General features: G+C 40.3%; 6 protein-coding genes and 1 long non-coding RNA gene across 11 annotated transcripts in view; 4 read left to right on the top strand and 3 right to left on the bottom strand.

The window, feature by feature from the left end:
* Positions 1–23011: 23011 nt before the first annotated feature.
* On the bottom strand, positions 23012–49375 carry NUS1 (NUS1 dehydrodolichyl diphosphate synthase subunit). Its single transcript, XM_006071446.4, has 5 exons — positions 48819–49375; positions 31474–31599; positions 29955–30104; positions 28321–28420; positions 23012–25802 (listed from the first exon to the last, which is right to left on the bottom strand). The coding sequence occupies exons 1-5, from the start codon at positions 49231–49233 to the stop codon at positions 25712–25714; spliced, it is 882 nt and encodes a 293-aa protein (XP_006071508.1). The 5' UTR covers positions 49234–49375; the 3' UTR covers positions 23012–25711.
* A 12984-nt stretch (positions 49376–62359) lies between these two features.
* Positions 62360–64246, top strand: LOC123464619 (COP9 signalosome complex subunit 1-like). The gene has a single exon (XM_045161973.1). The coding sequence runs from the start codon at positions 62513–62515 to the stop codon at positions 64094–64096; it is 1584 nt and encodes a 527-aa protein (XP_045017908.1). The 5' UTR covers positions 62360–62512; the 3' UTR covers positions 64097–64246.
* A 12107-nt stretch (positions 64247–76353) lies between these two features.
* Positions 76354–99083, bottom strand: LOC102408920 (nephrocan). The gene is made up of 3 exons (XM_006071445.4): positions 98797–99083; positions 85578–86479; positions 76354–76801 (listed from the first exon to the last, which is right to left on the bottom strand). Exons 1-3 carry the CDS (start codon positions 98983–98985, stop codon positions 76354–76356), a joined length of 1539 nt encoding a protein of 512 aa, XP_006071507.3. The 5' UTR covers positions 98986–99083.
* A 9491-nt stretch (positions 99084–108574) lies between these two features.
* Positions 108575–148318, top strand: GOPC (golgi associated PDZ and coiled-coil motif containing). 2 transcript variants are annotated; one of them, XM_006071443.4, is made up of 9 exons: positions 108575–109070; positions 128951–129115; positions 130669–130692; positions 134152–134327; positions 135353–135518; positions 137943–138038; positions 139587–139751; positions 142251–142431; positions 145223–148318. In XM_006071443.4, the coding sequence occupies exons 1-9, from the start codon at positions 108783–108785 to the stop codon at positions 145351–145353; spliced, it is 1392 nt and encodes a 463-aa protein (XP_006071505.2). In that variant the 5' UTR covers positions 108575–108782; the 3' UTR covers positions 145354–148318. The 2 variants fall into 2 exon arrangements, with proteins under 2 accessions (XP_006071505.2, XP_006071506.2); XM_006071444.4 differs by lacking the exon at positions 130669–130692 and having other exon boundaries at positions 108576–109070.
* A 799-nt stretch (positions 148319–149117) lies between these two features.
* Positions 149118–167197, top strand: LOC112587522. The gene is made up of 2 exons (XR_003112045.3): positions 149118–150059; positions 165141–167197. It is a non-coding gene; the product is annotated as an uncharacterized LOC112587522 (long non-coding RNA).
* Positions 166992–240207, bottom strand: DCBLD1 (discoidin, CUB and LCCL domain containing 1). 4 transcript variants are annotated; one of them, XM_044924430.2, is made up of 16 exons: positions 239859–240207; positions 226068–226166; positions 215126–215338; positions 197137–197271; positions 195578–195629; positions 191491–191563; positions 181212–181345; positions 176297–176337; positions 175142–175357; positions 174624–174748; positions 174198–174357; positions 174002–174109; positions 172446–172530; positions 172168–172217; positions 171262–171381; positions 166992–169047 (listed from the first exon to the last, which is right to left on the bottom strand). In XM_044924430.2, the coding sequence occupies exons 1-16, from the start codon at positions 240196–240198 to the stop codon at positions 168539–168541; spliced, it is 2460 nt and encodes an 819-aa protein (XP_044780365.2). In that variant the 5' UTR covers positions 240199–240207; the 3' UTR covers positions 166992–168538. The 4 variants fall into 4 exon arrangements, with proteins under 4 accessions (XP_044780365.2, XP_044780364.2, XP_044780366.2 ...); XM_044924429.2 differs by lacking the exon at positions 239859–240207 and adding an exon at positions 238909–239136; XM_044924431.2 differs by lacking the exon at positions 226068–226166 and having other exon boundaries at positions 239859–240204.
* Positions 240208–278949: 38742 nt separating this feature from the next.
* ROS1 (ROS proto-oncogene 1, receptor tyrosine kinase) overlaps positions 278950–288358 on the top strand; it is a 114907-nt gene continuing 105498 nt past the window's right edge. The window contains exon 1 of the mRNA XM_045161990.1: positions 278950–279483. Within this exon, the coding sequence (XP_045017925.1) occupies positions 279361–279483 (123 nt within the window). The 5' untranslated portion in view covers positions 278950–279360. The remainder of the gene's footprint in view (positions 279484–288358) is intronic.

Genomic DNA, 288358 nt, shown 5'->3' with positions numbered 1-288358 from the left:
AGAATCCACCTGCTAACACAGGAGAAATAAGATTGCAGGTTCGATCCCTGGGTCGGAATCAGAGGAAATGGAAACCCACTTCTATATTCTTGCTTGGAAAATTTCCATGGGCAGAGGAGCCTGGCAGGCTACAGTCCATGGGGTCTCAGAGGGTTGAACATGACTGAGTGACTGAACACATACAATCACTCCATCATTCGTGCAGAGAAGCCAGTTGTTGGTATTGGATTGGCCAAAAAGTTTGTTCAAATTTTTGCATAACATCTTACAGGAAAACCTTAACAAACTTTTTGGCCAACGCAATACATTTTCCTTTGGTAAGCTAGAGACTATTTTATAAAACTCTCAAAACAGGGATATAGAAAAGAGACAAATCCTCAGTAGAAAATGCAATTGGTTAAATATTCTAACGTATCAACAAAACTATCTCTAATTTCTCATGCATGTCCACATACGCATATATGTACGTAGAGTACCCTCCAAAGCAGTTTACAAGAGACACAGAGAATCCACTGGGAACCATAGTGAAACTTTTAAGACAAAAAAAGTCAATACCAATAAAAAAGAAAATAAATACTAAATTTTGTGGCACTCCCTAGTCACAGTAAGATGTAACCTTGTATAGAAGAATAATCATGGGCTTCCCAAAGCAACCATAATTGGACTGAAATCCAGGCCCCCTCCCCCTGACTCTGTTGTCTGTTGGTCAAATCAAATTACTTAAGCTTTCCGAACCCCAGTGCACTTATCTAACAGGATGAAAATAATCTCTTCATCACTGGATTATGATGGAATTTAAACAGGATAGCACATATAAAGCACTTAGTTCTGTCTTAGTACTCTGTGTGATCAATGAGAGCCAATTTCCTGCATTCCTTAATAACACGAAATGAACCAACACCAGGCTTCCATTGACAACATAACACAGGGTCTAGTGGTGAGACCTAGTGGAAAGAGGGAATATGAGGATGGCCCGATACAGATAACACGTTCAGGAAACCCCAGCAAGGATCCAGGATAGAGGAAGAGTTACTCTGCATTTCAATCACAAGCCACATTTAAATTACCACCAGGTGGTATTTGTCTAACAAAAATAAAATGCTCTGATACCATAAGCTTGAATTTCTACATTAAGAATTTGAGAAATTCATTTTTCCCATGTATTGTGAATCTTCTTTGGGGGGAAATGATGAGATGAAATAAAAATACAAGAGCTAGGGAGGAAATATTTTAATCACAATTTGGACAATAATTTAAAAGACAATTCTGAAGAAAGAGCCCTTTTACTAGTGTGAAGGTTAATATGCTCCAAACAACTTTGCCTCTTCCGCTGACTAGAGGAGACCTCTTGCTTTATTACTCACAGATTGTGTTTTCCCCACATGTTGGCCACCACCCCCATGTCACCAGAGGCACAGAAGCTTGGGTCTCTAGGAAGTGTAGCCTCTGTCTCTAATATTGATAGTTTAAATCAAATGGTTACAGGCAATGCAGGATCCAGAAAAATAAACTAAATTGCAATTTATGTCTAGAACATATTTTTGATGTAACAAAGTTACAGGGCAAAAGACAAACATATAAAAATAAATAATTTCATTTCACTGAAATGACTACAAGAGGAGCAGGGTTTGAGAAGGCACTAAAAATATCAAACAAGAGGAATGAGAGACTGCAACTTTCAACCATTCTGCTGTTATTTCTACTCCAGGAAAGAAAAATCCAGAAAGGAGGACAGAGGCACATGAAAGGAACCTAAAGCAGATGGGTATGTTTTGGCAAAGCACAGAGAAAGGTAGAGTCAGTCAGTCAAGATTCGTGAAGCGTCCACGGGTACCAGGGGAAGGCAGCAGATGTTCACAGAGCCCGCCAATTGATTTTAAATTCTCAGGAACTCCCGAGGGACACTGGGTGTCTCGATATTTCCCCCAAACACTGAACAAAGCCCAGGTAGTGTTCTCAGCATTGCCAGTTTCAGGTCTTTTCAAACAATAAGCACAGTCTATACAGTAACGATGAACACACCCAGTGTGCTAGTGTTCATCATTTACAGTCTCCCCGCTCGGGGTGATCAGTCCTTCAAACCTGTAGACACTTGCTGAGCTTCTACTGAGTGCCAAGCACAAGCCCAGACTGCCTGCAAGGGCCTCATGTTGCAGGGAAGAGCTAGAGAGGCAAGCAGGGAGAGGACACAGTATCTCCTGGTAAGCGGAATGAAAGAGGCAGTCATGAGGATGAGACTGGGTGGAGTCCACTTACCCCACAGCTGCACACTGGGGATCTCAAGAAAGTCTTCCTAAAGAAATGCATATCTAGTTTTTAAAGATAAGTAAGAGCTCTTCTAACAAAGAGGTCAGGGTGAGTTGGTGATGATGACAATGGACCAGGTAGCCTAGAGATGCTGTGGAAATGGACAAGACACAGTTAGCATGACTTCGGTAAAGAATCTGCCTGCAATGCAGGAGACATGGAGAAGCAGGTTCAAATCCCTGGGTCGAGAAGTTCCCCTGAAGGAGGAAATGGCAACCCACTCCAGTATTCTTGCCTGGAAAATCCCATGAACAAAGGAGCCTGGTGGTCTACAGTCCATGGGGATCACAAAAGAGTTGGACACGACTGAGCAACTAAACCACAGCAACAAAACATATGGTACCTGTCATTCATCCCATCCCAGTCAGTGTGCCCACTTTGATTTATGAAAGAGGTTTGGCATAAGAGGCACAGCCCAGGGATAAATGTGACTGTGGATGCCCTGAAAGCAGGACTAACATCAGCTGGTATCCTCTGGCATGGCTAAATCTGATGCTTATGGCTAGTATCTGTTCTGTCAGTGCCCAACAGTGCCAGCTGTTAAATACTGTGACTCTGACCTCTATATGAGATGATCTAGAATAACAACAGGAAAGGGTGGAGGACAGACCCCTGAAAAATGTTCATGTGCTTATTGGAGGAAAGGAGAATCAGAGAGAAGAAAGAGGAGGATGAGGAGAAGGAAAAGGAGTTGGCGGGAGGAGTGGGAGACAAGGAGGGAGGAGGGGAAAGGAGAGAGAAGGAAGAGAGGGAAAAGATTTATAGCAGGAAATACCAGGAGACATGTTTCAAACAGAGAACACAGCCAATAGTGTCCGGGGAAGGGGGTCAGCTGGAGGAGAGGAGATCTTGAATATGTTTGTATTTTGAAAGAGACAGCAAGTAGGTGGAAGAAGGGTAAAGCAATGAAGACAGCAGAGATGAACAGTGGAATGACATCCCTAAGGAAAGATGGGGTACATAATCTTCTGCTAAAGAGCAAGTGGATCTGTATCTTTGGAGGAGGAGATGGGAAAGGACTGAGATGCTGGATGTAACAGAAAGTGAAGGACGCTTCTCTTATGATGTAGATGGCAAGAGTGTAGGAATTCAGGAACTGAGCAGGAACTTTCAGAGAGGTGACCTGAAGGAGGGGAATGTTGTGGGTTGAAACATAAGGCATGGCCCAGGCAGCTCCCAGGGTGAGGCTGAAGACCATGAACCTACAGATCCTCACCGAAGTGCAATTTCATTTTTCTAACAACTCTCTGGAGACTGGGCATAAAAACAGAAGAGGAAATCACCTGGTTTGATTTAGCACTAGGGATTTTGCTAAAAAGACGCAGAGGAAAGACAAGAAAGCAACTGTCAAAGAATGTTGTAAACAACACCACGAGGTCTGCGCTCCTTTGAAACATAAGAAAAGAGAGGGCGCAGAACAAGGAAGAATTGAAGATCAAGGGAAGTTGAAGAACAGAGAAATAAGAGAGATAGAATAATAGAAAAATGTGGTGTAAAGAAGGTAGATTTTTTTAGGATCTTGCAGGAAAAATGATTCAGATTGCTAGGGTGTAGCCCAAAGCTGAAAGTGGCTGGGCGATGTGAAAGTTGACTGTCGACATCATAGGAATCCTCATAGGCAACATTTATTTATCTGTTTCTATGAGTTGTCCACTGTGATAAGCAATTTACACGTCTCCCCACCTTTTAGAAATAAGCACCATTATTATGTTTTACATGAGAAACTACGGATCAGAGATGTTATGCAAATTGCCTGTGGCTACACACTTGGTAGAGGGCAAAGCTGTGTTTCAAAACCAGTTCTCTTTGATTCCAATGCTTGTGCTTCTTTCAAGAATGATGGTGGGGCCTGGGATGAAGAGGAAGATGTGAGCCACAGCCCACAGTCATTACTGAGTGTGGACGAGTAACCAGCTAAGACAGCGATGAAAAGGAGAAAGATGAAAGGCCCGAGCTTTCAAAGAGAAAGGCTTGCATGTGAGCGTGCAGCCGTGGTGCTTTTACTGTGGTGCTGGGGATCCAGAGAGGGTCCTTCAGCCTCTGAGGCTCTGGGACAGAGGACAGTGTGGTGGTCAGCTTCTAAATAGAGTGTTGGAAAGAAATTATTGTGTTGCCTCCAAAGAAACTTGAGTTCAGATTTGAAGGCAGAAATGGGATTGGATGGTTCTATAAGCTGAACCAAACTCTGCAGATATCTGGAGTCTCCAGGAAGTAGAGAAGGACTTAGGTTCTTTTGTTGTGGTTCAGTCACCAAGTTGTATCCTACTCTTTGCGACCCCATGAACTGCAGCATGCCAGGCTTCCCAGTCCTTCACTACCTCCCAGAGTTTGCTCAAATTTCTGTCTATTGAATCGGTGATGCCATCCAACCATCTCATCCTCTGTCATCCCCTTCTCCTCTTGCCCTTAATCTTTTCCAGCATCAGGGTCTTTTCCAATGAGTTGGCTCTTTGCATCAGGTGGCCAAAGTATTGGCGCTTCAGCATCAGCATCAGTCCTTCCAATGAATACTCAGAGTTGATTTCCTTTATTTATTTATTTTTTTGGATTTCCTTTAGGGTCTTTTTAGAAGTGGCCAGTTGTGGCCTAAATGATCACATTTCTGAGGCAGTGGAACAATAGCTTGAAAAATAAAAAAACAAAAGCAAAAATCAAGGAAGCTACTGTGCAGACTCCATAAGGAGAACAGGCTTAGACTCCTGGGTAAATCGTTCTTATCAGTGAAGATTTTTGAAGACTTTGCTGATGACCTCAGTCATCTTGATTGCCATCCTTTTGGTTCCTACAGTCCCTGGTTTTGTCTTCTATCATGCTGTATATTATTCATCATTGTGTATTTGCCATTATGCAGTGCCTATATAAATGGTTTATTCAGCCTGGCCAAGTACTAAGCGCACGGTAGGTGCCTAGTAGGCATATCTTTCACTCTCTGGAGAAAGTGATAAAAGCTCTAAGTGTACCATTTTGTGTTTTTGTCATCTCTTAAGATACATTTCTATGGCTTATACATGGTCATTTTTTCCCTGAAAACTTTAAGTCCATTAGGCAGGATGTGCTCTGAGAGAACTATGTAAGTTAACACAGAAGCTCCAGGAAAGGTAACCTAAGCTTGGCCTCAATTCTGTCTACCATGCAGAGACAGCTGGGATAAAGAGCACCATCGAGAAGGAATTGGGCCCTATGGACTCTGCAGGGACCCAGGCTCTCAGACACGATCCGAAGTTAAGGAGAGGTTAGAGTCCACTTTCGTTATTTAGCCAAAGAGAAATGATTTGCTTTGCTAACACAGAAATTGCTTTTTCCAGGAGCACTGAGAATGATTAATAACTCTATTTTCCAGATTTTGAAAATGGTGTATTTTTTATCTTTGGTAGGGGTGGGGGGGAGGGGCACATCACCCAGCATGCAGAATCTTAGCTCCCCAGCCAGGGATCCAATCCATGCCCCCTGCAGTGGCAGGGCAAAGTCTTAACCACTGGACCACCACAGAAGTCTTGCTGGTGCATTTATTAATCAAGAAGATGCATCTCCTTTCTAAGGACATGGCCAATGGGGGGCTTCCAAGGTCATTGTCAGGCGGCTTCCAAGGTCGTTGACGGCCAGGTTATTTATGAAAACTAGAAGATTTATACTCGTGAGGACTGGTGAGTTGAAGGAGAGAGAATTTAATAACAAATTTTCCTCGGGCTCACAATCCACTGTCCAGTTCCTAAATACCATGACATATCTGACCCACACGTGTTACTGCTAAACTTTGTCAAACAGATAAACATTATCAGTCTTCTAAATCTCAACAAAAATTAGCTGAACAGCCAAACAGGTCATCTTTACTCACCTTGGAGAGAAGCAGAGAAGTCTGCATTTATCTGCTTCCCACACGAGGTTCTTAATTATATTCAGTCATTTGACAGAATGAACTAGAAGCTAATACATGAGAAGAAACCTGAATGGATCCAGGCAAAAGCTTATGGGAAAATGTGTCTATTAAAAATAAGCAGTATGCACACTTAGACCACCTCGGGGAGATTTGCTTTTTTTTCAAAACTCATTTGTTCACTTGTCAGTATGCTTGACTCATCTGAACTAGGCTCTGGAGTTTAGTAACTCTGAGGACCAGAACAAAATGCAGACAGAGTGAATGAGGGGTGAGTGGAGCTGACACGGGAGGGCTGGCTCAGGATTTCTAAGTTTCTGCTTTATTCAAAATTGGGTGAAAAGCTGTGGGTGGGTCTTGAGAAGGGAGTGGGGTGATCTGACTTTGTTTGACAATCACTCTCCTGCGGTGCAGAGGAGGGGCTCGAGGGTCAGGAGTGGCAGTGGGCTGGGGTCGGGGGGCGGGGGTCAGGAGTGGCAGTGGGTGGGGGTGGGGCGTTGGGGGGGGCGGCAGGTGGCGGGGGTCGGGGGGCGGGAGTGGGGGGAGTCGGGGGGCGGGAGTGGCAGAGGCGGGGGTAGGGTGGAGGTGTTGTTGGGAGACTCTGGCAGGAGTGCAGCAGAGTCAGCCAAGATGGGAGCGGTGGGAATGGAAGGACGGTTGTGAGACCCAAGACAGAGGAAACAAGAGTCAATGTTGAATGTGTACATTTTTTTTTTTTTTTCAAATGCAAGGAGCCATAGAATGAAGAATGAGGCACGGATGTATCATTTTTGTTCATTTTACTAAGATTTTATCTCAAACTTGAAAATGTTTGTAATATTTTTATCTTCCAAGTCCAATAAATACCATATTCTGACAACTCAAAATAGCAAATGAGCAAAAATTCATTTGTTCTGGTCTTTTTACAGCATTTCACATATTGGAAAATAATTATGAAAAAGAATATTAAGTCTGGTGGAAGCACTGATTATTGTTCTGGAACTAATTCTACCTAACATGATTTAATAGGCTTTACAGAATTCTACAAACAACCAATTTAAATTAGACACACCAAGATTTAAATCCATAAATGCAGTTAGTTTAAAACATTGGTATTCAGTTCAGTTCAGTCACTCAGTTGTGTCCAACTCTTTCGACCTCATGGACTGCAGCACGCCAGGCCTCCCTGTCTATCACGAACTCTAGGAGTTTACTCAAACTCATGTCCATTGAGTCAGTGATGCCATCCAACCATCTCATCCTCTGTAATTCCCTTCTCCTCCCACCTTCGATCTTGCCCAGCATCAGGGTCTTTTCAAATGAGTCAGTTCTTTGCATCAGGTAGCCAAAGTATTGGAGTTTCAGCTTCAGCATCAGTCCTTCCAATGAATATTCAGGACAGATTTCCCCCAGGAAGGACTGGTTGGATCTCCTTGCAGTCCAAGGGACTCTCAAGAGTCTCCTCCAACACCACGTTGTTATTAGTCCGCTTTCAATCCCATATCTACTCTTAAAATAAGTAAACATTAACAAATACCATGAGTGACTATGACTCTCAGCCCATAAATTTATATGGGTGTGTAAGAAATACCCATTTATCCTTTAAATGTACTTAAAATCAACTCTGATCCCTCACTCCAGGCAAACCGACGGCAGTAGTTCTCAACAGGTTCCTTGGCTTCCAATTTCTCTGCTCCTGTGGAAATCTCTCCTGCCCCTCCTTCATCACTTAAAAAGCATTCTCTTCTCTTCCTCTCTGTCCCTCAAAGTAATCAATTCAATATGGTCAGACTGGGACTTCCCTGGTGGTGCAATGGATATAAGTCTGCCTGCCAATGCAGGGGACAGTGGGTTCAACCCCTGGTCAGGGAAGATCCTACATGCTGCGGAGCAACTAAGCCAGTGCACCAAAATTACTGAGCCCACACTCTGGAGCCTGTGAGCTGAAAATGCTGAAGCCCCTGCGTTGAGAACCCACGCTCTGCAACAAGAGAAGCCACCGCAATGACAAGCCCATGTACTGCAACGGAGCACAGCCCTTGCTCACTGCAACTAGAGAAAGCCCACGTGCAGCAATAAAGACCCAGCACAACAAAAAATAAATAAAGTTATTATAAAAAAAAAAGGTCAGACTTTTTGCAAAACAAAAGCCAGAGTGTAAAGTTATTAAAGGTGACTTCAGTTTTCACCCCTAACAATGATTTCTCTTAAGGGCTGGACTTAAGAGACTTCCTTTTAACAAATAGAATATCATAAAAGTGTTAGGACATTGCGTTATAAAAAACTGTGACTTCTGTGTTGATTAAGTTACAGAAGAGTGTGACTTCCACCTTGCCAGCACTCCCTGGCCCTCCTGTCTATCTGCTCTGATAGACACTAGCTGCCGTGTTCTGAGCTCCTGTAGAGAGAGGAAACTGAGATCAGGCTCCAGTTAACAGCCTGTGAAGAACAAAGGCCCTCAGCCCAACAACCATGAAGGAAGTGAATCTTGCCAAAAACCACCTGGGAGATCGGAGCAGCAACTCCCCCCTCTGACAAAACCTGTAAGAGACTTTGGAGCAAAGTACCCAGATAGGCTGCACCCAGCTCTCGACCTCCAGAAACAAGGAGATATAAATGCTGTTATTTTAAGCCAAGATTTGGTGGATTGACTTGTTCTATATCAGTGACTAATACAAATTTCCAAGCATTTGTGGTACCCTTGTCAAAGCACGAAGTTCAGAGAGTCAGTGAGCGGGTCTTACACTGTTTGCACACTGTACCTACCAAATGTCCTATTCACTATAAGTATTTAAAATATTGATTGATGAATGATTGAATAAATATAAACAAAACATAGGGACAGATATATTATACCCAAAGGTCTTAACTAGGGTTTTTGGTGTTTTTGTATTTTTTTAATAAATTGATTTAAAACATTTTTTTTAATTCGTTTGGCTGTGCTGGATCTCAGTTGGGCTCTTAGGATCTTTGTTGCCTCATGTGGGATCTTCGTTGTGATGTGCAGGATCTAGATCCCCGACTGGGGATCAAACCTGGGCCCTCAGGAATGAAAGCACAGAGCCCTAACCACTGGACCACCAGGGAATTTCCTTTAATAAGGTCTTTGAGATAAATGATGATATGTTGAAATGTATACCAGCATATAAGCAAAATGCCATATTAAAAATGAAGTAATTAAATGATCATTATCAATTATCATTAAATAATAATAAGATGGTAATCTTAGTTCTTTTGACATCTTCCAAGCTGCACTTGGAAGAAACCCACCAGGGCTGATAAAGAGAAGTTTCTCTAAGTGACAGACAAGCAATGGAAGGGAATCTATGTTTTAGGCCAAATCAGACTTGCCCTGTGGAAATGTGACTCTGGAATCAACCACATTCCTCATATGTGTTTGACTCTAGAACAAAGTCTGTGCTACCAATGACAGTTAATGGCCCAGGGAGTAGTTGTCAGAGCAAAAATACACAACGCCTCATTAAATTTTAAACTTCAGATAAACACAAACAGCTTTTAACATAAGTTTTTTTTTCCAGTAATCATGCACAGATATGCGAGCTGGACCATAAAGAAGATTGAGCGCCAAAGAATTGATACTTGTGAACTGTGGTGCTGGAGAAGACTCTTGAGGGTCCCTTGGACAGCAGGGAGATCCAACCAGTCCATCCTAAAGGATCTCAAACCAGTCAATCCTAAAGGAAATCAACCCTGAATATTCATTGGAAGCACAGATGTTGAAGCTGAAACTCCGATACTTTGACCGCCTGATGTGAACTGCTGACTCATTGGAAAAGACCCTGATGCTGGGAAAGATCGAAGGCAGGAGGAGAAGGGGGCGACCGAGGAAGAGATAGTTGGATGGCATCACTGATTCAGTGGACATGAGTTTGAGTAAACTCTGGGAGATAGTGAAGAACAGGGAGGCCTGGTGTGCTGCAGTCGATGGGGTCACAAAGAGACCAACACAGCTGAGGGACAGAACAACAACAGATGTTCCTGCAAATCAGCATTATCTACTTGGTGGAGAAGAGTGGAGTTTTCCAAGAGAGGGTAGACCAGTCAGTGAGGAGACCTGGGGGAGGGCTGCTGAGTGAGAGGGCTGGAGAGAAAGGCAGAGGATGAGGAGGCGTCCGTAGGGGACACTCTGAATAACTAAGTGGGGAGGCACCAGTGTTGCTTTATGAACCATGAGACAGTCAGTAAATGTTTCACCTCTGATTTTGCTGTGCTTTGAGTTATTTACTTCAGTTCAGTTCAGCTCAGTTCATTTCCTCAGTCATGTCTGACTCTTCGCAACCCCATGGACCACAGCATGCCAGACCTCCCTGTCCATCACCAACTCCCAGAGTTCACTCAAACTCATCTCCATTGAGTTGTGATGCCATCCTCTGTCATCCCCTTCTCCTCCTGCCCTCAATCTTTCCCACCATCGGGGTCTTTTCAAATGAGTCAGCTCTTCGCATGAGGTGGCCAAAGTATTGGAGTTTCAGTTTCAACATCAGACCTTCCAATGAACACCCAAGATTGGTCTCCTTTAGGATGGACTGGTTGGATCTCCTTGCAGTCCAAGGGACTCTCAAGAGTCTTCTCCAACACCACAGTTCAAAAGCATCAATTCTTTGGCACTCAGCTTTCTTCACAGTCCAACTCTCACACCCATACATGACCACTGGAAAAACCACAGCCTTGACTAGATGGACCTTTGTTGGCAAAGTAATGTCTCTGCTTTTCAATATGCTATCTAGGTTGGTCATAACTTTCCTTTCAAGGAGTAAGTGTCTTTTAATTTCATGGCTGCAGTCACCATCTGCAGTGATTTTGGAGCCCCCAAAATATTTATTTCAGCCCACATCTAAGTGACACCATTCACATTGGGGACCTAAAAAAGTACATTGCATACCACAAGCTTCCAACAGAAGGCAGTGAAATGTCCTTGAGGAAGGAGCAGGTTATCAGCCAGGTACCTAATATAATACAGCACACCAACTATATTTCAATTTTTAAAAATGTCATAGACCCCACCTTAAACCATTTAAATCAGAGTTCCCGGGACTAGAGTGCTGACATCAGTGTTTTTAAATCCTCCCCAAGGGAAGTGAGAAAAAAAAAGTATTACTCTAAAACTTCTTATGAGTAGGAGCAATGCCTTATTTATTTTGTAGCTCATATATTTTATGCCATATGTACAGTTCAATATTTAATTGAACTGACTTGAATCAAATAGCTAAAAGGGATAATTAATGAATGGGAAAAATTATAAAACCATATTTTGATTATACAACTTGGAAAGATTTAAATGAAAAACAAAAAAAGAATAGTTTTCTTAATTAATGCTTTTTTTTCTCTGAATCTGTAAAAGGCATAGGACCCCTATACTTTTCTCAATTATCAGTGCACAGTTTTTCTCAAGAACCGCATATTCAACAAAGCATCAGGAAATGGAGCAACATCCATCTACATCCCATGAAGAGCATGTGCATTAGAGGCAAGACAATCATGGATAGGAAGGCTTCATGAGAGGGCATCACCAGCGCGGGTGCACCCTGCCTGTGACCTGAGCGGTAGTAGAAAGAGCAGTAAACAGTTTGGAGTGCCCAGAATGGGAGCACAGTCCTGGGGCTGCAGAGACAAAACACAGGCCAAAACAACAGAGGAAGTGCAGTCACTTCCCTGTGCTCTGTACATTTCCTGACTTCCTAGCTTGAATAAACCTGTGGATCTGGGCTGAGCTAAGAGGATTTCAAGAATTTTTATGGGGCTTCCCTGGTGGCTCAGTGGTGAAGAACCACCTGCCAATGCAGGAGACACAGATTTGATCCCCGGTCTGGGAAGATCCCACATGCCAAGCAGCAACCAAGCTCATGCACCACAACTTCTGAGCCCAAGCTCTAGAGCCCGGGAGCTGCAACAAGAGAAGCCACCGCAATGAAAAGCCCACTGTAACTAGAGTAGCCCCTACTCACTGCAACTAGAGAAAAGCCCGTGCACCAACAAAGACCCAGCACAGCCGATAAATAAATAAATAATTTTTTAAAGTAAAGTGAATATTTTAAAGAAAGCATTTTTATGAAGTAGTGCATTTCCAAGTCTGTGATATTCATTTGCATGAGATGATCTGAATGGGGAAGGGGTGGGTGGAGAACATCTGCTAGAGGAGCTTGCCCTAGGGGCCTGGAGAGGCAGAAAGAGCATGTGTCTGTCTACAGGAGGACAGGAGTCAGAGCCCAGAGGAGAGAAGACGTGCAAGGGCGAGAGCCAGCAAGACCTGGGTTATGTTTCCTCATGGAGCCTGGGTAACACACTCACCCCATCTGCAAAACTCTGTGATTTAAATACATGCAAAGATGAGATCTACCTTTTTAGGACAACCTAAATATGACCAGCTAAGCTCTTTAAAGATGAAAATAAATAAATGAAGAAATTGGAGTTGGTGAAAAATTAGGCTAAAAATTATAATATGAAGGCAGGATTGATTCTCAGACTCCGTAGAAGTGAGGAATACTTCTAAGCATCCTAGTAATCAATGTAGAGGGAGAAACAGGATATGTGGCCTGAACATGTATGATAGGAGAAACATCAACCAGTAACTCAGTCTGACAACAAATTCTTCACTCCAGAAGCCCCATACCTGAATAGTCTCAGGAGATACCAAAGGAAGTTTTTCAGTCCTAAAGTAGGGGCATATATGTCTAATAAATTTCTATATTCTGATAGAAGAATTCAGTTCAGTTGCTCAGTCACATTTGACTCTTTTGTGACCCCATGGACTGCAGTATGCCAAGCTTCCCTGTCCATCACTGATTCCCAGAGTTTTCTCAAACTCATGTCCATCAAGTCAGTGATATCATCCAACCATCTCATTCTCTGTCATCCCCTTCTCTTCCTGCCTGCAGTCTTTCCCAGTATCAGGGTCTTTTCCAATGAGTCAGTTCTTTGCTTCAGGTTGGCAAAGTATTAGAACTTCAGCATCCATCCTTTCAGTGAATATTCAAGACTGATTTCCTTTACGATTGACTAGTTTGATCTCCTTCCCATCCAAAGGACTCTCAAGAGTCTTCTCCAACATCACAGTCCAAAAGCATCAACTTTTGGATGCTTTTGATGAAGAATTAGGTTTTTCCTATTTCATGTAACATATGCAAGAGAAATGCAGTTTTTTCTCCAAGTAAACTGCCCTTGAATCATGTGGTGGTGATTTAGTCGCTAAGTCGTGTCCAACTCTTGTGACCCTATGGAATGTAGTTTGCCAGGCTCCTCTGTCCATGGGATTCTCCAGGCAAGAATACTGGAATGGGTTGCCATTTCCTCCTCCAGGGGATCTTGCCGACCCAGGGATCAAAACTGGGTCTCCTGCATTGCAGGCAGATTCTTTACCAACTGAGCTACGAGGGAAGATTAAATCATGTATCTGGCTATGAAAATGAAACAAGAAAAATGAACCACAATGGATATGACTCCACCCCTAATGAAATAAAGAGGCATGAAGGTGACCCCAGAATTCTATTTCAGTTGACTGATTTGTCAAATGCCATTTTGACACAACTCACTGGGAAAAATAAAGAAAATGTTAATATTCACTACACAAAGACTAGCATATTCAGACCTTGTTAGTTTCGGTCTGATAAAGATCACTAGGAAGTGACTCTGCTGCATGAAGAGCCAGATATGCTTAGTAACCACTTTTTGAAATCTGCTGATGCTGCAACTCTTTTTGAGAAACGGGATTTATAACAACAAGCCAATAGCAACAACATTACTGCATCAAAAATTGGCCCTTATTTCATCTATTTTTAAAGCAGGTTGAAGTGATGTCAGCAAGATGGTGCAACAGGAGTTTCCAGCACTGGTCACCTCACAGACCCTGGATGGAACAAATAAGAAAAGATGCACTGAAGAAGGGAGGAAAGACAGTTTCACAGTTCACCCTTCACCCTACCCAAACCCAGGCAGCATGGCAGAGTCATCCTCTGATGGGGGAAGGACAGCGAAGTGAACGTTGTGGCAGATCCCGGTTCCTGCTCTGGGGAACCAACAATTTGGCACCTTCAAGAGACTTATTTTAACTTTAATGACACATGAAGCCTGAAAGTGAAGGGATGGAAAAAGATATTCCAGGTAAATGATAAACAAAAGAGAAAGAAAAGACTATACTTACGTCAGATGAAATAGCCTTTAAGTCAAAAAAAGACAAATAACATCACTGTGCAACGACAAAGGGGTCAATTCATCAAGAGGATATGACAATTGTAAATATATATGCACCCCAACATAGGAGAACATAAATATATAAAGCAAATATTAACAGGACTGAAGGAAGAAATAGACAGCAATACAATAATTGTATAATTACATTCTTAATTTGATTACATCTGCAAAACCATTTTTCCAAACGTTAAGAGAACATTTATATATTCCAGGGTTTAGGACTTGCTATCTTTGGGTGGCCATTATTCAGCCTAGAACACCATCATAATCTGTTAATAAATAGTATTTTTAAAATTTCCATTTCCTCTGCATGTCATATGAATACTAAAGACAAAAGTGCCCAGTAAAAGAAGAATGACACATTCAGCTTAAGGGGAAATTGAGTTCAAGGAAATGATGAACCATAGTGTTTTAAATTCTCCTTGAAAACAGAATGACCAGATCATGTCGAGTCATACAGTGTTGTTGGTCTCTATTTATATCACAGATTTGGTTCCAGCAGACGCACTCAAAGAGGGATTAAAGTTGCCTAGGGACAGTCATTCATGTTATTTACTATTCCCCAAATACCCACTATGAGCAGGTTACTACTATGGGGTGGGAGATGGTACAATAAAAAAGGACAAAAGAAAATGACAATGAAAATATCAAGCGCTTTCCTTTTGGCTCTGACAATGAAGAATTCGCCTGCAATGCTGGAGACCTGGGTTCCATCCCTGGGTCAGGAAGATACCCTGGAAAAGGACATGGCAACCCACTCCAGTATTCTTGCCTGGAGAATCCCCATGGACACAGGAGCCTGGCAGGCTACAGTCCATGGAGTCACAAAGAATGGGAGACGACTGAGCAACAAGCACAGCAGATTTTTTTAAACCATTGTAAAAAAAAAAAAAAAAAAGTAACACAAACCTCAGTTGAATAGAGTTGGGAGACCAGAAGGGGGAGCTCTTATGCCCTGTAACGATAGCAGATCAATGGAAAAGAAAGACTCCTTTCCTGACAAGGACTCAACCAGTAAAGAGCCATGGGCTCTCTGTTACCACAGCCCTACCAACTTCCTTTTGCCTCTCTGCATAAGCATTCTCCTTCTCTTGCTGTGGGGGGACTTGAACAAGGCTCACTGTGATTGCAGACTCAGAACTGCAATTCTCTGCTGATCCCACATAAATCTACCTTTGCTGGAGAAATATTCGTCAGTCTATTTATTTCAGGTCAACACTGTCAATCAAAGAAAAAAAAGTCATGCAAAACATTTTAAAATAAAAAATATTATACATATATAAACTCTATATAAGTAAAATTAAATATATACAATGAGTGCACACGTGTGAAGTCACTTCAGCAGTGTCCAACTCTTTGTGACCCTTTGAATGATTGCCCGCCAGGCTCCTCTGTCCATGGGATTCTCCAGGCAAGAATACTGGAGTGGGCTGCTATGCCCTTCCTCCAGGGGGTTTTCCCAACCCACGGATTGAATCTGCGTCTCTTACGTCTACCTGAATTGGCAGGTGGATTCTTTACCACTAGCGCCACCTGGGAAGCTCATGCACATAAAATATAAAAACTCGGCTCTTCTAATATAGAAGTTTACTCTATATAGGTGTTCATTTATAAAAATAATACACATTACTGAAAACCTAGGAAGCATGAATTTGGAAGTCTTCAGCAAAAATTTGGATGTCTCCACCATCAATGCACAGATGTACCAAGTAAGATATACCAATACATGTAAAGAGGCTTAACCAACTACTTACTTTTTCCATATAGTTTAACAAAGTAAAGTCCAAGCTTGTGCTGTATCCAAGAGACACCTTCTTCAAAAAGGGTAAAACTAGAGAAATAAGCAGAATAGACTAGGCAATTGCAAACAAAAGGAAAACAAGGCAAATTCAGGCCCCAAAGCATTAATCAAAGATAAAGGACACTGTGTAACATTAAGTTCATAATTCATAATGAAAATATAGCAGTTTTGAGTATCTCTATACCAAATAATATCACGGCCACATTCACAAACCAGAAACTTCAGAAGATGCAAAAATTAATAAGATAAATAAATAATGCATTAGTCCAAGACAGATAAAGCAAAAATAAATACATGTAAGTATATAAAAGTCCTAAATATTAATAACATACTTAATAAAGTAGGTACTTATATGCATGAATGTATATAAAAATTTGTACTATGATATTAAACAATCTATCTTCTTTTCAAGAAACATGAAACATTTGAGAAAACTATGTATTATGTCAAAAAGAACATTTCAAAAAGTTGTATAAAGTAGGAAAACACAAATGATATTCTTTGATCACAATATAACAAAATTATAAGACAATAAACAAGTTTTTAAGAGCATAAATTATCACTTTACCAGGAGAACTTTAAAAACCACTCATTAAACAAACAACTTACATAACAGCAGAAAGACAAGCCAAAATTGTCAGATTTCTTTAAAAACTATAATAAAAACATCACATTATCAGGATATGTAGGATACAACTAAATCAGTGATGGGTGGACAATTTAAAGTTTATAATATAAAGTATATATATATACACACATATATACGTATATATTAAGAAAAATAAAGAATAAATGTACTGCATTAAATACCCACTTCAAAAGCTATAAAAATAACAACAGAGAAAGCTGAAAGAAGAAATGCAATAATAAAGATAAGGTACAAACACTTTAGAAAGAAAATGAAACAATAGAACAAATTTAAAAGATGGTTTTTAAAAATTAATCAACAAAATAAATGAGAGGACTAGATAATTAATAAAAAAGAAACAACACAGAAATGAAAAGGAAAAAATAACTTGGAAACAAAGGCTGTATTTAAAAAAGAAAACACCGAAACATGACTTAGTTCATGTCTTTCCAAACAAATTTGAAAACTTGAATGAATATACTAGGAAAATATATTTTACCACATTTAGCATCTATTCAGATAGAAAATATAAACTGAAATTAAAAACTTATCAAAGAACTAACCCCAGAACAAGCACCAGGTCTGGGTGATTTCAGAAGGATATTCTATCAAATCTTCAAAGATTAAATAATACCACCCTATTAAACTGTTCTAAAAGAAGAAAAACATCCAATGTATTCTTGTAAAATATAACATTGATTCAAAAACCTGAATTATACTGCAAAGGACAGAAAACTTCAGACCTATTTATGAACATCAATGCAAAATTGAATTAAAATATCAGCAAATAGAATCTAATAGCTCATTAAAAAAAAAAGAATAATGTATCTCAGTGTGGTTTATTCCAGGAATACAATGATGATATTAGGAAACCATTAGTATAACTCACCATATTAAAAGATCTAAGAACTAAAATCATATGATCTTCCCTATATATTCTAAAAAGCCTTGAACAAAATTTAGCATCCATTCTTGATTTAATAATCAACTGTTTAAATAAGAAATGATAAATATTTATCATAATTTATATGTATAAACATAAACATATACATATGCTTAGCTTTCAAATCAGCACCTGATAAGAGGGGAAACAGTACAGGCATTCTCACTGAAGCCAGGCTTAAAGCACAGCAAAAAAAGAGCAAAGTGGCTGTCTGAGGAGGCCTTACCAATAGATGTGAAAAGAAGAAAAGTGAGAAGCAAAGGAGAAAAGGAAAGATATACCCATTTGAATGCAGAGTTCCGAAGAATAGCATGGAGAAATAAGAAAGCCTTCCTCAGCAATCAATGCAAAGAAATAGAGGAAAACAATAGAATGGGAAAGACTAGAGATCTCTTCAAGAAAATTAAGAGATACCAAGGGACCATTTCATGCAAAGATGGGCTCAATAAAGGACAGAAATGGTAGGGGCCTGACAGAAGCAGAAGATATTAAGAGGGGGCAAGAATACACAGGAGAACTGTACAAAAAAGATCTTCACAACCCAGATAATCATAACGGTGTGATCACTCACCTAGAGCCAGACATCCTGGAATGCGAAGTCAAGTGGGCCTTAGAAAGCATCACTATGAACAAAGCTAGTGGAGGTGATGGAATTCCAGTTGAGCTATTTCAAATCCTAAAAGATGATGCTGTGAAAGTGCTGCACTCAATACGTCAGCAAATTGGAAAACTCAGCAGTGGCCACAGGACTGGAAAAGGTCAGTTTTCATTCCAATCCCAAAGAAAGGAAATGCCAAAGCAAGGAGATCCAACCAGTCCATCCTAAAGGAGATCAGTCCTGGGTGTTCATTAGAAGGACTGATGTTGAAGCTGAAACTCCACCTGATGTGAAGAGCTGACTCATTTTAAAAGACCCTGATTCTGGGAAAGATTGAGGGCAGGAGAAGGGGACAACAGAGGATAAGATGGTTGATGGCATCACTGACTCAATGGACATCAGTTTGGGTAGACTCCAGGAGTGGGTGATGGACAGGGAGGCCTGGCGTGCTGCAATTGATGGGGTTGCAGTCGGACACAACTGAGCGACTGAACTGAACTGAACTGAACCCATTATCTCTACCACTTTTTACATTGGAGGTACTAGCAAACATAATTAGAAAAAAGTTAAAAGAATTGGAAAGGTAGAGGTAAAATTATCTCTATTTGGTGATGATACGATAGAATATCTAGAAAACCTAAGAAAAACAAAACTACTATAAACAACATGAGAATTCAATGAGGTAGAATATAAAATCAACATACAAAAATCTATACAAATGAAAGTGAAAGTTGCTCAGTCGTGTTCGACTCTGTCACTGGAGTGGGTAGCCTTCCCTTCTCCAGGGGATCTTCCCAACCCAGGGATCAAACCCAGGTCTCCTGCATTGCAGGCGGATTCTTTACCAGCTGAGCCACAAATACTTGCATGTGAAGTTAGGAATTTGCAATACTTATATGAATAAAATTTTAAAATAATCCTGAAGGATTAAAAAACTCAAGAGTTAAACAAATGAATGATGTCCACTGGGCCTGGTCAATTCAACACCATAAAAATTCTCTCCAAGTTAATGTGTAAATTTAACCTGAAACAAATAAAAATAACAAACAGAAGTTTGGATTAAAATAAGGTCTACACAAGGGAACTGATATCTTTTAATAGACCCATTAAAATGTCCATTTATAGCCCCTCTTAAGCCTCTCTCCTTCTCTCCTCCTTTCATTGAGATCTTCCCCCTCCACCCACACATGGTCTCTCCAGTAAGACAAACAGACCTCATTATGTGATAGTTCAGCGCTCTGAGAAAAAGGAGGAAGAAGCAAGATCTTTAAGATGCAGCCTTGCGAGCTGAGTGTCACTTCTGACACATACATTAACCACAGTCAGTCACAAGGTCAGCCCAGATTCAAGGAATAGGGAAATAGACTACCTCATTATGAAAAACTGGCAAAGTAACATAGCTTAAAAGTACATGGAGAAAAAAAAAAAGCACATGGAATAGAAACTACTCTTGTAGCCATCTTTGCAAACACAATCTACCATAAAATGCAAATTAAAAGCACACACACAAAATTTCCTGTCCATCAAATTGCAAAAATCTAAGAGTTGACAGCAGCCGACTCTAGGAAATAGGCAGTCTCATATACTGCAAGTGGGAGTAGAACATGGTGTAGGTCCTATGAAGAGGAATTCGGCAATAACTACTGTTTGACACAAACATCAATCACAATCTTACTTCTACTTGCATGAATAAAATACGTATACAAGCTGGTTGTGTTAACTTCACTTGTCTTCTTTTCCTGGGCCGTAAGTAGTAGGCAAGTCATGATTTTCTTTTAAAACAATTAAAAGCACCATCAAATTGACATGCTGAGCATCACAGCTGGTCTTGTATTCCATCTGGTAAGCTGAGGACTTCAGAGTGTAACTGATAAGGACTGATTTTGTAAACTTAATATTCTGCCTATTTATATACAGATGAACTTCACTATTTTCATGTATACATACATCTCATGAACACCCAAATATAAGCAGGTTCGTATAATTATCCCTCAGAAAAGTCCTGTGTCCAGGCCAAGCAAAGTCTCTTCACAAGGAGCACTCTCAATTATTTATTTGAATTGCAGGTAGTATTTGGGGAAATCACATTAGACTGAAGCCACTTCTATCACTGTTATTTTCAGAGGGCTAAAAAAGGTAAATTATTTAAAAACAAGAGGTAAAGAACTATAAAACCTATTTAGTTATTATTCTTGGAGACAGGATCTCAAAAATAAGCATACAACATATATACAAACGTTTTAAAGATAATTTTTTGTATGGCTGAGTCCCTTTGCTGTTCACCTGAAATTATCATATAGTTAACTGGCTAGACCCCAGTACAAAATATAAAGCTTAAAAATACATATAATTTTTAATTTTTGGAGATGAATTACCTACGGGATGCATGAAAGAAATTGCTAACTTGTTTATACAATGAGTAATTTGAAGCATTATATTTCTTATAATATCATACTTGTGTGTAACACTACTATCTTTCAAAAAACATGACTTTCAAATAAATTTAGACAAAAGCTGACAAGCTTTGGAAAACTGGTAGGTATCTCAAAATGTCAAAGATAAATGTAGAAATAATGAATAGAACTCATGAGTGAGAAAGTTAATATATCATCATGTAATTAAAAATATGCATATAAATATTTCATCTCTAAACTATGATCTATGGATTCAAATCTAAACAAATTGTTTCCCCCACAAATATGTACAGCACATTTTAGGCAACCCTCCTCAGATTCTGAGCGTCAGCACTACTGACATGTGAGGCAGGACAGCTGTTTGTTGTGAAGGCTGTCAGATGCACTGTAGCGCTGCCAGCAGCAGCCTTGGCCTCTTACGATACCAGGAGTACTCCTCTCCTCCCCCAGCGGTGACAAACAGAACTGCCTCCAGACATTGTCAAATGTCCAGCAGTGGGCATAACCGCTCCAGCCGGAGTAAACAACTACACTGGATAGATGCTGTCAAATCTCTCTAGTTGAGTCAAAGTCCACATTTTGATGTCCCATTTTCTAATTATCTGAAACCTAATGAAAATATAGGCTCCTCTCTGGGGAAAACAGTTGGGTTACTATTACCATTACCCGTTACTACTCTAGTGAATTCTGTACAAGTTATCTTTAAGCAGTTGTTACATACGGCCGTTACTGGGGAATGACATGGCAAAATATACTTATCAAAATAAAGGAATGGGTCACGGACCAAACTTATAAAAGATTTAGCAGTTGAAACCTGGAGAAGGTAATAGCAACTTACTCCGGTGTTCTTGCCTGGAGAATCCCAGGGACGGGATGGGGCATCCTGGTGGGCTGCCATCTATGGGGTCGCACAGAGTCGGACACGACTGAAGTGACTCAGCAGCAGCAGCAGTTGAAACCAATCATCAGAAAGGAAATATATACTAAAACTATTATGTTGACACTTAGATATCATTCTGATTTCATCATTTTGGTCAAGTTTTCCTTCCCTGAGACAGATTTTTACCCCTGTCCTTATAAGGGCAAAGTTAAATTATTAGTGCTAATGAAGAAAAGTATAAAAATGGTCAATAGCAGATAATCCAAATAGTTTGACCTGGGAGTACATATAGTTTTTACCTTTTTTTGCATCATCTGGATGCTAAATCCAGACGCTTAATTTATAGTACTTGAATCTCTAGAAGACAGAGGGAAGAGAAATGAGTATAAAATTTCTTGAAGATTTTGGACCAAGGCTAAGTTCTCATTAAGGACAACTCAATGTGGACTATAATTTTTTCAAACATTTTCATGTGATATAACGGTTTATATCCAGACACAAGAGCCAAACACAAAACAGAATGCAACACTCAATTTGGGGTTTGTAGTTTAAAAGGAATTTCTTTATTAAACCTGTTACAGTAAGATCCATTTAAATATAAATACCAAAAAATTCTAGGATTGTCACCAGAAATGTAATCAATGAATGATGGTATTAGAAGTTTTTTCCTTTACATTTGCTTCTCTGAATTCTTTTTTTTTTTTTTTACAATGAATGTGTTTTTTTAAAGTTGAAAGCAAATTGTTTTTGCACTTCCCTTTTCCACCCATTTTATCAAGTATATGGCCTATCAACTAGGATTCTTGGACAACTGTTGACAGCAGTTGGGTTTTATTTCAAACTTTTTTGAACTTCCCCTACACTAGCTTTTGTTAACGGTATTACCTATTAACTAAAGTTAAAAGGTGACTTTTGAGAAACTTGATTTCAGATGAAAATTATGCATAAAAAGCCAACTACCTTACAATTAGATTCTCAAGTGAGAAAGTGAATACTCTATGCAACATAAGAAAAACCATAGCTCTTACCCTTCTATTTTCTGGTTTGACGAGAACTGTCAAATTCCTTTCTAAAAGAGTACACATATACATTTTCAATTTGGCATTCAATATTTAGTTAAAAAAAAAAACTATTCAGATTTTATTCTGGAATTTTGACAATTTTAGCAATAGCAAAGCTCAATTTCACCTTACTTTTACCTAGCAAAAAGCAAATTAACATTTTAAGATTCCAAATGTTTTATCTGGTAAAAATGAGAATATACTTCAATCAAGAACACACCATCTAAAAAAATAGTATTGCTATCTTGTCATATGAGCTTCTCATCACATTTCTGCAGTCCCTACATGTTTAGAATAAATGTAGCATTCACATAATACTATAGTCCATGAAAAGAGTATATTCTTTTATTGTTTTTGTTCATACACATCATTTCAACCTTCAATAATAAAATTCAATAAATTTGATTCCTTAATCATAAAAACTTTACACATTATTTACATGTTGCCAAAGTCTACGCCATACAAAACATCACAAGGATTTGACTCTACACACGGTACCATCACACAGGAAGAGGAGGGGCTAATCCAGTAACATACATTCAAAGATTAACTTGTAGATGTGCACAGTGTATTTGGCACTGTTCATCAACATTAGAACACATTCCTCTCTTAAGACAGACACTATTCAGCCTTAGTCACAATATATCAGAATTTGCTATTCACATCAAAACCACCTTTCAAACTTTCTAACAATAATCAAGTGTTAAGAAACGAAACACAAATCAGAATTGGGAGTGGAATTCAAACCCTCAACCTCTTGCTAGGCTCCAAGCTGCCATCCGTAAGGCAGGCTTAATTTGATCATTTTTCCATTGTGGAGAGCGTCAGAAGAAACAATATAAAGATATTCTTCAAAACACATAAAGACAAACAACTCTTTAAAGTTTTCAGTTCTTCTTGAGAGTGCAAAGAAAGCCCTGCTAATGCATAACTAGTAGGTGATTTTGGCAGGAATTATAGAATGATTGATGTCATTCAAATTGTGGAGACTGTACTGGCAGTTGACCTCATGGAAAGAAACTGGAATGCCTACTCTGAAATCAGAATCCTTAGCAACTTGTTTTAAGGGTTTCTTCCCATCTAGGACAATGACAGACTCACGTCAGATTATAGATTTACTCTGATAGGTAACACTACACTGCTATGAAATATAAGGACAAAATAAAAATACAAAAAACTCAACTGTTCCTGTAGGGCTTTGGCTATATCGCAGTGGGTAATTTATTTGACTAACTTCAACAAATATGAAATCCCTTCACTTCAACTGGGCCCATTAAATTTAATTCATTAAAAGCATATATATTCCAGAATGTTTAAAAAAGACACATATATAAAAGGCGTAAATTCAGTCTTCAACTAAGGCCAAAAAGCCTCAATAGAACATGGATGACAGTACAGGGGGACAGAAACAAAAAAATTCTCTGGTAAAGTTTAGAGATATGATGTCGCATCACACAAAGCTTTTAGCAATAAATTAAGACTTGAAAAAAAAGTCTCACAATGTACAAAGAACTATAATGTGCAAAGTAATGTCACTGAACCAAAATTTAGTTTATAATCATTTTATTTCAAGTGTATTTTTAAAATCATAAATGGAGTTTTGGAATCCAAAGTCAAAACATTTATTCTTTATAGACTCAGAATCTGACAAGCAATTCCAGACCTTGCTTTCCAAATCCAGTGTTCTCTGCTATTTTTCAGACTGAGACCTAGTATTTAAAACTACTCCGTTCTAAACGTATCATTTTGGATAACTGTTGTGCACTTGCTGTTGATAAGATTCTTCTGAAAACAGTCCCTCAAATATATAAAGACTGGTTTCTGTCCAAGTATCAGCAGAGAGGGGAGAACTACTAAACACCTATCAAAAAATCATCTATTCATTTAAAAAATAACAAAACCAGTGCTGTTCTCTGCCATGAAAGAGAACATGCAAAATTAAATTACTTTTGTAGAACTGTGGTAATATTTTATTACCTACACAGGCCTCAATCTCACTTAAAGATCTTTTAATACAAAGTCACCATCAGGATTTACTCAGTAAAAATCCTGGGTACTAACATGGCCCTACATGTGCTATTCCAAAGAGGAACAGGTTACTTTTGAGGAAAAGAGCTGCCTTGGTAACTTCCCTCAAATGCTTATTTTAAATAAACATAGTTAATGGAAATATTTTTTTAACCAACTCTGGGTACTATCTCGCAAACAGCCCACCAAATGGAAAAGGAAATCAAAACTTTCTCTACTTATCTGGGAAGCTTTCCACGTTTACTTTTCAGATCATGACTTTTTACCTTTTTTTTGACTGTCTCAAACAATATTTAAAATTTTTAAATTCTGTATTCCAATGTAAGAGTTCTTTTTCAAATGATCGTCACAACCCAGAACACAGACAACAGAGCAACATTTTCAAGTCACATTGATAATAATGAAGAGATGAAAATGGACGGATGTCTGAAAATAGGTATTCCCTCTGCTCCAAAGGTGAGCAAACTTTTAACATGTGAACAACATGAAACTCCATCCCTCAAACTCAGAATGCTTCCATTTCATATGTCAATATATTATTCTTAAAACTTAAAGTTTGGTCACTTGGAAAAACTGAACAAAAATTACTCCCCCACCCCCCTAAACAACAAAATAGCTTTAATTGCCCCTTTCTCTCCCCAGAAAAACAGGGAAGTAGTTAGGGCTGAAGCCTTTAAATCTGAAATTTCAGCTCCTAAAACATTGCTGCAATCTGCTCAAAGGTACCAGCTCACCATGTTTCCTTCTCCACTACTTCCTCATTTATAAGTTTATTTCCACACACACATGCACACACACACACACGCACACAAACATACTCGCTCACACATACTCTTACTCTCAAGTAAGACACTTTTTTCTGTTTGTTGATAAATTATGAGGATTATGAACTAGGTGTGTACAGGGTTTCATAGGTGCTTTGTAAACATCAAAGTCACTTGAGTCCTTTTCTCCAAAAGCCTGAAATCAAATCACGCGACCAGCGAATCACTATTTCCCCAGACGCTGTTCACAGGCTGCATACTGACGAAGGGCAGAGAAAAAGTCCTCATAACTGATGTTTAGGTGGGAAGGCAAAGAGCTGGGGGAAAAAAAAAACCAAAGGAGAAAAAAGCAATTAGATGATACGCTATAATTTGGAGGAGGGGAACCAGAGGGGTAATGACCAAAAAGATTAAGAACAGAAGAAAGTAAATTACAAGCATAGAGTACATCAAACTATTTCTACTAAATGATTATTAAACTCGCTGTGAAAAAGTTCAAATAAAAATTAACCCCTCTATACATTTTTTTTTTGACATTTTAAAGGGACTTGTAAAAAGTAATTTTAATCTTAATGGAGTATAACTGACTTACAATGTTGTGTTGGTTTCAGATATACAGCCAAGTGATTCAGTTATACATACACACATTCTTTTTTAGATTCTTTTCTCATATACATTATTACAGAATATTGGGTAGAGTTTCTTGGGCTATACAGTAGGTCCTTGTTGGTTACATTCCACACTTGCTAGGTACCGATAAGTCCCAAAGATCCACCCTTACTGTGACTTTTCGTCTAAGCACCAATCTTACATCTTCATCTGCCCTCTTAAGTCTAAACAGACCACGGCCTCAAAATCTTCTTATTCTTGAATTCAACCTGTTCCCTTCAAAATCAATGGTTCCTTGCCTTTCCCATTTGTCTCAATGACACTGTAATTTATCCAGTCACTTAGGCTTAACAACTCAGGAGTCATTTCATTTCTCCTCTAGTTCTTACTGCAATCAGGAAAGTGCTAGGCCTGCAAGTGAACTTGGTAACTGGTTCTCATGAATAAGAGAATTCATAGTATATTCCTCCTAGGACCCAGAATTAAAATATATTTTTAGGCTCCTAAGTTTCTTTTTATTTCCACAGTTTCTCTCTTTTTTTTTTTTTATTTCCACATGTGCTTTATCTCATGCGGCAAATTCTATCAACAGTATTCCACAGTGTGTATTCTTTTATTTATGTCTGGGCTTTTTTTTAAATCAATATTATGTTTGTGAGATTCACCAGTGATGCATATTTTTAAAATTTGTTCATTTTCATTTTTATCCAGTTTTCCCTTCTATAAATATTCCACAAAAGCGGCATGGGACAGCAGCCGGAGCACGATGCGCCCCAGATGGAGGTAAGAAGGAGGTGAGGCATCTCATGGTCTCTCCTCCTTTTCTACCCAATGGCATCCACTTTCATGAAGTAAGTATAGCTTTTAAATGTATCAAACAGTTCATATTATTTTGCAAACTTGTTTCTTTCACTCAGTCATATTTTTGAAGGTTTATTAGGTAGATACATGTGGCTTCTACATCCGGTTTATTAAGTGTTACATATATCTCACTGTATGTGTGGGCCATAGTTTAACTATTCTACTGATGGACATTTGGTTCTTTTTTAATATTTATTTTTATTTATTTTGGCTGTGCTGGGGTCTTAGTTGCGGCATGTGAGATCTTCATTGTGGCGTGTGGAATCTTTAGTTGTGGCACCTGGGAATCTAGTTTCCTGACTAGGAAATGAACCTGGGCCCCCTGCACTGAGCTCGGAGGCTTAGCCACTGGACCACCAGGGAAGTCCCATTGGGTTACTTCTTAATTTTCTGGTATTCCTCACCGAGCTGCCCTTCTCCTTTATTTTAAATCAGGGGTCTGCAATTACAGTCCAGGAGACTGCCACCTATTTTTGTAAACAAGGCTTTACGAGATCATGGTCACACACATCTGTTGACATAATCATCCACGCTTGTTTAGCTACACCGGCATGTGTTTAGTTGCAACAGAGAACAGCAGTTCTGAAAGAGACACAGCTTCCAGGATCTAAAATATTTAGCCTCTGGCCCTTTATTCAAAAAGTTTGCCAAACTCTATTCTAAATAAGCAGTTTCATTCTCATCCATGTACCCTCATAAATTACAGGTACGGCCTCTTCAGTTGTCATGTTAGCTCATTCTTACCCAGACACAATCTACTCTAAAACATAGTTGCGAAACGAATCTTCCAAAATCACCATTCCCACTGATTTGCTACTGCCTTTCTAACAACCACACACATTCCTTATGCTTATATTTAAAGCATTCTCAATGTCAACAGTTCCAAACTATCTGATTTCACCATATACTACTAGAATCTAACACTAAAGTCTCTGCACCGGTGTGGCCAGTTACCTATTTCCTTCTAACGCGATGCTCATGTCTTGCCCCCTAGTTTTTCTTTGTTCCCTGCAGCTCACTCCCTACACTTTCTACCTTTTCTCTAATTACAAAAATTCTACCCCCTTTACACACTTTGCATCGTTACATCTTTTCTGTAGAATCAACAACTCTGGCCCACAGAGATCACTCCTGATCTCCTATGATGATTAGTTTTAATACCAAATACCTGCACAACCGCAAAATCTCCTATGTCTGAGTCATTTATATAGGTTTTTATTTTACCACTGATATGGTCAAACACCCGAGGGAAAGGATCCCATATTACAATAATTCTTCGGGAATTCCCATCACATCCAGTATGGCGCTGGGCTCAAGAAACACTTGCTGGACTGAACTAAAGTCAGTACACTTTTAACTACTTACATAATCTCAGTCAACCTGATGTGCCAGGGAAGAAAGCCTAGTGTGCTGTCCACAGGACCAAACTTCAATACTAAATCAGGGTCAGGGAAACCATTTGAACCTTGGAAAGAAAAAAAACACACATATGAAATTAATATACATTGCTTGCAAAAAAATGACCTATGGCAAATTCTGTTCATCAAACTGGTTTCTTATGTTTTCATGTATCTGTTCTCTTCAGAAACTTTATTTATACATTCCATACCCCAATTTCTTGGCACAACATATATTTTTATATCTGTTATTTCCAAATGTGGAAATTTTCTCTAAAGGCTGTTTAACTGGACTGATTACCTGACAAGGAGGGGTATTCCAACTCCCACCCATTCTACAGGTAATCCTCAAATCCCATCTATCTTTCAAGACTCAACTTATGTGTTCTCTTGGCATCCTGAGACCCTCATTGCTTTAAGGACTCAAACACTTATTCTGGCCACAGAACCAAGTAACTTCAGGGATGAAAAGCAACTTTAAAAGTTGTCTAATCTCCTTCCCTCCACATGTGTCGATTTTACAGAGCAAGACCAACTCCTAGCTATATAGTACAAAAGGGTCTCAGTATTCCCTAGAGGAAAGCCCAAGCTTCCCAGGAGGGGAAGACGAGACTGTACACCTGCCTCAACTGAGATCTGGCCATTCTTTGCTCTGCAAGCTGGTTTCCATATGAGATATGGCTTGAGAGGAAAAGGGGATAAAAATATTTCAACTACTAAAAAATAAAGTAAAATAAATCAATATAAATAATCAATGATGTAGCACAAAAGATGCTATAATCCAAGGGACACAGGTTCTAAGAGTTTCTAATAACCTCAGTTCAGCCACTAACTTTCTGGTCACAAGGTAAATGGAGAATTTACCTGAATGAATGAAAAATACATTTGAAATTGTATGGCTATAAAAGCTAACAATGGACATGAATTTATTAAAATTATTGCCTTTCTTCAAAAGGATTAAGGATAAGGCTAGTAAGCAGAGGGACCATAAAGTTAAGGCGAAAAGTTCCTAAGGAACTCTGGAAAGAAGAAACAAACTAAAGGTTTTTATAAGCAATTGAAGAAAAACAGATAAAATATAATGGTACATGTAGTATAACATGACAGAATAAGTGGTATATTTGGTATAACAGAATAGAAGGAATACTGAGAAAGGAGTCACAGATGATAGTAGTAGTATATTCCTGGGACTGATTCCTAAATAGCTGTTGAGGTCAAACTTAATATTCAAACTTAAGAGACAGTTCAAACTAAGAAGAAAGAGGAATGTTGTATGTCATTTTATTTCAATAAAACTGAAAGATAAAATAAAATAAGGCAAAATAAATTTTAAAAGAAGGTGGCAGAAGTAGAAGTTCTATTTTTAAGGACTGCCCCCCAAATCCTTTTAGATCCTCTCCTTTACCAATAATTCTGAAAGTAAAGGAGCTGACTACAAATTTTATCATCTCAAAATTATGTGGGTCTCTAAACTTTAGAAACATAATAAGTACAACAACAAAAACAACAAAATCAGGCTTTATGGTAAGAATGAGACATAGATATTCTCCTTCATACAGCATCCTTGTGAGACAAAACTAGAAACAGACATATACGACTTACTAAGTAAACTGTCTAACATATCTACATCCAAATCTGTGGATTTCTTTTGCTGCTGGGCTACTAACTGGCAGAAGTCTTGAGCAGCTCTTACAATATCTGCTTTTCCATCTTCTGGGGACAGCACCTTCACTGCCGACTGGCAATTTAAAACTGGAAGAAAAAATAAAGATATTTTAAAAAAATACCCTCTTTCAAATATATTTCAAAATCAGTTTCAAGAAAAAGTATAGTTCTTACAGTAAACAAGAATCTTTTACACCCTTCAATTTTAACATCAAAGCATACCTAGCTACTTTGCTCTGAAAGAACCTGTACATAACATTTGTGTATTTATTTACATATAGTCTTATCAAAGTGCTCAGAATGACCTTGTATCTATGAATAAATCCTCTAGAAAACAGACATTTTAGTTATAGTTCAGTTCAGTTCAGTCGTGTCCGACTCTTTGCAACCCCATGAACCACAGCACGCCAGGCCTCCCTGTCCATCACCAACTCCCAGAGTTAACCAAACTCATGTCCATTGAGTCAAGTGATGCCATCCAACCATCTCATCCTCCATCGTCCCCTTCTCCTCCTGCCCTCAATCTTTCCCAGCATCAGGGTCTTTTCAAATAAGTCAGCTCTTCACATCAGGTGGCCAAAGTATTGGAGTTTGAGCTTCAACATCAGGCCTTCCAATGAACACTCAGGACTGATCTCCTTTAGGATGGAATGGCTGGATCTCCTTGCAGTCCAACGGACTCTCAAGAGTCTTCTCCAACACCACAGTTCAAAAGCATCAATTCTTCGGTGCTCAGCTTTCTTCACAGTCCAACTCTCACATCCATACATGACCACTGGAAAAACCATAGCCTTGACTAGACGGACCTTTGTTGTCGAAGTAATGTCCCTGCTTTTTAGTTATAGGGTAACTTACAATTTCCGCCCACCCAAAATGTCATCTACAATTACAGTATCGTTAGCAATAACAGATAGAAAACAAAAATGAACGCCGTAGGAAGAAAACAAATTGCTTCAATGGAAATGAATTGTCTACAGCACACCGATCTACCTTACCAAATTCTTATTCTATGGAGCTGTTTTACATTTGATAGGATTCTAGATAACTAATAGCTCTGCCTAATTCTTGTTTATAGACATACAATTCTTTGGTAGAGATTCAATTAAACAAGTTTTGTCTCTGTTCACATATTTATTTTAATATTTTTGATCTATAAGTGTGTCAACTCTTTGGATTCTCTTTGAACAGGCTATAAAATCTACTGATTCCTGGTTGTTTGAATTAAATAAAATCTTTAACATGTATTTATTTTTTAATATGTATGAGTCATGATTTTCTTTTTCTGAAAATTATCTTTTAACCAGATGAAGAAAGAAAAGTTTAACTCTGATGATTAAAGGTAGTGATAATAAACACTAGGGCAAAATGAATAAATAAAGGAGTAATAGAATCTGCCTTGAAATAAAAAAAACATGATCTGCGTATGTTAGGTATTCAATTTTACACTCAAGCTTACCTTGATCATCTTTGTCATTACTATTTGCAAACTCTGGTGAGTATTTGGAACAATCTAAGCCCAGAAGTTCCTGCTGTTGTTTTAAAATTTCATCCATCAACCTGGAATTATTTCTTTTGAAAATACCTTAAAAAGAAAAAAAAAAGTAAATGTCAACTGGGTTAATTTATCCTCATCAATAATTAATGGATGCTTGTTATGAAAACAATACTGGATCCAGAACTGAAAAAATTCCAAATGAAGCAATGATGACTAATCCTAAACTAGAATCTAAAAGGAAAACATGACAACAAAACTGTTATTTTAAGAGTCTGGCCTTGGACTAAAGTCAAAAAAAGGACAGGAGTAACAATTCTGTGTCAATATGGATATGAGAGAAATTCAGACCTATAAAGAACTTTTCAGAGACCATTCACTTGACATCTTCATTTACAGGTTAAGAAACTAAGACCCAAGTCTCAGAAAGACCCTCACGGGATTTGTCAGAGCATTTAGAAACTGCAGCAGCGGTCCAAAGTTTCTATCTTCCTCTCTCCCAGACTACTTTCCTTACAGATTCACTCTGTGCATGCAATACTGTTACCTCAATTTGATTAGTTTTTTTTTTTTAACAATAAGAATAATATGAATTATGTAAAAAGAAGAAAAACAGAAGGGGCTGAGAGCCTGGGGGACTACAGTTCACAGGGTTGCAAAAGAGTCAGACGCAACTTAGCGACTCAACAAAGAGAACAGACAAAAGTGCAGAAATCAAAATTTAGTAAATTCAAGTAAAGCATGAAAATATACTACATACAACTCTTTCTGATCCTCCAACCATGCACATAAAAGTAAAAACTACAGTTACTATCGTATCACTGAGAAAGATGAAGGAACTATTAACAAACTTAACTAACACAGAGAGAGCTCTAATAAAAAACCATTTGGCTATTTTCAGAGAGGCCAGCTTTCTAGTGGCCACTGCCTCTTAGACCTTTATCAAGGGTTCCTTCTCTGTACTCTCAGTCAGCTCTGTCTTTAACAAAACAGCTCAAAGATCAACTGGGAGAGAGAACATAATAAATAAATATATATACAGTAACACAGAATCTGCTGAATATGCTGTATAATGCCAACTTGGTTGAGTATGGGTCTATCAGTAGTTCAAAGATAAAAGCAGTCTCTTTGGTTAAGAAAAGGCTTTGTAAAACAAACAAGACTTAAGTTGAGCTGACCTCAGAAAGTTAAGAGAAAAGAAAATGGAAAAGATAGATCATGAAGAAAAAAAGCACTGAATTCTCAAAAGACAGACTAATACTACTTTTGATTTGAGAAATCAAATGATTTGAGAAAAGGAGCAAGGGAATGGGCCTAATTTTTACTTCATTTTGCCTACCCAATGGGTAACCAACCTTTTCTGGGCAATGTATAAACGTGTAGAAATATTCATCTTTAGGAAAACCAACCTGGCAACAGTATAGAGGAGGACTGGCAGCAGACCACTGCAGCAGTCCACACATAATTTGATCAAGCAGTGAAAAAGAATTCATTGTAAAAGAAGAGCTGAGAGAATAAAGAACATGACTTGAACAGAGGTAAACACAGAAAATTCCATGGCTTTAATCCTGGGAAACAGAAAGTGATACTACTTTTAAAAAGTAGGGAAATTCTACAAAGAACTGGTTTGAAGGAAAACACTAATTTTAGATAGCTGATGATAGACGATTTAGGTGGGGTTACTGTAAAAGCGATTAAAGATATAGGGAAAGGGTGTTCATGACGGAGGTAGGTCATATAAGCTCCATGGGTAGGGCTCTGACTGTTGTGCCTACAAGAGGCTAGCACAGTGCCAAGCACAGAAAAGTGAAAGTCGCTCAGTCATGTCCGACTCTTTGCGACTCCATGGACTATACAGTCCACGGAATTCTCCAGACCAGAATACTGGAGTGGGTAGCCTTTCCCTTCTCCAGGGCATCTTCCCAACCCAGAGATCCAACTCAGGTCTCCTGTATTGCAGGCAGATTTTTTACCAGCTGAGCCACAAGGGAAGCCCAAGCACAGAACAGACACTAAACAAATAAAGGTCTGCGGAAAGACCATGACAGGTCAGAGACCTTCTTTCTTCTCAAAATCCTATCCTCATCCCAGTTTGCTTGAATTATCTTCTGGATAGGTTCCCAATCTACTCCTTGAACGGCCTCTTCTCACTCTGCACTGCATCTTTTTCCTCTTTCCATCTCTAAATGGAGACCACTCCTCAGCGTTTCTGCCTCAGCCCTCTTTCTGTCCACGTGCTCCTCCTTCTCTGGTTCTTTACGGGACTTTAAAACCCCAGCATCAGGACCAGGGTAAGATGAATGAGGCAAAACCGGGGGCAGGAAGCTGTGCGTTGCAAAAATCCTAGTAACTAAAATTAATAGTAACTTAATGTAATACCCTTAAAAATTTAAAAATAATGCAAAACATCCATGATGAACCAAATATTAAAATTTTAAGTAAAAAAAAGGATTGGCATTTGGTTCCCAACATTTTGAGTTTATTCAAACATCTAATCCCACCTTGAAGTTCTATAAGCATCTGAAAATGAACAAATCTAAAACTTGGTAGCTTATCTTTCAAAAAAACTCTCACATACTTGCATCAAGTTAAAAAAAAAAGAAATAGCACTAAAGTGTACGTACTTAGGAACAAAGCCTAAAGGAGAACAGTAAATACATAAGGTTGACGGGACAGTGGGTGATTTAAAATCACAACTGCTGTAAAGACGCTCATGTAACTTTAAAAAATCACCACCAACACCAATCAAAATAAAACACAGCCCTTCTTGTGGTTGTTTTCCTTCTAATAACATCATCAGTAGCTACCCAGTCACCCAGACATGGTCTCTGCTCTCTGGCATTACCATCACCAGCCTATCAGAATGCTAACCCTTGACTCTTCTATAGCAATGCTCCCCTGAACCTATTTCCCTTTGTCCACTGACCCCACTGTTTCAAGCAATAGTCTTCTTTATAATATTTCAACCACCCTTTGATGGGTCTTCTGCCCCTTCTAGCGTGTATCACTACAGACAGATTTTCCTTGGGTACATCTGTAAGCCTGGCACCTTCCAACTTTAACCTCTTCAATGACTCCCAAAATGCTTACAAAAATCTACAGTATTAGGAACAAACTATGCAGATGCATATTAACATTCCATGTTATGCTTCCACACTTGGTAGGTAGAAAGAATCTATGTTCATAACATAATTGAGTCTTCCAATTTCTCTATACTTCTCTACCCAGCAAATCTGATTGCTTTATATTGCCCCCATAACACCTGAAGTGACTCTAACCTTCAACCTTTGTTACCTCCCCAGCCCCACATCTGTAAAATTCTCCTAATTCTTCATGCCAGCTGAAATGTCATTTACCCTCAAGAAGCTGCTCTGAATCTCTAGCCAGATATGCCCAATTCCTCCTCTGACTTACCTCAATCTTGCAAATACAAACATCTGCTCAAACTCCTTAACAAACCAATATTCTACTTTTATTAGTTATAGCTTAACTCTCCCCCACCCACTATGAACTGTAGTCTTACTTGTGAACTTGGGTCTTATTATCTCTTTTCCCCTAAGGTGCCTTCCACGTAGCAGGAGTTCAATGTTTATTTAATAAACTGAATTATCAGTGCACAAAGTGCTACCTAATAACAATGAAACCTAAATGGACATGACACTGAATGGAATTTTTAAAAAGTTTCCAGGAACCTCTCACAATAAAAGGAGACACTTCCTTACTGCACACAGGCAGAAATGCTGTTAAAAAGGAAAATTACTACACAGAGATGCAAATACTTTTTATAAAAAAGACCTCCAGAAAGTTATTTTAAATTGAACCTTTATCTCGGCTGATTTGGATGGAAGGATGAAATTAAAAAGCAGTTTCTGAGAAGTACTAAATGCAAAAAAAAATACTAAATGCAAAGACAGATTACCAGCAAAGTAATTCATGATACCCTGCAGCCTGACTGCCATCCAGAAATCTGATTACACTCTATGGTTCTTATCTTACTGATACTTTTCATAAGCAATATTCTCGGGCTACAGTTTTCTTCAGGATTCAAAGTCTACACACACACTTCACAGAACAAGATCTGCAACAAGATATAAGAATGCCTCTGACTGAGACAGGCAATGCCTGTGGCAGTATCGTAATATATGTGGAGAGCCTTTTTCTCATATCATAATTCATCTTGTTTGCCTTCACAGAATCTAAAGCCAAAATGATGTAATAAAAATAAAGAAACCATAATAAAAGTCCTTTTATGCAAAAGGAAGCAGCACACACTTAGAAATAACTGATCTAAAAGCAGAGACATTACTTTGCCAACAAAGGTCCGTCTAGTCAAGGCTATGGTTTTTCCAGTGGTCATATATGGATGTGAGAGTTGGACTGTGAAGAAAGCTGAACGCTGAAGAATTGATGCTTTTGAACTGTGGTGTTGGAGAAGACTCTTGAGAGTCCCTTGGACTGCAAGGAGATCCAACCAGTCCATTCTGGTTGGAGATCAGTCCTAGGATTTCTTTGGAAGGAATGATGCTAAAGCTGAAACTCCAGTTACTTTGGCCACCTCATGCGAAGAGTTGACTCATTGGAAAAGCCTCTGATGCTGGGAGGGATTGGGGGCAAGAGGAGAAGGGGATGACAGAGGATGAGATGGCTGGATAGCATCACTGACTTGATGGACGTGAGTCTGAGTGAACTCCGGGAGTTGGTGATGGACAGGGAGGCCTGGCGTGCTGCGATTCATGGGGTTGCAAAGAGTCGGACACGACTGAGCGACTGAACTGAACTGAAGTGAAGGCAAAAACACTAGCAAATACTCAAATTCATGAAAAACCTGTGTTTTACAGAATTATATAAAAATGAACTGCAAGAATGATTTTATCCTGTCCTTTTACAGAGGGTTCAGCAAGGCCAAGCAACTGCCCTTGGTCAAGAGTCTAAGCCTTTGGATTGAAATCCAGGTCTCCTGACTTCCAATTATTCAGTTCAGTAACTATGTAATGCTGATAAATAGCGCTAAATTCATCTTACTATTGAATTCTGCATTTCCCTCCCCCAAAAGTTAAATGAAAATTGGCCGTTTTACAAATGAACAGAATCTTAAAAAAAAAAAAAAAACTAAGTCTAGAGCTCTTTTTAAGGTTTTTAAGAAGTTACAGGGTAACAGATACTTGAATTCTTTAAAGATGACTTAGGAATCTAAAGTTAGGGTTTTGCCATAATGATTTAAAAACTTTTACATTATGCTTGTTGCTCTACAACTGTATCTCATGCACAATTTCCCTCATGTAAACTATCTGGAAATATATATATATATAAAAAGATATATGAAAGAGCCAAAATTTTTTAAAAACACAGGAGCACATACCGGAAAGTCTACAATTTCCATGAAAGAATAAAATATTATGCTAGGAAAGCAGACCTCAGAAAGGCAACAATGTTTTTGGTATTTTTGATAAACACTATGCCAAATGTAGATCTCTTTTTATATCTTAAGAAAGAGGCTTTTTAAATTCTAGTATTAAAAACTGTGTAAGTGTAGACAACAAGGAAATGTCCCATAACCATCCATCCTAACAAACTGAATGTCCCTTAATCTCATCATCATAAAATGACTATTTCTGGTTTTTAGCATTTCCTAAGCATTTAACTTATATGCAGAATACATCATGAGAAATGCAGGGCTGGAAGAAGCACAAGCTGGAATCAAGACTGCCGGGAGAAATATCAATAACCTCAGATATGCAGATGACACCACCCTTATAGCAAAAAGTGAAGAGGAACTAGAACTAAAAAGTCTCTTGATGAAGGTGAAAGAGGAGAGTGAAAAAGTTGGCTTAAAACTCAACATTCAGAAAACAAAGATCATGACATCTGGTCCCATCACGTCATGGGAAATAGATGGGGAAACAGTGGAAACAGTGTCAGACTTTATTTTTTTGGGCTCCAAAATCACTGCAGATGATGACTGCAGCCATGAAATTAAAAGATGCTTACTCCTTGGAAGGAAAGTTATGACCAACCTAGATAGCATATTGAAAAGCAGAGATATTACTTTGCCCACAAAGGTCTGTCTAGTCAAAGCTATGGTTTTTCCAGTGGTCATGTATGGGTGTGACAGTTGGACTGTGAAGAAGGCTGAGCGCTGAAGAATTGATGCTTTTGAACTGTGGTGCTGGAGAAGACTCTTGAGAGTCCCTTGGACTGCAAGGAGATCCAACCATTCCTTCTGAAGGAGATCAGCCCTGGGATTTCTTTGGAGGGAATGATGCTGAAGCTGAAACTCCAGTCACTTTGGCCACCTCATGCGAAGAGTTGACTCATTGGAAAAGACTCTGATGCTGGGAGGGATTGGGGGCAAGAGGAGAAGGGGACGACAGAGGATGAGATGGCTGGATGGCATCACTGACTTGATGGACGTGGGTCTGAGTGAACTCCGGGAGTTGGTGATGGACAGGGAAGCCTGGCGTGCTGCGATTCATGGGGTCGCAGAGTCGGACATGACTGAGCGACTGAACTGAACTGAGGCACATCTGTGGCAACCCACTCCAGTGTTCTTGCCTGGAGAATCCCAGGGACGGGGGAGCCTGGTGGGCTGCCGTCTATGGGGTCGCACAGAGTCCGACACGACTGAAGGGATTTAGCAGCAGCAGCAGCAGGCATACCTGAACAAGCAATTTTGTATCCTGCTTCTCTCACTTGTATAACATGTATCCTTCTTTGGTGCTAATCTCATGATTATTTTAACAACTGCATTATTTAACAAAAAAGGCCTCTGAATTCAGTAAGCATTTCAAGTACAATGGGAAGCCACTGCCAAGTTTTATTTAGAGTTTGAATAATATTACCAAAAAAGTTCACTTTGTTGATGGGTAAAGAATGGATTATACAGGGACCAGATCAGAACTGAAGATAAATTAAGAGGCCACTACAGCAATAATCCAGGTGAAAAAGAATGAAAACCCAAACTTGGGAGGCTGCAAGGAAGAACCACAACCAAGTGGCAAATTTGGAATACACTCTAGAAGATCAAGGAGGCCTGATGACAGATGAGAGGTAGAACATATAAATTTTTAGCTTGAGCAGTTGGTTGGAAGGTAGTGGTTTCCCATTTTCTGAGATGAGAAATAAACCAGGAAGGCAGGGTTTGGGGTGGGGGCGCGGATTCAAGAGTACTGTTTTGGACATGTTAAGCTTTTGAGATGCCTAATAAAATAACCACGGAGATGTCAGGTAAGGAGTTAGATACAGGAGCCTGGAATTATAGAAAAGATAAGGACTGGAGATTCAAACCTGAGTGTGAGCATACTGATGATATTTAAAGCGAAAGGATTGGGAAAACTATCTGGGTCAAGAGTCAGCAAACTACTGCCACCGGAACACAGTCACACCACTCACGCACGGCCACCTTCTGACCGCAGTGGCAGAGCGGAGTGTCTGTGACAGGGACCATATGGCTCACTGAGTCTAAAATATTTACTGCCTGGCCCTTTAAGGAAGTTTTCTGACCCCTGATCTAGGAGATGGGAGAAGACAATGGCACCCCACTCCAGTACTGTTGCCCGGAAAATCCCATGGACGGAGGAGCCTGGTAGGCTGCAGTCCATGGGGTCTCGCAGAGTCAGACACGACTGAAGCGACTTAGCAGCAGCAGATCTAGGAGATAGGATGAACATCAGAAAGACAAGGGCATACATACAGCACAAACTTCTAGGACATCCCAACTTTTAGAAGTGGAGCGAACAAGCCAGAAGGAACAGGTAGTGAGACAGGAAGACATCTAAACACACATGATGTCACGGAAGCTGAGAGGGAAAATATTACAGAGTAGAATTAAGTATGCCCTACACAGGTTATGAAAAGCTATAACCAATCTAGACAGCCATATTAAAAAGCATTACTTTGCAGACAAAGGCCGTAGTCAAAACTATGATTTTTCCATTAGTCATGTATGGACGTGCTAGTTGGACCGTGAAGAAAGCTGAGCGCCTAAGAATTGATGCTTTTAAACTGTGGTGCTGGAAAAGACTTTTGAGAGTCCCTTGGACTGCAAGGAGATCAAACCAGTTTATCGTAAATCCTTAGCACATTAACCAGTCAAGAAACTGAGATTCAGAAAACCAGGAACCCACATATAGTAAGAAAAGAAAGGGGAGTCACTCAGTCGTGTCTGACTCTTTGTGACCCCATGGACTGCAGCCTACCACACTCCTCCATCCATGGGATTTTCCAGGCACGAGTACTGGAGTGGGTTGCCATTTCCTTCTCCAGAGGTCCCGACCCAGGAATCGAACCCAGGTCTCCTGCATTGTAAGCAGACGCTTTACCGTCTGAGCCACCAGGGAAGTCCTTAGACTACATATAGTAAGAGACAGATCTTAAATATTGCTTCTTCTAAAATTTATATGAACTGAAAAATCAATTCGAGAAAATGAAACTTTCAAAATATACATGTATTTCTTTTTTATATCTGAAATCTAAACTTTTGCTGTGACTATTGCTTCTCTTCAATAGAAACAGATTTTTAAAGAAATATCTAACAGCAAGTGTTTATAAGGACATGATAAAGAAAGGAAAGAAAAGCAAGATAAACACTTAACCAATCTCCTTACGATCTCTCATCTCACCAGCTAAGGAACTAAAGCAATACTTGTTTTTTTTTAAATAAATAAATACCCATCCTTTGAAATAGTCTACCTTTCTTTTTAAATGAGACACCTAAGTTATCTGGTGGTTATCCTCATTTAATTCTCTAACAATCCAATTGTAACACTATTAAAGGCAATATTCAGAGAAAACATATAAGACAATTTTTTTTAACATACCAATAAAATTTTACATGACTGAAGTACTCAGAACAAAATAAATCTCATAAGCCATTAAATAATTTTGTTTCAAGAGAAAGCCCCACAATACCTCATAGAACAATTATCCTGGCATGAGCATGCTGTAGCAAGGGGAGAGATACGTGGGACAGTGACCCAGTACAATGGAGCAAGGGCTGGGTTTTAGCTCCAGTTCTTCCAGTTCTTCAGCAAGAGAGATAGGCAAAATAAACAAGTCCTGTGGGTCTTCTAAGCCTCTGGCTGTAAATCTTAAAAATGAGATTATCTTCACAGACTCTGCTCATCTGACAAGGAAATAGTTCAACACAGAGCAGGAGCTCCATAAAATTAAGTTCAGTTGATTAAAAAAAAGTCAAGTGTGTCCTACAACTCACAGCATGAACATTCATATTAGTGGATGAAGAAAACTCTATTTACCTTTAAATACCTTTTACAAATTATCTTTATTACCTCTAGATAAGTAACACTTTACCAAGGCTTTAAGATGACCCAACATAATCAGGAATAGTACCAAGGTGCCTGGATTATGGTTATATTCTCTAATTAGTGGAAGTTGGTACAGCATAATGGTTAAGCACAAAAGCTTTGGAATAAAACCTGGTTCAAATTCTAGATCTGTCTCTTACTATATGTGGGTTCCTGGTTTTCTGAATCTCAGTTTCTTGACTGGTTAATGTGCTAAAGATTTAATGCACTTCTTTGATTAGCATCTGGTGCATAGTAAGAGTGCAACAAAGAATAATTATTACTATTAAGGAAAGGTTTGTTTTCATACATAAATCCAATACTATGGTTAAACGGAAAGCTACTCAGAAAACAAGGTCATTTCAAAAACAGGATAGAGCTTTTCAAAGACAAAGCAAAACTGGGATAGTCAAGGGAAGCTAACTAGCAGCTAATAGTGAGAATGATTTACAAGGATCTATTGATAGCTTTTGACAGGCTGCTAGCCCTTTGTAGAAAAAGGAGAGAGGACACCACAGGATGTTACGATAAATGTGAAATTGTGTATTATATTTGCAATGTACTATACGAAGGTGAAGATTAGAAATAGAATCCCTTCGAGAGAAGACAAGTACCCTAGTTTGTACTGTCTGTGTATCAAAATTTAATCACATTTATATTTAGACTTTCAACACTTCTGGCAACTCCGTATTTCAGTGTAAGGAGCACAATACTTGATAAATTTCTATTTCCCAACAGCATCTGTGTCAGTGTGCCAAATAAGTGAACTAGGGCAAACTGTGTTCATTTCCCTCCCACTATGTTAAGGCCTCTGGGTATTGGTGCTGGAAAACAAATTACAGTTCATCATCCTTACCTATAAAAACATGCAGCCTCTTCTTTCAATTCAAGGAATACATACTGACCTACTCATTACACGCAAACACCAACCTACAATCTGTAGGAAAAGCAACAGTGAGGACAGATACCATCTGCGGAGCTTACAAGCTAGTACCAAAGTTTGAGCACGTGTACATACAACTACTACTTCGCAAAATGGAGAACTTGGAGATGTACAGCATTTAAGGAGATTCAAGGCTACAGCAAGGCTAGGAACGGAGTAGCTGAGAGAGAGTACCTGAGCAGTGAGAGGATGGACTTAAAAGAGCAATGGTAGCTTTTGGACAGGCAGATAGCCATTTGCCAAGAAGAGGAAAAGAGGACACTCCAGAAGGAGGGGACATCAAGTACCTAATCATGGATAAAGTAAAAGGCATATAAAAGAATGAGAAATAGGTTGGGAAGGCTGGGAGTATACAGGGCAGATCGTTTTTAATGCTAGTGTGAAAAATCTGAACCACAAAACCATTTCAAAAGATATCTAGTATGGATTTATAACCATGGAAATAACACCAGAGAGAGTAATACAAAAGATTTGTTTTGTTGCTAAATTCTCACATAGAAGCAAATGCCTTATTCGGGATCACTCCAATTTATAGCAATAGTAAGTAATAATTAACTGCAGCACTATTTACAATTGCCAAGACAAGGAAGCAATCTAAATGTCCGTCAACAGAGGCACGGTTACAAAGATGTGGTATGTATTATATACAATAGAATACTACTCAGCCATAAAAAGGAATGAAATAGTGCTATTTACAGAAACATGGATGGACCTAGAAAGTGTCATACTGAGTCAAGTCAGTCAGTCAGAGAAAGACAAATATGATATCACTTATATGTGGAATCTAAAAAAAAATGGTATAAATGAACTTATTTACACAACTGAAAGAGAGCCACAGCTGTAGAAAATCAACTTACAGGGGGAAGGGTGGTGGGAATGGGTAAATGGGGAAACTGGGATTGACATATACACTCTGCTAGTGTTCTTGCCAGCATTCTTGCCTGGAGAATCCCAGGGACGGGGGAGCCTGGTGGGCTGCCATCTATGGGGTCGCACAGAGTTGGACATGACTGAAGTGACTTAGCAGCATATATAAAACAGATAACTAATAAGGACCCACTGTATAGCACCAGGAACACTACTCAATACTCTGTAAAGACCTATATGGGAAAAGAATCTAAAACAGAGTGGATATATGTACACGTATAACTGATTCACTTGGTTGTACACCTGAAACTAACAAAATATTGTAAATTACCTATACTTCAAATAAAACAGAAAGAAAAAATATTAACTAATAATTAAGACCCACCCAAGATCATCCTCACTTATGAAAATGAACATAAAAGATGAATAAATAATCTGATGTAATATAAGTAGTGGCACGTCCTTTCATCTGTGGTAGGGTCAAACTTCAATGTGTAAATGTATCGTGTAAGTAGCTTAATTAAAATAGAGTTGCTCAGGTCCCATTCCCCTAATTTGATCTGATCAATAACTCTGCTGAATATGTACTTTTTATGAACACTCCCAATGACTCATTCACAGATGGCCCACAGACCATGTTTTGAAAATACTGCCCTACAACAAGGTTCTCAGCATGGCACCAATACAGCTGAGCAACATGAACAGGTTCCATCCCTGAAGATGATGATACATCTCCAGGTAACCTGGATCAAGGCGTACTTTAAGGGAGATCCAGGCAAGTATAACATCCCTAAAGCTAAAACACCAAAAGCTCCAAACTCCAGTTTTTGTTCCAACCCAATTATGGTCATTGCTTAAATGATAACAGTGTAGACAAAATTGCCAAATCACCCTTCTAGAATTCTGAGCTCAAGAAATTCCTGAGAAAACAACTCAAATTTCTGACAGGTGAAAGAATTATTGTAGAAATTCTTGATTATAATCAAGAAGCAGTGCAGGTAAATGGAAATGAAAAGATCACTGTGTTTGCAGAGTCAAACCATGGTAAGTATTAATGAATTTTTTTGTCTAAGGATTAAATACAATCTAGATCTAGCTGTAATTAGAATGAATGTATATACGTGTTAGTCATGTCCAACTCTTTGCAACCCCATGGGCTGTAGTCCACCAGACTCCTCTGTCTATGGAATTCTCTAGGCAAGAATACTGAAGTGGGTTGCCAATCCCTTCTCCAGGGGATCTTCTAGACCAGGGATCGAAGCTGGCTCTCAGGGATCGAAGCTGGCTCTCCCACACTGAAGGCAGATTCTTTACCAATGAGCCACCAGGGAAGCCGAATTAGAGTGAAGGGATACAGGACAGGGAAAAATTTAAGGTGGTAAAGTAGCTCATCTCCAAGATGGCTGCCATCATCTCCACCTGAGTCCCTCCCCTTCTGCATATGCCATTTTCTCACTGAGGTCTATTTCTCCTTTTTTTTTGATTTGGGGGCTGACCTGTGGCTTCTCAGACCAACAGGATACAGGAGAAGTAACACTGCGTGGTTTCCTAAGCTAGGTCATAAGAAGCCCCACAGTTTTGGCCTTTGGCTAATTCTTTGGGAATAACTATAAAAGAAGTATGACTACCCTAAGGCCACTGTTAAATGAGGAAACTTAAGCTAGCCCTGTGAAGACAAACGACCAACCGTCCTCATCTATGCCAGCCATCACAAACCAGGTACTGAATATATGGTGTGAAACCTTTTACATCCCAGCTACTATCTGACTGTAACCTTATGATTAGAATAGACATCAAGACAGAACTGCCCACCTGAACCAAGTCAACACATAAACTGTTTTAAAACACTATGCTCTGGGGTAGACTACAAAGTTAGAGATAACCAGAACAGCTGCCCAGGTCTTTATTCTACCTCATTTCTCAACTTTTCATTACATCAGATCAGATGAGATCAGTCGCTCAGTCGTGTCCGACTCTTTGCGACCCCACGAATCACAGCATGCCAGGCCTAACTGTCCATCACCAACTCCCGGAGTTCACTCAGACTCATGTCCATCGAGTCAGTGATGCCATCCAGCCATCTCATCCTCTGTCGTCCCCTTGTCCTCTTGCCCCCAATCCCTCCCAGCATCAGAGTCTTTTCCAATGAGTCAACTCTTAGCATGAGGTGGCCAAAGTACTGGAGTTTCAGCTTTAGCATCATTCCTTCCAAAGAAATACTGGGGCTGATCTCCTTCAGAATGGACTGGTTGGATCTCCTTGCAGTCCAAGGGACTCTCAAGAGTCTTCTCCAACACCACAGTTCAAAAGCATCAATTCTTCAGTGCTCAGCCTTCTTCACAGTCCAACTCTCACATCCATACATGACCACAGGAAAAACCATAACCTTGACTAGACGGACCTTTGTTGGCAAAGTAATGTCTCTGCTTTTGAATATGCTGTCTAGGTTGGTCATAACTTTCCTTCCAAGGAGTAAGCGTCTTTTAATTTCATGGCTGCAGTCACCATCTGCAGTGATTTTGGAGCCCAGAAAAATAAAGTCTGACACTGTTTCCACTGTTTCCCCATCTATTTCCCATGAAGTGATGGGACCAGATGCCATGATCTTCGTTTTCTGAATGTGGAGCTTTAAACCAACTTTTTCACTCTCCACTTTCACTTTCATCAAGAGACTTACCTATTATATTTACTGATCTCAACACACTACTCAGTAATGCTGTTCTAGCTTCTCTAATGGGAATGCTTGCCAATAAGGAATTCCCCATTCTGTGTGTGTCACATACTGAACACTGTACTGATTACGGTAATCCAAATTCTACCTATTTTTGCAAGGTCTATCTCAGATGTCACCCCATTCCTTACTATGGACAGGGATAAGGAAGTACCATGTTCTTGGGAATACTTCTCAAGCATGTATGTTGAGAAGTAACCCTGTTCCTCGTGGATTTTTCTTTTTCTCTCTTTAAAGTCTCTGTCATCCACTAGCATTAATACATTAGCTTATAAGAATCTTTAGTAACTATCCCTGACTTTAGAATAAACTCTTTAAGAGACACAATCTCTTGTACTTCTTTGTATCCTAATGCTTTATATCACAGCAAGTACTCAATAAATGTGACATTAAAGAGTATGTCAATAGGCTTTCTAAAATAAGTTAAATATTTACATAGAAATAGGCTCAAGTGAAAGTTTGAGAAAACTGAATAGAGCTTAAGTATCTATATGCTGCTGCTGCTAAGTCGCTTCAGTCGTGTCCGACTCTGTGCGATCCCATAGATGGCAGCCCACTAGGCTCCTCCATCCATGGGATTTTCCAGTCAAGAGTACTGGAGTGGGGTGCCATTGCTTCTCCAAGTATCTATATAGTTCCCCAGAAAAAGGATAAGTTTTCTTACATAAGCACATGACTTGCACACTGACCTCCTTCATGTCTACTCAAAAGTCAACGAGGCTCAAGAGGAAGGGGACGCACGTATACTTATGGCCGATACGGCACCCACGCCAGTGCTCTTGCCTGGAGACTCCCATGGACGGAGGAGCCTGGTGGGCTGCAGTCCATGGGGTCGCAGAGTCGGACACGACTGAAGCGACTTAGCAGCAGCAGCAGCATGTTGATATACGGCAGAAATTAACACAATGCTGTAAAGCAATTATCCTTCAATTAAAAATAAATACATTTTTTTTTTAAAAGTCCATGAGGCTTTCTTTGGCCACTCTTTAAAACTGTACTCCCTACTCCACCATTGACTTTCAACATTCCTCTCCCCCTCCTCTGCTTTACTTTTCCTTACTGTATTTATGATCTAATACATTTTTCTCATTTATACTACTTGCCACACTTCCACCAAAATGTAAGTTCCATGAGCATAAGAATTTTTGTCTTTTTCACTGGCCTAGATGCCTCGTGCCTAGAACAGTATCTCCCAATTTGTCACCTGTTAAATGAATGAATCAGTCAGTCAATACCAAGGATGAGTAAATTCAAAGCCTCTTATTTCAAACAATGAAATTAACCCCTATCCCATTAAAAACTCATCAAAATTGCTTTTACAGTAGGACAAAAAGTGCTCTGAGTCCGTGCACTGAAAATGCTCCATAAAACTCTCTTTGATTATCAGTCAAGACTTGCTTAGCTTGACTTCTTCCTTTTCATTACCAATAGTTTCTTTAGCAAATACGATAGGATATTTCTGAATCACACCAGCAATTCAAGAACAGGAATTTCCAGAACAAGCAAGTGTAGCAATACTATAAACTGTGTTCTATTTAGGTATTTATTTTCCTTCTCTACTAGAACACAATGGTACTTGCTTTAAAAGAATTATTTGAATATAAGTGACTCACTTAAAGTCAATTCACCACATTGCTCAATGGCTTTAATTAATTTCCCCTCTGCTTCACTTACTTTTCCCTCAGACAATATTTCTGTTGCATTGCTCAAGCAAAGACTGTGTCGCCTTATTACGGTCTTGTGATTTCTACTGGTCTTTTGGCAAGTTACATAAAATCTCAGTACCTGAGTATATTAACTTTAACCTCACAGGGTAAGCTATCATTTGATGACGATGGGCTATGAGTCACCACCACGTTCCTTGCTGGCTGCAAGGAAGGTGATTGGTCAATCAAAGGTAACTCTAATACCCTGCAAGAGTTGCTGTCTGACCTCAACCTACCCTTTCTGACAAACCGTCACACTTAAACTTGCCTATGTGGTAAAGATTTAAGTGCTAAAAATCAAGTTGTAGTTCCTGTGAGCATACCATTAATTTAAGCTATTGAATGGAGACTAAAATATTAGTTTTCTTTCCTTCATACCAACATTCCTCAATCATTCTTACTTGGAAGGAAATGCTATTGCTTTTGGTATTTGAGTAAGACCCAAACAAAACATTTATCTCCTACTCCTTCCTCAAAGCCTGGTTTAAACACTATCTCCTCTGCAGGAACTTTGGGAGTTCCTCCAATCAGAATTTCTCTTCCTAAAGGAGATCAGTCCTGGGTGTTCACTGGAAGGACTGATGCTGAGGCTGAAACTCCAATACTTTGGCCACCTGATGCGAAGAGCTGACTCATTGGGAAAGATTGAGGGCAGGAGGAGAAGGCGATGACAGAGGATGAGATGGTTGGATGGCATCACCAACTCAATGGACATGGGTTTGGGTGGACTCTGGGAGTTGGTGATGGATAGGGAGGCCTGGAGTGCTGCGGTTCATGCGGTCACAAAGAGTCGGACACGACCCACCGACTGAACTGAACTTCTCACAGCAACTACTAACTCTCAACATCTGTTGCTCACCTTGCCAGTCCTGTGAATGCGTCTACCCCCAACAAGCCTGAGTCTATGGAACTAAATGTTAAGAATCCAAAGAATATGCCTGCTGCTGCTGCTAAGTCGCTTCAGTCGTGTCCGACTCTGTGTGACCCCACAGACGGCAGCCTACCAGGCTCCTTCGTCCATGGGATTTTCCAGGCAAGAGTACTGGAGTGGGTCGCCAGTGCCTTCTCCAAGAATATGCCTAGCACTGGGCTTTAACTTTGTAGCTACCCAATAAACGTTCAAGTTCTGTACCTACAAAAATTCCCTACAGTGAAAATTTCCTCAATCAAAATTTATGGGAGGACAAGTACTGTGTTGGCCCCTGAGGATCAAGGATCGCACAACATCCCAGGCAGCCAGGCTCTCAGGTACTTTTCATAAGCCTACTTCAAATGCCACTTGTCCTTAACCACTGAGCTGTGACTTAAAAACAGTGCTCTGGGCCTCTCTGAGGAACCACTGCGGTGTAACAAAAAGGTAAACCCGAAGGAAACTACAGACTGGCTAAAATATCAATCCTCTTCTTACTACCTTTCAAACTTTGGACAAATGTGTAAATGTTAGCGACCTCAGCTCCCACATTTGTGAAACAAGGGTATACAAACACCATCCACTTTACTAGGACGTGATAACGGGTAAGAAATATTTTTAAGTATGTACAAGGTGATGAATCGAGTTCAAAGGTTTAGCAGGTGTTCAATTAAGCCTATCTCCCCTCCTCGAAGGCGCTAGCACCGAAATTTGCACTCAAGGGCCTCGGGGCACAGAAACTCGCGGAGCCGGGAGGGCTGTGCCTAGAGGTGCGCCCCGGTACACCTGCCGGATGTGCGGGCCCCGCGGCCGGAGAGGCCCCGGTCCCCCGACCCGCTCTGGGTCTCACCTTGATGGTCGTAGACGCTAATGTAAGAGATGCCCACGGCCATACACCACACCACGAGGCTTGCGATGTCCGAGAAGCTGGGTTCCTGTTCCTCCTCCGTGATCACCAGGCCCATGTGCACAGGCAGCTTCTCCAGGGAACGGCCGTCCGCGCGCCAGCGTAGTCGCCGGTGGGCGGCGGCCGGGGCCGGTCCCCCGCGCGGATGCCGGTGGTGACGGCGGTTCCTGCCGACAGCCGGGGGCTTGCGGAGCGTGAAGCCGAGCGGCGCTAGGACCGCGGCAGAGGCGGCGCGACAGCAGCGCCGCCAGATCCAGTTCCAGGTGCCGAACCGAACGCGGAGCCAGGAGGTGAGCGTGCGGTGCAGGCAGAGCAGAGCGTGCAGCACCCGCCACACCAGCTCGTACAGCCCCGTCATACTCTCGCGGCGCCCGGGCGCCCTCCTCTCTTCCTCCCACACCCGCGGCGCGACCGCTTCTTATCCGGCCCTGCGGCCGGCGCGGGCCATCGCTCCGCGTTCCCCCGCCCCCTGCACCCAATCCCCCTTTCTACTGCCAACACCTCACCTCGCCCCCGCCGCCATCTTCCTCCTGCCTCGGCAGCCCCGCCCCAGCTAGTACATGGACAGTCGTGATTGGTCAACGTGGAACTCTGACGCGGCCTCTGAGTCCGAGGATGTGGCCCAACCCGGCGCGGGGAGGGAGGGCATGGGCCTGCGAACTAACTGGACCGAAGGCCGAGAGCGCCCCCTGGTCGTGTGGAGGCCGAGGAGTAGTAGCCCGCCTGGCGCACGTCTTCTTGATTGGAATGGGCGATTCCTGGAACCCCGCGACCCTCGGATCTTGGACGTCTTGTGCGGTCTGTCTCTTCTAACAGCCCCGCCAGAAACGGCTGCCAAAGAGTAAAAATGGCCCAAGTGGGTTGGAAATTACCAGAAAGAACCTAGGGGTAGAAAGTAGCCCTCAGCAAGTGTTGATGCTGGAGGTCAGGAAGTGCCTGAAGAGGGGGAATTGTGCCCCATAGAGAGGTCTGGCTATTGTACTTCGTTCGTCTTCTAGCCAAGGCTAATTCTTCCAAGAGAGACAATGAGGATATTTAGTAATGTCCCTGAAACTCAATGCTTTCTGCCCACTTATTCCACTCTAGACTCTATGCTTTTGCTTGCTGCTGCTGCTGCTAAGTCGCTTTAGTCGTGTCCGACTCTGTGCGACCCCATAGATGGCAGCCCACCACGCTGCCCCGTCCCTGGGATTCTCCAGGCAAGAACACTGGAGTGGGTTGCCATTTCCTTCTCCAATGTATGAAAGTGAAAAGTGAAAGTGAAGTCGCTCAGTCATGTCCGACTCTTCGCGACCCCATGGACTGCAGCCTACCAGGCTCCTCCATCCATGGGCTTTTCCAGGCAAGAGTACTGGAGTGGGGTGCCATTGCCTTCTCCGAACAATACATAAAAGAGGCTCTGTCGCCTGGCAACTCCGGTCATTTTTTATTCATTCATTCATTCAACGATTATTAACTACCAGCACAACTGAGCTCAGTTACCACCTCTATTTGCTGTAAACTGCCCATGCAGCAGAATCCTCCCGTTCACAGGCAATCTGGACTACAGAGTGGTCCTCCAGGCCAGTTCTGTTCTTCCTTGCAGCTCTCTGTACCATTTTTTACCCGTTTTGCACAAGCTCTTCCCTTCTCCTGAATTCCTGTTTCCCTGTTAGGTCTCGCCTAAATCCCAACCCGTTTCTCAAGTCTCATCCTCCAAGAAGCCTGCCTCCTCAGTGAAACTTCCCTGATTCCCTAGCTTTAAGTTCTCTCTCCCTCGTAAATCTCAGGGCTCCTCATAAATTTTATGGTTCTATTAATAGCACTTCTCATTCCTATATGTGGGTCTAGATATAATATTATTACATGCTATGTATTATATAATTGCATATTATAAATACATGTAAGTAACCTGGGTCGGGAAGCTCCCGGGAGTAGACAGTGGCAACCCACTCCAGTATTTTTGCCTGAAATATTCCATGAACAGAGGAGCCTGGCAGGCTGCAGTGCATGGGATGGCAAAGAGTTGGAGACAACTGAGTGAATAAGCGCAAGCGCGCGCGCGCGCGCGCACACACACACACACACACACACAGCCTATATATGAAATCAAACAGTTGCATTTTTGTGATAGCTACCTAATCTTTGTTCTTTCAGGCCCCCTTTTCCTACTGGGAAACATCTGTTAACATCTTGGCTTCATGACTTAATATGCAGTCATTGTCACTTTTTCAATTAATCTCATTTTCGTTACTAAGACTCTCTTCATCCTATTTTAAAACTTGAACTTCCTGTTCATTCAGAATTTTCCTCCCTTTGGCAGCTCAGCCCAAGGAAGTGCGGGCTGGGCAGCAGGCACTTCCTGCTTTGACATCTCCTGGTCTCTGCGCCTGCTCCTCTGGTAATGGGCAGCAAAGAAGGAGCGGGGAAAGCCTGCAGTCTTCTTCCTCACTGGCCGTGCTGTCGGCTACGTGGCTCCAAGGTACCCTGCTAAGGAAGCTGTCCGCCCACCAGTGTCCCTTTGAAATTTGGCTACATAGTTCACAGGACACCTGCCCCATTTCTCTGCCGTACTCACCTTTTTGCCCTACCGTCTGCCGCTTCTGCCTGGGTGAGAGCCATCAGTCTCTTCTCCGCATGGCCAACTCAGGTGTGAAAGCCCACGCAGGCTGCAACTTCTTGGGACTGAAAACTTGAGCAAACGGTCTCCATCTGACAGTGCCCCCGCCATGGCCCCCAGTATGCAGGTCCTGCCTTCTCTCCTGTTGTTTGTGTCCTCCTAGAGCAGCCAGAGGTAGGTTAGCAGGTCTCCTGGCTTAAGGTGTGTTCCACCACCTAAGAGGAGGCAGGAAGAGAGGGGGACCCATTTCTCTCCTTTGGCACCTTTTAGTGGGCTGAGAATGAAGGTGCCGGTGGTTACTCCCATTTCTGGCTGCATTTCTGGAGGTAGATTCAATGGCCTTTTCAGACACAAGTCTAGGACAACAGAAAAACCACACTGTATGTCCTATTATATACATATATATATAAATCCAAAGAAATTTATGAGCTTCTTTTCTAAATGATTTCTTGTTTTGAAATTTTCCTCCCAAAAAGGAGGAAATGTGGCACTTTCAGAATGTGAACGGTTCAGAATACAAATTCTGGGCTTCTTACGTATATCTAAACTCAAATTCTACCATGGAGAAAAAAAGGCAGAAAGAGTTCCACAGCCCCAGAAAGATGTTAACTCTCAAGTATTACCGGAACATTATTTGATTTCTTTGCAGAGTTAAAAGATATATATTTTAAGTTTAGCTTAATCTTCACAACCAAACATATGATCTGTGTAGGTCAGGTAGAAGCATCTCAATTTTACAGAAAAACGGCTAGAGATGAGCAATTCAGGATAATGTGTAAAAGGCTGGGCTCTAAGGAGGGTCCTTTCGGCTTGCTCATCTTCCTACTCCCTTCACTGTATCCTTAACTGTAGTGTGGCTATGGGGCCATGGAAGTGATGCTATTCCAGTCCTCATTTGATTGTTGTAAGGATCGGAGCAATAGTGTCCTTGAAGGATTTAGCATCAAGTCTGGTCAATAGTGAGAGCTCAGTAATTTAATCTACTGTGGGAAAAAAAAAAAAATCGAGACAAAGTTTTTATTTCTTTTTTTTTTTTTAGAAAGAACGTTATCGTTTACTACATTTTTCATTATTGATAGTTGTCACCTTATGATAGAGCTCATACAAATAGCCCTTTAGATTATTTTCTAATTAAAAGGTGAAAGCCTCTTTAAGTAAAAAATACCAAGGCGCAGTCCAAGTTCAGCTGCTGGATCTTGAAGCATAAAGAATGACAATATTAAGAAAAAAAATGTTGACTCAAAGGGTAAACTTTGGTTTTCATTGAGTCACATTCCAAGAATAGAGCTAGATATGGAAATTTTAAGTGAAAATTATTTTAAAATATATTTTTGTCAAATACATGAGCACCAAGAATGAGACCCTGAACTTTTAAAAATATTTGTAATGATAATTTGCAAACAAAAGTTTAAAACCTTCAAAAAAATACTTGGAAGCATGCTGAATTTGTCATAAGGTTCTTAAAATTAAACAAAGGAGAGAAAAAGACAAATAGTTATGGGAACAATTTCTTAGCCATTCAAGAGAAAACTTTAATATCACCACATTTGGTAGCATATCTATTATAGAGCGAAAGAGAATATGATCTATACAGCTACTGGAAAGTTATACTTCAAGCAGTTATAGATCCAGTACATAGAATTTATATGATCAATCAACTGATAAATTAAAAATTAAACCTGTCCAACTGAAGAGCATTTAGAAGCAGTGCTTCACATTCCATTAAAGCCTATTATGGAGAGTGCAGACCAACATGACAGGATGGATTTTGCAAGCTGTATAACATCTCAATTTATGTCAGATAAAAGAATCTGGCAAGGCATTTTTATATAAGATGATTATGTTGTCTACATTTAATCCCACATCCAACTAAATTAGATATATGTGTTTAGCTTGAGAAAGTGCACTGTAAGTACATATTAAACTGAAAAAAAAGTAAGGAACTTACAAGTGACAAAGAAGCAAATATGACTGCAAATGTAGAATAGTGGTGTTTGTTTAACTTTTATGTGAACAATTTCAAATATGTTAAAGCATGATGAACTTCCATATAGCATCACACAGCTTAAACAGTTACTGATTCATGGGCAAACCTATGTCCTCATTCACTTCTCCTCAAATAAAAATTTAGTTCAGTTCAGTTCAGTCGCTCAGTTGTGTCCAACTCTTGGCAACCCCATGGACTGCAGCACTCCAGGCCTCCCTGTCTGTCCATCACCAACTCCCGGAGTTTACTCAGGCTTATGTCCATTGAGTCAGTGATGCCATACAACCATCTCATCCTCTGTCATCCCCTTCTCCTCCCACCTTCAATCTTTCCGAGCATCAGGGTCTTTTCCAATGAGTCAGTTCTTTGTATCAGGTGGCCAAAGTATTGGAGTTTCAGCTTCAGCATCAGTCCTTCCAATGAATATTCAGGACTGATTTCCTTTAGAATGGACTGGTTGGATCTCCTTGCAGTCCAAGGGACTCTCAAGAGTCTCCTCCAATACCACAGTTCAACTGGAAAAACCATAGCTTTGACTAGATGGACCTTTGTTGGCAAAGTAATGTCTCTGCTTTTTAATATGCTGTCTAGGTTGGTCATAGCCTTTCTTCCAAGGACCAAGTTTCTTTTAATTTCATGGCTGCAGTCACCATCTGCAGTGATTTTGAAGCCCCCCAAAATAAAGTCTGTCACTGTTTCTATTGTTTCCCCATCTATTTGCCATGAAGTGATGGGACCAGATGCCACGATCTTAGTTTTCTGAATGTTGAGTATTAAGCCAACTTTTTCACTCTCCTCTTTCACTTTCATCAAGAGTTAAGTCCCTCATAATATTTTAAAACAAATCCTACACATCATTAATTTTCATCCTACCTCAAATAAGAGCTCTTTTCGAATCTGTCACCATAATAGATTATCATACTTAAAAATTCAAGAATATTTCCCAAATGTAATTAAATATCAAATCACTGTTCAAATTTTCAACTGTTTATATAATCCTCAAATTTTTTAAATTTTTGTATTTTTGCAGTTTGAATCATGATCCATGTGAGATCCACATTTTGTAACTGATTGGTAGGTCTCTTAGATCTCTATCAGTCTGTTCATCTCGTCTCCTTCCCTGTTTTCCTTTCCAATTTATGTTTGAAGAAACAAGATTGTCCTGTGGAGTTTCCAGCTGTCTGTATTTTGGTGCAGTTTTACATGTTCCTCCATTGTCTGTAGGATATTAACAATTTAGACTAAGGGTCAATAAACCATGACCATGGACCAAGTCTGCCCGATTCCATGTTTATTTATTTCTTTAATTGACTTTAGAGTAATTTTAGGTTCACAGCAAAATAGAGCAGAGAGTACTGAGGGTCCCCTTCTCACTTTAATGTGTTTGAAATAGTCTACGTAAAAGGTAAAACAACAGCAACAATAAACTCCATTCCTTCTGGCATTCCAGATGAATAATATTTCATTATCTTTTAGTTACAAATATTTTATTTCCAACATGATGTTTTTGAGCATGCCTTTTTTCAGAAACGTATTGCTTAATTTCCAAGCATTGTGAACAAAGAAAAAGCTCCCAAATGCTTGGAAATTAAGCAATGCTTGCATGCATGCCAAATCGCTTCAGTTGTGTCCGATTCTTTGAAACCCTCTGGACTGAAGCTGGCCAGGCTCCTCTGTCTATGAGATTCTCTAGGCAAGAATACTGGAGTGGAAGGCAACTTAATTACCACATTAAGAAACACTTTGTGAATGATTTCCATGATCTGACTTGCTTTGACCTAACATGTAGTCAATCTTGATAAATATTCCATGTGCATGTGAGAAGCACGTGAGATGCACAGTTTGACCCGACAGCTCTCCTGTCCTTCCCCAGCTTCCTCTCTATGTCCCCTCACAGGCCATGACCTCACGGTTCTCTGGCGTGGCAACTCCAGTCTCATGATTTGCTTTTAGAGGACCTGGACCAACATAAACCCGCTCACCCCCTCCTGCCTTTCCTGCAAGTGTGTGATGTATTTACTTGCACATATGTTTTATATCCCATAAGACATTATTATATTTTGCATTATTATTAAGACTACTTTTAGAGCAGTTTTGGGTTCCCAGCAAAATTGAGAGGAAGGAACAGAGATTTCCCATCCCTTCCTGCGCACACACATGCACAGCCTCCTCCATGACAACAGCCCCACCAGACTGCTCCATTTGTCACCAGTGATGAACATACGTTACCACCCAGAGTCCATAGTTTACATTACAAGTTGCTCTTGGTGTTGTACATTCTGTGGGTTTGGGCAAATGAATAATGACCTGTGCCTATCATTATGGTATCATACAGAGGACTTTCACTGCCCTAAAAATCCTCTGTGCTTTACCTGTGTATCCTTCACATCCCCCACCCCCAGCTCCTCACAATCGCTGGTCTTTTTACTAGCTTTATCAGTTCAGTCGCTCAGTCATGTCCAACTCTGTGCAACCCCATGGACTGCAGCACCAGGCTTCCCTGTCCATCGCCAACTCCAAGAGCTTGCTCAAACTCATGTCCATAGAGTCTGTGATGCCATCCAACCATCTCATCCTCTGTCATCCCCTTCTCCTCCTGCCCCCAATCTTTCCCAGCATCAGGGTCCTTTCAAATGAGTCAATTCTTCGCATCAAGTGGTCAAAGCATTGGACTTTCAGCTTCAGCATCAGTCCATCCAATGAACACCCAGGATGGACTGGTTGGATCTCCTTGCTGTCCAAGGGACTCTCAAGAGTCTTCTCCAACACCACAGTTCAAAAGCATCTGTTCTTCAGCGCTCAGCTTTCTTCATAGTCCAACTCTCACATCCATACATGACTACTGGAAAAACCATAGCTTTGACTAGATGGACCCTTGTTGGCAAAGTAATGTCTCTACTTTTTAATATGCTATCTAGGTTGGTCATAGCTTTTCTTTAAAGGAGCAAGCGTCTTTTAATTTCATGGCTGCAGTCACCATCTGCGGTGATTTTGGAGCCCAAGAAAATAAAACCTGTCACTGTTTCCATCGTTTCCCCATCTATTTGCCATGAAGTGATGGGACCGGATGCTGTGGTCTTAGTTTTCTGAATGTTGAGTTTTAAACCAACTTTCCTCTTGCACTTTCATCAAGAGGCTCTTTAGTTCTTCACTTTCTGCCATAAGGGTGGTGTCATCTACATATCTGAGGTTATTGATATTTCTCCCAGCAATCTTGATTCCAGCTTGTGCTTCATCCAGCCCAGCATTTCACATGATGTACTCTGCATATATGTTAAGTAAGCAGGGTGACAATATACAATGTTGACGTATTCCTTTCCCAATTTCTATATCATGTGGTTAGAGTATCTCTAGCTTTCAAAATGGCTATACCATACTGCATTCCCATCATTTAAGATTAAGAGTTGCTGTTGCTCCACATTCTTTTTCTCTTTTTGGAGTATAGTGGATTAATAATGTTGTGTCAGTATCTGATGTACAGCAATGTGATTCAGTTAGACACATATATATTCTGTTTTATACTCTTTTCTTTTGGTTTATTGTAGGATGAATATAGTTCCCTGTGCTATTACAATAGGACCTTGCTGCTTATTTATTTTATATATGGTAGTTTGCATCTGCTAATCCCAAGCTCCTAATTTATTCTTCCTCAACCCTGTTTCCCCTTTAGTGAGCATAAGTTTGTTTTTTATATTTGTGAGTCCATTTCTGTTTCATAAATAAGTTCATTTGTGTCATATTTTAGATCCCACATATAAGTGATATATATGGTATTTGTCTTTCTCTTTCTGACTTATTTATTTAGTATGAAAATCTCTTTAAAAAAAAGAAAATCTCTAGGTCCATCTGTGTTGCTGCAAATGGCATTATTTTATTCTTTCTATGGCTGGGTAGTATTCCGTTGTGTTTATATGACAATTATTTCTTTTATGATTGGATCATAGTGTTGTTCACTATCTAAAAAGTCATTGCCATAAACAAGGTTCACTGTGTTTTCTCTTGTCCATCTAGTAAATTCATATTTGGATATATTTTTATATCAAAAAATTGACTTCCAGGGATTTTTACTGGGATTGCACTGAAGCTATAGATCAAGTTATGAAGAACATCTTAACAATATTGAGTCTTGCTGTACAAAAATCAGAGATATTACTTTGCCAACAAAGGTCTGTAGAGTCAAAGCTATGGTTTTTCCAATAGTCATGTATGGATGTGAGACTTGGACCATAAGGAGGGCTGAGCACTAAAGAACTGATGCTTTTGAACTGTGGTGTTGGAGAAGACTCTTGAGAGTCTCTTGGACTGCAAGGAGATCCAACCAGTCCATCCTAAAGGAAATCAGTCCTGGATATTCATTGGAAGGACTGATGCTGAAGCTGATACTTTGGCCACCTGGTGCGAAGAGCTGACTCATTGGAAAAGACCCTGATGTTGAGAAAGATTGAAGGCAGCAGGAGAAGGAGACGACAGAGGACAAGATGTCGAATGGCATCACGGACTCAACAGACGACTTTGAGCAAACTCGAGGAGATAGTGAAGGACAGGGAAGCCTGGTGCATTGCAGTCCATGAGGTCACAAAGAGTTGGATATGACTGAGTGACTGAACACCGACAACAATACATGGACATGGAATATATTTCCCCATTTATTTAGTTCCTCTATTTCTTTCATCAGTGTTTTGTAGTTTCTCTAATAGATATCTCATATTTACTTTGTTAGATTTATGCCTGAGTATTTCATTTTGGGAGTACTAGAGTGGGCAAGAGTTGGGTAAGTCATCCCTCAATATCCATGGGAGTTTGGTTCCAAGACCACCTATGGATACCAAAATCCTCAGATGCTCAATCCCTTATATGGAATGGCATGGTATAACCTAAGCAATTCTCCCATACACTTTCTCATGTCTAGATTATTTCTACTACCTAATACAAAGTTCAGTTCAGTACAGTCACTCAGTCATGTCCAACTCTTTGCAACCCCATGAATCGCAGCATGCCAGGCCTCCCTGTCCATCACCAACTTTCGGAGTTTACCCAAACTCATGTCCATCGAGTTGGTGATGCCATCAGCCATCTCATCCTCTGTTGTCCCCTTCTCCTCCTGCCCCCAATCCCTCCCAGCATCAGAGTCTTTTCCAATGAGTCGACTTTTCACATGAGGTAGTGAAAAGTATTGGAGTATTGGAGTTTCAGCTTCAGCATCAGTCCTTACAAAGAACAGCCAGGCTTCAGTCCTTCAGAAGGCTTCAGTCCTTCCAAAGAACAGACAGGACTGATCTCCTTTAGGATGGATTGGCTGGATGTCCTTGCAGTCCATGGGACTGTCAAGAGTCTTCTCCAATACCACAGTTCAAAAGCATCAATTCTTTGGCTCTCAGCTTTCTTCACAGTCCAAATCTCACATCCATACATGACCACTGGAAAAACCATAGCCTTGACTAGATGGACCTTTGTTGGCAAAGTAATGTCTCTGCTTTTGAGTATGCTATCTAGCTTGGTCATAACTTTCCTTCCAAGGGGTAAGCGTCTTTTAATTTCATGGCTGCAATCACCATCTGCAGTGATTTTGGAGCCCCCAAAAATAAAGTCTGACACTATTTCCACTGTTTCCCCATCTATTTCCTATAAAGTGATGGGACCAGATGCCATGATCTTCATTTTCTGAACATTGAGTTTTAAGCCAACTTTTCACTCTCCTCTTTCACTTTCATCAAGAGGCTTTTTAAGTCCTCTTCACTTTCTGCCATAAGGGTGGAGTCATCTGCATATCTGAGGTTATTGATATTTCTCCCGGCAATCTTGATTCCAGCTTGTGCTTCTTCCAGTCCAGCATTTCTCATGATGTTAAATAAGCAGGGTGACAATATGCAGCCTTGACATACTCCTTTTCCTATTTGGAACCAGTCTGTTGTTCCACGTCCAGTTCTAACTGTTGCTTTCTGACCTGCATACAGGTTTCTCAAGAGGCAGGTCAGGTGGTCTGGTATTCCTGTCTCTTTCAGAATTTTCCACAGTTTATTGTGATCCACACAGTCAAAGGCTTTGGCATAGTCAATAAAGCAGAAATAGATGTTTTTCTGGAACTTGCTTGCTTTTTCGATGATCCAGTGGATGTTGGCAATTTGATCTCTGGTTCCTCTGCCTGTTCTAAAACCAGCTTGAACAACTGGAAGTTCAGGCTTTGGCATAGTCAATAAAGCAGAAATAGATGTTTTTCTGGAACTCGCTTGCTTTTTCGATGATCCAGCGGATGTTAGCAATTTGATCTCTGGTTCCTCTGCCTTTTCTAAAACCAGCTTGAACAATTGGAAGTTCATGGTTCATGTATTGCTGAAGCCTGGCTTGGAGAATTTTGAGCATTACTTTACTAGCATGTGAGATGAGTGCAATTGTGCAGTAGTTTGAGCATTCTTTGGCATTGCCTTTCTTTGGGATTGGAATGAAAACTGACCTTTTCCAGTCCTGTGGCCACTGCTGAGTTTTCCAAATTTGCTGGCATATTGAGTGCAGCACTTTCACAGCATCATCTTTCAGGATTTGAAATAGCTCAACTGGAGTTCCATCACCTCCACTAGTTTTGTTCATAGTGATGCTTTCTAAGGCCCACTTGACTTCACATTCCAGGATGTCTGGGTCTAGGTCACTGATCACACCATCATGATTATCTGGGTCGTGAAGATCTTTTTTGTACAGTTCGTCTGTGTATTCTTGCCACCTCTTCTTAATATCTTCTGCTTCTGTTGGGTCCATACCATTTCTGTTCTTTTTTGAGCCCGTCTTTGCATGAAATGTTCACTTGGTATCTCTAATTTTCTTGAAGAGATCTCTAGTCTTTCCCATTCTGTTGTTTTCCTCTATTTCTTTGCATTGATCGCTGAGGAAGGCTTTCTTATCTCTCTTTGCTATTCTTTGGAACTCTGCATTCAGATGCTTATATCTTTCCTTTTGTCCTTTGCTTTTTATGTTTCTTCTTTTCACAGCTATTTGTAAGGCCTCCCCAGACAGCCATTTTCCTTTTTGCATTTCTTTTCCATGGGGATGGTCTTGATCCCTGTCTTCTGTACAATGTCACGAACCTCAGTCCATAGTTCATCAGGCACCCTGTCTATCAGATATAGTCCCTTAAATCCATTTCTCACTTCCACTGTATAATCAGAAGGGATTTGATTTAGGTCATACTTGAATGGGCTAGTGGTTTTCCCTACTTTCTTCAATTTAAGTCTGAATTTGGCAATAAGGAGTTCATGATCTGAGCCACAGTCAGCGCCTGGTCTTTTTTTGCTAACTGTATAGAGATTCTCCATCTTTGGCTGCAAAGAATATAATCAATCTGATTTCGGTGTTGACCATCTGATGATGTCCATGTGTAGAGTCTTCTCTTGCATTGTTGGAAGAGGGTGTTTGCTATGATCAGTGCGTTCTCTTGGCAGAACTCTATTAGCCTTTGCCTTGCTTCATTCCATACTCCAAGGCCAAATTTGCCTGTTACTCCAGGTGTTTCTTGACTTTCTACTTTTGCATTCCAGTCCCCTATAATGAAAAGGACATTTTTTTCGGGTGTTAGTTCTAAAAGGTCTTGTAGGTCTTCATAGAACAATTCAACTTCAGCTTCTTCAGCATTATTGGTTGGGGCATAGACTTAGAGTACTGTGATTTTGAATGATTTGCCTTGGAAACGAATCATTTTGTTGTTTTTGAGATTGCATCCAAGTACTGCATTTCAGGCTCTTTTGTTGACTATGATGGCTACTCCATTTCTTCTAAGGGATTCCTGCCCACAGTAGTAGATATAATGGTCATCTGAGTAACTTCACCCATTCCAGTCCATTTTAGTTCGCTAATTCCTAGAATGTCAGTGTTCACTCTTGCTATCTCCTGTTTGACCACTTCCAATTTGCCTTGATTCATGGACCTAACATTCCAGGTTTCTATGCAATATTGCTCCTTAGAGCATCGGACCTTGCTTCTATCACCAGTCACATCCACAACTGGGTATTGCTTTTGCTTTGGCTCCATCCCTTCATTCTTTCTGGAGTTATTTCTTCACTGATCTCCAGTAACATATTGTGTTATGTAAATAGTTGTGAATACAATTTAAATGCAATGTAAATAGTTGCCAGAGTGCAGCAAAGGATCAAGTTTTACTTCTGGAACTTTCTGAATTAAAAAAAATTTTTTTTTTCAATCTGCAGTTGGTTAAATTCATGGATGTGGGATTGGTAAATACAGAGGGCCAACTGTATTTCCCTTCCCCCATGTGAAAGGCTGGAGTGGGCTGGAGTTGAGTATTTCCCTTCCCCCAGGTCAGTCAGGTTCTGATAAAACCCCAACAGTTTAGGCTCTGGCAAAATAGCCTGTTGAGAGCAGGTCTTGTTAGGAGTAGAATTTCTGGCACATTTCAAAATCGTCTTTTCCCCCTCCTCTTGCCAGAAATAAGAGGGACTATTCCTCCCCCGTAACAAGTGCAGCATTTACAACCACGCTTGTCGATGTTTGTCATCGTTCGTGGTGGCGTGAGGACTGTTCGCTCAGCCTTGGATGAGCTTTCTCAGGTCAGCGCCTGCCAGCATCTGCTCTGGACTTGGGCCCCTCCTCTGTGCACGGCCGGGCCTACTGTCCAGCGGAACCTCGCAGCTGGTGTCTCCTCGTCCATGTGAGCCCAGGGGGTGGGCGACTGCCTGGTGCCTTGGGCCAGGATGGCCAGGGACCCGGGGTTCTGGGACCGTTGGGTAAGATGTGCGCTGTGACTAGCTGTCTCACATAATAATAACAGACAGTCCTTACATCATACTCAGCAAAAAAAAAAAAAAAAAAAAAAAAAAAAAAATTGCAGGTAACGAGCCTCGGCCGGCGGCCCCTCCGCGTCCCCGCCGCCGGGCCGGAGCGGGGCCGGCCGTGCGCGCCCCTCGCGCGGCGTCCTTCTCGCGCCCGGGCTCCGGCCGCAGCGTCCCGCCCGTCGGCCCCGGCAGGCCCGGCGCGCTAACGCTCTCTCTCCTTCAGCAGCCAGCCAGCTCTGTGTCAGGGTCGGGGGGTGCAGAGAGTCAGGACAGAATGCAGGGTGGCCCGGCCCCCAACGCGGCCGCGTCGTCAGTGGCAGATGTGCACTGCACCCCTCCCAGCGGTAGGTCAGAGCTCTTCCTGCCGGGCACGGCCGGGGACTTCAGCCTGAGCGCCAGCCTGTCGGCCTGTACGCTGCTTTATGAGGGGGCCGTGGAGCCCATGCAGATTGACGTGGACCCGCAGGAGGACCCGCAGAATGCGCCCGATGTCAACTACGTGGTGGAGAACCCCACCCTGGATCTGGAGCAATATGCGGCCAGCTATAGCGGCCTGATGCGTATCGAGCGACTGCAGTTCATTGCTGACCACTGCCCCCCGCTGCGAGTGGAGGCCCTGAAGATGGCCCTGTCCTTTGTGCAGAGGACTTTCAATGTGGACATGTACGAGGAGATCCACCGCAAGCTCTCGGAGGCTGCCAGGGAGCTGCAGAATGCACCTGATGCCATCCCTGAGAGTGGCGTGGAGCCCCCACCCTTGGACACAGCTTGGGTGGAGGCCACGAGAAAGAAGGCCTTGCTGAAGCTGGAGAAGTTGGACACAGATCTGAAGAACTACAAGGGCAATTCTATCAAGGAGAGCATCAGGCGTGGACATGATGACCTGGGTGACCACTATCTGGACTGTGGGGATCTCAGCAACGCCCTCAAGTGTTACTCCCGGGCCCGGGACTACTGCACCAGCGCCAAGCATGTCATTAACATGTGCCTCAACGTCATCAAGGTCAGCGTCTACTTGCAGAATTGGTCCCATGTGCTGAGCTACGTCAGCAAGGCAGAGTCCACCCCGGAAATCGCCGAGCAGCGTGGGGAGCGTGACACCCAGACTCAGGCCATCCTCACCAAGCTCAAGTGTGCGGCAGGCTTGGCTGAGTTGGCAGCACGCAAGTACAAGCAGGCTGCCAAGTGCTTTCTGCTGGCTTCCTTCGACCACTGCGACTTCCCTGAGCTGCTCTCCCCCAGCAATGTGGCCGTGTACGGTGGCTTGTGCGCTTTGGCCACCTTTGACCGGCAGGAGCTGCAGCGCAACGTCATCTCTAGCAGCTCCTTCAAGTTGTTCTTGGAGCTGGAGCCACAGGTTCGGGACATTATCTTCAAATTCTACGAGTCCAAGTATGCCTCGTGCCTGAAGATGCTGGATGAGATGAAGGACAACCTGCTGCTAGACATGTACTTGGCTCCCCATGTCAGGACCCTGTACACGCAGATTCGCAACCGGGCCCTCATTCAGTATTTTAGCCCCTACGTGTCAGCTGACATGCGCAAGATGGCCACAGCCTTCAACACCACAGTAGCGGCGCTGGAGGATGAGTTGACGCAGCTCATCCTGGAGGGGCTCATCAACGCCCGCATCGACTCCCACAGCAAGATCCTGTATGCCCGGGACGTAGATCAACGCAGCACCACCTTTGAGAAGTCTCTGCTGATGGGCAAGGAGTTCCAGCGCCGTGCCAAAGCCATGATCCTACGGGCAGCCGTTCTGCGCAACCAGATCCATGTCAAGTCCCCTCCCCGGGAAGGAAGCCAAGGGGAGCTGACACCGGCCAACAGCCAGTCCCGGATGAGCACCAACATGTAAGAGCAACCTCCGTCTTCAGGATGGTCTGCGCACCCCCACCCTGCCCACCCCCCACCCTCGGACTCCTGGGCCTCTCATCTGCTCCAGCGGCACCTCCGGAGGTGTTGCCTGTGGCCCACTTGCAGGGGTCTGGCTGCTGACTGACGCTAGTCCTCGTGAACCTAGTTGAGTTCCTGAAGGTAAAACTCACAAAAAGAGGGGCCTCCGCATATCTGGGCCTCCCCCCCGGAGTTTTTAATTCTCAGACTTGTCCACTCTGAGCCTCCAGCAATTCATCAGTCACAGGTCAGGTGTTCCTACCAAAGCCCCGGCTCCCGCGGAGGCGTCGGCTCCAATAAATTGTAATTCCCTGTTTTCTGCTGACTGTCTCTTCAATTTGGGGGCACCAGTTTGCCCTGTGACCTCACTGCTCTTGTGGATCTAAGAAGAGTTGTTGATTTGTTCAGTTTGTTTAGCTTGTCACTTGTTGTTACAACTTCCACATCCTTGTATGCTGAACTGTGAACTGGAAGTCTACCACCGTGTTTTTTGTGGTTGTTTTTTTGGAAGGTAGCCATGTCCGCTCATTTATGAATCGTCTCTGGCAGAGTTGAGTAGTTGCAACAGAGACCATATGGACCACAACATCTAAAATTTATACTATCTGGTCATTTACATGAAAGGTTGGCCAACACCTGAGTTAAATTATAAACTCTCTTTAGTAAAAGGAGCTTTATTCTGATTGGTTTACAGAGGCTAAGAAGTACTCACATAAATCTAATATTACTAGAATTTCCAGAACATAAAGAAAGTGAATTATGTACTAGCTTTTGATGGGAAAAAAAAATCACTTTCTCACAGAAACTGCTAAATCATAATCATTTTTATACAGGAATCCAAAATCCTTGGGGAAATTATCCTTGTTTGACAGTTTGGAATTTTTTTTTTAATCTGTAAATTTATTCCCTGGATTTGTCTTCTCATAAAGAAACTAGTTAATCTGAACTTCCTGAACTTTTCATATCATGTTATTGATTAGATAAGTTTACCACCACATAATGTGGAAATCAGGAAAAATGTAAACTTGTATGTTCAACAATTTAGAACTCTAGTCATCTCTCACTATCCATGGGGGATTGGTTCCAGAACCTACCATGGAACCAAAATTTGACAGTGCTCAAGTCCCATAGTTGGCCTTCCATTTCCATAGTTCCACATCTGTGGATTGAACCAACTACCAATTGTGTAGTACTGTATATATTTGTTGAAAAAAATCCACATAAAAGTAGACCCACACAGTTCAAAAAAAATCCATATAAAAGTAGACCCACACAGTTCAAACCCATGTTGTTCAAGGGTCAGCTGGATATAAATTCTGATGAACTTATTATATCAACATGTAGTGTGTCATTTTAAATAAAATTTCTAAGACTCTTAGTTAACTTTAGCAGTTGAAAATAATATTAAATAGGGTTAAGTGATGAATCCATTTGAGTTCCATAGATAAATTCTAAGTAATGCAGAATACTGAAATATAGGTCACTATGTTTCATAGTAATATATCTATAACATAGAAATAGATACAGATTGTATATATACACTCTATATATATGTGCATATATACAATATATTTGGAGAAGGAAATAGCAACCCATTCCAGTATTTGTGCCTGGAAAATCCCATGGACAGAGGAGTCTAGCGGGCTACCCTCCATGGGGTCCCAAGAGATGGACATGACTTAGGACTAAACCATCATCACCATACAATATATTACATGTAAACACACTAAAATATATCTTAGTGTATGTATATGTATATATATAGCAATACATATATGTGTATACTTTATATATTAAAGATTGACTAATTTGACTATCTAAAGGTTAAAATTTTCTGTAAGCTAAAAGATACCATAAACCAAGCTGAAATAAAAATGATGGTCTGGGAGAAAATATTAGTAATATAGCTGAAAAAATAGAATATCTCTGCTATACAAAGAAACCCAACACATTGATTTTTAGGAAAAAAACAAAGAACTGAATGTTAAAAAATGAGTCAAGTATATGAACAGGTCATAAACGAGGAAATGCAAAGGCAAACAAATATTTTAAAAACATACTCAACCTCACTAATAGGAGAGTGGAAATCAAAACAATAAGATACATTTTTTTTTTTTTCACCAGTCAGACTGGCCACATGTAAAGACTGAGGATAAATGCTGATTAGAAATAAGTATCTATAAACATTGCTGATAAGCTTATATGCCATTCAAAGGAACTAATCTTTGTAAAATAATCTGTTGGTATTAATTTTAAGTAAAAATACACATAGTCTATCTTACACTCAAAAGTCTGTGCCTCCCACCCCTACCCCTTCCTCTCCCCATTGATAACCACTAGTTTGTTCTCTGTATCTGTGAGTCTGCTTCTTTTTTGTTATATCTACTGATTTGTTGTATTTTTTAGATTTTATATATAAGTGATATCCTACAGGACTTATCTTTCTCTGTCTGACTTATTTCACTATAATGCCCTCCAAGTCCACCCATGTTGCCACAAATGGCCAAATTCTATGCTTTTTTTAGTGACTGAGTGGTAAGATAGGCTCAAGGTTGTATTGTATAACTCGGGAAATACAGCTAATATCTTATAACGACTGTAAATAGAAAGTAACCTTTACGTTAAAAAAACACATAGTTGTAACACAGGTATCTTATTTTGAATTCCATTACATTTCCAAGTGCATAATTATTATGAACCACTCTTCATATGGGCTTCCCAGGTGGTGCTAGTGGTGAAGAACCTGCCTGCCAGTGCAGGAAACCTACGAGACACACTTTCCATTCCTGAGTCAGGAAGATCCCCTGAAGGAAGGCATGGCAACCCACTCCAGTAGTCTTGCGTGGAGAATCCCATGGACATGGGAGCCTGGCAGGCTACAGTCCATAGAGTCACAAAGAGTTGGACGTGAGTTAGCATGCCCTCTTCATATAATACATGTACTATATTTTGACTATGCAGATAGTATTATTTTCAGTGGCATTTGTGACTTCTAAAAAAGGCGGGGGGGAAAGAGATTGATAAGTCCTAAAGCAGAAATGAATACTGTAAGCCTGAATAACAGTGATCCAACACTGGGTCAGGGAGCTTGGGAGGATATGTGTTGTGGGGAGAGAGGAGGGGAGAAGGAGGGAATATATTAAGTATTTTCCAGGAACTAAAACAGATTTGGATAAGAACACTCTTAAGGCAATTGTCACTGACTGTTTTGAACATTGAATAACATCTATTAAATTAAATCCTCTATATTGGGAAGGGAAGTCGCTCAGTCGTGTCCGACTCTTTGCGACCCCATGGACTGTAGCCCACCAGGCTCCTCCATCCATGGGATTCTCCAGGCAAGAGTACTCGAGTGGGTTGCCATTTCCTTCTCCAAAATCCTCTATATTAGGTTCCTTAAAAAAGTGTTTTGTGAAAGCTTACAGAGAATATTAGAAACAGTATTTTTCCTTAGAGAGAAAAAAGATAGGGAAATCCATCATACCAGCTTTTTTCTGTCAAAACCAGATACCATCCAGAATATAGGCAATCCTAGTGCTCAGAGATAGTGCTAATAATATGCCTCAATCAGAATGTTAAGATAAGCCATTATTATTACTGGAATGACATCAGTTCCAGATAAAACTGTGCTGTTGGACACTTTAACCATCTCGTAAGGTTTCAGACTGATAATCTGGCAAACATCCAATTTTTAGCATTCACTACACAATTACTGATGGGAAAACATTAAGTTTCTGGCTGACTTGTAAAGAAAGTAGTTATTTCATTTGGGTACATACATCCTCTGGATCATTGAAAAAGCAAGAGATTTCCAGAAAAACATCTACTTCTACTTTATTGACTACGTCAACACCTTTGACTGTGTGGATCACAACAAACTGTGGAAAATTCTTCAAGAGATGGGAATACCAGACCACCTGACCTGCCTCCTGAGAAATCTGTATGCAGGTCAAGAAACAACAGTTAGAACTGGACATGGAACAACAAACTGGTTCCAAATTGGGAAAGGAGTACATCAAGGCTGTATAGTGTCACCCTGCTTATTTAACTTCTATGCAGAAAGTACAAGGAGAAGGTTATGGCACCCCACTCCAATACTCTTGCCCGGAAAATCCCATGGATGGAGGAGCCTGTGCGCTGCGGTCCATGGGGTCACTGAGAGTTGGACACGACTGAGGGACTTCACTTTCACTTTTCACTTTCATGCATTGGAGAAGGAAATGGCAACCCACTCCAGTGTTCTTGCCTGGAGAATCCCAGGAATGGGAGCCTGGTGGGCTGCCGTCTATGGGGTCGCACAGAGTCAGACACGACTGAAGTGACTTGGCAGCAGCAGCAGCAGAGAGTATAGCATGTGAAATGCCAGGCAGGATGAAGCACAAACTGGAATGAAGATTTCCAGGAGAAATATTAATAACCTCAGATATGCAGATGACATCACCCTTATGGCAGAAAGTGAAGAAGAACTAAAAAGCCTCTTGATGAAAGTGAAAGAGGAGAGAGAAAAAGTTGGCTTAAAACTCAACATTCAGAAAACTAAGATCATGGCCTCTGGTCCCATCACTTCATGGCAAATAGAAACAATGGAAACAGTGACAGACTTTATTTTGGCGGGCCCCAAAATCACTGCAAATGGTGACTGCAGCCATGAAATTAAAAGATGTTTGCTCCTTGAAAAAAAGTTATGACTAACCTAGACAGCATATCAAAAAGCAGAGACAGTATTTTACCAACAAAGGTCCAACTAGTCAAAGCTATGGTTTTTCCAGTAGTCATGTATGGATGTGAGAGTGGGACTATAAAGAAAGCTGAGAGCTGAAGAATTGATGCTTTTGAACTGTGGTGTTGGAGAAGACTCTTGAGAGTTACTTGGACTGCAAGAGGGTCAAACCAGTCAATCCTAAAGGGAAATAGTCCTGAATATTCATTGGAAGGACTGATGTTGAAGCTGAAACTCCAATACTTTTGCCACCCAATGTGAAGAACTGACTTAATTGAAAAGACCCTGATGTGGGAAAGATTGAAGGTAGGAGGAGAAGGGGATGACAGAGGATGAGATGGTTGGATGGCATTACTTGCCAGGAGCCAGCATGAGGAACTCCGCCCGTGGCAAAGGTCATGAGGAAGGAGGCTCGGCATACGCAAAGGTGGGATCGAGCCTCAGGAGTCCCCCTGGAAATTCTCGAGCATCTACCCCCAAAACCATGCCTACTTTACTGCTTTGTGCTCTCACCTACACCTCTGACTTTACGGGGAGGGGGGGGCTGTCCTGGGCATGACAAGAGTGTTTTAGTTCACAACTGTGAGAGGCATGAGATGTTCTAAACTGTCTGAATACAGATTCCTTTGAGCAGTTAAAAGATTGATTAGAAACTGTATTGGTGAAGGGTTTTTCACTTGTTGGGCCAATGTTTGCTGCTAAGTTTCCATATCCCTTACCTGCTGTGTCCCTGGCAGTGTATTGATTAATATAATTGGTGTAAGTAGTAGCTTTAATGTTTGTAACCTTGGACCCTTGAGTTAATTCTTTTTCTTGTTATAGCCCACCACACCTTTGCCCTATAGGAATGCAACTTTATCTAATGCTTTTGGAGGGTGGCGCCTGACTAATCACCTTTAGAGAAAAATAAGTTTTCTGAAGAAAGGGTCTTAAAATGTTAACAGGCCTCCGGGCCAGAAGATGATGCAAATCACCTAAACTTTTGCATATGATAAGTTTGCAGGAAGAAAGCCTGGCTTACTGCATGACTCTACCCCTTCCCCCATTATCCTCTATGCATAACTTAAGGTATAAAAACTACTTTGGAAAATAAAGTGCGGGCCTTGTTCACCGAAACTTCATCTCCCCATGTCGTTCTTTCTCTCACCTTCTGGCTGAATTGTAGCATGGAGACTCATCAAGCCTACTAATTATGCCTGGGCTTCTAAGATCTGACCCGGGAGGCTTTAGTGTCTCCTCTCCTTAGGAAGAATGGGAGGACGCCTGCGGCGTACGTAGGTGACGTAAATTCCTAGCCTTGGAATTTTATTAGCTTTCCACAGAAACCAAGTTATTCAGCCTCTTTTCTCCACTGAATTTTCTCACTGAGCTATCCTTATTTAACCACTCTTTATATCCTTAATTAACGTTTAATTAAGAAATTGTTTCCTGATCCTCGCCGACACCGTCCCTGCTTCGAATTCCCTGGATCCATCGGGGCTGGACCCCGGCAATTACTGACATGATAAACATGAGTTTGAGTAGGTTCCGGGAGTTGGTGATGGACAGGGACGCCTGGCATGCTTCAGTCCATGGAGTCACAAGAGTCGGACATGACTGAGTGACTTAACTGAACTGAAGAGCTAAATATCTAATTAACCAAGTAATGAATGATATAACTGAACCATGACTCCTGGTTAAGCTAGAACTTTACAAAAATTACTATTATTATTCAGTTTCTCAGGGCTGGTGAATTCTATATAACCTATATATAAAAGGGATGAAACAGTCAAATGTCAATGGATGCCCATATCCAACCTTCACCACCTACACACACACACACACACACACACACACACAGCTGTTTTATGAGAAGGAACATTTTTGGCTACAGCCTCAATACCAGAGGATTTTTTTCTATGATGGGATCTAATAAACAAACAAACCTTTAGAGAAAGAAAAGGACACCTTCAGAGGAGGAGGCTTCCCTGATAGCTCAGTTGGTAAAGAATCCACCTGCAATGCAAGAGACCCCGGTTCGATTCCTGGGTTGGAAGATCTGCTGGAGAAGGGATAGGCTACCCACTCCTTGTGGCTCAGCTGGTAAAGAATCCACCAGCAATGTGGGAGACCTGGGTTCAATCCCTAGGTTGGGAAGATCCCCTGGAAAAGGGAAAGGCTACCCACTTCAGTATTCTGGCCTGGAGAATTCCATGGACTACAGTCTATGGAGTGGCAAAGAGTTGGACACGACTGAGCGACTTTCAGAGGAAGAAGGGTTTTCTCAGCATCAGGCTTGAAAACGTGTGTGTGTGTGTGTGTGTGATAGTCTCTCAGTCATGTTTGATTCTTTGCAACCCCCATCGACTGTAGCCCACCAGGGTCCTCTGTCCATGGAATTTTCCAGGCAAGAATACTGGAGTGCGTTGCCATTTCCTTCTCCAGGGGATCTTCCTGACCCAGGGATTGAAGCCCAGTCTCCCGCACTGCAGGTGGATTCTTGACCGTCTGAGCCACCTGGAAAGCCCTAGTTCCTGTCTAAAATGGGGACACAGTTCCCATCTCAAACCAGTTTCTCTATGAGTCTCCTCCTTTGGAAGTGAGGGAGGCATTCACAGATGTAACCGAACCAAAGATTTTTGAAAAGACTTAGGAGCCCCTTTGCCACAGCATAGACTGAAATCCTACACATCAAAAGAATACAAGTCCACACTTTCCTGCTATTACACATATGGCATAACAGAAATGTATAAAGTCTGTGAGGAAAAACTCTGTAAAGTTTATGAATTCTAAGCAATTCTGAGTCGAAACTAGAAATGGTCCTGAATGAAAATATCAGCTGTGATAAAAAGCAGTATATTCACATGTGACCTTGTGAGTGTGTGTCAGAAAGGAGAAACTGGTGCCCTCTTTCCGTCATTTTCAGATTATTCACTTCAGTCTTTCCATTTCAGGTTCCAAACCAGGATGAACTTCTTACCGCCTTCCCCAAGGGCTGAGCGGGAGACTGGTCTTTCATCTAAGAACAGTCAAACCCTTACCAGATGCATTAAATTGCACCTTTGCTGCTGCTGCTGCTGCTGCTGCGTCTCTTCAGTCGTGTCTGACTCTATGCGACCCCATAGACCGCAGCCCACCAGGCTCCCCCATCCCTGGGATTCTCCAGGCAAGAACACTGGAATGGGTTGCCATTTCCTTCTCCAGTGCATGAAAGTGAAAAGTGAAAGTGAAGTCGCTCAGTCGTGTCCGACTCTTCGTGACCCCATGGACTGCAGCCCACCAGGCTCCTCTGCCCATGGGATTTTCCAGGCAAGAGTACTGGAGTGGAGTGCCATCGTCTTCTCCAAAATTGCACCTTTAAATAGGCTTTACATAGGCTGCCACTATGATTTGTATTACTGAGGGAGCAACCAGTAGGAGGAGTGTGATCGGGCAGTGAGTGGCTTGGTTCTGAGGCTTGGTAGGACCAAACAGGTGTGTTTTGAATTGTTGGGAGGATTTAGCAAGGAAAGAGAAGGGCCTGCAGTATGGATACATGGCTGGCCACTGCAAAGCCCTAGTGGACAGATGCCATTTACAAATGCCACCATATGATTGCCAGTTGGGGTATAGAGCAAGGTCTCCATTTGTAGAGAGAGGCAGATTTGCAAATTATGGAGTTATCTTTTTTCCATATATTAGGTTTAATTCGAAAGAACTAACTCTGGGAGGTTGTATGTAATCCCCATCTTATGCATGAGGAAACAGGCACTGAAAATTAACAGAGTAAAAACTGGTCTCTGACAGTTTATCTACCTTCATCTACCAAGTAATTCTTTCCTAGGCATTGAATGTGCCCTGCGCTAGGATGACCACCCCTTCTCCAGCTCCACTTACACTCACCTTCCAGTTGAAGCAGTCTCTTATATTCCGTATTTCATCTTTCCTTCCCAATTTCACTCATCTTATATCTCAGTCCTGGTCACTAGCTGTTTTCCATGATTAATACATAATTGTCTGATCTTTTAAAATGTGTACAGTAAGTGTAAATGTGTAATAATTGGGCCTTAGAATTTCCCTTTCTTGACCTTTCAACCTTCTATCCTTTTCTATGTTAATTCATCAACAAACTTAATCAAGAGTCAGAAATTGAGATAAATTGATAGGTAGGTAGGTAGATAGATAGAAAGTTAGATAAATACTGTTGTGGACTGAATTGTGTCCTAAGTTTCCTTCATATGTTAAGCCTTAACCTCCAATGTGATTGTATTTGGAGACAGGACCTCTAGGGAGGTGGTGGTGGTTTAGTCAGTTAAGTCGTGTCTGACTCTTGCGACCCCATGGACTGTAGGCTGCCAGGCTCCTCTGTCCATGGGATTCCCCAGGCAAGAAAACTGGAATGGGTTGCTATTTCCTTCTCCAGGGGATTTTCCTGACCCCGGAATCAAACCCAGGTCTCCTGCATTGCAGGCAGATTCTTTTACCAACTGAGCTACGAGGGAAGCCCTTAATTACTGTTAATTGAGGTCACAAAGGTGGGGCCTAATTTAATAGGTCTAGTGTCCTTATAAGAAGAAGGATGTCAGAGATATCTCTCTTCCCATGTGTGTGCACACAGAGAAGAAGCCATGTGAGGACATGGTGAGAAGACAGTCCTCTTCTAATCAGGAAGAGACACCTCACCAAAACCCAACCCTTACAACACCTTGACCTTGGGCTTCTAGCCTCCAGAACAGATTTTTCTGTTACTTAAGTCACCCAGCCTGTGGTATTTTGTTACAGCTGCCCAAGCAGATGAATACAGATACTTTATTGAATCTATTACCACTTGAGACATTGTGAGTAGAATGTGCTAAGGGAATCGTAACGTAGTTTTGAATGCTATAGTAGAAAGAGTAATGGACTGAAGTCAAAACGCCTGGATGCAATCAAGTTCTGGTTCTGCCACTTCCTATATGTGAGGACCCAATAGTCACAATGGCCATCTGATGTGAAGAGCTGACTCATCTGAAAAGACCCCGATGGTGGGAAAGATTGAAGGCGGGAGGAGAAGGGGATGACAGAGGATGAGATGGTTGGATGGCATCACCGACTCAGTGGACATGAGTTTGAGTAAACTTTGGGAGTTGGTAATGGACAGGGAGGCCTGGCATGCTGCAGTCCATGGGGTTGCAAAGAGGCGGACATGACTGAGCAACTGAACTTAATAGTCACTTCACCCCTGTGAGCCTGAACTCCCTCACCTGTACAAGACTAGATTCTTTCTCAAGGTCTTCATTGCGTGAGACTTCTGATTATCAATATCCATGCAGTCAGCGAGTATAAATCATTTATAAATCATATAAATCATTACACATTAAGCATCATTCATCTTTGTTAGAGAGAACTGTGGTCTAACTCATTAGAAGAATTGAAGCTCCACACAATAGCAAGGAAACCCATATGACTTCCCTGATTTCTGCACATCTGTGCACATGTATTTGGGATACCTGTCAATGTGTCAAGGAGTACTAGAAACAACAATATTAGTAGGCTCTTCTCCAAGGAATATCAATGTTATAAAGATCTGGGGAGAAGAAAATATGGATATAAAGCAAGTAATGCAAAACTTGCCAAAAGATTAACTTAAAACATAGCATTCTGGAGAAAGTTTTAGCTTCCTATGGGCATCTTTGCTCATCCACTCAATCGCTACAGTTTCTTTCTTTGTAATTTTCATGAAAATCTTTGTAGAAAACTATAGCCGATAAATTTTACTGTTTAGAACAGCAGCTGATTTTGATGGGGTTTTAAATTTATTTGCAAGTAGATCATTTTCACAAGTCCCCAGAGGAGGAAATGGCAACCCACTCTATTATTCTTGCCTGAAAAATCCCGTGGACAAAAGAGCCTGGCAGGCTATGGGGTTGCAAAGATTCAGATATGGGGTCGCAAAGATTCAGACATGACTGACCGACTAAGCACACAGCACATTTTCACAGGTAGGTTGATAGAAAATTATCCCACAGTCACACCTATATCCTCTGTCAGGCAGCTCTCAAATGCATGCAGATAATCACAAGGGAGGCACAGCAGAGACTATGGTCCCCGGAGAAAACCGAATGTAACTAAAGCATGCTCTTTTCAGGAAGCCTGGTATAGGGACATCTGCGGGAATTACACTGCCAGTTTACATTTCCCTTTCTGATTTCCCTTTGGTCGTGGGGAGGCTGTCAAAGTAGCCTTGGCTTCTGTACCTTAGTTAAAGGCAAACATGTGACTCAAGCTAGAACAATTAGTCTCTCCCTCTGAGGATGTGACTCCTGAGAAGAGGGGAGCTATTAATAACACTGATAATAGTGGAACACTTCGTTCTGCAGAGAGAACCCTGAAAAAGCTCAGGGACTCGCCATTACGTTCTTTTCCCTGGGGCCCGACCTGATCTCCATCCTTACCATATGCTCCAGTTTTTCCTTTGATTCTGTGAGCTAGTCCCAATCTTTTCAATAAATTCTTTCCTGCTTCAAGTTAGAGTCCGTTTTTATTTCTTGTAAGCAAACGTGTATAGTATAGGCCTTTAGGTACCAGCTTCATATACGAAATCATCACTTTTTATTTGAGAAAACGATCTGCTCAATTTGCAGGAAGTTAGATGGTGATTTTATTGGGCATTACTGTTTGTCTAGGTTTCAGTATAAAACACAAATTACTTTTAACATGGTAGGAATTTACATCTTCTTCTGAATGTTGATCTTTTCTACATTACTCCTCCCACCTCAACTTATCTTAACCGTCATTTCAACTTAACTGTCATTTCATTCATTAAAAAAAAAGAGAAAAACTTATTTAAACTTATTGCATATCTAAATGTATTATATATTTCTGCTTAAGAGATTGAACATTAAAAAGCATTTTTTGTGGAGCAAAGAGGAATTTTAGGGCAGTGAGACTACTTTTTGTGATACTATAATGGTGAATACATGTCATTATATGTTTGTCCAAACCCATAGTATGTACAGAAGAATTGATACTTTTGAACTCTCAAAAAAAGTCTTCTCTCAAGAGAAAAACTGACTCATTGGAAAAGACCCTGATGCTGGGAAAGATTGAAGGTGGGAGAAGAAGGGGATGACAGAGGATGAGATGGTTGGATGGCATCACTGACTCAATGGACATGAGTTCGAGTAAATTCTGGGAGTTGGTGATGGACAGGGAGGCCTGGCGTGTTGCAGTCCATGGGGTCACAAAGAGCTGGACATGACTGAGTGACTGAACTGATTGATGGTATGTACAACACCAAAAGTGAGCCCCAATGTAAACTGTGGACTTTAGGTGATTATGATGCACTGATACAGGTTCATCAACTGTAATAAATGTTCCACATCTGGTGGGACATGTAGTAATGCAGGAGGCTATGTTTGTGTAGGGGTAGGGGGTATACAGGAAATCTCTGTACTTTGCTCTCGATTCTGCTATGAACCTAAAACTGCTCTAAAAATGACGTCTACTTTTAAGAAAGAAAGAAACAAAACCTTTTTCTAAACTGCAAACAAAGCTCATCCTTAATCTATCTCATAATCATAATAATCATCATCCACATTGATTCTGATGCTGGCGTGCTCCTCCAGCTTTGGTTTCTTTTTGGTCTCTTTGCTTTTCTCGGTCAGATGTAAGTGATGCTCACATTGCTTCATGATCTTCTTGGAAGACATCCAGCTCTCCCCTTGTCGTTCAGCTGGTGCCACACACTGTCCTCCCCTCACATCTGTGCCCTTGGCCTTCAGGACCTCCCTGGCTCTCAGGAGACTGCAGGTGCAATTCCATGGATTTCCATCCAGATACAGGTGCCGGAGGCGAGGCAGCACCTCCAGGGCTTTGAGGTCTAAAGCGGAAAGCTTGTTGTTCCTAAGGTTTAGAACCTGAAGCTGCTTCAGATCCTTGACCTCCCTCTCAGCAATATCCTGGATGGCATTGCCTTTTAGGTCCAGCCTGGCTAAGGTTCCTGGGAGCCTGAAAAAGCATGGAAACAGGATGTGAGAGGAGGCTGTGACCGTCATTCCAAACTGTCGAGGCAACTCAGACTGAGCAACATCCACCTTTGCTGCACCGTTCTGTTCCCTCTGAAGCTAGAAAACAAGCTTTATTTTGAAAAGTTAATTTAAAGTACAAACCTGAGTCTTACCTATTGGTCTTTAACCCTTTCTCATAGGACTTATTTTCTAAACTTCTGATTTCTTCTATTTTATATTCATATATTTTTCTCCTCCAGTGAAAATCTTGAAAAAATGGCTAATTCCATGTCTGGGGCAAAGTAAGCTAGAACATCTGAACCAGAATGCAATGAAGTGTTCAGAGATTAGTGGAACACCCATCATGATGGCTGCTTTCCAAAAATACAGTGTTAGCAAGAGTGTGGAGAAATTGGAACCTTTGTGCACTGTGGATGGGAGTATAAACAGTACAGATGATATGGAAAACAGTATGGTGGTCCTCCCCAAATTAAAAATACAATTGCCATATGATCCAGCCATTCCACTTTTGTGTATATACTCAAAAGAATTGAAAGGAAGTTCTCAAAGAGATACTTATGTACCCATGTTATATTCCCATGTCAAATTCACAATAGTTAGAATGTGGAAGCAATCCAAATGTCCATTGATTGATAAATGAGTAAGCAAAATACAAAATATAAGTACCTACAATGGAATATTATCCAGCCTTAAAACGAAGGAAATTCTGACTCATGCTACAACATGAATAAGGATACTATGCTAAGTGGGAAAAAAAGCCAGTCATAAAAAGATAACTTCCCTGGTGGCTCAGACGTTAAAGAATCTGCTCCAATATAGGAGACCCGGATTCGATCCCTGGGTCAGGAAGATTCCCTGGAGAAGGGAATGACAACCCCCTCCAGTATTCTTGCCTGGATAATTCCACGGACAAAGAAGCCTGATATGCTACAGTCCATGGAATCACAAAGAGTCTGACACGACTGACTGACAAACACTTCACTTCAAAAGATAACTGCTGTATGATTCTACTTATATAAGATGTCTAGAGTAGTCAAATTCATAGAAACAGAAAGTAGAATAGTGGTTGTCAGGGATTTAGGGGAGAGGGGAAATGAGCTGTTTAATGGGTACAGAGTTTCAGTTTCACAAGATGAAAAAGTTCTGGACGCTGGTTGCACAACAGTGCAAATATACTTAATATTAATTGTACATTTTAAAATGGTTAACGTGGTAAATTTTATGTTAGTGTTTTACCACAATTTTTTTTTTTTTAATAGAGATAATGGAATTGTGTCCCATGAACACAGGAACCAGCTTGGAGAAGCTCCTATTAAGGAAATTTGAGCATCAAAAGAGACTAGCAACTATAAATAACCATAACTCACTGAATGAATTAAGATCTCTGGGTCCATGGTGATATTTATAAAAAAAAAAAAAAAAAAAAAAAAAAAGAAACAGAAAAAGAGAGAAAAAAGCTACCCAATAATGTTAAATGGGGAAAATAGAAGACAAAATTGACTGATCTGAAATACATAAAAACAACTTATGGCTAGACATGGGTTCTGATTGAGCAGTTATGGATGACTCCTTTATTTCTCAGCACACAAAGTTTTCAACCTTGAACAGGTATTGCTGTATAATCAGGAAAAAAAAATTTTAACTGTGGATACCAATTTGAAAAATTTCATGCTAATGACTATTGATAAAAATAAAAAAGGATCACCGTTGTGAAGTCAAAATTTTTCTGTGAGTCAACAGCTTTCCATTCAGTGCTTCCCTTGTGGCTCAGACGGTAAAGTGTCTGCCTACAATCGAGGAGACTCGGGTTGGATCCCTGGGTCGGGAAGTTCCCCTGGAGAAGGAAATGGCAACCCACTCCAGTATTCTTGCCTGGAAAATCCCATGGACGGAGGAGTCCGATAGGCTACAGTCCATGAGGTCGCGAAGAGTCGGACACGACTGAGCCACTTCATTTCATTCTCTTTATGAAGTACAATAAGCAAAAAAGTTTTATGGGAAAAAAGGTCCTGCAAAACACCACCCAAATGCTATCTCCATGCTGTGGGAACATATTCTATTTCATGCTTTTTAGTATTCACTGGAATTTTTTATGGTGGTCTCAGTCATATGATTGCTATGCCAAAGAGAAAGAAACAAATGAATTTAACCATATTTTACAACAATATTACCTTTTGTTTGTTATAGTGTTATTTTTAGATGAATTTAATTCTAAAAGGTTAATCTTTTAGGTTACTGGAATGGGTAGCCATTTTCTTCTTCAGGGGATCTTCCCAACCCAGGGATCGAACCCTAGTCTCCCACATTGCTGGCAGGTTCTTTACCATCTGAGCCACGAGGGAAGCCCATGGTTACTGGCACTTAGCCTAAATTTTGTCCTTGGTTTTTTTCTTTGATATTTACATTTTATAGTTGTATATATTTATGTTTATATATTTTATATTTGTATTCATCTCCTAAATCATATAATATATATACATACATAAGTATTTGTGCTTTTGAATATTTTAAAGTCATGCTTGTTTAAAGTGACTTTTTTTAAATTTGGAATTAAAGTTACCTAACAAAATGGGTTAATTTACCAGGGAAAATCACTTCATACATTTTAACAGTGTGGTATAAGCTTCTGCAAAGACATTTTCTCTTAATAAGTCTGTTGTTAATACAATTAACAATTTTCAAATTGATATCCACAGTTAAATTCAGTTTGAAATTAATCCCTGAGAGAATGTAACTTTGTGCACACACCAGCTTATCCAGCTTACATCTCTAAAAGTTATACAGAAAATCTGTGTGTAGCTTTTTTTTTCCCCAAGTAAAAATGGACTGTTAATTGGTGATGATGTGGCAACCAAGGCTCTGGAACTATTGAGGGTACAAGGGGCACAGCAGCTGAGGAAAGATACAGTAAACTCAAGAGTCAAGTCTACTTATTAAGACTTTGAGTTCTAACTCTGGCTATTCTATCTACTAGTATGTGACTTCAGGTAAATTATTTAGCTCTTTTTTTTTGGCCACATTCACAGCATGTGGGATCTTTGCTCCCCGACTAGGGATTGAACCCATGCCGCTTGCATTGGAAGTGGAGTCTTAACCACTGGGCCACTGCGGAAGTCCCAGTTATTTAGCTCTTTAAAGCTTCTGATTTTCCAAGTATTCACTGCACAGAAGTCACATAAAAATGTTAACTAAAGACATTGAGCAAGCCAAGCTTTTCTTTTAAACAAACACAGTTATTCAATTATCAGCTGGGTAGCAAAAAACTGTACCTGTTCTTAGAAGTATCTTTTTTTTTCTTTCATGTTATTATGGATAATCAAAATGGTATTATAAGAGAAATCAGTAAATTCCTGCTTTGTGATCTTTTGGCAGTCATTTATTTCTTTGATATAGTTTGTCTTTATAAGTCTGATTTCTATAAAAATGTAGCCCTGATTTTAAGACAAACAAGTGTCTAGAAATGCTGTTTGTTCTTTGGGCAATATCCCTCCTTAGAGTAAAAAGAGGCACACCCCCATTTTTCAGTAGATGGCACTTGAGTGTAAGAAAAAAATGCTAACTGGCTTCATTAGGTTGTAGAAAGCTATTCTGGATTTGAATTATCCAAATTGTGAATAATGAAGGAGTGGTGTAACTTATCTTTGTTCCCTGAGCTGCAGACTGGTGAAATGAGAAGCAGCAAAAAGTGAGACCCAGGTTCTGGGTAGTCTAAATTCTAAGTTGTGATTGAGTCGCTCAGTCGTATCCAACTCTCTTGCGACCCCATGGACTGTAGGCTGCCAGGCTCCCCTGTCCATGGAATTTTTCAGGCAAGAATACAGGAGTGGGTTGCCATTTCCTCCTCCAGAGGATCTTCCCAACCCAGGGAACACATGCACATCTTCTGCATTAGCCGGCAGATTCTTTATGGTTGAGTCACCAGGGAAGCCCAAGGAATAGATAGTATTGTACTTTAATTCTTTTTTTTTTTTTTAATTTTATTTTATTTTTAAACTTTACATAACTGTATTAGTTTTGCCAAATATCAAAATGAATCCGCCACAGGTGTACTTTAATTCTTTATAGGAGGGAAACCACGGAAAAATTTTTTGGGGTCCTTCCAAATTTCCAGTTCAAAGAAAAATTGCAGAGTAGGGGTTTGGTGGTCATGATGGGGAATTTAAAAATCACTTTCTATAAGAACACAGGCCAAGTTCTCTGACAGAGTAGAGAGCTGTGTGGCTTCACTTATGCCTCATGGGCATACCCATGAGCTACCCCCTGGTCGCTCATTACTTGCCTCATTGTCCTTTCCCAGTAGTTCTCAACCTGGGCTATGCCTTAAATTCATCTGGGGAGCTTTTTAAAAATACTGATGCCTAGGGTGATGATGTAACTGGTTTGAAGTGAGGTCTAGGCATGAATGGGCTTTTTAAAAGTTATCCAGATAATTCAATTGTGAAATCAGATTTGAAAATTAGGGTTAGCTCAGGCTTGCAAGGGCTTCCCTGGTGGATCAGTGGTAAAAAAAAAAAAATCTGCCTGCAACGCAGGATACCTGGGTTCAATTCCTGGATTGGGAAGATCCCCTGGAGGAGAGCATGGCAACCCACTCCAGTATTCTTGCCTGGAGAATTCCATGGACAGAGGAGCCTGGAGGGCTACAGTCCATAGGGTTGCACAAAGTCGGACAGGACGGAAGCGACTGAGCAGCAGCAGCAGGCTTCAGTCAGTTCAGTTCAGTGGCTCAGAAGTGTCCGACTCTTTGCGACCCCATGGACTGCATGCAGCACACCAAGCTTCCCTGTCCATCACCAACTCCTGGAGCTTGCTCAAACTCATGTCCATTGAGTCAGTGATGCCATCCAACCATCTCATCCTCTCTCGTCCCCTTCTCCTCCCACCTTCAGTCTTTCCCAGCATCAGGTGGGAAACTTTTCAAATGAGTTAGTTCTTTGCATTAGGTGGCCAAAGTATTGGAGTTTCAGCTTCAACATCAGTCCTTCCAATCAATATTTAGGACTGATTTCCTTTAGGATGGACTGGTTGGATCCTCCTGCGATCCAAGGGACTCTCAAGAGTCTTCTCCAACACCACAGTTCAAAAGCATCAATTCTTCAGCACTCAGCTTTCTTTATAGTCCAACTCTCACATCCATACATGACTACTGGAAAAACCATAGCTTTGACTAGATGGACCTTTGTTGGCAAAATAATGTCTCTGCTTTTTAATATGCTTTCTAGGTTGGTCATAGCTTTTCTTCCAAGGAGCAAGTGTCTTTTAATTTCATGGCTGCAGTCACCATGCAGTGATTTTGGAGCCCAAAAATATAAAGTCTCTCAGTGTTTCCATTGTTTCCCCATCTATTTGCCATGAAGTGATGGGACTAGATGCCATGATCTTAGTTTTTTGAATGTTGAGTTTTAAGCAGCAGGCTTACAAATCCATTATACATTCTGTTGGGTAAAAGCATTGTGCTTTCTGTAGTCACTTATTAAAACACAGATACTCTGTCAGAAGTAATTAAGAATAATTAAGCTACTTTTCACTCATTAAACTTAGCAGGATTACTTCCCCAAATGCTTTCTAAAAGTCACCTGAATAGAAAAATTCACCAAGTTCACAGTTTTGTCCATGGCTGTCAGAGCCTGCTGAGAATCCTTAGGTGAGATAGTTACTCCCTAACCTGTTTTGTGACTTTTTACTTGATGCATATTTTTTGGAGGAGCATGCAGTAATCGAAAATATAGTAGAGAAATTATTTAAATAACAAGAATGTTGTTGTTCAGTCACTCAGTCATGTCTGACTCTTTGCAACCCCATGAACTGCAGCACGCCAGGCTTCCCTGTCCTTCACTATCTTCCAGAGTCTGCTCAAACTCACGTCCATTGAATCGGTGATGTCATCCAACCATCTCATGCTCTGTCATCCCCTTCTCCCCTGCCTTCAATTTTCCCCAGAAATCAGGGTGTTTTCCAATGAGTCAGTTCTTCACATCAGGTAGCCAAAGGGAATTGGAGCTTCAGCTTCAGCATCAGTCCTTCCAATCAATATTCAGGGTTGATTTACTTTAGGATTGACTTATTTGATCTCCTTGCTGTCCAAGGGACTCTCAAGAGTCTTCTCCAACATCACAGTTCAAAAGCATTAATTCTTCAGCATTCAGCCTTCTTTATGGTCCAACTCTCACATCTGTACATGACTACTAGAAAAACCATAGCTTTGACTATATGGACCTTTGTCAGCAAAGTGATGTCTCTGCTTTTTAATACTCTGTCTAGGTTTGTCAGAGCTTTTCTTCCAAGGAGCAAGCATCTTTTACTTTCATGGCGGCAGTCACCATCTGCAGTGATTTGGGAGCCCAAGAAAATAAAACCTGTTACCATTCCCCATGGGAATATGGGAATACCAGACCACCTGATCTGCCTTTTGAGAAATTTGTATGCAGGTCAGGAAGCAACAGTTAGAACTGGACATGGAACAACAGACTGGTTCCAAATAGGAAAAGGAGTACGTCAAGGCTGTATATTGTCACCCTGCTTATTTAACTTATATGCAGAGTACATCATGAGAAACGCTGGACTGGAAGAAGCACAAGCTGGAATCAAGATTGCCGGGAGAAATATCAATCACCTCAGATGTGCAGATGACACCACCCTTATGGCAGAAAGTGAAGAGGAACTCAAAAGCCTCGATGAAAGTGAAAGTGGAGAATGAAAAAGTTGGCTTAAAGCTCAACATTCAGAAAACTAAGATCATGGCATCCAGTCCCATCACTTCATGGGAAATAGATGGGGAAACAGTGGAAACAGTGTCAGACTTTATTTTTGGGGGCTCCAAAATCACTGCAGATGATGACTGCAGCCATGAAATTAAAAGATGCTTACTCCTTGGAAGGAAAGTTATGACCAACCTAGATAGCATATTCAAAAGCAGAGACATTACTTGGCCAACAAGGGTTCGTCTAGTCAAGGCTATGCTTTTTCCTTTGGTCATGTATGGATGTGAGAGTTGGATTGTGAAGAAGGCTGAGCACTGAAGAATTGATGCTTTTGAACTGTGGTATTGAAGAAGACTCTTGAGAGTCCCTTGGACTGCAAGGAGATCCAACCATTCCGTTCTGAAGGAGATCAGCCCTGGGATTTCTTTGGAAGGAATGATGCTAAAGCTGAAACTCCAGTACTTTGGCCACCTCATGCGAAGAGTTGACTCACTGGAAAAGACTCTGATGCTGGGAGGGATTGGGGGCAGGAGGAGAAGGGGACGACAGAGGATGAGATGGCTGGATGGCATCACTGACTCGATGGACGTGAGTCTGAGTGAACTCCGGGAGTTGGTGATGGACAGGGAGGCCTGGCGTGCTGCGATTCATGGGGTCGCAAAGAGTCGGACACGACTGAGCTACTGAACTGAACTGAACTGAACCATTCCCCATTACCATTTCCCCTGTTACTATTGTTTCCCCATCTATTTACCATGAAGTGAAGGGACCGGATGACATGATCTTGGTCTTAAGAATGAGAGTCTTGAAATACTGACCACATGCTTTAGCCTTAGAGCCTTTGTACTGGCTGTTGTGTCTAGAACACTCCCACCCCTGCACACTCTGCCCACCGACCCACAAAGACCACTGCCCCACAAAGAAAAAGAATCTGCTGTTTAATAAACAACATAGTATCTTTTTAAGGAGAATAATAGTACTTACTCTTCTATTTTTATTCTACTTTAAAATGTGAAACATGGGATAAAAGTTAAATAGAGTCAATTAACATGAACATATTAGTAACAGATTATGACTTTGGTTAGAGGGGAACAAGTACAGTGGGTTGGGGATAGAAGTAGGGATATTTGGAAGAAAATTATTAAGTGCCAGAGTATGAGGATGTACGTGTGTTTGTGTGTGTGAGAGAAAGAGAATAGAAGAAACAACTGAAAACATAAGGTAAGACCAACACAAACTGACTCACACACTCACAAACAGGCCCACAGAAAACTAAGCAGCACCCCACAGCACTGAGAAAAACAAATGGCTCCTAAATACATAATTCAAAATAAATACAATGTTAGATTTCAAGGTTTTGATTTTTCCCTTATAAACTATTTCAATGCTTTTAAAAATATAAATGTCTTACTACATTTTCCCCCTCAGTTTTTCCTGGGGTCCTTGCTTTGCTAGTGTTAAACACATGCCTTGCTTCCCAATGGTGCAGTGGAATCTGCCTGCCAATGCAGAAGATGCAAGAGACACGAGTTCCATCCTTGGGTTGGGAAGATCCCCTGTAGTAGGAAACGGCAACCTGCTCCAATATTCTTGCCTGGAAAATTCCATGGACAGAGGAACCTGGCAGCTACGCTCCATGGGGTTGTAAAGAGTCAGACAGGACTAAGCATGGGCCCCCTTAAGCACATGCCTAGTGCGCCTGTTGCTGGATCCAGGCCATAGCTTAGAAAACCAGAACACATTTTTACAAGTAATAGCCCCCTGTGATGTTCGTTAGCATACTTCCCTGAAGCTGCAGTTGCTTCTAATACAGATCTCTAATATAGATCTGTTGGTATCTTGTCCCACAGGCAAGGTAAGTTAGTGTAGGAGTCAGCTTGAGGGCTGGAGATTCCAAACCCTTGTTTAAAACTTCTGCCTCTGAACCCTTGGATAGCTTTAATCAGATAAATTACATTTACTTGGACTACTTTTCTTTCTTGTGTAATGTACTTAGTTGACCCCATCTTTGGAAGACTTCTCTTGTAAGTTCCACAGATGATAAAGCTCACTTACCGCAGAGGTATAGACAGGAGTAGGTTCTGCTCCAAGGCCAGATTGGAGAGCTGGGAACACTTCTGCAGGGCTCCAGCTTCAAACAAGCTGACAATGTTGTTGTCCAGAAACAAGTGTTTCAAATCTCGGAGGTCCCGGAAATCTTGCGCGGTAACTTTCCGAATCAGATTATTGCTGATATCCAGCTTTTGTAGCCGGGCTGGTAGTCGGAGGGGCAACGTCTGAAGTTGGTTTTGGGACACCTCAAGGGTGGTTAAATTGGCAAGGAGCTGTGCCCCCTCGATGGAAGAGAGTGAGTTTTCTGACAGGTAAAGGTGGGAAAGATTCTCTAAGTGTTTCATATCTCGAAACCTCACCGCTTTGAGCCGGTTTCTCTCCATTTTTAAAGAGAGCAAAGATTTGGGGAGGTTAATAGGAATTTTAGTCAGAAAGTTACTACTGAAACTGAGAAATTGCAGAGACTGAAGGGAAGTGAAGAAGCTAGCTGGTATGAGATGTAGCTTGTTATTCTCCATGCTCAGATGTTTCAGATGGGGAAGTGCCAAGGGTCCCTCCACATTCTCGATGTTGTTGGCGTCTAACATCAAGCTTTGCAGACTGACAAGGGAGGAGAGCATGCTGGGAGAGATAGAAGAGATCAGATTGTTTTTCAGTTCAAGGATTTTTAATTTCTTCAGTCCTTCAAAATCAGATCCGTGAAGGACATATATTGAATTATCATTTAGTTTTAACACTTCAAGACTGGCCGGGAGAGCATGGGGGACCCGTCTTAACTTATTTTTCCAGAGTTCCAAGGTCTTCAAAGTACTCAGAGTTTTGAAAGTGTCGTTTTCTACTGACTCTGTTCCACTGGCCAGCAGAAGAAAATCTTCTAGCGCTAACATTTGGGTAAAGTTAGATAGCTATTAAAAAAAAAAAAAAAAAAAAAAGCAGGGATGGGGAAAAGAGGAGAAAAGCAGTAAATTAGGATTATTATTTTTAAAAAGGCATATACGTTTTCATTCAATACTAATGATACTTCAGCTTTTTCCTTCAGGATCTATTTTATTTTATTACTAGAATTACTTAAAACTTTTTTTAATTTGAGGGAAGTTGCTTTACAATATTGTATTGGTTTTGCTATACAACAACATGAATCAGTCATAATTATATACATATATGTTCCAGTGCTTTGGCCACCTCATGCGAAGAGTTGACTCATTGGAAAAGACTCTGATGCTGGGAGGAATTGGGGGCAAGAGGAGAAGGGGATGACAGAGGATGAGATGGCTGGATGGCATCACTGACTCGATGGATGTGAGTCTCAGTGAACTCTGGGAGTTGGTGATGGACAGGGAGGCCTGGCATGCTGCGATTCATGGGGTCGCAAAGAGTCGGACACTACTGAGCGACTGATCTGATCTGATATATACCCCTTCCCTCTTGAACCTCCCTCCCCACCCCATTCCCTCCCTCAAGGTCATCACAGAGCACAGGCTGGTCTCCATGTGCTTTTAAATTATCTCTTGGAAAAGGATAGAAACTCAGGTCCTGACCATTTTTATTCACAACTGCTAGAGGGACGGGGGAGCCTGGTGGGCTGCCATCTATGGGGTCGCACAGAGTCGGACACAACTGAAGCGACTTAGCAGCAGCAGCAGTGTAAGAGGTCTAAAATATTTTAAGCACTTTCATACACTATTGATAAACATAAAATTGGCCAACTTGTGCTGTGTATTCTTTGACCCAGCAAGTTTACTGCTAGGTAGAAGTGCTTACAAATTGCACAATGATGTGTGGGACAGGATGTTCTTTGTTGCATCATCTTGTAACAGCCAAAAAGGAAACAATCTGGAAATTTCACCAAGCTGTTAACTAGAGTTGCTAACTCTTAGAAGGTAAGGTTATAGGGAATTTTCATTATCTATCTACATTTCACATTGTCTAGATGTTTAAAATTATTAAATTACATTTAAACAATTTTAAGCATTAAAAGTAAAAAAAAATTAATGTCCTAGATACTGCTATCAGTTGGATGGGCCTATCAGAAAGACATTTTCAAGTATATTATAGTTTGGAAAACTAGTCTCCTTGTTCCCACTCCCCAATTTTTGTTTCATTGATGAAAAAGATTCATGAAGAAACAAATAGGATACACGTGTCTCCATGTCTGTAGAGCAAGGAGTCCATTCATGCATATACCCCAGACCTAATGCAATTCTTCTCCTCGATTTTAGGAATCTGATACACTTTCTCCATGGTTTGCAAGTTTAAGCACCCCTATCTTTCCACAAACCCTCCAAACTCCTAGCTTGACATCTACCTCCTTTTTAGGATGATGTAATTTTTGGTATTTGTTTCTCGAGTAAAATCATGTTTAGGTAAATGAAGAATTGTTCCAGATTTTCCTCAGCGTGATAAATCTTCACAAAATTTTCAACCTGATTTAGAATTCAGTTAAGCTGGAATTTTCAATGCACGATTTTATGTCTTACTGTCTACAGCTTCTAAATGTTGATTTAATTGTGCAGTTGAACCCTTTTGTAATACCAGTATATGGTTAATACCTTCAAAGTGGGTTAATTCTGCAGCACATGTTTGTTAAATGTGATTATACTACAGGAGGACCTGTGATGTGAATTATGGTATATTTTAAAGCATCTCCTAAAATGGTATACTAGTTGAAGAATCTCATGTTAAAAATTCAATAAACAAATATTTTTAATCATAAAATTTTTGGCAGCTGCCTTGGCTTATATATTGCTGCTAACATTTTATATTTTCTTAATGATTAATCAGATGCATTAATTAGTCATACTCCCAAGAATAGTACTTTTTGTTTTTGCATTTGTTGAGCATCTACAAGTTCCATGTGCTTTTTTACATGTTATCATTAGTTCTCTTCATAACCCTGCAAGTTTGAATTTCAACAAGGTTTACAGAACTCCAAAGCCCTTTCTTCCTCAACTCATCATTTTCTAATACATTTTCTGTTGCCTGTGGTCTATAATTAATGTTTTTCAAATAAGAAACAAGATCTGGACACATATCATATTTTTAGAAAAGCAGAAATTTTAGAGATTATATAGTACAAATCTTCCATATAAGGGAAGGTTTAAGCTGGAATCAAGATTGCCAGGAGAAATATCAATAACCTAAGATATGCAGATGACACCACCCTTAAGGCAGAAAGTGAAGAAGAACTAAAGAGCCTCTTGATGAAAATGAAAGAGGAGAGTGAAAAAGATGTCTTAAAGCTCAACATTCAGAAAACGAGGATCATGGCATCTGTTCCCATCACTTCATGGGAAATAGGTGGGGAAACAATGGAAACAGTGACCGGTTTTATTTTCTTGAGCTCCAAAATCACTGCGGAAGGTGACTGCAGCCATGAAATTAAAAGACACTTGCTCCTTGGAAGGAAAGTTATGACCAACCTAGATAGCATATTAAAAAGTAGAGATATTACTTTACCAACAAAGGTCCATCTAGTCAAAGCTATGGTTTTTCCAGTGGTTATGTATGGATGTAAGAGTTAGACTATAAAGAAAGCTGAATGCCGAAGAATTGATGCTTTTGAACTGTGGTGTTGGAGAAGACTCTTGAGATTCCCTTGGACTGCAAGAGGAACAAACCAGTCAATCCTAAAGAAAATCAGTCCTATATATTTATTGGAAGGACTGATGCTGAAGCTGAAACTCCAATACTTTGGCCACCTGATGTGAAGAACTGGCTCATTGGAAAAGACCCTGATGCTGAGAAAGATTGAAGGTGAGAGGAGAAGGGGACGACAGAGGATGAGATGGTTGTGAGTTTGAGCAAGCTCCGGGAGTTGGTGGACAGGGAAGCTTGGTGTGCTGCAGTCCATGGGCTTGCAAAGATTCGGACATGACTGAGTGACTGAACTGAACTGAACTGAAGGGATGAGGCTGAAAAATAAAAATAAAATAAATGACCTGTCCAAGACTCAGGGTGTTTAATCTATTCTTCCTTCTAAATTGCCTTTTTCTAGGCTTTCTTTCATATTAGGTCACAAATGACTCTACACATAGATTTGCACCTCTGGGACTGTTGATGTCCCGAAAAAAAGACCTTGATGTTGCAAATGCCTCCACTTCTATCTGCTTGACAACAAACCCTAAAAAGACTGCTGACTATGCAGCCAGTCTCAGAAATAACGTGAATCTGAATGGACAGTTTCTTTGAGGAAAAAGTGTGGTGTGGGAGCTTCAATTTGTCTCCATTTTTATTTATAAAGTATATAGACTAGCCTACATAGTAAATACCAGTCATATTCTTAACTGAATCCAGGGAATAGTCACTTTATGTTATTAAGCATAGAGAACCTTTTCCCTTTATCAGGTGAATACAGATTACTTTTGCCAAAGCCAAAACAACACCCAGTTGTCGATGTGACTGGTGATGGAAATAAAGTCCGATGTTGTAAAGAGCAATATTTCATAGGAACCTGGAATGTTAGGTCCACGAATTAAGGCAAATTGGAAGTGGTCAAACAGGAGATGGCAAGAATGAGCATTAACATTTTAGGAATCAGCGAACTAAGATGAACTGGAATGGGTGAATTTAACTCAGATGACCATTATATCTACTACTGTGGGCAAGAATCCCTTAGAATAAATGGAGTAGCCATCATAGTGAACAAAAGAGTCCAAAGTGCAGTACTTGGATACAATCTCAAAAGTGACAAAATGATCTCTGTTCATTTCCAAGGTAAATCATTCAAAATCACAGTAATCCATCTATGCCTTGACCAGTAATGCTGAAGAAGCTGAAGTTGAACAGTTCTATGAAGACCGATAAGACCTTCTAGAGCTAACACAAAAAACATGTCCTCTTCATTATAGGGGAATGGAAAGCAAAAGTAGGAAGTCAAGAGCTACTTAGAGTAACAGGAAAATTTGGCCTTGGAGTACAAAACGATGCAGGTCAAAGGCTGACAGAGTATAGTAAGCACCTTCTTCCAACAACACAAGACTCTACATATGGACATCACCAGATGGTCAATACCGAAATCAGATTGGTTATATTCTTTGCAGCCAAAGATGGAGAAGCTCTATACAGTCAGCAAAATCAAGACAGAGAGCTGACTGTGGCTCAGAATTTATTGCCAAATTCAGACTTAAATTGAAGCAAGTAGGGAAAACCACTAGACCATTCAGGTATGACCTAAATCATATCCCTTACAATTATACAGCATAAGTGACAAACAGATTCAACACATTAGACCTGATAGACAGAGTGCCTGAAGAACTGTGGATGGAGGTTTGTGACATTTTACAGGAGGCAGTGATCAAGACCATCCCCAAGAAAAATGCAAAAGGCAAAATGGTTGTCTGAGGAGGCCTTAAGTATCTGAGAAAAGAACAGAAGCAAAAGGCAAAGGAGTAAAGGAAAGATATACCCATTTGAATGCAGAGTTCCAAAGAATAGCAAGAAGAGATAAGAAAGCCTTCCTCGGTGATCAATGTAAAGAAATAGAGGAAAAAATAGAATGGGAAAAAGTAGAGATCTCTTCAAGAAAATTAGAGATACCAAGGGAACATTTCATGCAAAGCTGAGCACATTAAAGGACAGAAATGGTATGGACCTAACAGAAGCAGAAGATATTAAGAAGAGGTGGCAAGAATACACAGAAGAAATGTACAAAAAAAGATCTTCATGACCCAGATAATGACAATGGTGTGATCACTCACCTAGGGCCAGACATCCTAGAATGTGAAGTCAAGTGGGCCTTAGGAAGCATCACTTCAAACAAAGCTAGTGGAGGTGATGGAATTCCAGCTGTGCTATTTCAAATCCTAAAAGATAATGCTGTGAAAGTGCTGCACTCAATATGCCAGCAAATGTGGAAAACTCAGCAGTGGCCACAGGACTGGAAAGGTCAGTTTTCATTCCAATCCCAAAGAAAGGCAATGCCAAAGAATGCTCAGACTACTGCACAATTGCACTCATCTCACACTCTAGCAAAGTAATGCTCAAAATTCTCCAAGCCAGGTTTCAACAGTACATAAACTGTGAACTTCCTGATGTTCAAGCTGGATTTAGAAAAGGCAGAGGAACCAGAGATCAAATTGCCAACATCCATTGGAAGATCAAAAAAGCAAGAGAGTTCCAGAAATACATCTACTTCTGATTTTTGACTATGACAAAGCCTTTGTTGTGGATCACAACAAACTGTGGAAAATTCTTCAAGAGATATGAATACCAGACCACCTGACCTGCCTCCTGAGTAATTTGTATGCAGGTCAAGAAGCAACAATTAGAATTGGACATGGAACAACAGACTGGTTCCATATTGGGAAAGGAGTACATTAAGGCTGTATATTGTCACCCTGCTTATTTAACTTCTGTGCAGAGTACATTATGTAAAATGGATGAAGCACAGGCTGGAATCAAGATTGCTGGGAGAAATATCAATAACTTCAGATATGCACATGACACCACCCTTATGGCAGAAAGTGAAGAACTCAAGAGCTGCTTGGTGAAAGTGAAAGAGGAGAGTGAAAAAGTTGGCTTAAAACTCAACATTCAGAAAACGAAGATCATGGCTTCTGGTCCCATCATTTCATGGCAAATAGATGGGGAAATAATGGAAACAGTGAGAGACTATTTTGAGGGGCTCCACAATCACTGCAGATGGTGATTGCAGCCATGAAATTAAAAGAAGCTTGCTTCTTGGAAGAAAAGCTATGACCAACTTAGCATATTAAAGAGCAGAGACATTACTTTACCAACAAAGGTCCGTCTAGTCAAAGCTATGGTTTTTCCAGTGGTCATGTATGGATGTGAAAGTTGGACTATAAAGAAAACTGAACACCGAAGAATTGTTGCTTTTGAACTGTGGTGTTGGAGAAGACTCTTGAGAGTCCCTTGCACAGCAAGGAGATCCAACAAGTCAATCCTAAAGGAAATCAGTCCTGAATATTCATTGGAAGGGCTGATGCTGAAGCTGAAACTCCAATACTTTGGCCACCTGATGCGAAGAACTGACTCATTTAAAAAGACCCTGATGCTGGGAAAGATTGAGGGCAGGAGGAGAAGGGGATGACAGAGGATGAGATGGTTGGATGGCCTCACCGATGCAATGGATGTGAGTTTGAGCAAGCTCCGGGAGTTGGTGATGGACAGGGAGGCTCGGCGTGCTACAATCCCGTGGTCACAAAGAGTGGAACATGACTGAGCGACTGAACTGAACTGATTATTAGTTAAAATGGCCTACCATTTTCTAAATATTTACTATGCTTATCTTTTGTCTTTTAATTGAAGGATACTTACTTTATACTTTTGTGTTGGTTTCTGCCATACAACAACTGAAACAGCCTAAGTATACTTATGTCTCCTCCTCCTTGAACCTCCCTCCCAGTCCGCCTGTCTAGGTCATCAGAGAGCAGCGGGCTGAGCTCCCTGTGTCATCCAGCCACTCCCCACTAGCATCTGCTTTGCATCTGGTAGTGTATATGTGTCAGTGCCACTCTCTCACCCTTGTCCCACCCTCTCTTCCTCTGCTGTGTCCACAAGTCTGCTCTCTGTTCCTGCCCTCAAATAAGTTCATCATTACCATTTTTCTAGGTTCCATATATATGTGTTCATACACAATACTTATTTTCTCTTTCTGACTTACTGCACTCTGTATAACAGCCACTAGGTTCATCCATGTCACTAGAACTGACACATACAATGCTTATGTTTACAAAGCTCTGTGTGTAAACATGATTATTCCCTTTTCACTGAGGGAAACTAAAGCTCAAGAAGGCAGAACAATTTGTCCAAGTATTTCTTGCTAGGAAGTGAAAAGATTGGGCTTCCAATCCAGGTTTATCTTACCCTAACACATGTATTTAAAAAAATTAATCTATTTATTTTAATTGGAGTCTAATTACTTTACAATATTGTGGTGGTCTTCGCCATACGTCGACATGAATCAGCCATGGGTGTATATGTGTCCCCCCATCCTGAAAATCCCACCTCCCTCCCCACCCCATCTCTCTGGGTTGTCCCAGAGCACTGGCTTTGAGTGCCCTGCTTCATACATCGAACTTGCGCTGGTCATCTATTTAACATATGGTAATACACATGTTTCAATGCTATTCTCTCAAATCATCCTACCCTCACCTTTTCCCACAGAGTTCAAAAGTCTGTCCTTTACATCTGTGTCTCTTTTGATGTCTCTCATATAGGGTTTTCGTTACCATCTTCTTTGTAAATTCCATAATGTGTGTCAATATACAATATTTGTCTTTCCCTTTCTGACTTATTTCACTCTGTGTAACAGGCTCCAGTTTCATCCACCTCATTAGAACTGATTCAAATGTGTTCTTTTTTATAGCTGAGTAATATTCCATTGTGTACATGTACCACAACGTCCTTATCCATTCATCTGCCAACAGACATCTAGGTTGCTTCCATGTCCTGGCTATTGTAAACAGTGCTGCGATGAACATTGGAGTATATGTGTCTCTTTCACTTCTGGTTTCCTAGGTGTGTACACCCAGCAGTGGGATTGCTGGGTCATAAGGCAGTTCTATTTCCAGTTTTTTTAAGGAATCTCCATACTGTTCTCCATAGTAGCTGTACTAGTTTGTATTCCCACCAACAGTGTAAGAGGGTTCCCTTTTTTCCACACTCTCTCCAGCATTCACTGTTTGTAGACTTTTGGATCGCAGCCATTCTGACCGGTGTGAGATGTGACCTCATTGTGGTTTTGATTTGCATTTCTCTGATAATGAGTGATGTTGAGCATCTTTTCATGTGTTTGTTAGCCATCTGTATGTCTTTTTTGGAGAAATGTTAACACACATATATTTTTAACTTTACTGTTTATAACATGAATTTAGCTGAAGTGTATAGAGTTCTGGTGCCACAATGAGAAAGACACCCATTGATTTTCAACTTATCAGTTGAGTTTGCAGAGCTGACAAAGGCAAAAAAAATCTGCCAGACTTGTTTTTTCCATTTCCGTGGGCTGAGCAGGGTTGTGCTCAAGAGATGTGGAAAGAGATGCTTGTGCCCTGGAGCTAACCTTGGGACTGTTGGCCATTTGTCAACATTGGTGAAAAAGCAAGGCACGTGTGGCTTGGTGTTAACAATTAGGCTTAGGGGGAAAGAAAGAAAAACAGGCTTAGAAAGCTTAGCTAAGTAAAATTCCTGCCATCACAGTTTTACAGTTTGGTGAACCTAATACTTATGGAGATAAAAGTTATAATATGAAAAGTTAAAGAAAAAAAAAAGCAAGCCAAGTAAAATGAAACAGAGCAGAGGGGCCAATTCTGCTGGTCTCTCCATGAAAAGGCTTTGTTTCAGTTTTCAGTTCTGGGAAGCTCCCCCTCCAAGCACTAGAGGGTCACAGGACTTCCTTAGGCTCTGTTTAGGTCAAATGTACGCAGGAATCCGACACGTTCACAGTGACTGCCTCAGACATATGTGAACCAAGCCAGCAAGGCGTTTTCTAAACGATGTTGGAATTTTTCCTGATCATCGAAGCAACATTTGTTCTCTGTAAAAAATTTAAAAATTCTGGAAAGTATGGAGAGAATATAAAAAGAATTCATAACCTCTCCCTTGTTGATAAACTATATAGTTCTTTTTAAAAAATATGTATTTATTTATTTGGCTGCGGTAGGTCTTAACTGGGGGCTTCCCAAGTGGGATAGTGGTAAAGAATCTGCTTGCCAATGCAGGAGACCCAAGAGATGCAGGTTCATTCCCTGGGTAGGGAAGATCCCCTGGAGGAGGAAATGGCAACGCACTCCAATATTCTTGCCTGGAAAATTCCATGGACAGAAGAGCCTGGCAGGCCACAGGCCATGGGGTCGCAAATAGCCAGACACAACTGAGGGGCGGCACTGAGACTGCAGTTGCGGCACCGGGTATCTAGTTCCCTCACCAGGAATCAAACCCAGGACCCCTGCATTGGGAGCACAGAGTCTTACCCGCTGGGCCATCAGGGAAGTCCCTATACATTTCTTACACAAGAAGAATTTGAAGTACCTTCTTCTCTTCCACAAAAGATATATGTAAATAATTCTTTTCATTGACTGCCACCAGAAAGACATTTATGTATGCATGCTAAGTTGCTTCAGTCGTGTCCAACTCTTTGCAACCTTATGGACTGTAACCTGCCAGGTTCCTCTGTCCACAAATTCTCCAGGAAAGAATACTGGAGTGGGTTGCCATGCCCTCCTCCAGGGATCTTCTCATCCCAGGAATTGAACCTGCATTTCCTGTGGCTCTTGCATTGCAGGCAGGTTCTTTACCACTGAGTCACTGGAGAACCCCAAAGACATTTCTATTTGTCCTTTATATGTTAGAGCTAAACCTGTAAAACTCTTAGAAGAAAATACAGGCATGCATTGTCATGACCTTGGGTTTGGTAAAAGTTATCTTGGGTATGACACCAGATATGATCCTCTCCAGCAGCACCAGCTGTCCAGGTATAGGCGAAACAAAGGAAAGTGATCATATTAAATAGAGACTGAGGCTTTGCTGAATAAGTGTTGAGATAATTGGTAAAGAACCTGCCTGCAATGCAAGAGCCACAGGAGACGCAGGTTCAATTCCTGGGATAGGAAGATCCCTGGAGGAGGGCATGGCAGCCCACTCCAGTATTTTTGCCTGGAGAATTCTGTGGACAGAGGATCCAGGCGGGTTACAGTCCATAGGGTGACAATTGTGGGATGCAAAAGGGGAAGGGGTAGGGAAAGAAGATAAATAAGAAATGAACTGATATCTGAGAGAATGTGGGTAGATCTAGGATTAGACGTCTCCATGAGATAGAATGATAAGTGCAGCATGTGGCAGCTGAATAGAAAGGAGATAATGACAAGAGAGCACATTTGGGAATTCAAGATTTTTGATTAGAAAAATTTCAGGTATAAAGAGGATTATGATATAAACAAGAGAGTAGACAGCTGTGGAGAACTGAAAATGTAGATAGATAATTTTTGTGAGTTCAAGGAAGTGTGGGACTAGGATATTGAACGCTAAAGGCACCCCAAAAGATGCAGAACTTAGGATGGAGAGGAAGACTAGGAGACTTAGGATGAAAGAGACAGGGGCACAGTATAAAACTCACAGAGGAACAAACAGAGTGTTATTGTCTGATGATGGGCACCTCAAAGAAGCAGGGATTTTTACAGATAAAAGGATGAATAAAACTTCTTTTCTTGAGGGCAGAAACTGTGAATTTTTAATACTTTTTCATCTTTTTGACTGTACTGTGTGGCTTGTAGGATCTTTGTTCCCCAACCAGGGATTAAACCTGAGCCACATCAGTTGAGAGCCTAGAATCCTAACCACTAGGCCATTAAGAAACTCCTGGAACTGAATTTTTCATCTTTTATCTCCAGTCTCAACCATAGCATTCACAGACCCAAAGACAATTGAATCATATGAACAAGTAATAGAAACATTTAAAATTGTGGTATATATACACATATATATGTATATATAAACATGCTGTGCATGCATACATATATATGTTATATATGTATATATATGTACGTGTATGTGTGTGTGTATATATATATATAGTTTATATTGTTATTAATCTGTAGATCCATTTTAAGTCTTTTTGTTTAAAATACAGGCACCCAATTCTATAATTCAAACCAGATAAACAGAATAACATTGCATTCACTAAATGCAAGTAAAATATGGTCATTTAAAGCCTGAAGGATTTTTAAAAGGGAAAAGAAAAGTATTATTGCTCAGAACTTTCTACTTCCTTCACCAAACAGTCCTTTCTTTCTTCAACTTTTCTGCTGCAAACAGTCCTTTCTAGAGATAATTAACTAGGTTAAAGTCAGGGAAATGGCAATATTGCTATTCAATGAACCTAAACCAATCAATATTGCTGTTCAGTGAACCTAAACCAGTGACAAATGAACTCAATCAGTAAGTGAGTTTGATGAGGGACATAATTTCATTTTACTGACTGCAGAGCAGCAGTGGGGGATCATTACCAGGCTTCGTTGACACTCCACCTCTCAGTATCTCAAGTCCTCAGGACAAATATTTAAGCATTTTGCCCTTTAACCAGGTGTCTTGCTTGAATGCTGAGACCTGACAGGCATTAGGCACTACTGAATTAGAAGAAGAAAGTAAACAGATGACGACTAGGCAGTGGTGCTTATTGAACCTCGAAATAAATACCATGCCACATATTTCAAACTCGCAGGGTTTGTGTGCACCTACATTAAAATTTCTTGACCAAATAAAACAGGGGGACAGGGAGGTGTCTCTGTTTGAAGGAAAAGTACATTCCCCTGCTGACTCTCTGCATCTGGATTATACACAGGTATTTCCTTATCTTAAGGTTTGGATTGATGAGGGGGAAGCAGTGACCAGAGAGTCATAGAATTTTCCATCTAGAAAATTCCTGGGATCCCCAATCTAATCCAGCCTTCTCATGTCATAAAAGTAACAAATAAGGTCCAGAGATTTTTTTTTTTAACTGCTTGCCTAAGGTAATTCTATCTCTAGTGAGAAAACTAAAATGAGGTATCTCGTCTCTTGATACCTTTCAAAATACCAAAGGTCAAAAACAAGTTTCTTCATGTTATACAAGTCAGACAGATCTATAGCACTCTTTTCAAGTGCCCTCTGAATAGGAAAGCATGAAAATAAAAGCCATAATTAAAAGCACATAGATCAACTAAAAATAAATTAAAAAATAAAAGCACATAGAATAAGAATTTCAGTAATGTGGCAAAACAAAAACGTGTATTTCTTCTGTATAAGTTTCCATAAAGACATTAATGCCCGGCTGGTTTGTAGGGTTTGTATGAATAATTCTCACATGCTGTGTTTATCTTGATAGCCTTATAATGTTCTAAGTATCATCTGCCTTCTATGGCATAAACAAAAGTATGTTTTTTTCACCCAAATTCTTTTTAAAACGGGGACATGAAGAAGCCAATGCTCTCAAACTCTTTTTGTTAAGAATCATTACTCTACTTTTACTCTGCAACAACATAATTAAAAATTTTAAAAAACTAAAACAAAATATTATTTCATTATGGGGGGGGGCTCCTTCACTAAAATGAAATATCCAGAGGCATATACCCATCTCACTACACAGAGCAAACAGGTAGCTAGTACAGCGACACAATTTCATAATCATCGCTTTTAAGTTTCGATTATTTACATTAAGTTTAACAACCCCACAGTCACCCCTTCACCCTGTCTCACAAAATAAAGTTGCAGGAGAATGAGTGATTACCTGAAGGTGTTGAATTTTGCTATGGCTGATGTAGAGCTTCTTGGTGGTGGAAGGAATGCCCGACGGCACCTCCGTTAGCCTGTAGCATTGCACCGACTGCTCTGAGTCGCAGCTGCATCGTCCAGGACAGTGAGGATCGAGACCATAGCAGAGAGAGAGCAGAGCAAGGAAAGCGTAGAGCAGACTCATCTCCCAAAACAGGGCCTCTCACGTAGCAGGCGCGTGTTCAGGCGATGCCTCACTTTTTATACCGTGAAATCTGATCATAGAACCTTATGAATGTGTACTCTGTCAATGTAAGAAGACAGGAGAGAAAAAATTCCCAATTTGCCTGGGTTAAAATGTTAGCAACTATTACAAAGAGGAAGGCACTTAAACATTGATAAGCTGCCTTAATATTTGTAGGTGAGCAAAACCCTATGTTATTTATGGCTTGAAAGGCTAATCTGCAAACACCTCTATTATCTGTAGTTTCCTTGTTTTGTTAAATGTGACACTCGGGAATTAGGGGGAAAAGACAAAGAGCTGTTTTATAGTGGGCTATAAAACCATTGAATTTTCTGTGACCCTGTATTAAAACCATTTTTGTGGGATTGCAATGGGCAGGTGTTTTCTCCTCACATTAACCAGTATGGGAAAATAGACAGGTTTTCTATTTATTATTGTTGTTTCAGTATTTTATTGCTAGTGAAACAATGGGGGTACAATGGAGAGATGTTTAGAGCCACAGGTAACTTGTTTGATTCATCTGTCACTTGATCACCCTCATATCACATATAGAAAATATTTTTGTTGTTCAAAAATGTTACTGACTCGGATGAAAATATAACATCACACTAGGTCTATTATCTTTGTTTGTTTGTAATACTGGAAGAAAAGTTCTTTAGTTTTCAGAGGAACTTGGTCGTGAATTCCTACCAGTGAGGGAAAGCTTCCTATGTCCTGGGGGCCCCGCAGTTGTGACTTCGTGTCTTGCTGTGTTCATCCCTGCTAAAGGAATTTGAAAGCGTTTTAAGCAAAAGATTATATAGAGAAACTCTTTCCCCCAAAGTGGAAGACCTAAATTTCCCCATGTGGCTTCAGCAGATTGCTCTTAGAAACCCTTCCTAATATTGAAAATCTTCTCTGATCTCCTCTTCAGCCTTACTTTGCTACAATTATCATATCGAAGGCAAAAGTTTCTTGGCTGTACTAATCAATTCATTCTATTTCCAGAGTAAGGATTTTGTGTGCTTTTCCCAAAAGACTTTCTCTACACCTCTTTTCTAATTGTTTGTCCTCTGTTTTCTTTTACTATCAGAGACAGGAAGTGATAAGAGATTTCTGTCAATATTCTGATTTTCAAGAAGCTTTATTATTTATTTCTTTTGTCCAGTAATAGAATTTTTAGAATAGAATAGATTTTTTTTTAATTTTTAGAATTTTCGAATAGCAAAGCAATGCTCAGTAAAAGAAAATTTGGAAAAAGAAGCAAGGAGGAGGAAAAAAGAAACTTTAGTCCTATCTCCAAAACAAACCTTTTTTTCCATTTTTTTTTCTCTGCCTAGGCTTTGAAATGGCAAAAAGAGGGTCTTAATAAATGACAGTTGTGGGAATTCCTTGGCAGTCCAGTGGTTAGAACTCTGTGATTCCACTGCAAAGGGGCACGGGTTCCACCACTGGTTGGGGAACTAAAATTCCAAAAGCTGCGTGTGGCCAAAGAAAAGAAAGAAATAGTTATATCTGTTTAGGTTATTAGTTGCAAGCAATGGAAACAAATTCTGACCAATTTAAGAAGAAAAGGAATTATTGAAAGGAAGTTGTGTAGCACAGAGAATTGTAGGAAAACTTGGAGAACCAGATTTTAAAGTGGACAAGAATAAAGGAAGGCTACATACCCAGAGGGCTTCCCAGGTAGTATTAGTGGTAAAGAACCCGCCTGCCAAAGCAGGAGATGCAAGAGACCCAAGTTCGATCCCTGGAATCCTGGATCAGGAAGATCCCTTGGAGGAGGGCATGGCACTGGGTCGCAAAAGTCAGATACAATTGAAACGATGTCGCATGCATGCATGTATTCAGCCAGAATCATACACTTCAGTGTAGTGTCCACACAACATAGATGCCCTTGCTTTCACCACTGAACAGGAAATTGGATATACTTGCTGACACTGTGGCTACTGCAAAAGGATGCTGCTTCCCTCACCTTATCCTCCCTATCAGCAAGAATTCTGTCCATCCCTGCATCACAATCTGCATGTTAAAAATTTCAGGTGGATGATTTTTTGGTTAGGTGAACCTGGGTCATATGCCTATGCTCTAGCTGTCACAGAGCTCGGAAAGTGTTATCTGATGTTTTCAGGTCATTAGGGAAGGAGGACTAAATTTCCAGTATTCTAGCCATATAAGGAGACAATTCCCTAACCAAAGGAAAGCGTTAGTCACTCAGTCGTGTCTGACTCTTCGTGACCGCATGGATTGTAGCCCACCAGGCTCCTCCATCCATAGAATTCTCCAGGCAAGAATACTGGAGTGGGTTGCCATTCCCTTCTCCAGGGGATCTTCCCAACCCAGGCATCAAACCTGGGTTTGATCTGCATTGTAAGCAGATTCTTTACCATCTGAGCCACCAGGGAAGTCCTGGGGTTCAAATATGGACAGCCCCCCATTTTTTAGTGACAAATGTCCACACTAGAAGTCTTTTCACCTTCATTTTTGCTCATCATGACCACAAAGTCAAGAGTTTTGAGTGAGTTGCAACCACCTGAGGGTCATACAAATTATACTTTTAACAATGGTTGTGACATGGCTTTTTGCGTAACTGTTTACTATACCTTTTTGACTTGTTCATTTAGAAGGCTATAAAAATTCTAATGAGATCATTTAAAAAAAGTTTGTACTTTTAAATATACATTATAAAAAAGATAATTAACGTTAAATGGTGTTCAGAATCCAATTGTTTTGGGTCCCTTTTGGAACAAATCCAAAAGAAATATAAACAACAGGCTGATGAGGGGGTAGTCTGTCTGATCTGTAAAGTCTGACCATCTGAGATGTAAACAGTAACTTGCCAGTGGATGAATGAGGAAGAATCAATGATTAGTAAACTCTGATAGCATTGTTGATAAATGGCGGTTTTAGATAGTGCTCACCCAAACCTGGAGCTGTGGGAGAGGGTAAATGAAGAATGTAGATCAGGTAACAGTGGGAAAGCAATTATAGCGAGTCTTCGAGTATGTAAGGGAATAGAAATATAGTAATATGGATTTTTGTAAACTTTACTGAAATATAGTTTATTTACGATGTTGTGTTAATTTCTGCTGTACAACAAAATGATTCAGTTATACCTACATATATTCTTTTTCATATCCTTTTCCATTATGGCTTAGCATAGGATATTAAACATAATTCCCTGTGCTCTACAGTAAGAGCTTGTTATTTATTCATCCTATAAATAATAGTTTGCATCTGCTAATCCCAGACTCCCAATCCTTCCCTCCTCCATTTCCCTTCGCCCTGGGCAACTACAGGTCTGCTCTCTGTGTCTGTAGGTCTGCTTCTCTTTCCTAGGTATGTTCATTTGTATCATTTATTTTTACATTCCACATGTAAGTGATATATGATATTTATCTTTCTCTGACTTACTTCACTTAATATGATAATCTCTACGTCCATCCATGTTGCTATAAGTGGCACTACTTCATTCTTTTTAGGGAGAAGTAGTATTCCATCGTATGTATCTGTACATGCATGTGTGCTGAGTTGCTTCATTCATGTCTGACTCTTTGCAACTCTATGGACTGTAGCCCACCAGGCTTCTCTGTCTACAGGATTTTCCAGGCAAGAATACTGGAGTGGGTTGCCATTTCCTTCTCCAGGGGATGTTCTTGACCCAGTGATTGAAACTGTGTCTTTCACATCTCCTGCACTGGCATTGGCAGGCAGGTTCTTTCCCACTAGTGCCACCTGGGAAGCCATGTATGTGTGTGTGTGTAGGTATGTGTGTGTGTATATATATATATATATATATTTGATATATGTATTACATATATCAAATTTGGAGATGTATCACGTCTTCTTTATTCATTTATCTGTAGATGGACATTTAGGTTATTTCCATGCCTTGACTATTATAAATAGTGCTGCTATGAAAATAAGGGTACAGGTATCTTTTCAAGTAATAGTTTTGTCTGGCTATATGCCCAGGAGTGGGATTGCTGGTCATATGGCAACTCTATTTTTAGTTTTTTAAGAGGCCTCCATACTGTTTGCATAGTAGCTGCACCAATTTACATTTCCACCAACAATGTAAGTGGGTTCCCTTTTCTCCACACCCTCTCCATCATTTATTATTATAGACTTTTTAATGATGGCCATTCTGATTCACATGAGGTGGTACCTGATTGTAGCTTTGATTTACATTACTCTATTAATTAGCAATGATGAGCATCTTTTCATGTGCCTATTGCTATCTGTATGTCTTCTTTGGAGAAATGTCTATTTAGATCTTCCAGTCTAAATAGATGGCATCTATTTAGGTTGGATGGCATCACCAACTTGGTGGACATGAGTTTGAGCAAGCTTTCAGGGAGGTGGTGATGGACAGGGAAGCCTGGTGTGCGGCAGTCCATGGGGTCGCAAAGTGTCGGACACGACTGAGTGAACTGAACTGAGTCATTTTTTGATTGAACTGTTTTTTTTTGTTATTGAATTGTATGAGCTATTTGCGAATTTTGAAAATTAATCCCTTGTCATTTGCATCATTTGCAAGTAGTTTCTCCCAGTCTGTCAGTTGTTTTGTTTCACTTAACCGTTTCTTTTGCTGTGCAAAAGCTTCTAAGTTTGATTCAGTCCCATTGTTGTTGTTGTTGTTGTTGTTTACATTTTCTTTTATTTCTATTGCCTTAGGAGACTGACCTAAGAAAACATTGCTAAAATTTATGTCAGAGAATGTTTTCCTTATGTTCTATTCTGGGAGTTTTATGGGGTCAAGTCTTTTATTTAAGTATTTAAGCCATTTTGAGTTTATTTTTGTGTGTGGTGTGAGGGTATGTTCTAATTCCATTGATTTGCATCTGGCTGTGCAACTTTCCCAACACCACTTGCTGAAGAGACTGTCTTTTCCCTCTTGTGTATTTTTCCCTCCTTTGTTGAAGATTAATTTACCATAGGCATGTGGGTTTATTTCTGGGTTCTCTATTCTGTTCCATTGATCCATATTTCAGCTTTTGTGCAGATACCATGCTGTTTTGATTACTGTAGCTTTGTAGTATTGTCTGACATCTGGGAGGATTATGCCTCCTGCTTTGTTCTTTTTCCTCAGGATTGCTTTGGCAATAATGGGGCTTTCATGGTTCCACATAAATTATCAAATTATTTGTTCTAGTTATGTGAAAAATGTCATGGGTAATTTCATAGGGATCACATTAAATCTTTAGGTTGTTTTGGGTAGTACAACAACATTAAAAATAATAGGAATTTTTAAAATTATTTTTTGCTATGTTTTGTTTTAGATTTGGGTACACCATACAAAATTAGTATCTTATAAATTTAAACTATAGAGTAAGTAAAATAATTCTTGCAGCCTAAATTGAGCTGGGTTTATTAGTGAAATCATCCATCACTGTTAAATGAACTTTTCTCTTTAGCTTGGGAAAAATATTCCTTGGATTTTAAAGGAACATATATTTTATAGATATTCCTAACTGTTGAGCTAATATGAACATATATTTAGTTTTACTCTCTAGCAGGTGTCAAAGGTATGTCTTAAAAAGTGACTGTCTTTAGAATTTTCTAAGTAGACTATTGTAACGTCTCAATTTTTGAACTGATCACACATATTTTCAGCATTCCTACTAGATTCAAGACCCTGTGTTAGGATCTGGGATTCAAAAATAAGCAAGATACCATTATTGTTGCCAAAAAATGTATGGTAAATGCTGTAACAGGTATCTGCAGGAAACTAGACGGGGAACATGTCCACAGCTCCACATGAGAAAAAAAAAAGAAGGTTCTTTTTGGGAGAGGTTTCTGAGCTAATCCTACATCACTGCACCAAAATTCTCAAGTTTTAAAAACAAGAGGGCAAACAGTTGTTCCATTTGTGTATGAAAGAGAAATAACCAGGAGGATGAGGTTAATAAGTCACTTTGGAATGCCCAAACTTCTTCAGCATGTGTATCAGAGAGTTTCAGATTATTAGCAAATATGCATAAATATAAATAATACATATGAGTATGTATGTACTTTCCTCCCACTGCTCAAGTAAAATGCTAGTGGATTTTCCCCCTTATTCATTATACAACTGTTTCCAGTGACCAATGGTGCTTAATACCTTTTTCTTTTGCTGGTAGGATTACTGGAGAATAACTGAAACATGTGAAGCTTAGTAAAGGGCCTGGCACACAGTAGCATTCAATAAATGGTAGTCTCCCTCTACAGTTCAAGGTAGGTTTCTAAGTCCATTCAACTACAGTGCCTTTGCAATTAATGATGTGCTAATTAATGTTTGGGCTTCCCTGGTGGCTCAAATGCTAAAGAATCTGCCTGTTGAAATCTATACTAACCGCACAGCTAATTACCACTACCCACCAAAGAAATCTTTAACATCTTCCCTTTTTCCCCCGTTTCTTCAGTCCCCCACTGTATTCTTAGTAACACCTTATGGTAAAACTCTGTAGGGATAAGTTCTTAAAACAAGACTGTCACATTTAAGTTATATAAGACATTTTTTTTTATCACATAAACATGATTCATGAAACAGTTTTTAGAACTTTCTGCCAATGCAATTGCAAATAGAAGTATGAAGATTTTATTATCCCAGGAAATTCAGTCCCACAAATACTGAGATTCTATACAATTTCAAAGACCAACACAAAGCAACACGTGTAGATGGAGCGCACTGACAACAGATGGCAGCACGAGCACATCAAACCAGGTGTTTCGCGTCCGTGGTAGGCTTTGACTTGCAAAAGTGCAGAACCCCAATCAAGGTGGGCGAAAGATAACGTCTACCAAAAGGGTGCTCATGAGCATTTGAAATAGTCACGTAGCACCAAGGAGCAGCACATAGGGATGAGGAAGCTGCTACACAGCATCGTAATGAGAAGGGACAATATGAGATGACAGTGTTTTGAGTCACAACGGTGTGACTTGTTGGAGTGGTTGTAAAAACTGTACACAGAAGTGGAGTCGGGTTCTTCAGTCCTGAAAATGGAGGTATTCACCAAGGATCAGAGCACTGGATACATATTAATACTTAAAATTCATTTTGGTTCTACCCATACAATATGAAGCTGAATATTTTTTTTAATTTATTTTCAGGTGTAGTTTCTATAAACTAAATAAAGCGGTAAGCAATAGAATGGGCTTCCCAGGTGATGCAGTGGTAAAGAATCTGCCTGACAATGCAGGAGACACGGATTCAATTCCTGGGTCGGGAAGATCCCCTGGAGAAGGAAATGGCAACCTACTCCATATTCTTTTCTGGGAAATTCCAGGGACAGAGGAGCCTGATGGGCTATAGTCCATGGGGTCATAAAAGAGTCAGACATGACTTAGTGACTGAACAACAACAACAAAAAGCAATAGAAAATGAGTATTATACTTAATTTTGGGGAACAGTTCTTATATATTAATGTTTGTATATGGCTTATAACTGGGAAGGAATTTTTTTTTTTTTTAAAGAAGCTTTGGGATTGATTTGCCAACTTATTAACTTATACATGAAGAAATGGATTTCTGCATCCTTCTATACCCCATGATTAACGGCTAAGACTTTGAAGAAAAAGACATCTAGATTGAAATCTCACCTCAGTGGATTTTTAGGTATATACCAAGATACTTAAATTCTCTGTGACTCATTTATAAAAAACTGAGAACAGCTAACTCCCAGGATTTCGTGAGAGTCAAAGAAGCAAAGCAAATAACAAAACGCTTGACACATAGTATGTATTCAATAACTAAAATCTATTATTGTGATTTCATGTGTATGTGGCCCCTCAACCCCAACTTAACATTAAATTCCTGGAAATGGGATTGCTAACTGTACTATGAATAGGGAAAGTGGCTGGGAACTTGGTGGCTGTAGTAATGATGTTCTTGCAAATTTTGCAGATAAAAATTAAGTTAATTTGGGAGCAGAGATTGGGGGGTGGGAAATGCAAATCTTAGTTTTATATTATTTCTGGGTAAAACCTGTGTGAATGTGCCTAGTTAAGCTCAAGGAAAGGATCTGAGTAGTTTTGCTTAGCCAAGTTTGTTGAAGCCACAAAACTTTATTGACTGATATGTTGAACAGTCTGCCCTGACCCAGATGGCAAGCTAAAGCTATGATTTTTTATTCCTCACTGGCATTAGTGAGGGACCCACAGCGCAGACTTCGATGGAGATTAACTGGGAGAGTCTGTAGTTAGCCAGTGAAATATTCCCTTAGGCAATATCTTCTATGAGAGAGAGTTCTCACCAGCCTAAGGTATCAGACTACTTTCTCCTTCCTTTTCAAGACTGGGCTGGAAGGGGGTTGAGAGTGAGTAAGTGGAATGGTAAAGAACAGCTGCTCAACACTCCCAAAATTCACATTAAAGTTGTAGCTATGTGCTCTGCTAATGGGAGGGTCACGTCTCATTCATTTTTGTGTTCCTGATGCCTCAACAGGGCTCTGCATTCAATCTGCCTGCTGCTGCTGCTGTCACTTCAGTCGTGTCCGACTCTGTGCGACCCCATAGACGGCAGCCCACCAGGCTCCCCCGTCCCTGGGATTCTCCAGGCAAGAACACTGGAGTGGGTTGACATTTCCGTCTCCAATGCATGCAAGTGAAAAGTGAAAGTGAAGTCGCTCAGTCGTGTCCGACTCCTAGCGACCCCATGGACTGCAGCCTACCAGGCTTCTCCATCCATGGGATTTTCCAGGCTGGAGTGGGGTGCCATTGCCTTCTCCGTCAATCTGCCTATGAATATGTAAATCTTCATAATTTTGTTTCACTGCAATGTCACGTGTACGAACACTATCCAAGGTGTTTTTTTTTTTTTTAAATAAGAACATCTTTTTAGGTAGTTGCTTTGGAAATGTATAACCTGTGGTGTGATAATAAGGAATATCAAGTGCCAAGCACTGAAGCTAAGCATTTTACCTTATTACTGAGCGAAATAAAATTTGGAAACTGAGGCTTTGAGGTTAAAAAATACAACAAAGATGGCACAGGGAATAGGGGATAGGACTTAAAACTTGAACCCAAGGCTGCCTGACTTTTAATCACAAGAGGAAAGGACTCCTCTTAATTAAGCAACACCTGGTGAGCCGCTGTCCTTCAAGTAGCAGTTCTAGGCAATTTCCATCCGGAATTTAAGGCCTGGGCAAGTGTGTCCACCCACCTCACCCCACCCACATCACCCGTAACAGGAACTGGACTGCAAAAGGTAAAACGTGGCCACTGCGCATGCTCACACGGCCCTTTCTCACTCTTCCTTCCCACAGAATGTTACCGCGGCAACTTTGTCGGACTACTTTAGAACGGTTCCTGCCCACTATGAAGTCAAAGGGGTGGAAGCTGTTTCCCTCTGCGACGTGGACATCTTCTCTTCTCCGGGCCTTTCCAACTTGGAACCCCACACCATGCGTCTCCATGCCTCGGGGATTCAAGCTGGAGTATGCCAGTTCTCAATATGGCCGTTGACAGGCAGGTCCCAAACGGAGGCTTTTCATAGGCCAAGGTCGCACCCTAGCCCCGCCTATTTCGTTTCTCCGGGCTGCGTCTGCTTAGGTCTTTTCTACGCATGCGCGGCGGGCGGGCCAAGCGGTGGGACGGCCCGCGTCTTCCGTGTGCCACCGCTGCCGCCTCTGCTCTGCTGCTCTTGCCCCTCTGGGGCTTCGTTGCCGGCGTTAGCCACGCGAGGGGAAGAGAGGGGACGGACGGAGCGTGCGTGCGCGGGGCTTCCCGCAGTCCCAGCAGTTCCTCTCGCGGGGTGGACGACGGGGTCAGCAGCAGTCGGGGGAGGCCCTGGACGGCGCCATGTCGGCGGGCGGTCCATGCCCGGCAGGGGCCGGAGGGGGCTCAGGGGGAGCCTCTTGCGCCGTGGGGGTCTCCCCTGGCGGAGTATCTATGTTCCGGTGGCTGGAGGTGCTGGAGAAGGAGTTCGACAAGGCCTTCGTGGATGTGGATCTGCTTCTGGGCGAGATTGATCCGGACCAGGCGGACATCACTTATGAGGGGAGACAGAAGATGACCAGCCTCAGCTCCTGCTTTGCGCAGCTTTGCCACAAAGCCCAGACTGTGTCCCAAATCAACCACAAGCTAGAGGTGAGCCTTGAGCCCTCGAGGGAGTGGCATTCAGCTCCAGCCATCAGACTTCATTTAACGCACCGGTGAAAACTGCCAACTGGGGCACCTGGGCTTTATATGTGACGGGAGAGTGAGTGTGTGTTAAGGAAAAGAGTGAGGTGAGGTGAGAGCAGGAATAGGTGTGTAGGTTGACATGTAGGTCTTCTGGGGCCCTGAAAGCCACCTTCCTGGTATCTTTATGAGGAGGAAACAGGAACTAATTACACCTGTCTACTTGTGCCTTTTCGTTAAGAAACCTAAGACTTAACAGAAGCTCAAAGGTGCTCTGTCATAAGAATATTTTAGCTCACCTTTTAACATTTGAATTTTTAGATCTACTTTCACATTGCAAGTTTGTATATCACCAGTCCTGATTATTTTGGACTATTTCAGGTCAGTTTTCATTGTTGCACACAGACAGCGCTATTACTTGCCTGCGTGAACTATTTAGGGGAGTTTGATCAAAGCTCTTAGGAAAAAGGGATAAACAAGACAGGATCAATGTCTGTCTCAGTTTACAGTTAGTCCTTAAATTACAGGCAGATACCTCCAGAGCGCCCTACGGTTATTCAGATGACTTCTAATATTGAGGTTGTGTCTGTACTTTACTACATTTCCCAAAGTCTGGATTTATTTTTGAAAGTGGGTGAAGAGCGATCATTTGCTTAAATCTCTCATCTTGGTTGTGGGTGTGAGTGCAGTAGTAGTAATTCCCAAAAAACCTACCATGTTTTGCAGAAAAATAGCACATTTTTACAATGTTTAGAAATCATGATAGATGAACATTATTATATAAAGAGCATTTTTTAATTATATAATGTAAATAAGATAATGGGTCTTTCATTTTAAAGTGGATAAAAATAGGATAATAAATGATATGCAAAGCTCTTTGACATTAGATTTCCTAAGAAATCATTACTATCAGTTGTGATGATTGAGAGTGCCCACTGGATCCAGATCAATAGAATATCAGAAATGCATTCTCTCCTTGCTTAGTAGTTAGTTAGCATTCTTTCTTTTTCCTGTCCATCATGAAAAAGGTAGTATAATTTATCTTTGATGAGCATAGAATTGTATATGGGAGATTTTGTGGCTCTTCTTCACTGAAAGAACTGTTAATTTCTTTTATCCTTTTTGAAAGGGTTGGAAGTGTTGACATAAAGCTAATCATTTATTCATCTACATCTGTGAAAATGTCTCTTGATTTCTTGATTCAGCTGTAGTTTCTAGAAGATGATTATTTATTCAGGTAGTGACATTGCATTTGATGGTCTTTAGTAGCTTTTGCTATTCATCCTATAAAACTGAGAGTTTTTACTGAGGACAGAAGAGCCTGGCAGGTTACAGTCCATAGGGTCGCAAAAAGCTGGACACAACTGAGTGAGTATACACACACACATTGAGGATAAACAGGTTTTTTAAAAATGAAACAAAATCTAATTCATTTTTTAAGTGACTTATAGAAACTTTGATGTTTTGATGTCAGATTTTAAAAATCTAATTTTGGAGAAATGATTGTTCTGTGAGCAGGTGATGCTCAGTTTTTTCATCTTTAAATATTTTAAATGAGTATTTAGAGTTATATTAAATTACGCATTTTCTTTTTCAGAAATCATAATTATGTATTCTGATTCCATGTCCTGGCTTAGAAGGTGGCTTTATTTCTCAAAACAAGAAATGCTAGCCCATCACAATGTGAGCGTGTTTTTTTTTTTTTTTACCATCCTTGAAGCTTTTAATTTGAAGATTTTAGAAAATAGAGGTTGTTTGTGTGTTTTTTCAGTTGACTTCTTTGTAAGGTTATTGTTTCTCTGTTTAACAGTTTCTACAGTTTTCATGGAATCAGTTGTGTTGCTGAGGAGAGACGTTGTCAGTAGTGCCTTTCAAAGTAGATCTGCCATTGTATCATCTGCAGAATTTCAGAGGTTGCCCTGTGTACCTTTAGCAATCTTCTGAGATCTTGAAATTTTAGCAAAGATTTCACACTTTCTTGCCCTGTTTTATTTTTTAGTAAGTGAATTAAATTCATTTTATTGCTTTAAGGATATGGACATTAAGACATAATATTTGAGGTCACTTATGGTCTGATATAGTGCACCAGACGTGCACCAAATTTCGGTGGTTTTAGAAATTAGTACTTAAAGTATATTACTGTAATGAAATATTTTTATAATCAAGAAACAGATACCTCCAAGAGTAACTTAGATTTAAATTGAGCATCCTTCCAGATTGCCCTTCTTCTGCTAAGTTATTGTCTTTAGGTAGTTAATTTAATATTAATATAGTAGTTAGGGAAACGGTTCTGCTACAAAAAAAAATCAGAGGTTGCACTTAAAAGAAATATATAAATTGCATCTATATGACCGCTTTTTTCCAGAAGTTGTATTTGGAGAGAGGGGAAGGGGAGGGCAAAGAATTCAGAATATTTTGAGGTAGTGCCATTTTTAATCACTCACGTCTCTCTTATACTTCCCACCTGCTTGAGAATCCCTGCTATGGTGAGCCGCTTGGGAACAGCTGTGCTGGAGTCACTGGTCCTGGTTGGGGCAGTAGTAGTGGTAACAGGAGCAGCAGGAGGAGGTGTTGGGGTAGAACAAAGGTCAACATCCTGTGCTTTACGAAAACTTACCTCTCTGCCTTGAAACAGGGTTTTCTGCCTGTTCACCTCTTCTTGAAAATAACAGCTACACAGCACATCTTCTCTCACATCCTCCTTTCCCTCAGCAATTGCTGAGTCAGTATCATTTTTAAAGTGATTTACTGTCCAGAGCCATCTAGAGCTTCATTGAAAATGAACTGATATACTGTCCTTTTACTGCTTTAAAGCTATTCTGTTTTTGTTCTTTTGTTTTTAAGTGCATCAGTTTCATTGTTATTTATTTAACATTGGCTTTTAACTGCTCATGAACAATTGTAGTGCCATAACATGGTAGGTTTCACAAATAGTAACCAACTTTGCCCCCACCAAAAAATCTTGCCCCCATTCTCACTTGTCCATCCTTGCTCTTTTTTGTTTGTTTGTTTTGTCTACAAGGGATATTGGTTCCCTGACCAGGGATCAAACCCAGGTCCCTGGCAGTGAGGACACCAGATCCTAACCACTGGACCACCAGGGAATTCCCCATCCTTGCTCTTTTCAGGAATTACTACATTGATTTCCCTTTGCCCAAGGCCATTCATATTTAGTTTCTAGTGCCATGTTCCATACTTGGATAAACTGGGCAGCATTCTAGACTAGTGCAGAAGTATTTTGTTTTTAAACAAGCAGTGGGACTGTTTGCAGCATTGAACTTGAAGTTTAATATTGATCCAATATATACTTATTGAGTGCTATGTGCCATGTGCTGTGTTGGGCACTTGGTATACAATGGAGAGCAAAAACAGATATAGTCATCACTGTTATGAAACTTGGATTCTATTGGGGGAATTTGTTGAAATAATTATCATATAAATGCGAAATTCCAACTTTGAGGAACATAGAGTAATGAGAACCTGTTCTGGGAGATCAAGGAAGGCTTCTTTTTTTGAGGAAGTGACCATTTGGTTAAAACATAAAGGATGAGTAAGAATTAATTAGGCCAAGAGAAAGAGGAGTATCATTCAGCATTCCAGTAGAGAGAGCAGGAAATGGAAAGCAGCGGTGATAGGTGAGTGCTAATGCATTAGAAGAACTGAGAGTTGATATGTGTTATAAGCAGAGGGCAAAAGAAGTTTGCACAAGTACGTAGGGACTACATCTTTATGATTTTCTAGACCATGTAGTAGATTTGAGGGCTTTATCATAACAATGGGAAATATTTTAAATTAGGTGCTAATCTCAGGAGATTAGGAATCTCAGATAGGAAATTAGAATAGTTCAATCTGTCTGTGATAAGGAGAGAGTTTGTGGAAATAAAATGAATAAATGCAGAAAACCATTGGGGGCTCTTAATTCTGATCCATGTGAGATGATGGGAGTAGGATAGCAGAGACAGAGGAAAGTGTTCAGAACAAGAGAGATTTGAGAAGTGAAAATAAACAGAGCCTAGGGATGGGTTGGAACAGAGGGATGAGGGAATTCAGGATGATTCCACGGTATCAGTTGCCTGGATAAATGGAAGGATATGAGATATTATCAGCAATGACTATATTGCTAACTGTTGGTTAGTTACTATGGGCCCAGCTCTGTCCTACGTCTTCTGTGTATATTGATTCACCTATTTCTCACAAGTCATGTGGTGTAGGTTTATTATTCCCATTTTACAGGGATTAAGTAAGGGGCCCAGGACTACAGAATACGAAAAACCAATCTCTCCAAAAACACATTTATCTCTGGTTGGGAAAGGAGGTAGAGAGAAAAGCAACCAGAAACAGTTGAGTGTGGCTGGATGGCGGAGTTCAGGGGACGTACTGTTTTCACTTTTTTTAATGGAAAAATAAAGTTAAACGTGTTTGCAAGCCAATGAGCAGCATCTAGCTGAGGGAAAATCTGGATATTCTAGGGAAAGAGGGGGATTATCAGTAGCAGTAAGCTTTCTGAATGAAGATGAGGGTCAGAATACACGTCGAGAGACTGATGTCATATTGCAAAGACAGCTGTTACACTTAAAGGGAAAGAAGAGATGATGAGCACAGAAGCAGGAGGGAGTGTTTTGTGTGATGGCGGCTTTATTCTGTATACAATAGCAGCCTGGGACAACAACTGGAAGTGGTTGAAAGTAAAAGCCCGAGTGAGCAAAATCTGAAATAGTAATGAAAGAGTGTGACAGCAAGTTGGCCAGTCAGATAGAAGGAAGCCAGGCAGTGCTGAGGTAATTTAGAGTTACCATAAATTCACGGTACAGCCAGTCTGCCCTGTTGTATGACTTTCTCCAGGTATACAAACATAGTAATGAGAGTAATAATTGCATTCATTCAGTGCCATAGCAGGAAGTTTGCTATACACGCAAGAGTGTTACTGAAATGAAAATGGTACTGGGGATGAAGAAGAGAAGATAATCTTTAAAGGAGTATAAGCCATATTTGATAATCATGTAGATGGAAAGGATTATGGGTGACATCCCATTTCTGTTTGGGAAATGTATTGGTTGATACCTGCAGTGGCTTGAATGGTGCTTCCCCCCAAATTCATGTCTACACACAGAACCTCAGAATGTGGCCTTATTTGGAAATAGGGTCTTTGCAAATGTAATTAATGTAAGGATAGAGATAAGGTCATAGCAGATTGTGACAGCTTATCCTCAGAGGATGCACAGAGACTCAGGGAAGAAGGCTATGTGAGGATGGAGTCACAGATTAGAGAGGGACAGACATACAGGTCAAACAGCCACAGCATTAGGAGACTGGCCTGAGATAGTTTCTCTTTCAGGGTCTCCAGAAGTCATGAGCCCTGCCAGTACCTGGATTCCAGGCTCCTGCATCCTAAGCTGTGAGAAAATAAAGTTTTGTTCTTTGAAGCCACCTAGTTTGTGGTAATTTGTTATGACAACCATAGAAGACTGATACCATTCACTGAAGTAAGGAATCCAGAAGACGGAGCAGGACTGGCAGGAAAGAGAATGGGTTGGATTTAGGAGACTTTATCCTTTTTTGCATATTCCTAACATAGTTTCCGGAGAAGGCAATGGCACCCCACTCCAGTACTCTTGCCTGGAAAATCCCATGGGTGGAGGAGCCTCGTAGGCTGCAGTCCATGGGGTTGCTGAGTCAGACACGACTGAGCGACTTCACTTTCACTTTTCACTTTCATGCATTGGAGAAGGAAATGGCAACCCACTCCAGTATTCTTGCTTGGAGAATCCCAGGGATGGGGGAGCCTGGTGGGCTACTGTCTATGGGGTCACACAGAGTCGGACACGACTAAAGTGACTTAGCAGCAACAGCAGCAGCAGCAGCAACAGCAACATAGTTTCCTGGGCTTCCCTGGTGGCTCTGACAATAAAAAATCCGCCTGCAATGTGAAGGACCTGGGTTCGATCCCTGGGTTGGGAAGATCCCCTGGAGGAGGGCATGGCAACCCCCTCCAGTATTCTTGCCTGGAGAATCCCATGGACAGAGGAGCCTGGTGGGCTACAGTGCATGGGGTCGCAGAATTGGACATGACTCAGCAACTAAGCACAACACAGCAACGTGGTTTCCTAATTACTTCTTAACCCCTCCAAATCATCTTTTCGTTGCCAAAATTCATTCTAAAGTGATTCATATTAAGGTTCATATCAAAAAAGACAGCTCTGACTCTGTCACACTCTTTGTATACCTCCTTATCACTTACTGGGCTTCCCATGCGGCACTAGTGGTAAAGAACTCACCTGTAAATGCAGGAGACATAAGAGATGTGAGTTTGATCCCTGGGTTGGGAGGATCCCCTGGAGTAGGAAATGGCAACCCACTCCAATGTTCTTGCCTAGAGAACCCCATGGACAGAGGAACCTGGCAGGCTACTGTCCATAGGGCTGCACAGAGTTGGACACGCCTGAAGTGACTTAGCAGGCACATTATCACTTACTGGCTAAAATTCATACTCTGGCACATTGATCAGTGCTCAGTCTGTCAGTCCTTATCTCTCCTCACCCCTTGTTAGCTGTTTGTCCCTCAGTAAAACTGGTCTAATTTCTTTTCTCTAAATAGGCTTGCTCTTTTTTGGCATCTCTACTTCGGCATAGACTTTTGTGTATAGTAACTTCTCTGTCCCCTTTGTCTACAGGATCAAACACCCTCATCTTTCAAGACACCGCTTACATCACCATTTGTTTTGAAGGCTTTCCTCACCCAGCAAGCCTTATGACTAACACCTTGAAACTCAAGCTGTTATAAGATTTGTTACATTGGGCTGTAACTAGTGGTTGCCACATTTCTCTACTTCTGTAAAGTAAGCTCCTTGAAGGTCAAGGTTTTGTTGTAGGTGAAATTATCTGAACTATCAAATGCTTGTGAAAGCTGACTTTTGAGGGTAACAGTATCCCTTTGTGAATCCATTTTGGTTTCTGAAAATTGGTTGGTAGTTTTTTCTCTCCATGGTTCTTCCCACACCATATTGAAAAGTAAATAATTCCTTTCAGTGTGGTTATCAAATTGACTTATATATGTGGATTACAGAATTGGCCCCTTAAAGGGGACAATTTTTGGAAATTTGGAACTCACACATTAAATATCAACCTTTCTGACCTGCTTGCCTCCGTATCTCACCAGCTGCCGCTGCTAAGTCTCTTCAGTCGTGTCCGACTCTGTGCGACCCCATAGCTCACCAGCTAGGGGTATTCATATCTCAGACCTTTCCCTTCTCTGTGTATTAGCTGATCTCCATTCAGCATTCCCTTCTTTCTGACTCCCTTTGTTTCTTCTTGAATTGGTATATCACACATGCCTCTGTACAGGTGTTTACAACACTTTACATCATAATTGGAGATGTATTTTTAATCTCATTCTATTAAATGTAAAATCCTCAAGGGCAGAATCCATGTCTTATCATTTTTTTTCCTCCAAATCCTGGCACACTGTATATACTCTACAAATGTTTATTTGAATGAGTAAATCATTTGAAACAACTTCATTTTGTTCTACCATGAATCCTCAAAGATTACCAGTAATCATTCTGTAATACAGGTTTCCTGAGAGCTGGGATGGTGTCTCTCTGGACAAGTCTGCTATCCATTGTGTCTAAGATGGTGCCCACCACAGTATTGAATGACTGAATCAGTCACAAAGATATGATTTCTGAGTTACTATTTCATGGTGTTCCATTTTAAGAACAAGTTGAAACTGACTGAAGGTAACTTTAAACATCACTGTATTAGAGTACTGAGTATGGATTTAGTGTACTGGTAATGTTTCTAATATATTGGGTAGGTTCAATCTCTTTACTCCACCTCCAGTTTGATCATAGAGCAACTAAATTCTTTATATTAAAATGAAAACTGAAAGCATTTTTGTATTGTTTGGAACTTCATTTTGAGGTTTAAAATACTTTAACTTTTAAAAATACACCACAGATTTATCTACTTTCTTCCATTTCAGATCCCCTAACTCTAATTCAGTCACATTGTCTCCCATTTTACACATAGCTGCCTTTTAAAAAACATAAATATGACCATATAATTCTGTTTTAAATTCCTCAATTGTACTTTGAGTTAATTCAGACTCTTTATCACTGATGAACTCTCTGTGATCTGATCTCTGGATAGCTCTCCAGTGTCATATCTTATTCTTCTGATTTTTTTTCTGTATGGCCCAGTCCACATGGGTCTCCTTTCAGAAACTAAAACAATAATTCTTAAACTTTTTGGTCTCAGGACTCTTTTACATCCTACAATTATAAGGTTCTCAGAGAGCTTTTTAGGAAAAAAAGAAATACAGGTTATATCTACTGGTATTTACTGTAATAGAAATTAAAACTGCGAAAACTAATTATTGGGTTGACCAAAAGATTTATCAAGCTGGAATCAAGATTGCCAGGAAAAATATCAGTAACCTCAGATATGCAGATGACACCACCCTTATGGCAGAAAGCAAAGAACTAAAGAGCCTCTTGATGAAAGTGAAAGGGGAGAGTGAAAAAGTTGGCTTAAAATTCAACATTCAGAAAACTAAGATATGGTATCTGTTCCCATCACTGTATGGTAATAGATGGGAAAACAATGGAAACAGAGCCTATTTTGGGGGTCTCCAAAATCACTGCAGATGGTGACTGCAGCCATGAAATTAAAAGATGCTTGCTCCTTGGAAGAAAAGTTATGACCAACCTAGACAGCATATTAAAAAGCAGAGACATTCCTTTGCCAACAAAGGTCCATCTAGTCAAAGCTCTGGTTTTTCCAGTAGTCACGTATGGATGTGAGAGTTGGACCATAAAGAAAGCTGAGCACTGAAGAATTGATGCTTTTGAACTGTAGTATTGGTAAAGACTCTTAAGAGGCCCTTGGACTGCAAGGAGATCAAACCAGTCAATCCTACAGGAAATCAGTCCTGAATACTCATTGGAAGGACTGATGTTGAAGCTGAAACTCCAATATTTTGGCCATCCGATGCAAAGAACCAACTCATTGGAAAAGACCCTAATGGTGAGAAAGATTGAAAGCAGAAGGAGAAAGGGAGAACAGAAGATGAGACGGTTAGATGGCATTACTGACTCGATGGACATGAATTTGAGCAAGCTCCAGGAGTTGGTGATGGACAGGGAAGCCTGGCAGGCTGCAGTCTATGGGGTCAGAAAGAGCCAGACATGACTGAGCAACTGAACTGAACAGAACTGAAAAGATTCATTCAGTGTTTCCCGAATGAACCTTTTGGCCAACCCAGTATTATATCAGTTAAAAGTAGCAACAGTATATAGCACAGGGAACTAGTCAACATCTTGTAATAACCTATAATGGAAATAATTTCAAAGATAATATTTGTGTATGTGTATAACTATATATACATATGTATATGTATAATCTTGCTGTGCATGTGAAACATTGTAAGTCAACTATACTTCAATAAAATGTATATATTAAAAAAATAGCAACAGTAAACCCATTGTGTGTTAATATAATTATTAATTAAAATAACTATACTTCCCCCCAAATTATGAGTAGCATTGTTTTACATTAAAAAAAAATCTGTCTCAATAGATAGCTGGACTCTTGTATTCCCTTTTACATTCAGACGGTTGTGATATGTGGTTTTGGTTATAGAAAGAAAATTTGACCTCACAGAGATAAATACTTCGAGAAGGGAGCAGTATTTTAATAGCTATTTCAGATAATTGTGGATATTCTTTGATAGTAAAAGGTAATTACTTAAAGGTTAGTTACAATGTGGAGTATGAATCTATCAGTGAACTTTTTATATACCGTCACATTAAAATACATTGGTCTGTCTTTGTAGCCTTTGAATGAATCTTTTACCAAGGCATGATTTTAACATTGTGTGTGGTCATTTTGAAAACATTGGTTTGCTGGGTTATCCAGATCTTCCAAATGTGGACACACCTCATAATACAATATAAAAAAATCACATTTGTTAATATCTCCAATCACATGAGAAATATTTAAATATTGGGAAGCTGTCAGGTTTATGGTGCTGGATTCAGATTTTCCAAAATTCTAATTTTCACTTGAAAGTGTAAATTTTTACCATTGGCAACAAATGCTGTCAGTTGTTTTCCTTGGAATAACAGATTCACTTTATTTATCTTTAAGAACATGTCTGCCAGATATATCAATCTTAATAACCACAGTTTGTTCTTCTTTCAAATAAAAATGATGTTCCAAGAAAAAAGTGTTCAGCTTTGCAACTCAAGCAGTTGCATAAGTGCTTTTTCTTGAGAAAACATAGTTTGACATGCAGCAAACTGAAAAGGAAAAGGCAGGTTTTAGTTGCTCAATCGTGTCTGACTCTGTGCAACCCCATGGACTGTAGCCTACCAGGCTCCTCTGTCGAAATTTTCCAGGCAAGAATGCTGGAGTGGGTTGCCGTTTTCTCCTCCAGGGGATCTTCCCAACCCAGGGATTGAACCCAGGTCTCCTGTACCATTTGAGCCATCAGGGAAGCATCAGGGATGCTTTATGCATGCTTCACATTTCATCCCACAGAACATTAAAAACTTACTCAAGGGTTGAGATTTTTAGAAATTGGTAATTTTGCTGCTTTATTGGGACATTGTGAAATGCTTTTTGTTTTGTACTGGGAGTGCCTGTTAGTGAAGCATTCACTGACTACTGGCAGTTTGGTGCCGCTGTCTTGACATGTTGTCAGCCTTCTAGTCATTATTGCTTTAACATCTTTGGAATAAATGTCAACACAATGAAAAAGGCAAATAATACTTTATTATTATGAAAATAGTTTTGGCTCTGAAATGGTCACACAGACCAGTGAGAACTGCTGCTCTTATAATAACTGCAGCTGTTCCCAGAAGTGTTCCCAGAAGGATAGCCATACACTCCCACCCCACTAATTGTCTTTGTTTAGCTCCTTTCAGACAGCTTATTATGGCTTTTAATTATGTGTATTACTACTGACTTTGTAATGACCTTGGACAAGTTACCTAATCTCTCTGCTTCACTTCCCTTCATACAACAAAGTATCTTTGAGGATTATTGTGAGGATTAGGACAATTAAAACATGAGTTTGTTCACAACAGTGCCTGGCACGTGGTTAATGCTATCATATACGTCATTCACTTTCTGTATGAGCCGCCTTGTGCGCAAGGCCACTGTAAGCTGTGAACGGCAGGATCCATGTTTGTTTCATCTAGCAGTGTATCCCCTGGGCCTAGCCCACTGCCTGGCGTATATTGGTGCTTAATAAATACTTGTTGAATAAATGTGTGATGATGTGGGAGACTAAAAATAGCTGTAGAATACTTTGCGGAGAAATGATGACAGATGAAGTTAGTGGTCTTTATGCTTGGATTGGAAATTGCAGCAGAGAGGTAGAGTTTTCTCACAGAACTTTTGTAAGCCAAATGAACATACTATTTCAAGAGCTGATATATAATTAAAAGAGAGAATATTATTTCCTATACTTGAGTTAACAGATCTTCATGTTTAACCTTTGAATATATTTTGTTTGGTCACAGTCTTTGCTTTAAAACAGGACTCATTGGCTTTTTATAATCTTGGATATTAGAGCAGCGCCAAGAATCCTGGTTACAGGAAGAAAAGAGAAAATAGAGAAAGAGTCTTTATAAAGGTGTGGGTTAAATTAAATGAGCTGTAATACTTTGTTCGCCTTTTTTGAAGAAGTAGAAAAGAAAGAGAATGGATCAAAATGCTTTCATTAGTAACATTATCCCCTTGATTGTTGTCACAGAAGGGAAACGGCCATGTGAAGCAATGATGCGCTTGTCTGTCAGGTAGCTTATGACCTTTTGTATAAAGAATGATAGATTCTTTTAAAAGTTTAGACCCTGGGGGGGAAAAAGACAGTCTTACAAACAAAATAGCATTGTTTGTTTAAATGAGGCAAGGAAAGTTATATGATCTGTAAAGTTTCTCCTATTAATAAGAAGCTCAATATTTAATACTCAATAAACTGTAGTAAGGCTTTTATCTTTACCAGTCATATACCACCATCAGTGTATGGTTTTTACTTTTTACATTTGTTTGATTGATCTTATGAGCTTTAAAACCTTTGAGGAAAGTAGGTGGGTATAGATGATAAATTTTAGATGTTGACATTAAATGGTGTTATTGCTAGAGATTTAAATTCCAATCTGTACTTTCATCCTAAATTGCATTTTCAAATAGTAAAAACATGCATTTAAAAGCATAATTGTTTCTTTTTACTGATGTAATTACATTTTATACACGTATTTTAAAACAAAGTATAGAAGCGTTTGCAGGGAAATGTGGTCTTTATCAGCAGCTTTGTATGCTATGGTTCATAACAGTCAAATTGCTATTTGAAGTCAACTGTTTTCTTTGTAATTCTTACAAATAACCACTCTGAGTGTGTGTGCTTTCGTGTGCATGCCTGTCCATGCCTACACGTGTGTTTGTGTATGTGTGTGTGCACATGCATCTGGATGTTTGGGGTGTGAGGCTGGCTACGTGGTGTATGTTCAGAGTAGTCTCTTGCTTAGAGCTCTAATTCTGAAATTTGGGATTTGATCTCGTTTGGAACTCATGGACTCCTTCCTTTCCATTTTTCCTATTACTGCCAGAATTATAAAGGATGTCAGGAGGTCTTGAGTTTTAATCCCATACAGTTTGTAATTTAGGACAACTCACCTAATCTCTTTGGACCTCAATGCTTCATGTGCAAAATAAAAATGTTTTACCAGATTTTTAATTTATATTCTTAGCTTAGACTTTGTATAATTGTATCAAAAGAGCTGTACAAAATGCCCAAAGTAATGAATGACCTGGATCCAAGTTCCCTGCTGTTGGATATTTGCTTATTTCTTGTCTTAGTTTAATCCTCCCCAGAACAGGAGATTTGGGGGGATGCTTAAGGTAAAGTAATTGCCTTTTTTATCCATAAGACAGTTAAATAGAAACTAGCTTACATCTAGAAAGAAAAAATACAGCTGTTGTACATTTTTACAGAATTGTGTGGACAGAGGATTAAAGTCTAGACAGTGTGAAATAATAGGAAACTCTGAATAAAAAATTGCTTTGATTTTTGGTGCCACAGAATGGAATCCAGTAGTTAAGAATTAGAAAGGAATTAACTTGATGGAAAAGAATTTGAGGTAAGAAATAGAATAGTAATGACTACATATACAAATGAATGGTAATGATAATCCTAAAAAAATCCTAAGAAGTTATTTAGGTACACCGTCTTTCTGTCTTTTTCATTCCTGAGAATACTGCATTCCTATGTTGCAGAATATGCCCAGAATGCTCATACATCTCCCCACTCCATTCTAGCTGATAATGGAGATCCAGGGACTATCTTTGAGAATCACTGCCTTAGAAAAATCTCACCATTGGTTGATTTAATGACCTTTAAGTGAAAGTCAAGGACCCAAGGCTTAGAGATCATCCTAGAGTGAAGTCTTTTTGTTCTTTATGAGTTCTAGGTAAAGAATATCCTGATGGTCAGCTTTTTTTTTTCCTCCCACAAATGAGTCCAAAATCGGATATAGGAAAGCGAAAAGAATGAATCCCAAATAAAGTCTATATGTAAGGTAGTCTTACATATAACTGGTTTTGATTTTGCTTTTTAAAAGACTTTTTAAGATATCAGTGTAGAAATGGAAGAGTTGAAGGTTGAAATCAACTATTTATTTTTTAATTTTCATTCTTTCCTGGTTATTGCGTGGCCAAGGTTAGTGATGTGAAAGATGCTCAGGTGTTTTTTTATGGTCAAGCTAGTTTTGAGTCTTATTTACTAGCTGTGTGATCTTGGGCAAATTGCTTAAACTCTGATTTCCAGTTTCCTTAAATACTAAAAAAGGAGAGAGAGAAAGAATGATGATAAGAATTACAAATGACACATGGTGCATGTACACCTGCCATATGGTAGGTAAATGCTTGTTTTGTGGTAACTGTGAATATTGTTAGTAAGTTAAACAGGTATTGTAGCAGTAGAAACATTTTTTCCTTATAGCTAACTGCTTGATAACACATCTGCTTCCTTGCCCCAGGAGTAAGGATTGGGTTCAAAGGGCTGTTCTACCACTGTCTGTTCGGATAGCCATAGAAAGAAAATCAGTTTTGATAGGCGTTGGTTTTGTTATCTAAATAGTAGTCATCGTAATCGTAGCCTTTATGTTCTCTAAGATCTCTTTGATTATAAAATCCTGTTGTATTAGGAGGGTAGCCATTGAATAAAATATGGAAATTTATAATCCTCACATAAAATATATCACTAATTTTTCTTAGCAGCTAAAATGCTTATATCATAGACAAGACTTATTTAAATATTACTAAATTTAGAGTAAATTTGAAACACTGTTTCAAAAAAATTAACTTGGGCTTTGAATTTTGTTACTGCATCCTTGCTTTGTAAAGAATTTTTCCTTCATTTTTTTAAAGTTGAGCAGTCTCTTGAGAAATTGTTTCACTTAATGAAGAGTTCATGTTTATAGTAGGCCACTTTCAAGAGACCTCCATACTACAGGAACAACAGGGTAATATGGAGATCTTTTGAATATTAATCTGCTAACCTAGGGCTTCCCCGGTGGCTCAGCAAGAAAAGAATCCGCCAGCCAATGCAAGAGACGCAGGAGACCCACGTTCTTTCCCTGGGTCGGTAAGATCCCCTGGAGAAGGGCATGGCAGCCCACTCCAGTATTCTTGCCTGGAGCATCCCCATGGAGAGAGAAACCTGGTGGGCTGCAGTCCCATGAGGTCGCGAAGAGTTGGACACGACTGAAGTGACTTAGCATGCATGCACATTATCCCAAGATATCCTGCTAAATTAATTCATGAATACCACTTATGCCTCTTTGTATCTTTATTAATGCCAGAAGTTTTGCTCAGCTTTTAATAAATAATGAGGTTTTTTATTTGAAACATATATCATAACAGGAAAACCAGACAATACATACCTGTTGAAACACATAATGTACTTCTTGCCACAAACATTTAAGTACCGTTGTGAAGAAAGCTGAGCACCAGAGAATTGATGCTTTTGAACTGTCGCGTTGGAGAAGACTCTTGAGAGTCCTTGGACTGCAAGGAGATCCAACCCCATTCTGAAGGAGATCAGCCCTGGGATTTCTTTGGAAGGAATGATGCTAAAGCTGAAACTCCAGTACTTTGGCCACCTCATGCGAAGAGTTGACTCATTGGAAAAGACTGATGCTGGGAGGGTTTGGGGGCAGGAGGAGAAGGGGACGACAGAGGATGAGATGGCTGGATGGCATCACTGACTCGATGGACGTGAGTCTGAGTGAACTCCGGGAGTTGGTGATGGACAGGGAGGCCTGGCGTGCTGCGATTCATGGGGTCGCAGAGTCAGACACGACTGAGCGGCTGAACTGAATTAAACTGAACTGATTCATTAGTATTTGTAGGGGATGGTTCCAGGCCTCCCCAGCCCCTCCACTGCAGATGCCAGAATCCATGGATGCTAAAGTCTCCTATATAAAATGTTGCAGTATTTGCATAAAATACATCTTCCCATGTATTTTAAATCATTTCTAAGTTAACCTATAATACCTAATACAGTGTGAATGCTATGTAAATAGTTTTCAGCATGAAGCAAATTAAGTTTTACTTTTTGGAACTTTCTGACGTTTCCCCCCGCCCCCTCCCCCAGCAAATATTTTTAATACACAGTTGGTTGAATCTGTAGATGCAGAATGCATAGATACAGAAAGCTGACTGTAAATCTGATTAAACCTTTAGGTTTATATTATAAAAATTTATTTCACTTGTTTAATTTTACTTTTCTAAATGTGGCTACTGGAAAAATTTAAATTACACATGTGGTTCATATTAAATCTTAGGCAGTACTGATCTAGCCCATCACAGCTTTTCTGTTGCAGTGAAAATGTAAGATAAAGATTTCTGGTCTGAGAAAGATCACAATGGATTAAGTTTTAAATTTTAAAACAGCTTTTGTAAAAACAGAAGAACTAGAATTACGAAAAAAGAAATCCAGTCATAGCCTTTTAAGCAAAACTAGATGGAGAGGGTGTCCTCATAAGCCCCAGAACATGGGTGGGTTGAGGCAACAGGACCCACACAAATCATGTGACTGAGCACCTGTGTGGCAGAAGGAATGAATAGCAAGGGGCCCCGACACAGAAGTCACTACCAGAGCTCCAAAGGAGAAGACATCCCTTTGGATGGGAAACTTGAGCAGAGGGCCTGAGAACAACTGGCAAAACTGCCTCCAGATTGCAGAGGAATGCAAAACAACCACGGGCACACACAAAGAAGCTGCAGGAAGAAGATTACAGAGTACTGGGCTGGACTCGAAGAATCTCAGAAATTTCTAACACAAACCGCTTTTGAGAAAGAAGGTCCAATTGTAAAGAAACATTGCTAAAAAATAGAATCCTGTTTGTGCAGGGCAGAAACATGAAGTCTGAAGGGAAGAGAGTTTATATTCAAGTTAGGGATGGAATACATACATAGGTGTCTGATTTCAAAACAGTGGTTCTGGCTACAGAGGCTATGGTTTTAAGTTCACTTTAAGACCAGGGGAGGTAGCCCACTGACCTGAAGCTAGGAAAGCTACCCATGCTCACCTTAAACCCCCACATGGAAGTCTCCTCCCTGACAGGTGCTATATGAAAACCCATTTCATTTCAACATGAGTAACAGAAAAGGATTTTCTGTAAACCCCATATAAATGTACTATATGCAAAAAAGATGGAAATAAATAGAATAATATGACAAGAGACAATGAAAGCATGTTAGATAAGGCTACAAATCAATTGGAAACTGTAAAATATAAACTAAAGGAAATTAATAATGTTAATTCATCTGTGAATAGACCAGAATGATTCAGAGATAGGAAAACTCAGAAATAAAGTAATAAAAAGAATACTTGCAGAACTTTGGGGAAAAATAGGGGAAAATTATTTTAGAATGGAGCCTAATTTGGAAGGAACATAAAAAAAATAGGCAATACAGTAAGTATAGCAAGAAGAAAACAAAAAGAATGTAAGAGGAAATTGTGGATATAAAAGATAGGGAAAGAGTAATTCATATTAGTATAATTAGAAACCCTGAAGAAGCATGTGAAGGTCGCTCAGTTGTGTCCAGCTCTTTGTGACCCCGTGGGCTATACAGTCCCTGGAATTCTCCAGGCCAGAGCACTGGAGTGAGTAGCTGTTTCCTTCTCCAGGGGATCTTCCCAACCCAGGGATTGAACCCAGGTCGCCTGCACTGCAGGCGGATTCTTTACCAACTGTTGCAAGGGAAGCCCTGGAGAAGCATGAGACAAAACAAATATGCAAAACTTCTGTCAACAAACCCTCATTTATTGCTGGTAGGAATATAAAGTGGTTCAGCTTCTGTGGCAGTAATCAAGAAGTTTTCATTAAAACCACAATGAAATGCCACTACATTCCTCCCAGAATGGCTAAAATTAAGAAGACTGACAATACCGAATGAAGGCAAGGTTCTAAAACTATCATACATGGGAGGCATGTCATTTACTACAGTCATTTGGAAAACTGGCCTTTTCCGCTGAGGTTTAACACAGTCGTACTCTGTGACCCAAAAGTTTCCTTCCTAGGTATACATTAGAACTGTATTCCATATAAATCTGTGTAGGGTATTGCTAGTGTCCCTGTCTTCACCTCCTTACCTGCAAATATCATGTGGCTGAAATGTCATTGAGAGAAAATGTTCCAGGCTTAAATGGTGTTGATGGCTGCATAATTCTGTGATTATACTAAAAATCACTGAATTGTACACTTTTAAAAAGTGAATTTTATGTGGATTATATCTCAAAATGCTATTAAAAACAAAAACAAAATGTCATTAGGAACATGTTGTGATTTCCTGTCAGATTCAGTCTCAGTTTTGGTTTATCAATCAAAGCCATTTGTTGTATCTAGCCTCGCTTTCCTCTCCAGCCTTGTCCAGTCTTTCATGTACAGTCCACTCAATAGTCTTAATCTTACTGATAACGTCTTCATATTGTAATAAGTGCTTTCATATATACGTTTAATAATATGAAAATAGTCAAAGCATAGGTATTATTCCTGTTTTATGTACTTAAAATTTTTATTGAAGTATAGTTGATTTATATCAATTTCAGATTACTGCATAGCAATTTGACATTTTTATAGATTATATACTCCATTTAAAGTTAGAATATTGTGTATATTCCTTATTGTTCTATATTATATCCTATATCTTATTTATTTATACCTAGTGGATACTATACTATTTTAAAACCAAGGAAACTTGAGACAGAATGATTTATCTGAAATCACAAGGCTAGTATTAGAATTTGTTTCAACTTAAAGATACTTACTGGGCATCTTTTATATACTAGGCACTAGTTGGTGCAATTGGGAGACTGAAATAGACTCCTGTCCTCTGGTCTCTATGCTCAGGGAGTTTACCTGTATTGCTTCTAGTCTTGGTCTGTCCTTGCTGGTCTTCTCATCTCTTGTCTGCTTTATTGCTTCTATTTTGTTCTTGTCCTTGAACTTCAAATCCCTTCAAAGCTCTCTTTCCCTCACTAACCTTTAAACCTTCCTTTACTTTGAATTCCTGAGGACCTGACCAATTCTAAATACATCTGTAATTTGCCACATTTTTTTTTGATTGGTTCAAATGCATATTTATTACCTCAGTTGATAAGAAAACTTCTCAAGGGCATAAATAAGTATCAACTATAATTTAGAAAGTATTCTCCACAGTTTTAACTCATTGGGCCAGCATGCTTCTTGGCTTTTGAGATGCTTAGTGGTAAAATTTATGTTAAATAGAAAACTAAGGCCTTGCCTCGGTCTTTCATCTACTTGTAAGCTGGAAAGATCAAACACACACAAGGGATATATCCTGTGTGCTATTGTACAACAGTGTATCAGTTGTGAAAAATGGAAAACTTCAGACTGAATAGCTAAGTGGTTCTGATGGGTGGTTCTGCTACGCTGTAACAATTAACTCTAGCTTGCAGTTAACTCTGGTCTTTGGACCCACTGTAGCTCAGTAGTTTGTACAGAAGCACCTAAAATAACTGCTAGATGGTGGTTAGGCTGATTTGAACCAATATTCACTGAGGTGAAGGCGGCACCACTGATTGGGCTCTCCACTGATTGGTGACTGGTTGTTGTTCAGTCACTTAAGTTGTGTCCAGCTCTTTGTGACCCCATGGACTGCAGCATGCCAGGCTTCCTTGTCCTTCACTTCATAGAGTTTCCTCAGTCTCTGTGCATTGAGTCAGTGATGCTATCCAACCATCTCATCCTCTTCCACCCTTTTCTCCTTTGCCTCAGTCTTTGCCAGCATCAGGGTCTTTTCTAGTGAGTCGACTGTTAGCATCAGGTGGTCACAGTATCGGAGCTTCAGCATCTCCTGTAACATACTATTAATGTTAGTAAATGACTATAGCACATGTTATCTCAATAGGATGATGAATCATCCCATACTTGTGTATTTTCATAAACTTTGCAGATAAAAGTGAAACAGTGAAAAGCCTTCTTAAAGTGAGCAAAGTAAAATGGAACTAGCCTATTGTGTTATTAAGAGATACTGTTTATGGTAGGGTTCTCTTTCCACTCAAATATCTTGCTTGTACTGTTGATTTTATGTCAGTTTAGGTGGATATCCTATAGCTTGGTCAAATAGTGGTCTTCCAGTGTTCATCTATTCATTGCAAGTAGTCTCTCTGTGTCATTCTTGAATAATATAATCAAAAATAAAGAAAACTAAACAATGTTTTTTATTGTTGCTGTTTTATTTTTTTAATTTTTTAAATTCAGATATAGTTGATTTACAGTGCTGTGTTAATTTCTGCTATTGTTGCTGGTTTTTAAGGCACAGTTGGTGGATCTGAAATCTGAACTGACAGAGACCCAAGCAGAGAAAGTTGTATTGGAGAAAGAAGTACATGATCAACTTTTACAGTTGCACTCTATTCAGCTTCAGCTTCATGCTAAAACTGGCCAAAGTGTTGACTCTGGTACCATTAAGGCAAAATTGGTAAGTAGTTTAGAGGATAACACATACTTATGTGCATTTTAGAGGGTGAAAAGGACAGTCTTTAATGAGGCTTTTTAATTATAAAAATTGGTGTGTGCTCCTGGGAAATTTGGAAAATATAGGAAATGTGAAGATGGTCTTAATCATCCTTGATCTCATTACCTGGAGATGACCAGTGACAACATCAATAACCAATTGGTACTCAGAATAGAATCTTATTCCTATTTAAAAAGATCCATATAAATATATTTAAAAGTTATTTGTGATTGTAACATGTAAGCAGGTTTTTTTTTGCCAGTCTACTGTATCAGATAAGATTTAGTTTAGCTACATATAAAACAGATTCCCAAGTAACATGAGAATTGTTCTTAAATAGTCCACGTTATCAGTCTTTTCTCTCAGTTGAAGAAGCCTTGAGATAGGCAGTCCAGAGCTGGTAGAGCAGCTCCACAGATGCCAGGGATCCAGCTTCCTTTTGTTCTGCTCTGTCATCTTCAGCTCATGGTTTCTGCCTTCAGGATTTCTTCCTACCTGCATTCCAGGATCTTGCATTCCAAAATCTAAGGGGAAAACGGTGCTTCCTAGCTGTGTTCATTTTCTTTAATGGCCTTTTCATGAAATCCTCCTCAGCTTTTTGCCAATTGTTTAGCTGTCTCATTGGCCTTCCCTAGCTGCATATCAGTCCCTTAGTTGGTCACATGACCACCTCCAGTAAAATCTGAGTTCTTTTAATAAGGGAGAAAATGGAGGAAAATGGAGTTGGGTGTCAGCCAGTGGCACATTTTTTATTTTGCTCTTAATATAAGTGTTTTCCCTGCCACTGCTTTCTCATGTTTGCATAATGTTCATTTTTACAAGTGTTGCATAATTAACTATTGCCCTCTTAATCAGTGTAGGTTGTTTAAAGAGAATTTTTTCAAAATCTCATTTTGATTTAGCCTCATGTATATTAAGTGTACTCTAGGGAACGCAGCAGTAAATAAGATATAGAGCTTGGGAGAGGGATGAGACAAGATGGTGTGATGATGACAACAGTGCAGCTTAAAGTTTTGTTCATTTTCAGGTATTTCTGTCTAATTGGTTGATTAGTTTCTAAGACTGATATGTTACAATTTATTTAAATGAATATTTACATTCTCTTAAAGTACTTTTAAGTTTTGAAATTTTCTAAATATAAATTGTTAGTGTTTTGTTTAACTGAGATGAGTCAGATTCATAACTGCTGCTTTGGAATATTTGATATTAACATTCAGAAACAATGTACATTTTCACTAGAATAGAATTCATCTGACATGTTAACATTAGTTTGGAAACATGGTGCTTTAGTGGAAAGACATTGAACCAAGTGTGTTAATCAGTTTGGATAAAACAAAAAAAAAATTAATCTAATCCTGTACGGTTAGCATTGCTTATGGATTTGCAAATATATTTATTTTAATGAACTTGACCCAAGTGATACTCAACATATAGGAATTTTCCTTGTAATGATTGTACCACTAAATAAGTTTGTTTGATGTTTTTCTAATTATAAAACTTTTTTCTTATATCTTAAGTCTGTCCCCTCTGTGGAGGAGCTGGTAAGTATACCATTTCTGTTTTGCTTTAATATGTTATGCTGAAGTGTTCTTAGTGCTTTTTTTGCATAGTACATGTTGTCACCTTGTACGTATCTGAAAGTGATGTTAATGATGATAATTTTTTAATGTGCCAATACCTGAAAAATTCAGTCAGTAGCCCATTGCTGTTTTCTCACCTCATGTTATTAAAAGATTTTTCTTTTGTTTGTGATTTATTGCTATTATTTGTAGAACCCATCACTTTTTGACAACTTCTGAGCTTTGTAATTTGTTTGTACCCTGCTTCAAAAGAAGAATTGGTTTTTCTTGTGCAGGCCTAGCTCTTTCCTCCTTTTCTATTTGAATTTATTCCCAGAGAAAGAATGTGCATGTTGGTTTCTTATTCATCCACTGCATGTGTTACAACTTTTCAGCAGTCTTGAGAATAATTGTGTGGCCTTTGAAACAATTGAATTTTGAAACCCTTTATTAAATTTACCTTAGAAAATAACAGTATAGATAAATTCTTAATATTTTTCCCACTACCTAAGCCTAATCAGGTTCTGAGTAGTCATATGACTTTTCTTCATTTGGAAATATAGCATGTAGATATCAAAATACAAAATTAACTTCTTTGTTGGTATCTAATGATGAACAGCTTAACTGAAACAAAATTCTTTCCTTTAAATCTAAAAGTGATTAACTTCAGTGTTCTTAGTCCTGTTTTTGCTTGCATCTGTTCATTTCAGGCTAGAGAGTTTGTCTGATTCACTAGGAGTTTAAATCTTTAAAGCAAAGTAGTGACTTAATATGTTTCTCGTATTTCATAAATATTGTATTAATAGCTCATTAAAGTTTGTAAGTAGATAATCCTCAACATAAAATTTACTTAGCCCATAAACAATTTTTGGTCTTCTAGGAACTCTTTTTTTCTGAAACAAAAGCGTTAAACTCCATAAATGTCATTTAAAAAGACTTTGTTCATGTTGTCCGAACCGTGGTTTCTTTTGGAACTGATAACCTGCCCTTTTAGGAAAGAGATTCTGAAATAAATTGAGATTTTAAGAGTTCCAAAGTTGTTGTAAAAGAAGGATTCTAGATTATTAGTTCTTCAAATTAAAAAGAAAAAGTCTAGACAATTGTGTTCTGGTTGTTATATTTGTCTTTTTATAGAAGTTGAAAAAGCATGCTAATCTTCCTTCTTATCACATACGTAATGACAAAAGTTTAATCAAGGAAGTGATAAGTATATTCAACATTTGGTAATTGTCATTCATTTTAGGCTATTTTTTTTTTATTGTTTTTAAGATGGTGGTACTCACTGCCTTGTATTTGAATATATCATATATTGATGTTTAAATATATTGTATATTGATATGCTTTTGTTAAAACAGTAGATCAAAGCAGACATCAAAATTAGTATCAAAATATATTCCATTAATTGTTAAAAGTTTGCTTACATTTGTTTCTCAGTTTATTATTTTTTTTTTACATTTGATTATAAAATTTATTATTTTCATTTTCCAAGTGTTTTCTTTTTCTATCAGGGGAAAAAAAAAAGAAATCTTAAGGACAGTTGTCACTTGCTGCCAAATTGAGGGTAGTCTTTCTCTGGTGGTTTAGTCTCTTAAGTTGCATCTGACTCTTGTAACCCCATGGACTGTAGCCTGCCAGGCTCCTGTCCATGGGATTCTCCAGGCAAGAATACTAGAGTGGGTTGCCATTTCCTTCTCTTCTCAGCTTATTATTTATAGTAAAAGGGAAATAATTACAGTATTCACTACTTGAATATTAGAAACAATATCCTGTGCCATTCACTCAAGAGAAGCATTCTTCCTGGTGCTGAGGTGGAGCTTTATTTAAATCTCCTAAAGGGGACATGGTGTAGTGAGCAGTGTCTTCTGCATGTCATCAGTAAATATAACTACATTTTCACAGGATTTATAGATTCTGTAAATTAACGAATCTGTGAAAATAGTGCTCGAAGTCAGTAAACACTTCCACTCAAATTTGGGATGGTTCTCTTGATCCAAAAATAACATTTAAAAGATCTCTCAGGGCCCACATCCAACTCTCAGAAAGGTTTATTTAGTCGTACTGTGTGTATGTCTGTGAGTTCAGATTTGAATTTGACTGTCTTTAGGCAGGATTTTTACCTTCTGTTTTCCCCTCCGCTTTCCTTTGTACCTACCTGCCTATTCTGTGCTTGGATCCCAAAGGTATTTACATTTGTAACCCTTGATGTATAGGAGTAGGTACACCGTACTTTATACTTTGAAAGTATATTGAAAATTATTTCTTGTTGGTGATAAAAACTTGGTGGCAAAAACCTTAAGGTTATATTCTCTGGCTGACACCTATAAATTCATATATATGAGTTATCTACTAAGTGAAGCAGAGGATAGCATCCTTTTTTGAGAGATAAAAATGGATATCTATTCAACCTCATAGTAGGCAAGTGAAGCCAGTATTTTTTCTCAGAAAACAGTTCTTCAGTCACTTTAACATTTGGACAAATAGATGATCCATTCCAGATCCCAAAGTTCAGTGATAATCTGCATCATGGATATACTTATCTATAGTTAGTTTTCCCATAAGCTATATTTTTTATTTAAGTACAGTTGATTTACAATGTTGTGCTAATTTCTGCTGTACCACAAAATGACTCAGTTATACACATGTATATATTTACTCTTTTATGTTTTTTTCCATTGTGGTTTATCCCAGGAGGTTAGATAAAGATCCCTATGCTGCACAGTAGGACCTGGTTGTTTATCCATTCTAAATGTAATAGCTTGCATCTACTAACGCCAGACTCCCCATCCGTCCCTCTCATTCTCCCCCTCCCTCTTGGCAACCACAAGTCTGTTCTCTATATAGACATTTTTTAATGTGTAAATATTTTTAATGCAGTTATTACCAGCATTTCTCCATTACCATAAAATGTTTTTTAAAAATTGGAGTATCTGTTCTAATTTAAGCATTGTAAGTTTCTTACAATCCTCTAAGATAAATGGGCTTAAAAATGTTTCTCTCTGTAACCGAATTTATAGTTTATAGAATTGCTGCATTAAAGTTAATGAAATGTTTGGGCACAGTCACCAGAGTGATTATTTTAGTCTAGTTTTAGAGTAATTTTGAATGTAGAGAGTAGATTCAATTATCCATTGAAGCCATTACTATTAGTATATGATAACATGTGCTCAGAGAAGGCTACTAATCTTAGTATCCTCAGGATCAGGGTGCCTCAAGCTATGTTATCTTACCTAGAAGTGGTTCTAACACCTCTGGTATTAGTTTTGAAAAAAACTGGATCCAAATCATTGTGCTCCATTTTATAGAAATAAAGTGGTAATTTTTATCATATGCTTTCATTGTTGGTATCATAGATTGTGTGCTTTTGTGTCTTTTAAGGAGCATGGTCTATTGCTAGAGAGTCTTGAAAGTATTTTCATTGCATTTTTTAAAAAATTGCAACAGGAGAGAGAGCTCGAAGCAAACAAAAAAGAGAAAATGAAAGAAGCTCAACTTGAAGCTGAAGTGAAGTTATTGAGAAAAGAAAATGAAGCCCTTCGCAGACATATAGCTGTTCTCCAGGCTGAAGTTTATGGGGCAAGACTGGCTGCCAAATACTTGGATAAGGAACTGGCAGGAAGGTGTGTGGAAAATGGGTACCATTGTACCCTTGAGCTCTTAGGTGACTAAGTGCATAGTTACAGAGGTGGACTTTTATCTCTTTTAGTAAACAATATATTAATCTTTATATAAGGGTGATTTTATGGTTGATTGTAGCTTACTGTTGTTAACTTCATAGCATTACATGTTGCAGATTTAGTTAGCCATACTAAATAGGTGTTTTCGGTTGACATACACACTGCTAGTAAATTACTGTGAAATGCTAACAACTCATAGAGCTATACTTTTCACCATTTCCTGTCTTCACACCATAACAGATGATATTCCCACGTACAGCAGGACTTTCGTAGGAATTCTTTGTGTGACCATTGAAACCCAGTCTTTCTTGTCCCTCAAAAACATATTGGAATGACAGTGATTTTATCATAATATAGAGTTCTGCTTTCATTAACTTTTATGGTAAATTATTTACAAACTCTGGTGATTCACTATTACTAAATAATTTTCTGCTTGTTGGTTTAATGTATTAAGAACTGATGTGGAGCAAATAAAAATAATTTACATTATCTCAGAGTACACATTTCTAATAATTTTACCACATTTAAAAAAGTAATCATTTTGTAAAAAGAAACTGTCATTGGAAAAATGTTTTGTACAGTTAGCCTCATCTGAAGACTAGTATGATTGCAGGGAAGACATGAAACATGTTGACATTAGCCTCCTAAATTGTTTCTAAGATGTATATGAACTAGGTATGTGATTAAAGAAGGTCATAGTCATTCTTTTTTTAAAACTAGTTTTCCCTTGAAGACACCTGTCTTTTTCAGAGTTATTGTGTCTTTATAAATCTGAGAGACATCAGGAAATTCCTGAGTATTAGTTTCATTACTAAATTAAATTTATGTGAAAGCTACTTGTGTTCAGTAATTCTTCTGAACACTTTATATATATTTAAGTATATGTGTGTATGTATGTATGTGTGTATATATATACATATATATGTATAATGAAAAACTAACTGAATTAATTCTTTTCCCAAATGAAGAGTCCAACAAATACAGCTACTTGGACGAGATATGAAGGGACCTGCTCATGATAAGCTTTGGAACCAGTTGGAAGCTGAAATACACTTGCATCGTCACAAAACTGTGATCAGAGCCTGTAGAGGACGCAATGACCTGAAGCGACCGATGCATGCTCCACCAGGCCACGTATGTTTGCTTTGCTGCTGTTTCTCACTCAGTCTTGTCCTTTCTTTAATCACAAGTCCTTTGCATTTTTAAGAATTCTAGTAGAATTTGAAACCTTTATTTAAAAGTGAAAGTGGGATTAAACTTATTTTAAAATAGATACATATTTAAGGTTTCAGCTGCCCATATAGCTCCTACACTAATACCCCAAAAATGGTATTTCTGAAGACACTGAACTATTGATAGCGGATGCATGTTGCTTCAGCTCATATTTCAGAATTTTCCTGGATCTTGATTAGGCATGTTTACAGAAGTTCTAAGCTTAGCAGAGTGTATTGATTAATTGGCAAAAATCGGGGGGTAGTTCTTTATAAGGGGACTCTTGGTAACTAGCTTTATATATTGTTTCCAAGCTAACATTTATAGCTGTTTGGTTTTGGATTAAGCTGGAATTTGAGATCTGTGTCCAGTTGTTTGTTTCTGTAGCCACCACTGTATAGGAGCTTTTCTTTCTACCTACATAAAAATTTATTAAATTTCACTGCAACAGCAGCCTAACGGTATAAGCCTTAATATAATAAAATCATATCTAACTCCTGTCCAGTGGATCACATATTTTAGTGTCAGGTAAAGCCTGGCCTCGAATAGTAAAATTATTTGTTGCCTTTGAAAAGATAATTGTAAGAAGAATTGATATGTATGTGGTGTTCATGGGAGAGGAGTGGTGATTGCTGTAAGCACTCATGCCATTGTCTTCTTTGGGGTTCTCTTGGTTCCCATTAACTTCTAGGCAGTGGCCAGATGATAAATGTTATCTTATGCTAAATAAAGGCATTTGAATCTTAACCTGATGGTCAGGGGATTTTCAAATAAAATAGTGGACTTAATAAGATTTAGCATTTGTTTGACAGTTGCTTTGGGTAGTGAGGAGGATATATTGGAAGAGGGCCTAGTTGAAATCAGGGGAATACATTTAGAAAGATAATGAGGAGAAAGGGATCAGAGGAGGAACAGGTTTGAGAGAATTAGAATCAAAAGGAGTTAGTGACTAATTGCTTTTGGTTAAGTAGGTGAGTAAGAAGGAAAGTCAGAGTTTTGGTTTGGGCAATCAAGTGAGATGATGGCATGCATTGATAAACCAAATATAGGGAAAGGAAGGTGTTGGTAGAAAGATGATATCAGTTTTAGACATGTAGTGTTTGAGGTGCCAGTGGGACAGCCAGGTTATATCCAATTATATATATGACTCTAGAATTCTAGAGAGAACTCTTGAGTTGAAGATTACTAGGTAAATCGTCTTTTGAAACCATGGGATTGATTTAAGTCACCCAGGAAAAGTATATAGAAAGTAAGAAGATGGAAGGAAACCACTAAGGAGTGAGGGAAGGAAATGAATCACTAAAGACAGAAGCCTGAGATAGAGCTGTCAGATATGGGCTTTCTAGGAAAGTAGTGTAATGGTTCAGTTCAGTTGCTCAGTCATGTCCAACTCTTTGCGACCCCATGAACCGCAGCATGCCAGGCCTCCCTGTCCATCACCAACTCCCCAAGTCCACCCAATGTAATGTAATGTACACCAAAGTGTAATGGACACCAAAGAAAAGAGGTTTCAGGGAGGGGACTGTGAACAGTATCAACTTCTGCAGGGTTCAAAAGGGCAGTGACTAAAAAGTATTCATTGGAAGCAGCCACATTGGTTACCAGTGACTGCAGAGAAGACAGCTTCGGTGGAGCAGGTGGAGCAGAACCCTAATTACAGGTTGGAGTACGGAATATGGGAGGCAAGGAAGTAACTACAGTGAGGATTAACTTTGTGTAAAGGTTCAGGAAAGATGGAGGGTGGATAGAAGGTAACCAAGATTGTGGATGGTTTAAGGGTTTTTATATGTTTTGTGTTTGTACGTGGTCTGTGTTTTATAGCTTGGTGAGGCTTGACATTTTTTATTTTGGGGAAGGAGCTTGTAGAGAGAGGGAAAAAGTAAAGGTACCAGAGAAAGAATTATTGGTGGAGCAAGGTCCTTTAATTAAGAGGTAGATTCCAGAGCTCAAAGAAATGAAAAAGTAGTTAATGACCAATTGACATTTTGTTTTTTCAGTTCTATAAATCAGTTGAAATGGGTATAGATCTTAAAGCAATTTTCCAGTGAAGATAAAGTTACCTCCTTTTATTTCTTAAAGATATTGTTTATCAGTTCATGGCAGTAGTTTCTTTTGTAATGTCATATATAAATATTAATTAACAAGAGGGTGAGAAAATCATGTACATTCACTATATTAATAGAACCACTATTTTTGCTTTCCCATGTTATCTGTTAATTACTTTCTTAACATTATACTGTGTATCCATTACAGGAAAACAATAAACATTTCTAAAAGCAAGTTACTCTATATGGTATATAGTTTAAGTACTACTAATTTTTTCTTCTTTTTTTTTCCTCCAACAAGGATCAAGACTCTCTAAAGAAAAGCCAAGGTGTTGGTCCAATTAGAAAAGTTCTCCTCCTTAAGGAAGATCATGAAGGCCTTGGCATTTCAATTACAGTAAGAAGTAGTGCTTCCAGTCTCCTTTTCTCTACACTTCTCTAGTATAATCACACTCCTTTGTTGAACATCACTGGGAAATAAAGTATTCTGAATATATTTTCTAAATAACTAAACTTATCCCCATGGGTAATAGCACTTTTGTGTAAACATTTTTCTTTTTTTGGTATGGAAATCTTCCTAATAAGTGTTAAGTATTACTTTAAAGTATGTTTTCAGTAGTCATTGTTTATCATTTTTATTATGACTCATATCATAGTTCTGCACCACATCCTGTGATGCCTATAAGAGCCTTTGGGATTGGATAGGACTGTTTTCTTCTGTGTTAAATGACCCCAGATTGTATTGTTCTTTTCTCTAAAGTATTTGCTGTCTTTCTCTTGTCTCATTTCTTGGCTGTCAGATTTCACTGGCTCTTAGGTCCAAGTATTCCTCTTTTTAAAAGTTGATTCCTTTACAAACAGTTGTCTTGGACAGCCTTCTTGAGAGCAATCTATTTTGAAATACGTATAACTAGAGCATTTTGGAAAATCCCATGGACGGAAGAGCCTGGTAGGCTGCAGTCCATGGAGTTGCTAAGAGTCAGACACAACTGAGCGACTTCACTTTCACTTTTCATTTTCATGCATTGGAGAAGGAAATGGCAACCCACTCCAGTGTTCTTGCCTGGAGAATCCCAGGGACGGGGGAGCCTGGTAGGCTGCTGTCTCAGGGGTCACACAGAGTCAGACACGACTGAAGCGACTTAGCAGCAGCAGCAGCAGAGCATTTTGCTGTTCAGTGCTTTGTTCCAAATCAATAAATAAGCTGGCTTTTTATACTTAGGCACTGCAGAAGTTTATTTACTTTCTGGTATTGTATTATTTACTGTAGAAATGTTTCTTATAATAAAAAGTTTATCTAATAGATCTTTATTGAATATACCTACCTTTTTGAGTATACTTCCCTCAAACAGCATAAGTTTAGTAAGAGAAATAAGACACACACATAATTATGATTACAGCTAGAAAGTGAAAGGTACCAAATGCTATATTTCATTAATTTTGCATTGCATATTTTTTCACATTTTCACATCTATGACATTCAGATTCATCTTATAGTTATTTTTGTGGAACATAAATAATGGTTTTTTTCTTATGGTTCATTGGGATTTTGATAAAATCTGATAATACTATGGACTACTAATACATAAAATATTTATGTTTAAGAGAGTTAAGCCAATTGTTCTTTCGGTTTTTCAGGGTTCTTTTTTTTTTTAATTCTGTAATGCATTTTAAAAAGCACATATACGTTAATCATTTTACTTAGAGGTAACTCTTTGATATTCATGATAGTTTGATTTACCATTACCTAAGTAGCAAATAGGATATCACTCAGCATTTATAGAGACAGTATAGGTGCTTATTGAAATGTTTTTAGAAAAATATTTTATCAGAATAGTGTGCGACTATGCCGTCTATGGGGTCGCACAGAGTTGGACATGACTGAAGCAACTTACCAGCATACAAAGGTAAACTAGTTCGCTGCTTTTTTTTTTTTTTTGACTAGGGTGGAAAGGAACATGGTGTTCCAATCCTCATTTCTGAGATCCACCCAGGGCAACCTGCTGATAGATGTGGAGGGCTGCACGTTGGAGATGCTATTCTGGCTGTTAATGGAGTTAACCTACGGGACACAAAGCATAAAGAAGCTGTAACCATTCTTTCCCAGCAGGTAAGTTCCCTTTATATAATTAAAATTGGATCTCTCAGTTGTTCCTTTTTGAGTCTATTGAATAGATGATAACTTCCGAGGAGGTTTCTCAGGTAGTAAAGTGTTTATCTATAGATACTAGTTTCCTTTGACTTGACCCTTTTTTAGAAAACATTCAGCCAGATTTACTGAAAAAGATTTTGTTTGCTCTTCTTCACAGCTGTATAGCTTTGAGCAAGTTACTTAAGTCCTTAGTGCTGCAATGTCCTCATCTGAGAGCTGGAAGGATTAAGTATGTTAATACATATAAAGTGTTCAGAACAGGACTTGGTTCTTGGAAAGCAAAACATCGTTAATGACTAAAACACTATATAGATATGAAGTATTATAGAAAAAACAATGCTAGAAGTAGATTGATTTTACAGTCCTAAATGTTAGAAGTCAAGCATTGTTAGAAATCTTTTAACCAACCCTCTTATTTAAAATGAGTGAAATAAAGTGCTTAGAAATTAATTTACTCAAGGTTGCAGAACAAATAGATTAAAGAATTGAGATTCATATACAGGAGTCATATTTGTTATCCAGAAAAATTAAGATGTAAAAAATGTTTTGTTTTTTTTCTTTCAAGAATAGGTATAAGGGAATTAGAGAGGTGTTGGTTAGTACATTGAGATGTTCATTGGATCATCAGTATAGTATGCCAGAGCAGACTTTAATTTCAGAGTTGAAAGTGAATTTCTAGCTCATTTAGTTCAGTTCTACTTGATGCATAAATAACTACAGCTTCACTAAATGAATGTGTGTGTGTTGCATGTTCAGTCGTGTCTGACTCTTTGCGACCCCATGGACCCACCAGACTCCGCTGACCATGGAATTTTCCAGGCAAGAATACTGGAGTGGGTTGCCAGTTCCTATGTCAGGGGATCTTCCTGACCCAGGGATCGAACCCACGTCTCTTGCATCTCCTGTATTGGCAGGGGGATTCATTACTACTGTGCCACCTGGGAAATAATTGTATTCAGTATTAAAGGGAGGACTTGTTGGTGATAATGCAGTCTATTTCATTGTTTTTTAGACTGCTGATTTTTAGAAAGCTCTTCCTCATATTAAACCTAAAATCTCTTTCTACATGACAGCTACCACAGACCTGATTCTGTCATCTAAAGAACTTTACTGAAGACCACTACAATGTGGGAGACCCAGATTCAATCCTTGGGTTGGAAAGATCCCCTGGAGAAGGAAATGGCTACCCACCCCAGGACTCTTGCCTGGAGAATTCCATGGATAGTACAGTCCATGGGGTCGTATAGAGTTGGACATGACTGAGCGACTAACACACTGCTTTTACCAGCTCCCCAAGTGTTATTTTTAAAGCATTATCTGATAAGGGAGATTTAAGAATGCAGCACTAGTCTCTTTAAGTTGATGTTTTCTCAGTCCAACTTGGCTGGCATCCTGTAGTGTAAGAGTGGGATGAATGGCTGCTGAGGCAAAGGGGACATAAACAGGCAGTTCATGAGATACAAAATTTTATGGAAATGCTGAACACATGTTAAAGTTCTGAAGGATAACCTTAAACTGCTGGGAAAGAGGAGCACCAAAGAGACTTAATGGGTAGCAATTAAAAAAAAAAAAAGGGCATGCTTTCTTTTGAGCAAAGGCAGGCCATAATTTTCAGAGAATTGCAAACACTGGTCTTGTGTGTAGTGATTGTAGTCTCTTATTACGTGACAATTATAGCTCGGAATTTTTTTTAATATAAAATAATCTATAACTTTTTACTTGAACATGAAGTTGTTATTAAAGAATAAAATATAAATATTACACATTTAGTCTAGTATAGGAGAAAGAGGAAGGACTTCGGAGTCAATTTCTGTTTTTCTGTTTTACTTGTTCATCTTATTGAGAGTTATCAGCCCTCTCCAGGACTCACTCAGGTTTCTCATTCATGTACAGGGGACTACAATAGAGTTGTTCTGAGAATTGAAGGATATAATTTTGAACAATAGACACAGTAATTGGTATTATTACTCAACAGAATACCTTGACCAACAACTATGTCTGGCTCTCAGTGACAGTTAAGGAAGTGCTCGAGACCTATTGAGTAAGAAACAAGAAATCATTGTGTAGAGGTTTCTTGAATTAGTCAAAGAAAAGTTTGTGTGGTGCCCTTAGGTGCAACTTTAATATCTGACTATTAGATAGATTTTCTGAATTGCTACTATGTAAAGTATAAAATGACAAAATGACTTAAACTGAACACTTTGTTCCGAAATTCTGTAAATTGAATAATCATCCTTTTTTGTTTTAGGTCTTTTGGGGAAAATATTTTGATCAGGAGAAAGATCTGTAGTACTGAAAGGAAATTACGTGTACCTCTTGAGAGTCTAAAATTTCACTATTTGTTGTCTTGAAAGGAGCTACATCTGAGGCCCAACTGTTGCTTCTCACCCCAGAGACTTTGGAAATCTTTTAAAGTTACAGTAACTTGGTTTTCTCATTTTCTTTTCCCCATTTTAGAGAGGAGAGATTGAATTTGAAGTAGTTTACGTGGCTCCTGAAGTGGATTCTGATGATGAAAATGTAGAGTATGAAGATGAGAGTGGACATCGTTACCGTTTGTACCTTGATGAATTAGAGGGAAGTAGTAATCCTGGTGCTAGTTGTAAAGATACAAGTGGGGAAATCAAAATGTTACAAGGTAAAAATCACCGTGAACGTTATAATTAATGTATTTACTCTCAATAAACTTAAAAAATATAAAAGACTTAGATGTTCTTTGTAACACTGTTTTAATAATGGGGAAACCAGCATTAACAGAGTAGATAGCTTTCCCTTGCTAGATTATAGCTTTATTATACACCAGTAATTATGCCAGTATTTTATTTACATGTCAGTTCTTCTAGATTTACCTTGGACAAATATATGAGCAGTTACTAAACTATAGCTAATCCTTGAAATATAAAAAAAATTCAAGTTTTCTAGACAAAAACAAAGGCCAACATGCCTTTTAGAGTAGATGCGCATTCTTCTCTCATAATGCAGTGATTTTACGGGCTGAATTTGAATAAGTAATTAGACTGTTATCTCGTGATTGTTATTGGAATCAGGATATGTAATTTTGAGGATGTTGGGTTTAGTTCCTTTGCTATCATCTATACATATTTTAAAGAACAATTCTAGCACTTTTATATGGAGCAGTGGTGCTTAAATTGTGATCCATAGATCTGTAGAGGACCCTGAGACCTTTCAGGGAGTTCTGAGATGCAAGCTTTTCATACTAATAACTACCAAGGCATTGGTTGTCGTGTGTTGATACTTACACTGACGGTACAGAATCAACGGTGGTGCAGCCGTTGGTGCCTTAGTATGAGTCAAGGCAAGTAGCACTGCTTTACTAGGGATCACTGTGCTCTTCCTTGTCATCTGCTCAGAATAAAAAAGAAGAAAATGCCAGTTTCTTAAGAATATCCTCTATAAAATAGTAAAAGGTATTCATTTTATTAAATGTCGAGTATATGACTTTTTAATTATTCTGTGTGATGAAGTGGGAAGTATGCATAGCATTGAGTTTATATGCTGGACTAAGATGCTAGTCTTGAGGAAAAGTACTTAAGTGATTAATTTGCTAGCTGAATTAGCCGTTCTTTTCATGGATGACAATTTTTACTTGAAAGAATGACAAATTATGGTTGTTCAGACTATTTGGTAGCCATTTTCTTTAAAATGAACAAGGTGAATCCATCACTTCAAGAACAACTGACAGTATTTATTGCCAGTGATAAAATGTGAGCTTTCAAGTGGAAATCAGAATTTTGTAAAACACATATCAACCACCATGAGCTTGACAGCTTCCTGACACTTAAAGAGCTTTTCTAATAAGATTGGTGGTGATACTAATGAGTATGATTTTTTTGATACAGTAAAATGAAATGTGTCAGCTTTTGCAATTGTTGCATAATTCAGGGATCTAATACTTTTGAAATGACCAGCGTGTGATATTACTGAATCCTGCTTGGGTGAAAGAGCCATTCAAAAGTGCAATATAGACAAATGATTTTAATGCATCCGAGTGTGAAAGTTCATTGATATAGTTTTAGATTCTATATTGTAAAATTTGGTATAATATCAAAGAAGAATATTGACAGTTACTTGAAAAGGCTAAGTTACTCTCCCCTCTTCAGAGTTACACATCTACGTGAAGTGAACTTTCTTCACGTGCTTCTAACTGATTGAGTGAAAGCCGATATGAGAATCTAGCAGTCTTATGTAAAGCCAGATATTAAAGATACTTGCAAAATTGTGACATTCCTCTAAGTTTTTAGAAATTAGAATTATTTTCACTAAACAGATATTTATGTTAACATTTATGGAGTTTATTACCATTTTTAACAAAGTATTTTTTTTTTTCGATTTCTCAGTTTTAATCACTAATGTGGTAAACGTCAGTACATCACTTACTATTAATAACCTACATGAAAAAAAACTCTTTGCAGTTCTCAGTTCTTAAGAGCGTAAAGGCATCCTGACATCAAAAAGTTTGAGAACTTGTGGCACAGAGTGTTACAGTAGACTGATGAACTGTTGTCCTTTGGGTGAGCTTGTGTGTTGTAAAGTATCTGTACAAAGACAGCAGTCGCATTTGGTCTCCCTGTGCGTCTTGAACAAAACCATTGTGTCATTGTGCCAAAACCTTGCACTATTGAGCTGCTTTTCTTTTGATTTTGTTTTCTTTTTCCTTTTCTTCTGTTTTTTTTTTTTTTTTGGTCAGGATTAGAAGGCTTATCCCTTCCTTTTTGCAGCTGAGGCTTTTTTAAAGGGTTTCCCTGTCACCTATATAAATTGCAAGCCATTTAAAATGTGACCCAAATAACCAAACATGTATACTCTTAGGATACATTACTATTAACTGATCACAAATCACAAGAAATGTATCCATTGGTTATCTTTTTAGCATGTATCCATGTTTCATAGCTCACTAAGCAGATTTCATAGTCAACTTTCATTTATTTGCAAGCCTATTATCTGTTTTGTAGATTGACCAAATTAGTTTTAAATTTTATCTGGACATTGTCTTACCAACTGGTTAGATTTAGTAAATAAAGTACTATGTGCCTCAGTGAGCTGAAGTTAAATAATTTGAAAGCAAAATGTAAAAGAAAAATGTACAGTTCCATAGGTATTTGTGTTAAGTAGAACTGATTGAATCTTGCAGTTGTGTGTATCAGTTCTGAATTTCATGAATAATTTGGTAGGAAATTTTATATAATTTTTAGATAGGTCCAGTAGATAATATTAAAAACATTTGTACAGTGTTTGATATCTGCTATAAGGAAGCATTCCTTTGTCAGAAATTGCTGTCTTGATTAATCTAGGGCCCCATTATTTGCTTCATATTACTATTATTAGTTACAGTGGACTTTGCTTTGTTATTGCTCAACAAAAGTATGATTTTTTTTAATTAGGAAGTATCTGCTTATTTTCTCTTTCAGGATTTAATAAGAAGGCAGTTACTGATGGACACGAAAATGGAGACCTAGGAGCTTCAAGTGAAACTCCTCTAGAAGACAATGCTTCTAAACTAGATGATCTACACAGTCTGTATCATAAAAAGTCTTATTAAATTGACTGTATCTTCAGACAAGATTGTTAATCAGACTATTCTGAATTTGGGGCACTAGGGAAGATGGTGACAAAGACTATACAAGACTTAAGGAGGCTGTTTATTGCCTAAATGAAAGGCGGGTACCTCAGGGCTTCATGTGAACAATTCTAAATGCATAAAACTCCCTGTTTTCTGTAGTATACCATAATTAGCTATTGCATGAAAAGCAATTTTGATTTTCTTCAAATTTATAAAGTACCAAAGCATGTGTTTCCCAAAAGGATAGTATTAGGCTCTGAAGTACCAAATGAAGCACTGCTGTTTTATTTGATTCCTTTTCCATTTAGTAGGACAGTGCTAACTGGATTTTTTTTTTTTTTTTCAAGGAATAGCCTTTAAATATAAGAGAATAAATGAATTCATATCGTATGTTCCAGAATGTTAGTGTGATGTTTCAAAGGACAGAACTTGACTCAGTGAATTACAGAAATGTAGGCTTGACTTAAATTTGTTTTTTAACTGAAAGAATGGTTTTAGTGTTTTTTTGTAATTTAATGTGCTTCCTGATGTCTAAATCAGTTCTTAATGATCATTTATTATAATGAGTTTGCATTTCAATGTTATTCATGCAGTACAGAATAGTTTTCTTTAAGCAATCCTGTATCAATCAATGCTGCACTAGAAATAGTTTCAGTTATTGTATTTCAGGTTTTTTAAAAGAAATGCAGATGAGTGTGAAATATCTGTTCTCAATTATGTTGATTTGTGTGCGCGGTATTGGAGCATTATGTTATTAATGTTTAGTCACCAATGCTTTTTTTCTGGAATCCACGAAAGGCAGTTTTATACATTTTGAGTTGTTCATGTTTGTATTGTGATAGTCCTAGCACTTAAAGGTACATTTTTTTTCTGGCGGTTAAAGCTCAAATTTATTACTATGTCAGTGAGATACATTTAATTCAAACAGCAGTTTTCTCTCAAAGTGCTGATAACTAACTGATTTGCCAATAATCTATAAATCTGAGGCACTGGTGGTGGGCAGGATAAAGTGAACACGTTTTGATATGATAACTTTTTGGTTGGCTTTTCAGTGTTAAGTTTGACTAAAGTGCTTTTCATATGCAAACTAGATTTGCTACTTCTCTTATCCCAGGAATAAGCTTGGAGTGCCTGCTCTCTTCTGTGCTGTTCTGCAGGCCACTGTACCCTGCAGGGAAAAGTGAGAAACGTTGCATTTGAAGAGATCATAGTTTTGCCAATATCATTGTTTTAAAGAATATACATTTGAGGGAATATAAATTGGGAGAAGGCTTTTAGAGTATTATCAGTATCTCATTTCTAATACTCAGATGTTATGTGATACAAAACATATTCTCTTGTCTTTCCTAGATGCACTATATATTTGTTCATAGGTAAATCTACAAAATGTATATACTTTATTTGGTGGTTTTGCTATTTATAAATTTTATGTTTTACCTGTTACTCATTTATGGTTTGTTTTGGTAGTTTTGTTCATCTGTATATCACCACGTTAATTTGTAATAGGAAATGCACTTCGTAGTATATGTGGTTACTGATATTAAAATACCTTTTAGCATAATATTGCCTCTGAGCAAAAACTAGTATTTAACTGTACAACTGAATAAGGAAGCCACATGTTATTGTTTGCTCCTGACAGGCTAGAACTCTTAAAAGAAAAATGTTTCCTCCTCATGCATTCCCCCTACTCTAGCACATGCCCCCATGCATGATATGAGATCTATAAACTGGATTTTAACCAGTGTATTCATTCAGTCAAAAAAAATTTCCATTGTCACATATCTGAAAGCTTTTTTGTTGTGACTTGAAACTATGTTATTCTTATCTTTTTAAAAGACCATCCAGGATGGGATGGCCTTGGCAGTTTTTCAGAGAGTATCTTTTATCTACTAAGACTGAATCCTTAGGAAATATTAACCAAAGCCTTTTGATTTTCAAGAGCTAATATGTTTATAAAGTGTTTTTTTAAGAGCCTTGAGTTGGCATTTCTATGAGGACGCTGTGTAATGTAAAGGGTTGTATGAGATGGTTATGATAGAAACTCCCTTCTTGGGCTGATAAGCAAAATGAAAAATGTTCCAGTTTAAAATTACAGAGGTCAGTTCCCATTTCATTCCTGCTTCACCTTGGTTTGCAGCCTATGTGAGAGCACTGTTGCTCAGGGATTACTATGAGATTCCCATCTGGTGTTTAGAAAGTACTTGGTTAAAAGTTCCTTTTAGAATATATGGTCTTTGGGAGATGAACTGAGAATTACAGACTCTTTCCAAAGGTCTAAATGAGAAACAGTTTTTATGTTTTCACATTTGTAGGAAAGAAACTTATTTCTAGGACAAAACCAGATAAGGAGAGAACTGTTGCAAAGCCATTACAGTTAAAAAGAAAAAAAAAAAAGTATACAGATGCACACACAAACAGAAAGCTGAGAAAAAAATTTCAAGAGTATGAGGGTTGTATGTATGTGTGTATATATTTACATTTAACTTCTACAGTTCTAAGTGTCTGTGACTTTGATGGTAAACAGCATTTGGGTTATGAGACTTTAAAACAGATTGAAAAGACATGAAAATTTTGAGATCCTTGGTAATATAAACAAATGGTTTTGGCTGACTTAACAGTTGTCAAAAGTTAGCTCAGCGTTTCTTTGGTGCTGGTTCTACCCTCCCCCCCTCCCCACTGTAGACTTTGTTTTCATGTTTAGAAACAAAATATATTGATTCATGTGTAAGTTGCATATTTCTGATGTCCTTATTATGTAATGCGCTATCCCAGCTACCCAGTTTTCCATGTGGGGTTGGCCTCAAATCTATAGGATTTTTGACAAATGTACCATATGTAGTTGCGTTGAGTTTTAGTATTTTTTTATTAGCCTGTAAATAAAGATGGCATCTCTCCTATATTAAAATGGTATTAATCTCATTTAAAAATAAACATTTTACAAGTCTTTCATGTTAAGGCTTTTCTTTATTTCCAGTAGCTTCTGTCATTTGTGTCAGTGAGTCGTGAAGTCCATGGTTGAGACTTCCATGCTCCCGGTGCAAGGGGCTCAGTTAGATCCGTGGCCTGGGATATAGGGTCCATCATGCCACACAGTGCAGCAAAAAGAAAAAGAAAATTGATATACAGTGTTGTCCTTGAGGGTAACATTGATAAAAATTAGACAATGAGGGATTTCCCTCGCGGTCCAGTTGTTAAGACTCCACACTTCCCATGCAGGGTATAAGGGTTCAATCCCTGCTCGGGGACCTAAGATCCCACATGCCATTCAGTGTGACCAAAAAAATAATAATAATAAAAAAATTGTTTCTAATTAGATACTGTGTAAGAGGATGTTCATCTATTTTATCATCTAAGCATATATAATTTAGAAGTTCTTAAATTGTGTCTAATAATTTTTAGACATATCTATAAACTTTGTTCAGTTTGCTCCTCACAAGGTTTGTATGTGGTCATGTATAGTCAACCTAAGAACTAGGTGTAAAATATGTAGGAATGCTATTTCTTTGTCAAGGGTATTTGAGGTCAGTCAGGAGGAAAAACTCAAAAATGGTATTTTATTCTTAAGTATTAATTAATGTAAAGCATATTTCAGAAATTTCCTTCATGATGAACATTTGGGGCTTCCCTGGTGGCTCAGACAGTAAAGAATCTGCCTGCAGTGCGGGAGACACGGCTTCGATTCCTGTGTTGGAAATATCCCCTAGAGAAGGGAATGGCTACCCACTCCAGTATTCTTGCCTGGAGAATTCCATGGACAGAGGAGCCTGGAGGGCTATAGTCCATGGTGTCTCAAAGAGTCGGACATGACTGAGCAACTAACACTGTCACTTTATGAACATATAAACATACTTTTTTATTTTTTTGTCATTGAGTAACTTTGATTCAGTCCTAATACTGTATGCTATGTGTCAGCTCCCAGTTCACCAGTTTGGAAAAGTCTTTTCCCCAAAATTCATCTACATAGGATATTGTTCAGTTCATGAAATAAAAAAGATTATTTGTGTTTTCATTATTAATTAGTGTTCTAGATTAGGGGATTTTATAATTAACTTTTTTTTTTTAGCTGAGAAATATTAACTTTTTTTTTTTTTTTAAGCTGAGAAGTATTAATGCAAATTATTATGTGCTGTTGGTGCTAAATATTTGTCTGATAAATCTTTTTCAGGTGTATTTTGAGAGCTACAGTCATGGTTGTAGCAGCCAGGAGAATGCACCTCTCATCTCTTCAGCAGGAGGGAACATAAGGGACTAAAGGCCCTGCAGCCGCTGCACTTGGTCATCCCGGCCTTAACGCACAGTCTCTGCCTCTTGCCAGCCAGGGACTGAGCCTGGCAGGGAGATGACTCCTTCACTTTGGTTTTAAGACTACCTGACGGTCTTGCCAGACTCCCTTAAGATTGTGTTACAGTCTCTAAGTCACTTTCACTCAACCTTCCTTCTTTTATTTACCTGCATCAGGGCCGGGTTGCCTCCCACCAACCCCAGCACCCCCACTGTTTTTCCTCACCAGTGTTGCCCCTGGTAAATCTGTTCCATAGCTGATCCCTTCTTGGTCTATGTGTCTGCTTCCTGGAAGATCCAGACTAACACAAGTAGCCCAGGAGTGAGATCCAAGAAAACTGGTTAATAGAATAGGAGCTGATTCATCTCTGTTCCAAAGAATGAAGAGGATGACAACCTGGCTGGTAAGTGGCGTCCATATAGGCCCAGGCACAAGGTTATGATCAGTTACTAAATATGTCACAGATGGTGTGCAGAAGAGTTGTCAAAGCAGGCCTGAATTTGAATCTGCAAGGCCTGCTTGCAATGTTCACATACGTCCAGCAGTTTGGATTTCATGGGTGTTCCCCTGTTCTCTTAATTGATAAGGGTGGTTTACTCTGCATGAAGTGTTTGTACAGACATGGGATTTATGTCGAACGCCTGCTTTCCTTTGGGAATCATGCATTTTGGTACATGTTGGGCAAAGAATGCATGCTTAGCTGGGCGCAATAAAAACCCTGGACTCCTATGCCCAGGCTCAGGCCAATTTCCTTGGTGGACGATATTTTATACATATTATACATCTTTCCTGGAGGAATTAAGTTCATGTGTGACTCCATGGCTTCCTCTAGACTTTGTTCATGTACCTTTTCCCTTTGCTGAATTTGCTTGGTGTTCTTTTTCTGTAATAAATCATAGTTGTGAGCACAGGTCTGTGCTTTGTCCTGTGGGTACTTCTAGCAAGTTGCTTAACCTGAGGATGTTCGTAGAGACCCCAGACATAGGTGGTTCAGTTCAGTTCAGTTCAGTCACTCAGTCATGTCCGACTCCTTGCGACCCCATGAATTGCAGCACGCCAGGCCTCCCTGTCCATCACCAACTCCCGGAGTTCACTCAACTCACGTCCATTGAGTCCGTGATGCCACCCAGCCATCTCATCCTCTGTTGTCCCCTTCTTCTCCTGCCCCCAATCCCTCCCAGCATCAGAGTCTTTGCCAATGAGTCAGCTCTTCGCATGAGGTGGCCAAAGTACTGGAGTTTCTGCTTCAGCATCATTCCCTCCAAAGAAATCCCAGGGCTGATCTCCTTCAGAATGGACTGGTTGGATTTGCTTGCACTCCAAGGGACTCTCAAGAGTCCTCTCCAACACCACAGTTCAAAGCATCAATTCTTCGGTGCTCAGCCTTCTTCACAGTCCAACTCTCACATCCATACATGACCACTGGAAAAACCATAGCCTTCACTAGACGGACCTCTGTTGGCAAAGTAATGTCTCTGCTTTTGAATATGCCATCTAGGTTGGTCATAACTTTCCTTCCAAGGAGTAAGTGTCTTTTAATTTCATGGCTGCAGTCACCATCTGCAGTGATTTTGGAGCCCCCCCCAAAAAAGTCTGACACTGTTTCCCCTGTTTCCCCATCTATTTCCCATGAAGTGATGGGACCAGATGCCATGATATTCGTTTTCTGAATGTTGAGCTTTAAACCAACTTTTTCAGTCTCCACTTTCACTTTCATCAAGAGGCTTTTGAGTTCCTCTTCACTTTCTGCCATAAGGGTGGTGTCATCTGCATATCTGAGGTTTTTGATATTTCTCCCGGCAATCTTGATTCCAGCTTGTGCTTCTTCCAGCCCAGCGTTTCTCATGATGTACCCTGCATAGAAGTTAAATAAGCAGGGCAACAATATACAGCCTTGACATACTCCTTTTCCTATTTGGAACCAGTCTGTTGTTCCATGTCCAGTTCTAACTTTTGTTTCCTAACCTGCATATAGGTTTCTCAAGAGGCAGGTCAGGTGGTCTGGTATTCCCATCTCTTTCAGAATTCTCCACAGTTTATTGTGTTCCACACAGTCAAAGGCTTTGGCATAGTCAATAAAGCAGAAATAGATGTTTTTCTGGAACTCTCTTGCTTTTTCGATGATCCAGAGGATGTTGGCAATTTGATTTCTGGTTCCTCTGCCTTTTCTAAAACCAGTTTGAACATCAGGAAGTTCACGGTTCCCGTATTGCTGAAGCCTGGCTTGGAGAATTTTGAGCATTACTTTACTAGCATGTGAGATGAGTGCAATTGTGTGGTAGTTTGAGCATTCTTTGGCATTGCCTTTCTTTGGGATTGGAATGAAAACTGACCTTTTCCAGTCCTGTGGCCACTGCTGAGTTTTCCAAATGTGCTGGCATATTGAGTGCAGCACTTTCACAGCATCATCTTTGAGGATTTGAAATAGCTCAACTGCAATTCTTTCACCTCCACTAGCTTTGTTTGTAGTGATGCTTTCTAAAGCCCACTTGACTTCACATTCCAGGATGTCTGGCTCTAGGTGAGTGATCACACCATCCTGATTATCTTGGTCATGAAGATCTTTTTTGTACAGTTCTTCTGTGTATTCTTGCCATCTCTTCTTAATATCTTCTGCTTCTGTTAGGTCCATACCATTTCTGTCCTTTATTGAGCCCATCTTTGCATGAAATGTTCCCTTGGTATCTCTAATTTTCTTGAAGAGATCTCTAGTCTTCCCCATTCTGTTGTTTTCCTTTATTTCTTTGCATTGATCGCTGAAGAAGGCTTTCTTATCTCTTCTTGCTATTCTTTGGAACTCTGCATTCAGATGCTTATATCTTTCCTTTTCTCCTTTGCTTTTCGCTTCTCTTCTTTTCACAGCTATTTGTAAGGCCTCCCCAGACAGCCATTTTGCATTTTTGCATTTCTTTTCCATGGGGATGGTCTTGATCCCTATCTCCTGTACAATGTCACGAACCTCAGTCCATAGTTCATCAGGCACTCTATCTATCAGATCTAGGCCCTTAAATCTATTTCTCACTTCCACTGTATAATCATAAGGGATTTGATTTAGGTCATACCTGAATGGTCTAGTGGTTTTCCCTACTTTCTTCAGTTTCAGTCTGAATTTGGCAATAAGGAGTTCATGATCTGACCCATAGTCAGCTCCTGGTCTTGTTTTTGTTGACTGTATAGAGCTTCTCCATCTTTGGCTGCAAAGAATATAATTAATCTGATTTCGGTGTTGACCATCTGGTGATGTCCATGTGTAGAGTCTTCTCTTGTGTTGTTGGAAGAGGGTGTTTGCTATAAACAGTGTGTCCTCTTGGTAAAACTCTGTTAGCCTTTGCCCTGCTTCATTCCGTATTCCAAGGCCAAATTTGCCTGTTACTCCAGGTGTTTCTTGACTTCCTACTTTGCATTCCAGTCCCCTGTAATGAAAAGGACATCTTTTTTGGGGTGTTAGTTCTAAAAGGTCTTGTAGGTCTCCATAGAACTGTTCAGCTTCTTCAGCATTACTGGTTGAGGCATAGACTTGGATTACTGTGATATTGAATGGTTTGCCTTGGAAACGAACAGAGATTGTTCTGTCATTTTTGAGATTGCACCCAAGTACTGCATTTCGGACTCTCTTGTTGACCATGATGGCTACTCCATTTCTTCTAAGGGATTCCTGCTCGCAGTAGTAGATATAATGGTCATCTGAGTTAAATTCACCCATTCCAGTCCTTTTTAGTTTGCTGATTCCTAGAAGGTCGACGTTCACTCTTGCCATCTCCCGTTTGACCACTTCCAATTTGCCTTGATTCATGGACGTGACATTCCAGGTTCCTATGCAATATTGCTCTTTACAGCATCAGACCTTGCTTCTTTCACCAGTCACATCCACAACTGGGTATTGTTTTTGCTTTGGCTCCATCCCTTCATTCTTTCTGGAGTTATTTCTCCACTGATCTCCAGTAGCATATTGGGCACCTACCGACCTGGGGAATTCCTCTTTCAGTATCCTATCATTTTGCCTTTTCATCCTGTTCATGGGGTTCTCAAGGCAGGAATACTGAAGTGGTTTGCCATTTCCTTCTCCAGTGGACCACATTCTGTCAGACCTCTCCACCATGCCCACCCGTCTTGGGTGGCCCCACAAGGCATGGCTTAGTTTCATTGAGTTAGACAAGGCTGTGGTCCTAGTGTGATTAGATTGACTACTTTTCTGTGATTATGGTTTCAGTGTGTCTGCCCTCTGATGCTCTCTTGCAACACCTACCGTCTTTCTTTGGTTTCTCTTACCTTGGACGTGGGGTATCTCTTCATGGATGCTCCAGCAAAGCGCAGCCACTGTTCCTTACCTTGGATGAGGGTTATCGCCTCACCGCTGCCCCTCCTGACCTTGAACGTGGAATAGCTCCTCTAGGCCCTCCGGCGCCTGCGCAGCCACTGCTCCTTGGACATGGGGTTGCTCCTCCCGGCCGCCGCCCCTGGCTTCGGGCGGGGGTAGCTCCACTCGGCTGTTCTGCGCTGTCGCAGCCTGGCACTCTCAGCCGCCGCCCCTGACCTCAGACACGGAGTAGCTCCTCTCAACATAGGTGGTAACTTAGGCAAATATCCCCATGGAGAAGAATTCTGTAGAAGTTCAATGAGACAGGCATTTGATAAGTATGGAAAGAACAATGTCTACGAGAGCAGCAGAATTGGCTGGTTACTGCTAGGTTGTACTGATGACCTACTGAAGGATAATGAGCGACCCCAGGCTGTTATCAAGCTATTAATACTGAAATGACAGCCAAAGGACCCCTGGGGATCTCACAGTTCAGTTTAATTCAGTTCAGTCGCTCAGTTGTGTCCGATTCTTTGCGACCCCATGGACTACGGCACGCAAGGCTTCCCTGTCCATCACCAACTCCCAGAGTTTACTCAAACTCATGTCCATTGAGTCGGTGATGCCATCCAACCATCTTATCTCTTTTCCCGCCTTCAATCTTTCCCAGCATCAGGGTCTTTTCCAGTGAGTCAGTTCTTTGAATCAGGTGGCCAGAAAAAGATACAACATCAGTCCTTCCAATGAATATTCAGAACTGATTCCCTTTAGGATGAACTGGTTGGATCTCCTTGCTGTCCAAGGGACTTTCAAGAGTCTTCTCCAACACCACAGGTCAAAAGCGTCAATTCTTTGGTGCTCAGCTTTCTTTATAGTCCAACTTTCATATCCATACATGACTACTGGAAAAACCATAGCTTTGACTACATGGACCTTTGTTGGCAAAGTAATGTCTCTGCTTTTTAATAAGCTGTCTAAGTTGGTCATAACTTTTCTTGCAAGGAGCAAGCATCTTTTAATTTCATGGCTGCAGTCACCATCTGCAGTGATTTTGGAACACAAAAAAATAAAGTGTCACTATTTCCACTGTTTCCCCATCTATTTGCCATGAAGTGATGGGAAGTTTTAAGCAAACTTTTTCACTCTTCTCTTTCACTTTCATCAAGAGGCTCTTTAGTTCTTCACTTTCTGCCATAAGGGTGGTGTCATCTGCATATCTGAGGTTTTTGATATTTCTCCCAGCAATCTTGATTCCAGCTTGTGTGTCATCCAGTGCAGCATTTCTCATGATGTACTGTGCAATAAGCAGGGTGACAATATACAGCCTTGATGGACTCCTTTCCCGATTTGGAACCAGTCTGTTGTTCAATGTCCAGTTCTAACTGTTGCTTCTTGACCTGCATACAGATTTCTTAGGAGGCAGGTCAGGTGGTCTGGTATTCCCCTCACTTTAAGAATTTTCCACAGTTTGTTGTGATCCACACCATCAAAGGCTTTGGCATAGTCAAAAAACAGAAGTAGATGTATTTCTGGAACTCTCTTGCTTTTTCGATGATCCAGAGGATTTTGGTAATTTGATCTCTGGTTCCTCTGCCTTTTCTAAATCCAGCTTGAACATCTGGAATTTCACAGTTCACTCTGTTGAACCCTGGCTTGGAAAATTTTGAGCATTTCTTTTCTTGCATGTGAGATGAGTCCAATTGTGCAGTAATTTGAACATTCTTTGGCATTGCCTTTCTTTAGGATTGGAATGAAAACTGACCTTTTCCAGTCCTGTGGCCACTGCTGAGTTTTCCAAATGTGCTGGCATATTGAGTGCAGCACTTTCACAGCATCATCTTTTAGGATTTGAAATATCTCAACTGGAATTCCATTACCTCCACTAACTCTTTCGTAGTGATGCTTCCTAAGGCCCACTTGACTTTGCATTCCAGGATGTCTAGCTCTAGGTGAGTGATCACACAATCATGATTATCTGGGTCATGAAGATCTGTTTTATATAATTCTTCTGTGTATTCTTGCCACCTCTTCTTAATATCTTCTGCTTCTGTCAGGTTCATGCCATTTCTGTCCTTTATTGAGCCCATCTTTACATGAAAAGTTCCTTTGGTATCTCTAATTTTCTTGAAGAGATCTTTAGTCTTTCCCATTCTATTGTTCTCCTCTGTTTCTTTGCGTTGATCACTGAGGAAAGCTTTCTTATGTTTCCTTGTTATTCTTTGGAACTCTGCATTTAAATGGGTATATCTTTCCTTTTCTCCTTTGCCTTTCACTTCTCTTTTTATCACAGCTATTTGTAAGGCCTCCTCAGACAGCCATTTTGCCTTTTTGCATTTCTTTTTCTTGGGGATGGTCTTGATCCCTGCCTCCTGTAAAATGTCACAAACCTTCGTCCATCGTTCTTCAGGCACTCTGTCTATCAGATCTAATCCCTTGACTCAATGTGTCACTTCTACTGTGTAGTCAAAAGGGATTTGATTTTGGTCATACCTGAATAGAATAGTCTAGTGGTTTTCCCTACCTGGTTCAATTTAAGTCTGAATTTGGCAATAAGCAGTTCATGATCTGAGCCACAGTCAGCTTGCAGTCTTGTTTTTGCTGACTGTATAGAGCTTCTCTCTCTTTTCATAGTTTCTGGATATATGCCCAGGAGTGGGGTTGCTGGTAGCTCTATTTTTAGTTGTTTAAGAAACCTTCATACCATTTTGCATAGTGGCTATACCAATTTACATTTCCACCAACAGTGTAGGAGGGTTTCCTCTTCTCCACATTCCCTCCAGTATTTATTACTTGTATACTTTTTGATGATGGCTATTCTGACTGGTGTGAAGTGATACCACATTATGGTTTTAATTTGCATATCTCTAATAATTAGCAAGGTTTAGTATCTTTTCATGTGCCTTTTGGCCATGCATATGTCTTCTTTGGAGAACTGTCTATGTATCTTTTTTGGAGAAATGTCTATTTAGTGTTTCTGTGCATTTTTTAATTGGGTTTGATTTTTTTTGATATTGGGTTACTGTTTGTATCTATTTTGGATACTATTGTCAGTTTAATTGTTTGCAGATATATTTTCCTATTCTGTATGTTGTCTTTTGTTAATGATTTCCTTTGCTATGCAAAAGCCTTTAATTTGTTTATTTTTGCTTTTATTTCTTTTGCCTTGGGAAACTGATCTAAGAAAATGCTGCTACAATTTATGTCTGAGAATATTTTGTTATCTCATCGGAGTTTTATGGTGTCATGGCAAACCATTTTATTTTTGCATGTGGTATGAGGAAGTGTTCTAATTTCCTTGATTTACATATGACTGTCCAACTTTTCCAACAACCACTTGCTGAAGAGACTGTCTTTTACTCATTGTATTTTCTTGTTTCCTTTGTTGTAGATTAATTGACCATAGGTGTGTGAGTTTATTTCTGGGCTGTTCTTTTCCATTGATCTATATGTCTGTTTTTGTACCAGTACCTGCTGTTTTGATTACTGTAGCTTTGTATTACTGTCTGAAGTCTGGAAAGATTTTGCCTCCACCTTTGTTCTTTTTCCACACAATCGTTTTGACACTTTGGGGTTATTTGTGGTTCCATATAAATTTTACTATTATTTATTCTAGTTCTGTGAGAAGTGTCATGGGTGTTTTGATAGGGATCACATTAAATTTGTATAGTATAGCTGTTTTAACAATATTAATTCTTACAATCCAAGAGCATGGGATATCCTCCTATTTCTTTGAATCATCTTCAGTTTCCTTTATCACTGTTTTATAGTTTTCTGCTTTCAGGTCTTTTGATTCCTTGGTTAAGTTTATTCCTCTTTTTTGTGTCCTTCACATTCCAATGTTAAAGTAATTCTGATCTGTATATACCAATTTAAAATAGCCTCAAATTTTATAAAGTAAAAATAGAACCATAAAAAATAACAAAAATCCATCCCAATAGTGGAGATTGCAACAAAACTTTAAAAGAAATCAGGGGAGAAGGAAGATTTAAACAGCAAAAGTAACAAGATTGTTTTAAAGTTCAAGAGGATATTTGGTTCTAAAAGAAAGACCTCTGGCCTTTAAGTAGGATGATAGATGAATAGACTGTAAGAAGGAAAATTAGATACACAATATGTGAAACAGACAACTAAAACTTAGAGTCTATGTGTTGGAAAGGTAAAATCTGAAGTTTGATAAAAAACCAGCAGGGGGCAGAAGATTCCAAATGGGATATTCTACTTCGACCTATTGTTAGAGCTGGAAGGCTTTATGAGGATTATCAAATAAAATACTCTTTATTATGAGAATGAACATACTGAGCACTAGGAAAGATATTACTTTCCAGAGTCATATGGATAGTATAAGTGTCAAAAGCAGGACTCAAATCCCTGTCTTGATTCATCTTTAATAGGCCATAAAAGGAAATACAGATGAAATTACCAATTTTTCAGTCTTGCTCTCCCGACAGTTATTTTTATTTTTCTTAAATGGTGCAAGGATTAATGGAACCTATGATTGATTCTATGTTGATTTTTAAAAATGATGGTTGGAAAAAAATGAGCTGGATTTGAGTTTCAATAGAAATACTTTTTTTGTATTTGAATGACTGTTGAATGCAGGAACCCCCTGAAGTCATAAGCAGATTTCTAAATCCTTAAGACTGTAGCATTCTCCGTCCCCTGACACACAGAGAATCTCTGCGTGTGCTTATGGCCCCATATGCTTTAGTAAGTAGTGTTTGTGACATTCAGGGAAGGAGTCATTGTCACTAGGTGCCTATCTGTTGTCATCCTCACCATAGTTAAGGGGATTTTTGCCTTTGCTTACAGCTGCAAAAAATAGATTATCAGCTTCTGAAAGCAGAAAACAAATAGAACAACAACAACAAAAAACAACCTGAGTTTTCAGGGGCAAAAGACAATGTGCTGGCCATACGAACCACAGAAAAGAGAGTACTAAAGGCAAATGTGCAGTATAAGAAATAAAGGAGAAATAGCCATAAAAAGAGAGGGAACTAAAAGGAGAATGAAAGACTGTTTGTTCAATTCCATATGGATAAATTTGGCAGCTTTTCTAAAAGAATTTACCAAAACTGAAGTTTTAAAATCTAAACAGATATCCATAGGAGAAGAAATAGAAAAAAATCATCAGATTGCTACCAACCCCAACAAATTACCCCCTTACATGGTTTCACAGGGCAATACTACTAAACCTTTAAAGGGCAGATAATTCTAATGCCTAGCAAGAGAACAACCTAGAAAGAAAAGAAGACTTCTAAATTCTTTTTGTTTAGCTAAAAAAAAAAAAAAAAAAAAAAAAACAGGAGAAAGATCTGACACAAAGAAAAATGAAAGGGCTATCTTGAAAAAAGTATTAATGCAAAAATTCTAAGTAAAATATTATCACTGTGATTTCAGCAGCAGTTTGATAGACTCATACACCATGACCACATGAGTTAGGGCATCAAGTAAATCATTTGGTTCAGTCTAGAGAGGGATCCTCAGAGAAGGCAATGGCACCCCACTCCAGTACTTTTGCCTAGAAAATCCCATGGACGGAGGAGCCTGGTAGGCTGCAGTCCATGGGGTCGCTAAGAGTCGGACACGACTGAGCGACTTCACTTTCACTTTTCACTTCCATGCATTGGAGAAGGAAATGGCAACCCACTCCAGTGTTCTTGCCTGGAGAATCCCAGGAACGGGGGAGCCTGGTGGGCTGCCGTCTATGGGGTCGCACAGAGTCAAACACGACTGAAGCGACTTAGCAGCAGCAGCAACAGCAGCAGAGAGGGATCCTAGAGAGGAAAATCATTTGCTTCTAACTCCATAGATGCTGAAAAGGCATCGGTCAAAATTCAACACCCATTCTTGGTGCGGGGGAAAATGGAACATAGCATAATAACATACAGCCCAACATAACCTATGCCCCAAAGCCAGCATCATGCTTAGTAGGGAGATATTTCTTCTTGTTACTGTTGTTATTTTAGTCGCTAAGTCACGTCCAACTCTTTTGTGACCCCATGGACTATAGCCCTTCAGGCTCCTCTGTCCATGGGATTTTCCGGTCAAGAATACTGGAGCAGGTTGCCATTTCCTTCTTCAGGGGATCTTCCTAACCGAGGGATCAGACCCATGTCTCCTACATTGGTAGGCGGATTCTTTACCACTGAGCCACCTGGGAAGGACTGTAAATAAAGGAGGTTGCACCAGTACACTCTGCATGCATTATGAACACATTTCCAAAAAACTAAGTCAACACAAACTACTAGATATAAGGAATTTAGTAAAGGAGCAGATATAAACAAATCGATCTGGACAAAAAATTAATTCCATATTAAAATATATCTCTGTAACTGCTAATACCAGCATAGTGCTTGTCATGGGGCAAGGCACGGTTCTAAAGGTTTTACATGTATTAACTCTTACGATATTCACTACACTCCATGAGGTATATGCTGTTATGATCTCCATTTGGAAATAAGGAAATGGTATCAGAGAGATGCAGAATGATATTTTTTTGGTCATACAACTAGAACAGAATTATGCTTTTATCCACAAGGGCCTTATTGATTCTTGATATGTAAAAGGAGGGGTGTGGGACCATTTACAGTAACAACAACAAAAAATACCTAAGCGTAAATTAAACCAAAAATGTGAAGTACTTATATGAAAACTATTTAAAATGCCCTTACTTCAGTTCAGTTCAGTTGCTCAGTCATGCCTGACTCTGCGACCTCATGGACTTCAGCACGCTAGGCTTTCCTGTTCATCACCAACTTCTAGAGCTTGCTCAAACGCATGTCCATTGAGTCGGTGATGCCATCCAACCATCTCATCCTCTGTCGTCCCCTTCTCCCGCCTTCAATCTTTCCCAGCATCACGGTCTTTTCCAGTGAGTCAGTTCTTCAAATCAGGTGGCTAAAGTCAGCTAAAGCATCAGTCCTTCCAGTGAATATTCAGGACTGATTCCCTTTAGGATGAACTGGTTGGATCTCCTTGCTGTCCAAGGGACTCTCAAGAGTCTTTTCCAACACCACAGTTCAAAAGCATCAATTCTTTGGTGCTCAGCTTTCTTTATCATCCAACTCTCACATCCATACATGACTACTGGAAAAAGCATAGCTTTGACTAGATGGACCTTTGTTGGCAAAGTAATGTCTGCTTTTTAATATGCTGTCTATGTTTAATAAGGTTGATCATAGCTTTTCTTGCAAGGAGCAAGCATCTTTTAATTTCATGGCTGCAGTCACCATCTGCAGTGATCTTGGAGCCCAAGAAAATAGTCTGCCACTATTTCCATTGTTTCCCCATCTATTTGCCATGAAGTGATGGTATGGATGCCAAGATGTTTGTTTTTTGAATGTTGAGTTTTAAGCCAGTGCTTTTCACTCTCCTCTTTCACCTTCATCAAGAGGCTCTTTAGTTCCTCTTCGCTTTCTGCCATAAGGGTGGTGTTATCTGCATATCTGAGGTGGTTGATATTTCTCCTGGCAGTCTTGATTCCAGTTTGTGCTTCATCCAGCCTGGCATTTTTCGTGATGTACTCTGCATATAAGTTAAGTAAGCAGGGTGACAATATACAGCCTTGATGTACTCCTTTCCCAATTTGGAACCAGTCTGTTGTTCCATGTCCAGTTCTAACTGTTGCTTCTTGACCTTCATACAGATTTCTCAGGAGGCACATAAGGTGGTCAGGTGAAGAATTTTGCAGTTTGTTGTGATCCACACAGTCAAAGGCTTTGGCATAGTCAATAAATAAGAAATAGATGTTTTTCTGGAACTCGCTTGCTTTTTTAATGATCCATCCAGTGTTGGCAATTTGATCTCTGGTTCATCTGCCTTTTCTAAATCCAGCTTGAACATCTGGAAGTTCTTGGTTCAGGTACCATTGAAGCCTTGCTTGGAGAATTTTGAGCATTACTTTGCTGGTGTGTGAGATGAGTGCAATTGTGTGGTAGTTTGAGCATTCTTTGGCATTGCCTTTCTTTGGGATTGGAATGAAAACTGACCTTTTCCAGTCCTGTGGCCACTGCTGAGTTTCTCAGGTTTGCTGGCATAGTGAGTGTAGCACTTTAATAGCATCATCTTTGAGGATTTGAAATAGCTCAACTGGAATTCCATCACCTCTGCTAGCTTTGTTCATAGAGATGCGTCCTAAGGCCCACTTGACTTTGCATTCTAGGATGTCTGGCTCTAGGTGAGTGATCACACCATCATGGTTATCTGGGTCATTAAGATCTTTTTAAAATGCCCTTAAAGAATGTAAAAGAAGACTAGAAACAGTGGAAAGGGCTATTATAGAAAATAAAAATTTCACTGGAAAAAAGAATGAATGGGAGATAAGGCACATGAAAATTCTAGGCTTAGGTCACTGTTTACTAGAAGGACTTGGGATATTAAGGGAGAATCCTTTTATACTTGTGAGAGATTTGAACACATTTATAGGTCAAGAGGAAGATATCAGTTCAGAAACGGAAATTAAAGATAAAGGAAATGGAAATAATTGAAGCAAAATCTGAAATGAGGGAGAAACTGGTGTGTGAAGGTTTCAAATATTTTTTCCATCGGCACAGGAGGAAAGGACTGGAGTAGATGCAGCTTTTGCGGGGAGAGGATGGACAAGGAGTTGTCGGATCTGATTTTAATTTCTTGCCTAAATGAAAGATGTGGCAAGATCTCTAGAGGGAAGTTGTGCAGAGTGGCAAAAAGAGATGAGAAAAGAAGTGGATCCAAGACATGTAAAGGGGTAGGGAATAATGAGCCTGAGGTAACTGGGATTATCTTGAGAGGCTCCATTGAACAGTTATGCCTTGTTCTCCTGCTGCTCTGATGGAAATGGGAAGATGGCATCCTGAAGGGGAGTTCTGTCGTTGGGGCCTTAAGGTTGTCAGTCCTGGAAAGACCATGGATGGAGTGAAGATGCTCAGACAAAATAGTTTAAGTGATAGATGGGGAAGAAAAGAAAACCGAAAAAGTTTAACAGCCAGAGGAAAGTGATGGGATCTGGGCATTAAATAAATTTTAAATCTCTTCTTTAGATCAGTGAATCCTAGGATGAAAGCTAAGGAATCAAGAGAACAGGAGGTTTTGAGCAGAGATAGAATTACTAAGATTTCAGAGCTGGAGTTCTTGCTGATAACAAGTGTGGACATATATGGAGGTGGTTTGAATGAACTACAGGTTTCTAGAGTAGATGTCAAAAAAATCATAAAAGTTACCATGTTGACACTGAACTTTTCCACATGATTATAGAGAAAGATTGGAGAAGAACTGAGCTAGCTGATGTCCCCAGTGAATGGGGGAAACGGCTTGGAAGATATTAGGTGACACATGGAGAAGAAAAGCTGGTAGAGCTAGCCAGCTGAGTCATAAAGGAAGAGAGATTTGCATGGGGCTGAAGGAGAGAGTGGATGGGGAAGTGGGAATCAGGAGGAAGGTGTGTATTGCACGGTTTTTGAAAAGCTAAATCCAAAAGTTAAAAACTGGTGCAAGGTGGCTGGTACTCCTGGTACTAGAGTTGCCAGATTTAACAAATCCATATTATAGGACGTGAATAACTTTTTAGTATAAATCTGTCCCATTGCACAGAACATACTTAAACTAAAAAATTACTTGTTTATCTGAAATTCAGACTTAACAGGGTATCCTTTATTTTATCTGGCAACCCTACCTGGTGTACCTAACAGATACGAATTCAAAAACCCCTCAGAAAGACATTATCACAAAGTTTTCACCAGGAGGAAAAAACCCTGCTGAGGGATGACTCACAGGCAGCAGTCTGAAACCACACAAACTATCACAAACAAGAGTTGGCAGAAACGACAATCAGGACAGAGCCTCTGGAACTTCTTCAGTCACTGAGCCAATCCTCCTTGAAAACTGTCCTGAGTGCTGGGAATATACGTGGGGAACAAAAGAGACAAAAGTCATTTCCTTCATGGGATGTGATCTAGTGGGAGAGTCAGATAATAAGCAAGAAAATAAAACTGTGCTGGATTAGACAGAGACACGCGTCAAGGAGAAAAATGAAGCAGGAAAGGAGATAGAAAACGTGTTAGGGGAGCAATGTGCAGTTTTCTGACAGGGAGAGGAAAATGATAAGGGGCTTTTGCTGGAGTACAGACTCGATGGGGCTGAGAGAACAAACTGTGCCACGGTCCAGGGGAAGAGGTTTCCAGGGAGAGAAGAGCAAGTATAGAATACATCCCTGGCATGGGTGGGCGACAGCCAGGGGCTCCGCGTGGCTGGCCTGGGGTGAACAAGGTGGGGGATGAAGTCAGACAGGTGACAGCCTGATGCGGGGTGTCCTGTCCAACAGTAGTTATATCTGGCTTCTACATTTAAATAAATGAAAAGTCAACAAGATTAAAAAGATTTTTCTTCATTCACTCCAGCCACATGTGACTCTGGTGGTTACCCTACTGAGCAGCTCAGAGAATATTTCCGTTCTTGCAAAAGTTTCATTGGGCAGTGTTGATGGAGCCTTATAAAATCACTATACAGACTTTGTGGGTCTTACTCTCAATGAGATGAAGATAACAAAATAAAAGAGAATGTAAAATGAATAGGTTTCACATGATTAAAAGAAGGAATCAAAGCCAAAGAAATTACCAAGACACTGTAGAAAAGGGAAGACTTGAAAAAGAATCAGTAGACCCTCCAGAAATTTTAATGACATTGAAACCTCAATGATTAAATAGCAGATAGCAAAACTGGAAATTAGTAAACTGGAGTATAATATGTAATCTTATACAGTGCTTCCTGTGGGTCAGGGAGAAGGCAATGGCACCCCACTCCAGTACTCTTGCCTGGAAAATCCCATGGATGGAGGAGCCTGGTGGGCTGCAGTGCATGGGGTCGCTGGGAGTTGGACACAACTGAGTGACTTCACTTTCACTTTTCACTTTCATGCATTGGAAAAGGAAATGGCAACCCACTCCAGTGTTCTTGCCTGGAGAATCCCAGGGACAGGGGAGCCTGGTGGGCTGCCGTCCATGGGGTCGCACAGAGTCAGACACGACTGAAGCGACTTAGCAGCAGCAGCAGCATGTGGGTCAGACAGTGCTCTGAAAGCTTAATTTAATACAACAGCTATAGGTAGGGGGAGAGTGTATTTTTTCCCCAGGTAACAAGCAAGGAAACAGGTGCAGAGAAGTTCTGGTTCCTTGCCCATCATGCACTCAACCACTATGCTATATTGTCTTTCAGGAATTTACCTGGAATGCAACAAGAACAATAAAGAGAAAATAAGAGGGAAGAAGAGACATGATGGAATGAGAATGCCCAGTGAGCCTCCACAGGAATCCCAGGAGTGAATAAAGAAAACAGCAGAGGCAAGTAGTATTGGAAAAGGGAGGCTGAGACTTTTTCATAGTTCATAAAGATGAATCCTGAGATTCTGGAAGCCCCAAGTGAATACAAATGAATTTATAGCAACCCCAAGTGGTGAAATTGCAGAATACCAAAAGCAGAGTGAAAACCTCTAGGGGAGTTTATTCCCAGAGCAGGGAGAGGCTGGGTGAGAGAACCATAGTTGGAGGTAAAATTGCAGAATACCAAAAGCCGAGTGAAAACCTCTAGGGGAGTTTATTCTCAGAGTAGGGAGAAGCTGGGTGAGAGAACCATAGTTGGAGGTGAAAGATCAGTAGCGGGCCATGAACACAGCAGTGTGGCTTTGAGAAGGGCACTACTAGGTGACTGGATGGGCTGGGTTTGGGGGCAGAGACCGCTAGGAGGACTCATTCAACCCTAGCTTCTCATCAGTGGGACTCAGCTTCTCCCAGGTCCTGGTGAGAGCCCAAGCTTGTGCCTTCTTTCAAGGAAGTACAGGGTGAGTGTGGCTCTCAGAACCTTAATAAATAGTTGGTGCGTAAACAAATGCGAGAAGCATTTTGAGAATAATGAGGCCAAGCTGGTGGCTACACTTGGATTGCTAAATTGATGTATATATGAAAGGCCTTGTGATGATGTTTTTGTGAAAGGCTATTCATGGTGATAAATATGATTTCAGTTTCTGCTAAGAATCTAAAGCAGTGCAAAACAAACGAGAAATCTCTAGCATCCTTTCTAGATGTTTTCTAGGCTGATTATAAATATGAGTTAGTGCATGTGTAAATCATAGATATAGAAGCCAGAGCAGCGTCAGCAACCTCTGTGGATGGCAGTCTTGTCTAAGCAGATATCTTTCTGCCACAACTGTAAGAAGTGACAGACTGCGGTCTTTGCCTCCCAGTAGGATTTGATAACATAGGAAAAAAAACAGACAGTTGCCTTATCATAGGTGCTAATTTTGCAAAACGGAAAAGAAAAGCATAGTATTTTCCTGCCCTTATCCTGTAGTTTAGGCTTGGCTGTGTTGGGTGTATCAGACAGACTTTTCCACTGACCATCCTGGGCTACACAGTGAGGCCATCCTGAGGAAGTGGTGTTCCAAAACAAAGTCCTGTCCTTGCTCTTTCTGTCATGATTGGATCATGTATACGGGAAAGAAATGGGATAGATGGATACTGCCCCACCGTAGAGAAGTGTGGGGTTTTTTGACTAGTATTTTAATGTTAAAAATACATGTAGCCCAAATGTCACAGTTCTTATCTATAAGCCTTGGAGGAAGGCACACTCATATCGTTTTTATGCATGAGGAAACTGAGGCTCAGGGTTAGGTAATGACGAACTGGATATACAGATGGGTCATGGGCAGACCATAAATAAAACAGAACTCTGGCTGGCAGCCTACAGCAATAAGCATAGGAAACCAACTCATTATCCATAGTAGCCAGTAGAGAGGCCAGCCTGCTGTAAGTCAGGCTTGTAGGAAGTTGGACCACTACTTCTGGAAACAATGCAGGAAGCCAAATTAAAATGCCTGAAACTGACCCCGGAGCGCTAGGACTTTATTAATAACTGACAGCTTCCCTCATTTCTGTCCCTATTTCCAACTTAGGACCAACCAGAGGAAGCCACGTATGCTCTTGCCATTGTACCGCTTGCCCTTGTCTGGAGGCTGAGCCTCCAGTGCCTTCAGTAGGCCAGCAAGCAGGATACCAATGAGAGACAGGTACGTACATTGGTTTGGCATAGTTTATTACAATTAGTATGCATAGAAAACCATGTAAACTCACAAGGTAAATGGTTTGTCCTCCATAGTAACCACAGATAGTCTGCTGTGACCTTCCAGCACCTCAGTATCACAGAAAGTGTCATACAACTAGTATTATACATTTTTAGGGAAAGAATTTTTTGGTCCACATTTTCTATTAAAACAAAAACATACACTTTCCTCTTTGACAAAAGATGTTAAATTCGCACCCCGCCCGCGTCCCCCGCCCACAGTGAACTTACAAAGCAAACTCAGATAAAACCACCGGACAATGTGGTATAGCTGAAGTCAGGGCCAATCTGGAATTATAGACACCTACTTAAGGGAAAATTTTTTCTTACAAAATTAGCGTTTTCCAGCCATCTCAGTAGAAAAAGCCCTATGTAGATTTGGCTTCAGTCACTTTTAACAAGAACACACTTCAAATAACTTTTTTGTGTTTCAAATAGTACAGTGTGCTGTTTCCGAGTCATGAAAAGTGTGGGCGTCTGACCTCAGCAATATTTTTCATCTGAGGTACAAAAGCATCTGACACAGTAATTTAGAGCGTAATTGCTGTGCCACCTTCACTCTGTCTGTTGAGAGAGCAGTTTTGGTTGCTCTAAGTCTGGGCATTTGGCTTTGCAGACAGTTTGAAAAGGCAGATTTGCATGTGAAAGCGAATTATCTGCCAGGCCCGAGGTGAACAAGAAGCTACGTGTCAGGAAGGCCAGCTGCTCAGAGGGCCAAGTCCTGCAGGCTGAGGGAAAGGAGGTCCCCTGCAAGCCACAGAGACCTGGTCCTTGCACCCCTTGACAGGCCACTGCGCATGCCCACCTGAAGTGGGGTCTAAGGAAGCAGCAGCTGCCGAGGTGCCAGTGTTTTGTTTGTTCTTTTTAATCTACAATAGTAATTGCAAACAACCACCCTGGTGTGCTTTTCATGCTTCAAGTAATTTCATTCCTTCCAGGAGAAGAATGTTAACAATGCTTTCAGTTTTCCATATCAAAGGAAAGGAAATGAGCCATAATAACAACAAGATTAAGTTTAAACAGACCTGCTGCTAACACAGTATCAGATAAAATATATTTAAAAAGTGAACATAACTATTATATGTTTTTGCAACAGCTGCATTCTCCCACTTAACCTCCTTGCAGAACGAAAATCTGCTAAAGCAAACTTAAGTTACTCTAATTCTTGTTAAATACAACTCTGTACAGATTGCACATTTTTACATCGAAGCAGCTCAGTATCACAGTTAGAGAAATGAAAACGCCATCCGAAAAATGTTCATTTTTCGAGCCCACAAAACCCAACAGACGCTGGCCCTCAGGGTCAGAACAAAACCAGCTGCACAATTCTGTAAACAGTGTGGAAGGGGTGCTCCCCGCAGGATCCTGGTCCACTGCGCACACACGAACGCGCACACACCACACTCACACGCACACTCTCCCGAGCGCATCGGCTTCCAGGGCGGCGCGCAGCCTGGCGCTCAGTACCGCAGCAGCAGTTTCGTTCACAGTGTGTGTGTTCACAGAAGAGCGGTCATGGCCGTCGGGTTGAGGGGTCTGAGGCAGTCTCGGGGGGCCAAGTAGGCAGCGCTGCTCGCGGGGCTGACCTGGGGCTTCGGATGGTCGGGAGGGGCGCACCCCGCGCCTAAGCCGCCGCCCTTGGGCTGGTCGTAGCCCGGCTCCGCCGGCGCGGGGCTCGGCGGCCGCTGGTAGCCGGCAGCTGGGGAGAAGGCACCAGAGGAGAGGGAGTGCTTGTGCGCCGGCCGGGGCCCCGGCACGCGGTAGCCGCTCCGCGCGGAGAAGGTGTGTGCGCGGGCCAGGTGCCGCTCCACGATGGGCGTGGCGTACTCGGGCTCGGGATTGGTCAAGGGCAGCGCGTACTCGTGGCGGCCGGCCGGCAGGGGGCAGTCGTAGTGGCCGCCGGCCTCGGTACCCGGCCCCGCCGCGTCCGCCTCGGTGTCCATCGGCCGGAAGGTGGAGCCCTTCCTGGTGACCGTCTCGGTGCCAATCATGAGAGGCTGCTGGTAATCTGAAACCCAAAGAGTAGACTTTTGGTACTCCAGCCACACCCCGGCTGTCCGCAGAGGGAGTGCTCTGCCCGGTCCCTGACGTGTACCCGGCGGAAGAAAAAGACAGGGATGTAAGCAGCACAGATAGCACGCCTCGAGAGGCGTAGATTACCTCTAACCACACCTAGGGGTATGAGGGAACATCTTCATGGAGCTCTTAAACTGGCTCTTGAAAGGCTAAATTTTGGAGTTGAAAATAATACTGTCAGGAAAGGGAAAAGTGATTGAACAACCTATTAAACAACCATGAACAAAGAGTGTGGTGTGACCAGAGTATAGGAGATGTGGAGAAATTTAATAGAAAGCAAAGACCAGAGTGATAGGTTGGGAGTTAATGACAACTGGTAATGGTGATCATGGGCTTCCCAGGTGGCGCTCGTGGTAAAAAACCTGCCTGCCAATGCAGGAGACGTAAGAGACGCGGGTTCGATCCCTGGGTCAGGAAGATCCCCTGAAGAAGGGAATGGCTACACACTCCAGTAATGCCTGGAGAATCCCACGGACAGAGGAGCCTGGCTACAGTCCATGAGGTGAGAAAGAGCACACAACTGAGCGACTAAACAACAACAATGATAATCATAGAGCTCACGTTTATTGAGTCCTTTCTTGGCGCCAGGCACTATTCTATAACATTAATATATCAACTAGTTAAATCCTCTGGAAAAAAATGGCAACCCACTCCAGTATTCTTGCCTGGAGAATCCCATGGACGGAGGAGCTTGGCGGGCTACAGTCCACGGGTCGCAAAGAGTAGGACACGACTGAGCGACTTCACTTTGCTCATAGCACTTTTACAAATGGAAAACTGAAGCAGAGAGAAATTTAAGTAATTTTTCCAGGATCACACAGGTAGCAGCTAGTGGAGCAAGAATGCAAACACATGCCCCAGGTTCGAGTTGTTACCTATACCCTAGATCGTGGTGGGCAGTGAGTGCCCTGCCAGGGAGTTTGTCTTAATTGTGTAGAAACCTATGGAGATTCTAAATAAGTGACTGGCAATGAGAGGTAACCCTGGAAAGAGACAGAAGAGGGAAAGATAAAAGTAAAAAGAGAAATGAAACCCAAAAAGTCATCAATTAGGGGACCAGCAGCAGCTTTGGAAGGAACACACTTTGGGGACAGGTATCAGAAAAATACGGCCTCCTTCGTAGCTCAGTTGGTAAAGAATCTGCCTGCAATGCAGGAGAGCTGGGTTGGATTCCTGGGTCAGGAAGATCCCCTGGAGAAAGAAATGGCAACCCACTCCTATATTCTCACCTGGAGAATCCCATGGACAGAGGAGCCTGACAGGCTACAGTCCATGGGATCACAAGAGTCGGACATGACTTAGCGACTAAACCACCACCATCAGAAGAATTGGTCACCAACAATGTAAGTAGGGTAAGAGGAAAGAGGATGCTTCCCAGATGTTAAGCCCTGAAAAATGGGATGCACAGATGGAAGCCACTTAGAAAAGGAGTTCCTGGAGCATATGGGTTAGTAAATGATTGTGGTGGGACTTCCCTGGTGATCCAGTGATTAAGACTCGGCATTTCCAATGCAGGGGTTCAATCCCTGGTAAGGGAAAGAAGATCACATGTGCCATAGGGCATGGCCAAAAAGTTTTTTAAAAATTAAAACAATTTTTTCCATTTCTTTTTAAAATTTCACCTACTATTTATACTGTATTTTATAAAACTATTGGTCCTTGATGGATTAGACATTTTGAAAGACCAAACAATAGATCCTTCTTCATAAATCCAGTGACTCCACAATGGCTTGTCAAAACCCTGAGGCCATTCTAACAGATTGCCTCATCTCCTTCTTCCTCTTTCTTCAGGGCAGGAGCTATGCTGAATTCATCTTTCTAGTCCCTCTTTTTTTCTAGTGCCTTAATCAAAACCTTAGTAACAAAAATAGATGAAGTAAGGGCATCCAAATTTCAGCGGTACTTCAGGACCATGGCTCTGGGTGTCAGAGGCCCTGCAGGTGTAAGAGTCTAGGCTAAATGGGGCTTCGGGGAAATATTTCAGTGTTAGTTTGTGAGTCTTTACAGAGCACAGAGAGAAAATGTCACACGTTACTGATTCACCAGATCCCGTCTAAACAAAAGATTTTAGTCGTGCTTCTCTTCCTGGCCTCCCCTCTCCCGTAAGCAGCACCTTATAGCAGGGTCACAGAGACTTGGTCCCTACCTGCTATATCACTGGTGATGAGATCCAACTTTTGTGTCATATCCTTTTCATTATCGTAGCTGATGGTAAACTCAGCTGACTGATGCCTGGCAAAGGGATACTTGATCTGCTTCCAACAGTCTGGAATAAAGATAACACGAAACACATATCTCAGGAGTATAACACAGTTACTCCACAACAGGTTCCTGCTAAAGTCAGAGGTCAGGCTGCTTTTGCCAGCTGACTGTGGCACACGCACGACCCCTCTCTCCAGGTGTGTGGCAGAAACATGCCGAGGCCACTACAACAGCAGCACGTGCCACCCAAACCGCGCTTTCCACCGGGCCTGCAAAATGCACTTGTGCACCCATCAGCCCCCGGATTATCCCCAGTGTAGACCACCCGGGCATGAACTTTCCTAATCTGAGCTGACAGGGCACTTGTGACCTTGAAGAGTCCACACAGCTGGCGGTTCAGAGCCTTTGAAGGTGGCACCCTAAGGTGGCCTTGAGATTCTCAGGGGTCCTGCCTGCTGCCCTCTCTCTGGACCACAGCTGATTCACTGCAGGGCATCCCGTGTCCTAAGGAGTCTCTGAAACCTGCGAGACCCAGTCCTTCCCCCGATTTCCCAGAATGAGAAACACAAGGCCTGAAGGTACTGGGGGTGCTGTCTTCTCCTTGATGACAGGCAGTGTGGTGACTCAAACTCCAGTTGCCAAAAAAAATAATTTTGACAAATGATGGGATGATGTGAACAAAGGTAAAAGTAAACTGGCTATGAAGATTCTGAATTAAGAGATAGGATACAATATATTCTTTCCTGTTAGATTTGCTAACTTAAAGCTATTAAATCTTATTTCTTTAACCATGTGTGGGTTTTCGTGTCCTCAAAGACAGAATAAAACTGTAATAGTTTTTTCAACCAACCTGTTTTCTGAGTCTTAGATGATCCATAAGGATTTCCTTTCTTCTTCTTCCTATTAAAACAAAAAAATCCCACTGAAAATATTTCTAAATGATAGGTACTGCTCATGAAATAATACTTGATACTTTCTCCCTCTCTCCAACTTGTTTTAAAAATATAAGTTAACATTTTATCTTGGAAGAAGTGATGCTGCTTTCTACACATGAACATATGAAGAGCAGTCAACTTTTGTAATTGTTGACATAATTAGAATAAAAATTTTAAACGTGAAGTCACATACTTTCTAAGGACTGCAAAGATTCCCACTCCAGCAGCCAGCACGAAGAAGAGCACCAGTAGGATAACAATAGTTGTGATGTTTAATCCTGAAAAGGGGGAAAACCACCACATTACAACAGAAATGAAGAGCGACCAAATCCCATGATCTAAAACTGAACACTGATTTGAAAAGTCCTCACTGGTTTAACATAAGGGGAAAAAGAATACATGCTAGACATGTAATGATACTGGAAACCAAAAAGAGAGGGCTCAAAATCCCAGCTGAAGTTTAGGAAAATAAAATTGATCTTTTTTTCCTCCCGCAAAGGCACTTTCCAGTGTTTCTTGGGATTAACATTTACTCTGAGTTTGTTGCCTGGATCATATCAGACTAAAAATCAAAATGGTTGGGGAGGTTTACAGCTGGCCTTATTCAGGCAGGTAGATGATGTAAGCACAGTGTAGAACTCTCAGCGTGGCTCAGGTAAGCATTTCCCCAAGACGGGGGCAGGTTTGGACCTGTAGGGTTAACAGAAGCCCAGGGAAGCAGACCTTTGGAACTGTGGACTGAAGGGAAATGCAGCCCAACATCAGACCATGTCTTCCCACAACTGTCTGTCTAAGGAAGAAGGTCACTTAACAGCCACTGAAGACCCCCAGCTTGTAGAAACTATGAAAACTAAAGGAGAAATGTTTCTTCTTAACCCTTCATTTTTTCTGTGTTCGCTGGGAAGAAAATAAAGGAATGATCAGGAGTGGAAATGTGTAGTTCATGAAACGGAGGACAGGGAACTTAGAAGGGAACAATATTTATGTAAATTAGTGTTGTTATTTATAGGAGTGGGAATTTGGGAAAAATCTAACAGTTCAAACATCCAGTAACGGGGGAATGGTTAACTATGTTAACTAAATATGTTAATTAAATATGTCCATATGAAGAAACACTATAAAGATATTAGTAACTGTGTTTTTCAACTATTTAATAGCATTGGAAAATGCTCAAAATACAATGTCAAATGAAAAATATATGCTACAGAACAAAATATGTGCTATGCTGCCATTTTGTTTTGAAGTTACAAAAATATAATTGAATACACAGTGGAATATGGTGACCATGGATGCTGATTTATGGATGATTTTTATTTTCTTATATATATCTCTCTCTCAAATCTACCAAATTGTATAAAATATGCAAATTATTTTACATTCTGAAAAAATAAATGTATTTTTAATGTTTATTATTTTAAGTTGTCAGTGGGTCTCAGAGGACTCTAATGTACTTTTTTATGGTTATTAGAGTGTTCCATGGCATGAATGTGCTATTGGTATTTTTTTCCTACAAAAGATTTACATAGTGTTTGAAGGGCACATACTTTCGTTTCCAGTCTGTTTCTACTTACAGCATCGCAATGAAAAGTGTGGATACATATTATCTTATGCATATGCAGATACCTCTGAACCATCTGCCTCCAGACACTTACATGACAGAGGAAAAAAGAATGTTGTCGAAGCTACTGTATTATTGGCTGGAATACCAGTTATGTTCCTTAAGAAACCATAAAACGATCCCTGCCATACCTTTGGGCATTTCTTCAGAGGGGATGGGTTTTGAGATTGTCTTATCTTCTCCTTTCGTTGAACCAACAGTATTCACACTTGTTTTGTGCCACACCAGTGAGTCATTACCTAAGTGAGAAGAGATGTTGGAGAAACCACACTGGTAACAGCAGTTTGTGAAAGGAGGGGACCAGAATTCAGTAACTCCATCACTCACCTTGGGTCCTGCTTGGTGCAACCTGGCAGCCAAGGAGCTCCACTTTCAAGGCTATCCGCTGGTGCCACGTCTGGGGGATGACGCGCACGTATCTGGCCACAATGGGAGGGATGAAATTGTTCCTCACAGGGTCCCGAAAATTAGAGTTGCCCTGAAACACCTGTAGGAACAAGTAACTTTTACCTGAAGATTCTATTAGTTTCTAGGTCTTGATCAACCCACTCACACCTAGTGATACGAAATCAAAGCCAGGATTCTATGTCCGTTGCATTTGTATAGACATGCCTGATAGTGAAGATACAAGGCTTTGCACTCAAAGGCTAAGTAATTGCATGTGGTGCTTTGCATCTGTTTTCTGGAAACACTAATGAAAATATCTGGAGGCCCGCTCTCCAGTTCAGTTCCTCCCTCCAGAGTGTCTCTTACCTTTTCTTCATTATTCACAATTCCTTTATAGGTCTTCCACTTGGAGTTGTTGTTTCTGAAGTTCATTACAAAACTCTTTACATAGAAGTCGAAATCTGACTGTGTGGATCCTGTGGTCCTAATTCCTTGTTAAGAAAATATTATTTATGGGTTAGTTTTAAAAATATGTTATACATAACTTGCTTTCTTATTTTCAGGTTTCTTTTCCTTTCCTCCCCTCCCCCATCTGAAATTTCAAATCATTTTTCAGGCCTGCTTTTCTTATCTGCATCTAGAAACGTGATGACAGATGAGTTTTCACACTGACAACATGCCCTAAAAAGGTTTCCGCAAAGAGATACCAGCTCTCTTATCCACACACTGTATACCCTCCACATGGGTTCTTCTCACCGAGACAAGGTGAAGATTTGTTACTTTTAAACAAAACATGATATTTTGAGATGGGGACACCCATGCAAATTCAGAACAATTTCAATGGCAAGTCATCTTGTTTCATGAAATTGCAGTTGTGTCCATACCTGTTATTTTCTTTTTCTCTCCCAAATCTATCCTCAGCCACTCTCTCTGTTTGTGATTCTTGCTCCTGTCCCCTGAAGCCCATGACGGGCCTTGGTCCTGAAGTCGGGCTTGGCCAGGAGACCAGCGGACCTGATCTCCAGTCTCATTGATCCACTCCCAAGAAGAAGAAGCTCTGATTTGCCTGTCAGGTTCCAAAGTCAAGGATCCACTGCAGCCTAGGATAAAGGGCAGGAAAAGATTTCAGATATGGAAGCAAAATGAAAGCAAAAAAAAACCCACCCCATTTCACCTAGAATGATTCAGTTGATTTACTTCTATTCTGATACTGAATCAACTGTTTAATTACTAGTTTTTAATGATCCAGAGTTCCATTTGACTTGTTGGTCCTGTGGCGTCTTGAAATTGTTGCTGTTTTTTTTACAGAATTTATATCCCCTAAAAGTGATATCTCTCTGTCCCCACTGTAGATTTTCCTCTCTATCCTCCTAAATTCACCCTAATTTCAATGAAGTGCAAGGTGTCTTAAAAGCTTAATGCTGAGGTTCTTCTCAGTTGATTAGAAGGGGGACTTCCTGCTCTGTACCCTTGAAGCACAGGTACAGCAGGTGCTCAAAGATCAGTTCACCATACCCAACATCACCCCCAGGCGCTTAACTAGAGCAATGCCCAAGACAATGCAGAGGCAGCAGATGAAAGGCCAGCCCTCTTCCTGGAAAGAGAAGACAAGTTTACAGTGTTCTCCCCAAATATCTTATATGAGGGAGACTATTTCCCCAGGATAAGTTCCATGATAGAGGGGCTAAAAAAAGCCTTTATACTATATATTCATTTTCAATAACTTGATCACAAATACAAGTTGTACTTACTCAAAAGCTTTTTCTGTTAAAAATTGAGAAAGGAATTTATCTTAAATGTCATTTTAAATTTTCATTCTTTTTGGCAAAAGTTTGAGAGATTATAAAGAAAAATATTTTCTTCCTAGTGCTAACGGTTTATTCTCTGATGTATTTTTAAGTCACAGCATATTGGTGCTACATAGCCTGAGGGGAAACAAAAATAATCCTTGAAACTATCTCATCTGAGGGGTATGGAAGAATAAACTACCCCTGAAGATTTTTAAATTATCAAATTCTTAAGGAAAGCATGATCCTTACCATTGGAGGTAAACAGAAATCGCTTGTCTGACAGGGAACCACTGAAATAATAAACACAAAGATGAGGAGGTGAGTTGCTTAACCGGATCTTAATGACTGGAACAGCACTACAGCATGGGGCTCAGAGCCTTCCCACACCGCAAGGGGTCCTCAGAGCGCCTGGCAAGGCCACTCTTTCTCCATCACTGGTATTTATTTCATAGACCAAGAAACTCAGGCCCTTTGAAGGTAAGCAACTTCCCTAAATTCATACAGGTGGCAAGTGGCCAGGACTCTTGAGGCACTGCTTGTGAATAAAAATTCCGTGCTGTTTCCATCACGCCACACTGTACTGGGAAGGAAATGTACACATATACGGTCTCTAGAACACCCTGAAATCCCAGGTAATGAGTCTGTGGTGACGGAGGCAGAAAGGATGCCTGCTCTAGACATGCCCTTTGCTTCAGCAGGCACCCCCACAGCGCCCCACTATCAACCGTCAAGGACCACTGAGACATGAAGACACCTGCTCACTTTTAGAAGAATGAGCATGTTATCTGCTGTCTTTGCCACAGACTTCACTCCTTCCCTGAGTGGCCCTTCTCAGCCTGAGGGACCTCCTCAGCCTGGTCTCTCCAGTCACACTCCAACTTCCTGCAGCAAAGACACCAAGCCATGAAGCAGTTCCTGCCTCTGGATAACAAGGTGCAGCTGGAGAAAACTCAGAGCGCCTCACTGACAGGTCCTGCCACCTGGCCCCCTCTGCTGCTGGACAGTCCTGCACAGCTGGTGTTGACCCTTGGGGCTCTGGGCCCCCCAGTTCTATGACTTGTATTACTCTCCTGGCGAACTTATCAAATCAGCCTTGCTCTGCAGTTGTGTCCTGCAGAGAAGAGGTTCCTAAGGCCTACCATCACATTTTTCTTTTTGTAAATCCCTCAACTCAATGCTGTGACAGTACAGAGAATGAAGAGAAAACCTGAAATTCCCAAGATTCATCTTATATGCCTCATACTTTATGTATTAGATACTAGAGGTAAACAAAAAAGGTAGATATCACTGTCATGTTCAATTAGTTTACAATCGGAGTACTGCTTACAATTTTAAATGTTTTGACTCAGTTACTATGGCAATAAAGGACAAAGAGTACTGAAATGTGAAATCCACAGAGGACCCAAAAATAGTCTGGACAAGAGTATTAGCGCATTCACATCAAAGGTTTTGATTTTTGTTTTTTTTTTCTTAAGTAACAGGTTTTTCTTTCATATTCTTTGTCCACTCTCAGGAAGAGACTCTGTAAGCCTTGGTTTTCCACATTCAGGTTCTATTATGATCCGTGCCGAGTATAATGCAGGGACCAACCATTTCATACATGAGAAAATGCAGGCCCACGTGGATCATAGGACCTCCTTCAGTTCATAGTTAGTGGCTGAGTGGGGGTGAGGACCCAGGTTTCCTAACCTTTAAAGAAAGGTTCACACTGTTGCAGTTCACATTTTTCCGATTCATATTTAAATTAGTTAAGATGTATTTAGAACCGCTTCTTGATTTTTCCATTTCCTCTAACATTTCTCCACTATTACACTTGAAGTTTGGCCGGATAAGCCCAAATAATACTGCCTCTTCCCTGATCGCCTGGATGTGCTCTCACTGCCATGAATCATTAAAAGATTTATTCTGTGACTGAAAAAGAGAAGTTAAGGCAAGAAGGTTAGCTTTGGAGTTAACCCTGAGAAGATGATGATGCTAGGGAAGGCTGTGCTTCTCAGACCTCTCTGCCTGGCTTTCCTCTATTATCGGCTGGAATATGTTTTTCCATTTCACCCAATTAAACTAATTAAATACAACCACCTAGAGAATTCTGTAGGTAAATAAGCTGCTGCTTTTAAAAATAAAACCCCCCTAGGGAGGATGGGATTCTGAGGCATTTGCACACTAGGGTGAATGAATCAGATTCCAGGAATTGCCAGCCTTCCCAGAGGGCTGTAGAAGCCATCATGAATTGTCTGATGTAAACACAAAGCCCTCCCTGCAGATGGTCTGAGCCATCGTCCTCTGTGAGGTCAGTGGCTCTTCCTGATTCCATTCTGGTCTCCTCAGATCAGGGAAGTGACCTGACCCGGGATGAATCCCAGTAGAACCCTAGATATTTACTTTAGGGACCCCTTCTTCCTCAGTGGCAATGCTTCCTTCTGTGTGTCTTCCTGAACACCAAACAATCATGCGTGGGAACAGAAGTTCAGTGACCGCATGTACAATGCTTCCCCAACAGCAAAACAGGACCGATCAAAACAGCGGCTCCCTGAAGGCCTGGGAATGGACATCAGTGGAAGCAATGGTGTGAGCACACAGTTCACTCTTTTCTGCTGGCACAAAAAAAAGAACCACAGAGCCAGAAGGGAGAAGGGACCTTGATATAATTCTAGACTTTCTATCTATGCACACCAAAGCAAAAATCATTCAGTTAGTTCAAATAACTATATGGATTATGGAGCAAAACATTGCTACTTCATTCATGATTTAGATCTCTGGACTCTTATTTTTGCCCTAAAGTTTAATATCAAATTATATAAAGTGACTTCTAATGTAGTAAGTCCAGTTGATGTAGGAGAAGTAATTGAGGACATTATGCCTACTTTTATTCAACAGCTTAAATAACTTTTCTTCAAAAGTAAAATCCAAGTAATACAAGTTTAACTTTTTCCTATCCTGTTTTTCTAAAAAAGAAGCATGCAAATATATTCAAACATAGGCAAGAGATCCAAAAACAACAGACTTAAGGCCACAGGCCAGTTCTTTGCTCCTATTTGGAGAAGTAGCACCGAAACAGATCTAGGTCACAGCTGGATACCTTCCTGATAAATAGTACCGTAGTATCAATAGAGCGAACCATAAAACACATAAATAGATCTTCAAAAGTCAAAGTTGAGCAGACACTTAAAGCTTACTGTGCAGAAGCAATAAGCTATGCTATAAATACTATAAATCATGTCTGACTCTTTGCCACCCGATGGACTATAGCTCACCAGGCTCCTCTGTCCATGGGATTCTTCTGTTCTCCTGGCAAGAATACTGGAGTGGGTTGCTGTGCCCTCCTCCAGGTGATTTTCCTGACCCAGGGATTGAACCCACGTCTCTTATGTCTCCTGCATTAGCAGGCAGGTTCTTTTCCACTAGTGCCACCTGGGAAGCTCCCCATAAAAAAGGGTATAAATTTATAAATCAGGATATAAATTTTAATGTCCCAAAGAGTTTGAGGTAAATATGTAAGTGAAAAAAAATGTATATACTTATGCGTGTGCATATTTGTGAGGATATATAATACATGTCTACATAATATAAAATGTTATTTATGTTTATAGTACATATGTATGAGCACATACATGTGTATATACAGTCAGCCATATCTGCAGATTCTGCATCCCCAGATTCAACCAACCAGAGTAAAAATATTCAGGAAAAATATTCCAAAAAGTAAAATTTGAATTTGCCACATGCAACTCTTTACACGACATTTACAGTAGTATTTACAACTATTTACATAGCATTTACATTGTATTAGGTATTATAGGAGAAGGCAATGGCACCCCACTCCAGTACTCTTGCCTGGAAAATCCCATGGACAGAGGAGCCTGGGAGGCTTCAGTCCATGGAGTCGCAAAGAGTCAGACATGACTGAGTGACTTCCCTTTTACTTTTTACTTTCATGCATTGGAGAATGAAATGGCAACCCACTCCAGTGTTCTTGCCTGGAGAATCCCAGGGACGGCAGAGCCTGGTGGGCTGCCGTCTTTGGGGTAGCACAGAGTCGGACACGACTGAAGTGACTTAGCAGCAGCAGGTATTATAAGTAATCTAGAGATGACTTAAAGTCCATGGCAGGATGTGCATAGTTACATGTAAATGTTATGCCATTTTATATAAGAGACTTGAGCATCCCTGGATTTGGGTATCCACGGGAGTCCTGGAACCAATCCCTGAGGACGCTAACTGAATAGTGGCCCAAGGAGCACTGTTCCCTCACTAGGCGGCCATCCATTCCAAAGGGAGTGTCCCTCTGGACCAGTCTTAGCTGCTTGTTTATACAGATGGACATCTGGATCATAAGGCTAGCCTATTTTAGTTATAACAGTTCTAGTTTTCCTCTCTAGAAGCTGAGGAAACCTGAAAGCAAGAAAAGCTGAGGTTGAAGTGTTTAAAGCAACTGACATACTTTTTTTAGTAAAAGGCTAAAAGATCAGAGGATAACACAAACAGAAGTTAACAATGTTAACAAAAGCCATCTTTTTTTCACTTCTCAACTATTATTCATCCTTAAGAGACAGTCTCTAGGGATCCTCTAGGGATTTCTGTGGTTCTGCCTGGGTTTATTTCAGTCCTGTGTCTCCTTCAATGTCTTTGGTAATATTGGCAATAATCAGTAATTTACATAAACAGAAGAAACTAGAGAGGAATAAGCCTTTATTCCCTCCCACTGAAGCACCTGAGAGTAGAATGTTCTGCTGCCCTGGGACTTTAGAAATGTGCCATTTTAACTAACTTGTCAGAATAAACTGAACTATTTTATTGCTACAAGATAAGTCACTTCAACTGTGTCGGACTCTTTGCAACCTAGCCCATCAGGCTTCTCTGTCCATGGGATTCTCCAAGCAAGAATACTGGAATGGGTTGCCATGCCCTCCTCCAGGCATCTTCCTGACCCAGGGATAGAACCTGCATCTCTTAAGTCGGCTGCATTGGCAGGTGGGTTCTTTACCATTAGTGCCACCCGGAAAGCCTGAATGGACACTATACATACTACTCTAAGCATTCAAACATATTTTTCCCAGTTGACAGGCCCTTGGTATCACATGCCAGCTGTCTTTAAAAAATTGTGAGCTGATTACATATGCCTGCAGGGTTACCTTGCATTCAGAACAAAAAGCTAAGTACTTACTCCCTTGAGAGAACACCATTGGCCAGGATTCCTTCATATCGACTTAGCCCTTTGCGCAGAAACACGCTGATCGGACCACCCACCTCATCTGCGATCACTCCTGCATGGACGGCGGCTTTGCACAATAAAGAGGTCTGAAACAGAGCAACATCATCACTTAAAAGTGACTCAACAATGCATTTCACATACGGGAGTTTTCCATTTTGTTGCAACTGGTGGTCAGGATGCCTACATGACCCATGATATGGCTAAATTAAAATTCATTTAAAGTAGAAGGGAATGGAAAAAAGTATTAGATAACCATCTCAGAATGACATCAGAGTCATATATTTATGCTGACTAACTTGGGAACCTTTCCACTAGGTAGGAAGGAAGAGAGGTGATTTACAGTATCCGTGGCTCTCTAGTGAATAATGCCTCCTGGTGGCCATGCCCATGTGTGGTCACCTCCCACACTGAATCTGAACTGGGCCATATCACTTGTTCTGTTCTGCTGCAGGTAACGGCCCTGCCAACTGTCAGTAAGGCCTCCTGAGACTCCCACCCCAGATGATCTATCACACAAATGCAGCTTCAATTCTAGGCAAAGGGAGCTTAAGAACCAACCAACCCACACTGTTGACCCACAAACTGGTCAGCAAAGAAAATGGCTATCATTTTAAAACATCATTTTAAGTTCTGGGGTGACTTATTCAGCAAGAATAGATAGCTGCTCAGCTTCTTACAAATCCTGAAGGATGATGCTGTTAAAGTGCTGCACTCAATATGCCAGCAAATTTGGAAAACTTAGCATTGGCCACAGGACTGGAAAACGTCAGTTTTCATTCCAATCCTAAAAAAGGGCAATGCCAAAGAATGCTCAAACTACCACACAATTGCACTTATTTCACATGCTAGCTAAGTAATGCTCAAAATTCTCCCAGCCAGGCTTCAGCAGTACGTGAACTGAGAACTCCCAGATGTTCAGCTGGATTTAGAAAACGCAGATGAACCAGAGATCAAATTGCCAACATCTGTTGGATGATCGAAAAAGCAAGAGAATTCCAGAAGAAACATTTACTTCTGCTTCATTAACTATGCTGAAGCCTTTGACTGTGTGGATCACAACAAACTATGAAAATTCTTCAAGAGATGGAAATATCTGACCACCTTACCTGCTTCCTGCGAAACCTGTATGCAGGTCAAGAAGCAACAGTTAGAACCGGACATGGAACAACGGACTGGTTCCAAATTGGGAAAGGAGTATGTCAAAGCTATATATTGTCACCTTGCTTATTTAACTTATATGCAGAGTACATCATGCAAAATGCTAGGCTGGATGAAGCACAAACTGGAATCAAGATTGCTGGGAGAAATATCAATAACCTCAGATATACAGATGACACCACCCTTATGGCAGAAAGTGAAGACGAACTAGAGTCTCTTGATGAAAGTGAAAGAGGAGAGTGAAAGGCTGGCTTAAAACTCAACATTCAAAAAACTAAGATCATGGCATCCAGTCCCATCACTTCATGACAAATAGATGGGGAAACAATGGAAACAGTGAAAGACTTTATTTTCTTGAGCTCCAAAATCACTGCAGTTGGTGACTGCAGCCATGAAATTAAAAGACGCTTGCTCCTTGGACAAAAAGCTGTAACAAACCTGCTGCTGCTGCTAAGTCATTTCAGTCGTGTCCGACTCTGTGCGACCCCATAGATGGCAGCCCACCAGGCTCCCCGGTCCCTGGGATTCTCCAGGCAAGAATACTGGAGTGGGTTGCCATTTCCTCCTCCAATGCATGAAAGTGAAAAGTGATAGTGAAGTCGCTCAGTCGTGTCCGACTCTTAGCAGCCCCATGGACTGCAGCCTACCAGGCTCCTCTGTCCATGGGATTTTCCAGGGAAGAGTACTGGAGTGGGGTGCCATTGACAAACCTAGAGCATGTTAAAAAGCAGAGACATTACTTTGTCGATAAAGGTCCATCTAGTCAAAGCTATGGTTTTTCCAATAGTCATGTATGGATGTGAGAGTTGGATCATAAAGAAGGCTGAGCACCAAAGAATTGATGCTTTTGAATTATGCTGGAGAAGACTCTGGAGAATCCCTTGAACTGCAAGGAGATCAAACCAGTCAATCCTAAAGGAAATCAACCTTGAATATTCATTGGAAGGATTGATGCTGAAGCTCCAATACTTTGGCCACCTGATGTGAAGAGCCAACTCATTTGAAAAGACCCAACTCATTTGAAAAGACCCTGACGCTGGGAAAGATTAAGGGCAGGAGGAGAAGGGGATGACAGAGGATGAGATGGTTGGATGACATCACCAACTCAATGGATATGACTTTGAGCAAGCTCTGGGAAATGGTGAAGGACAGGGAAGCCTGGGGCGCTATAGTCCATGGGGTCACAGAGAGTCAGATACAACTGAGCGATTGTACCACAACAACAGTTTCTTACATTTTTTTTACTAAATGCACATTTTGAGGATCATTTGAGAAGGTGAAACTTCCATACCACAGTTTCATTTTAAAATTAGACATTTAACAAGGCATCAAAACCAAAACTCCTTTCTCCGGGGGATCTTCCCAACCCAGAGATTCCTGGAGAATTCCACAGACTGTATAGTCCATGGGGTCTCAAAGAATCGGACATGACTGAGAGATTTTCACTTTCAAAGCCAAAATGGTAGTATCAGCCACAAAACACTCAATGGACAAGAAAATGGGATGAAGGTCTCAGAGCAAATGAAGAGCAACCCAGGGCCAACAGCCCCCTTCTCATTTCCTGAATCTCCTCTGAGTGGGTCTAACAGCTGGCTCAGCCCTAAATGGCTGCTGGCTGGGGTGATGAACCTGGAGCAGACACCTGGCTGCCCCTGATTACCAGGTGGCCCTGTGATTGGAAGTGGGGCTAGGGAGAAAGAAATGGAACTTTTTCACAGGGCGCCCAGGCCCAGAGGCCCCCACAAGCCCAGACCAGTGTGGGAGGGTGATCTGGCTATTAGCCCAGGACTGAGCAGTCCAGAAGGATCTTTTCCTAAATAAATTTTAGCAATGCCTCCCTTCTCTGTGATGGCTAGTGCCAAAAAGCAGCTCATGAAAATGTGTTTCATAACTGAATTTGGGAGTTTCTCTTTGTGTTAATATCAACACTGTTTACCTTACTGCAGTGGACAGTTTTTCTTAGGTTAGGTTATAATACTAGGAGGACCAATGAGACCAACCATATTTTTGTGACTAATGTGAAGCCTCTTGATGAGGGTGAAAGAGAAGAGTGAAAAATCTGGCTTAGAACTCAACATTAAAAAAACAAAGATCATGGCATCTGGTCCCATCACTTCATAGTAAATAGAGGAGGAAAAAGTGGAAACAGTGACAGATTTTATTTCTTGGGCTCCAGAATCACCACAGATGGTGACTGCAGCCATAAAATTAATAGATGCTCCGTGGAAGGAAAGCTATGACAAACCTAGACAGCACATTAAAAAGCAGAGACATCACTTTGCCAACAAAGGTCCATATAATCAAAGCTATGGTTTTTCCAGTAGTCATGTAAGGATGTGAGAGTTGGACCATAAAGAAGGCTGAACACTGAAGAATTGGTGCTTTTGAATTGTGCAGAAGACTTTTGAGAGTCCTTGGACTGCAAAGAGATCAACCAGTCAATTCTAAAGGAAAGCAACCCTGAATATCCATTGGAAGGATTAATATTAAAGCTGAAGCTCTAATACTTTAGCCACCTGATGAGAAGAGCTGACTCATTGGAAAAGACCCTGATACTGGGAAAGACTGAAGGCAGGAGGAGAAAGGGGTAACAGAAGATGAGATGGTTGGATGGCATCACCGACTTGGTGGACATGAGTTTGAGCAAACTCTAGGAGGTAGTGAAGGACAGGGAAGCCTGGTGTGCTGCAGTCCATGGGATCAGAGAGTCGGACAGGACTTAGTGACTGAACAGCAGCAACAATGCGGTTGCAATAAAATTAAGAACTTTTGTGATCTTTAATTTAGAGTGCTCATATTTCCTGAACTAGATTAGATTTGGCAAAGTGAGTCAGTTTTCCAATGGCTACTATCATAGTGAAAAAAGGGGAGGATTTCATGACAGAGAAGAAGTAAGAGAAGAGAAGAGAATGCTGAAACAGAGGCAGATACTACCCCCTTCTTGATTTGGAGGGAAAAACAGAATTAGAAGATAGTAATCTTTAAAAAGGCAGCTTGCCATTTCATCTTTTATGAATTTTTTTTAAGGTGTCTTATTATGGTTTTAGTCTCTTAGGGCACAAAATAGAGGAGCTAGCTATAATGGAGACATCCTGAATGTAAATTCAGCAATTTAGCGCATCACCCTGTCTCTGCCTCCAACTCTACCAGATGTGAAGTCATCTCACTGCTCTGGACCCAGCTTCCCAGTTCTCCTGGGCAATGAAAAGGTTGGACTGGGTGATGTCCAGAATCGCTTTGTGATTCTAAAGGGCACCCTGTGTACTATTACAGGGTCGATGCAGGGCTGTTTCCCTTTCTCCGCCCCAGATGAAAGGCAGATTGATCCAGGTGTCAGCTGGGCAGCTATTCCCACTGTTTCTGGGATCACCTGGCTTCCTCTGAATTCAGCCTGGGGATGAGATGGTCTTCACCCCAGGATCCCTGCCCTGTATAGAGCTCTCAGTGGACTTGGCATGTCCAAGGGCCTCCTTGGGAACAAGAGGACAGGTTTATGGGCCAGCAAGCAATGGGACCTATTGTTATCATTGACAACAAATATTCTCATTTCCCACAGTCCCTAGCATTGACGTACCCAGTGGTATGTGCCCCTTTTATGGAATTTATTTCATTACATTATTGCATATTAAATTACATGTATTTGTTTAATATTTTTTCATTATATTAAAGTCAGGACATAAGCTACATCCCCAAGAGAATAACCACCAGATCTGGCTACCATAATATCATGATAAAAATGTAAGCCCTTTCCTGGGTTATTTCCAGGAAGGAAGGTTGTTTCCTTAAAAAAAAAAAAAAAAATCACTCTACGAACTTAAATAAAATTGATGTTTTCTAAAGCTTAGGCTTTTTCGTCTTGTTGTTCGTCGCTAAGTCATGTTCGACTCTGTGACCCCATGGACTGCAGCATGCTAGGCTCTCCTGTCTTTCACTGTCTCCTGGAATTTGCGCAGATTCATGTCCACTGAGTTGGTTATGCTCTCTAGCTATCTCATCCTTTGCTGCTCCCTTCTCCTTCTGCCTTCAGTATTTCCCAGCATCAAGTTCTTTTCCAATGAGTTGGCTCTATGCAGCAGGTGGCCAAAGTATTGGAACTTCAACTTCAGCATCAAACTTTCCAATGAATATGCAGGGTTGATTTCCTTTAAGATTGACTGGTTTGATCTCCTTGCTGTCCAAGGGACTCTCTAGAGTGTTCTTCAGCACCACGACTGGAAAGCATCAATTTTTCAACACTCAGCCTTCCTTATGGTTGAACTCTCACACCTGAACCTGATTACTGGACAAGCCAGAGCTTTGACTATATGGACTTTTGCTGGCAAAGTGATGTCTCTTCTTTTTAATATGCTGTCTAGGTTTGTCACAGCTTTCCCTCCAAGGAGCAAGTGTCTTCTAATTTCAAGGCTATAGTCACCATCCATAGTGATTTGGAGCCCAAGAAAATAAAATCTGTCACTGTTGCCATTTTTTCTATCTGCCATGAAGGGATGGGACCAGATGCCATGATCTTAGTTTTTTAATGTTGAGCTTTAAGTCAGCTTTTTCACTTTCCTCTTTCACCCTTATCAAGAGGCTCTTCAGTTCCTTTCACTTTCTGCCATTAGAGTGGTATCATCTGTATATCTGAGGTTGTTAATATTTTTCCAGGCAATCTTGATTCCAGCTTCTGATTCATCCAGCCCAGCATTTCCCATAATGTACTCTGCATATCGGGCTTTCCCAGTGGTTCAGCGGTAAAGAATCTGCCTACAGTGCAGGAGCTGCAGGACACGTGGGTTTGATCCCTGAGTTGGAAAGATGCTCTGGAGAAGGAAATGGCAACCCAATCCAGTATTTTTGCCTGGAAAATTCCATGGACAGAGGAGCCATGGGGTCACAAAGAGTTGGACACAACTGAAGCAACTTAGCATGCATGCATGCACTCTGCATATAAGTTAAATAAGCTGTTAAGTGAACAGCCTTGTCATACTCCTTTCCCAATTTTGAACCAGTCCATTGTTCCATGTCCAGTTCTAACTGTTGCTTCTTGATCTTTAAAAATTCATACTCACTGAACCGGGATTTTTAAAAATTTTCCTTTTGAACAATAGATTTATACTTTGTTTTCTAGCTATTTGGGGATCTACACTTCACTGAAATGTAAATACAGGAAAGCCTATATTAATCAGTGATTGCCTTAAACAAAAAAATTTAAACATATTTCTTCAGGAAAGGGAATGCAATGGACAGCTGAGGAGAACACCTGCAAGGCTCAGGAACTTGGAAGTTGGTGGAATTAAACATCTCTCAAGTTCTCTGAGCCACAAAAGATGAATAAGCAGATCAGCATGAGAAGACTCAAAGAAATTATCAAGTCATCCCAGAACTGGAGCATTTTCTTAAGTCTTCCTTTAGGAAAAAGCAACTTGTATTAAAAAGTATTGACAAAGTATTAAAAGTTAATATGAGTACATGTTTTAGATTCACTTTAACATAATGTGGAGATGGCTTCCCTGGTGGCTCAGTGGTAAAGAATCCACCTGCCAATGTAGGAGACACAGGTTCGATCCCTGGTCCGGGAAGATCCCACGTGCCATGTGGCAACTGAGTCTGTGGGCCACAACTCCTGAGCCTGTGCTCTAGAGCCCACGTGCCATAACTCCTGAAGCCCGTGACCTAGAGCCCCGTGCTCTGCAACAAAGAAGCCACCGTGATGAGAAGCCCATACACTGCAACTAGAGAGAATAGCCCCCACTCACTGCTACTAGAGAAAGCCCTGGCACTTCAACAAAGACCCAGCAGAGCCAAAAAAAGAAAAAGCAAGCAAGCACATGTTCAAAATTATAAAAATGTATTCCTCAGTCTATTCAACGAATTGTTTTAATGTCGCTACAATCTTCATAATTACCATGATAACATTTTCCTTAGAAAAGTAATATAAATTTTAGAAAATGTGAAGAAATAAAATCACTATATTGTCATCAGTCAGAGATAAGCACTCACCTACATGGTGTATTTATTTGCCTCTGGCTTTTTCTGGGTGTATGCACCTGGGTTCTCCCTTTCGCTGCTACATCAGGAACACACTTTTTGCACTGTCTCCCTGTAACTTACAGTACTTCTTGGATATTTGGGGGGAATGGAGAATTACTGAAGCAAGTTAGTTAAGGGATGTGTTCCGCTTAAAAGCAAATGGTACAGTCAGCAGGCTTGGGAGAAGCTGCCAAGAGAAAAACTGTTCTGAGCACTTTTTATTTCTGGTTTCCAGGTGAGGCAGAGCTTAAAGACTGTATTTCTTAACTGGCATGTTGAGCCGACATTGTACGATGCCTTAATTCAGCAGCCAAGGAGACAGAATTAAGAATCTTCAGAATTATAAATGATCTTGAAAGTTTTCTGTGACACCTCCTAACAGTCTGTCCCTTTCTCCACCCCACAGCAGCTTCCCACACACACCCAGGCCACCATGATGAAGGCTGTAATCTCCACACTTGACATTTTCAGTGATTAGGCCCCGCTGTTTCTGGAGACACCCTATCTCATTTTGCATGTTCAGTTATTCTTTACATGCTATGGAAATTGGCCTCCCAGATCTTTGTTCTGCCTTTTGAAACAACACAGAATGAACCAATTCTTTTTTTTTTTTTTTAACTTTTATTGGCGTCAATTGCTTTACAATATTGTATTAGTTTCTATTATGTACACCAAAGTGAATCAGCTGTACGTACCCCTCCCTCTTTGGATTTCCCTTCCATTTGGGTCACCACAGAGCACTGAGTTCCCTGTTGCTGTATACAGTAGGTTCTCATTAGTTATCTGTTTTATGTGCTGTGTTGTGTCAGTCACTCAGTCATGTCCAGCTCTTGGCGACCCCATGGACTATTAGCCCGCCAGACTCCTCTGTCCATGGCATTCTCCAGGCTAGAACACTGGAGTGGGTTACCATTTCTTTCTCCAAGGGATCTTCCCAACCCAGGGATCGAACCCAGGTCTCCTGCACTGCAGGCAGATTCTTTACCATCTAAGCCACCAGGGAGCCCTGTTTTATACATAGTATCAATAGCGTATATATCAATCCTAATTTCCCAGTTCCTCCCATCACCACCGCTTCCCCCCTGGTGTCCATATGTTTGTTCTCTATGTCTGTGCCTCTATTTAGGCTTTATATATAAGATTATCTATACCAATTTTTTCTCATATGGATGGACCTAGAGACTGTCATACTGAATGAAGTATGTCTGAGCCACCAGGGAAGCCCATATAATTATATATTAACTATACATCAATAAAGTTAAAAAATAAATAAAGATGGTACACAGGAGATGGAAAGAAAATTATCAGGAGGGGGAAAAAAGCAAGTAGCCATGTTGGAACAGTCCACATGGTAAGAAGCTGAGGACAGCTTCCAACCAAGAAGAAATTGAGGTCCTCTATCCAACAGTCCATCAGTAACTGAATGCTACCAACACCATGTGAGCTTAGAAGCAAATATTTGCCTAGTGGAGCCTCAGATGAAACTGCAGCCCCAGTGACGCCCTTGTGTCACCTTGGATACAACCTGGTGAGTGAGTGTCCCTGAAGCGGAGAACTCCACAGTGCATGTTCCAACTCCTGACCACAGAACATGAGAGGTAATACATGTGCTTCAAGCTTCCACGTTTTGGTAATAGTTATGTGGCAACTGATACCTAATATACCCACAATATCAACATATACAAAAAAGAGACACTAGTCTGACTTCTTTGAAGAGATGTTTTCAAAATACACATTTTCCTTCCAGATAAAATCATACTGAGAGCAAATGGTATAAAACCAGCTAGTGCGTCAAATGGGAAACCTGTTAGTCAGCATTTCCAGGTCACGTACCACCCAGGAAACCATTTACCTGTTACTCTGAAAAGCAGAGCTCTGTCCAGAGGAGGCAGGGTAAACAGCTCAAGTAAGAAAGAAACAACGCTATTTCTCTTGCTGCATGGAATTCTTAAGTTTCTTACACAGGACAGGAAAAGAATAAATTAAAACTATACATTGCTAGGAGGTGAAAACTATACCTTAACTTTTTTATGTCTTGTGGTTTACTTCCTAAAGTCATTTAGTACTTCAGCCTATGCCAAGTAATTTTCGAACTGAGGTAGTATAAATCATTCTAAGATTCAGTTTCTAGGCCAAGTAAACATTCTGTGTCAATCTTGTAAATAAAGAAAACACATGAAAAAGGAAACAATGAGCAAAATCACAGACCTGCTGCTTCCAGAATCAGGAGGTACTGAAAGCAAAATTAAAGCCAATTTTTCCTCCTCCTGTAGGAGATAAATGATCAAGCTCCTAGAACATGTATGTCTTCCTTGTGCATAAAAACATGTCAATAAATCTTAGGAAATTTCCATCACTATACAGATTTTCGTATTTCTAATAACTCAAGCCCCTTCCCATGAGCTATAAACCCAACTATTTGAAATAGTAATGTAAATTTTAAAAAATCAGGTATCAGATTTCCAGGATAGAAATCTGTGAATAGTAAGAAATGAAGAATTGTGAATCTGAATGTAAGACATATACTTAAGAAAAAGGATTTCTGGTGAGTTTATTTTTTTCTGGAAACAATGTATATCACCCAGTTTCAATAGGCCTCAGAAATTGGGGTGCAAGGAGGGAGGGGAATAATATAAAAGAGGAGGGCAAATGGCTTCATTGGTCCCAGATACAACGTCACTATTCTGTGCTGTAAAATGTTCATGTCCTTGGCTGTATTACCTGAAGCAATTGGAGTAGTAAAATCAATAAATAAATTATAACAAAAGGATGATCTCTTATGAAAATTGGATGGAATTATACTCTTAAGTTATAATAAAGGGTTTTGTTTACCATTTCATTTACAGTATGCTTAATTGGAAATGCTAAAAATAGGAATGAATGCATGAAAAACCTTGATTTTTATACTTATTATTTCATTTATTCTCAGAAAAGAGAACTGTGCATCTATCTACAAAGTTTTACATCTTATTTGACTTTACTTTGTAAAGAATTTAGGCAGAGCAACAAGCACTAAGTTTTTAATGTCTTCCCTGCCATAAAATTACCCTCAATTACTTACATCTCTATAGCCATCCACCACATTCCCAGAAATATCTCCTGGTACATCTCTACAACCAGCTGGGCAGAACTTGCTGAAAAAAAAAAAATAAGAGTATATATTTTATTAAGGTTTACTTAAAAAGTATTAAATTATACTTAAAAGTATTTTCTCTCCATGCAACATGCAGGAACATCTTCCTCTAATGACAAATCAGAAACTTGATTTGTGAAAACACAGATTAATCTAAGGGCTTCCCTGGTGAGTCAGATGGTAAAGAATGTGCCTGCAATGCAGGAGACATGGGTTCAATCCCTGGGTCGGGATGATCCCCTGGAGAAGAAAATGACAACCCACTCCAGTATTCTTGCCAGGATAATCCCATGAACAGAGGAACGTGGTGGGCTACAGGACATAGGGTTTCAAAGAGTCAGACACAACTGAGCGTCTAACACACACACACACACAGATTAATCTAAGACGTTAATCTGAGGGCAAGTTTTACACAGCAACTATTTGCTTTATATCAGAATTCATTATAAACTCTATTAAACATGAGCTTCCCTAAAGCATCTTAATTGATTTGAAAATGTCCAAGAAAAAATGTTTTTAAGAAAAAAGATAAAGTGTATAAACACTATATATATAGTATAATCTTGTTTTTATAAAAAGAAATGTTTAAATAACAACTTTGTTTATGGATAAAAAGAAAACAAGAAAGAAAGAAAACATGGATAAAAAGAAAACAAGAAAGAAAGAAAAAAAGAAAAAGAAATATCTCTGGGTTCCCTTCACTTTCAGTATCGGTAACTGTAAATTTGGATTCACTCTGCTAGCACTATCCAGTTACAACAGAATGGAGGCCATACATGTAAATTTAAATATTCTAGCAGCCACATTAAAAAAGTCTAAAGAGCCAAACACATTAATACTATTAATACATATTCTATTTAATCCAATATATTCAAAATTTATCATTTCCACATGTAATGAACAGAAAAATTATCAAGATATTTCTAGTCTTTTGAAAAAATAAATCTCAACATCTGCACTATATTTTCTATTTATAGCACAACTCATTTTGAATTAGTCAAGTTTAAATGCCTAGATAGTATAGTAATGGTCTACATTAATTACAAATTATTTTTGCAATCAGAAAAAAGGTATATTTTTTTTCAACTTTATTGGGGTATAGTTGACAAATAAAATTGTAAAATATTTAAAGTGTACATCATGATGATTTGATATTTATATACATTGTGAAAGAATTGTTCCCATCTAATAAAACAGCCATCATCTCGTACACACACACACACACACACACACACACACGTACATATATATTTTTGTGGTGGGAACATTTAAGTGGAGGAAATGGCAACCCACTCCAGTATTCTAGCCTGGAGAATCCCATGGACAGAGAAGCCTGGCAGGACTCCGGCCAGGGGGTCACAAGAGTTGGACACAACTTAGCGACTAAACCACCACCACCACGCTTGCTGCTGCTGCTAAGTCACTCAGTCATATCCGACTCTTTGCAATCCCATGGACTGTAGCCCACCAGGCTCCTCTGTCCATGGGATTTCCCAGGCAAGAATACTGGAGTGGGTTGCCACTTCCTTCTTCAGGGGATCTTCCCAACTCAGGGATCGAACCCGTGTCTCCTGTAGTGGCAGGCGGATTCTTCACCACTGAGCCACTAGGAAAGTCCCTCTACTCTCTCAGCAAATTTCAATTATACAATGTGGTGTTATCAGCTATAGTCACCATGTTACACATTAGATCCTCAGACCTTATTCATCTTTGTAGCTCAAAGTTTATATACCCTTTTATTAGCCTTTCCCTTTTTCCCCTAATCCCAGCCCCTGGCAGCTACTTTCTGTTTCTATGAGTTTGACTAAAATAGGTACATTTACAATTAGGATTCCACTTACTTAAGAGTCATTTTTCAAGAAACTTTCCAGAAACATGTCATGGCATATGGTCTGGTTGAAGGGGCTTAGGCTGTGGTGGCCTGGGCTCTGTTACTACCTAACTAGCTGTGTGACCCCGAATATTGCAATATAATCCCCTTTAAATTCAGTTTCCTCCTCTGTAGTTCCTTCCAGCATCAACATATCAATAGGCTATGAAAGACAATTATTCATCTAAAAAACACGCAAAAGGAAACTCAGAACATTACGTGAACATCGACAGCTTTGAAGATGAATGCCATAAGCCCTTGTTTCTATATATACCATATTACAATAATGTTTGTTTGGTTTGCTCAAGAAGAATGTACCAGCCCAAACAGATTCCAAAATAGCAGCTGCTTTTATTTCATTTCCTCTCAATTTCCTCCTGCAGACTTAGCAAGTTAGATGTGTGACAACACCTAATTATCAAAACTACCCAAGTACATGGTTTATAATTCTTCCCCATTGACCTAATGGAATCCAGCACTGCAGCAATAATCAAGGAATTAAGAAACAGAAATAACGGAAATCCTATTACAGGCTTATAGTTCCTTATCCTAGCCCTTAGAGCCAGATATATTTCAGAATTCAGAATTTGAAGGATTTTGGAAAAGTAAAACAGTGCTAACAGTGTATATGATATAAAACCCTACTGAGGTCTGCAAATATTAATCAGAACTTCAACATCTCTACCAAATACATGGATAGTTGTATTGGGCCAAAAGGATAAAGATAAAACAGCCTCATGTTTAATTTAGTCCAATTTTGCTGTCAGATGAATCTACAGTCACATTAATCAGGTGCTGCCACCAAATGAATCACAAAAATTATTTGACTTTTCCAACTTTCTACATTTTCTACGTTTCATGATAGATGAAGGATTATGGCTCTCTCCTAGTCATCATACCTCATCTTTAACTAAACAGTACAAATCGGCTGGCCCACAGCTTCGATGATCTGGCACCATAATATCACACTGTGGGGCTGAGCACATTCCTTTCTCTAACCCGAAGGCCTCGGCACCATCGGGGTGGTGGAAAGAAAATGCTGGTGAATGTCCACACTGGATGAATAGCAACTTTAAAGGCAACATTTAATTACTGGTCATTTTTGTTTTGTCTTTTCTGAACTAGACTTCATATTAGCAAACAGTAGGGTTGATTCTGCATATAAAAGAATCTCATTTATTAGAATGTTAGATGGATAGGACCATGAGCTTGACTTTTGGAGTATACTTATTTATTGTGTAGCTATTGATATACAAAGTCCAGAGAATTGTACTTGGCACTAAGAAAACATTCTAAGAAGTTAAGGGTTGTTGTTAGTGTTTTTGCTGACAATGACTTCTAGAGCAGTGGTTCTCAGCTAGGGGTGATTTCTGCCCACCCAGAAACACTTGGAAATGTCTGGAGATGTTTATCACAACTGGCACACACAGGCCAGGGATGCTGTTAAATATCCACAATGCACAGAACAGCTCTTCACAAGAACAAATCGTCCAAAATACCAGTAGTGCCAAGGTTGAGAAATCCCCTCTAGGCTCTTGTTTTAGAAATGAGAAAATGTACATCAAAGAGATCAAGTAATTTTTCCAGTTAAAGTAAGGCTGGAGTGAAAGTTTTCATCTCCTATTCTCAGTAGGTCTACTTCCAGTGGGAAAGAGAAAATGAACCCCCTCCAGAATCCCAAAAGTCACTCCCAAATGCTGGCCAGGTAATAAATGCACTCTAGACTCCATTTTGGCACACTGGTACTGGAGTAGAACTCAGGGGTCAGCAAACTATGACCCACTGGCCAAATCCAACCTGCACCTTTTTTTTTAAATAAAGTTTTATCAGAATACAGCCATGCTCACTCGTTCACACACATACTGTCTATGGCTGCTTTTGCACTACAAAGGCAATAGAAACTGCATGAACAGATAAAAAAAGACTGCATGGCCTGCAAAACCTAAAATATTTACTACCTGGCCTTTGACAGAAAGTTTGCTGATCTCTGCTGTATAAGAAACCATTTCAAATATTCCTGACTCATTACAACACAGATGATTTTTTAAATCGACACAAATAAAGGTACTTTATCTGGCTTAATGTCAAGGAAAACAAAATATTCAGCAGCAAATGAGTGCAGCATAAGTAGCACACTGTATTTACCTGTATTCTGTCTTCAAATAATGGTTAGCTCGATCCAAACACGTTATTAAATCTGTCATAAATAAAGACAACTGCAGTTAGCAGACTGAATAGAAGTTAGGACACTCATGTTCTAAAGATTTCTTTTAAAATGCAACAGTTTCTGAAAAGTATTTATTTATTCTCTAGTTATCTGAACTTTTCTGTTTAAAAATAAACAAAAACTGATACCCTATCCCCAGGATTTCGTTAGTTCCCCTTCATCTTTCTTTTCTACCATCCATGATGGTTCTTCACCGTTTATCCAGTGGATGGTAACAGAATCTTTTTCCAACCAAAAAACAACGTTGGTTTGTTATTATTAACTACACACCTACAAAGATCACGTACCTTCTACTGGCAGGTAGAAAACAATTTCAAGAGCCCATGTGGTTTACAGAGAAAGTTCAGGAACATTTTAATTTGACAGTTTATCTAGTGGCATTTAGCTGGAACACAAAATACCTATCAGATTTGATCAATGAGGTCCAAACACTTAAAGGTGCTCTCTGAAGCAACTTATAGAACTGAACTTACACTAAGAGTGGAAACGCGAAGATGCTGTGGATTTGTGTGTTTTTAGATGGCACCCAAAATATACTTGCTGCAGGAGTTCTTTCTTTAATCTTTTCAGTGGTTCTTAGGAAGCAACCTATGCTAATTACTGGCCATGCAGGGGCCTGCTAGGATTGCTCAGATCTGGTTGGCTGAGCAGGAAATAAATGGAGTACCCTGTTTGCAGAGTTCTTTCAGGGAACTGAGCAGAAACTATGGGCTCCTCTGAGGCCCTGGAGAGGCCCTGGGCTGCACGAAAATGACTGGAGTTGGAGACCTGGAACAGAGGCCGTGTTTTCCTTCTCCATCCGTGTTCATGCTCCTCTTCTCTCCTGCTGATGTGCCAGCTTGATGAATGGGGCACTCGGTGACAGTGACTTCATCCTTCTCTCGCCTTGCATGCTTCCAGGCTGGTGCGCTGGTGTGTATGAGGGCTGGGGCAGGGGGTATCACTGCTTAAAAGGCTTGTTTCCTGGGCTAAGAAGGGGGTTGGGGGAGAGTCCCAGAGAACAGCCAGACCTCAGGAGGGTCAGGCGCATATCCCTAAAGATACACAATCCAAGGTTTCTTGGAAAATTAAGTCAACCCTCTCCCATATAAGTCAGTGATCAATCTAACACGTGTTATGAAAGGATTCAGTTCAGACCTAACTAAAGACCTATGAAGACACTGTGTTCCTCTCTTCCCTCACATCTCAATTCTGATTCTGAGGTCACAGTTCTTTTTTTTTTTTTTTTTTTAGTTCTACCAGTTTATTGCTACCAACCCGTGACCCTCCACCCTCATGCACACATGCTCAGTCATGTAACCCCATGGACTGCAGCCAGCCAGGCTCCTCTGTCCATGGACTTTTCCAGGCAAGAATACTGGAGTGGGTTGCCATTTCCTTCTTCTGAGGTCACAGTTCTGTCCAGAGATGATGACTAGCAAGAGGAATTCTAAGACAGATAAAGGTTTACAGATTCATGCTGGTTATTCCGCCATACCTGGATGGTCACTGCTGGCATAGGTTAGCAAAAAACCTCGCCCAGAAATGTGGGATCCACTCTCAAAGCGCACAGTTACTTCATTGGTGTTCAGCAGAAGTTCTCTGGGCATAGTCATGCTTCCACAATATGGACCTGAAAACAAAGCATGCTCATGGCTCATTTCAACATTTGGACCAGTACAAAGAATTTGTTTATGCATTTTTCTTCCTTAAAGGTCAAATTTACCAAACAACACACACATAGGATTATCATCTTTTACCAACTGAAATTTTGCTTTGTACTGAGACTGAGAAATAGAAACGGATGGTAAACTTAATTACACAGACAAACCAAGGCAGGGACAGTGGCCAACTCTAGACAGGCAACAGGCTGGAACTAGTTAATTTAATTATGAACAACCCAAGACATAGGTTTTTACTTTTGTAAGAACACTAGTAACAAAAATCAAATATATGAGGGGACTTCCCTGGCAGTCCAGTGCTTAAGACTCTGTCCATCCAATGCAGGGGGCATGAGTTCAATCCCTCATGAGGGAACTAAGATCACCCATGCTGTGCAGTATGGCCAAAATTAAATAAATAAATAAATAAATTGTTTAATAAAATTAAATATATTGGGGGCTTCCCAGGTGGTGCCAGTAGTTTAAAAAAAAAAAAAATCCACACCCGTGCAGGAGACGCAAGAGATGCAGGTTTGATCCCTAGGTTGGGAAGATTCCCTGGAGAAGTAAATGGCAACACACTCCAGTATTCCTGCCTGGAAAACTCCATTGACAGAGGAGCTTGGCAACTCCAGTCCATGGGGTCGCAAAGAGCCAGATAAGACTGAGCATGAGCGCATGCACACACACAGATATGTTAGATAGTAAAGAAGATGTTGTTACGAAAGTGATATTCTAGGAAACTCCTAAATTTATTTTAAAGAAAAAAAAAAAAAAAGTGAAATGAAAGTGTTAGTCACTCAGTTGTGTCCGAATCTTTGCAACCCCATGGGCTATAGCCCACCAGACTCCTCTCCTCTGTCCATGGAATTCTCCAGGCAACAATACTGGGGTGGGTTACCATTCCCTTCTCCACAGGAATCTTCCTGACTCAGAGATCTAACCCAGGTCTCCTGCAGTGTAGACAGATTCTTTACCATCTGAGCCACCAGGGAAGCCCAAATTTGCTTAAAGTATGGTCTAAATAATTGTGTCCCAATCAAATTCATATAATGAAATCCTAATGCCTGATGTGATAGTATTAGGAGGTGACGTCTTGGGGAGGTGCTTAGTTTAACAAGGGCAAAGCCCTCATGAATGGGATTAGAGCCTTCATAAAGAAGGCCCCAGTGAGTTGGCTTGCCCCTTCCAGCAGGTGAAGACAGCAAGATGGCTATGAACCAGGAACTGGGTTCTCACCAGCCACTACACTATATCCACTGGCACTGTGATCTTGAACTTCCCAGCCTCCAGACTGTGAGAAATGAATGTCTGTTGTGCATAAGCTACCTGGTCTATGATATTTTGTTATAGCAGCCTGGAGAGACTAAGAGAGATAGCAAAGAAAATGTTATCACAAAAATATATTCTAGGGGCCTCCGAGGGCTTCCCTTGTGGCTCAGCTGGTAAAGAATTCTCCTGTAATGCGGGAGATCTGGGTTTTATCTCTGAGTTGGGAAGATCCCCTGGAGGAGGGCATGGCAACCCACTCCATAGTCTTCCCTGGGGAATCCCCATGGACAGAGGAGCCTGGCAGGCTACTAGTCTATGGGGTTGCAAAGAGGCAGACAAAACTGAGTGACTAAGCACAGGGGCCTCCTAAATTTGTTCATAGAAACTCACAAATTCCCTTCTTCCAAGAAAGGTCCACCACTGTATAGCACAGGGAACTATATTCAATGTTTTGTATTAACTATAAGGGAAAAGCATCTGAATACAAAATACGTGTGTGCATCACTAAATCACTGTGCTGTACATTTGAAACTAACACAACATTGTAAATCAACTATACTACAATTTTTTTTAAAAAAAGTACATAAAAGAAAGTTCCACAATTTAAAGACTGTCCCATACATGGTAAAAATCTATGTTCATGCAATTTACTCATTTCTCTTTCTCTTCTCTACCACTCTTAACAGTAACTTCTGATTAACGTATATAATTTACTTTGATTTGTAAAATGAAGTTTATAAGAAAGCAGAGTAATTTCTAAAGGCTTTTGAAATACCACAGTATATATTATACAATTAAAAGTATAACTTATTGTTTCTAGACTATGTTGCTTGAAAAGCAATAAGAAGTTCTATGAACTTTTAAGAGACAAAATTAGATTTGGAGCTTATTAAAAAAAAAAAAAAAAAAGACTTTCCTAAGACTACTCAAGTAGAAGTGTAGTTTGTAAATTGTCATCTTGAGAGTCAAGTATGCAAGACATGATAATTTCTTTGAAAACAGGGATGAGCAAACAAATTTTGAAGGGAGGTACTCTTCATCAACTTCTCCCAAAATAGAATAGCATAGAAACGGGTAATTGCAACAACAATGACTACATCAGGTTAAGGGAAGAAGACCGCGCCGAGTCAGCATGAGTACATCTGGTCACACCAGCCAAAGCCAATATAGGGACCAAATGGCTTCAATAGGCAGAAGAAGATTGTGAACCCAACTTAGCCTTCCTCTCCTGATATAAGGGATCGGATTTCTCTTTGTCCAGTCCAGATGACATATTCTGAAAATGTGACGAAATGAGAGAGATGTTGTATGTTTACATGCCACACATCTCTGTTGTTCCCTATTATTAAATGATAATGAAATTCAAATAAAAAAGATTCTCTCTTTAGAAATACTTGTATATAATTACTTACATGAGTTAATACTTGCAAATTATTTAGAATGGAACCTAGGATATAAAGAGTTACTCATGCATTAAATACCTGTTAAATGGATATACAAAAACAAACAAATAATGCCTGTCTTCCTTTTAGACTATATTCCGTGAGGTTAGGGACTTTCCTATTCATCACTTTCTCTCAGAAAACTTGAACATGTGGCAGCTTTCCAAATATTGTCTGAATCTAAATGAAGTTAAATGTTTTTCTACTTGCAACAGTTGGTTTTTAAAAACAAAACATGATTATAAAGATACATAAAATATTTAATCTTGTCATTACAGAATATCATGAAGAAGTAAGCAAGAAAATTATAGAAAAGAAAGAAAATCATTAGTGTGGTAGCTATATGGATTTTTTTGATCTTTAAGAGTGCTCATAAGCACAGAAGATAGGCAATTAATACTACATCCATTTTTGCATAATAAAGTAGAATGAGAAGCTTTTTTCAAAAGTAAAGTGAGTCAGTACTGTGCTTGACTTTGGCAACTGATTCTCAGTTTTAAATATATTTCAAATTCATTTGTTCTTTGCACAGGTTAAGTGAGATACTTGCTTTGCAAACCTAACAACAAAGATGAAATAACTAGTTACTTGTTGCTATTAATAAGTCAGAATACTTTCCTAACCCATATTTACTTTTTCCAAGAAGAAAGAACAACATGAAGACTTCTCCTAACAGCGATGGTGACACCATACCAATCTCTCCTTAAACTTCTGTTACATTCCAACGAGTTCTAACAAAAACAGTGAGGAAAAGCAAGTCTAAATTGATTATCAGTGGGAACTTGACATTTTTCAAGTTGAAATATATTTGATATATAACACTAATTTAAGGTAGACAACACGTTAGTTTGATATCTTTATGTATTTTAATATGACGGTCATCCTAGGGATAATCAGCACGTGTGCTGTCGTGTTGGTTGCTCAGTTGTGTCCGACTCTTTGCGACCCCATGGGGGTCCTCTGTAGCCCGCCAGGGTCCTCTGTCCAAGGAGTTCTCTAAGCAAGAATACTGGGGTGGGTTGCCATTTCCTTCTCCAAATTAGCATATCTATCATATTACTTATCATTTCTTCTGAGTGGTTGTGATAATTAAGTAGTAGTCTCAGCAAGTTGATGATTACAATAAAGTATTGTTGTCTGTATTCACTAAACTGTGCATTAAATCTCTAGGGTTTATTTGTTACTCACTGCAAGTTTGTACCCTTAAAAACATCAATCCTGTTTTCCCACCCTCCATCCCCTGGTAGCTACCATTTTGCTTTCTGTTTTTATGAACTGGTCTTTTTTTAGACTCCATATGTAAATGGAGATCCACCCCACTCCAGTACTCTTGCCTGGAAAATCCCATGGACGGAGGAGCCTGGTAGGCTGCAGTCCATGGGGTCGCTGAGGGTCGGACATGACTGAGCGACGTCACTTTCACTTTTCACTTTCATGCATTGGAGAAGGAAATGGCAACCCACTCCAGTGTTCTTGCCTGGAGAATCCCAGGGACGGGGGAGCCTGGTGGGCTGCCGTCTATGAGGTCGCACAGAGTCGGACACGACTGAAGTGACTTAGCAGCAGCATGTAAATGGAGATCACACACTATTTGTCTTTTTCTATCTGACTCATCTCACGTAGCAATATGTGCTCAAGGTCCATCTACATTGTTGCAACCGTTATTCTCATGGTTGAATAACTGGAGGGTTTGTTTTTTTTTTTTAGATGTTTATGGAACAATTGAAAGGAAAGGCTGCAAAATTATAAATACTGTACATGTATAGATAAGAGTGCATGTCATCATGCTAACTTGCTGTGCAATACATATAATTTCCCAAATCAAAAACACATAGTAAAACTCTAATTTGGCTGCATCCCCTCAAAGTCCCAGTAAACATTTCTGGAAGAAGTTCAAAGAAAGAAAATGTAAACACACACATCCTTTAATCACCCTTAACCCACCGATACCATCCTTCCCACATTCTCATTGATATGCTGCAAAAACATAACTAAACCTTAGCAGGGATAGGATATGCCCTGCCTATACAAACCCCATCATTAAGAGTTAATTGATAGGTTCAGCAAGGCACAACCACCACACAGCAGGAGGCAGCTAGAGCAGAAGTCCAGAGCAGGGAATTGAAGCTGGGGACTGGCTGCTCTACTGCCTTTGGCAAAACATTCAAATTATCGCTTGTCTGAAGGTCTGACAGATAAAGATTTCACTTCACAGACTTAAAAGTTAATAACTGCATTCCTGGAGTTAAAAGGGAAAAGCAATGAAAACAGAAAAGTGTGACTGGCAGTGAGAAGGAAAAATAATTAATTAGAAACCACAGAAGGACCCTACAAGCCTATCCTAAGTTCTCTCTTTCAGTTTTTTTTTTTAACTAATTATTAATTTATTTTAATTAATTAACTTTTTGGCTGCATTGGGTCTTTGTTGCTGCGTGTGGGCTCCTTCCAGTTGCAGAGACTGGGGGCTACTCTCTACCTGCGGTGCCCGAGCTTCTCACTGTGCTGGGTCTCATTGCAGAGCACAAGCTCTAGGCTCGTGGACTTCATGAGCTGCGGCTCGTGGGCCCTTGAGTGTGGGCTTCAGCTGCTGTGGCACATGGGCTTAGTTGTTTGGTGGCATATGGCATCTTCTCGAACCAGGGATCGAACCCAGGTCCCCTTGCACTGGCAAGTGAATTCTTGACAACCAAGCCACCAGGAGAGTCCTACGTTCTCAGTTTTCAGCCAGATTCCCTTGAGGATGGTATCTTTTTCTATGAAAAGACTTTCTCCACCCACACCTGCCCAAAAGATGTATTTACTCTTAGGTACTGTCTCAATTTTTAAAAAGGATCTACACCTGTTGTTTGAACAATACACAATGCCAGTGTCATTGGAAATCCATTAAGAGTTCAGAGGTGACTTCTAGCTTTGACCGTGGTTATATTCTCTTCCCGCACAGTGTTCCTAGATTGATAAAACTGCCTCAATTCACAGTCAAGGCTGAACCCTAACCCTTTTCAGTGGTTCTTAAGAACTCTAGCAGACCCAAAATCAAGCCTCACAATCTGCATGGATATTTGCTTTACAACTGGAAGTGCTGTGTGTTTCACAGAACTTGGACTTGCTGTCTAACTCCGACCTCCTCCCTACCTCTATCCTTGTCTGGGAAGCAGGTTCCATCTTCGTAGTCACAAATTCCCATCCGACTGGGAGACAGCAGAAAGGCAGTTCATCAAGTAGTAAGAAAATAACGAGAAATAAATCCTTCTACCTTTTGTGGTTTGTAGTGAGTCACCCTGGATTGTGGGAAAAGCCATCAGTGATACCAAATGGAGTAGCATTGTGGCGTTTGGCACCAGACATGAGACCAGGAGCTGGCAGACAATGGACTGACTCCTTGGACAAAAGGAATAAGGGCCAGGAACCCTAGGAGCTGCCTGCTTTGAGCACAGTGGGCCAGTTCCTCTCAGCACATCCCCTGTTCCATAAGCAGCTGAGAGGGGAAACCCTTTATCTTCCCATGTGTGAATAAAGGCAAACTGACCCACCAGGAAAAATGAACTGTCTGCCTGGAGCCAGTCCTCTGGAATCTCTGGCAATCTGACAATCCGTGCAGCAATTCATCCTCACGCTCCATTCTCCATGGCCTGTCTGCCTACGTTTCCGGATACAAGGCAGTATTTTGTTTAGTAACTGTTCCAAGTCATTTCAGATGGGTTTATGCTTTTGATCTTGAAACTGATGGCACTAAATTAGTGTTTCACCTGTGAAAAGATGTGTTTAAAAGATGCTATGCATGCTGTTAAAAGAAACCAAAGAGGCGATCTCTCCCTCTCCAGATCCAGTGGTGAAAACAGAGACCAAATGAAAAACTAACTCACCAGAGATTTGTCATAAATCAAATCGAACAACGACCACCAAAAAACTCCTAAAAGCCTCCATTAGCTTTATGAGCACCATCTTACTCACACATTTAATTTTCCATGGCAGATAAGAACATGCGGATGAGATGAAGTGATGCTCCCTGGGCAAGCCACTGGCAGAGCCAGCCACACGGTGTGCTATCGGCCAGCTGCCACAAAAGTGGTACCTGATGTGGCCCAGATCTGGGTGTAGAGGCACAGTGATAAAACAATCTCCAGAAAAGCTGCAAATGCCACTGGACTTCTGTCCATTTTCCATTTTTTTTTTTTCCTGTGCAGTCAAATGGCAGGGTTTGTCCTTGCTAGCTAATTGCAATAGGCCACTGTACAAAATTACAGAATTTTCAGGGCCATTTTCTTTGAAAAGGAGGGAAATTTGCATAAAAAAGGGATATTCCTGGACTGTGCCATTAAAACCATAGTCACGTAAGAATGTAAGTGGTATCCCTGGAGAGTTTTGGTCTCTGGTTCCCAGACAAAAATCAGTGACAGATGACAAATGAACCAGGCAGATTCCTAGACAAAGGTGCAGCTTTCCTTGGGGCTACAGGACTTGGGTCAAGAAGAGCCAGAACCTACCTAGGCGATCACTTTTCGCCCAACAAAAGATGGCAATCTGCTGAAATGAATCACAGTTTATCTCTGGGGAAGTGCTTGAGGAAAAGGAGAAGGAAGAAGCCAATATCTTTTCTCCTTGAGGCTTATGGTTATGTTAATGAGACATCTAGCATGGAATATTCTGGCTCATAAAACTTTTGTAAGAGATACGTTTTATCTGTATTTTAAAAAAATTTTTGTCCATGCCACGCAGCACATGGGAATCTTAGGTCCCCAGCCACGGATGGAACCAGCACCCCCTGCAGCAGTGGACTGCCAGGGAAGTCCCCTAACTTTTTCATAGGCTTAAATTCTTTCTGAATTCTATCTTGGTATAAAAGGCAAAACAAAGCAAAAGCAGTCCTTAAGCATTCCCACCAAAGCCACCCCAGTGATAGAGGAGAATGCATTTCTGGGGTGTGGGAAGCCCCAAAATAATTTTCCAAAAGCTTCTTCATAGGCTTTTGTTTTATCTTCAGAAGCCATAAGAATTTTGCATTCTCCGTAATATGGCTTTGAGACATAAACCATGTATAAAATAGAGGCTGCCAATCTTGCGTTTTTCTCTATTTGGAATTTTCTTAAATCAACAGAGAAGTCATAATGATTAGATCTTATTACAAAATGCCAGATATGTATCATTCTAAACTATTATCACAGAAATCTTGTTGTAGTTATGAGTCAAAACACTCAGTATTATTTCCGACTTTTCCCATTTCTCTTGTTCCTGGTGTAATATAAATATTAATGGCTGACTTCACATCGTTGTATTTCTAACAAACTGACAATGGTTAAAAAAATACTGGGGGTGGAGGTGGGAGTACAGGAAATGTAAGAGAACAATTCTGGAAGGTCCTGGGTTTTCCATAGTCCAAGTCATTTAGCAACACAGCTAATTTGACTGACTATAATTAGGTTCACTGACCATGATGTCTCCCTTAATTTCTTGACTAAGAAGTACTTTTTGAAGCCTTAAATTTATACTAGCACTCTGCATGTAAGTGATTTCTGTGAATTCCATTTGGTTCTCAGGATACCCACCCCTAAGGGAAGGCCTGCAGAGGTCTCCATTTCTTCCAGCAAATAATGAGCAAGAACTACAGTTCACTTCTGCACAAATCATGAGATCAGATGGCTTTTGTCACCCTGAATGGGAATGGCGCGGTGCTTAAGAATGGTCCCTAGAGCCAAATGTCCAGACCTGAATCCCAGATCTAGTTAAGTGATTATAAGCAAGTGACTTGACCTCTTTGAGCTTCAGTTTCCTTATGTGTGGATGCTAATAATAGGCCCTCTCTTACAGGGCTATTATGAGGGTTAAGTGAGTAACTCTAGAGCCCCAAAGCCCAGTGTACAGCACAGCTGAATGCTCTATTGCAGGCACCTTTATACAGTTTCATGGTCTTTTGAATATAATAAGTAGAGTCCTAAAATTGTAGGTAAATCAAGTCTTTCTTTAAATGCAGAGCAGGTATTTATTGATAGAGGAATCTTACTATAAATCTTCCTACAGTGTGAGTAAAGATACTCAAATTTATAAGATTATAGACTTTTAAATGTATATTTGCCAAAATCAAGCTGCATGCAATTTGATTCATTAAATGTTGATTGAGAGTCTGCAAGTGTAAGATTATGACAAGCAACAGGGGATGTTCAAAGGATGAATCAAATGCAGTTCCTTCCTCAGGAAACCCCGTATCAGTTGAGAGGCTAAAATAATGATCTCCACCTGAGATTGGTGCTCCACTGAAGGCTTAGAAAAACAACGTGAGCCCAAGAGGAGTATCTGGAGCTGCTGAACATCAGAGGAGGTTCTAGGTAACTAGCATTGGATTTGCTTTGTCTTCCCACTGTGTGTGTGTGTATGTGTGTGTGTGTGTGTTTTATTTTTTTATTTTTTTAATTTAATTTTATTTTTAAACTTTACAATATTGTATTGGTTTTGCCAAATATCGAAATGAATCCGCCACAGGTATACATGTGTTCCCCATCCTGAACCCTCCTCCCTCCTCCCTCCCCATACCATCCCTCTGGGTCGTCCCAGTGCACCAGCCCCAAGCATCCAGTATCATGCATCAAACCTGGACTGGCGATTCGTTCCATATATGATATTATACGTATTTCAATGCCATTCTCCCAAATCTTCCCACCCTCTCCCTCTCCCACAGAGTCCAAAAGACTGTTCTATACATCAGTGTCTCTTTTGCTGTCTCGTACACAGGGTTATTGTTACCATCTTTTTAAATTCCATATATATGCATTAGTATACTGTATTGGTGTTTTTCTTTCTGGCTTACTTCACTCTGTATAATAGGCTCCAGTTTCATCCACCTCATTAGAACTGATTCAAATGTGTTCTTTTTAATGGCTGAGTAATACTCCATTGTGTATATGTACCACTGCTTTCTTATCCATTCATCTGTTGATGGACATCTAGGTTGCTTCCATGTCCTGGCTATTATAAACAGTGCTGTGATGAACACTGGGGTACATGTGTCTCTTTCAATTCTGGTTTCCTCAGTGTGTATGCCCAGCAGTGGGATTGCTGGATCATAAGGCAGTTCTATTTCCAGTTTTTTAAGGAATCTCCACACTGTGCTCCATAGTGGCTGTACTAGTTTGCATTCCCACCAACAGTGTAAGAGGGTTCCCTTTTCTCCACACCCTCTCCAGCATTTATTGCTTGTAGACTTTTGGATCGCAGCCATTCTGACTGGCGTGAAATGGTACCTTATAGTGGTTTTGATTTGCATTTCTCTGATAATGAGTGATGTTGAGCATCTTTTCATGTGTTTGTTAGCCATCTGTATATCTTCTTTGGAGAAATGTCTATTTAGTTCTTTGGCCCATTTTTTGATTGGGTCATTTATTTTTCTGCAATTGAGCTGTAGAAGTTGCTTATATATTTTTGAGATTAGTTGTTTGTCAGTTGCTTCATTTGCTATTATTTTCTCCCATTCTGAAGGCTGTCTTTTCACCTTGCTTATAGTTTCCTTTGTTGTGCAGAAGCTTTTAAGTTTAATTAGGTCCCATTTGTTTATTTTTGCTTTTATTTCCAATATTCTGGGAGGTGGGTCATAGAGGATCCTGCTGTGATGTATGTCGGAGAGTGTTGTGTGTGTGTGTGTGTGTGTGTTTTAGAAGGGGCAGAAAAGTAGGGGGGACAGGAGAGGGACATGTGGAAGAAATGACATCATCAAATGTACTGAACATGAAACTGTGTGATGTGTTTATTTGGAAAGGGCATAGAGATACGGAGACTCAGAGATGTGGCTGGAAATGTGGGTGGGGAAGACAGTGAGTGAGCCAGCCTTGAACACCAAGCTAGCAATTGTCTGTAGACAGTGGGGCACAATTAACCATTTTTGAAATAAAGAAAGAAATTATCACAACAATATTTAACAAGATAATCTTAGATGGCCTGGAGGGAATGGAGACTGGTGAAAGAAAAGAGGAAAAAATTAGGAAGTTTTTTCTATAAGAAATAGACACAAAGATGTGAACTGGTGGTGGCAGTGGAAAAAAAAAAAAAAGCCAGACTGAATGAACTATGGGCTTAAGGAACATGGGTTCTCTGCTCATCTCATGAAGCTGGATGGAGAAAATCTGTCCCTGAAGCTACTTCTGACTCAGGGAACCCATGCCACAGGCTGGGACTGATTTGGATAAACTTGGGTCACCAGGAGGGGTAGATGGCATGTCCTGCTGCAGCTTAGCCTCTTCTGGGTGAAAGGAGAGCGTGTGGAGTAGCAAGAAGGACCGACATGTTAGACAAACAATAGACTGTGTTCTAGCCCACCGAGGAGGAGGAGCAGGTGGAAAGGGAAGGGAGAGGCAGGAAGAAAAGGGGAAGGAGGGAAGGAATGATGACGGTAGCTAATGTTGACTGAGTGCTTATTATGGGCCGTACATTGTACTTTAAAGTTATACATACAAGTGCTTCAATCACCCAAATGTGGCAGATATTGTTATTTTGCCCATTTCGAAGAAGGGAATATGGAGACACGGAAAATTAAGGCATTTGCTCAAGGTCAAAGTAATTTAAAAATAATCAGTAAAGCAGGAATTTGGAGTTAGGCAGTCTAATTCCAGAGTCTGCACTCTTAAGCCCAAGTGAAAACTCTACACAGAAACAGAAGTGTTCATCTCAGTCCATGCTGAAGGCCTGGTTTTATTGATCCACAGTGACCTGGGTGTGGAAGTCTATGAAATTCCATCAGAACAAGGTCCTTTGAGATCCCAAGGGACCAATATTCCCACCAAGATTCTTCCAGCAGGTCCTTCAGGGAGTTGAGGAACAGCCCTAAACTCTACCCACTGGGGGAAGATCAACTTTCATGGAAAACTGGGACCTAGTAAATCTTGAAATATCAGGAAACAGAAATAACAATTTCTCTGGGATCCCCACAAACAGTGGTAGCAGAAACAAACCTCTGGGTGACTTCTTTGTGGTCAGCAAGACTGGAATTGGAACTTAACATTAAGTTCCATTACATTAACTTAACATTAACTTAACTCAAGGTTACAGAGTGCCTAAGAAGTTTTAAAGTTGAGAATAATGATCGTTAGTATGAATCCACAGTCTTCCCTCTTCAGTGTCATGAATAAAACATGAGACATTTCATATTTTAAATGTAGGTATATTGGTACAATACAATGCCTGAATCAGCACCTACTCTCCCCACAAGTTCAAGATATTTTAATATTTTATACAACTAACTTCTTATTATTTTACATCACAAATATAAGAGGGAGGAGATTGAGTCTCAGCAGCAATCTGAACTGAACTATACAACTAAATGCTTCATGATCCTGACTGAATTCTAGACCAGGAAAGGGACATTGCTGTTTCTTTTGAAGGAAGTCTCTGTTACTTTGGCTTCAAACTGAAATGAAAAATGCCCTTAGTAACAGTGAAAAAAAATCTCCAAGAAAAGTATGATACTTAAATTTTTTTTGGCCAGATATTAGTACACACGATCTTAAAAGTCAGTATATATGTTTTATATCAAAAAATGTTTATAAGTTTAAAAGTTTATGTTTAAAAATATCTTGCAATCATACTCTCATGTACGGATGTGAGAGTTGGACTATAAAGAGAGCTGAGTGCCAAAAAGAATTGATGCTTTTGAACTGTGGTGTTGGAGAAGACTCTTGAGAGTCCTTTGGACTACCAGGAGATCCAACCAGTCAATCCTAAGGGAAATCAGCCCTGAATATTCATTAGAAGGACTGATGCTGAAGCTGAAACTCCAATATTTTGGCCACCTGATGTGAAGAACTGACTCATCGGAAAAGACCCTGTTGTCGGGAAAGACTGAGGGCAGGAAGAGAAGGGGACAACAGAGGATGAGATGGCTGGAAGGCATCACCAACTCGACGGACATGGGTTTGAGTAAGCTCCGGGAGATGGTGATGGACAGGGAAGCCTGGCGTGCTGCAGCCCATGGGGTTGCAAAGACTTGGACACAACTGAGCAGCTGAACTGAACTGAAAAATCATACCTCGTTCTTAACATATGTTCTAAAGTAAGGCTGACAAAGTTGTTGATTCCTGGTTGTTTAAAGAGTATTTTAAGAAGGAGAATCAGTGTCTTAACTCAGCCATAGGTATATAAGTACACTCTTCTAATTGATGTTGGATCTGAAATATCAGCCATAATTATAATACATGACAAACAGAAGAATCATCCCACCTTGTTTGTATCGGGTCTCTTAACAATCAGTGAGCTCAGGTGTACATTTTGCTTGATCACTGTGAAAGCTGATGTGGGTCACACCTGTTTACAGTACATTTTGCTACCAGGAATGAAAGCAATCAAAGTATATGCACCAAACCTTTAAAACAAAATCAGTGTGGGGTGGGCAGGGAGAACCATTACAAATTAAATGCACAATGATTAAAAACTACAACCTCAGCTTATTCACAGCGGTTAATGAATCACATTCCAACTATGTCCACTCTTGGCAGAGCTTCCAAACACGAATGCCAGAAGACATAATTCTTTTTCAAAACATTAACTCCACATTTAAAAGTCTGACAGTGTTGAGTCTTAAAATCTCTTGGCAATGGGTTTTAGCAATTAATTGAAAAAAATCTGAGCTGGATAAACCAAAACTATGTAGCTGTTTCAGCCACACATGTAACTGTTAGAGCCCAGTATACTGGAATTGCAGGCAGTATTCCAGAGCATGTGTTTCTATCCCACCTCCTCCGAAGTGCACACTCCCCTCCAGGTGCTATAGGTTCCTCGGACCCTCCCTCCACAGTCTTGGGGCCACACTGGCTGCAGAGGGGCCTCACCTCCTCCAGGGAGCAGGACAAGAGCCCCACAGGAAAGCCCACTCCCTCAGCTCGCCCAGGCCAACAAAGCACTCCAGCCTCCTCTTCCTTCTTGGCAGATGCCAGGAAGTTCAAACTGACTAGGGGACTGTTTTAACTAAATTAAAATATAGGTCTAAAGTCAGTGATCTTAGTCAAAGAAAATCTACTTGTTTTTATTAAGAAACAAATGTTTATTGAAGAAAACAAGAGTCAAGGGAAGGCAAAACAATACACCAGGTTGATCCTTCTAAAATCCTCCTCCTAACAATTTGCTGCAGTTATGTTCTCACTCTGTTTAGAGGCTTTTTTCTATTATTATAACATTACTATGTATTCATATTTTACCAAACACTACATCATGGCTCAGCGGTAAAGGATCTACCTGCCAATGCCAGAGAGTTGGATTAAATCCCTGGATCAGGAAGATCCCCTGGAGAAGAAAATGGCACCCCACTCCAGTATTTTTCCCTGGGAAATTCCATGGATAAAGGAGCCTGGTGGGCTACAGTAAGTGGTGTCGCTAAAGAGTTGGACACAACTTAGCGACTCAACAACAACAATATCATCATAAGCAGCTTTCCATGTTAACTGTCTTTTTGACAGATAGCTGTTTAATATTGCAAGTATTACATGCTTTGCTTAACTGGTTCCTTGCCACTGAACTTGCCAATTCACATTTTAGACTATTTGTTCACAGAGTATCTACTATATTCAAATCACTGGATAAAATATTTTAAGTACAAATATATGAATAAGCAGCTTCTCCAAGAATGCTCTTCAGAATTAATATACAAAGACACAAATATATAGATGCAACAAATATGTATATGCATGTGTATACCCACTCTATGTGGCTCTGAGCCATTTAATTCTTTAAAATATGCTTATAGGATTGAAATATTCTAATTTCCTTTCTGTGTATTCCTTTTATTGCTCATTTCTATTATTCTTGTCTACCAGATTTGCCTTAATGTGACTGATCAAGAAATCTTTAAAGCAGTCTCAAAATAAACTAATTCTAAGCATCAATAAGTATTTTATTTAAGAACATCCCCAACCCAAAATATTAACTGCACTTGTGTTTTAGGCAAAATTGCTGTCTGATGCAGTACTGGGCGGAGCCACGTGGGGACGGCAGTAGAGCATGAGGCTTTCTTTGTGTGTTGGGACTTGGGGAGAAAGAGACATCTGGAAACAGATATCTTGAAACCACAGAGACATAGACATAAATTTTCCTTTCATCCCTTAACTAGCTGTGTGATCTTCAGCATGTTAGTTGAAAAAAAAAAAAAAATCTTGGGAACTCCCTGACAGTCCAGTGGTTAGTTAGGACACAATGATTTCACTACCAGGACCCAGGTTCAGTCTCTGGCTGGGGAACTAAGATCCCATAAGCTACACAGTGCAGCAAAAAAAAAAAAAAAAAAAGAAACAACAAAACTCACCATGCCTCAGTTTCCTTGTTTGCAAAAAGAAGTTAATAGTAACAACCTTGCAGGGGGGAATTTGAGGATTCCAGAAAATCTACCTAAGGCCAAACCTATGCCTGGCATACAATGAATATGCTTACCTCTATAATGAGCATATATTTTGTTTTTAAAAAACAAACACAACTATGTAGGAAAAAAATCTGAAGAGAAAAATGAATTTACTGGGCTTTATTGAAATGAATGGCAATTCATTACTCACTTCCAAGTGAAGTGTCTAACTCTTGAAAATTCAAGAAGCTGGAAACGTGCACTGGAGTACCCTGATGCTGACCATGAGCACCTTGTAACCCAGCTCCTAAAATGCAGTTAAATGCTAGTCACTCAGTCATGTCCGACTCTTTGAGACCCAAGGACTATAGCCTGCCAGGCTCCTCTGTCTGTGGGATTCTCCAGGTAAGAATACTGGAGTGAATTGCCATTCCCTTCTCCGGGGGATCTTCCCGTCCCAGGGATCAAACCCAGGTCTCCTGCCTTGCAGGCAGATTCTTTACCATCTGAGCCACCAGGAAAGTTCTCAAAATACAATTAAATCCCAGGCTTTTCCTCTTTTCTGTTTATGAACACACATCAAAAATGCATGGGAAAGCCACATCCATTCTCCAATCATGCTTCAGGACAATTTGACCCCCTTTCTAGTTCTCACCTCAGCCCTTGAGCTGAGACCTAAAGCAACAGAGACGATCAGACTGCTGCTCCGTCAGTTGGTGGAATTAACTGTTCATCTTCAGGGAAAGGAGATGCTTCCCCAGAGAGACGAGCTGTGAGAATGCTGTACTGGCCCTGTAGCACCTTCCCTCACATTCTACACGGGAGCTCTGACACTCGGTGCCCCCTTCTGAACCTGGAGGCAATGCCCTGGCTAGTGAGGGATTCCCTGAAGAGTGCCTCCGTAAATTAATACACCTGCCATTACCAGAGCTACCGAACAGTAAGTGCTCCCAGCACCCCTGGAATTTGCATTTTTCCCCTTTGAGTCAAACTGGAATTAAAAACTTGCAACTTGTTAATTGCAATTTAATTATATGAAAGTCTTTTCACACTGTTCATGGGGTTCTCAAGGCAAGAATACTGAAGTGGTTTGCCATTCCCTTCTCCACGAACTGTGGTGCTGGAGAAGACTCTTGAGAGTCCCTTGGACAGCAAGGAGATCAACCCAGTCAATCCTAAAGGAAATGAGCCCTGAATATTCACTGGAAGGGCTGATGCTGAAGCTGAAGGTCAAATACTTTGGCCACCTGATGTGAAGACCCGACTCATAGGAAATCTTTCCCTGATGCTCGGAAAGACTGAAGGCAGGAGGAGAAGGAGGCGACAGAGGATGAGATGATTGGATGGCGTCACTGACTCAATGGACATGAGTTTGAGCAAACGCAGAGAGATTGTGACAGACAGGGCAGCCTGGCCTGCTGCAGTTCATGGCATAGCAAAGAGTCCAACAGGACTTAGTGACTGAACAACAACAAATTTTATGAAATCAACCATCTTTACTGGCAGAGTAACTGAACCATCATTACAACGGATAATATTCCCAGGCATTTAAAAAAAAAAAGAAAAAACAACTTAGGTTTTTTTTTCCTCCATGCTACTGCTGCTGCTAAGTCGCTTCAGTCATGTCCAATTCTGTGCGACCCCGTAGACGGCAGCCCACCAGGCTCCCCCGTCCCTGGGATTCTCCAGGCAAGAACGCTGGAGTGGGGTGCCTTTGCCTTCTCCATTTCCTCCATGAGGGCTAGGTAAGTTTAGATCTCTGAACAGTCTCTGGTCTGGTCTGGGTTTTCACGCTGGGAGGAGGCACCACACTGGGAGGAGTGCAGAATCTCTGGGTGCAAAGGTAAAGACAGCCCAGAAAGCTGTGTGCTTGAGAGAAATTACCTATGAAAGTAGCAGGTGGACAGAGTTTTGCTTAAAACCTGTATCATTTTCAGAGTTGTATGCACAGTGAATTTCAGAAAAACTCGAACCTTGGAAGAACCTGTATATAAGACTGTTTTTGTTTTCTAGTCATCTAAATCCAAGTTGTTTCCTTGGGCTAAGGACTGTAGGGTCACTGTTAATGTGAGTTCAGACACCAATGTGCTAACAGCATATTGAAATGACAAAGAGCTTAATTTCAAAAGGTTACTCTGAAAACTGTCCTTTGCACTTGCCATTCCCCTACCCAGAAAACTGACCATAGACACAGGTGTACTGTGCCTTCATTCAGTCCACTTGGGTCTCTGCTCAAATGCCCTCTTGAGAAGGCTTCTTGACCATCCCATCTGAACACAAACACACTCAGAACCAGACTCGATATCATCTTAGGATGACTTACTTTTCTTATTCCTTATTTTTCTTCATCACTACCTCTCATATTATAGATGCATTTTTTTTGTTGTTTTTCACTTCTCCCTCCACCAGTGCAAGCACCACGAAAAGAGGAACTCTGTCTTTTCATTGCTATGTCCCACCTAGTCCTTCACAGAGTACTTGAACACATGACCACTATTCAGTATTTGTCACATCAATGAATGAACTGTAGGTATTTTAGCCAAATGCTACACATCTCCAGTTCTCTTCCCAGCAAGACATAAACTCAAACTAAGCTCCTGACACCCACACAAAATGCTAAAACTTCCTCAGTTGTCTTTGTTGTGGCTTACGAAGCAAGTGTATCCATGTGAACTATCCTGAGAGTCTATGAAGGGCAAGTTTTTCTTCTGATCTCCCCAGGCTGGGACACTAATGGACACACCACTTGCCTCCTCTCCACATCTCAAATTTTCCCACACTCGCAGAAAGTGAGAGCTCTTTGCTTACCGTATTGATCAGAAGAGCTAGTGAAGAGAAGGTAGTCAGAGGCACAGGTCTGGGATTCAATATCCAAATCTCCCAACCTCAGAATCAATCTCTTCCCCTTTGGTACTGTGATTGTCTTTTCACAAACAGTGTGATTGGGGTAGGTCCATGGATAATTCTTAGATGTCATGGTGCCACTGTCCTTATAGGTCACCATGTGCCCACAGCCATCACCTGGTGAAGAAAAAAAGGATACAAGTAAGTGAAATGAATTCTTACCAAGAGCTGAGAAAGTTCACTCTAATCTTCACCTTATGTATTTTATTCCTTCTATGAAGAGAGACAGAAAAGCTAAAAAAAATTGTTTTAGTTATTACACGGTTATCTATTATTCCAGGTTATTTCATCTCTTGTTTCTCAGCTTAATCTTCTGAACATTGTTGATCAAAACATTTCATGTATTAGCATGGTAAGCCCTTTGCAAACACATCATTTAATCAAATTACTTTTTCTAATCATCTATTCATCTACCCATCCACACCTGCACAGTGGGCCCTTGGCATTCACATATTTGCCATTAGTGGTTTTGTCTATTAGCAAGCCAATGGTATGAAACAATTTGCAACTGAGGGGGAAAAAAAATACCACTCATTTTGGGGGTAATTGTCCTGATTAAATGGGGTCAGGTATGCAAAATGCTTCTGGAGAATCTGAGACTCATGCTGAGTCGACTATCTTTAAGAGCCTGTCATTCAGCTGGGGATTAACAATCATCCCACATTCATATCTCAGTTAATAACAGCCACAGATTTGGAGACTTGGAGGCTTCCCAGGTGACTCAGTGGTAAAGAATCTGCCTGCCAATGCAGGAGATACAGATACAACCCCTGGGTTGGGAAGATTCCCTGGAGGAGAAAATGGCAACCCACCTCAGTATTCTTGCCTGGAGAATCCCTATGGATAGAGAAGCCTGGAGGGCTACAGTCCATAGGTTTGCAAAGAGTTGGATACAACTGAGCACGCACACACAATAGACTCAGGACGTATCATGAGTTTCGTGCTTGCCACCTGCCAGACATGGCGTTGTTGGAGACACATACAAGTAGCAATGGCTGTTCACCACTCAAAGTGAAATGGGAGACAGTCACATGCTCAGATAACTGTAATTCTAGGTGCCCCTTGGAGAAGGCAATGGCACCCCACTCCAGTACTCTTGCCTGGAAAATCCCATGGACGGAGGAGCATGGTAGGCTGCAGTCCATGGGGTCGCTGAGAGTCGGACATGACTGAGCGACTTCACTTTCACTCTTCACTTTCATGCATTGGAGAAGGAAATGGCAACCCACTCCAGTGTTCTTGCCTGGAGAATCCAGGGACGGGGGAGCCTGGTGGGCTGCCGTCTATGGGGTCGCACAGAGTCGGACACGACTGAAGCAACTTAGCAGCAGCAGTAGCTGCTATTGCAGGAACTTAAGCAAAGTGCCAAAGAGGGCAAGAGAGAATCTATTTCAGTGAATTCTCACTGCTACTGCTACTGCTAAGTCACTTCAGTCATGTCCGACTCTGTGCGACCCCATAGATGGCAGCCCACCAGGCTCCCCCGTCCCTGGATTCTCCAGGCAAGAACACTGGAGTGGGTTGCCATTTCCTTCTCCAATGCATGAAAGTGAAGAGTGAAAGTGAAGTCGCTCAGTCGTGTCCGACTCTCAGAGACCCCATGGACTGCAGCCTACCAGGCTCCTCCGTCCATGGGATTTTCCAGGCAAGAGTACTGGAGTGGGATGCCATTGCTACTTCATTAAAATAAGGAATTCTCTCAAGGTTTTCTGAATAGGGAAGTTTAATCAATTGACCAACAAGTTGCTCCAGTAAATTAAAGCAACCAAGTTATCTGACAGCATGTAAAACTCGGTGGGCTGCAAGACTAAGGAGCATACATTGAATTCAAAGCACAAAATGCCTATAATTAGTACACGTGCAGAGAAACAAAGCCAGAATTTTTGCCCTTAGCCAGAGGGAGAGAAAGCAGAAGTCTGTTGGAGAAGAAACTCTCTGTGGTGGTAACAGAAGGCAGACCAAAGCCTCCTATAGCAGAAGACCCAGCTAGGGCATCATGGGAATCTGAAGCCCTGGGCAGCCTTCTTCCTTCTCCAGTCTAGCCTCTACTACAGGATTCATCTGGGGTCTTCTTTTATCCCACTTTGTTCTTGCCTTGAGGCTTGCAGCCCAAACAGTGATTGGTTGCTGTTTAGTAGCTCAATCATGTCCAACTCTGCGACACCATTGACTATAGCCCACCAGGCTCCTCTGTCCATGAGATTCTCCAGGCAAGAATACTGGAGTACAAGTGGGGTGCCATTTCCTTCTCCAGGGGACCTTCCTGACCCAGGGAAAGAACTCGGGTTTCCTGCATTGGCAGGTGGATTCTTTTACCACTGAGCCACCAGGAAAGACCAAAATGGTATTGGAGGCCTCATTAAAATAAGGGGTGGGAGAATCTGTGCCAAACCCGCAGTCAAGGTCGAGGGACAGCCCTGCCCAAGCGAAGAAGAACTAATGAGTCTCTTGAAAGTGAAAGAGGAGAGTGAAAAAGTTGGCTTAAAACTCAACATTCAGAAAACAAAGATCGTGGCATCTGGTCCCACCACTTCATGGCAAATAGATGGGGAAACAATGCAAACAATAACAGACTTTATTTTTTGGGCTCCAAAATCACTGCAGATGGTGACTGCAGCCATGAAATTAAAAGGAGCAAGCGACTGAACTGAACTGAACTCTCAAGAGTCCAAGCTGGGAGGCTGGACCGGGGGAAAAGTGTTTAAGTGTTAGCTACTCAGTCGTGTCCGACTCTTTTCGACCCCATGGACTGAAACCCACCAGGCTCTTCCGTCCATGGGATTCTCCAGGCAGGAATACTAGAGTGGGTTGCCATTTCCTCCTTCAGGGGATCTTCCCCATCCAGGGATTTAACCCAGGTCTCCTGAATTGCAGGAAGATTCCTTACCATTTTAGCCACCAAGGAAGCCTTGGATTAGAGGAGAGTTGACCTAAAGAAGCAGGAAGTTAGTTCCAAGGGGAAATGGAGATAGACAGCTAAGATAAAACTACTCTGAAAATTGGAGGTCTAGGCAGAAGTTGTGGAATTTATATGACTATGTAATAGAGGCCCACAGAGGATTTTGAGAAGTGAGATAATGAAAGAGGTATTTGAAAAAGACTCGAGATAGGAACTAGAATGCAGGAGAATGTGTATCATAGAGTAGGAGGAGAGTTAGAAATGCCGTAGCTGGGATGGAAAGGGAATGAAAAACAGGAGGAAGTTCACAAGAAAAAAATCAATGGACTTGGGTTTCAACCTATTATAATGGGAAAGACAGGAGGAGAAAAAAACAACATTGAGATTTTGAGTCCAGAGATGATTGGAACACTGAGGCTGATAAAACAAAAAGAGAAGCCCAGAGGGCAAGCAGGTTTGAGGACAAAGGCTGTAAGTTTGGTTCTTAATGCTTGAGGTGATAGCTGTAAAATATATTTCTGGATGCGGGTTCAATCCCTGCTTTGGGGAGATCTCCTGGAGAAGGGAATGGCAACCCGCTCAAGTCTTCTTGCTAGGAAATCCCGAGGACAGAGGAGCCTGGCGGGCTACTGTCCAAAGGGTTATAAAGAATTGGACATGACTTAGGAACTAAACAAAGACATATTTCTGGAGCTGTCTGGCACTAAGTACAAAATTGTTGAGAATTAAACGAAAAGTATACTAGAGTAATGCATATGCTGCAGAAACACATAGGAAACAAAGTTTTGATTTAAAACTTGAATTATTTACCTGCTCTTAAAGGCTTTAGTTAAAAAAAAAAAATCTAATGCATAATTTCTCTTGGAAACCAGAAGACATGGCAATCACACCAGCAGGCATTCTAGCTGTGCTTTTAATAGAGATAGATGCCCTCACTCCCCACCAGGTCCCGGTCACTCATTTCTACGGCTCACCTCGCCTTTGAAGGCACTGATTTTGAGCACTCTGGTAAAACAACACTAAGGTAACTAGTGTTGTTGTTAGTTGCTCCATCATGTCCTGCTCTTTTGTGACCCTAGGGACTGTAGCCCACCAGGTTCCTCTGTCCAAGGAATTCCCCAGGCAAGAATACTGGAGTGGGCTGCCAGTTCCTTCTCCAGGGGATCTTTCAAACCCAGGGATTGAACCTGAGTCCAGAAATATGGCTATCACCTCACATGTAAGAACAAAACTTACAGCCTCTGTGCCCAAATCTTCTTGCCCCCTGGGCTTCCCTTTCTGTCATATCAGCCTCAGTCTTCAATCATTTCTGGACTCAAAATCCCAGTGTTGTTTTTTCTCTTCTTCTTGTCTTTCCCATTATGATTAGTCAAAATTAGAGTCTGCTGATTTTTTTTCTTGTGAACTAGTTAGTGTACAATTCTGCATATAAATGTACATATAAATAATGCTGTCTAAGCCACCAAGATATCACTGGTCAAACATTTAAATGTCCCTTTTCTTAGTACTATGAAACTCTGCTTTTATAAGAAAAAAGAGAGCATTTCCTGGCAGTCTAATGGTTGGGGCTCCATGCTTCCACTGCAGGAGGCTCGAGCTGGATCCCTGGTCAGGGAAATAAGATCACACATGCTGCGTGGCATAGCCATAAAATAAATAAATAAGAAGAAAGAAACTGAAAACTTTTCCTAGACAACATAGCTACATATAAAATGAGGATCAATGACAGGTGAATCAGCCTGTACATGATTATTGTATTCTAAGTTTTAAGTGACATGTCATGACAAAGGAAATCCCAGGGGGTCACTTTTATTCAAGGCTGTAATTATGCTTCTTTTCAATGCCTTCTACTCTAAACCCCACGAGGAAACTCCTTTCACCCATTGACATTGGCAGAATAGGAGCAAGTTTAAGTTTTCAGCACTCCCATCGTTACTTTACATGGGAGATTTGTGCCTTCTTGGGAAAGTTTTCCCTTTTCACAATCTAGCAGAATGAAACTAAGTCTTTGTTCTCCCAAAAAACCTGAAAAGAACTGCGAAGTCCTAATTCATTAGAAAAGCAAACAACTGCAATTTCACTCTTACCTATGGAAGACTATTTATGGAGTTTTATGGGGCAAGCGCTAATATAATAAATGTATTTCACAGATATTGATGACATCAGGAATTTTCAACCAACCATCTTTCCATAGTTTTGATTACTTCAAAGGACTAGATAGAGTTAACAGTACTATAGTATATAACTGGAAGTTGCTAAGAGAGTAGATCTTAGATGTTTTCACCACAAAAAGGAAATAGTAATTATGTGAGGCGACAGCAGTTGTTAATGAATGCCATGGTGTTAAATAACTTTGAAATATATAAATATATAAAACCAGCTCATTGTAGACTTGAACTTGCACAACGTCATATGTTAATTATATCTCAATAAAGTTGAGGGAAAAAAAGAACTAGAAATACATCAAAGAGGGACTGGGAAGTGCCTAGGGAGAGAAAATGCCTATGGTATCATATATTGAATAAAGTAGAGCATAAATAAAGCATATGGTATCATATATTGAATAAAGCAAATGAAAACAACAGATAAACACTATTCCCACGACCTCATCCTAACACTCTGTCACTTAACTCAGAACCCAGCTCTAATTAAGAATCACAAACAAGGAAGATGTCAAGAGTTGTTTAAAAGTCTACCAATTCATGTTCCATATATAACGTATTCACTTCAATATTGTGGTCATGATATTATATTACAGTTTCACAAGATACTATCACATAACTTCAATACCATTTTCACACCCAAAAAAGTGGACAGTACTCCCCTGATAGTATTTAATATCCCAATGTCTCTTTAAAAATTAGCATCAGTATTAAGAAGGATGAGATGGTTGGATGCCATCATTGACTCAGTGGACAGGAGTTTGAGCAAACTCTGGGAGATACTGAAGCACAGGAAAGCCAGGAGTGCTGCAATCCATGGGGTCACAAAGAGTTGGACACACTTGAGCAATTGAACAACAGCAACCTTTATTAATGGGCTTCCCCTGTGAGTCAGCAGTGAAGAATCCACCTGCAATGTAGGAGATGCGGGTTCGATCCCTGGGTGGGGAGGATCCCCTGGAGGAGGGCATGACAGCCCACTCCAGTATTCTTGCCTGGAGAATCCCATGGATAGAGGAGCCTGTTGGGGTACAATCCATAGGGTTTCAAAGCACTGAACACAACTGAGGTGATGACTGAGCATGAAAGCACACATTTATTAATAGAAATACATTGCATTTGAAAGTCTAACTTTTTAAACTTGTAGTTGATTTATAGTGTTTCAGGTGTATAGCAAAGTGCATGTTATATGTGAGTGTCAGGATTAGAACCCAAGCCCCTAACATGAGGCCGAGTTTCAGTTTCTAGAGTAGCTCTCTGTGATCAGAATGAAAAGAAGTATTTCACAGTCGGTTCTCTTCTCATCTCAGTCAAAGATTAGGATCGGGTGGTGAGGAACGACTCTTGCCTCTCTTAAGGAAGACTTGGAAAGTGAAAGTCGCTCAGCCTTTCAGAGCCAAGTGTGTCCTCTGTGACCCCACGGACTATGCAGTGCATGGAATTCTCCAGGCCAGAATACTGCAGGAGGTAGCCATTCCCTTCTGCAGGGGATCTTCCCAACCCAGGGATCGAACCCAGGCATTGCAGGTGGATTCTTTACCATCTGAGCCACCAGGGAAGCTCAAGAATACTGGAGTGGGCAGCCTATCCCTTCTCCAGTGGATCTTCCCGACCCAGGAATGGAACCACCCTTTGCTGTACACCTGAAACATTGTAAATCAACTACATATATACTTTTTCAGATTCTTTTCCATTATAGGTTATTACAAGATGTTGAATATAATTTCCTATGCTATACAGTAGGTCCTTGTTATTTTATATATAGTAGTATGTATCTGTTTGGAGAAGGCAATGGCACCCCACTTCAGTGCTCTTGCCTGGAAAAATCCCATGGGCGGAGGAGCCTGGTAGGCTGCAGTCCATGGGGTCGCTAAGAGTCAGACATGACTGAGCGACTTCACTTTCACTTTTCACTTTCATCCTTGTAGAAGGAAATGGCAACCCACTCCAGTGCTCTTGCCTGGAGAATCCCAGGGAGGGGGAGTCTGGTGGGCTGCTGTCTATGGGGTCGCACAGAGTCAGACACGACTGAAGCGACTTAGCAGTAGCAGCAGCAGTCTGTATCTTAATCTCAAATCCCTAATTTAATCCCCCAACACCACTTCCCCTCTGGTAACCTTAAATTTGTTTTCTATGTTTGTGAGTTTACTTCTGTTTGTAAATAGGTTTATTTGTATCATTTTGTTTCCACATACAAGTGATATCATGTGGTATTTGTCTTTGATTTACTTCACTTAGTATGATAATATCTAGTTTCATCCATGTTGTTGCAAAAGGCATTATTTCCTTATTTTGTTATAACTAGTGATATTCATATATATATATACACAAACACATGCATATCTTTATTCAGTTCTTTTTTAATTAAAATGAAGAAAAATAAAGGTCAATCTTGAAGGGAAAAAAAAATACAATCAGGTTTAGGATGAAGCTACACATGGTGTTGGGAGGACTCCGGAAGAGTGAGCCGCAGTGATGCATTGGTGGGAGGGGACAGGGACACTGACCTACCACCTACCCACCCTCAAGGGGAGAACAGGGCAAGAAGTGGGTAAGGAGGAAGTTTGGCCACAGGGAGTTTGTCTACTCTTCAAAGTTCTACCACACAGGGCTTATCTTCTTCCTTTGAACTGTAATTTAATTGCCAAAGCACATGATGACTAAACTTTGTATCATTTCCTCCTCTCTTTAGGCTGAAAACTTCTCCCTTCTGAAGAATATGTGAAGGGTTCATGAGGGGCCTAAATCCTGGGGTTTGCCTGGAGCCACCAACCCTCTACCTCCTCAAGACAACTCACAGAAATAAAATTGGATGTCTGAAGCTTCGATTTTGGAGAAAGCTGCAAGTATTCATCAATGCTTTATAAATCCCCAAGCAATCTCGACCCCAACGCTAAACATTTTAACTCTAAGCATTTGGAAACAATCTAAATAAGAGTCAAACTATGATGTCTTCAAGCAAATTGATATTAAGGAAAAGTTAAAACCATGTTTTAGAAAACTAATTTTAAAACAATATTGACCACATACATAAGTATGAAGGAAAAAAAAAAGGTTTAAAGTGTTTATTTTTATGGTGTGGGATTAGAATTGATTTCCATTATCTTCTAAACTATGAGTACATTAAATATAAACCAGAAGAATAACATAATTAAAACTACCAATCCACCTAATGTTCTTTGAAACATTAAAGGCTGTGTTCAGCATTAGACTTAAGTTTCTGTAAACCAACATACCTAAACTGGCATTAAAAACTTACTCAACAAACAGCTCAGAACTTAATATAATGTGGTTCTCACTTGAAGGAGCTCACAGTCAGAGGGGGAGAGAGGTGAATTAACAATAATTCCTGAGAGTCAAGTGACAGCTTCAACGGACCCAATATCTGCTCTCCAAATACCTGAAATGAACGGATATGCCTCTTTCAGACTTTAACATCAGCTACTTAGGAAGTATGGCTATACAAGCTATTCTCTAAATAAGCTTAAGACAAATCCCAGATGCTTGTCTACATGAATCCACCATTTATTTAGTCTACTGTAATTCCAGCCACTAAGAAAGGAAAACAATAACTTCCTTAAAAGACTATTTCCCTTTGATAAGAAGTCATGTTCCACTAACAGCAAAGTGAAATTAAGACATATCTGATATGGACTAAGTTCTGCAATACTACAAAGAACGATTCAGGCTTTAAAAACATTTTTTTAAACTGAATTGCACTTGTTGGAAAATTATCTGGATGAAGTTAAACAACTAGTACAAAAATACCTTTAAGATTAATTACTAACTCAACCACAGAACAAGACAGCGGTCTTCACACTGGTTTTATTACGACCCATAGTTAGAATCAAGATTGTTTTTCGTCACAACCTAAGCAAGCGCACATCCATACACCTGCATCAATAACAAAAGCCTAATGTTACAGTCCCTTGGACTGCAAGGAGATCCAACCAGTCCATTCTGAAGGAGATCAGCCCTGGGATTTCTTTGGAAGGAATGATGCTAAAGCTGAAACTCCAGTACTTTGGCCACCTCATGCGAAGAGTTGACTCATTGGCAAAGACTCTGATGCTGGGAGGGATTGGGGGCAGGAGGAGAAGGGGACGACAGAGGATGAGATGGCTGGATGGCATCACCGACTCGATGGACGTGAGTCTGACTGAACTCCAGGAGCTGGTGATGGACAGGGAGGCCTGGCGTGCTGCAGTTCATGGGGTCGCAAAGAGTTGGACACGACTGAGTGACTGAACTGAACTGAATGTTATAGTACTTTTTATTATATGTAATGAACTATGATATTTCCTACTCTATTCCATTTCTTTCTTTTTTAAAATTAAAAGCATACTGGTTGTGCCAAGTGAACTAAATGTACCACCTACAGATGGGTCCCAAGTTGCAATTTGGGAAAGAATGCTCTAAAATATCACAAGTGAAACCATTTCTAGAAACATGATTTCATTACAGTTGTATCTTTGCTCTTTGTAATATTCAAGTTACAACAGGTCTCAATGCATACACCATCACCCCTGTGTAGGTGTGAGAAAATTTCTTCCTATGTCTGAGATCAAGTGAGCTCTTGATGACTACAATCTTTTCAACCACAAAAGGGAGTTTGCAATTATTACAGAGCTCTTTGTCTGATGGTAAAGTGAACAGCTTTCCCAAGCTATTAGTAATTTCACTGTCAGCCATCCTCTCTTGTAAACTTTGTTACCCTCCAATTGTGCTTAACTTTTTTACTTTATGTGTTGCCTGGAAAAGAATAGAAGAGCAAGCGGAGAAGAGACTTTTTATTCTTTGTGAGAATAAATAAACAGAAGTTACAATGGTAAAACTTCAATTATTCTAAATCTTTAGTTTTTCTGAAAAAATAATGGATGATAGTTGTAGCCATAGACTAGAAACACATGACTGACTGCAAAATAATTCTGCAAACTTAAACTTAAAGAATCTCCTTAAACTTTATTCTCACTATGTATAAAATAGGTGCTAAAGGTATAACTATTAATGTAATGAAGATGACACTTTTGTCTCAGCATATGAAAGGCATATGAAAGTTAAAAAAAGGGAGGAACAGAAGGGACTTGTCAAAAGTCTCTCCTTGTGAACTCTCAACACAATGCTTCCTATCAGCTAAAGAAAAAAATCACTTAAATCAATATGAATGCATGAAAATTAAATCATTTCAAGAGGTCCTATCCAACAGTCCCTACATAATGGGAGATGTTTTCATCAGTGTGCAAAGACATCAATAATTTTAATATTAACACATTAAAAAGCATCATTTATGCCCAATGGAAATAAAAATCTCAAAACCTAGTTTAATGCTATTCTTTGCTGCTGCTGCTAAGTCGCTTCAGTCGTGTCCAACTCTGTGCAAACCCAGAGATGGCAGTCCACCAGGCTCCCCTGTCCCTGGGATTCTCCAGGCAAGAACACTGGAGTGGGTTGCCATTTCCTTCTCCAATGCATGAAAGTGAAAAGTGAAAGTGAAGTCTCTCAGTCATGTCCGACTCTTAGCGACCCCACGGACTGCAGCCCACCAGGCTCCTCTGTCCATGGGATTTTCTAGGCAAGAGTACTGGAGTGGGGTGCCATCGCCTTCTCCGAATGCTATGCTATTCTTTAATGGGGTATAAATAAAATCAGTAACAACTCCATAGTTCTTTGGTCACCCTCCAGTCTTGTGACTCCTACGAAAAGGAAAAAAGATCACTGTAAGGGCTGAGGATGTGAGGGGAAGACACATATTGTTTTTCTAATTTCATAAACTATTTCCATATACTTGGGAAGTGGCAGAGCGCAATGCACTGGGTTCCTCTGTCCTTGGAAGCTGTGTGGCCTTGAGTGAGTCCCTTTGCCTCTCCAGGAGTCAATTCACCATCTGCAACACAGAGACAATGACAGTGCCCAACTAGGGTCATCATGAGCATCAGATGATGCAATGCTAGTAAAGCACTGGGCATAGAGGCGAGCATATAGCGAGAATTCAATGTTATAATTACTATATTTTTCTCTTAAAATACTATACACAAAGTATCAAGAATATTGTTTTGAATTAGATGGCTTCTTCCAAATTGTAACACTCATTGGCTCTATGATTCTAAGAAGTTTGTATCAATCTTCCTTCAAAATGACCAACCAAAACTGGGCATGGTAAAGATGAATAAGGTTGTGTGTGTTAAGTGCTTGAAGTTACTGGAAAGTCTAACTGGAATGCATTCCTCAAGATGTACGTAGGGCTACTAACTGGCAGCTCAGCATCTGTCAGAGTAGGCACTGTGGATCCCCTGGCCCTAGAAGGTTTACAGAGAGCAAGCCCATGTCACCAAAAAAGAGTTACAAGGCAAATAAGCTCCCAGAATCCTTTTCTTTACCTCAGGACAATCTCAAAGCCCTTGCTCTAACAGAGGATGCAGGCTGTAATACTCCCAAGGGACTCCTTGCTCATTGGATGTCTCCTGGGAGTGGTGTTCTGTGGGACACATGGGCCAACTCCTAGGCACACAGAGACCCCAAAACAGTGCTTCTGGGATCAAAGATCAGTTATGGAGAGATGGACCTGAGACTTTAGAGGTCTAAAACCAGAGGCTGAAATTGTAATATCTGACTGATATTCTAAAGTCAGACTTCCCAAAGTTGTTATTAAGTTACAAGTGCTTAACTTACAAGAGAAATTGGTAACAAATTGGACACATTGTATGAGAGAAGTGTCTCAGTTTCACAGATGTAAATATAAAAATAAAACAAAACCCTTGTTTGTAAAGCAAAATAAACCTAGGATGACTGCTTTATCCCTGTTGAATAGATGCTCAGGATAAGGAAGTCAGAGAAAAATGGCTGCTGACCTTTACTAATAATGTCAGGATGTTGATGTCATGGCCACGCTGCAGTTGCTCAAGCTGAGGATAAATAAGAGCAATCCTTCCCATCTCAATGTGCTGTTTTCTAAACTTGGTTCCATGTTAAATATGCATACTACTGATATTCACATAAATTGTAACCAGACATTGACTTTTCTCTCAATGTCCAAAAATTCCAATATTACCAACTACAAAGTTCACCTGAGTTTTAGAAGTTAAAACTGTGGATAAACAAGGTCCTACTGTATAGCACAGGGAACTATATTTAATAACCTGTGATAAACCTGTGATAAACCATAATGGAAAAGAATATGAAAAAGAATGTGTGTGTGTGTGTGTATGTGTGTGTGTGTATATATATATATGTGTATATATATATATATATAACTGAGTCACTTTGCTGTACAGCAGAAATTAACACATTATAAATCATCTGTACATCAATAATTTTTTTTAAAATATAAAATGGTAAATGTTTCTGTCTTGCTCCCTCATACACACAGGTATTTTCACTTTGACAGATTTTTTTTAAATTATTAAGAACCAAAAAGTTACTAGAACAGGAAAAAAAAAAAAAGCATAAAATTAATTGTGAAAGGCTCTTACTAATAGGTAGCATTTATCAACCATCTATTGTAAAAAGTGACATACTGAGTGTTCTAAGGGCCTTTATATTAATTTTATTTAATCTTTAGGATCATATTTGGTTAATATATTATTAATTCCCATTTTAAAAATTATAAAACATTTCATACACACAGGCATACATATAAATAGCTATGTATAAATAGTAAAATCTCAAACATCCAAGAACATACCCCATATCTTTTGAGACAGGGCAATTCCAGCACAACCCATGAAAGCACACAGCATCCTTTCTTCATCACATGTCCTTCCTATTATCCCTGTTATATGTGTGAAGACGCAGAGGCTCTGAGAAGCTGAGTTGTCAGCCCCATGGAGGAGCTGGCGTGTGAACCTCACCTGTCTGACTCCAGAGACCATGAAACTCAAGCATTTAGGCTGCAATTGCTAAAGTTGCACATTTTGGGAGTGAGGAAACAGAGATTTAAGACATGCCCAGGATCACACTACTACTGCTAAGCAGCACAACTGGCATTAAAACCCACATTACAATTATTTATTTATAGTCCTTCTCTTTTAGTCTCAAAATTAACATGAGGAAGAGAGCCATATTTAAGTCAGGGTTTCTCATAAAACTTACGAGAAATTCCACCACTCTCTCTTTTAAATTATTTAAGTAAGTGCTTTTTACTAGACTATTAAAGGAATAGTCTGAGAGGCGACTATTTCACTTTCAGCAGAGGTTGTTCTACTTGATTGCATCAGTGTAGCTCCCAAAAGCTGCTCTGTAAATGAAGGTTTCGGTAGATTAAAGTGCTGCTTCTCAAACTTCAGTGGGCACAGCAACCACCTGGAAATCTTACTAATACACAGGGCCTGAAATTTCTGCATGTCCAAAAATCTCTTGATAATGACTATTCTGCTGATCCTTTTAAGATGTACTCTGAGTAGCAAGAGACTTGGGAAGGAAGTGAAGTATTAGTTGCTCTGTTATCTCTGACTCTTGGCAACCCCATGAACTGTAGCACGCCAGGTTCCTCTGTCCATGGAATTCTCCAGGTAAGAATACTGGAGTGGGTCTTCCCAACCCAGGGATTGAACCTGGGTCTCTTGAATTGCAGGCAGATTCTTTACCATCTGAGCCATGAGGGAAGCCTAAGAGACTTAAACAGCCTTCATTATAAACAGGGATCTTGCCTTGAATTTTTTTAAAAATGAAAAATCCTTAACATGTAAGCTTTGTATGGTTTTACTTTAGTATCTATTTCTAAAATTGGAACACATCTATTTCTGACATAGATTTACTCTAGATTTCACTTATACACCTAGGAAGAAAAGAATAAATTTCAGGATCTATATTTAAACCGGAGTGATATTTCTGACACATAGACAATAGCATCAATTTAGGAATTATTTGAACATACAACGGAAGATATACAAAGAAATAGGATGAGAAGTTTTGTGGGAACACACATGTATGCACCACATATAAGGAAAAAGCAATCAGTGTTTACCCAGCAAAGAACAGCAAATCTCCGTTGGGAAAGAGATGGCATTTTATCGTACATCTAATGAGGTATGAAACATAAGACTTGTGAGAAAAAAAGTAAACCTTATAAAATTCATGTCATATTGCATGGTCGTAAAAATTGTACAACCATTGCACATTCTGTATTCTGCACTGCTGAATATATCACAGTGGATAAAAGCCTATGGTTAGCTACTAACTGGAAGTTTTTGGTGGTTCAGATGGCAAAGAATCTGCCTGCAATGCAGGAGACCTGGCTTTGATCCCTGGGTGGGGAAAATCCTCCGGAGAAGGGAATGGCAACTCACTCCAGTATTCTTGCCTGGAAAATTCCATGGACAGAGGAGCCTGGCGGGGCTACAGTTCATGGGGTTGCAAAGAGTTGAACACAACAGAGTGACTGACACTTTTCACTTAAAGTCTTAATATTTCTGTGGCAAATGTAATCACCTCTAAGAGAAAGCCAAAGGCTACTACTTTAAAACTTTATTGCATAAAACTCCCCTGAAACTGCATTCTTCCAAGGCTTCCTTTCTTGAACTTGATCTCATCTGGAAGAACATCTTGAGAAGATGAGAGTCAGGAGACCATCCTAAGGCACTTAAAACTGTAGGACGTGCTCCCTGAGTCCACTTTAGGCACAGAAAGTGAATGTGTCTGGGGTAAATGATCCAGTCTCTCTGAATCTCAGTTCCTTCAACAGCTCTCAGACTTGTCAGGACTAAATTAAGCTAGAGGCAAAAAAAAAAAAAATTGACTAAAAAAAATACAAAGGTAAGGTTTTAAAATGTTGTTTACATCAAAAAAATCTGATTGGGTAACAATCATCAACAGACACTTAAACCACTAACTGAAATATTGATGGGGAAGAGTCCTGTGAGTGAGCAAGAAATTACTATCCCACAGACTACTTCCAGGTCATATGGGAAAAGGCAACTTTATAACGGAGGGATCAAGTTGTAATTTCCGGAAGTCACTGATCATTCTTGGCATCATTCAAACATGGGGCAATAAAATAACAGTAATAATAAATGCATCTTGTTGTGATACAATTAGCAATACATGGCACTCTGAGGTACCTTTATCAAAACAGTTAGCCTGAGTCTAATCACAGTTGTAGATCTAATTCAGCTTTATACTTTAGGCACTGGTGCAAGTAAAAGACACACCACTCAGAAGCAGTAAGTCAACTTAAAATGTGAGCCATGTCACCAGATAACTGAATCTGACTTCCTTTCAGGAAAATAAAATGTATGCGGGTGGGGATCAGCCATAGACTAAAAGTGACTTAACAGATGTAATAACTACCTGAGAAGTGTGAGCCTTGTTTGGATCCTTGTTTGAACAAACCAATAGCCCAAAAGCACGCACGGTTAGGTAAACGGGGGAAATATGACTTGAGTATTAGATGATATTAAGATATCACCATTAGTATTTTTAGGTGTGCTCAAGCCATTGTGGCCAAGTAAGAAAATGTTAATAGATGCAAATTAAATCTTTAGGGGAGAAATGCCTTGAAGTCTTTAATATACTTGAATACCTCAGGGGAAAAGCAGTGTGTCTGTTAAGATCTTAATAATATAGCACAGTAACTGTAGCAAAGAGGATGAAAAAGGAAAAGAAGAAAGACAGGTTGGGGGGAAGAAAAAGGAATTTCTTACCCAAAAGGCAAGAGGGTCTCAAAGGTTTTTCGACCCTTCTGAGCTAGCACTGATAGCAGGCACGGGGCCATTTCTTTGTTGAGTTGAGTTACCTTCTATTCTAGACTCTTGGCAAAGCAGTAGCTTTCTAGCGGCAAGTGGAAAAAAAGGCAAATCGTGGTCCATGTAATTCTCACAGTAAGCGGCCTCCATTCTAAACTCAGAGCAGGAGCAATCCAATAAACAGATCTCACGTCCCAGTGGGCCCATGAGCTATTATGTCTCAACAGTTTCCTCCTTGGGACTGAAACCAACCACACTTCAATCTGAAGTGAACCTGCTTTCGTGAAAAGCAAAAAGAAAGCTGCATTAACCTACTCAGCCACTTAGAATTTAAGTGACACCCACAGAAATGTTTAACATTTTCCCTGTAGGAAATTTTATATACTGGCACTCGAAACTGAACTGGACTTCGTAACTCATAACCTTTAACATTCACTGGTCTTGATGTTCATCAGAAATAAAAGCGTTGTTTTTTCCTTTTCCTTTTTTCAAGAATAGCGTGCTCCATAAAAATCATTTACACACAACCTCTAGGTATATTCATGAAACACTCTCAGTTATGAAATGGAGCCATATAAAATTAAAATGACCATATACAAGTGTATATAAGACAAAGACATTTCTGCAAATATGGGGAATTACGTCTTCCCTGGAGATAGTTCATGAAAACTAGATAAGGAGATTAAACAGAAGTGGCATTAAACAGTCAAGGCATATAGGACTCTATAGCTTGACACAGTGCCAATGTCACAAATACCTAAACTGTCCCCAAATGATCTTCAAGGTAAAGCAGGGCCCTGCTGTCCTCAAGGTATAAGCACCTGCAGACCTCAGGGGACCACTGACTCACCTCGCCCAAACCGGTATACCACCCGCTCCCCTGCTCTCAAGACTGCCAGCACCTAACCTGGCAGCTTTCCCAGTGTTGTTTGGAAAGGGGTCTCAGATTCCCAGCCCTTTTCAGGGTTGAATTCAGTTATTTTCTTGAACACATGTAAGGTATCTCTAAAGACATCACAACAGTCATGTGTGCAATATCCTCTAAAAACACTTAAGTGACTATTACCTTTCACCTCATTCTCTCAGACCTCAGCCACAGCATGCATGCACTGACTCAGGAAACAGTTATCTGGAAATAGTTATCAGCCAGGCACTGTACTTGGTGCTGGTGGTGAATAAAAAGGCTCTGTTTCATTCCTGCTTTCATGGATCTCAGACTTTCCTCCTCTTTTTCTCCCATCCCCACCCCCATCCCAATATTAGAACTCAGTTTGAATTTATTTCCACAGTGGGTTAAAAATCACCATGTGGTTTTTTTCCCCCTCATCAATTAAGTCTCTTCCATTCCTGAACCCCCTAAGGTGAAAAACTATTTTTAAAAATTTTATATACGAAGTAGAGAATTAACATCTGGAAGATGATATCAATGTGATTACATCTGGAAGATGATATCAGTGCTGCAAAAAGGCAAAATTACTCCTTAGTCTTTCTTACTCCAGACCTGAAAGTCTGGCAATAGTTTTCGTTTCATCTTCAATGCTCTGGAATATACCAGAAGTTCAGTTCAGTCCAGTCACTGAGTCGTGTCCGACTCTTTGCAACCCGGTGGACTGCAGCACGCAAGGCTTCCCTGTCCATCACCAACTCCCGCAGCTTACTCAAACTCATGTCCATCGAGTCAATGATGCCATCTCCTCCTCTGTCATCCCCTTCTCCTCCTGCCTTCAATCTTTCCCAGGATCAGGATCTTTTCCAATGAATCAGTTCTTCTCATTGGGTGGCCAAAGTATTGGAGTTTCAGCCTCAGCATCAGTCCTTTCAATGAATATTCAGGACTGATTTCCTTTAGGATGGATTGGTTGGATCTCCTTGCAGTCCAAGGGACTCTCAAGAGTCTTCTCCAACACCACAGTTCAAAAGCATCTCTTTTTTCGGCATTCAGCTTTCTTTATACTCCAACTCTCACATCTATACATGACTACTGGAAAAAGCATAGCTTTGACTAGATGGACCTTTGCTAGCAAAGTAATGTCTCTGCTTTTTAATATCCTGTCTAGGTTGGTCATAGCTTTTCTTCCAAGGAGCAACTGTCTTTTAATTTCAAGGCTGCAGTCACCATCCGCATTGGTTTTGGAGCCCAAAAAAATAAAGTCTGACACTTTATTATAAAGTCCATTGTTTCCCCATCTATTTGCCATGAAGTGATGGGACCGGATGCCATGATATTTGTTTTCTGAATGTTGAGTTTTAAGCCAACTTTTTCACTCTCCTCTTTCATCAAGAGGCTCTTTAGTTCTTCTTCCCTTTCTGCCATAAGGGTGGTGTCATCTGCATATCTGAAGTTGTTGATATTTCTCCCAGCAATCTTGATTCCTGTTTGTGCTTCATCCAGCCTGGCATTTCACATGATATACTCTGCATATAGGTTAAATAAGCAGGGTAACAACAGACAGCCTTGACGTACTCCTTTCCCAATTTGGAACAGTCTGTTGTTCCATGTCTAGTTCTAACTGTTCCTTCTTGGCCTGCTTACAGATTCCTCAGGAGGCAGGTCAGGTGGTCTGGCTTTATTCCCATTTCTTGAAAATTTTTCATAGTTTGTTGTTATCCATATAGTCAAAGGCTTTGGCGTAGTCAATAAAGCAGAAGTAGGTGTTTTTCTGGAACACTCTAGCTTTTTCGATGATCCAATGGATATTGGCAATTTGATCTCTGGTTCCTCTGCCTAATCCAGCTTGAACATCTGGCAGTTCATAGTTCACGTACTGTTGAAGCCGGGCTTGGAAAATTTTGAGCATTACTTTACTAGCGTGTGAGATGAGTGCAATTGTGTGGTAGTTTGAGCATTCTTTGGCATTGCCTTTCTTTGGGATTGGAATGAAAACTGACCTTTTCCAGTCCTGTGGCCACTGCTGAGTTTTCCAAACTTGCTGGCATATTGAGTGCAGCACTTTCACAGCATCATCTTTTAGGATTTGAAATAGCTCCACTGGAATTCCATCACCTCCACTAGCTTTGTTTGTAGTGATGCTTCCTAAGGCCCACTTGACTTCACATTCCAGGATGTCTGGCTCTAGGTGAGTGATCATACTGCCATGGTTATCTGGGTCATGAAGATCTTTTTTGTATAGTTCTTCTGTGTATTCTTGCCACCTCTTCTTAATATCTTCTGCTTCTGTGTGAGTTCCTCTATTTTAAACCCGTATTTTCAGACTTTCTGTTAACAAATAGCAGTTGGACTAGACATACAAGTTCAGTACTTTGTCTTGTTCAGGTTGATTCTCAGCTAGGGTCAGCTCGGAGTCTTCAACCACAGGGCAGGAACTGGTTCCTCACTGTCTTCTCACCCTATTCTCACTGAGCACCCATCTCCTACCAAGCACCCAGCAAGCACTAGCCACAGCACCAGGCTTCTCATGGACCTTGCATTCTCATGGCAGGGAGAGAGACAAGAAAGAAAGCTATAGATCACTCTGTTAGAAGATATGAAGTGCTCTGGAGAAAACTGCAAGCAAGGAGCAGAGCATGTGGAGTTCTGGGGAAGACGACAGGGCTCCAGGTGGTTAGGGCTGGTCTCCTTCCAGCCCTTTCTTGGGCAAGGTCCCAAGAAAGACTAAGGGGGAAGGAAGTTGTGTGGACATTTGGGGACAAGCCTGTTCCAGGCAGAGGGAGTAGCACATGCAAAGGCTCTGAGCTAGCAGGGAGCCTGATACCACAGAGAAATAGTGAGAAAGTCAGTATGGCTGGGAACATGGAGTGTGGTAGAGAATGAGGTCCAGGAGGCAGTGGGGGAGGCAGAACAAAGGGTCCCCATATGTGTCAATAGTAATAAACAGTAATAATTAATAAGGTAGCTGCCATTTATTGAGTTCTCTGCGCTAAGAGCAAGTCCAAATAGGTACTGTGTTTTATCTCCTTACCTGGAGGAGGGCATGGCAACCCACTCCAGTATTCCTGCCTGGAAAATCCCATGACAGAGGAGCCTGGAGGGCTACAGTCCATGGGGTTGCAAAGAGTTGGACATGACTAAGCACAGGACATTATCTCCTTAAAATTGCAAAACAACTGGTTGCTCTAATATGCAGAGATTTGACTTCATAATTCAGGACAATCATAGCAGTAAGTCCAAAACTCTCTAGGAAATATCTCCCTTAACAAGTCCCTCTCCCTTGTCCTGTAACCCCACTGCCTTAACATGACTAAAATCTTTGCTACATGCTGCAGTTAATTTCCCCTTGCACCTGAAAAATAAAAGTCTAGTTTCTTATAAATGTCAAATGTCTTGCTTATTTCCAAGTTGTGATCTTTAATATGATTTTCTAGTCTGTTCCAGTACCCTAAGGTAAAAGGGTTCAACTTATGAAAAGTTCATAAGTACAGTTTGAGACACTTCAGAGTTCAAATCCTGTTTTAATTACATCCTTTGATGTGTTTAATTAATCCTTTAGCACAACTTTTTCTCCCCTGAAATATATGGTATAACTTAATGTTTCAGGGTGCCAGTTACAGATTGCACAAACTAGTGCCAAAAGACATATTGTTCTGGTGGCCACCCTCCCTTCTTTCTGCTGCACTTGCATTTAAAGGCATCCTGACGTATAGAAATAAGCATGCCAAGAGAGCTGGGCTTGCGAAACAGAGCTAATTAGTGGAAGCATCAGAGGTGCCTTCATAAGAACTTTGATTAAACCCTTTATTACTTGGTTTCCTCTAAGGAGGACAATTTGAAAATATCTCCTAAATAAAAAGACACTGTTCAGTTCAACTCGAGAAACATTTATTGGTCAGGTGCTATGAAGATAAGGACAATCCCAGTCACTGCCCTCCAGAACTTAGAGTTCATCACGTTGACCAAATGGCAGACCTTCAAGATGAAGGAAAATCTGGGATAACTGCACGCACTAATGCAGAAGGTGCCAGAAGAAAGTGGGGACTACTTTTTAAAAAGCCACTCACCCAAAGCATCAGACATCAGCTGTCCCCTGTTGAACCAAATGTAAAGGACAGATGGCTTAAAAGCAGAACTTCTGAAAGTAAAAAGTTCGAGTTGGGCAGAATCTTATAATCAAATTTTCTGTATCTAATTGTATGCTTACAAGTTTCCACAGATATTAACTGCTTATTTTTATTCTTCTAATACTTAAATCACAAGAAGGAAATCTTTAATATCCATTTCCAAATATTTTGGTGAAGAGAGAATCAGAGATTTTTAGTTAGCACCAATTCCTCACATGAATAAAAGGTATTTTATTTCACAAAACTGATAATCAAGGTAATAAGACCTAAGCCCAAGCCTATAGATTTATACAAACTGAAACAATGCTAATGATCAACATACATGGGATATTACTGTCGTCGTTTTAGTCACTAAGTCATGTCCGATTCTTTTGCCAGGCTCCTCTGTCTTTGGGATTTCCCAGGCAAGAATACTGGAGTGGGCTGTCATTTCCTTCTCCAGGGGATCTTCCCAACCCAGGGATGGAACCCACATCTCCTGCATTGCACGGAGATTCTTTACCGCTAAGCCACCTGGGAAGCCCCAAATGTGATATTATGTAAAGTCAAAATCATGTGAAACAATCTGTGGAAATACTTAACATTAGTTAAGTGGGTCCAGAGGAGCAGGGCATAAGAAGGAGCAAAAATCAGCCCATATTCTGCTTATCAAGCCCTAATGCCTGGGGCCTGCCTGGCAGTGAATATAGAAGAATGGACTTAAAAAAAAAAAAGAAAAAAAAATATACATAGCAAAAACAGCACATAGGCAAGCAGCAGTCTTACAAGGAACCAGTATAGCTTCAGGGGTCACCAGACTCTGACTTTTTTTAAAATAAATAATTTCATTGACTAGGCTTATAAATATTCAGATTAATTTATCACATTTATTTCCTGAAACAACATGAATAAAAGTCTAATATTAAATGGTCTGTGACACAGATGGTAGTAGCACTTTATCATATCATCATACAGTATATGATATATGTTATAATAATATATGATATATATAATTAACATTGTACAATATCAGATGTTTCCACCATCTCAAAGCTGATTTGAATCAGAATTACCTATGGGAACTTTTTAGAATTGCATCTTCCCAGGCCCCACCCTTTGGACGTTCTGATTCACAGTATGGGTTTGGGGCTTTACAAAGCTTCTGGAGACAGTGGTGATCAGGCAGGCTGCGGAGCCAAGAAGCACCAGACTAAGCTACCTTCAAAAACAATGATGGTAAAATGCAATAAACAGAGTCTTCTCAACAAAACCAGATTCATGCTAAGGCACGAGTCTTACTTTTAAAACATTAAGAGTACTAATATCCCTGAAGATCACCATACCATGCATATTTCAAAACCTAAAATGGATTTGCATACTTAAATTTACGAAAACTTGAAAAACAGGTGATCGAGGGCTAATCCAAAATACCACAGATGTGAGAGATACTCAAAATCATTGATTATGCCTCTTCACTCAAGAGATATCAGAGCTCGAGTTTGAGATTTTTTTTTCGGTAAATGTGCCAAATCTAAGTTTTACTTCTTTTGTGTTTGAATACCTATGCCTTTATTGGTTCTTTTAACGTCCTAAATATACAGGATTCTTCATGGAAACAAGACATCTTCCAACAATTTTGTGCAATAAATATCAAATGTGAAGCTCTAGGAATCTAAGCAATCACACTACTTCCCAGAGACTGCTCTATAAAGCACCCAGTTAACAGTCTGGATGCCATATAACATCTAAAAAAACTGCATTTGGAAAGATGGTGACAGCTGGGGCCAGACTAGCATAGGAACACATCGCGGATCTATTCATAGATGTACAGTACTGAAGGTCCATCTTCAAACAATGACCTGAGAAACATTTTCTAAGGGCTTAAGACACCACGATCAAAATCCTACATATTTAATAAAAGCACACACATTTATCAATATTTTACAACATTCCTAGCATTCTGCTACTTTAGGGTTTTTTTTTTCTTTCTTTCTTTCCTAACAAATAGCTATGTAAGCTAATTTAGGAACCAAAACCAACATCTTGAGTATCAAAGTTTCAGACATACAGGGTTCAGTGACCAAAACGCCTGCCTTTGGTTTAGCTTTGATTCTTGTCCCATTAGAAAACACGGGGTGGGGAGCCGTCAAAATATTCTGGATAGATGCACTGCCATTACATCATCTGAGTTGATGAGGGGCAAAAGTAAGGCAGGACGGAAACCACTGGAAAACGCCGCAGAAAGCTGTCCCTCGCGATCAATAAAGAACTAAATTTCAAGGATTTGCCTACAGCTGGTAAAACGGCTTACTGCTTTCAGCTGCTGGATAAGCAGCAGTAAACTCGCCGGTGGGCTAATTAGGTCCAACTTGAAGGCAAGGACCAGGTCCAGAGAACGATCAGCCAGGTCGGGAGACTCGCTTGGACACCCCAGAAGTAGCCGAACCACACAGTTCCAAGTCGGGGCGCAGCAGCACACTCTAGAGGGGCGTCCTGTTTGGGGCTGCCGGCTTCCCAGGGCGGACCTCGGGAAATCATTTCCCAACCCTCCGTGCCAGCCAGAAGCTCACACGCCGCGCAGGGACGAGAGGCGGCCGACTGTGGGCAGCTCTGTCAAAAGGTTTGAGAGGCGCCTCCCCCGCTCACACCCTCCCCGTAAGGCTGAAGTCTTCAGCTCGCGACCCCCGGGCCATGTCACTTCTCACGGGGCCCGCGGAGTCAGGAAGTCTGGAAACCAACTCAGGGGGGGAGAGAAAGTAGGGAGGCGCGAAGTGTCTGCGGGCAAAGGAAGGAGTTTGGTGGGGAGCGATTGGAATGCAGTAACTTATTTTTGACCCGAGCCGCCATCGGCTGGAGAGAGCGGGACTCCAGGCGCAGGCTGCGACTCCGACTTTCCCCCGCGCGCTGTCCCTCCAGGCCCAGCCCGCCGCCCACCGGACGCGCTCCACTCACCCAGCTCCTCCGCCTGCAGCCAGAGCGGCGCGGAGACCGCGAGCAGCAGGGTCAGGAGGCCGCGCCGGACAGCCCCCGCCTGCGCGCAGCAGCCGCGGGCGCCGATCACCATGGCCCCGCCGGGCGCCAGCTTGGCAGGCTCGGCTTCCCCTTGGCGCGCGCAGCGCCGCCGCCGCCCCGGCCGGCCGCCTCCTCCGCGGCCGAGCGCAGCGCCTGGACTGGGCGCAGCCGCGGCCGGGCACCGAATCTCATTGGGGCGGCCCGGGGCCCAGCCCGGCGGGGGCGTCTCCTGCCCCGCCCCGCACGCCGGCCCCCAAGGAGGAAGTGGCTCCCGGGTGGCGGCGGGCCGCCAGAGTGGAGGCGCACCGGGAGCTCCGTTTTCCTCCGAGAGCATACGCTCGCGTTTTCCTCCGCCCCTCCTCCCCGGTGCACGTGAACCTGGGAGTCCGGAGGACTCCTGGCGGTGAGACCTGCCCCGAGCAGCAGTGTGCCCGGGGAGTCCCCAGAGTGCCGGAGCCAGGGGTGGGCGCGCCGCCTACTCTCTGCTAAGCCCACGGGGCGGAGCATGCCATTGACAGTGGCAATGGAGGGACTCGAAATATTGTCACGGTAGGATGATGGTGGTGACAACATCCAGTTCAAGTTCCCTCATTCATTCATTCATTGAAAATTTACTAGGTTTCCGTAGGGTGCCTTCCAGGCACGGCGCTAAAACCTCGTGACACTTGGCAGACATTAAAAATAATCAGGCAAGCATGCAATGCAAATTGCAGTCCTAGACAAAGAGCGCCAGTGGGGTACACCCAGGAAGGTCTAATTAGATGGCAGGAGTCGAGACTGCAGGTAGGAATTAGACACGAAAGACTTCACTTAAAAAGTGGCATCTGAGCTGAGGCTCGGAGAGTGAATGGAACTCGGGAAAGCTGAAGGCGGGGGACAAGAGAACTTACCTGCTGCGCAGAAAAGCTGAGGGAGGAAAGGGCCTGCGTGGGGGGAGCAAGGCGAACAGGTGAGTTCATGGCCGGGAGTGGGAAGCCAGAGTACTGAGCAGGGGCCGAACGCGGAGGGCCTGGAAGGGTGTTTAAACTTCATCCCCGGAGCAAAGAGCAGCCACGGAGGGTTCAGACGAGATGAAGGACATGATCCGATTATCTGGCGGGTGAAGGAGGGTTTGGGGGAGGACAGTTTAGAAGAGGGGAGAATTACAAGGCTATTAGCGAATAGCTGGGTGAGAAAGAGGTAGTGAAAGTGAACGAGGACAGATTGAATACACATTTTAAAGACTGACATCTCCAGATCGCTAGACCTCAGCTTTCTACCGTAACTTTCTCGCTACCGCTCCGCGCGCTGCGGTTTTCCTGGGTAACAGTTAACACCTGCGGAAGCAGAGAGGCGGAAGTACTGGGGCAGGGGTAGGGGGTACCAATAGCCTCTCTAAGGTCCAGTTCGGTCCCTCACGCGCTTTTTGGACACCCCCGATAGAGTCTGTGCACACATGCATTCCTTTTTTCCTCTATTTTTTGACTAAATAAAGTTAGTCGAAACTTCCAATGAGATTCTTTGGGGCTTTGCTTTCTGGAAGGCAGCAGAACTTAGAGAAAAGAATTTAGGCTTAGAAATGAGGTTGATCCAAGTCTGGATCTCGGATCAGCCACTGACTGGGACTGATTCTCTCTGGGCTTCTCTTCACAGGGGAGTATAATACCTAACTTTCCTGGTTGTCACAAAGACAAGATAAAATATGTATAAGAAGTTCTAGCATACTTCCCTGGTGGTCCAGTGGTAAAGAATCCACCTTCCAATGCAGGGGACATGAGTTGGATCCCTGGTCCAGGAAGATTCCACATGCCATGGGGGAACTAAGCCCGGGGGCCAGAACTACAGAAGCCTTTGTGATGTGCTGTGCTTACTCAGTCGTGTCCAACTCTTTGCGACCCCGTGGACTGTGGCCCGCCAGGCTCCTCTGTCAACTGGGATTCTCCAGGCAAGAATGCTGGAGTGGGTTGCCATGCTCTCCTCCAGGGGATCTTTCCAACTCAGGGATCAAACCCAGGTCTTCCGCATTGAAGGCGGATTCTTTACCATCTGAGCCACCAGGGAAGCCCAGGAATACTTGAGTGGGTAGCCTACCCCTTCTCCAGGAGATCTTGCAGGACCCAGAAATCGAACCGGGGTCTCCTGCATTTCAGGCAGGTTCTTTACCAGCTGAGCTACCAGGGAAGCCCCACAGAAGCCCTTGCTGCTGCTGCTGCTGCTGCTAAGTCGCTTCAGTTGTGTGCGACTCTGTGCGACCCCATAGACGGCAGCCCACCAGGCTCCACCATCCCTGGGATTCTCCAGGCAAGAACACTGGAGTGGGTTGCCATTTCCTTCTCCAAAGATGAAACTGAAAAGTGAAAGTGAAGTCGCTCCATCATGTCCCACTCTTAGCGACCCCATGGACTGCAGCCTACCAGACTCCTCCGTCCATGGGATTTTCCAGGCAAGAGATACTGGAGTGGATTGCCACTGAAGCCCTTGGGCAGCCACAAATAAAGAAGTAAAAAGGGAGTTTTTTTTTTTTTTTTAAGTTCTAGCATGTGAGTAATCAGCAAATAATAGATTTAGCATATTTGTATTGAAAGCAAATTCACACCCCTGAAAATATTATATATTCTTACACACAAAACACAAAAAGATACTTTGATACACTGAATCATTTCCTAACTCCATTTTTTTCCTTTTTTTTTCTTTCATTCTTTCTAAGAAGGTGGGTATGGGCAGCTTCTGGCTTCTACCAGGTGTGGCTCTGAGAGTAATGAATGAAGATAAACAATGGGAGCATTGTTCACCCTGAGGAATTCATAGGGTGGGGCAGGTGGGCTCCCTTGGGGATCTTTTCTGTCTAAGACAGTACCTTGATGGAAATCCAGTAGTTTGTTTTACACCAGAATCCTGAGCCAGATCGGGAATTTTGGGATCAGGTAATGAGAAAACTAAAAGGCCAGGTGGATCCTAGTACTTGCACATGCCATTCTTTCCTTAAAAAATAAAGTCTCTAGTCAAGAAAAAAAAAGCATAGTGAAAGAAAAACATGAAAATGCAACAGGTTATCAATTATACTTTTGTATATAACACAATGTCTTCCCTGGTGGGTCAGATGGTAAAGCGTCTGTCTACAATGCCGGAGACCCGGGTTCGATCCCTGGGTTGGGAAGATCCCCTGGAGAAGGAAATGGCAATCCACTCCAGGACTAATAAGCTTCATTGAATTGATATACTTCAGCCACACAGACTTTTATGTTAGGCATGTGCGCCTGTTTTATTCTTGAGTTCATACCATTTTGATTTTTCTTTTATATTGCATCTCTGAAGTTCATGTAAAGTTCCAAGATGCTATTAAAGATTATAATTGTTAGAATCCATCTACAACATCTCACAAACTAAGATATAAAAATTACTTATCATGTGAAACATTTTTCTGAAGGGTCTCTCACAGGCTATCTAACCCCTATTCCTACTTACTATCTAATCTTTCTGTATTTTGCATATCTAAATATAATTTTTGCTTATATTTGCTAGCCCTTCTGTGGAAATTGAGAACAACTGGTCAGGGCTCCTTTGTTTTATGTATAAAAAATGTATTCTGTATTGCTTGGATAAGACAAAATTTAAACAGAACCGCAAGCCTAGTTTTATTCTAAAGTAGTTACAGTTGTTCAGATTGTCAATTTGACGACCTAGTCAATTTTGTCCTTGATATTTAGTAACCCTGATTGTGACTCTCTGGAATAGACCAAATGAGGTATCAGTTTGAAATCTTTACAGGCTACTGCTTCCTTAACTCTCTTCCTTTTCTGATTCAACTCAATAAATATATTTTGAATATTTTCTATATGTGAAACAATGTGATGGAGATTCAATTAAAACAAATACAGGTACCTCTCTCCCTCATTCATGATCTATTGATAGAAATTTGAGACAAGTAATTATATAGGTTGATAAGTACAATGAATGGAAGAGATCAGAGAGGAGAGAAAGGTTCATAACTTGGGAGGACACGAGAGGAATAAAGATGGGAAATAGGAGAAATAATGTTTGTCAGATGAGAAGAACTTGTGAGAAAGCAGAAAAGTCGACTTGACAGGTGCTTACAGGAATGGAGTCTGATTCATGGGGGCTGGAAGAGTGAGCCTGAGACAGGAGTGGGTGCCTGAAGGCGAGGAAGGAGACAGCAGCAGGCTCTGAGGCTCTGAGGGTTATGGGAAGCAGAAAAACTGGCAGAACTCGTTTAGATTTGCATTTTTGAAAGACCACACTGGCTGCAGCATGGGGAATGGATTGGAAAAAGAGGCAGGGAGACCAGTGAGGAGTTTATACTAATACTCTGGACTAGAGATGATGACACCTCACCTCTTATACTCTAAGTGCCCCAAACCAACAGCATCTGCAACACTTGGGAGCTTTCCAGAAACACAGACTCCTGTCTCCACCCCACCAGGACCTCTGAACCAGATTCTGCATTATAATTATATTTCCAAGTCAGGATAGAGCCATGGGCAAATCTGAGCGATAAAGGGTGACAATACAAAATGTATATTGAGTCTTAGAATGTAAACAGTGCGGAAAAAAAAAGGATTAAATTTTGAATGCAATGGCCAAAATAATTTGTATTATCCACATTATTTCCTCATCTCTAACTGCCTATTGACTTTTCAAAAACTGATTGCTGATGTTCACTAGTAGCTCCGTCATCTAAGCTCCAGCAGTAATTCTTAAATGCTGTAGCTCACCGTGGCCAGGTCTCACCTTCTGGGCCTCTCTTTTGTGGGCCCAGAAACTTGTTTTCTGTCGGTGTGCTTGCCGTGGGTATACTGCTCCATGATTAAGTTAGTCACAGAAGATACAAACCAGAACCAATGCCAGTATATTAAATATCAGTGAGAACTATAAGATGGTGAGGTACAGTCTCTTCAGCAGAAAACAACTTTGGGAGCTAAACTCCATCAGAGGTTGTTAGGTAAACATAAAGAAAAGCAAAGTTGACTGAGGGATTCTAATGTTAGAAGCAACAAAGTAAGGATGCTTGTCTTTCCCACCTCTCAATCCTATTAAAGTACAATCGTGTTCTGACTCTTATTAAAACTGTAAGGAAGACTTTGTTCAGGACTATTGCAATAGGGGTCAAGACTATGGCAATAGTGGAGAGAGATCAAGGTTCACCTCTGAATATGGCAAAGACAGCCGGGGATTTCCAGGCAAGGAGCAGAGTGACAAGGAGTCGATGGGACAATTCTAGGAGGAGACATCAATGCAAAGGGGATTCTTGTTGAACCCACTTAACAGGATTCCTGCTGAAGGCAGGTCAAGGATTTATACATCAAAGGTGGAGAATGAGGAATTCGATCAGATATCAGGGGTAATCAGATATTAAGGATGGGGATTCTCTCTAAACTGACTTAGCAGAAATCTTGCTAAAACTGGACTAAGCAGGCCAGAGAGGACTCAAGGGTGAGGTTTAATCAGAAAGGGGGCTTGGAGGAGTCTAACGTTAGTTTGATCAAGGAGAGAGTCTTTGTCATCCACCATCTGTGTAGTTCTGCCACCAGCGCTGAGTGAGGGAGTAAAAGTCACTCAGTTGTGTCTGACTCTTTGCGACCCCATGGACTATACAGTCCACAGAATTCTCCAGGCCAGAATACTGAAGTGGGTAGCCTTTTCCTCCTCCAGGAGATCTTCCCAACCCAGGGATTGAACTCAGGTCTCCCACATTGCAGGCGGATTCTTTATCAGCTGAGCCACAGGGAAGCCACTAGCGATACACAGCTAGAATAAGCTGACCAAATCCTCTCCCAGCACAGAACTTAACAGAGCACTGTCTAGCATGCCTCCTAAGCTGGCCTTTCTCTAATTTCCATTTCTTCTTTGGATGTTAATAAGAGAGTCGGCTTTCTCCTGCTGAGACTTTTTCCCATGTTCCCTTCATTATCTGTTGATTTACAGTGTTAACTTTCAAGGAATATCCCTGCTTTCAAGTTCTGCTGCTGCTGCTGCTAAGTCGCTTCAGTCGTGTCCGACTCTGTGCGACCCCATGGACTACAGCCTATCAGGCTTCTCCGTCCATGGGATTCTCCGGGCAAGAACACTGGAGTGGGTTGCCATTTCCTTCTCCAATGCATGAAAGTGGAAAGTGAAAGTGGAGTCGCTCAGTCATGTCCAACTCTTAGCGACCCCATGGACTGCAGCCTACCAGGCTCCTCCATCCATGGGATTTTCCAGGCAACAGTACTGGAGTGGGGTGCCATTGCCTACTCCCGCTTTCCAGTTCTAGCTGCCTGCAATACATTTGTGTAGTTTAAAAAAATAGTTCTGGAAGAACATTCATATACTTGATCTGAATGGGTTCTTAGTTTACCTAATGGGTTCTTAGTTTACCTACACTCAGAGAGCCCCTGAGGCTGGAAAAGTTGTGAAGCCAAGAAAATGATTTATGGAAACTATTGTTTCCCAAATGGATTTGAAATTTCATTTCTGTTTCCTGCAGTGTGTTGGGTGAGATTTAGGGTAACTTCATAATTTCTATTTTGTTTTTTTCCCAAACACCTTCAGAAGAGGCACAGGGGGGCAGCTTCCCCCTCCAGGCTTAAAAGAGACCGTGACTAAGCAGTGGCCTGCTCCCACTCTCTTGTGGGAGGCTGAGATGGAGGGGAAGATCAGTGTGGATTTCTGGAGGAGAGTTCTAGTTTCTGCTGTCATCACAGTGGCCACCTGCAGTCCAAAGACCTGAGCTGTTTGCCTGGCTGAGAGGCAGGGAGGGGAATTTTGAGGCTGGATCATTTCTACAAACAGGCTGAGCCAGGGTCCTCTTACTTCTCCTGGAACTACATGTCTTTAACAGCTGTCATGCAGACACCCCACTCATAACAGACACAAACCCTTAACTTGAATGTTGAAATTTGTCCTGGGCGCTGAGTGTCAGGCTTAGCTTATGGGGCTAAGATCATTAGGGCTCTACCCTTATGACCGGAGAAGGTAATGGCAACCCACTCTAGTACTCTTGCCTGGAAAACCCCATAGACAGAGGAGCTGCAGTCCATGGGGTCGCCATGGATTCAAGTACAAATATTTTGGGTTTTTTGCATCACCAATAAAAAAGCACACATTTAAGTATAAAAAATAAAAAATATTGTAATTTCAAAAGTGAAATCATAGACGGTAAGATGTAACCCAATGGAGAGATAAGAGCGTTCTCATAGAATGGGGGCCAAAATCTGGGAAGAGTTAGTGTGGTCAGCAGAATAGTGCTAGTAACATGTGCTCTAGTAGCATGCCTCTGAGCCACACCCATCCCAGCCCCTCACTAATCCTGACACCAATGTGATATGGGCAGTTATGTTGTAGAGCTTACCTGGTGGCTCAGCCTGTAAAGAATCTGCCTGCAATGCGGGAGACTGCCTGAAATGCACGGTACCTGGGTTCAATCCCTGGGTCAGGAAGATCCCCTGGAGCAGGAAATGGTAACTCATAGCAGTATTCTTGCCTGGGAAATCCCTTGTACAGAGAAGCCTGGCAGTCTTGGGTTCACAAGAGTTGGACATGACTTAGCAACTAAACCACTTTATGTTTTAGAATTCTGAAATAGCCCGGTGTCAAATCAACTCATGCTGATTATCATGTGTCCCTGCCGCTAACTAGCTGTGTGACTTTGATTAAGGCACTTAACCTCTCTGGTACTATTTCCTCTTTCAAAACTGGGAACATTGGAATGGATAATTGTGCATTCTTTTCTAGAGCTAACACTCTAGGGTTTCAAAGTGTACTTTCAAAATTTCCAAGGGCTCTCGGGATGACTGAGATCCCCAGAAGGATCACCAGGACAGGACCATCCATGGTCAGCCATGGTCTGCAGAGCCACCGTCCCACACACTAACTCTTCCTGCCCACTTCCATCTTCTCGGCCCACATTCCACACCTCTTCTCTCCTCTGCCCATCCTTCCTCTCTCCCAGTCCTCCCCACACCCCTCACTGGAATCAATCAGAAAAAAATTTTAGATATGTATTTTTCTTAACTCACAAACATTGACTGATTACTTAGAACAGAATATCACTAGCCATTAACAGTGTTTGTCAAAACTAAGAAAAAGGCTCTATGCCCCTGAAAATGTGTTTGTGCTTCATTGAGGCACCTTATATATGACTTACCTTAGAACGGTGTAACAGTTTGGAGTCCCAAAGGTTCTTATGTATAGTATCATATTCCCAATGAGCTTCAATTGTAGGTTTTATTATCTCTCTGTTATAGATGAGGAATCCAGCAAAGAAAAATAAAACTATTTGAACAAGAGCTCACAGTTAGTAAATGACAGATCCAGACCTCCTAAATCAAGATCTTCTAGGGTTGGGCTTTGAAAGTATACATTTTTACCTCTAATTTTAGTTTCTTAGAAACTCCCCTTAAGATACATATAAATCAATATTATGATTTTTAAAAAAGAAACACTACCCCAAAAAAATCCACTTCAAGAATTATATCCAGAGCATTGTTGTTTAGCCTCTGGGGATACCTTTGATGTTTTATGGGACTTTTTTGTTTGCTTTTTTATTCTCCCAGTGCCACCTCCAGATAAGGTGTTCTGCAAAGTACTTTTTGAGAAGATAGATGGATAAAAAGAAAGATAGATGCATAGATGGCTGGATACAACAAATGAGTGAATGAATTAACAAATGGACTCAGACTATTTAGCTTTTCAATTATTGATGAGAAAATATTACCACATCTTTGTTAAAGCCATGTATTTAACCATTAATTTAAAAGCACATTTATCTACTTATTTAGTAAGCATTTGTCACTTTAATTAAACATTATTAATTGGAAACATAAGATTGATAATTACTCTCCTACTTTTATTCATCCATTTAATGTGCCAAGAATTTCTGTTGCAAATCAACAGAGATCAACTATCTACCTCTTTAATGGACTGGAAAGTGTAAAATGACAAATTGCTAAGCTTTTTTATCTATCTAGGATACAAAGAGGGCTTCCCTGGTGACTCAGACTATAAAGAATCCACCTGCAATGCGGGAGACCTGGGTCCAGTCCCTGGGTTGGGAAGACCCCCTGGAGGAGGGCATGGCAACCCACTCCAGTATTCTTGCCTGGAGAATCCCATGGACAGAGGACTTGGCAGGCTAGAGTACATAGGATTGCAAAGAGTCAGACACGACTGAGCGACTAAGCACAGCACAGCACAGGGTACAAAGAACTTGGTATTGTCCCAAAAGCTTTTCTTGCTTTGGCAGAGGCTTTCATCAGAGTTTAAGCTGCTAGTACTTACACCAGCTGACTTTTTTCCTATAAAGAAAAGAAGCAAAAAAAGTAATTTATCCAAGAACTATTAAAAGTAAAAATATATCAGTAACGTGAAAGCAAGTTTTACTGGGTGTGTAACAGTTTGAGGTGAAGTTGGATTGGGTCACAAAAAGATTGTGGGAACCAAGAGAAACAGGCCTAACCAGCTCTTCTTGTTCCAAACAATGGAATCTAAAATGAGTCAGTCTAACACTGGGAAGTGATTCCTTAAAGTCCCTATGATAACTTTACAGATAGTGAACCAAATTTCATCTGCTTTTAAAAAGTTTATCTATGTGATGGGCAATATAATCACAAAATATTAGTTACACGTAAATAGTGATGTTCTTGAGGCAAAATCAAAACTCAATTTTTCAAATTCTTGAGGAATTCCCACAAAAACCTGACAGTGTTTTTCTGGTGTGGGTGAGGAAAAGGAATGAAGAAGAAGAAATCCTAATTCTGTCCTATACTTCTGGACTGTTTTACCTTTTTACAACAATCACATACTGTATTTTAAGCAGAAAAATAATTTAAAACTTTATGTTCAGCTTCTGGAGTTTGCATGATCAATAAATAATTCCCAGCAAATTTCTACTCTGCGTTATAAAGATGTTTTCTCATTTATATTGATTGCTTCTAATTCAGTGCACACAGAAATTTAAGCATCTGAGTGAATACGAGGGCTGCAAAAATCAAAGTACAGACACGGCAAAATGAGTGTTTCTAGTCCTATTAGAGGGCTTCCCAGGTGGCACAGTGGTAAAGAATCTGCCTACGGATGCAGGAGACATTAGTTTGATTCCTGGTCAGGGAGATTCCCCTGGAGTAGCAAATGGCAACCCACTCCAGTATTCCTGCCTGGAAAATTCCATGGACAAAGAAGCCAGATGGGCTACAGTCCATGGGGTTGCAAAGAATTGGACATGACTAAGTGACCGAACACATATACACAGTCCTACTAGAAACATTACTGCCCGCCCAGGTTTTCAAACATGGTGTTTCCTCAAACTTGAACTGAAGAAATTAAAAGTTATTATCATTCTAAGTTGGACAGAAAATTTGCAAACCTAGCTACATATGTAATATAAATGTATTACAGGTTACTATTTAACTGTGTGTTTCTGATCAAAGTGTACAATTACATAACACAAAATATATACGTTGCACATTCACAACATTCCCTAAAGCAATAGAAAACTTGAAATAAATAATGACAAACTACAGATACCTCTTTTGTTTAAAACTCTTAAAGGTTTCATTGGCTTTAGGAAAGGACTTGGAACTCCTAATAATGACTTGGATTTATTACTTCAACAACTGTGAAGAAGAATAAGACATACATTTTTAGAAAAGTACCAAGAGTAGACTCTGTAAATATAATAATTATTTTTAAATAGTACTATCAAGTCATAAGTCTTTATCAAACGAGATTGGGAAATTAGGTGTGGTACATGAGCAATTTTTAAGATAGCTGAAGTTAGCTGTATTAAATAGCCTCTTAGTTTTAATGGCAATCTATTAAAGCTATAACAGACATTTTCTTGCCTAACTGAACAGAATATGTGGAGGAACACTTCACCTTTGTGCTAAGGTTCAGGGACATCAGGGACTGTGCTGCGGGAGGCACGCCACGATGACTAAGGGTTTTACTCGCTGTCTGGCTCCCTTGTTACCTCCTTCGCTGCCTGTTTTTCCCAGCACGCCATGGCCTCCATCTTATGTTTCCTCCTCGTATGCCACACCCTAAGAACACAGTAATAGTTGAAAGTAGCCAGCAAAAAGACTGATAAGCAAGCTCATGTAATTTTACTCACAAACCTGAGTCAACAAGCTCTGATATTGAGGTGGGAGATATCCAGGCCCCAGTCTGAGCAGCTGCACCTGGTCTCCTGGCAATGCTTTGAGATGGCTTACCAGCAGTGGACCCTGACTGGGTGCATTCCTGTGGATTTCCCTGACACACGCACAGAGAAGGCCCTCAGTCCAGGGGAAGGACAAAAGGAGGGAGAAGCTGGAATCCATCTGGACTGAGAGATCCATGCCCCGCTGCCTGCCTGCTAAGTCACTTCAGTTGTGCAGCCCCATGGACTGTAGCCCGCCAGACTCCTCTGTCCATGGAGATTCTCCAGGCTGGAGTGGGTTGCCATGCCCTTCTCCAGGGGATCTTTCTGACCCAGGGATCGAACCCACGTCTCATGTCTCCTGAATTGGCAAGTGGGCTCTTTACTACTAGCACCACCTGGGAAGCCCCTCCATGCTCACACCGGGACCAAATATAGAGGTGACTGGCCAGAGACAACCCAGAAAACTGCTCCTATAGAAGCAACCTAAGCCTCCCTTTTTGTGGGCAACTCACTCTGAGCTCACCTGCATGCTCTTCCACGCACTTTGCTTCTTCCAGACATACTTTACTTCTAATAAATGCTTTCTTCTTTTTCACAGTCTTGGCTGAATTCTTTCTTCAGAGAAGACAAGAACCGAGGTCCGTCTTTCAGTGCTTCACCACTGGAATCAATGTCAGGCTCTGTTAATGGCTTCATTCCTCTCCAGTCGTGAGATTATAACCTTTATGACTCAGCTCAGTACTCCACAGCTTTTTGCCAAGTCCATGCTGTATATTGATCCAGGTTGGTAACATGGTAGAAAAAATTTGTTGCCAAATAATAAAAGCAATGCAGTTCAGGTTAGTGTGTGCCTATGACAGTCACAGTGTCTGGGTCAGCTCCCAATAAATAGTAGCCCTCTCCCCTATCCCATTTTAAACAATTTAAGTAATAGAGTAAAAATGGAAGCCATTACCAATAGTCCTTGGTTGCAAATGTGAGATCCAACTAGGCCTGCTGACTAAACTACAAAATTAGGAAAATTTTCCCACCCAATCCTAGACAGCCCAGGACGGAAGCAGGCTTACATGATGAGGCCTCCCTCCCAAAAAAACAGGAAGCAGCTGAGATGTGCATGCCTAATGTGACTTTCTGGTTTATCAACTCCACTTAGATGATGTTACATGAAATCATCTCAGCTTTCACTCTTCTATACAACCAGCCTTCCGTTACTCCTTCATCTTTTCTTCGTTACTTACCTTAGATTCACAGGATTGAGCCAAGATACTCATTGCAAGTCAGTGTCATCAACATCAAGAGTCTATGCCAAGCCCCTTTATGCTTAGTTATTTATACACCACCCCTGTTTTCTTCCCCACTACAGTCAACAAAACTAATGTAGTTTGTATGTTTTCTTGAATTCTCATGCAACTTTATAAAAAGCATTGTTGTTTGAGTGTGTGTTTTAAAACTTTATACAAATTTGCACACACGAAGTCCTATTCTGGGTCTTTTCTGTTTTTAATAGCTGTCTATGTTGTTATATGCATATCCAGTTTATTTATTCTAAATGTTGCATGGTGCTCCAAGGTGTACAAACATCACATTTCACTTTGCTCAATCCCTCAAGTGATGGATGTCCTAATTCCTCTACATCCTCATGCGTGTCCCATTATGTTCCCAGCTGGGTTGCAGAGCTGTGGGTACCTGATCTGATTGAGCACTGCCAAATTACTGTCCAGAATGGTTGCACCCGTCTACACTCCTTCCAGCAGTGCAGGAGGGTCCCTATTATCCAATGTCCCCACCAAATTTTATATTATCTTACTTTCTATTTTTGCCATTCTCACAGAGTATAAGCTGGTGTTTCACAGCATTTAAAATTCATTATTGAGGCAGACATAGAGAACAGACTCATGGATGCAGGGAGATGGGATAGATAGGAGAGGGTGAGACTCCTGGAGACAGTAGCATGGAAACATATACACTGCTGCTGCTGCTGCTGCTAAGTCGCTTCAGTCGTGTCCGACTCTGTGCGACTCCATAGACGGCAGCCCATTAGGCTCCTCTGTCCCTGGGATTCTCCAGGCAAGAACACTGGAGTGGGTTGCCATTTCCTTCTCCAATGCATCAAAGTAAAAAATGAAAGTGAAGTCGCTCAGTCGTGTCCGACTCTTAGCGACCCCATGGACTGCAGCCTACCAGGCTCCTCCGTCCATGGGATTTTCCAGGCAAGAGTACTGGCGTGGGGTGCCATAGTCTTCTCTGAACATATACACTAATACATGCAAAATAGATAGCCAGTGGGAATTTTCTGTATGACTCAAGGAACTCCAGCCGGGGGTCTGTGACAACCTAGAGGGGTGGAACGGGGTGGGAGGTGGGAGGGAGGCTTCAGAGGGAGGGAACATATGTATACCTATCACTGATTCATGTTGGTGTATGGCCAAAACCAGTACAATATTGTAAAACAAATATCTTGCAATAAAAACTTAAAAAAATTTCATTATTAAGTTTGGACAGCTGTCGATACACATGTTAGGCATTTAGGTTTCTGTAAATGATATGTCATACAATTTGCCTTTTTTCTGAAACAAGTCCTAGATTTTTCAGGGTGATTTATGTATATATATGAATGTATTCCAAATGTTGGTTCCTTGTCTGTGTAGGAGTCACAAATATCTTCCCCCAGTTTTTCATCTACCAGTATGTCCAGAATGTCCATCTACCAGATTTTGTCCAGTATGTCCTTTGCAAAACAGACATCCTTATTTTTGCTTCAAACTCCTAAATTGTTTTTGCTTTATGGCTGTGCTTTAGTTCTTTCTGAAACCTAAATGAGTCCATATTTCTTCTTATGACAGTTTAGTCTAGGCTACCTATATGTGCTGTTCCCTACACAATCAAGGTGAAAAGATTTATATGACCTGTTTTAGCTATATAAAAATAGTAGCTTTTTGCTTTCAATAAAAAAGCTGTTTTGTTTTAGTATTGGGGTAGTGTGGGCAGACAGACTTGATAAATACAGAATATGAGTTGAATGAAATATCCCCCGAATCCTATGGTGAATACAGACCGAATTACTCCCGCCAGTAGATTAATAAGTGGGAAGAGAGAGAAAGGACTGTCTGGACCTGTCCCAAAACTTACAAATCAAGCCATTCCTTGCTTAACTCACTTTTGTGTTCTAGGAAGTTCTGGTAGATTCCCGGGGTCTTCCCTATGTGGACAATCATGTTTTCAACAAACCACTACAATATCGTAAGGCAATTAGGCTCCAATTAAAATAAATTAATTAATTTTTTAAAGTTTTATTTTCTTTTTTTCTGATCTTATGCCCTTTCTTTTCTTTTCTTTTTTTTTTTTTTTTTTGGTCTTACTGAACTGACCAGAGCTTCTAATGGTGAGAGCAGACATCCTTACCTTGTTCCCAATCTTAGTGGGAAGGCATAAGACTTTCACATTAAATATGATGTTAGCTATAGGGGTTCTGATAGATTTTCTTTACGAAGTTGAGGGATTTCCTTTCTATTTCTATTTTTCTGAGTTTTTTGGTGAGTGAGTGAATACTGAATTACTGAATATTTTCCCAGCTTCAATTGATATGAGCACATACATTTTCTTTTTCAGCTTTCTAACATGGTGCTGACAGTGATTTATTTTCAAATATTAAATCAGCCTTTTAAATCTGGCATAAGCCCCACTTGCTTATGGAATCTAATTCTTTTTATACATTGCTAATTCTATATTGTTAGGGATTTAGAATATGTACTGTTGAGGAATATTGGTCTGTATGTTTCTGGGATGTTTTTTCTTTGTTTGTTTGCTGTCCATTTCAGAGTCAGGGTAAAATTAGCTTTATAAAATGAATTGAAATTATTCTCTCCTTGTCTGTTTTCTAGGAAGTTTGTATATAATTATTATTTTTTTAATGTTTGGTAGATTTCTCCAGTGAAAGCATCTGGGCCTGCACATTTGTTTTTTGGAGGATTTTTACTCATGAAATGAATTTCCTTAATAGTTATAAGGATCTACAAAGTATTTCATATGGAGTGAATTATAGTAGTCCACATCTTTCAAAAAAAAGAGGTTTATTTCATCTAAGTTGTCAAATATATGTGTGTAGAATTGTTTGTATTGTAAATGTTCCCTTGTGATTCTTTTGATGTCTGCAGAATCTGTGGTGCTATCTCTATTTTCATTCCTAATATTGGTAATATGTATCTTCTCTCTGTTTTATCAGTTTTGCTAGAGATTTGTCAAATTTTGTTTTTTCTCCCAAAGACCCAACTCTGTATTTTATTGATTTTCTGTAATTAAAAAAAAATTTGCTATCATTGATTTCTGTTTTCACCTTTATTATTTCCTTGCTTCTTCTTGCTATGGGTTTAGTTTGTATTTACCTGTATTTTTGGTTTCTGTGTTCTTCCTTTCCTCCTTATATTCCAGGGTTTCTTCCATTAAAGTTCCCTTTCTGTTTAAAGAATTTCTTCAGCCATTCTTTAAGTACATCTACTGGAGATAAAACTTCCTGATGTTCAAGCTGGTTTTAGAAAAAGCAGAGGAACCAGAGATCAAATTGCCAACATCTGCTGGATCATGGAAAAAGCAAGAGAGTTCCAGAAAAACATCTATTTCTGCTTTATTGACTATGCCAAAGCCTTTGACTGTGTGAATCACAATAAACTGTGGAAAATTCTGAAAGAGATGGGAATACCAGACCACCTGACCTGCCTCTTGAGAAATCTGTATTCAGGTCAGGAAGCAACAGTTAGAACTGGACATGGAACAACAGACTGGTTCCAAATAGGAAAATGAGTATGTCAAGGCTGTATATTGTCACCCTGCTTATTTAACTTCTGTGCAGAGTACATCATGAGAAACGCTGGGCTGGAAGAAACACAAGCTGGAATCAAGATTGCTGGGAGAAATATCAATCACCTCAGATATGCAGATGACACCAACCTTATGGCAGAAAGTGAAGAGGAACTCAAAAGCCTCTTGATGAAAGTGAAAGTGGAGAGTGAAAAAGTTGGCTTAAAGCTCAACATTCAGAAAATGAAGATCATGGCATCCGGTCCCATCACTTCATGGGAAATAGATGGGAAAACAATGGAAACAGTGGCAGACTTTATTTTGGGGGGGCTCCAAAATCACTGCAGATGGTGACTGCAGCCATGAAATTAAAAGACACTTACTCCTTGGAAGGAAAGTTATGACCAACCTAGATAGCATACTGAAAAGCAGAGACAGTACTTTGCCAACAAAGGTCTGTCTAGTTAAGGCTGTGGTTTTTCCTGTGGTCATGTATGGATGTGAGAGTTGGACTGTGAAGAAGGTTGAGCACCGAAGAATTGATGCTTTTGAACTGTGGTGTTGGAGAAGACTCTTGAGACTCCTTGGACTGCAAGGAGATCCAATCAGTCCATTCTGAAGGAGATCAGCCCTGGGATTTCTTTGGAAGGGATGATGCTAAAGCTGAAACTCCAGTACTTTGGCCCCCTCATGCGAAGAGTTGACTCATTGGCAAAGACTCTGATGCTGGGAGGGATTGGGGGCAGGAGGAGAAGGGGATGACAGAGGATGAGATGGCTGGATGGCATCACTGACTCGATGGACGTGAGTCTGAGTGAACTCCGGGAGTTGGTGATGGACAGGGAGGCCTGGCGTGCTGCGATTCATGGGGTCACAAGGAGTCGGACACGACTGAGTGACTGAACTGAACTGAACTGGAGATAAGTTCTTATTTTTCCTTCCTTTGAGAATGTGTTGATTTTGTTTTCATTCTTAAAAGACATTTTCTCTGGGTGCAAGATTCTGGTTGACTTCTTTCAGTACTTGAAAATAGTGTTCAACTTCCTTCCAGTCGCCATGATTTCTGATGAGAAATCTGCTGTCATTCTGGTATTTTCCCCACCATAGTAAGGTATTATTTTCTCTATTTTCTAAATTGTTTTTATTTGTCTTTAGTTTTTAGAAGTTTAATTATGACATGCCATTCTGTAGATTTCTTTGGATTTATAGTGTTTGAGATCCATTCACCTCTTGAGTCCTTTTTTTTTTTTTTTAAGATTTATTTATTTATTTATTTTATGGCTGCTCTGGGTCTTCATTGCTGTGCATGGGCTTTCTGTAGTTGTGGAAAGTAGCAGCTACTCTCCAGCTGCAGTGAATGGGAGCCTCTTGTTGCAGTGATCTCCATTGTTTCGGAGCATGGGCTCCAGGGTACCTGGGCTTCAGTAGTTGCAATTCCTGGACCCACCTGTCCTGTGGCATGTGGAATCTTTACAGACCAGGGATTGAACCTACTTCTTTTTAAATAACACATTTTGGTTACACAGCACACAGTACATTCTAGAGCAGATTTTCTGCAGAGTAAATTAAGAGGCTTATAGAGTTTCTATAATATCTGAACATGCAAAAGAACAGGAAGAAATAAGCCTTACTGTCATAAAAGCCAGGCAGGTGGAAAAGAAACAGTCTTCTCCAGGGTGATAATCTGATCAAGCTTGTACACTAACAGAAGTGAGCCACTGACCCAGGATACTGTGCAGAAGCAAGCAGTTGAGACCTCAACAAAAGCTTCAGTTCCTCAGCTTGTCATTTCCACTGTTGTACTTCTATGCTTTGAGCATTAAAGCTGTTTTTCACACCTCAGTCAGATGGGCATGAACAGCATGATGAGAACTTGCTGTCCTTCATCAGTAGACCTTATCCTCAAATCAGGTTGGTTTGTTGACTTGCCTCTGAGACCCTCATCCTGATAGTACTTCTGGCTTGTAGTCTTGACTTTTTACTTGGTCTCAGTGATCCTAACATTGCTGTCTTTTGTCTTTGATACTTCCCTGTCATGTCTCCGGCTGGAAATCAGGTGTATTTGCTCCCTTCCAATGAAAAGTAAGAGCAACCTCACTTCCCATGGAAAATTTGGTGACTGCAAGCTGGTGCATTGAATCTCAAATACATTCAACAGAGGAGAAGACTTAAGAATATGGGTGTAAAGATGTGATCTGTCACCAGTCCCTAAATTTGATAAGTAGTACATAATATCAAGTCCCACTGTTGACTGTGTCCTAGTCCTCAAGACATGCCTTAGGAATAAACCCAACTGGATTCACCTTCAAGTAGGGCCAGAAAACATTGGCCCAGGAAGTTGAATTTAATACCGTCATTTACAGTAGCTCCTATGCTATAGACTGAATTGCTGTGTCTTCCCCAGAATTCATTTGTTGAAGCGCTAATCCCCAGTGTGATTGTATTCAAAGGTGGAGCCTTTAGGAGGTAATCAGGTTGTAAGGGTGCTGCTGCTGCTGCGAAGTCACTTCAGTCGTGTCCAACTCTGTGCGACCCCATAGATGACAGCCCACCAGGCTCCCCCATCCCTGGGATTCTCCAGGCAAGAATGCTGGAGTGGGTTGCCATTTCCTTCTCCAATGCAGGAAAGTGAAAAGTGAAAGTGAAGTCGCTCAGCTGTGTAATATTTACATAGAGGGCTATAGTGAGTACTGAAGGAGAAAAATGTATGAGGAATAGTCTGTCATAAACAATAGGTCCTCAGTGCAGACCACTTTCTTCATGGAATTTTATCATTTTATCACTTTGTCTCAGCAAATGGTCTTTAATTTTATGAGATAAGGTTCTAGTACATTTGAATTCTACCTTTCTAAGCAACTTGATTATAGATTTATGTAGAAGTGTAAGTTGGCAGGAGAGCACAATGTTTATTTTTATTTACTTTAAATTAATAAATATATTTGTCTGCATAACAAAGGAAATGGATTTTCACTTGACAGTCTAGGACATGCCTTAGCTAATGATAGTTTTTCTAACAACGTTAATCTTACCTGAGTGGGTACAGAGAAGACAGGTGATGATGGAGAGGTATTTGGATCATAGTATGATCTTTTAGCCTCAGCTCCACACTGTTCAGAAAAATCTACAATTCAATTTTATCATTTCTCTCAGTACTCAGTTGCTGGGAGCCAGTATGAGGAACTCTGCCCATGGCAAAGGTCATGAGGAAGGAGGCTCGACATACGCAAAGGCGGGATCGAACCTCAGGAGTCCCCCTGGAAATTCTTGAGCATCTACCCCCAAAACCAGAGTCTGCCTACTTTACTGCTTTGTGCTCTCACCTATACTTCTGACTTTACGGGGGGCTGTCCCCCACCACCATCTCTCTCTCTGAAAAAGAGTTAACTTACAGCTCCAGTTAATAAAGTTCCTGGGTGTGACAAGAGTGTTTTAGTTCACAAACCCCTCAGATGGTTCTCTAGCTTGCCTGACAGGTTTACCTGGACTCCTACAGCTATGCATACGATTGTTTACAGTCTCCCAGCCTCGAGAAGCATGGGAAGCTTAAGATATTCAAATAGTATAGAGCCTCTCGAGAGTTAGAAATTGTCAGAATAGAACTAGTAGAAGATTTCATTGTTGAGCCAATGCTTGCTGCCAAGTTTCCATGTCCCCTGTATTGTACCCTTGGGAGTATATTAATTAATATAGTTGGTATGTAGGAAAAATAAGTAGTGGCCTTGGTGTTAACAACTTTAGACCCTTAAGGTAATAAATTCTTTCCTTTGTTGTAAACCCACTGCACCTTTGCCCTATAGGAATGCAACTTTATCTAACACCTTCGGAGGATGGCGCTAAACTTTAAAATAATTACTCTTAGAGAAAATAAGTCTTATGGTTGACAAACTTTTATCAGAGTCATAAAATGTTAACAGGCCTTCTGGCCAGAAGATGATGTAAATCACCTAAACCATTTGTATACGATAAGTTTGCAGAAAAGAAACCCTGGTTTTGATAAGGATCAAAGACTGCTGACTTTGCATGATTTCATACCCCCTATTATCCTCTATGTGCAACTTAGGTATAAAAGCCCCTGTTGAAAATAAAGCTAAGGGCCTTGCTCATTGAAGCTTGGTCTCCCCGTGTCGTTCTTTCTTATTTCCTTTTCCTCCTTTTCTCTTCTGTTCTTCCTTCATGCCAAAATAATTTGGAGCGCGGGGGTCCTCTGCGACCACTTATTTGCCTGGGCTTCTAAGACCCACTCGAGAAGGTGCCTAAGGTGGGGCACCTTCCGCTATTCGAGAGGGCTCCTGTGGCCTCCGTGGTCAGAGCAAGTTTGGTATCACGAACTTTATTGATTTCCTGTGTAAACCAGTTATTATTGAGCATCTAATAAATCTCTTAGCCTTTGCTATCCCTTAATGGCCAACGCCGACATCCTGAGGGAATCCCTGGATCCAACCAGGGCTGGACCCCAGCACTCAGTAACACATATGCCATACTCAAAGTTATCAAATGCCTAAATAATGTTGGTTTTGGCCAACCTTTCTGCAACAGATTTTTTAAAAATGTATCTTCACTGCCTTAAAGATTATAGAAGTAACAGATGTTTAAAAAATTCAGACAAACAGATAAATAAAGTGGAAAGAACCTTGAAATGGGTCAAGTTTAGGGAAAGATAAGAGTCAGAGACATACATAATAAAAAATAATGTTGCCACTATTAAAAAAAAACAGCAGATAACAAGTTTTGGTGAGGATGTGGAAAAATTGGAACCCTTTTGCATTGTTAGTAGGAATGCAAAATGGTGCAGCTGCTATGAAAAGCAGTATAGAGTTTCTTCAAAAAATAAAAGAAAACCCAGAATTACCATATGTTCTGGCAATCCCACTTCTGGGTATATATCCAAAAGTGCTGAAAATAGGATCTTGAAGAGATATTTGCACATCCATGTTCATTACAGCATTATTTACACTAGCCAAGAGATGGAAGCAACCTGTGTCCATCCACAGATAAATAAACTGTGGCATGATGCAGGTGTTAAAGCTACAGCGAAAACCAAACATATAAATGTATCAATCAAACCAACACATTGTATACCTTAAACTCACACAATGGTATATGTCAATTAGATCTCTTTTAAAAAAGGGGAAATGTGGTCTATACATATAACAAAGCATTATTTAGCCCTTAAAAAGGAGGAGATTCTGTCATATGCTACAAAAATGGATGAAACTTGAGTACATTGTGCTTAGTAGAGGAAGCCAGTCTCAAAAAGACAAATACGGCATGATTTCACTTACATGAGGGATCTAAAATAGTCAGACTCTGAGACGCACAAAGTAGAAGGCTTCTTGAAGGGGTTGAGGGGAAGCAAAAAAGGAGAGTTGTTGTTTTATGGTGTTTGAGTTTTGTAAGATGAAAAAATTGTGAGCTCTGTTGCACAGCAATGTGCATATAGTTAGCACTAAGAAATGGTTAGGGAAATGGCAACCTATTCCAGTGTTCTTGCCTGGAGAATCCCGGGGATGGCGGAGCCTGGTGGGCTGCCGTCTCTGGGGTCGCACCGAGTTGGACACGACTGAAGCAACTTAACAGCAGCAGCAGTAGCAAGAAATGGTTAAGATGGTAAATTTTATGTTATGTGTTTTTTCTTTAAAGCACAATAAAAAAATAGAACCCCTTCAAACAAACCCCAGTGATAGTATTTTGATGGACGGCAAATGTTCTGTCTTCGTAGTTCTGGGGCTGGAGCTAGAGTTCTCCAGCTTTCTAATTTGTGAGATGGAACCTGTGTCCCTCTAGAGATACAGATGTTTCCCAGGGAAGCCCCATCATCTGTGGGGAAGGAGCCCCTGGACAGCAGAGTGCTGCTGGAGAACCAGCTCCAGCTTCAGAGTACTCTGTACTGAGTACATCTGAGTACTCTCTGCACTGAGTACATCTCTGCATCTCTCAGCCTCAATTTCCTGATCTGTACCTGTCGATAATATCTACTTTGCTCTGTTGTGAGGATTAGACCTTGAGCCTTCCCAAGTGGCTCAGTGGAAAAGAGCCTGTCTGCCAGTGCAGGAGATGAGGGTTTGATCCCTGGGTCTAGAAGATACCCCTGGAGGAAGAAATGGCAACCCACGCCACTATTCTTGTCTGGGAAATCCCATGGACAGAGGAGCTTGGTGGGCTACAGTCTGTGGGCTCGCAAGAGTTGGACAGGACTTAGTGACTAAACAACAACAACTTGTTAGCAAAGCTTTGTAGCTATTTTGATTGCTACCCCCAGGCTGTTCTAGTTTGATTTTCAGGGACCTTCTGTCAGCAAATTACGTTCTCAGTGACCCAAGCAGACAATTGCAGGGGAAGCTCTTGGGGACAAACCTTAAAGAGCTCGAAAGGGGGGCATTGCTTTCCAGACCAACCAACAATAGGCAAGTTATCTGAATGGCTCTTTGAAATATGTTATAAAGGTGAGCAACCATCCCTAAAGGAAACATCAAAGACACAGCTCTCAAAAGCATCATTCATAGCAAAACTGTGCTTATACTGCCTGTTTTATCAAACAGGAAGTTATTATGTAAACTTCAGAATCTATTGAGAAACTGTAAGTGGGAAGGGCCTGGCTTCCTGTGGAAGAGAGTGATGGAATTAACTAACTAGTGACTGAGCCCCCTACACGGATCAGGCCATGCGATCTAGAGAAAGTATTAACTCAAACAATATATTCCATTTTTGAGGAAAGTAGCTCTCACGGCCTAGATACGTACTTTAGGCCTCAAAGATCCTCTGCCACAGTGGATTGCCATCCTGGAGGGCACTTGTTAACAATAAAAACAAGATTGAAAACAAAAAATGACTCTATTCAATCTAATTATAGCTATTCAGCATCCATTACAAGAGTTATAAAAGTGGGCATTTAGAATTTCCAAACAGAAGTTCATAGACAGAGTAGGAATTTAAACATATGCTACCTTCTTTCTTAGAGAATTTGATAGAATTAGAGAAAATTAGATAGTCACTGTCTACCTGTTCAGATTTCAGCAATGTCATGATAGATATCTGAGTCAAACATGAGCGAACAAGAGCCAAGTAAAATTAGGACTGAAGACTCCTGGAAGAAAACAGGTTGCATCACGAGGCACCCTTGGAGATCAGATTGCTTTTTATGCCATGAACACTGGGACCTGACATTCAAAAGTGAGACAGAATATGTCTCTGGATTCATGTTTAGTCTGTGTGGGTTTTTTTTTCTCCTTTAGTTTTACTCAGTTGTTGAATCTGTTAGTGCTGCTTTATTAACAAGAGGTGAAAGCTGGCCTGCTGTGTGACTTAGAAACTATAACAGGGAAATGGTTTTTCTCAGTAATTTCAGTGTTGTCTTTTCGTCTTGCAAAAGAGAGCCCATACCTTCCTTTACCCCTACCTTTAAGGATGTGAACAAAGTTTCCAAACTCCAAGTCTGCTGTCATTTGCAGTAAAATGTGCACGTTTCTTTCTGGACTCCTTTTTTAAAAGTAAATATAAAAATTTGTGAATATCATGTCTGCACCATTGGATTTATGCTAATAGAGCCAATTCAGACTAAAGGTAATTGTTTTTGTGCTCTTTTCCCAGATAACTTTGAGAATATTCAAGAAAAGCTTTCAAGAATGTTCAAGAAAGGTTGGGACTAGAATTATGTTTTCTCAGTTTAAGAATTTTAACATACCCATGTGTCGAGATTTGCTGTTAAGCATGTAAAAGAAATTTATTTCTATGAAGCAAGTATTGAAGCTATTGAATGAATAAATTAAAAACTAGACAAGATTCAAGATTACCCTTATATCCCTGTCATTTACCTGAATTTCAAAACTCTTCCTTAAGTTGAGGGAAAGGTGTGAAGTTATAATTCATGAAATGTCAGGGGCATGTGTAGTGTCTGAAAATGTGTTTTGTGGGGTTTTTTTTTGTGGAAAAAAGGCAGAAAACACTGAATTTTGTGATTTTTAAGGCCCTAAGATTCTAAGTGGAGAAGGAGATGGCACCCCACTTTAGTACTCTTGCCTGGAAAATCCCATGGACAGAGGAGCCTGGTAGGCTGCAGTCCATGGGGTCTTGAAGAGTTGGACACGACTGAGCGACTTTACTTTCACTTTTCACTTTCATGCATCGGAGAAGGAAATGGCAACCCACTCCAGTGTTCTTGCCTGGAGAATCCCAGGGACGGGGGAGCCTGGTGGGCTGATGTCTATGGGGTCGCACAGAGGCGGACACGACTGAAGTCACTTAGCAGCAGCAGCAGCAAGATTCTAAGATTTTGTCAGAAGAAATTTTTAAGAAAGCTTTAACAAAGGCATGCAATGTTAGCCTTTGAACTGTTTGATCAAGTTTATATTTCTTCTGTCATATGACCCAACAATCCCACTGCTGGGCATACACACCGAGGAAACCAGAATTGAAAGAGGCATGTGTACCCCAGTGTTCATCGCAGCACTGTTTACAATAGCCAAGACATGGAAGCAACCTAGATGTCTATTGGCAGACAAATGGATAAGAAAGCTGTGGTATATATACGCAATGGAATATTACTCAGTTATTAAAAAAATGCATTTGAATAATTTCTAATGAGGTGGATGAAACTGGAACCTATTATACAGAGTGAAGTAAGCCAGAAAGAAACACACCAATACAGTATATTAACGTATATATATGGAATTTAGAAAGATGATAGCCATGACCCCTGTACGCAAGACAGCAAAAGAGACACAGATGTAAAGAACAGACTTTTGGACTCTGTGGGAAAAGATGAGGGTGGGATGATTTGAGAAAACAGCATTGAAACATGTATATTACCATATGTGAAATAGATCGCCAGTCCAGGTTCGATGCATGAGACAGGGTGCTCAGGGCCAGTGCACTGGGATGACCCTGAGGGATGGGATGGGGAGGGAGGTGGGAGGGGGGGTCAGGATGGGGAACACATGTACACCCATGGCTAATTCATGTGAATGTATGGCAAAAAGCACCACAATATTGTAAAGTAACTAGCCTCCAATTAAAATAAAATTTTAAAAAAGTTTGTATTTCTTGTTAGGGCTCCAGGGTGGTTTGGAAACATCAGTCCTTAACCATCTGGGTCCATTTACCAGCCACAGAAAAAAGCCACTGATCTCAGGAGGAGTTGATTGGCCTTTGCCATTTCCCTATAAAGATTAGGTTTTATTAACACAGGTGTTACTTGAATTCCATTTGGGTTCATGGAGTGTTACACTGCCACCCTGTGGACATGAGGCTTTTCAGTTTTTGGGGTAGTGGTGTTCAGTCATGTCTGACTCTCAGTGACCCTTTGGACTGTAACTGGCCAGGCTCCTCTGTCTGTGGCATTTTCCAGGCAAGAATACTGGAACAGGTTGCCATTTCTTACTCCAGGGGATCTTCCCCACTTAGGGATTGAACTCATGTCTCTTTGCATCTCGTGGATTGGCAGGCGGCAGATTCTTTACCACTGTGTCTCCTGGGAAGCCTGTTTCAGCTTTTAGGGAGGTCTTTTAATAACTAACTAGTACCCTGCCTAAAAATATTCAGGGCAAGCAATTGTAACAAACCTACCACTTCACTGGGAGACTTTGATTATGGAGGAGGCAATGTATGTGTAGAAGCTGGGGGGATATAGGAAATCTCTATACCTTCCATTTTATTTTACTGTGAACCTGCTCCCAAAGACAAAGTCTTTAAACATATCAAACAAGGGGAGGGAGGAGGGAAGAGGGTTCAGGATGGGGAACACAGGTATACCTGTGGCGGATTCATTTTGATATTTGGCAAAACTAATACAATATTGTAAAGTTTAAAAACAAAAAAATAAAAAAAATCAAACAAGGAAAATAAAAATGCAGGGCAAATAGTATCTATCTACCCACCAGATAAATAGTTAAGTAGATAATATGCATAACTTTAAAATAGTATAAGTGAAATTGTGAAATTTTGGGGCATTGTTCACCATGCAGAAATTAAAAGAATAATGGTTTTCTACTCCAATGAAACTATGTAAAAGAATAGTTACTCCATAAGCCAGTTTAAAAAATATAACATCACCAGAAATATGTAAAATGATAGGTACCGCAAAAGCCAGTTTAAAAAAATTAATTATACCACCACCAGAAACCACAAAACTCATTCTGGAAAAATGGGTTTCTTTTTTGAGCTAAGGCCCAGTTGAGATTGGCCAATCATCCTGGTTTGTCCGGAACGAAAAGTCTTCCTAGGATGCAGGAATTTCCATGTTAAAACTGGAGAAGTTCTGGGCAAACCAGACTTCCCTGGTAATGCAGACAGTAAAGAATCTGCCTGCAATGCAGGAGACCTGGGTTCGATCCCTGGGTCAGGAAGATCCCCTGGAGAAGGGAATGGCAACCCACTTTAGTATTCTTGCCTGGAGAATTCCAGGGTAGACCATGGAGTTGCAAAGAGCTGGACACGAATGAGTGACTAACGCTTTCACTTCACTTTCTGGACAAACCAGAAAGACTTGATCACCCAGAGAGTGACCCACATATTGCTATCTTGCCCAGGGATTTTAGCCTTCTTTCTTTCTAGTAATTTGTCACAGACATAGGGGAGCTCATTGTAATCACTATAGAGTAAAAGGGGAGTATGGTGAGCTGAAAGCAAATGGAGCTAGTGTCATGAACAGTGTTATTCATAATCATTCCCAAATGGAAGCAGTCCAAAAGTTTGTCATCTGTTTGAATGGACAAATAAAATGTGGTATATTCATACAATGGAATATTATTGAGCAATAAAAATGAATTAAATACTGATACAGGCTACAACCCTGGATAACTCTTGAAGACACCACACTAAGTAAAAGCAGTGGACCTAAAAGGCCACAATTGTGATTCCATTTATATGAAATGTCCAGAGTAGGCAAATCCATAGAGACAGAAAGTAAATTAGTGGTTGCCAGGGGCTGGAGGGAGCGGGAATGTGGAATGTTAATGGGTATGCGTTTCTTTTTCGGATGATGAAATGTTCTTAGATTAGATAGTGGTAGTGATTTCACAACTCTGTAAATAGACTAAAAGCCATGGAATATCATACTTTAAATGGGCAAATTGTCTGGTATGTGAATTATATTTCAATAAAGTTGTTTACAAAAGAGAATAGATCCTCAGTGTCATGCTTCCACTGTAGCAGACTGTCAGGAAACAGAATGATGAATAATATGGAAAAACATGAAAAAAAAAAGTACGTGTAAAAGTTTCCATGATTAACACCTTTCACGTCTATAAGCTATGGAATCAATTAACTTGCAAATGAGTTGAGAGAGTAAGGAAGCCATCAATTTCAGATGCAACTTTGCCTGAGAGATTCAGAGATATATCTATCTGGGTGTGACGCCTCACTGCTCAAGCCTCAGTTTCCTCACCTGTAAAATGGGTTTGATAACATGTTCACTGAGTTGAGTTGCTGTAAGGACTGAAGGCAGGTGGGTCTTGAGCAATCTGGTTGGCCTCCCGAGGCACAATTGTCGTGACTGTTGTTCATGCACATCCTATTTTCCTCGTGTTGTCACCCCAGATACTGACCAAGTGCTGGGTTGGGTGAACTGTCATTCTAGGTAAACGATTCCATATATTCAGTGTAAAAGTTCGGGGAGTTTTCGCAAGGCATCCCTGGAGAGGAGCTGCTGACTGAGAGAACCAGTCATGGTTTTAAACAATTAAATTCAATTCAGGAAGGGAAAGTGAAGAAGGGCGTCTGAAGCAGGTGTGTGGCAGTGCAAAATCTAGATCCGGTCCTGGTTCCTCCTTCCACAGGTAGGAGGGAAATCCTGTGGGATTCACCTGTAGGGGCTCCCGGGAGCTCCAGGTATAACTATTTCAGCTAAATCTACAGAAGAATGAAGAAAACTCACGTGAACAGAAAACTGGCCTAAGATCAAAGCAGTAGAGGGAAACTACTGATGTATTTCAAGTAGGACCCGTTCTTTAGAGTTCATTATTGTATTTAACTTTGAAAAAAATTTGTGTGGAAAAAAAAATTGTGTGAAACCCAATTAAATTTTTAAAATTAGCAGAATTTGAGATTTTTAAAATAACATTTAACACTTTGAACAACAGTTAAAATTAGCATAATTTGAGATTCTTTTAATAACTGCTAACAATTGCTGAACACACACACACCCAGAAATCCTAAAACCACAGTGAATGTTTTTGAATGTGTTTGCTTAATAAGTATTTGTTGAACAGGTGTTAGGTTGAATCATGTGAAACTGATGTTCAAATATCAGCCCATTTCACATGCTTGAGCCTATTGGCTAAATTTTCGTTCAAGGAGTCAGCAGTGAGAACACTGCTACTCTCAAGTGATTGATAATCTAGTAAGGAATACAGCCTTAATACAAATAACTGAAGAGTAATTAATCAGCAAATAATTACAGGTGTGCCAACTATGAGCCGAAAGAGGGATCCAGGGGACCATGGAATGAGGGAACCAACCTAGTCTTGAGAGGGCAACTGGGAACGTGGTGGGAGGGGATGGGCGAGAGGAGTCAGATGGAGAGAGGGGTGGGTCTTTCAGGTGGTGGAGACTGACGAGGGAAGGCTCGCTGTGGAAGAAAAGAACCAGAAAGCGCTCTGGCCAGTTAGAGGCTGATGTAAGGAGATCAGAGGGAGAGAAGCCGGAGCAGGTAGGCTGAGGGGGCCCTCATAAACCATATTCATTTTAGGGACTTTTAGATGTTGAACTGTTAAAGGGTAAACTGTGGCACATTAATAATTTTAAGAGTTTATGTGAGCAAATATAGATTCTAATGGGGCAGTGCCAAATCAGAATTCGTTAGGCGGGAAGTGGGTAGAAGTGCTCTGTGGACAGGAGCTAGGGGAGAGACTCACACAGCTAAATGAAGAGGCAAAGCAAGGAAATTATTTATCTATTTTATTTGGCCATGCCGCTTGACATGTGTGATCTTTTTTCCCTGACCAGGGATGGAACCCCGAGTGGGGCCCTGTGCATTGGCAGCCAGGGAAGTCCCAAGGAAATTATTTGATTGAGCAGTTGCCTCATTTGGGAAAAGCCCAGTTGGCTGTTCGTGATGGGTTGTTCTCAGGTTTCAATTTCTCAGCCTCGAGGCATTTATAGGCAGGCTTATTTGGTTTGCTTACCTCAACCACCAGAGTATTAGAACCAACTCAGACTAATGACCTCCCTGTTTAATTAATTAAACAGTCTAAAGGGAAATGGGAAGCCACCAAGTGTTTTAGGTAGCGGCGGTTTATTTTTATTAATACATTGTGTATTGGTATAGAATTAGTCTCAGAGGCCGTCTATTTGGCATTTCCAAGTCTGAATAGAATGAAGCATCCAAAGTGTGAATTGTTGTCCAGTCTTAGAAGTGCACCTGTGCCTCTAGAAGGAGTGTCCATTCGTGACGAGGGCAGTGCTTATCCTGGCGGGCAGGGAGGCAGTGATCACACCACAGCCCTCACAGCTGGGTCCCTTGAGATTCATTTACAGGCTCTCTTGTTCCTCTGAGAAACTGTGACTATTCAGTTTCCAGTGGAACAGATGGAAGTTGAGACTCAGAAAGGAGGTGGCATATGGAAGACATCATACTTCTCTTTTACACTTGAAATAAGTGGCTTGGGGTGGATTAGCTGCTGAGGAGTCCCTTCAAAACAACTGAGCCAGGGTTTTAAAGTGGCTATTTCAGTGAAAATTCAAGGTAGATATAAAAGCAACTGAAAGAATACAATATTGATTACAGTAGTTGATCTGCTTTATATAATCACACTACACATAATATTGAAACACACAGCCATGTTGACTGTAGATAGCGTACCGAGTTTGGTTGTTGTCATTCAGTCACTAAGTCATGTCCGGCTCTTTGTAACCCCATGGACTGTAGCATGCCAAGCTTCCTTGTCCTTCACTGTCTTCCAGAGTTTGCTCAAACTCGTGTCCATTGAATCAATGATGCCATCCAATCATCTCATCCTCTGTCACCCTCTTCTCCTCCTGCCTTCAATCTTTCCCAGTATCAGGGTGTTTTCCAATGAGTCAACTTCTTCACATCAGGTGGCCAAAGTATTGGAGTTTCAGCTTCAGCATCAGTCCTTCCAATGAATATTCAGGATTGATTTCTTTTAGGATGGACTAGTTTAATCTCCTTGCAGTAAACCAAGGGACTCTTGAATCTTCTCCAGCACCACAATTCAGAAGATCAATTCTTTGGTGCTCAGTCGTCTTTATGGTCCAACTCTCATATCTGTACATGAAATGTTAGAAAAACTGTATGCTGGAAAAACATACCTTTGACTATAGGGACCTTTGTCAGAAAAGTAATGTCTCTGCTTTTTAATATGATGTGTGGGTTTGTCATGGCTTTTCTTCCAATTTTCTTTTAATTTCATGGCTGTAAGACTGTTTAATACCTAGAACAAACCTTACTAGTAAATAACAACTCTGTGCTCCTGAAGCTTAATTAGGATCCATTCTTTCCATGTAAATAGGATAAGCTACCAGAAAAAGAAAAATAGAGTTATTGTGAATTTTTGACAGTAAATCTTTTCATGTTTGATACCAATATTATCACCCACAAACATTTTTGTATGACCTGCAAGGTGTTAGGCTTCATTTTTATCTGTTATCATTTCATATTCTTTTTGTTTTTATTATAGTGTGTCACTTTCGGAGAAGGCAATGGCAACCCACTCCAGTACTCTTGCCTGGAAAATCCCATGGACAGAGGAGCCCTGTAGGCTGCAGTCCATGGGGTTGCTAAGAGTCGGACGTGACTGAGCGACTTCACTTTTACTTTTCACTTTCATGCATTGAAGGAAATGGCAACCCACTCCAGTGTTCTTGCCTGGAGAATCCCAGGGACAGAGGAGCCTGGTGGGCTGCTGTCTATGGGGTCGCACAGAGTCAGACACAACTGAAATGACTTAGCAGCAGCATAGTGTATCACTTTAGAAACTCTTGACTAAGAATCACAGTAACAAATTGAAAATATATTAAACAACACAAACATGATCTCATTTAAAGAAGTCTGAAAGTAGGTGGGCCCAGTGTTAATTCAATAACCTGCTAAATTTGTATGAATTTTAAAGTCAAAACTAGAGATAGAAAGAAAATTTGAGCTCGTGAATGGCTTAAAGCCCAAAACACAAACCCAAGTGTGGAGATGGCCATCATCCCCACTTAACTCATAAATTCTCCTTTGCTGTCAGAGTTCTCCCAGGGAGAGGAATCAAAAGCACAGAACATTGTGATCTTGTGAACATAGCAGTGTTGGTGATTAGAACAGGCCAATGAAGTTTAGTTATCTCACACATGTCAGAGGGATTTAGTTGGATCAACTTTTCACAGTTCTAGAGATCAGGGAACAATCTGATTGACCTAATGACATATTCATAAGGACATTTTTAGTTCTCAGTAAGCCAAAATTTTGGCTTCTGTGGTGGCTCAGGCAGTAAAGAATCTGCCTGCAATGTAGGAGACCTGGGTTTGATCCCTGGGTTGGGAAGATCCCTTTGAGAAGGGTATGGCTACCCTCTTGAGTATTCTTGCCTGGAGAATTCCATGGACAGAGGAGGCTCATGAACTGTTACAGTTCATGGGGTCACAAAGAGTTGAACATGACTGAGTGACTAACACTTACTTAAGCCAAAGTTTAGTCTCTTGTCCAAACCCTATTTGGTCTTAGATCTTTGTCTTGGTAACTCCTTTGAGAAATATGTAGTATATTTCATATATTCTAAGAAATATCTAGCATAATGTAAGTCTTATATAAAGAATGTTACTATTACAAATGATAATAATACACTTTAAATGTTGCCATTCTTCCAAGAGCTTTGTTCATATCTAAAACTTGAGAAATGATTAGTTATAGCAACAATCAGAATGTAATACATTATAATTCAGGGATTGCTTTTCTCCTGTTATTATTATTATCATTGTTTTAAATTTGGGGGTGAAGGTGGGAAGTGGGAACTACTCTAAACTTTAAATTGATAGTGCTAAATAAAATGCATTTCTACCTTAAAAGGAGCAGGACTATTCTACAAATTAGATAGTCCATTTCAGAAAGATGAAAAGATTGCTGATGAGCCACTGAAAACATTACCTGGCTAAAGACAGTTTAATGTCAAGGTTAATGTTAAGATTAAGGTTATGGACCTTAGGGTTAGATAAATATGGGTCTCATTCCCAAATTCTGCTGCCTTTCATCTATCTGAACCTAAGAAACTTTTTTAACCTTTCAGGCCTCAGTTTTCTCAACTGCAAAGTGGATATGCTAATAGTTATTTTTTCGAATCTTAGACTATAACAAGATAACCCACATAAACCATTTCTTAGTGTATAGTACACAGACTTTGCTCATTCTGTGTGAATTAATCACAACAGCTATATTTGTGTGTTGATACAAAACTCATGATAGAAGAAAACCACAAGAACCATCCTGAATTATGTGTGTATATCCAAACATGTAATTAAACTCTGACACATAAACAAAAACATTCGAATAGCATATTTTCAAAATTCCAATTGCAGACTGTTTCCCTTAGTGATTGCCTTTTAAATGGGAACCCTGATTGAGGCCCGCAAAGCAATTTACCATGCTCTCGCCAGGCAGAAAACGGGCACTCATGCCTCCTTGATGATATGGCAGCTCAGCACTGATCGCCATATTAGGCTGTTGGCTATTAATGTCCAGATGCCTGTGGTTTGAATTAACCTCCTTCTCCGAGCCCAGTCTTTGAAATAAAAAAGTAAATATTATAGTATTTTAAGTTACATTGTTAAATATATTTTTAGTAATATTAAACTGCATTGTTTAATGATATTTAATCATATTTTATTATAGCTAATAGTATATCATATTATTACTTATATTTAAAATATTTGATTAAATTTTAAAATTTAAAATATTTAATGGTATAAATCTGTTAATAAGACTAAAATAATTAATAAAATAAATACTAATTATTTAAAATACAAAATTATATTATTATAAACTATTTTAGAGGAGCTTTGCAATCAATTTGTGTTGTAAAATTTCTTTCTAGCGAAAGATTCAATTGGAATGTTTGTCTGAGGTATATGTTGCAATATTTGCAAATGCAAATCTGGTGATTTGATAAACAAACAACCTTGCTAAGTCTGAAGTCATGGTTTCCTAGTTCATCATCTCTGAGTTTAAACATTGTGTCTGTCGTCCACAATAGCAATAAGAGCTTTTGAAATAAAGCACTTTGCTCTTGGCTCTAATCTTTGCTTGTAAGTGGTCAAAGTATTCTTGTTGAAAAATATGTGAGAGGGATGGAGACGTCTTTTTACTAAACACAAATAGCTAAAGAAAATAATGTTTGTGCAAATGTTTTTAATTTGTGAGCAGATAACCTTGTTATATGGAATTGGTTCATATAATGGAACTAGTTCACTGTTTCAGTTAAAATCACAATCTTATATATCTTAAATAATAAACAAAATTATATAGAATTTCAGTTCAGTTCAGTCGCTCAGTCGTGTCCGACTCTTTGTGACCCCATGAATCGCAGCACGCCAGGCCTCCCTGTCCATCACCAACTCCTGGAGTTTACCCAAACTCATGTCCATCGAGTCAGTGATGCCATCCAGCCATCCCATCCTCTGTTGTCCCCTTCTCTTCCTGCCCCCAATCCCTCCCAGCATCAGGGTCAGTGCTTACTCAGTGCTTACATCAGAGTTTACTCAGTGCTATAATATCTAATATAGCAACCTACAAATTCAGCCCTCTATCCCCCAAATCTGTCCTTTTTCCTCTTTAGAACTTATTAGCATATAATAACTTAGTATGAGTTTTACCTGTTTATGTCTACTGTGTCTTCTGGTCCCTACCCAAGTAACGACAGAGATTTTGATCTGCTTGGTCCACTGGTGTCTTCATAGTTCTTTGCATGGTCTTTGGCACATAGTGCCAAATAACTGTTCAAACAGTCAATTCAATAACTGTCAAAGAGTCAATGAACAAGTCATTAGAACTAATTTAACCTCAACTGAAACAACCTTTGTACCTAGAGTGACAAAATTCTTAAACGTGAAGAAATTGACCAAGATCATACCAAGTGGCAGGTACTAATACACTGTGATTGAATCTGTAATAATCTCCACCTAGAGATGAGGAAGTTGAGTCAGACAGAACTGAAATAACTCCAAAGCTCATAGGTGGAGCCAGGATCGGACACAGGCTAATATAGGAGTCCGTGCTCTAACTACTGTACTATTTCCAGAAGACCGGAAAGGTGAGGGCTCTGACGTCAGAGACATGTTGGAGGTGGGGGACATAAGAGAAATAACGTGCTTTGAAATCTAATACCATGTCTACCTTGATGGTAGTAATTGATCTTTCCATACCCGCTAAGGGTGAAGAACTGTTTTCTGACATACCAAGAGCCTCTCTTTACCACTGCAGTAATTTCTGAAGCAAAGAAAAACCTGGAAGATTCCTTTTCTTCTCTTTCCTAGGTGACCTTTGGTGGTATTCTTGGAAAGACATTGGTATTTAAAGCTAATTGGTTTTGTGCTCAGACTAAGACGTAAATGGTAAACAACAATAAATGATGTAATAGAAATAGGAAGGAAGGGGGCAGGGCATAACCGTTAAAAGAATGGCGCAGCTGTTGAGGACTTAAGGAAAACTGGTTAGAATCTACTAGGCGCAAGATGCTGGAAGACTGGACTTGCAGTAGACCCTGAGCCTCACTATACAGTCATTGCAATACGTTAGGCTAAATGACACACGCACAGGCACCATGGCAGTTCTGAGGCTGAGCAGAAAAGTCCAAACAATGGGCAGTGCCCCTGTTCCTGGAAATCTCTACCCATTCTCAGAGATAGAATATTCCTCCCGCTCAGTAGCCTATGAAATTACCCAGCCCGTAAAAACTATTAACAACCACTCCTGCACCCTGGGGCTGCTCTCACTTTCTGAGATGGACCTTATTGTGACTCGGGAATGTGTATCTCTCTAAATAAACTTGCTTCCACTTTACTATGGATCGCTCTTGAATTCTTTCCTGTGTGAAGCCAGGGACCCTCACTTGGTGGCCCTTCCCAGGAACTCGCCTAAGACCTGGGACAGGACCATCCTCTTGATCCCCATTTTCCTGCAACATAATTAGTTATTGGGTAAGTTTTCCTGTGTTCCCCCCTCTTTTATTTGTTTCTCAATATCTGTATTAAGGACGATGTTGAAGTTTTTCCCACATCACTCACAGCTTAATAATTACAGTTATAATCCCACATTTCTTAGGGTGTGCAACTTCATTACAAGATAAAAGTCCTGGGACTTGGTTCTCATGGGTCAGAGTCGCTGCCTCCCTCACCTGCTCCCATGTCCCATCGAGGTTCCCTGGCTCAGGGAGCTGCATCAGGGCTTTCCTGTCCTGTGACCACCTTCTGTCCTTCAGCAGTTGCTCTCTTTGTTCTGTTCATGTATTTCATGCCTGGAGTAGGGTTTGAAACAGCAGTGGTTGTTCCAGTGGGGTGATGGCGGTCTGCAAGGTGGTGCTGTGTGATACTGCAGGGTTCCTGGGCCCCAGTGCCACACTTGGAGAAGCTTCATTAAGAACAAAGGCTGGGACTTCCCTGGCAGTCCAGTGGTTAAGACACCGCACCTTCACTGCAGAGAGCACAGGTTCTATCCCTGGTAGGGGAACTGGGATCCTGCCTGCTGTGGGGTGTGGTCAAAAAGCAGAAAAAAAGAAAACAAAAGTTGGAGGCACTCTTGTCGGAGAGGAACCATGAGAACCCTGCTGTAGATTCTGACTCCTCTGATCTGGAGGCTGGGAGAAGAGGGCCTGATTTGGCATTTGAAAACCTCTCAACTTTATTACAAAAGCAGTTTTCACTTCAGGGCTGGCTGTAGGTAAAATGTTAAGTGGTCATCCAGTGTCTGGATTCCATTTCTGAAAGTATTTTCCATGAAAACACAAGGCTTTTTAGTCTCAATTAGATTTAAAAGGCTCAAAAAGTGCAAATACTTTCAAAATAAAACCGAAAAAAAAAATGGTAGAAATATATCAGAATATTTTTTCTCTGGTGAAGAAAGAAAGAAAGGAGAAAGGAGTGAGGGAGGGTAGGAAAGATGGGCGAGGGAGGGAGAGAGGGAGCTAGTTTTACTTTACATACTTGAGACCAGTCTCAGAATACATACATAATTTTATACATTCCTTTCTACCTAATATTACAGCATTAATTTATTCAAGCCATTAAAAAACTCCTCCTGAGGCAGATTTTTAAGAACCATTAAGTACCTCATACAAAGAGCAACCACTTAAAAACCAGCCTCCTAGAACTTGATGAATTTGAGAAAGCTCCAAACTTGGAAGCAGCAGGGAAACAGGCTCTGAACAACAGCAACAATAAAATCCCCTGAGCACTCAGAGGTAAATAAATATACGAGAAGAACTGGAAAAAAAAATGATGCCTTTCTATTGTGATTTTTATCTCTTGTTGTTCCGTGCAAAAGGGGTGGCGTAATAGATCCTATTTCCACCTTCAAGTCTCAGGGAAGGAGTGTGGAGGACACGAGTGTCTAATAACTCCTCACTTGTGCATTTCAGCCACTGAGGTCCAAGGCTAAAATACAACTTAAATTTGATAATAATGTAGCAAATCCAAATTGCAGACCAGAAACTGAAATGTGTGTCTCTGGCCTCTGTTTCTCCTGGCGAGGACATTGGCTGTTGAACCTGAAAAGCTAATAATTTAATACTTTCCTCCTTGGCATGCTATAGCATCATCCCTTCCTTGAGGCATGGAGAGGAGATACACTGGCTCTGATGAATGTCAGTGGAGGACCACACCCCCTCGATTGATACCCACCATAGGAGTAATTATTGCCTTGGTGATGGCTAGTGTATCTGTCTTTTTAGCCAATTTCAAGGTTCAGCACATGTGCTATGGCAGACCATGATCAGGCTTCTAGTGGGTCTGATAAAGTAGTAACGCAGGATGGCAAGGCCATGTGCTGGAGTAAGAATTTGCTTGCATGGCAAATTCTTAGGCCATGAATGTTGACATGGCCCTTCTCAAGCCTGGTAGTGTAAAAGGTCCTTCTCTGGGGCTCCTTTTGATGATTGTAAAATTTTATTTCCCTGTAAAATGTTATTCCCCATGTGGTACTGATAGACTGCAACTGAGTTTGAGGATGTACATTGTATATTTTCAATATATATAATTTCAAAACTCAGATGTATTTGATCACATCAAATCTGTTGTTAACCATCTGTAAAGCTTATTCGAACGAAATAGGATTAGAATAAAGGAAAGTGAAAGTGAAGTTGCTCAGTCGTATTTGACTCTTTGTGATCCCATGGACAGTAGCCTGCACCAGGCTCCTCTGTCCATGGGATTTTTCTAGGCAAGAGTACTAGAGTGGGTTGCCATTTCCTTCTCCAGGGAATCTTTCTGACCCAGGGATCGAACCCAGGTCTCCCACTGTAGACAGACGCTTTACCATCTGAGCCACCAAGGATTATAAAGGAACATTTTAACAATTTCTCCTCTCATAGTGCCGCCTCACTGATTCAACTATGAACCAGGCCATTGTTTCAGAATGTGATCTGTTCATTGCAGAATTGATCCCATGGGAAAGTCAATTTATTCTAAGGGATTTGCAGGAGTTTTAAGTCTTATTTGTTAGGATAACATTTTTAATGCATGTACAAAAATTTTGTTCAAAGCCATCTTGGAGAAACTTGTTTGGTGTGAACTCTAGTCACGTGTTTCAAGTATTCTATTCTAACTTGAGATGAATTTGGAGCTTGCAATCGATGCTTTCAAATTCTCATTCAGAATATGTTAAAAAGTTATTAATTTTTTGAAGCTGTAGTATGTACACATGGTACAAAACTCAGACATTACAAATAAATATTAACCTCTTGTCAGATATGTGATTTGCAAATATTTTCTCTCATTCTGTAGGTTGCTTTTTCATTTTGTTGATGAGTTCCTTAGCTATGCAGAAACTTCTTAGTTTGCTATAGTTCTCTTTGTTTATTTTTGCTTTTGTTGCCTTTGTTTTCGGTATCAAATCCTCCATTTACATTTGATTCAAATATCACTTCCAGTTTCATCAATTTTTATTTCTCTGCTGCAATTTTATCTTTGTCGGCCAATTCCTTTTTTCAATTATCCATTTTTCTAAACATCATTTTGCAGAATGTCATGTGGGTTTATCACCTGGAGACAGGGAGGCAACAGGCCGCCTTGCTTTGCTGTCTGTGTAAGAGCGGAATAACAGATATGCAGTGAGTGGCTGATCACTGATAAACTTTGAAAGAGGTGACATGGCTGATATCTGATCTTAATGTGCATCTGTTATATACATCTGATTTGTGGACTGCAGAGATAGCAGAGAAGTTTGTATTTAATGCACAATACCCACAGGTAATATATTGTGCTAACTGAAGTTTGAACTGTGTTGTTAGTTAACTAAACTGTGGTAACTGAAACTTCTACATTCCAGTCATGACTGCCTACACGGTGGCAGATTTTATTCCAAAGATGGTGCAACAGTCTCTCCCATCCTACATGTTCTTCTAGGACTTTGCCATTCCCATCTCAAAAGGTAGGGTCTAATTCCCCTTTCCTTGAATCAGGGCAGTTTTGTGCCTTTCTGGTAACCAATAAAATGGGGAAAATAGCCTCATTAAAAAAAATAGCTGAATGATTTCTAAAGATGAATCATGAAAGTCAATACACATAACCCTGGCACACTTTTATCAAAGCTCTAAGTCACCATGCAAGCTACCCAATTGCTTGGTGATTATTGTGCTGTGAAGAAGTCCAAAGAAGTCTATTTGGAGAAATCACCTGGACAAGTTGTGTGAATTAATGGTTGATCCACTATTAGATTATCAAAATTTTAGGTTAAGTCTTTTGCTAATATAATTAATTTTACAACAAACATCTTGGAATATACTTCATTTTTCACAAGTGTGAATCTATGTGCCAGTTAAATTCCTCAAATCAGAATAAGCACAAATCTTGATATTGAAAGGATACACCAAAAATTAGATTAAGTGAGAGTAAAGATTATATTTAGGTTTTAAAGGAAGTACTTAGTGGTCCACTTAGTGAAGTAACAGTTACAAATATTACTTGTGCTAATAAGACATAAAGCGCTAGTCGCACCGGAAAAAAGATACATTTCTTTGGGAAGAGAAAATTCCATAGGCAAGAAAGTTTATCCTCTGATTTAAACATACTTTTGTAGAAAAATGGCCATATCCTCTGACCAAGAAATTGGAGAGTTGCATATTCTGTGATCTATGTTCTTTCAAATGCAGACAATGAACAAAAAATAGGCAGAGGGTGGGGAATTTTTTCAAGAGACCAGGTTTTAGGGGTCAATCTAGAGTCAGTACCATTCTTCTTCATGTTGTTCATCAGTTTGGTTAGCATTTACTAAAGGATGCTCAGCTCGAAACAAACCCTCAGGTGGGTGTTCCTCACAATGAGAACTTCATGTCATTAACACAAGGGTAAGTTACAACAGTTTAATTTATTTAAGAAGACAAGGAAGTTGATTTGAAACTATAGATTGTCATGAGAAAAAATACCAACATGACAATATCTGGCCTTAAAGAGTTAACCCTCGGCGATCTAAAAAGTAGCTATCCAGAATGACTCACTTCTGTATGTTGCAAATTTTTAAAATTCTTTGTTTTGGGCTTGAACTTCATCTCCATGCTGAGCAGATTGAAATTTGTACAATATTTCCTTTTCAAGACAGTTACCCTCAGACATATCTTAGGTCTCTGTGGTGGCTAGTTCCAGTTCTCTGTCTCAATAGATTTGATAAGGCAGTGTTTTAGTTAATATGTAGTGAAGTTCTGAAAGTGCCTAACAAACTTCCTTGTCTTTAGCTGACCCTCAGAGTATCTGTCTATTAATTTCAGGTTTGTTTGCTTTTTCATTTTAAAGTATGTATGTTTGGTTTCAAAGGGTTATGTTTTTCCTCTCTGCTGCATCATTTGATTTGGGCGCTTTGATTTTTTTTTTTCTGATAATTCTTTATTAGAATAGTGTTACTGTTTGCTAAACATGCTTAAAACCCAGTTTCCTGCATAGCTGAACAAACCTCAAAGAAGTGAAGTGGTGGAGGGTCCACAGTCTGATCCCTCTCAGACTGTGCACCTGTCACATGCTTGCTGAAATGTAATTTGCCTTCTCCACTTTGTTTACTTTCCTTGTGAAGCGCTCTCCTAAGACCTAACCTTTACTCAGTGGGTGACTTTCTTTATGGGAGTAAAAGGAAGCCTCGTTATAAAATAGCTGTTATGGGAATGATACAAACTATCTAGTATTCAAAGTTCTAAACATTATTGAAAAGGCAAAGATATCCCAACACATCAAAACAAGACCAAAAAGTCCACCAGCCACTCTTTGAACTGAAGTGATGAAACCCAAAGGATTCAGATAGCGAAATGGAGAAAATGAGAAGAAAGTTCATCTGAAAATCCGCCATTAGTGAAGTGATGAAGAACGTTTACTGGCTTAGTCTGAAACTTGTCAATTTTGCAACTCTTGGCTGCGTATGGATTTCTGTGGTCCAGTGTACAGTTTTAAACAGCTGTTTAAAGTCATGTGTGACTAACCTGGTAAGTTTTCCTGGTCTAATATTTGTCTTTATAGGAAACAGAACAGATAGAATTCAGCTTGTTATATTGGTTGAATTATTTTCTCTTTATGAGAAGTTTTCTCATGAGAAATGATGGCAAGGCAAGAGTCCTTTTTCCAAAATAAGTTAGTAAGTTTGTGATTATAGTAAGTAGGGCAGAGCTACTTTATTTCTTTCAAGTTGTCTGTTCATATATTATTATTATTATTATTTTTGCAACAGGGGGCATGGGATTCGGGCAAAGGAGGCAAAAATTAAATCAATTTGCACACCTTAAAAAATATCAGTTAAACTCATTTATTACAAAATCATTTATATTTGTCTTGAAGCATGAAATAGGTTTGGCCACAGGGCAATACCTTGTCATTGCAGGCAAAAGTACTATTTATATTGTGGACAGACAATTGTATCGGGAGGGGGATGATGAGGGAAGCAGATGTGGATGCCATGTAGAACACTTTTTCTTATTATTAATCATTATATATTTACATGTTGTTTTATGTATTATATACTTATAATGATTATCATTATTAAATGACAGAATTGTTTGTAAATTCCTGTCTGTGCATTTATAATATTTTTGGTGAGTTTTTCTGGACATTTATGATTTTCTCCTCGTTTCTGGGTGTCATTCCTCCTGAATAGTGTGTCACATCTTTACAGTTATTGTGACTTATTTGTGCTTAAAACAGTCACTGAATCAACGTTAAAAGCCAAATATATTCTAGTCATGGAAAGATGCACTCTTCTTATCTAAAGACAATGTGACAATACTTATAGTCATATTTTTAAAATAAAAAAATACCAAATACTATTCATTATTAGGCTAAAGTATTAGAGATAGAAGTCTGTGGTAGAGTGAAAAAGGAAAGGTATTTGTGTTATACTCTTGGTTTAATTTAAACTATCATTGTAAACACTGCTTAAGCTTACTATTGTTTCAGCACTTTTTAAAAACATGGTTGAAAAAAATAATAAAAATATGGTTGGTATTTTATAGAATTCTCTGCTGAAGACGTCACTACACGAATGTAGAAATATGTGCTTTAGGGTTTTTATAAACCTAAATATCCAAATTTAAAAATGGAAAACTGGGACTATTAAATATTTTCTTTTTTATTAAATGTTTTTCTCTGATTATAAAAACAATACATATTCACTGTAAAATGTTTATGGAAAAGAAGAATAAAAGAAAAAATCCTGTAATTCCACAACTATTGACCTATAATTGTATTTTCTTTCAGTGATTTTTTTTTCCTCAAGTATGTATATAATTTTTAACACACTGTGCACCCAGCTCTTTCATTGAACATTACTTTGTGGATTTTCCCGTACACAGGAAAACAGTTTATTGCACTGTTTGAATGTTTGATGTTTTTATGGCAATACAGTCCTTAATATATTTTAAATATTCCATCACATGAATGTGCCACTATACTTTGTTTATTAATTTCCTGACTATCAAAACTGATGCTGGCTGTTTCATTTATTGGAGTCTCCATTTTATGTTTTAGCTAAACTTAGTTTTATCTTATTTTTGTGTGTGGGCTCCTTGATTTCAGGGTTTGGCAGAAGGAGCAGACAGTCTGTTCCTTTGCTGAGTTGCCTTCCGTTCACCTCCTACAGAGAAAGGCACAGCTGATGGGTGGCAACTGCAGAAGACACGGTCTGCCAGTGTGACTAGTGATGGTAATCATGTTCTCCATCTGTTCCTCCCACATCAGGGCAGGGGAGACGAAAGCTAGGTGAAAGGACAATGAATAGAGCCATGGATCAGAGGAACGATATGAAAAGTGCTGGAGTTTATTGCACTGTTTGAATTTTTTTTTTTCTATGCTATCGTTTTTAGCTTGGACTTTGCTATGCAGGTCATCTTTGATGTCATTGGGTGGTTCTGTTTGTTAATTAATTTTTTGTTATCATGCTTGGTAAATAACGTACAACACACTCACTATAACTGCCAATTCATGTATCTCAACATTTTAACAAAACTATTGGTCATTATTTCTCAAAAGTTTGCCTCTACAATATCCTTTTCTTGCCTACTGATACTCTGTGCATGTTCAGTCACTCAGTCGTATCTGTCTCTTTGGGCCCATGGATTGTAACCTGCCAGGCTCCTCTGGAATTGCCCAGCCAAGGATACTGGAGTGGGTTGCCAGCTCCTCCAGCGATCTTCCCTACCCAAGGATCAAAACTGTGTCCCCTGCGTCTCTTACATTGGCAGGCAGATTCTTCACCACTGAACCACCTGGGAAGCCCTGAGACTCAAATTACATGTATATTATATTATCATTCTCACTGGGTGATTGTTGATATTGAGGCATCTTTGCCTTTTAAAAAGAAACAAAAGTGTCTTGTAGAAAGGAATGTTAAAACTGCTGTCCCAAAATGCACAAATCATAGTTCTATGTTTGAGTGTGGGTTTTACACTAATGGAGGAATCTGTATGTATTAGTTGAGTGTATTAACTGACCTGATATTTTAAGATTGTATGTGCCATGTGCTGCAGAGAACAAAAAAATAATTATTATTTTTCAGAACACTAGCATTGTGAGATCCTTTATGAAAGAAAAAACAAAAGAGACTTATGGCCAAATAATTTATGGAAATGCTTTTTGCCCATACCCTCGTTTTGTAGATTCAACAGGATACAACCTCATATTGATGGCTTTGTTGAATCACAATTTTGTAATCTTCTTTGGCAATAAAACTCTTTTTTTTTTTTTTGAGTAACAAATCCCAACAGTTGAGGACCTAGTGCTCAGAAGTGCTCTTTTAGAAGCCTCAAGTCAATTCAATATGATTGTCAGAAATAATAAGATTCAGAAGGTTGTCCTGTTTAAAAAAGTATATATATATATGTATATATATAATACCTTTCTTATATATCAATATACAACTTTATAACATGTGGGCTAAGTTGCTTCAGTCATGTCCAACTCTTTGTGACCCTATGGACTGTAGACCTCCAGGCTCCTCTGTCCATGGGGATTCTCCAGGCAAGAATAATGGGGTGGTTTGCCATGTCCTCCTCCAGGGGACCTTCCCAACCCAGGGATCCAACCTGCATCTCTTATGTCTCCTGCATTGACAAGTGGGTTCTTTACCACTAGTGCCACCAAACCATAATTCCAAAATTCTATAAAATATCCAGAAATTAGTACAATATGTACCAATACAGGAATAGGCAAGCCAGTAAAACAGAATATGCTCCAGAAATTATACTGTGTACATAAGGGAGTGTGGAATAGGATAAAGATGATAATTGAAACCAAAGTGAAGCTATCCATTTAGAATGAAAAATAACTCCTTCCCTCAGTAGGTGAAAGAATAAGGAAACTGATAATTCAGGTAAGGAAATATTATTCAAAGCTATTATAAAAAGAAACGAGCTATCAAGCCACGAAAGACATGGAGGAAACCTAAATGCCTAACTAAGTGAATGAAGCCAATCTGAAAAGACTGTATAGCTCCAACTGTATGATGTTCTGGAGAGGGCAAGGCTACAGAGATACTGGAAAGATCCGTGGTTGAGAGCGATGGTGCTGGGCTCTGGGGAGATGAATGGGCAGAACACAGAGGATGGTCAGAGCAGTGAAAGTACTCTGTATGATATTATATTATTATACTTTTGTCCAAATACCAAGACTGAACCCTAAGGTAAATTATGGACTTTGGGTGATTGTGATTATTCCACTGTAGGCTCATGCTTACTAAAAATGTGCTATTCTGGTGAATGGTGTTGATAATGGGAGAAGCTATGCATGTGTGGGAGCAGCGAGTTGATGGAAAATCTCTGTACCTTAAACTCAGTTCTGTCATACACCTTAAGCTAATCTAAACAAGATAAAGTAAAAAATAAAGTACTCCTTTCTTTGAAAAGAAAAGTGAAAAAAAAAAAGATTCAAAAAGTTTCAACTCCTATTAACATATTACTACCAGATTCAAATAAATTCCATGAGGTATTTTTAAAAGATATAATTTAAATACAAACAGACAACAAAAACAGAACAAGACCTCATCCTATAAAATATTTTGATAAGTTAGGGAAGACTATTTGTATAATCTTGGAGTGGCAAAGAAGTCTGTTTCAAAAACCTAGATTCACTAAAAGAAATTATTAATAAATTCAACTGCTTAGAAATTAACTATATGACAATAAACAGAAGACAATAAAAACAAAGTCAAAGAATGGAAAAAAGTTTTACATATGATAAACACAATTTTACCAACTCTTGTAAAGGAGAGTATTTAAATATTGTTCAGAACAAGAAGGCCTGCTTTTTAAAAAAAAGAAACATTAATGGCTAAGAAACACTAATGACTAAAAAAATGTGATAGATGTTCAACCTTACAGCAACACAAAATTGCATAGGAAAAATGAATTATCAATTTTTATTCTATCAGATTTGCAGAGATAAAGACATCTTAAAATTGGCCAAGTTTGGATAAGCTGGAACTTCCATGTGCTTTTCGTTAGGATGTAAGTTGATAGCATTCTAGAAAATAGTGGGTAAATAAATATCAAAATTAAAAGAGAAAGCATACCTTTAACCCTGAACATCAAGAAATTTATCTGAAGAGATTATTGCATCACTAATGATATGTCTGCAAAAGGCTGTTTATAGCAAATTTGCACATAATATTAATAATAAATTTCTAAGTGCCAGGCACTGTACTATAATAATGAATGTATAATTTAATTTAATCCTCACAGAACTTTAAGCACTAATTATTATCCTACTGATGTTTCAGATGAGAATACTAAGTTTAAACAACACAGCTAACTTTTAAAATGATCACATCAGGAGCAAATATATGTGGGATCAAAATGCAGATCATTCTGTTCTGTTTCATTAATAAGGTAGGAAGTAAAGAGTGAAGTTAGTTCTGCCTGAGGTGGGCAATATAGGGACGCTTGTGCCAAGAAGTAGGAGTTGGGTTGAGGATTTAAGATCTGGGACTGGGACAGTGTCTTTCAAGCAGGTAATTGGAAGAGGTGAGCTCAGGTAAATGACGAGAACTCTCACTCCAAAGTGAGGAATTTGGTACAGATTAGAGGCAGCATCTGTGCTTTGGTTATGGGCACAGGCTCTGGAGGCAACTAGTGCCCCATTAAAATCCTAACTCTTGGACAACTTACTAGACCTCCCTGTCTCTCAGCCGCAAAATGAAGTTAATAAAAATATCTCCCAAATAGGGTTGTTGGGACGTTGAATGAGATTCAGTGTAAAACACCAAGAAGAGTGCCTGGAACTTGAGACTCACTCACTAATGTTAGCTATGATTATGGGGAGGAGGGGGATGGAGAGGGAGTTGGAAATTAGGGAAGAGTGTTGACAAAATCATCTTCATCTGAACCCCCTAGACCTGACTCATGAAGCTACCTTGCCCAAGACCATTTGATGGGCACACCATTTGGTTTATTAAACTTAATTTTGAGAGCTGCCAACAGAAAGACTCAATACTATTACAGTGTGACTTAAAGGTCACCAAGAAACGTCTCTGTTGTTTCATTGTTTAAAAACTACCCAGGTATTCACCCTTTTGCTTTTATGAGCTAACACCAATTTTTGAAGGGATAGGAAAAAATTCAATTGCAAATTCACTCTCTTACATGTCATTGTATTTGGTTGTGTTTCAATCACATAAGGGGGAATCAAAAGCTTCATTTTGAACAAAATTATGAACACAAAGAACTATGAAGCATTTGGTTGCACAATTAACCTAAAAGATACAGTTCTTACTCTCTATGTACTTAATTATCTAAAAACAAAAAATATTAAGCTTTCTTCTCCTTTCTCTACAAATATAAATGGTTAGGGAATGGAGATCAGAGGAATCTTTATTCACATACCAAATGAGAGGAAAAGAAGTCAACATTTGTCCTTTGGTTCCTATGTCTGATTACTTCTCAAGAAATGAGAGTAATCCCTCATTATCCTAGGCCACTGGGTGATGCTTCCAAGGCACTTCTGGACCCTTCCTGAATAGTAGGCCATCTTGAATTCTTGGATTTATTCCTTCAGCATATAGTTATGGAACACCATTATACTTTTGGCATTGTTCTAGAGGTTGGAGAAAGTGAGCAGCAAAGTGGATGGTGCTTACATGGAATGGAAAGAGAGGGCTCCATGAGCTCAGTGATGGTCATCTTTTTGCTACCTTCTGAAAAGCACAGGATGTTCCAAAGGCCACAACAGATGCTTAAGCCACCTTCCAAGCCCTTTTAGATTTTCTGTTGTCTCTTGAAATGTATCTTGCTCGTAGTGCTGGGTCACCCCAGGACAGATGGTGTGCTCCTTGCTGAACTAATCACCTCTCCAATTCAAAGGCTCAAATTCAGCAACTTTTAAGGAAAGGTTCTGGTCAGTACTGGACCTTCTAAGTGACTCAGTGGGAAAAGAATTTGCCTGCCAAGGCAGGAGTCACAGGAGGCACCGGTTCCATTCCTGGGTCAGGAAGATACCCTGGAGGAAGAAATGGCTATCCACTCCAGTATTCTTGACTGGAAAGCCCATGGTCAGAGGAGTGTGGTGGGCTACCATCCATAGAGTCCTAAAGAGTTGAACACAGCTGAGCATAGGCTGGTGCTGGTTAGTGCCAGTTAGAGTTACTAAAAATATTCACTTAGTTTTCCTCTGCTTATAATTCTAAGTCAATGAGTAGGGCTGGTTGACAACAATATCATACTTATGTAAGGTTATTTGGGTGCATACCAGGTTATCATAGACTCAGCATTGCCATCTTTTGTAAGCCTTTCTGCTCATGAAGGACTCCACTCAAAAATGACCAGAGAGAGGATAAACAATTTATAGACTCTTCCTTCTTAGTTTCCATTTATTTTCCTTCAGCAAAAAAAAGTTCTTAAAATTTGTGAAAATGTGAGAAATAAACAGAGGAATCTGTTTCACTATATGCAATATTCTGAATTGGTATATTTCCCTTTGCTCTTAATAAGACTGCTTAAAAAAAAATGCCATGTGCCATGAGGTAGGGTTAGAAGATCTGACCGCTAATTTGTCACATGGCAGCTGTTGCACTCGCTTGCACACCTGTATGCAGACACACTGTCTCTGTGTCAAGTCTCAAATGTGTTTGCACACTAGGCTTTAAGAATTAATATCAATCTCATATCTATCTATGAGAAAAATGAGACTTTAGTTTTTGTTTTTTTTTTTTTAAGAAAAGAACCCTGGGCTTCAATGAACCATCAGCAAAAAATGTTGAGGCCATGACTATATGAATGAAAATAGGATGGTCTTCAATCAAAATGCTGTTAAACCTGCACCAAGCTTGACCTATTGTACTGCTTGTGAACAATTTAGAAATTTCTGGGTTGTGATTGTATGCTAACTTGGTGATTCATGGGAAATCCAGATGGGAATCTAATAATTCTTTTTGCCCGGCATGCGGGATCTTAGTTCCCACACCAGGGATTGAACCCATGCCCCCTACAGCAGAAGGGTGGAGTCCCAGGGGAGTCTGGTGGGAATCTAGTAACTCTTGACGACAATGGGTGGTATTCTGTTTCATTTTACAGTAACAGGCTCTAGTAGTCACGTACAAGTTGTTTTGTCTGTGAGATTTAAGCAATGTGAAAGGAAGATGGATACAGATACTCAAAAGCTTAAATACTAAACAAGGTTGACGGCCCTTATGTTTATGAGAAGCTGAGAAAGATGGAAAAAATGTTTATTTTTTTTTAAGATTGGCATCCAAGTTATAGAGATATGAGTAGAGAAATCTTTTAAATAGGAGCACAATTTTAGACTCTGTGCCTTAAGTCTTCATGCAACTAGTTGAAAATGTAGCACTGCTTTTCATTTAACCATGGATAGTTGACATTTTAAAGGACTGGGTGGCAGAAAATTATGTTTATATAAAAATTGCTTCATCAAATGTGAACACTTTGCTAAGTGGCTTATCATGAATTTTGCCAAATCTCTGAAAAAGCAACAGTTCAAAATGAGGTTGAGAGTGTAATTTGAAACAGGATGTCCTGTTTTGTTGGTTTGGCCACTTTGATTAAAACCTTCTGTGAGGCAACTTTCATGATCGGCTGAGATGCAAGTTAACATGACAACAATATGTTGACCTAGAAAACAAAAAGCACAATGGCTCTGTAACCATGAACAGATACAGTTACTTCACTAATTAGTGAAAAGAGCACACCCTATCCCTTAACCACTGCTCCCTGTCCCTCTGCCCCAAGGGGGGAAAAAAAACCAGTTTCAGCAGTGGCTTCTTTTGGACATATGTAAATCCCTTCATGGAAAAGTTATGAAACCCCAGGAAATCCCACTTGTGAATCATTGTAGATTTTGACCCAGAGGTTAGTTCCTATAATGCTCATTTCATGAAAAACTTCCCCCAACCCCCATTTTTAGTGGTTAGTTTGTATAAAAAAAGCTCAAGACTATAAACCTGAAAAACCATAATTTTCCCAAACAGGATTTTTAGCAATTAACAGGTTAAGCTCATTATTCAGACAAAGTCAAAGTCTCTGAGTGTGATTGTATGTGTGTGCATGCCTGCTTAGTCCCTTAGTCTTGTCTGACTCTTTGTGACCCCATGTACTGTAGCCAGCCAGGCTCCTCTGTCCGTGGAATTTTCCAGGCAAGTATACTGGAGAGAGTTGCCAGGTCCTGCTACAGAGGATCTTCCTGACCCAGGGATCGAATCCATGTCTCTTGCATCTCCTGCATTGGCAGGCAGCTTCTTTACCACTGAGCCACCTGGGAAGCCCCATGATGGTATAAGCCACAGATTAATGACTATGCTAATCACTATGCTAATCACACATGTGATTATATGTTGTTGTTGTTTAGTTGCTCAGTCGTGTCTGATTC

This window comes from Bubalus bubalis, chromosome 10, assembly GCF_019923935.1.
Source record: "Bubalus bubalis isolate 160015118507 breed Murrah chromosome 10, NDDB_SH_1, whole genome shotgun sequence".
NCBI lineage: Eukaryota > Metazoa > Chordata > Mammalia > Artiodactyla > Bovidae > Bubalus > Bubalus bubalis.
This window is presented reverse-complemented; position numbering and strand designations above follow the sequence as displayed.

Excerpts from the sequence above, each read along its gene's own strand:
- LOC123464619 (XM_045161973.1), top strand. The coding sequence starts at position 62,513 with ATGCAGGGTGGCCCGGCCCCCAACGCGGCCGCGTCGTCAGTGGCAGAT.
- LOC102408920 (XM_006071445.4), bottom strand. The coding sequence starts at position 98,985 with ATGAGTCTGCTCTACGCTTTCCTTGCTCTGCTCTCTCTCTGCTATGGT. Across the intron at positions 86,480-98,796 it reads GCAAAATTCAACACCTTCAG|CTATCTAACTTTACCCAAAT; the intron begins GTAATCACTCAT and ends TTTTTTTAATAG. Across the intron at positions 76,802-85,577 it reads CTCCTGTCTATACCTCTGCG|GCTCCCAGGAACCTTAGCCA; the intron begins GTAAGTGAGCTT and ends ATGCTTTTTCAG.
- GOPC (XM_006071443.4), top strand. The coding sequence starts at position 108,783 with ATGTCGGCGGGCGGTCCATGCCCGGCAGGGGCCGGAGGGGGCTCAGGG. Across the intron at positions 129,116-130,668 it reads GTACCATTAAGGCAAAATTG|TCTGTCCCCTCTGTGGAGGA; the intron begins GTAAGTAGTTTA and ends TTATATCTTAAG. Across the intron at positions 134,328-135,352 it reads GATAAGGAACTGGCAGGAAG|AGTCCAACAAATACAGCTAC; the intron begins GTGTGTGGAAAA and ends TCCCAAATGAAG.
- DCBLD1 (XM_044924430.2), bottom strand. The coding sequence starts at position 240,198 with ATGTCAGTCTTTAAAATGTGTATTCAATCTGTCCTCGTTCACTTTCAC. Across the intron at positions 175,358-176,296 it reads ATTTCTGTTTACCTCCAATG|GCTGCAGTGGATCCTTGACT; the intron begins GTAAGGATCATG and ends CCTTTATCCTAG. Across the intron at positions 174,749-175,141 it reads AGAGAAAAAGAAAATAACAG|GAATTAGGACCACAGGATCC; the intron begins GTATGGACACAA and ends TTTCTTAACAAG.
- NUS1 (XM_006071446.4), bottom strand. The coding sequence starts at position 49,233 with ATGACGGGGCTGTACGAGCTGGTGTGGCGGGTGCTGCACGCTCTGCTC. Across the intron at positions 30,105-31,473 it reads TAATGACAAAGATGATCAAG|TTTTAAATTGCCAGTCGGCA; the intron begins GTAAGCTTGAGT and ends TTTTTCTTCCAG. Across the intron at positions 28,421-29,954 it reads TATGTTAGACAGTTTACTTA|GTTCAAATGGTTTCCCTGAC; the intron begins GTAAGTCGTATA and ends TTTCTTTCCAAG.